Genomic DNA, 284,490 nt, shown 5'->3' with positions numbered 1-284,490 from the left:
AAATCCCCCCTTGCCACAGTTCCTCACCTCTTCCGCAGGTGCTGTAGCAAAGCACAGCTCAAAGTAGACATGAAACACTAGACCTGCACGTGGCACTTTGGGTTCAATTAGCTCATCCGTTGGGACTACCAGGGAAACTAAATAGGACTTAAACAAGAGGAATGACCAAGTCAAATTAATAGAACTAGATCCTTTTACAGGCTCCTTTCATGGTCCTGATCACTGGCCCTAAAAAGCAAATTGGAACAAGCAATACACTGTTGAAAAATCCTTTCACCACTAGTTTGAAGTTACTCATTGCTGGGAGTTAGAGGTTGGAAGGGGGCAAAAACTGAAGTTTAGCCTTAACAAAGACAGCATTCTTGGAGGGGGAAAAGCCATCTATTCTGACCAAACCACCATGAAATGCATCCTTATGTTCTCAGGCTAAGAGTAACGGAGCTGATGCCAATAATTCAGTCTTTACTCAGGTTTATAAAACACATTTTGATACTGGTAATGGAGAATAAACTAGCTGTTGCTTTAAAAAAAAATACGGCCAAATGACATGGTAAGAAATTGAATGAGCATTCTCTGCTCAATATATTGTTAGATTGGGCCTTGGGGCATAGTTTCCAAACAGGCTCTGAGTCACTCCCAAAAACAGACAAACCATTAAATACACACAGAGAGGGTATGTGTGGGCACATAAGAACACAGTTCATTTTTATTGTATTTAACTTAATGCAGGTTTGTGTGTGCATTCATGTATGGGCCTTCAAGTCCGTTTTGACTCCTGGTGACTGCCTCATTCTGTTTTCTTGGCAACACTTTTGGAAGTGGTTTTCCACTGCCTCCTCTTTCCCAAGACTGAAGGTTGTGACTGACCCATGATCACCCAGATGGCTTCTTGCCTAAGGTGGGACTAGAATTTAGAATCTCCTGGTGTCTAGTCCAATGTCATTAATCACTAAACCAAAGTGTCTCTCTAATGTCTTGATCCTGCCCATTTTTTTTAATCCTGATCCTAACAGTCTTTGTGTTGTGAATCCTAGCAGTGGTTCCTCAACTGAGTAAAAAGCCCATGCATCTTGAGTTTTTCCAAAATCTGAGTGTGGATCACAGTACTTTAAATAGGAGGTGGAGAGGTACATGATTCTATTCTTTACCATATAAAACAAAACGAAGGTTCTTGCACAGAGAAAATAATGCATATTTTAAAAATATTTCTCCTGTTTATTGCAGATCCATTTGCGTTGCAGAGATAGAATGACTTGCCCACAGTTACACAAATGGCTGCCTTTCCTAAGAGAGAACCTCAAGCTGGGTGTCCTTGCCCCAACTGCAGCACTTTAACCATCACCCCACACTGGCTTTCCCAGGAAAAAAAATGGCATAACAAATAGAATCCTGTTCCTCAATGTACTAATTGTGTGTGGGGAAATTGCTTGCACATAGCAGCATACGAGTCCCTCGGCAACCTAAACTGATACACTCCTTGCACAGATTTACCATTTGTGTAAGTCTATTTAAGTCAGAAGATAGAACAATCTAAATGATCATTTTTGCATTAGTTTTTATTTTCCCCATCTGATTTGCATTCTCCATTTTAATTATTGTTAGTATCCTCAAGTATTCAACTGGGCAGAAAAGTAGGCTACAAATCAAACAAATAAATCTATAATAAGGATATTCTAAATTAGAAATGAAAAGGCATGGCTCTGTCCTGTGATACTATTACTCCTAGTAAGAATTCTAAGAGTTGCAGTCCAACACATCTGGAGAAGCCAGATGTGGATGAGGAAGAATCTTTCATCTGCTGCCCTTTCCAGGAAAGGCTAAATAGGACCTCTGCATTCAGAACCAGGTCGGGAAAGGCTGCTCTAATATCTGTGACATTGCTTGAATTAACAGCCTCTGCCAACCGATTAATCATTTTCAGCATTTTGGATTTATTTTTAGTCCCCTTTTTCCCCCTTCACCCACTAACATAGCTGAAATAATTACCCTTCTTTTCCCCTTATTTTTTCCCATCAAGGCTTATATTTACCTATTTGTTAAAAGGATTTCTCCTGCTGGCATGCTGTTGCTGTGACAAGGCAACACTGAGTGCACAGTAGGCAAAATAATATTGTATATTGCACAGTAAACCCCCTGCAATTGAATGTTAATTTAACCAATAAAGTAACGGTATAGCAATTAGGAGAATAATCATTTCTTATCTCTTAACAGGGTTAAAAGTAGAAGACAGATTTACCCTGTAGTGCTCACCAGCTCAGAAATTACTCCATGAGTTACCAGAAGAAACTAGCTCTGTCAGTTGCTGTAGCTTGCTAATTTATTTTTTTTTTAAAAAAAGGGCAAGAGAGGAGCCCAAGGGTGATTTAGCTGCCCTTCCTCTTTCTCCCCATCTCATCCCACGGCAAACTCTTGCAACTGTTTTAGGAAAGACATTTGAGTTTCCAAGAGTCAACAATGACTCAAAGGCATTAGGACATTAGGCATTAGGGCTGCCACAAAGAAGAGGGAGCCAAGCTATTCTCCAAAGCACCTGAAAGCAGGACAAGAAGCAACGGATGGAAACTAGTCAAGGAGAGAAGCAACCTAGAACTAAGGAGAAACTTCCTGACAGTTAGAACAATTAACCAGTGGAACAACCTGCCTCCAGAAGTGGTGAATGCTCCAACCCTGGAAGGTTTTAAGAAGAGACTGGACAGCCATTTGTCTGAAATGGTATAGGGTTTCCTGCCTTAGCAGGGGGTTGGACTAGATGACCTCCAAGGTCCCTTCCAACTTCTTCTTCTTCTTCTTCTTCTTCTTCTTCTTCTTCTTCTTCTTCTTCTTCTTCTTCTTATTATTATTATTATTATTATTATTATTATTATTATTATTATTATTATTATTATTATTGACAGCCAATTTGGTCTAGTAGTTAAGGCATCTGATTAGAAACCAGGAGATTGAATTCTAGTCCCACCTTAGGCATGGAAGCAGGCTGTGTGACTTTGGGCCAGTCACTGTCTCTCAGCCCAACTCACCTCACAGGGTTTTTATTCTGGGGAAAATAAGCAGAGCGAGGAGTATTAGGTATGTTTGCCATGGTTCTATCGGAACCATGACACTTGGGTTATTTATAACAGTAATGAAGGCACGATAAAACAAACAAATAAAATGTCAGGTTGAAATGTGTGCATAAGGGGCTAATAGCCACAGTCTGTGACAGATCCCATGCCTGAGCCAGAAAGTTTGAATAATTCAATTAATTAAGGTTCTGGGTTGTCCAATCTGTAACTGGGTCTCTGCAGCTTCCAAGACAGATCTTCCACAAAATACAGTGTTTGTCCATCTCTCATTTTTAAATCTTTGCCCGTAGAAATCCAGTATGTCATAAACAATTCTTCTGCTGTCCTTTCACTGATATACTAAGTTGACTATGAAGAAGTTATTCAATTCCACAGGGCCAAAGGTGGCCATGCTTCTAGAGATGACTTAGTGGATTCCTGCACTGAACAAGGATTCATACATTCTATGTAATGTATTGGGATTTTACTTGAACTGTTTTCATGTGTCTTTTGAATGCTGCTTAAGGTTGATCAATTGCTCCAGGAATTAGAATATTTCCTAATATAGTCACCAATAAATCAGCACACAGCAGCCTTTTCTACTTCAAACATGGAGAATCTGCTAGTTCTTTCGGGGATCAGAGATAGTACATTTCATATAGGAAAGATGTTTCTAAAGCAGACTTACTTAGATACGCATTTACCCTTATGAACATCCATTACCTTCACCCAGCACTTAGCAGGAAACCTAAGAAATGGTGTTACAAGACCAAAAGCTGAAAGTTTCAATAATCTTTTTAAAATCCTGAGATACTAATGCTAGAAATACTAGTTCGATGAGAACAATGCTATTAATTTAACTGTATGGTAAATTACAATAAACACTTCCTGAATGCTTAAGGAAATAGTGTATAAATAAACAGTATGAAGAGATAAGAACATCATTAAGTACAACATATATTATTGTGCATGGGTTATACAGTATGTTAATTTACTTAGTGTCTAGATTAGTTCTAGTTGGGCCCTCACACAAGTATAATAGAAAAACATTTGTGATGGAACTAACAGAGAGAACACAACAAAACACTAGTAGATGTGTTTTGCAAATAAGGGTGTGTTTCTAGCTGCTTCTGCAAATCTACAGTTTGAGAAGAGAAAAATATTAAGTCATTTCAAATAAAAGAACACATCCACACAAGCAGTTCTTCATGTGCCTTGTTAGATCTAACCTTAAGAAAATGTGATCAGGTCCAAATATTACACTTTCTCACAACCAAACATATTGTACTCAGTTCCTTCGTTCAACTCTATTATTCTGTTCTGTCCATTTAACTTCATTTAACTCTATTATTAACTTCATTTAACTCATTTTTCTGTCCTATTATTCTGTTATTCTTTCTATGATCACATGTATCCATCCCATCAAACCCAAAGAAAATCTGGAATGGTACAGGATCTCCTGCCATGGACAGGGGGTTTGTTTAAAAGACCTCGAAAGTCCCTTCCAACCCTATTTTTATTATTTTTATTATTATTTTAATTCCATTTATATCCCGCCCTTCTCCGAAGACTCAGGGCAGCTTACAAGCTTAGCAGTAGCCTTCATTCTATGTATATGCCTGCTTATTAGGGCTTTCTTCCCCCCCCCCAAGCGGCATTATTACAAAGTCAGCTTAATTGCCCCCAACAATCTGGGTCCTCATCTACATCAAGGATGGGGAACTATGGCCCTTTTATGATCTGTGAGCTTGCTGGCTCAGGAATTCTGGGAGTTGAAGTTCACAGATCATAAAAGGGCTACAGTACAGTACAGGTATGGAAGCTACAGCTTCCATACCTCTGTTCTATGTCCTATGTTCAAACACCCAACTAAACCTAATTTTTAATCCTCTAATTTTTTATCACTGCTGTTCTCTGAACTGTTCTGTCTTATCTTTAGTGTAATCTTCAGACCTAGCCATGTTTTCTTTAGACTGAAAGTATTTCTGAATTTCAATGAGCTTCCCTAAGATTCCTATAGGATAAAGTATGGTACTAGATGTTGAGATAAACCAGGTAAAGACAGTAGTAGCTGTGATTTACTGCCAAATCTTAGTTGGGGAATCTTCAATTATATGTTATGTGCCTTTGGTTCTAAGGGATAAGCTAATATTTTCATATTTGTTTCCTTTTTAAAACAAAATCAAGTATCTTGGATTACAAGAGTGCAAGATTTCTATTTTCTATTGGTTGTAGTGTATTTGTCTTTTTTTTTCAAAGGCCATAAGCAATTCATCTGCAATATGTTAAAAGTCACAAGGCCAAAAAAAATCCCAAATATTTTCAAAAGCTTTGAAAATATCCTGCTTGTCAAAGTACTGATAGATCTCTCATTTTTATTTAACTTTGTGCTTAATGATTATTATTATTATTATTATTATTATTGAACTTTTTATACCGCCCTTCTCCCAAAGGGACTCAGGGCGGTTCACAGGGCATAAATATAAATAACAATACAAACATTAAAAGACAATTAAATCAATGCCCAAGTTAAAACAAGAATAATAAAACAAGCCTATAAAAAAACCCATGTACCCCCATCAGGCGAGACCCGCTAGTTCAAATAAATGGGTCTTCAACCCGCGACGGAAGGATTGGAGGTCTGATGCCATCCGGAGCTCAACCGGCAGTTGGTTCCATAACGCCGGAGCACCCACAGAGAAGGCCCTCCCCCTGGGGGCCACCAGTCGACATTCCTTGACAGGAGGCACCCTGAGGAGGCCCTCTCTGTGGGCGCGCACAGGGCGGAGGGGAGTCAACGCCGGCAGCAGGTGGCAGACCCATGCCATGTAGGGACTTAAAGATCATAACCAAAACCTTGAACCTTACCCGGAAGACAACTGGTAACTAATGCAGCTCACGGAGCAAAGGTGTAACATGGGAGTACCAGGAAACTCCCAAGACAACTCTCGCGGCCGCATTCTGTACCAGTTGGAGCCTCCGAGTAGTCTTCAAGGGAAGTCCCATGTAGAGAGCATTACAGTAGTCTAGGCGAGAGGTCACGAGCGCATGAGTGACCGTACATAAGGCCTCCCGGTCCAGATAGGGCCGCAACTGGCGCACCAGGCGAACCTGGGCAAAAGCCCCCCTAGTCACGGCCACTATGTGATCCTCCAAAGTGAGTCGTGAATCTAGGAGGACTCCCAAGTTGCGAGCCCTATCCACAGGGGGTAAAAGCTCACCCCCCATAGAAAGAGATGGAACATCCCAGGTGTCCCGGGAAGCCGGAATGTACAGCCACTCAGTCTTGTCAGGGTTGAGTTGAAGTCTGTTCCTCCCCATCCAGACCCGAACCGCCTCCAGGCAACGGGACATCACAGCGAGGGCATCACTGGGGTGGTTTGGGGTCGAAATAAAAAGTTGGGTATCATCAGCATATTGATGATACCCAACTCCAAAACCACGAATGATCTCACCCAGCGGTTTCATATAGATGTTGAACAGGAGAGGCGAGAGGACCGACCCCTGAGGAACTCCACAAGCGAGAGTCCTAGGGGTCGACCTCTGCCCCCCTGCCAACACCGACTGCGAGCGTCCCAGGAGATAGGAGGAGAACCACTGAAAAACCGTGCCTCCCACTCCCAATCCCCTGAGACGCTGCAGCAGGATACCATGGTCGATGGTATCGAAAGCCGCCGAGAGGTCTAATAGGACTAGGACAGAGGAATATCCCCTATCCTGAGCCCTCCAGAGATCATTCACCAGTGCGACCAATGCCGTCTCCGTGCTGTGCCCGGGCCTGAAACCCGATTGGTAAGGGTCCAGATAATCCGCTTCATCCAGGACCAGAGGGAGCTGATGCGCCACCACACTCTCAACAACCTTCGCAAGAAAGCGAAGGTTGGAGACTGGACGAAAGTTGTTCAATACAGCTGGGTCCAAGGCAGGCTTCTTGAGGAGAGGTCTCACCACCGCCTCCTTCAAGATGGTGGGGAAATAACCCTCGCTCAAAGAAGCAGATATAACCGCCTGGAGCCAGCCTCGTGTCCTCTCCTTAGCTGCATAAACCAGCCAAGAAGGGCACGGATCCAATAAACATGTGGTGGAACTCAGCTTCCCCATAATCCTGTCCACTTCATCAGGGGTCACAGAATCAATCCTCCCAGATAACATTGACAAGACCGCCCGTGTCCTGATCGCCAGACTCTGCCCAGCTGGAGTCCAAACCGGTCCGAATCCGAGCGATTTTATCCGACAGATGTTGACTAAACTCCTCGGCACGACCCTGCAAGGGATCCTCCCTCACCTCCTGATTAAGAAGGGAGCGAGTCACCCTAAACAAGGCGGCCGGGCGATTATCTGCGGACGCGATGAGGGTGGAGAAGTAATTACACCTCGCCTCCCTCATCGCAGCGAGATAAGACCTAATGTAGGTTCTTAACCGCAATCGGTCGGGTTCAGATCGGCTGGACCTCCAGCAGCTCTCTAGGCCCCGTTTCCGACGCTTCATCTCCCGGAGCTCCGCGGAGAACCATGGAGCTCGCTGGGATCTGCGCCGGGTCAGGGGCCGCAAGGGTACAACCCGGTCGAGTACCTCAGTGGCCGCCCTTTCCCAGGCTTCCACTAAGGCATCCGCCGAGCTGTGAGCAATGGAGGCAGGTGGGGACCCCAGCGCCGCTTGGAATCTATCAGGATCCATTAGGCGTCTGGGACGGTACCATCTAGTTGGCACCATACCCCCACGGCGGGGGGTGGCAAAATGGAAGACCAGCCGCAGGAGGTGATGATCGGTCCATGACAGGGGCATAATAAATGGAAAGCCCCCACCAAGATCATCCAACCACCGTCCAGATAAGAAAATCAGGTCAAGGGTGTGGCCTCCCTCATGAGTTGGCTCAGAAATTACCTGCGTCAGGTCCATGGCCGTCATGGAAGCCATGAACTCCCGAGCTAGCTCAGATGAACCTCCCAGGGATGGTAGGTTGACGTCTCCCAAAACTATAAGTTTGGGGAACTCAACCACCAACCCCGAGAGGATATCGAGCAGCTCGGGCAGGGCTGCCGCTACGCGACTAGGCGAAATGTACACGAGCAGCAAGCCCAACTGCGCCCCAGAGCCAAATCTCATAAAGAGAGACTCACACCCGACTATCTGAGGAACGATGGTCTCCCGCGGACATAAGGTCTCCCTAACGATCACCGCCACACCCCCACCCCTACCCTGAGCTCGAGGCTGGTGCAGCACCCGGAAGCCTGGTGGGCAAAGGTCAACCAAAGGGACCCCACCCTCTGGGCCCAACCAAGTCTCCGTGATGCAAGCCAGGTCCGCATGCTCACCCTCAACTAAATCCCTAACAAGGGGAGCTTTGTTAACCACGGACCTGGCATTCAGGTACACCAGCCGGAGCTCAGGAGGCTGCACATCCTCGCTCCCGGAACCTCGGGAAAGAAGCAGAGGGTCGGAGTGCCCCACCGCTTGCAAATAGCGGAGACGGCGCTCCCGGTAACGATATGGCCCCCTGTCTATCCGCCTGCTGCCATTCCCCGTCGTGGGAATTGGTAATCCCACGACCCGCTCATGAGCTCCGGAGACAACGACCCCTCGTTCTCCCCCCGCGCGGTCAGACCCAAGTCTGGCCTGAACTATGGTTGATTGGCCGCCCCCCAAAGCCAGACAACCCCTATCTCCCACCCCTCTCCCCTCTGATAGTGTCAGAGAACCAGATCTCATTAGCTATGACATCACAATCCCATTTTGCCTTGGCTAAGTCTGAATTATACGGAAAATGTTGTGAGGAACAATGAGAGGTATGGTGACTCAATGGCTTAAAAGACAATGGAGAAGGTCTATACTCCTGTGGTTCAAGCCCTACCCCATGATGGAGTGAGCTCCTGTCACTTGCCTCAGCTTCTGCCAACCTAGCAATTCAAAAGACTGTAGATGCAAGTAGATAAATAGGCACCACTTTGGTAAGAAGGTAACAGCACTCCATGTTTCTCTGTGTGCTCTGCACAATGGCATGATGTTATGCTGGCCACATAACTATGGGAATGTCTTTAGACAGCACTGACTCAATGGCCTAGAAATGGAGATGAGCACGGCCCTCTAAAGTTGGCTATGACTAGCAGAATAAAATCCACAGGAACTCCTTTACTTTTTTCTTATTCTGAGGAAGAAGCCCATAAATGGCACTAAGATCAACAATTGTAGCAAATTAGGAGGGTTTTTTTTAAGAAATGCACAATTTCAGTTTTTCTGTTTGTTTTAAGAAAATAAACTTGTCCTCTAAAAGCACTAATTATAATACAGAACCTGAAACAAAGATATAGTGATTTTTTTTCCATCACAGGCACTCTAAATACTATCCTTCTTTGGCTTAGCAGCCCTAATATTTGCTCCAGACTTATGTTTCTAGTGGGTTTTTCCCCCCACCAGAAAAGTTAATAATAGCTTTTGGGTTGCCCTTACTCAACCAGAAAGCAAAACTAATGCAACATTCAGCGTATTTCTGCAGTAGGCTAGGAATCTTCAAATAGGTCATAAATAAACCTACCCCCTTGCAGCAAAGACAATGGAATTACTCGTACTCCTACTACCTCCAATTACTGTAAGAGCGACAATTATAAGGTTGCACTCCTACAGCCACCCTAAGGAGAAAATGGGAGGAAAGTGTTCCATTAGCCAGAGTGACAGTCAAATTTTCTCTCCATTAGCCCCAATGGTGTGCCACTATCACACAAGGGAAGCCGAGGTCATAGGGGAACAATTAAAGATTCTGACAATTAGCCCTTCTGATGTGCACTCCTTCAACCTAATGAGAGCATTAAAATAAAAAAGAAAGAAAAAGTCCCTGATATATTTTCATCTGACTTGCTTATTCAAAGTGTAAATGGGTCATAGCATAAAGGGACCCCCCACAAACTACATATTTAATATTTGAGTGTCCAGAGTCATCATATAATGTTTAATGTATTTTCTAATGAACTCATGAACACACACATATGCACAAGAATACATCTGCAGCAATCAGTTCCAAAGGAAGGACCAAAATGACACCTAGACAACCTTGTGGCCATTGGAGGCTTCACAAGCTGCTTCCTTACCAATTACTTCTTCCTCATTCTCAGAAATGGAAAGTTGGGTCCCTTTCTTTGGTGGCCTTGATTTCTGAACCATGTCTTCAAGATTCAAGATAACACTAGAGATGTTCAGACCAGACCAAAGTTGTTAGATCTTTGGCTCTTAAAGCAATATAGAAATCAAGTCCTGATGGTGTCATATAGGTGGTTACTTATACAATAGCTGCCAATTTTTGAAAGTCAAAAATCTGACATAGGCATGGGAACATGGTCGGTGCTATCTTATTTTGAAATCTGTAATGATGCAGAAATGGAGTGTATACACTCCTTCTCTCCCTCCCTCCCTCCCTCCCTCCCTCCCTCCCTCCCTCCTTCCTTCCTTCCTTCCTTCCTTCCTTCCAACATTATTTGAGCCCCAGTTATTTTAAGGCTCACTCATTACTGGGATACTGGATTTATTTTTTCATTCTAAGTTGTGAGAACACTACTCAACAATGTTACTGTTTCAAGCCTAGTTAACTCCACAGGCAGTAACCAAGTAAAACTATTATAGTTACACTTTGCTAGTTTTGTTTGGAATTGTTACCTGATTTGTTGCTTTCTTGTACTTCCCCCTTTCCCAATAAAGTCCTTTTTAAATATAAAGATGTAATGTCATTGTTTAAAACTCTCCCCATTACAGATTTGCACAGTTGTACCTGATGTCTACAAGATTTTGGATCTTAGGTAGAAAGCTTCAAGTCCCTCAAACTTTCTGGTTTTCCTTCACCTCACCTGAAAGCAGCCATCTTTGCTAAAAAAAAAAAAAAGCTAAGATGTCCCTAGCTGGATAATCTAATACAGGGGTAGGCAACCTTGGCTCTTTTATGACTCATGGACTTCAACTCCCAGAATTCCTGAGTCAGCATAGCTGACTCAGGAATTCTGGGAGTTGAAGTCCATGAGTCATAAAAGAGCCGAGGTTGCCTACTCTTGATCTAATATATCAAGAAATTCAGAATGACTACTGGCCAAAGCTGTCATTTATTACCTTTTATTCCACTGTCAAAAGGACATCAGACATCTCCGTGTTTCTGCTCAATATTGAACAATACTTAGTGAAGTATTCCATTTATTCCCATGCTCACATTCTTTCATCATATATTTCTCTTATAGGCCAGCTGCTGCTGCCAGCTCAAACAGTTTCTCCATACTTCAGAGTGGCTGGTCTGGCACAACCCCTCTCTGGTATTCTTAAATTTGTATTGGTGCAAACCAGCTAACTCAGCTGTCTCTCTCTGCAAGGGACTTGAGCAGCAGAGCCATTCTACTCTGTCAGAAAATGCACAGAGGAAATCCCAACCTTCCCAGCCTCCTAAAACAGTTGCAGTGGTCTCTTGAATCCGTTCCAGCATTCCCAGATAGCTGTATGGAATGCAGACTTTTGTGGGATGCTACTGCATCTGTAACTGGCTAATTTATTCCACCTTAGTTCTTTTAAAGACTTTGACTACGTCCATAGCTCCACTTCATAATCCAACACAAATTGCACTCACAAGGGACACTTGGGAGAGAGAGAAAAAAGCTAGAGATCTGCACTGGGAAAATTTTGAAGTATAATGAAGTTCTTAAAAAGTCTCCATTCTCTAGCCCGAATAACACTTTTACATTAGTCATTCTCTTATGTGCCTTTTTCCCATCCACAGCTGTTTTCACTTCATCCTTTTCATATTTCCTACTTCTGTAGGAAATTCTTATCTATAAGAAAATTCTTTTCACTTGCTTCCAGGATACTTCTACATTCTCCTTTTTTATGTTCATTTTATGTCCATTTTTATGTCCATTTTCCATTGCTTCTGTTGAGCCATTAATCTCTTAATGTCATATAAGATACTGTCAGCCTTCCCAGTAAACCAGACAGAAAACACTACTAAATAAGCTAATTCTACTTTATTGTAAGGCTACATTAAAAAAATCTTGCAGGTCTGAAAGTATAAATTTCTTACCATCACTTTTGACTGCTTGATCATTAGGGTGGGTCTTTCCTAAGATTTTTTTCTCTGACCATTAAGCCACTGAGAGCCCAGGCCCCTTGTCTGATTGTTTCCTAGGCAGCACCTCTTCCCATTGTTCCCCAAGGAGGTCATCAACCACATTCCATTACAAGTTCATACTTTTGCTTCTTACATTCTACTCTCCCTCTTATTTTTCACTTCTTTCATTTGCTTCTGGATAAGTATTTTTCCCAGGATGGATGTTTGACACAAAAATGCAGTCTGCTCACATATACAGTATTAGTGCTCCCTGAGTTTATAATGTTTACTATTTTTTTCATTAAAAAGTTTTTTTCCATCCCCGTTCCTTCTGTGGGCTGAGATATCTCGTCTTGACCATTGCCCTGCTTGCAGCACTTCCTCCTGTCCCCCAAGGTTTTTCTCACAGTCCATACTTGCCATATTTTCTATAATTTAACTTTTTCCTTAATAAACTAAAGCCACATTTTCATTTCCCTGAGTGTATTAATCAACTTCACTAAGAGCAGACCATCTTTATTCAAATTTGTTACATCCTTTTCTTTCTCTTAATTTGATAGACTCACAAGCTATTTTTCTTTATTTCTTTTCATTCTTTCATTATTGCTGTTTATCATGTATTATCTGTACATTCCAAATATCCATATGCCATGATCATCACCAGATGAGTCCATAGACCTCTATTACCCATTGCAGCTTTGGTCTATCAAGTGCTCTCCATTAATAGTGTGTTATTAGTGGTCAGAGGTCAGTTCTGTGATAGCTTTGGCCAGTGTGTCAGAAATGCAAACAAAATTTAGCACTATTCCAAGCACACTCATGGCCTTCTGTGTTAGCTAGGATCTCTACTTTGTTAGCCAGCATACAGATGCTCAGATATATGCCACAGAGACATTCACTCAGATTCCACTAAAAAAGTGCAGCATATTTATAACAAAATATATCCTTTGTTTCCCAACTTCTTTAGTAAATCACTTTATTAATACAGAAAAAGTTTAATGAATTTGGGGTCTCTCTGCCCCTCAAAAAGTAATTACTTTATGTCACCAATGTACTCATTTAAAAAATCCATTAGATTTCTGTTTTCATGTAAATACCTCTGCCAAATTGTATTAACAAAACCTAACCTATTAGAGTTCATGGTCCACATAGTATCTGAAAGGGAATAATTGTGTAACTGCTCAGTGAAAACAAAGTAAATGTTCCTCTTGAGCTTCTGCAATTAAAAACCAGGAAATTAGAACTATTCAGGCTCAAAAATGCAAATATGGCATGTTTCCCACTAGCAGGAAAATAAAATGATAATGTGCAGCAGGAGATGCAGAAGGTCTTGTATTTCCTTTGAAATGGTTCCCTTTGTGAGCTGCTGGGACTTTCAGAATTGTAGGACTTAAATATAGGGTTTTAGCAAAGCTGGCTTTGCCATTAGGTGACAACTTAAGCCAGCAGTTTTGTAGGATACAATTCATCAGGAATTGTATTCTACAGGAAGTTTTTGTATGCAAAGTACTTAGAAATTCAAGGGTGTTGCTCCAGAGAATTTTTGAAGTAGCCCTTCTTTAGTTCCTTATAAAGCACCACCTTCTACTACTGATGTGATAAAGCATCCTGTTCAATGAAATATTATAAGGAAATAAGAGATGTTAGTGGGTTAACAGCACCATGTCCCTTGTTATTATTTTGTTTATACGATACCTTGGTACTCAACTGGGTTGAAATTCATCAAATTTGGTACTCAACCCATTTTGACATGAAGATTTTGTACCGGTATGCATCATTTGTTTGATACTCAATATACAAGCTAGGTTGCCTTGTGACTCACTACATTATTCCTTATGGGGAAAAAATTGTTTGATACTTATTGTGTTTGGTACTCATCACACCTCCCAGAACCAATTAAGGATGAATAGCAAGGTACCACTGTATTCTCATCTCGTCTCTTCACCCAAAAAGCACCCAGAATGGCTTACAGATTATAAGCAGAACAGAGATAAAAGACAAAAAAGACATCAAGCTAACTAGGACCCTTGACATGATACCCATTTTCTCCTAGTAGATCCAATACCTAGACTCAGAATGTTCAAGTGATGCTGCTGAATCTGTTTGTTTCCCGTCTCTGAAATTCACCCCTCAAACTATTTTTTGTGTAAAATCTTTGCCTTGTATTTCCTCTCCAACTGTAGTGAAATTTAAGTCAAGATAACTATACTTACTAATATTTGTCACTTGATATTCTTGTCATGTGCCTTCTTTACTCTTGCCCAACTGCTTAATGTTAGATAATAACCTGCTTAGATAGGGATATTTTTCCCCTATCTATAGGACCATGAACAAAAAGACCTAGTTCTGATTTCAATGCTATGCTTTTATTAGCCTCATTTGCTTCAGTGAATGATCTGTAAAAGTTCTATATTTGGAAGGAGGATGAAAAATGTTTTCCTTTCATGTTTACCATACTGCAGAGATTTCCTTCATTGTCATCTACCCATTCCTGAATGCACAGAAAATTGTGACAGGCCTCCACTGCTGATTCCTACTCTGCCTCTATTCCTTCTGTTCTGATTCACTGCCCAATGGGGCTGACGATGTTATGTATGAAGTTTCTGAGACGTAAAGGAATTATTCCATCTTCATCTGCACATCACCAACCAACCAATGGGAAAAGCATCTATCAATCATAATTGCTGCAGGAGAAATGGACAGGTTTGGCTGCAGGGCTATATCTGTTATTTGTAGACTTCTTCATGTACTTTTCTCTTTGCATTTCATCATAACATGAGCAGAATAAAGCTTCAACATACAGAAAATCATAAACACGTCTAAATCATAATTAGCCTCTGGTGATTCTGTGGAAGGATGGACAAAAACATAAAAAAGTCATGGCCACCTAAATAAACCTCTGCCCCTTTTTAATAGGCACCACAGCTGCCATCTTTTTTTTTTACTTCCCCAGACATGCTCAACTAGCATTTTTATTTACAATTTTGCTTACCTTCTTTAGTAAAGGTAAAGGTTCCCCCACACATGCGTGCTAGTCATTTCCAACTCTAGGGGCCGGTGCTCATCTCCGTTTCAAAGCCGAAAAGCCAGCGCTTGTCCGAGGACGTCTCTGTGGTTATGTGGCCGGCATGACTAGATGCCAAAGGCGCACAGAATGCTGTTACCTTCCCACCATAGTGGTCCCTATTTTTCTACTTGCATTTTTACGTGCTTTCGAACTGCTAGGTTGGCAGAAGCTGGGACGAGTAACAGGCACTCACTCTGTTACGCGGCACTTGGGATTCGACCCACCAAACTGCCGACCTACTGATCGACAAGCTCAGCGTCCTAGTTTCTACTGTAGGGTCTGTTCGTTTCAGGTAAAGAACCACAATGATTTTAAGCTATAATTTCAGTTACATTATTTCAGCCAATTATGTCATTTCATTTCACATCATGGTTACTGTGTCGTGCTATTGTGAGTGCTAGCAAATAAGTTTCTTTGCCTTTCACATGCCAACATGCCCATCTATTTAGGAGGCAACAACAAAATGGTGGCAGATTATATTTGAGGGGGTGAGGTTTCAAGGAGATGGAAGGGGATTTACCAGAAATGGCCTATCAGGACCTCTCTGACTCCATTCTGACAGAATGGGTGGCGCTATGAAGTGGTATATCAGTCTAAGTGCTATTGTTATAAAGCTGAAGGTAACTGAAGCCCGTCTTGCTCATGGGCCAAAAATGACATGACAATGTCATGGGAAAACAGCAGAAAAAGCTGTCAGAACATGTTTGTACATGTTGAGTATGTGCTACTAGAGCTTCCTGAATGCCCTTAATAAGACACTGTGTGACACAAAATGCTGGACAGGATAGGCTATGAACTTAATCCAGAAATGCTCTTCTTGAGCCTGAGTGCTGAGTTTTAGTTACCTCTTAGCATGAAGAAACATTCCATCCTGTGATGTGAAATGGTACATTCCAAGCCCAGGTTGACTATCTGAGATCCAGGCAGGATGCTGGACGATCTACAGTTGTACCACACTGCTCAGAACCAATTGCCCAATGTGCTCAATACAAATCGTTTGTCACCAAAGATTTGCTCCAGTTGGCTGGGGCTTTTTGCTGTACGTTTGGAGAACTCCACTCAGCCAAGAGCTGTATTATATCAAAATGAAAACACAGTTGAACACAGAACAGCATGCTACATGAGCCTGCCGTTTCTGCACAGAATGGGAATATAGGCTAACGATTTCTCTTCCTCACAGAAACCGTAATCGCTTATAACAGCTGGAGTGAGTCTGGATCTCATTCAAAAGTAAACAAATAGCTTTTACCAAAAAAGAAAAAAAAGTAACAACAGATCTTGTTTCCTGGCTCTGCATTGCCATAGAAACACAACAGAGACAGAAGCCAAAGAGGTCCCTTCTATTCTCAGTTCATTTTTGCAGTATAAGATCCACGGGTTTTTAAATGGCTGAAAGAGAATCGGTAGGGTAATACAGATTTTAGAAGTATTATTGTTTATTTGTCTATTGTTACAAGAATAGGCAACTGCAGTTACACGGAATTCTTGAGTGCTCCACTGCCAGCTTACACATATTTGGTTTAATGTTTTTTCATATATTAATTTGTTAATTCATTATTTAGTTTGCATTATTGTTTCATTCATTCATTTTACACCTTGGTCCCAAAGATCTAGACTCTCAGAATCACGTATCAAATCCACTTTTAGTATTGCTTTATTTCTTATGATAGCAGACTTCCACTATTTGAGGCACTGTCACAAAGAAGAGAGGGTCAATCTATTCTCCAAAGCACCTGAAGGCAAGACAAGAAGTATTTTATTTTATTTATTTATTTTTATTACATTTATATCCCGCCCTTCTCCGAAGACTCAGGGCGGCCTACAAGCTTAGCAGTAGCCTTCATTCTATGTATATGCCTGCTTATTAGGGCTTTCATACACCCCCCAAGCGACATTATTACAAAGTCAGCTTATTGCCCCCAACAATCTGGGTCCTCATTTTACCTACCTCGGAAGGATGGAAGGCTGAGTCAACCTTGAGCCTGGTGGGACGCGAACCTGCACTAATTGCAGGCAGCTGGTGTTACTTAAGGAGGCATCAGCCCACTGCTCCACCAAGGCTCTTGCAAGTAAAGAATGGAAGGTTAATTAAAGAGAGACACAACCTAGAATTAAGGAGAAAATTCCTGTCAGTTAGAACAATTAATCAGTGGAATGGCTTGCTTGAGTCCTTAGGGAGAAGGGTGGCATATAAAGTTAATAAATCTAATCTAATCTAATCTATGGAAATTGTCAGTGCTCCATCCATTGGACGTGGAGGAAGGGATTGGACAGCCATTTGTCCGGAACAATATAGGGCCTCCTGCTTGAGCAAGAAATCTTCCAAGGTCTATTCCAACACTATTATTCTGTATTTTGTACCATAGTTAACTTCATAGATACGGTGATTGCTCATTCTCTCCATTCAGAGAATATAATCACTGATACAAATAGACGCTTATTGATGGAATTTCCTACATTGTTAGTCCCTGAAATGTAAGCTCAGGAAACAAGAACAAAGCATTTAGATTTCTGGAAAGTTTTTTTGTTTTGTTTTTTGTCAGTAAGATAACATACAGTAGCACAATGTTGCAAGCCTACCACTTCAGTGGGAAGATAATAGCTTTCCATGTGCCCCAGTGTATAGACGTGCTGGCCACATGACCACAGAAATTTCTTCGGATGTTGGCTTCCTCGGCTAAGAAACAGAGATGAGCATCACCTCCTAGAATCGGACATGACCCAACAGAGGAAACCTTTATACCTATAATATCAAGGATTGACTTCACAGATATAAATCAGAAATCCACTAATATCAGTGAAGCATTATATTTAATCTTCTTGGCTTACCAAAATCAGTAACTGCAGGATTTTAATCCTTCATTCTATTTTTTCCCCCAAGATGGCTGAGAATGGTCCATTATTTCAGACAGCTGAACTTTATAATTATTAGGGATGGTTACCCTCTCCACATTTTGAACTTCTGGAACAATTGCAAAAGGCAACTGCAGGTAGCCTTCAACTTATGATCACAATTGAGCCCAAAATTTCTGTTGCTGAGACATTAAGTGAATTTTGCCCCATTTTATGACTTTTCTTGACACGTTTGTTAAGTGAATCACTGAAAAGTGGTTAAATTAGTAACGCAGTTATTAAGTAAATCTGGTTTTCCCAGTGACCTTGCTTGCCAAAAGGTTGCAAAAGGGGATCACAAGACCCTAGAAGACAGCAACCATCATAAATATGAGTCGGTTGCAAAGCGTCCGAATTTTGATCACATGACCATGGAGATGCTGCAATAATTGTAAGTGTGAAAAATGGTCGCGTCACTTTTTTCAGTGCAGTTATAACTTCAAACAGTCACTAAATGAACTGTTGTAAGTCAAAGACTTACAGATGTATTTTATTACGTCTGATGTGAAAGAGACTTACAGCCCAGTTCATATGAACAACTTCACAAACATGGAACTGCTTCTGACATGGTCAATAGTATGCAGCAACATCCTTTTGTTTGTGTGCACTTTTGGTATTTCTGATGATGAAATGCAGAATTGCCATCTTGGAAAAGTACTTCTACTGTATTTTTATCAATTTATACTTTTGCCTCTGGCTGAATGCGCATGTAATCATTCAGTTCTTCCTTATGACCATTACACCACCCTTGCAGTTAACATGATATCAATTTGGGCAAGTGGCAACAGGCTCATCTATGCAACCAGTTGCAGCACCTGCAGTCACATGATTGCAATTTGCAACTTTTCTGCCAATTTTCGGGTACAAAGCCCCTGCCGATTGGGGAATCTGGATTCGCTTAGCAACAGTGTGATTCACTTAACGAACATGTGATTCGCTTAACCACCATGGTAATTACCACCATAAAAATTGCCATAAAATTGGGTCCAATTCTCTTTGCAACCAGAATGACTTGCGATGGAAATTCCAGTCTCAACTGTGATCATAAGAGGAGAAATACCTATATCCTATACCGACAAGGCAATATGCACAGCCTTGAGAATAGGTGGGACAGCGATTCCCCAGTGTTGCACATGATACTAAGGCACAGATTGATTGGGTCTATGGCAGGGGTAGGCAACCTTGGCTCTTTTATGACTCGTGGACTTCAACTCCCAGAATTCCTGAGCCAGCTGGCTCAGGAATTCTGGGAGCTGAAGTCCACGAGTCATAAAAGAGCCAAGGTTGCCTACCCCTGGTCTATGACAATGCAGCTCGCTGTTCCCATCATACCTCCTTTTAGTGTAAACTTAATTTCTATACATTTCCTAAAAAGCCCAATATCAAAATGAACACAAATGAAACAATGAAACTTTGGGAAAGGTGGATTTATTATAACAAAGTAACTAAAGGAGGATACAAGGGAGTACCCCCTCACAGTTTGAGAAATCCTGTTCTAGGATGAAGATTTACTTGGATTTACTTTGTTTAGATTTATAATATGCCCTTTCAAACAGTGTAACTTTGGGTGGCTACAAAAACAACATTTTTTAAAAAAAGTATATAAATATAAGATACAAAATATAGGCCCAAGAGAATAGTGTACAATTGCAATTGGAGTGATATAGGATACATTGCCAGAGTGCTTCAGGATTTGAATTGTGAACGATGACACACCTGTACTCCAAATATTGTGGTTTTTTTGTCCAGCATTTCATTGCTGTGCAAGAATATCTACGCTCTCGTGTATGAGTTGGTTTTCACTAATTTATTTCTACATAGAATTTGTTCCTGAATCAGAGTTGTTGAAATTCCTTGATTATGTCTTCTTTCTTCATAAAATGCTTCTTATCTGAAGGGTTTTTTGTTGTTGTTCTTGTGAGCTGAAATAGTGGTTCAGCAGTACATGGCATGGGTCCGGAATACCTCGGGGACCACCTGCTGCCGGCGTCGACTCCCCTCCGGAGGCCCTGTGCGTTCCCACAGAGAGGGCCTCGTCAGGGTGCCTCCGGTCAGAGAATGCCGGCTGGTGGCCCCCAGGGGGAGGGCCTTCTCTGTGGGCGCTCCGGCATTATGGAACCAACTGCCGGTTGAGCTCTGGATGGCACCGGATCTTCGCTCCTTCCGGCGCGGGTTAAAGACCCATCTATTCGAACAAGCTGGCCTGGCCTGATGGGGGAAATGTTAGGGTTTTAATGTTTTTATATTTTGATTGTTTTAATTGGGCAATAATTTAATCCTTTTTTAACTTTTGTATTTCTATTTATATGCCCTGTTCACCGCCCTGAGTCCTTCGGGAGAAGGGCGGTATAAAAATTCAATAAAACTAAACTAAACTAAACTAAACTAAAGTGACTATTATAATATCCAGTGCCACCAAAGCCAGAACAGAGGAGGCAAAATGCAGCTGTCTCTATCTACCACAACAGTCAATCTAACTTACCATATCTTTGGACAAAATACACAAAATGATCTAAAAATAAATAATCCAGGCAGGTAAATCATGTTTCTGATGCCACAAATGAAAACGATGCAAAGAATCCTATGCAACATTGCCACCTGGCGAAATGTATTTGTTAAAACACCATATTCTAAAACTTCAACTCCATTTCTGTGGTCTAAGCATTGGAAGAGGCACACAATATTAAGCAAACATATTAACTACAAAACCTCCAGCTGTACAAATGGCTCCTATGAGAAAAGGTTATTTTTAGAATGTTAATGAATCTTTTAAATCACTGAGGCCATGGCCGAGAGGAAAAAACAGAAAATAAATGGCATAACATCAGGCTACTTGAGGAGTTGCCCAGGGCTTTTTTTCTCATAGAACGCTCAGAACGGCATTCCAGCACCTTTTTTTTTTGCAAAAAAAAGCTCCCTCTATTGGTTTTAGGAGTAGGCAATCTTGGCTCTTTTTTGACTCGTGGACTTCAACTCCCAGAAATCCTGAGCCAGCCACGCTGAGGGGAAAGAGAGAGGTTTCCAAGCTGAGCCACGCTGGCTCAGGAATTCTGGGAGTTGAAGTACTTGAGTCATAAAAGAGCCAAGGTTGCCTACCCTGCACTAGAGGAGGACATTAAAATTATTTACAAGGTTACTTCTTTAGGAACTAAACTTTTAGAATCTAAAACAGCTAATTCAAAAAAGCCAACAGGAAAGAACCTCACATTTTTCATCTGCTTCTGTCTTTTGGAAGGTAAAATCAGATAACAAAATAATCTATTTCCTATGTTAACATCTCTGCAATGAAATCAATAAAGGTAACAGGAAAGAAATGAGAAACATTTTTCTCAATGTAATATGTCTAATTTAGCTGATGCTAGTGGGTTAGGACGCTGAGCTTGTCGATCAGATGGTCGGCAGTTTGGTGGGTCGAATCCCGAGTGCCACATAACAGAGTGAGCGCCTGTTACTCGTCCCAGCTTCTGCCAACCTAGCAGTTCGAAAGCATGTAAAAATGCAAGTAGAAAAATAGGGACCACTCCGGTGGGAAGGTAACAGCGCTCCATGCGCCTTTGGCGTCTAGTCATGCCGGCCACATGACCACGGAGATGTACTCGGACAAGCGCTGGCTCTTCGGCTTTGAAACGGAGATGAGCACCGGCCCCTAGAGTTGAAAATGACTAGCACGCATGTGCGGGGGAACCTTTACCTTTACCTTAGAAGAAAATAGTATCTTTTGTACACTCTTGAAAACTATTTTGAATCTATAACCACCTATTACAACTAAACCACTTTAAATTAAACAACTCTTAAGAATGAAATAATCTTAATTTGGAATTTACTTTTCCTGTTTGGACTGTTGTGTGTTTTGAAAAATAGATTATTTAGAATCTAGTTATGTTGCACTTCAGTCTTTAAATAATTAACCTAGTATATGGTGAGCTTAATATCAATAACAACATTTATTAAAAAGGCTAAAATAATTTCTGGTGGTATTATCTGTACATTAAAATTTTGTTTAGTCACAATCTTTCACTTTTCACATTCTGGACGAGCAGTAGTCATGTATCCTAGCAAAAGATGTTACATATGTGTGCATAAGTATAGTCAGTAGCATATGTCTTTTTAAAAATATCAAACATGCAAAGAAACAAAAATAAGTCGAAAATATCTGCATTATATCCAGAAATGCCAACTTTGCAACTAATATTTCTCATCCATAACTATGGCATCCTAAGGATACCTGCATACATGCAAATGCTTCTCTGGGATCAGTAACGCAGCAGGGATTGCTTTTTCCTTCCAGTAACAGATTGCTGGGAAATACCAAACCTGGCCTTGAGAATTCCAATGTTTGTTACAAATTTTTCCGGATGTGGTTGGAAAGAGGCTGTTTGGCGCCAGAGACCACTGCCACGAGGAACACAGCTCTGGGTCGGGGTTCGGAGCAGCTCTGGGTGGGGGCTCAGCATAGGCTGCGGTGTGGCAACTGCGGGGAGGGGAATCCCCACGGTGGCTGTGGGGAGGGGAATCCCCGTGGCATGTGGCTCCGAGCCGCAGGGGCAGGGGTGCAAAGGACGGGCGGCGACGCCGTAGCAAGACACCGGCATCACTCCCAGTGACAGCACCACTGAGTTCCGGCACCTTTTTTTTTTTTTTTAGAAAAAAAGCACTGGGGTTGCCTATTTCTCTGTGTTTCTCCCCATTCGGTGAGGTCAGTTGGAGATGAGGGCATTCTTGAGGTCTGCCAATTAAGCAGTTAATTTTGCAGTACCTAAGAAGCACACCTTCTCAGTGATGGTTCTTGCATCCTGGAATGATATCCACCCAGATATTGGTACTACTCCCACTTCTGATTTTTCACAAATGGTTAAAAACCTACCTGTTCTCCCAGGTCTTGGGTTAGGACAGTGTTTAAGCCTCTCCACATTTTTGGTGGTGGCGATATTGGTCTTTTTACATTTTGAGGGTGGTCTTCTGGTCAGCTATATTATTTCTATTAGTGTTTTCTTCCTTATTCTTCTTGTTATTTTGGTTGGGCAGCCTCAAAATTGAAATATTAATTTATAATAAGTTCAAGCTTATAAGTGTCCTTTAAATCCAAACTAAATATTGGCAATTCTACTTAGCAAGCAGCATTTGTTGTGCACAATATGAAATTATGTACTTCAAATAAACTTGCATTACTTTGAGCATAAGGTTAACCTTCCTGAATCATTTCAAGTGCCTATTAAGCCTATCTTTGTTTCACACAGAGGCATATTAGATGCATTCAGACAACTTACAAAAATTAGTTGAAATGTACCTTCCTTCTATCACTGTCCAGCAGCTGGTGTTTAATATATGAAAATAATTAAGATTAGCTGTTGATAATGAACCTATCTAGTTCATTTTTTTACCTATCTAATCTAGTGGTCATTGATGCACTGAATTCTATACCTGAACTCTGTATTTCTCATCCTTTATGTGCAATATCACTGACCTCATCACCACCTTTATGACTTCAGACTGAAAGAACATGGCCATTCCAAGCTGAAGAGATGAGGCTTTCTTAGGAAACACCACACAAAATGGCTTATGTATTACTATCTCAACAATGCAGTAAACACTTTGCAAATCTCAGGACTATATAAAGGAGTGGAAAAAAAGGTAGGTAGCTTTCTCCTAACCTACCTATCTTCCAGGTATGTTGAGCTGTAGCTTCCAGACCCACAGGAGAATTGTAGCCTAGTATTCATGATAGTCACGTGACTGGGAAATTTCAGTGGAAACAAGAATCGAGTGGAGGGAGCAGGGACTTAATAGCAAATAAATTTACTGAATAGGCCAAACTTCTCCATCTCAACATTCTCCAAATTTTTATTTATTTATTTATTTAATTAAATTTTTATACCGCCCTATTCCCGAAGGACTCAGGGCGGTTTACAGGGCAGCATAAAATACAATATAAAAATAGTATAAAATTAAAATAGATTAAATTAATTAAGCCCAACAATTAAAACAATATTAAAAGCTAAAACCCCTTCAGTCCAGGCCTGATAGATCAAAAAACCAGGTTTTCAGGTCCCGGCGAAATGAACGCAGATCGGGGGGTGGTCTGAAGTTCCACCGGCGCGCCTACAGAGAATGCCCTCCCCCTGGGGATCACCCGCCGGCACCCTGAGAAGGCCCTCCCTGTGGGAGCGCACAGGACGATGGGAAATTGATGTTGAATTCTGGGAGTTGTAGTCCAAATCCACTGAGTATAGGCATTATCACGTCAACAAACACCATCAGCCATTACTCCTTAGAATTAGATGATGCATGCTACTACAACAGAGTTAAACCAAATGATTTACCTCAGATATTTTATGAAATATCTGGTTCATACACCTGCAAATTGGACTGACAAATTTGAGCACAGATTGCTTATTTGAACGTTCCTCCACAACCACCATTTCTGATTGCTTCCAGTTACATTCCATCCAATCAACCTTGACTTCTGGTGACTACAGCAACAAGCCTCTGTAGTTTTCTTGGCAACATCTTCAAGTGTAGCTTGTTATTGTCTCTTTCTTCAGAAGGCTGAGAGACAGAGACTAGACCAGGGGTAGGCAACCTCGGCTCTTTTATGAGCCAGCATAACTGACTCAGGAATTCTGGGAGTTGAAGTCCATGAGTCATAAAAGAGCCAAGGTTGCCTACCTCTGGACTTGCCAAAAGGCATCCAGCTAAAAATCACTAGCCTGGTTCCTTTCACCACCACACCAAACTAGCTCTCAGTTCATCAGAGTAATCTCTTCCCAGTTTTGTCTGATGAAGTGGGAATGTGCGATCACACCCAAAATATGGAAATAGCTCTTGCATGGTCCAGCTGATTAATATTAAAGAAACTGATCACTCCAGTGGGTTTCCCAAAGTCGGGAACTTTAAGATATGAGGACTTCAATTACCAGAATGCTGGCAGGGGAATTCTGGGAGTTGTAGTCCAAACATGTTAAAGTTGCCAAGTTTGAAAAATACTTTGGAGAGCAGAAGGAGCCTTCCTCCATATACAAGGCACAACCGCCCTCCCTTTAAAAGGTCCCTGCTGCACGGGCTGCCCTTAAGCTATCCTGGCGACATACTCCAGTCTTTGTCTGGTAGAAAATGCCTTTCAGCGCTCGCTCCGTTTTCGCTCCCCCATCCCCTCACTCGTTTGATCCTGCCTAGTCGGGGCTTAATGACAATGTGCGCTTGCGCCGCTTGGCCGATGTCGCCAGAGCCTTCCATTACAGGAAGGTAACCCCAAGTACGGCCTCATTCTCCTTTTCTGACCATAGAGCAGGGGTCTTCAAACTTGGCCCTTTTATGACTTGTGGACTTCAACTCCCAGAATTCCTCAGCCAGCTTGGCTGGCTGAGGAATTCTGGGAGTTGAAGTCCACAAGTCATAAAAGGGCCAAGTTTGAAGACCCCTGCCATAGAGTCTCTGACTACCACCGCAAGCGGAATGGAGCCGGGAACAATATCAACCCTTAGCGGCAAGGCCAGCCGTAAAGCGAGCGGCAATCCAATGTCGCGCGCGGTTCGCCTCGGAGGGAAAGTCGCTTGTGAGAAGCCACGCCTCTGACCCCTTTCTCCTTCCTCTCTCTCAGCCCTTCCTCGGGGCCAACCATAAAGTGAAGCGACGCGAAGTGTCGCGCCGTCTCCCTGATTCTGGAGCCGCGGCAGCCAGGCCTGACAGGAAACCTAGTCGCGCTTTACGGCCGCTGGATGAGGAGGAGCGGAGAAAGGGAGCGGGAGGTACCGCGGCTGCTGCTGCTGAAGGGACTTTGGGGTGAGGAGGAGGAAGAAGAGGGAGCACGCGGGTGGGGTTGTGTGAATGAAAAGGGAAGCGTCGGGTGTTTTCTTCTTACACTTTTTCTCTTCGCTTCCCTCCTTCCTTTTGGTCTCCTCAGGACATGGCCGAGGTACCGCCCGGGCCTAGCAGCCTCCTCGCTTCGCCGCCGGGAGCCGCCGCTGCGCTCCTTTCTCCCTTTCCGGGAACTGTTGAAGAGGAGGAGGAAGAGGAGGAGGAAGAGGAAGGAGGAAGGCGTTCCTGCAGGGAGGAGGAAGCTGAGGAGGAAGGCCTGCGGGAGGGGAGCCTGCCCCGCCGCCGCGCTTGCCAGCCCCATCGCCATTGCCATCAGCTCAACGGGCTCATCGCTGGGTCGGACTTGCGGCACTTGCGAAGCTCCCTGAAGGACAAGGTTTTAAGCAACAGCAACGAGAACCAATGTCCGCCCAGTAGCAAGAAAAACGGCAACGCCACCATCACCACTGGTCCTGGCAAAACAATGGGACACGGGCAGGAGCCCCAGCATCCCTGTCAGGGAGGGGAACAGGAGACAAGTCCATCTTCACTCAGCAACCACCACCAGGTCCCTTGCCCCCAGGCAAGGACTGCACAGTCCCAACAGCAGCAGCCACACCGCCGCCACCACCACCACCACCACCATGATGCTTCTGCTCCCTCTGCTGGGGACAGGAATGGGCTGGTTGGGGGAGGAGAGTTGGAGGAAGGCGAGGACCAGGAGTTGGAAAGGGAAGAGGAGTCCTTGCTACTTCTCTCCAGATCCTTGGCCTCTACCTGCAGTTTGCAAAAATGCTCCATGGGTCCCCATACAGACACTTCCTGCCCCCCCCAGCAGGTGAAGGAGGAGAAAGGGGACCTCACAATACGATATGTCCGATACGAGTCCGAGCTACAGATGCCAGACATCATGAGACTGATCACCAAAGATCTGTCTGAACCCTACTCCATTTACACTTATAGGTATTTTATCCACAACTGGCCTCAGCTTTGCTTTTTGGTAAGTTGGGGTGGAGACATGATTAAAAATGTGTTGCAAGGTTGAAGGGTTAAAGGAAAAATGTTGGTGGGTGATATGGAGAAAGTTATAGAGTACAATTCTCACATCTGTCATTCACCAGTAGGCACATTGTAAAATAAATCATATGCTAACCAGGTAATTGTGTAAGTGGCTTGAATTATGCAGAATTATTCATAAACTTTGCCCACATGTACAGTGTAAACTGAAGACCAGTCTCTCTATAACTTTGTTCCCAGGACAAAGGAAATTGAATTGTGCTTGGTGAACTTGGAATTCTGTATGTTTATTTTTAAATGGTTTGGGGATGCTGAGTTATATTGTCATTAGTTTGTTTTTTAGAGTTTGCTCTATCAATGTTTGCCCAGTTAAAATCAGAAGTAGTAATGTCTTAGAAAATATTTAAGTTGATATTTGTACAAAATTTTCTATTTATGGAGCAAATGTTTGAAAAGTAAATTAGGATTAATACAATCTTACAACGCTTCTGAAAAACTCATTTTGGGAATTTTAAATATGAATATCCCTTGGTACTTCACAGTATTCAATTTTAACTTGGTACCATTTATGTAATTTTAATGTTTTTGTATAAAATTTAAATTGCAACTTATTTTCAGAGATGAAAACCTACATGTTATGTGCAACATGCCTCTTACCAAATTGTATGTCTTAAATAGACATGATTCTATATACAGAAAGCAGTTCATTCTCCCCTAAAAAGGTGAGCATAGATCTTGAACCATAATTGTAAGAAGAGGGTAATTTGAAAGGAAAAAAGGATTTCTTAAATGATTCTACCATACTGCATTAAATATTTCTTCTTAAAAAGGTAATTATGTTAGTCTTATTATTTATTAGCAGTCTAAACTGCTGTCTACTTAGTCATATATCAGGTTAGCCAGCCTTCCTTTTAAAACTTTGCATGTATCATACAAACAACTGAAAAAAAGAGTATGCTTACTTGAAAGTCAGTTCTCTCAAGATATCTCTAAAATATTTTACAAATTGAAAGAAAAGTTTCTAATGGTTTGACCTGTGTTTATTTGTGATAATGTCTACAGGCCCTTAATACAGTGATTTTTAAAATTCTCAGTGTGAGAAAATCTAGTAAATTCATTTGATCTTTTCAAGGAAATGACAAAATACATGGAGTTTGTTCTACTTTATCAGATGCCTATGAGCTACTAACAAGTTTTTAGCTTTCTGAGGATAATTGAGGTGTTGAAGCAAAGGCAAAAAGAACAATAAACATGAAAACTTGTCTGAGTGGGATACAGATAGGGCGGCATGAGAAAATGAAGATTTATATATTAACAAGTCAGTGTAATGTAAATGCTTATAAGGGGCATTTCCTTGGGGAAACTTGCCCTAGCTCAGGGGTTCCCAATAGGGTGCGAAAACTTGGGTTTTCAAAATTATAGTATATATGCATAATTTGTTGCCATTATTTCAAACTTCTGTAAGGGGTGCGAGAATATATCAAAAGCATTTCAGGGGTGCGGGGTATAGAAAAGGTTGGGAGCCGCTGCCCTAGCTGGATGAGTTATGTCCAGATTTACAGCTTTCATTTGAAATCTATTTTCCCTTTTGCAAAATCATAAAAGTAGGTAATAACTATTACATAAGAATAAGAAAAGCCCATTCCTATATTCCTATTTGTTTAACTAATGAATGGACAGTTTAAGCAATGACTGGCTTAGACCCTACAGAAAAGTTTACATTTTTTCCCCTATGCTCTCTCATGAAAAACATTTCAGAAATCCAAACTTTGCTATACAATATTTCAGTAATAGCGTAATATCTCTAAAGTAAACTAGGAACAAAAATAGTTGAAAATGTAACAGTCTCTATTTTTATTTTTAAATATAGTCCCGACTTTTTAAAAACAAAGTGACATGACAAAAAAAGTTTGTAAATGGTTACATATAGCTTATAGCTATGACTACATAACAAAAACTTAGAAAATAACTGAAAAACATTATGCCAGTGCTGTTCTTACTAGTTTAATATGAGTATAGGGGATATAGTCTTAACAATGTTATCTTGATGTATTGAGTTTTTAATGAATATTTTAATATTGCGGGGTGTTAACGGTTAATGCAGTAGCATTGCAGTTAATTAAGAACCGGAAGGGTTACTTCTGTATGCTCTGTTAAGCAAGGCTGCAACTTGTCGTCCTAGGTTTTCTTTTAGATAGGGACTCTCATCAAACCAGGATGCAATATGGAGGAATATGGTGTGTTGCTGCTCAGAATTATTGTTTTCCATATATCATGAATATGTTTTGTAAAAATACCAAATCCCTATGTGATATGAGGAAACCTTATAGATTGCCTGTAAACTAGGCTAAGGATCATTACATAATTGAAAGAAGCTAGGAGAACATTCATTTATTAAGTTTTTCCTCCAAAATTACTTTTAAGGCAACTAGGAATTATTTACCTTTGGATTGCTCAGGAATACCATGTTATCTAGATTAAACATTGATTAATATATTGGTGATCATATTGGTATTATTTTAGGATTTGAATAGTTAACTTCTATTTTAACTTTTAAGGATTTTAACATAGTCAGAAAGCTCAAGAACATCCACATATTATCTGGATTAAACATTATCCAAACCTTGATTGGTGTTGATATTATATTGGCAATAATATGTGTATTATATTGGTAATAATATTGGTATTATTTGAGTATTTGAGTAGCTAGCTTTGATTTTAACTTTTAAGGATTTTAGAATAGTTGGAAAATTACTCTCCCAGATATACTCATTTGAATAGAGGAAGTAAAATTCCTAAAGGGTACCCCCTATAACTGATTGGAACAGAGTTCCTCAATCCTTTAATTCTAAATACATACCTTTTGGTATACAAAAGCAAATCTGACAAACCTGAAATCAGTCCAATCTCAGTTTACATTATTGATTCAGTCTGATTTTCACATGGCATATGCAATTTCCCCCTCTTTCATTGATTCATCTGCTGTGTTTTTCTATGGTTGGGATAATAGAATAAATTATGGTTAATGTGCCTTTAAAAGAAGAAAAAGAAAAAAAGCTAAGGACTTGAGGCTCCATTGAGAAACATAAGCCAAGAGGAGGAAGGTGAAGTCTGTAGCATATACCTGACCTTTATTGGGTTTGGTTAGCGAAATATATAAATTGGAATGTCTAGAAAATATTTAGGAAGCAATTACAAACTGCTTTAACCAAAATGCTTTTTTTAGAATTGTCTTCTCGAAAGGACAGGAAAAAGTCCTCTGATTTCCCAGGATCAGATACGGATTACTCACAGGAATACATGATCATAACCCTGGTTGGAATACTCAGGCATTTATCTTTCTAGTTATTATTGCTGCTTCACTGCTCTTTCTGTCTGTCAGAATTTATTGCAGTATCAGTTTGATCTAGTCTGAATCTAATAATGTTCATTTCTTTAATTTGTCAAATTTTCTGCAGATATAACTATTTTACCTGCATAACTTTGACCTAGCTTCATTTTTAGGTGAAAATACTGATTCTGACACTTATAATTGCCTGGGTGTTTTAGAATCTTAAGATTCTAAACTTTTTATTCTTGACTTCATCAAACTTGGTCAGTAATTGTGACTCATGGTATGAGCAACATGCTCCTTTGCAGCAACAATCAGTTATATGAGCATTATAAATATTGTATAAATAAACATCTACAAGCATGAGGGTACATGCATACCTTGAATGCTAGCATAATCATATTAACAAATCATACAGGTTGAACAGTAGTGTTAACTATGTATATGTTTCTTGCTCTTATTACATGCACCTAATGCAAAAAGTAGATCAGAAAAAAAATGAAAGTGGGAAAGTTAGGTTTCAGCTGAAATTTCACCTACAGCTGTAGCCAGATTCAATATGTTTTGTCAGGATTTATGACATTTTCTTTTTCAATTCTTCCTTTTTCCAATCTCAACATTCTAAGTTTTGTATTTTTATAGGAGGATAAAAATTGATGCTAGTGTTTTTTGTCAGATTTGCCATTAAAAGAAGCATATTTTGAAACTAACATCTGTAAAATATAAAGTATATATCGAGCAATATCTGTATAAAAGAACCATGCAATGGATTTGTCAGAAATAACTTGCTGAAACATAAAAATTAAAAATGTGCTCATTAAAAATTAAATTTTAAAATTGATCTACATTTCATAATCTTTGACTATTGAAATTACAAAAGCTTTTTTTTCATGTTTCAGTCAGTTATTTCAGCTCTAATATAGCAGCTCTTATTAGAATTGCTGATCAATATTTCAGTTATGTGTTTTCTACTTGGAATTTAATAATTCTATTCCTCATAAAAATAAAAGATCCAGTCTCAAAGAATAGAAAAGTATCATTGAAGAATAATTCAAACTACACTGAGATATTGGATAAAATACTGTAAGATCCAGGCCAAGCAGGCTAAAGCTAATGTTTGGAGTACTAAATATTATAAACAGAAGGTAGTTTGCACGGTTTCCTAGCTTTTGTGTGTGTGCCTCTTATGCAAGCCCCTCAGAAGATTTGTGAAGCTTTTTTAAATAGCATAGAACAGGGGTGTCAAACTCAATTTCATTGAGGGCCGCATCAGCATTGCGGTTGCCCTCAGGGGGCCAGGTGGGTGTGGCCTGGGTGGGCGTGGCTAGAGTGCGTATGGCCTACTGGGTGGGCATGGCCAGCTCTACATCGTTCACATCAAAGGTGCCTATGGGGGCCTGGGCAGGAGTGGGAGAGATCTGAGGGTCTCTGGCAGGAGGAGGGTCTCTGGGCCAGGGACAAGGCAGTGGGGGCCGTTCCCTCACTGTTTCCAGGATGGCTTCGCGGGCCACGTGAAACCACTTCACGGGCCGGATCTGGCCCCCGGGCCTTGTGTTTGACATCTCTGGCATAGACAAAAAAGAGCGATAAAGAAAAGAAAGGCACCCTGAGTGCTATCATTCCATGCATAAAAGATGCACCTACTCATTCTGGGGCAGTTTCTTGTTCACTATTAGCCCTTTGTGGTAGCAAATTAATACACTGTGCCTGAATCTGGGCAGATATTTGTGCTCATGCAACTTAACATCCAAGCTAAAGAGTATAATATTACTTTTCCAAGAAACTAATTTAAGCTTCTGTTAATAAGTAAAGTTTTGGGGAATTTCCAAGATGGGGTCTTTTTAAAAATGTGTCTATAAAATTGTGATTTTATGGCACCGTGTGTTAGCCTTAACCTACAAGATGTGTTTTGTTTGGTTTTTGTTTTGTTTTTAAGGCAATGGTAGGTGATGAGTGCGTAGGTGCAATCGTCTGCAAGTTGGACATGCACAAAAAGATGTTTCGTAGAGGTTATATAGCCATGTTAGCGGTGGATTCCAAATACAGAAGAAAAGGCATAGGTAAGAATAGCAGTTGCATCTTTTTGAAGCCTTCTGAAAGTAATATACTTTCAGTTAGCTATTGCTTTGAGGTAAATATTTTTGCATACAATTGCCTTTCTTTGTGGCAATTACTTTAATCAATAATTTTTAAATGAAGCAGCCTGCTATTGTCATACACTTATGTGCAGCTCATGAATCCTTATTCTGTGGATATCCACTTTGAACTCATCACCAACCCTGTTCTGTTGCAGTGATTTTGACAAGACAAACATGCCTCATATTTGTGAAATATATTCTGTTTAGGTTGGCTGCTTTCTGTTGTGAGCCACCACTGTATATAAGACATTCACAGGTTAAAAGGAGACTGGGGACAGAAATTTAACCCATTAAAGGAAAGGAATATGATTTTATTAGCTTATTCTGTACCCCATTGGTTCCCTTACTTTACACTGTAAGTTGTGGCAGGCTAAGTGAAATTAAGTGAAACTGCCTCTGGAAACTGCTATGCAAATTTTTGAAAGTCAGAAATGCTAAAGAATAATCCTAAATAAGATCTTTGAATGATGTGCCTGATATTTCACTTATACTTAATGTAAAGACTTGGGTGTTTGGGTTGCCTTCCCTCTCCCTTATGAGATAATTTTTTTAAGAAATGTGTAGACTATCATATTACTAATTGCTACTTCTTAAATTATGCATGTGTTAGAAGTTCAGAACACAGACTAGTTCATGCTATAACTATTTGTACTTGAAGTTTAAAAATTTTTTATTTGTATTCCAGGTACAAACTTGGTTAAGAAAGCTATTTACGCCATGGTAGAAGGAGATTGTGATGAGGTAATTATTTTGTTTCTTTGAAGGAACTTTGTTTTTCTCCCTTGCTTTACTTGAAGGCTGTTCTTCTAAATGCAGTTTCTTATGTAAGCAAGTCTTCAGTTTAAGTAAAATATATGAAAACATACTTTATGTTTTCTGGGACTCCAAAAAAATGAACTTGACTCCTTTGGGCTACGCAGAAAAATACATGAGCAAAACCCCTAAACAGATCTAGATAATAATATAAGTGACCTAAGGTAGTGATCTGAGCTTGTATAGTATACTAAAAGTTTGATATTTTGGGGATACAGTACATGAAAATGGTAGCATGTAAACCCAGAAATCCATACTGGCTGGGTCGTCACCCGAGTCAACAAGGACTCGGTGTTGGATTTCCTGGACATCTGGTGAAAAATAAGTTACAGGACTCAGGACTGTTGATTGAGCAACTAGGGCTAGTAGCTGCAGAACTACTGGAAGGAAAGGTGTTTACCCTTCACAAATACACAGTGATTGAAAACAAAGAAATAATGATCTGTTATTACAGTTAGTCCAAAAAAGAGTATTTTTGAAATGAATGCACCAGTTCTGGAAAGAATAACATACAGAAATAACAGAACAGAGGCTAGCAGATCAACATCAGTTTCTAATATGAAATAAAGTGTTCACAGAAGCAGAATTGGAAGAATTGCAAAAGTCTACCCAGGAGAAAGAAATCAAAGCCTTGCCAGAAGTAACTCAGATTATAGAGGCAAACCAAGGGGAGTTGGCAGTTAGAGGCAGCTAGCACAGCTATAAGGGACGCAGTGGCTCAGTGGGTTAGGACACTGAGCTTGTCGATCAGAAGGTTGGCAGTTTGGCGGGTCGAGTCCTGAGTGCCACGTAACAAAGTGAGCGCCTGTTACTCGTCTACTCTACTCTTACTCGCTGTTACCTTCCCACCGTAGTGATCCCTATTTTTCTACTTGCATTTTTACGTGCTTTCAAACTGCTAGGTTGGCAGAAGCTGGGACGAGTAACGCGCTCACTCTGTTACGCGGCACTCGGGATTCGACCCGCCACAAACACACAGCAAAGCAAACAAAATGCTTTGGAAACAAATGGGAAAAACCGTTTTTTTTCCCACCCAGGTTTTTCCATTTTTTCCCCAGGGCTTCTCATCTCCCATTAGGTGTTAAGAGTTAACATACGGTAGGCCTGGCAGCAGCATTGGGCACAATGCACGAGGCAGCAAATGGCCACATTGTGCTGAAACCGGCTGTTTGCCCCCTCCTGCCCAATGCCTCTGCCATGAGGTCGCGGAACAAGCTGGGTGGCAGTAAGGAACCAGTATAATGGCACATGGGTCAGAAGGGGGAGGATCCGCCAGGCGACAAACAGCCGTATCGCACTGAAACCAGCCGTTTGCCGCCTCGTGTGTCGTGCCCTATGCCGCTGCCGTGAGGGCACAGAACAAGCCAGGCAGTGGTTGAGCTGGCAACCATTTGGTCTGGTGCCTAGGAGGGAGGTCTATTTCTGTTTATGTTTTTATTATTTGTTGCGAACTGCCTAAAATCTGTATGAGCTAGTTAGCCATATAAGTCCTGCAAATAAATTAAAAAGCAGACTCAGCCTTCCATCCTTCCGAGGTAGGTAAAATGAGGACCCAGATTGTTGGGGGCAATTAAGCTGACTTTGTAATAATGCCGCTTGGGTGTGTGTGTGTGTGGAAGCCCTAATAAGCAGGCATATACATAGAATGAAGGCTACTGCTAAGCTTGTAAGCTGCCCTGAGTCTTCGGAGAAGGGCGGGATATAAATGGAATTAAAATAAATAAAGACCAAAAAAACCCTCCTGTTTAAAAATATGTCTTATTTTGCAGGTTGTCCTGGAGACTGAGATCACGAACAAATCTGCATTGAAACTTTATGAAAACCTTGGCTTTGTGCGAGACAAGAGGTTGTTCAGATACTATTTAAATGGAGTTGATGCATTGCGTCTTAAACTTTGGCTGCGTTAATTGGAGGACTTTTCTTCTCAACAAACATGGCAGCAGCATCTTTTGCATTCAATGCAATTTGTGTGGAATTGCTTTGCAGTTGGATGTAATAACTTCCATACAGCTCTTCTCTGTGAGTGTCTCATCGAGCATTGCACCTAAATTGTTGCACTGTGTGGCATGGCGCATCTTGTTCTGAATTTACAACAGGTTGTTTCAGACTTCAAATCCTCTTTGTAACCAGGAAGATGTGCCAATAGGTAGCCAAGAGCTCCTCTTTTCATTTGCAAGTCTACTGACTTCTGTTATATAAATGGTGAAGATTTTAATCAAGAACCTGTGTATACAGAACACAACCTTTTTTTTTTGGTTTAAGAGAGAAAGAAAAGCCAATGTAATTGTAAAATTCTATAAGTATACTAACATTTCATACAAATTCACCATAGTTTTTTTTTTCCTGGGGAAAATAAAAAATACTTCAACTTTAGGTTTTATTTTTCAATATTGAACTTTCCATTCTTAAATATTGGTACCTCAGTGATTAGTGGATGAAAAAATGTATTGTATGGTGGGGTGTGTGTTACATCGAGTAACGGTAACAATTAAATTGCGTCTGCCAGTGCCTGTAGAAATACGTATATTTGTCTCCACTGCTAATTTGAGTGCATGCTTTCTTTTCTTGATTTTTTTGTCTTTGCAAGAATGGCTTTTATTTAAACTCTGGGTTTGATAATAAATTATTTCATTTATCATTTGGACAGAACTCCCATGTGAGGGCTTAAGAAGCCCTCGTCTTACAGTAAAAAGTCTAAGCTATTTTTTAGAAGAACAATTTTGAGTAGCTGCTAAAAGGGAGTCTGATGCACTTTTTCCTTTAAAAAGAGTGAGGGATCTTTTTAAAAAGCAAACAACAAATTAATGTAATCTGAATTAACTTTTATTTAATTAGAATTATCACCAGAATAGCTAAAAGAACCATTATTTTTAAATAATTGAATGAATTTAAATTCTGCTTGGACTCATGCTTAATTTCCATGTTTTAAAAATGCTTCTGTCTTCAGTTCTTGCTCTTGAAAATGAATTTCAAACTGCAATACCATGTTTGTTCTTTAGCTGCTTTCACTTTATTTTTTTATTTTGGAAAAGCCAGATCTCTTGCAGTTGTAATCTTTTCCGGAATCATTTGACAGAGAAGTGTCCAAAGGTTGGTTTTGAGTTCTTCCCTCTTTTTAAAATCATCTACATGGGCTTGTATTCTTTTTCACCAATTACACTGTGTACTTCTGTCTGTCAGTGCAATATGTAAAGCAAATCACTTCTTTTTGGCAGTTCAGCAATGACAGCATTAGTATATAATATATAAAAGCAAAACATAAAATTGATCCCAAGTAACTCGTGGGAAAAAAAATCTTTCTTCTATTGACAGGAAACCTTTCAGAATTCAAATTTGCCTTACTATGTAATATGTTAAGTTCAATCATTTTACAAAATGGTTTAAGTTACTGTACATTTGAGAGGACTTGTATCTCTAGTCCTCTGGAGAAGAATACCCATTCTGGATAGTTTAGCAAATTTAAAGGAAGGCCATCCTTATTTTGCACAGTCTGAGCATTTCCCCCACTATGTATAAGTTGTGAATTGTATTTGGGAAAAAATAAAGGATTTTAATTTAAAACTGGCACTTATCTCCTGATACGTTTTGTATAGCTGGCTTCTCCTTTTTCTTTCATCCACTTGATGGTTGAATTTGAGTTCTTAGCAGCTTTCTATCCCTGTATGCAGCACCAGGCTTGAGCAGTAGATAACTGAATGCTGAGCACCATCAAATATTTTAAGCTCTAGTGTAGTCTTCCTAGTTGGCTGTGTTTACTTCACCTGGAAGGTGTCAGACTGAAGAAAGCTCTTCTAAACCACCAGGTAAGCCCAGTTTGCAATTAATTGAGATGTTTAGAGAATGGGGCAATACAGTTAAATTGTGACACAGTCCTGTGACAACATCAGACTGGAAATTTCTTTTTTAATTATTTACACTTAAAAAAAAATAAGTTTCCTACAAGTGAACCGGGAAAATTAGAGAATGCCCCCAACTATTAATTGTTTTCAGGAGAATTCTTGTATTCATTCCTTTGGGGCTTCTTTAATTCCAGTTAACAAAGTTTTCATGTTTTGGATTAATGTGTTGGTGGTGTTATATTAGGAGGGTTTCCCTAAGATTTAAATCGATAATGAAGATCCTTATTGTTTAATCCATAAGGCTTCACTGCTTAAAAACACCTCTGTTAAATAGGAATATGAAGTAATTGGAAAATTAGATTTCAAACCGTAAGAAAAGTTGTATAGCACATTATTTTTTTTACTGTCAGAATAAACTCATTGAATTACTTTTATTTTTAAAAATAAGACCATCAAGGTAGGTTTAAGACTAATTCTCTGGATGATCTGAAACACGTTTCAGTGTTCCCTCACTCTTCCCGCCCCCCCCCAAAAAAGTCTTGTAAAAGTTGCTAAAATGAAAATGGCTGAAAAGATGCATACAAAGTCTGTAATCTGATATTCAGAAGTTAGCTGCTGATGGGAGCAAAAATGTGTGTGGTGAATGACTGGAAGCTTAAAAATACGTACAGAGGTATCTTTCTTCACTTTCCAATTTATGTTCTACAAATGGCATTTGAGCTTTAGATACTGATTTGAAATGTTCGGCAGTATTGTGTTTTGTTCTCAAATATGTAGCAACATTTCAATCAGTATTTAAAATTCAATTGTTAAGCAAAACGTATATAGCTTCCTACGATTGTAAGGTAACATTTAAATAGTAATTCTCCATTGCAGAACCTGTGGAAATACAGGGCAGTTTCTAGTGAATATATACAAAGTATCTTTGCCTAATTTAAGAAAGCAGAGTACATCAGAAGAGTTACTATCACTACCTCACAGTCTGTACAAATGGATCCAGGTTATCCATTTTACTATAATAAAAGGAATTTTGTCCTCAGGTTCAAAAATATATCTGCTGTCCTGCACTGAAAAATGACTCTTCACAGTTAGTCATTGAAGAAACAAGGCTTGGCAACAAGTTACAAGTTCATTTAAAATATTAAAACTACAAGATGAGCTGGTCTATTTATAAGAAAGAATATGAGCATGTGAATCTCTTTGCTGTTTATGTGAAGGTATAAGTGAATGAGGTATAAAGACTCACCCTTTGTCATTAGGATTTCAGTTGTACACGTATAACAAAAACCGTAGCAATAGCTGACAATAACACATTTGCAACATGGATGTGTAGAAACTCTTTAGAAATGTGGCTACTAACTTAAGCCCTTTAATTATCTATTGTTAAGAGTAAAACAAAACAAACTGAAAATACAGCAAGTTGTTCAGTGGCCTGCATAAAACTTGGTGTAAAAAAAATAGCCTGCATCTGAGTTAGTGGGACTTACTTTTGAGAAAGCATACTTAGGATTGCACCACAATCAACCCAAAGAATTAAATAACTCTCATTATCCCATTGCACCCTTTTCCAACGCTTCTCCAATCTAGTGTCCTTTAAAAACAATGGAACTACTAAATTATTTAACAAATTTATTAGCAGCTTAACTGACACAAAGGTGTCTCCAGACAGTTTGAAAATCATTTAAAAATTCATCCTATAATAAAAACCCATAATCTCTTCCATCCGACCCCACGGCAGCAACAACACAAACCAGCCACTTGATTAGCTCCATCTCCAATTGTGGTCCCCAGACCCACTGAGTAAACCACATTTTAGTGCCTTTCAGAAAAGCAAAATGAAGTCCGAATTCCTAGGTAAAGTGCATTCTAATGAATAATTCTGGGACTTGTAATCATAATGCCTACTGAAAACTCTGGGTTTAAAAAGGTGGTCCTGTTGCTTTATTTGCCCATTAACATGTTTGGCTCAAGCTGACCATCGTTCTCCTTTAATAGATGCGATCCTGATCTGGGGGGGGGGAGCTAAGAGGCTTAGACTTGTTTATCTTTCTGCCCCTGCCCCCCCCCCCATCAGTTGCTGAAACTAAACTCTCTGCCTCTGCTCTCCAATCTCTATCCCTTTTAAAAGCCTCATTTACTAAATCACTGCACGCCTGGACAGAGGGTGACAAAATCTGGTAAGTTACTTACCTTGACTCCAGGCTGAAGAGTAGAAGAAAGGAATGGAGCAAGCGAAGAGAATCTGCAGCTTTTTGCCTTCAGGACCTGAAGAAAAAGTTTAGCTGGCTAGAGCGCAGCATCAGCAGCAAATGGGGCAAAACCTGGGTCCTTGCAAAGTGCTTTGCAGTTTGTCTAACTGCCTTCAGAAGCCAACTAGGACTTCACCTTTAGATTCCTAGCTGGGTCTTAAAGGCAGTCAAGCAAACAGCAAAAAGCTTTTAAAGGCATCTTAGCTAGATCCTAAAGGAACAGCAAAAAAAAAAAAAAAAGCCAACCCCTTTGCAAAGAGGCAGCTTTTGCCTCCCTACCTTTCAAACCCTATATTCGAGCTTGCAGTGCATCCTAAGGGCCTCAAACTTTCTTTCCTTTTCTCTGTCACTGACTATGTCAGAGTTCTAAGATGGCGCCTGGAATGGCTGCGGCTGCATTGGCTCTTGAAGGCGAATAGTTTTGGGAGGGATAGTAAGGGCTATAGGCCACATGATCAGGAAAATTTTAATGTGTTTGAGCAACATGGTGGAACTAAGGTGACATACGACATACGACCGACAATCTTTGCTGGCCTGGCGAGTTTCTAGTTGTTTTGGAACTGTTGGTGAGACCGTTAAAAGTCGTTGGCGCTGTTTGAATTTGTTCTACCAGCAGCAAGATCTGACTGCTGGCCCAGTGATGGATTCTACTGCAAATCAGGGCTGTTTCCAGAGGAGGCAGAGGAGGAGAGGACTTGGAGCTTATGGAGCGAAGGAACTGGATGAGGCTGTCGGCAGGCCCAGAGGAAGAGAGAGAGGCTTTTGGAGGAGTTGGTGGCGGCGGCGGCAGCGTGCTCCAGGGGTGAAAAGAAGCAAGGCCTCTTAAAGGAAAAGGTGGAAGAGTCAGGATCAGAAAAAGGAAAGAAGGCGAGGTTGTCAGAATACAAGCGAATTTGAGGGCTAATCCACATGGAGCCCCATTTCCATCTGTCCTGTTTGCCATCATTCACTCCCTAGAGACTAAAATGGACAATGTGAAATTTGAGCAGGAGGTGGTGACCCTTTGAGACCTGTATGCAACAAAATTTCATTTTGATGTATGCCGATTGGTGTACATTCAAAGTGACAATAAAGTTATCATCATCATCATCATGTGCCTAAATTGGACAAGTGACACCTGAGAGAAAACTTTCACCTTAAGAGTTACGCACAAAGGGTGTTTTTTCCCCCCCGTTTCAGGGCATTTCATCCTTCCACAATCATTAAGAGCTGTCAAATCTGAGCTGAACATTTTAGGAACTTCTTGTGTCTCACATTTAGGCTGAAAAACCACATGCCTTCTATTTTATTTTCATATTTTTCTTTGGACTGAAAAGATCAGGATGGGAATAGACAATGTTAATCTGAGTTTAATTCATTTATTTTGACCTGAGAGGCCACAGGGATAAGATAGTGGCATGATGGAAGGATTTTGGGATGGAATTTTCAGCACAGGAATGGTGATAATAATAATGATGTTGATTTAAGTTTCTGGAAAGACTTTGTTTAGAATACCTATGTATTCTACCTATTCTCCTATTCTTTCATAAGATATGGCTCTGCCAATTGGCTTCAGGCCCCAGTGGGGGAACAGCACAGTGGAGGTGGTTGATCAAGTAACAACAGATCCCATCTCCCCTTGCCCTCCCCATGTGTCCTTAGGTTTTAACGGTTGATTTTAATTATTTGATTTTAATTGCACATGTATAGATGTGTTTTTATGATTGTAAACCGCCCAAAGCTACCCTATAGTAAGATGGGCGGCTAATACATTTTATAAATAAATATGTGAAGAAGAACAAAGAAATGAATGCCCAAATCCCCTCCAATAATAACATTAATGTCATAGAATTTAATCCGGGTGACCTTGGATTCCGGGGGATGCAAAATGGGAGATGTAGGCCCAAAGGTGGCCTGCAGCTTGCTCACATCCGGATTAGAATGACATAAATCCTTCAAATAATTCTCCCATTCTCTATAAAAAAAGTCTTCAGTAAGGTAATATATTGCCCATCGAGGGGGCAGTTCTTTGATGGCATAGTCATGATTCTTGCTGCAGACTTGCCCCTGATTTTGCCAAAAGATTTGACTGTATATCATTGGAGTGTAAAGAAAATCTACAATATTTAAAGGTGCATTAGGAAATATATAGAAGAGACTGTCCAAGATTTTATAAAGTGTTAGAGATTCCTTCTTGCAGTCTATTGCTTATCTTCTTATTTGAGCATAGTAATGCCCTATGATTAGCATTTTCTCTGTAAGGAAAGGGTGCTTAGCTTCCCATACAGGTGAAACTCGAAAAATTAGAATATCGTGCAAAAGTTCATTTATTTCAGTAACGCAACTTAAAAGGGGAAACTAATAGATAGACTCATTACATGCAAAGCAAGATAGTTCAAGCCGTGATTTGTCATAATTGTGATGATTATGGCGTACAGCTCATGAAAACCCCAAATCCACAATCTCAGAAAATTAGAATATTACATGCAATCAATAAAAAAGGAGTGTACATAGAACAATATTGGACCTCTGAAAAGTATAAGCATGCATATGTACTCAGTACTTGGTTTGGGCCCCTTTTGCAGCAATTACTGCCTCAATGCGGCATGGCATGGAAGCTGTCAGCCTATGGCACTGCTGAGGTGTTATGGAAGACCAGGATGCTTCAATAGCGGCCTTCAGCTCTTCTGCATTGTTCGGTCTCATGTCTCTCATCTTTCTCTTGGCAATGCCCCATAGATTCTCTATGGGGTTCATGTCAGGCAAGTTTGCTGGCCAATCAAGCACAGTAATCCCACGGTCATTGAACCAGGTTTTGGTGCTTTTGGCAGTGTGGGCAGGTGCCAAGTCCTGCTGGAAAATGAAGTCAGCATCCCCATAAAGCTCGTCTGTGGAAGGAAGCATGAAGTGCTCCAAAATCTGGTAGACAGCTGTGTTGACCCTGGACTTAATGAAGCACAGTGGACCAACACCAGCAGATGACATGGCTCCCCAAATCAACACAGACTGTGGAAACTTCACACTGGACTTCAAGCATCTTGCAGTGTGTGCCTCTCCATTCTTCCTCCAGACTCTGGGTCCTTGGTTTCCAAATAAGATGCAAAAGTTGCTCTCGTCAGAAAAGAGGACTTTGGACCACTGAGCAACAGACCAGGTCTGTTTGTCTTTAGCCCAGGTAAGACGCTTGTGATGTTGTTTGTTGTTCAGGAGCGGCTTGACAAGAGGAATACGACATTTGAAGCCCATGTCCAGGATCCGTCTGTGTGGGGTGGCTCTTGATGCACTGACTCCAGCCTCAGTCCACTCCTTGTGAAAAGTCCCCAACACTTTTGAATGGCCTTTTCCTGACAATCCTCTCCAGGCTGCGGTCATCCCTGCTGCTTGTGCACCTTTTTCTTCCACACTTTTCCCTTCCACATAACTTTCTATTAATGTGCTTTGATACAGCACATCCAACTTCTTTTGCAATTACCTTTTGAGGCTTTCCCTCCTTATGGAGGGTGTCAGTGATGGTTTTCTGCACAACTGTCAGGTCAGCAGTCTTCCCCATTCCTACTGATTCCTACTGAACCAGACTGAGAGACCATTTAAAGGCTCAAGAACCCTTTGCAGGCGTTATGGCTTAATTAGCTGATTAGAGTGGGACACTTTGAGTCTAGAATATTGCACCTTTTCACAATATTCTAATTTTCTGAAATTGTGGATTTGGGGTTTTCATGAGCTGTACGCCACAATCATCACAATTTATTTATTTAGCGTATGGCTGGTCACACACAGAATTAAAAGCACTTCATATTTACAAGTTAGAACAGTTAAAACATTTTTTTAAAAAAGAAGCAATTATGAAACCTAAGAGGAAAACAGAAATAACATTTCAGAGTTTAATGTCGAGTTTGGAGATCCAGTCAGTAGCTGCCGTTGTTACGCAGAGGAAGTCCTTAAAATCTCCTGGGTATCTTCTATTAGTGCATTCCCTCACTATATGTTGGATAGTCTGTCGGGGAGTCCCGCAATCACATTGTGCTGAAGGTGTCTTTCCCCATTTATACAGAGAATCGGCACACACCCCATGAGTCGTTCTAATTCTATTGTATGTCACCCATATGTGTCGGGGTAAATTAAATCCTGGAGGTATACTATTAGGATTAATATGCTCAGAAATATCTTGGGAGGTATAGCTACTCCATGCTTCCATCCACTTTTGTATAGTGCTCTGATGTTCGGCCAGCAGCTTAAGCGCTGTGAGGAGTGGTGGATTTCTTGACTTTAATCGACATCTTAAGAGATCAGAGGTATAGGCATGAATGGGTAGAGAGGAGTTTAGCAGGATCTTACTATACTCCCGAATGAGAGCTTCTTGTCGTCGTAAGTGCGGGGGAAGTATGTGGCTAAGAACTGGTAGCCAGTGAATAGGTGTAGATTTTATGCACCCAGTAATTAATCTCATCGTATGGTTGAGTTGAACATCAACAAGTTTTGTATGTGAGCTGTTTATCCATACAGGTGCGCAGTATTCCGCTACAGAGTAGCAAAGCCCAAGGGCTGCGCATCGAAGAGATGGAGCTGAAGCTCCCCAAGTTGTTCCGCATAGTTTTTGCAGAATGTTGTTTCTGCTGTTAACCTTGGCAGCCATATTCTGAATATGTTTTTTAAAAGACAGGGTCCTGTCTAAGGTGACCCCCAGATATTTTGGAGTTGCCTCATATGGGAGCAATTTGTTATTTAGGTATACATTGAGTTCTCTTTTTGCCAGTTTAATATTAAGGTGGAGACATGATGTGACTGTCTTACTTACGCTTGGGATTAACCTCCATTGGTGGAAGTATGTGCTCAGAGTTGTAAGGTCGGCTGTAAGTACACCTTCTGTAACTTCAATGTCCTTGTGGCTATATGCTAATGCCAAGTCATCAGCGTAAGAGAACTTTGTTGATAGCGTGGGTGGTATATCGGAAATATATAAGTTGAATAAGGATGGGGCCAATACGGAGCCCTGAGGGAGTCCATTATTCAGATGTCTTTGCTTACTAATTTTATCGCCCATGATGACTTGAAAGGTCCTTGCTGAGAGCATGTTATTTATTAGGCGGCCCATGGTCCTACAAGGTCATCACAATTATGACAAATCACGGCTTGAACTATCTTGCTTTGCATGTAATGAGTCTATCTCATATATTAGTTTCCCCTTTTAAGTTGAATTTCTGAAATAAATGAACTTTTGCACGATATTCTAATTTTTCGAGTTTCACCTGTAGTATAAGATTATGGAAAAAATAGGAAGGATGCTAATCAAAACAAAGTTTTCAGCAATTAAATATTTGTTTCCTATAGTAGGTTTCCTCCAGTTACAAAGAAAAGAAAATCTTCATGATTTATTGTCTTTAACTTAACAGAAATCTAGATGATTTCCCCCAAATAATATGTAATACAGTATGCATAATGGGAGGACCATCATAAATTCATTGAGAATGATAATGGCAATTATTCTAATTTCTTTCAAACTTCTTTCAATATCCTTTAAAAGTTTTTATGATCTTACTTTAAATCTTTCTATTAACTTTGCATTAAAAAAAATGACAAGTCTGTCCTTCCGCCATCAGCTGTTCTCTTGGTTTTATTTTACATTCTCTTTGACAATATGCCACAATAAGGTAAGCCATTTGGGTTTACTTATAATTTCTTTTCTATAATACCAGTATGTTTCTTTTGCTAAGAGTCACAAAGGTATTTTTTGGCACCTGGATTTGTATCTATTTCATAATCTCAGTAAGGCACATGTAATGCAGTGGTTTTTAAAATCTGCATTGATCTTAACTTAAATATTTATGCCACCCAAATCTCAGATCATGCCCTAACTTTAAAAGCACCCACTCTTTTTCATCCAAACCAAACAGCAAGCTGCAAAATATCAATTTCAAATCAGGTAAACCCAACCCTCCTCTTTCCTTTTCATCTTGCAGCATATTTGACTCATATTTCTTTCTCCTGCCACACAAATGTAGATAATCTTTCTGCCATTGTTTGAATGGCACATCAGTTGTCAAAGCAGAAAAGTAACCTTCTAGGCGAAAGAGGAATATACCGCGGCCATGGGGAAAAAAATTGTATGTTCAGATCTGGACCCCTCAGGTCAGGAATCAGATCTAACCAGATCAAGAACTCAGAGACAGCACCGCTGTAAAGGAGAGATTCCAGGTAGCTTTCACACAGATCTGACATCCTGCATTATCTAAGCCATCTAAACTATTTAACCTGAAGTCTCTTATCTGATACGGAGGTTTGGTTCCGTTTTCCTTCACCAGTAATGCATTAGAAGCACCTCTTGCCATGAAAGGAAATGTTTACATGAGCTTAGTTCTAAGATACTTATTGATTCTCTGAAATGAAACGCTTTATTTTCTTTCTCTGTTTTCCAAAAAAGATCCTGGGTTCCCAACCCCCCCCCCCACCACCACCACCGCCCCAGCTATTAAAGGAAAACAAAACCCATGTTTTCACTCTGGAGCAACTTTTTCCCATTTGTTCATGCAACATATATAATCTGTCTTTCAAACCTGAATCTTGAAGGATGGTTCTATAGTTTTTACTTTGGGCGATGTTCTACTGCTATTGTTGAAATTTGTTAATTACCTTTGGAGGATTGGATCCTATACATGTGCAGATACATCATTGCAAATACATACTGATGATATAAAATGTCATTAGATATGAAAATATTCCAGAATTCTTTGTGGAAAACATTTTGGTACATTAACAAGTTGAAACTTTAGTTACTAATTGTGGGTTCTGTGTGCACTATAAACCGAGCTGTTTTCCCATAAAGAAACTTGAAAAGACTTTGGTGAAGAACCACATCTTCTAAAAAAAAACCCTCACAAAAATAAATTTCCCGAAACTACTATTCCTGATTCTAACAGAAGTTACGACCATGATAAGCAAACTCCACTATGGTCATAACTCAAACACTACTTATAGAGAATGAATATGACACTACCTATCTATACAATACAATACAATACAATACAATACAATACAATACAATACAATACAATACAATACAATACAATACAATACAATACAATACAATACAATACATACACAATACATACACAATACAATACAATACATACAATATACAATACAAATCTATAGCATACACTTGTGCATAAGCAAAAGAGTCAAACTAATAGCATCTAAAAGATCTTCCTTCTTGGCTGTTATGCCAAAATTAGAAATTCCATTCAGGGATCATGACTTACTGAATGATCTGCTGTCCATTATTTTGTTTCATTCTTCTTTGAAGACATGTGCATTCAATAGTCCCCAATTCATCTTGGGGCAGGAAATTCTCCCTTATAATTTGTTCATCTGTCCTGAATCTCATTCGCCCATTCCAAAAGGATCCATTGTATCATCACAACATACAACATGTCAAAATGTCATACCTATGATTTCTGAGGAAAGGTTTTTAGTTTTTTGAGCCAGTGACAGGAACTATCGTTTGCATAAGTTACAGCCAAACCAAGATAAATAGGTACACTTTGGTGGGAAAGTTACTGTGTTCCATATTTTCATGGTGGCCACATGATGATGGAAGCATCTCCCAGGCAGTACAGGCTCCCTCAGCTGAGAATTGTAGATAAGTATCGCCCCTTTGAGTTAGTCATGACTGGACAGGAGAAACTTTTAAATCTTTATAACCAATGCAGGTCTAAGCTTTAGCAGCTCTGCTTTAAGGATTTCCTGCATCTTTGCTGGAGAAAACATCCATAAGGAAAGAGGTTAGTTACCAAACAACATTGTGTTTGGAGTACACCTACCAGCCCAGACTGATATAAGGCACTTCCATAGGCCTGATCTGCTCCTTTCTGATACCAGATAGATAGTTTTTCAGCATTAGCCATGTCGCAATTGAATAAAATGTACCTTCAGGTATTCTGTTTGGGCTACATGGCTACATCAATAAGAATTCCTCCAATCTGAGTTAGCAGTAAAATATGCTTGCAATTTGTAGAGTACCCTGGCTTTGGTTCTTACCCAAGCAGTGTAAAGAACTGGCAGAAGAAAACAAGATGCACTTGGACAAACGTAGATGAATACTTCGGACAGAGTCTTCAGCTATGTTTCAGGTTGCAGGAGTGACAGTTCACTGGATTGGAGATGCTTTGCAATAGTAACCTGTCTCTTGGGATATTTCTGAACATGAGCCTGTCAGCCTTAGGAAAGAGTGTGGAGGAAGGGGGTGGGATGAAGGAACAAGGAGCCTGGGAAGTGCATTGTTGCTTTTTCTTGCACTATTCACCTCACCAACTTGTCAGCTAGGTTTATTTGTGGGGGTTTTTGGAAGAGTTTTCTCATTCATTCAGAAAAGTGATTGTCTGGTGGACGGTTTCACTAGTCATTTGGTCACTTGCCTAGGAAGAAAAACTAACACATTTTCAATCAACTTCAGCTCTGAATACTGTCCTTCAAATCGATATACTGTGTGTTCCAAGGGCATGGCAGCTAAGAGCCACCTCTGGAAGCACCCAAAAAATGTCTCAGAGCATATGCAAACTGGTGTAAAAAGGTAAAGGTAAAGGTTCCCCCGCACATGCGTGCTAGTCGTTTCCGACTCTAGGGGCCGGTGCTCATCTCTGTTTCAAAGCCTAAGAGCCAGCGCTTGTCCGAGGATGTCTCCGTGGTCATGTGGTCGGCATGACTAGACGCCAAAGGCACACAGAACGCTGTTACAAAAATGTATTGACCCTTTCTCAAAGTAATAAAGGGGAGCAGCAGAAAATACCTGTATTTCCCAATTAAAATTGACTAGCCTTCCCTTCTTTTTATGCATAGGACTAAAAGTCTTTTAAAAGACTATTGAACATGTCTTTTAAAAAATTATAGTCACCTTCAGAAGACCAAATCAGACATTCGTATAAGAAGCCCATGAAATGCTTAAATGGCATTATGTGAAGCATGGGTCAATTGATACCTTTGTAGAATACAGAGAGTTCTTTTTCCTGTAGTAGTCCAAGCCAAAAATGGAGGTGAGACATATTCCTACAACAGTCTCAATCAATGAAGAGATTTTTTAAAGAAAAGGTACATTATAATTCTTTTTAACTTTAAATACTCAAAATACAAAGCAGAAGCCGATACAACATTTTAAAAACAACAATAAAGACAAATTCTTCTCCAAATAGATAAGGCTGTGCTGATATACCACAAATAGTATTTCTCCTTCCATTAATATTACTACAAGAACTTAGAGAACAAAATAAAGATCTTTTAAAATATGCCTGATGTATGATTCCAGACTTTGATAAAACATAATTATTTTTGTACAGAAAGCATATTGAACATAATCAGGCAAAGCAAAAGAAATTAGAATAATGCAGCTCTTGCAAAATATATTTACATATTTCTTTATCTCTTCAGTAAGTTGTAAAATGAATCTCAACAAAATGTCCTCTGTTTCAGCCTCTTGGAGTAATTCCAGCTATTTAATCAAAGTTGTTGGAGTGATAGTACGTCCCACTTCTTTGCCTAGATCAAGCACAATAACTTCTTGCTCTGTTTCCAGAATTCACTTTCTTCTTTTAAAAGAACAAAGGTTTTTTTTTCCTCTGTAAGAAGAAGAAGAAAAAAAAGAAGAAGCGGGGAGGGGGGGGGAAATTCCCCAAGAATCTGTCCTGAAGCCTATGTGCTAAAGCCTATGCTTGAGAAAAAGTGTGTATTCATACTCAAAGGCTGCCTGGCATTTAGAATGGCAGGAGAACTTCAGTACTATGATGCAGGCTGACTATTGACTACAATGGCATATACTGTTTTCTTCTCTTGAGAAGATTTTCTAAGGCAAGAATAAATATGAATGGAGATAGAGATAGATGATGATGATGATGATAGATAGATAGATAGATAGATAGATAGATAGATAGATAGATAGATAGATAGATAGATAGAAAAAGAAAGAAAGAAAGAAAGAAAGAAAGAAAGAAAGAAAGAAAGAAAGAAAGAAAGAAAGAGAAAGAAGAGAGGAAAGAAAGAAAGAGAAAGAAGAGAGGAAAGAAAGAAAGAAAGAAAGAAAGAAAGAAAGAAAGAAAGAAAGAAAGAAAGAAAGAAAGAAAGAAAGAAAGAAAGAAAAATGAATTACAAATGGAAGGGGAGAATAATGCCAGAATACCATCTCTAAAAGGCTGACTTATACATGCCTTGTATAATTTAGAGTTCTTTATCAAAAAAATCATCAAAAAGGGTCATCCTTTCTGTCTTAGTTCTCACTAAGGCAGGCCTCCGATAAGGTTTCCTAAAGTTGTCATTGCAATCGCTCCAGTTATTGGTGTCAATGCTTGAAGCATCTGAAGATGACTCCATTGTTGCTTGTTGCTTCAACAGCCATGTTTCCACTTTCTCCCTCTGGTCTAGATGGGATTTAGGTGACCCAGACTCTTTAAGAAATTCTCTGTGCCACAAATCTCCTAACAAAACAAGCAAAGGAAATTTCAATATTGTATAAACATACAAGAAGAACTGTGATGCATAAATCACAACCTTGGATCAGTGCCATTTGGTCTAGCTTAGTCCCAACCTAGCACTTCAGAAACCATAATCCATTGATACAGTAGCTTTGGCCATACTGGCCATAGATTATGGGAGTTGAGAACCAAATTCTGTGAAGGAGATCAGGTTGGCTCCATAGCAAACAGATAAAATGCTAGAGGTTAGCGCTTTGGCTTGGATTATGTCAGCCTAATTTTTTATTCTAAAATATTTTAGATCAGGCATCAGGAATCCTAGTAGACACATAAGTGCTCGACATCTGAAGTCTGAAATCACATTGCCCACCTCCAATATACTGCACTTGTATATAATGAACTTTAGCTTTCTCCCAAAGGTGTCATTCTTCAGCAGTGCTTTTTTTGTAAAAGAAAAAGGTGCCGGAACTCACACATGCTATACAACCCGCCTTGCCTACCCTACAAGGTTCCATCCAAAAAAGGTGCCGGAACTCCATTCTGAGCATTCTATGACAAAAAAGCCCTGTTCTTCAGAGACAAAAGGACACGCCTTTCCATCAATGTACGAGTGGCTGTTTTAGTTTTTCGTGGTAAAAAATAACCAAGATTAATTTGTTAGCCTTTGAAGTATCACAAAATCTGTTTTTGTCTCCTTTTATGAAGTGAGCACAATAAAAGAAAAGGCAGATTCTCATTTCCACTTACGACTCATTTCCCTTTAGAAAGAGCTAATGGGGGAAAAAAATCTACAATCAAGTGTTAATCCCAAGGCATATCTCTAAAAATAATTACTTTACATTTAGTGGGAGAAACTACTCCCCGGAACACATGCCTATGGCCATTCTTTGGGCATTTTTTGACCTCGTATTCTATACTAACATTTTGTCACAGGTAGAAATGAATTCTGTGTAATTCCAATTCAGAAATAAATTGTGGCACCTGGAATGGAGTCTCTCCATTCCTAGAATTTCTAAAAGCTTATGGCATGGTACAAATTTTACCACATCCCTGATCCTGTACCATACAAGTGGATAAGGACTTTAAATCAAATCAAGTATCATTACTACAGATACGTATAGTAAAAAAAAAGAAATGGTTTGATGCAATAATTTGCTATTGGGAAGGGGAAGAAAAACAATAAGACAATAAAATGACATAGCTAATTAAATGTTTTTCACAATTGTATAACATGGTGAAGGGATTTGGCCACTTGATATGCGAGTGTGGGATTATCATCCCTTAAAAAGCAATAAACACAAAATTGATCAATGTGGCCCTTTACTTTATGTCATGTCTACCATACTAGAAGTCAGTTAGCATGCAATCTGTAAGCCTAGTGCAAAATAGAAATAATGCCTCTATGGCTGTATCCTTGGAATGATTTCATCCCAGTTGGAACCTGTATTTCCTGTTCTAATTCTAGTTACAGGGCATCTCTTGTTCTGACATTGTCCTGTATCACGTAGTGAGCAACTTTGATTACTTAGAATCAATATCCTTGTTTCAGTCACAGCTGAATGATGTAATATTTAAGTATATTGGTCTACATCTATTGGCAGGTACTGTAAGAAGATAGCAATAGCAGTAGCCCTTAGACTTATATACCACTTCATAATGCTTTACAGCCCTCTCTAAGTGATTTACAGAGTCAGCATATTGCCCCCAACAATCTGGGTCCTTATTTTACTTACCTTGGAAGGATAGAAGGCTGAGTCAACCTTGAGCCGGTCAGGAATGAACTCCTGGCAGTGAGCAGAGTTAGCTTGCAATACTGCATTCTAACCACTATGCCAAAATATAAATGGATTTACAGAGAGTTCTAAGAAGGAAACTATGAAACAAAGACGGCGCCAATGTAGAGATTAAAAGGTTAGGAATCACCTTAACCCTGTAGCAGTATCAGCAACATTGGCATGAAAATTGATTGCCTTGATGATACTTACCATGGCTTCCATTAAATGTTTGCCCATGCTCAATAGAGTGTTGCTCTTCCTCATCAGAGCTTCGAGTTCCCTGCATATACTCAAGAGTGCCCAGCAAATGAAGATCCCTCATTTTTGGCTTATTAAGCCTAGCCTCCTGTTGCAGACGCCTTTTCAGTTCTGCCTGAATTAAATAATTCCTTATAAGTTGCAAATATACAACAGTCTCAAAACTGGCTTAACAGATATTCCTCTTTCTGAAAGAAACTGGAATTGTTTTCAAAAATGCCAGCAGAATTTTAATCACCTTAAAAAAAAAGTTCTAGACTTCTGAGAATTTTTGGAGGAAAATCATGGTCAGTAGCTTATTAAAAAAAGGAAGAGGTTTGCATTATTGATATATTCTTAAAAATATATCTCTTATCTTAAAATAAGAACAAAGTTCTAAATTGCAGTTTCTTAAAAAAATAAAAGCTAATTGAGAAACACAGTTTTAACAGATATGGGCATTCAATTGCTTTATAAATGAACAGGTTTTATAAGATTTACATAATAACATATGTTTAATATGCTTTCAGCTTAATGATTAAAAAGAGCAAACAATTACTGCTATACATACTCCAATAATATAAATTTCTACAAAGCACACATCATTAAATTGCTATTCAGTGCATAAAACAGAGACTCCCTCAATTTATTCTATCGTCCACTTTTCTCCTTAAACATTCCAATGGTATTCTACCAGTAATAAAGTATCTCAGGTTTACCTCTTTTCTTATCTCAAGCATTTTCATCTGGAGTAAATACTGCCTTCTTCCAACAGGGTGCTTAGCAACTTGCTCTCCTCTCCCTATTTCCTTCCAGGTTAACTGGTGGATTCAAAGACATAACAAAAGGCTTTTAGGAAACAAAGCCAAGATCGCACAACTCTTTTGAGAATATCACTTGCCTTATCCAGTTTATAAACTACCAGTAGGAAGTCAGGGCTGCCAAAATCCAGATGACCACTAGGTGGCAGAAAACTAGTAGATAAATAATCTTTATTGTTATTTTTTTTAACTGTGGGCACACTGGCACACATTAAAAATAAAATACCTGCTCTCAAAGGTGTACACATACATAACACACATAAACATGCTATATACAACATATGTATATACCTACAGCCTTACATATAAATACATATAAATATTAATCATTGTCTATCTTGAATACATAGCACAGGGGTAGGCAACCTCGGCTCTTTTATGACTCATGGACTTCAACTCCCAGAATTCCTGAGTCAGCATAGCTGACTCAGGAATTCTGGGAGTTGAAGTCCATGAGTCATAAAAGAGCCGAGGTTGCCTACCCCTGACATAGCAGAAAGAGGAAGCTTGAGAGTATCGTCTGGATTTTGGTAGTCAAAGACCAATGACACTGAAACAGTCTTCGCCAGTCTTCTTTTAAGCTACTTAAAATCACAGATTCTTTACCAACAGATGTAACCATAGAACTTTTGGGGAAGATACAGAGAAGGACTGGTGTTACGTCAATCTGAACTTTTCTAAGGCATCCATAGGCAGGGTCAATAAACCATGATTACACCAGTGTACATCCTCTTATGTGCATCCTAGGTACAGTAGCCATAAAAAGGGACAGGACTTGAACTGTGCTTTTGCAGCCTTCATCTTGACTTTTTTTTTTTTTACTTCCACCTATAAATACCCTACCGTGGAATGTAAGTGGTGAACAAAGGGCAATCTAATCAAACATTTGTCTAGTCTGCCCCAATACAATGTTTTCTTCCATTTAAATGGCCAAGGCTTCTGTATTTTCAATCCTGCACATTTGAAGGACAGCAAATTGGAGATAAGTACTCTAATCAATTTCACTTTGAGATTTCCTCTAACTGACTCTCCCTAGCTCAGACGTGTCAAACACAAGGCCCGGGGGCCAGATCTGGCCCACGAAGTGGTTTCATGCGGCCCGCGAAGCCATCCTGGAAACAGTGAGGGAACGGCCCCCACTGCCTTGGCCCTGGCCCAGAGACCCTCCTTCTGCCAGAGACCCTCAGATCTGTCCCACTCCTGCACAGGCCCCCATAGGCACCCTTGATGCGAACGATGTAGAGCTGGCCACGCCCACCCAGTAGGCCATATGCACTCTAGCCATGCCCACCCAGTAGGCCACGCCCACCCAGGTCATACCCACCCGGCCCCCTGAAGGCAACTACAATGCTGATGCGGCCCTCAATGAAATTGAGTTTGACACCCCTGCCCTAGCTGATTTGACAGAGAATTCCCATTATCCCTGAGCATTTGCCACATGGCGATCAGATAGAAACTGTAAACTTAAACACCTGGAATGGCCCAAATTGGAATAAATTGCTTTAGAAGCAGAGTAACTTGAAGATTGGTTGCAAACTAGCAACATGGAAATTGCATTTGCATTTTCTTAATGTGATAACCCTGCAGGCTAATTGGGACATAAAATCCATTTCCAGTAAGGAGAGGTCACCAATAGCAATTGTTAGCAATTTTTAACGTCATCTAGCTACTCTTCAAAAATAACTGTAATAAGGGCAGGCTTTATATTCCTTCAGGAATAGCTAGGTGATTCTATAGGTCACTAGTGGGTAAATGGCCTGTGTATCATGTTTTTTTTTTAAAAATACAACTAAAGGTAAAAGTTTCACCTGTCCAGTGGTGTCTGTCTCTAGGGGGTGGTGCTTACCTTTATTTCTTAGTTGGGGGAGACAGCATTGTCCAAAGACATTTCTGGGGTCATGTGGCTATCATGGCTATATGCTGAGGCACATGTCACACTGTTTGATTCCCACCAAAGTGGTACCTACTTATCTACTCACATTTGCTTGCTTTCAAACTGCTAGTGGGCAGGAGCTGGGCAAATAAAAAAGGACCTCATCCCAACATGCATTGCTCAGGTCTTGAACCCAGATTGCCATCTTATAAGCTCAGCATCTTTAACCACTGAGCCATCACGCCCCCTTAAAATTACAAGCACCAGACCTAACATGTTTGGTTTGCAAATATAAATGTAACTATATTTATCCCTACCTACTTGCCTACCTAAATGAGATGACAAAATGGTTTTCTTTCTATAGTGGAGGAAGAGGCAGAAGAAGGAGCAGATGGAAGCGGAGGCATACCTAACATTTTTTAAGAGGGTTGAATTTTAATTCCAAATTCATCTTTCTTTATTTCATAAATCAATTCTTATATGCCCAGTTTTCTTTCAATACTTACCTTTTCCTTCTGTGTCAGCGTCCCACCCTGCAAGTTCAGGCATTTGGATGCAGGGATGTTGTCTGCAAGAATAAATGGCTCCAATTTCTGCAAAGACAAGAAAAGAGTAAGACAACACTCTGGAATTAGAGTGAGCTAACTTGATGCCTGTGGCAGAGTCTATTTAAATATGGCCCTGTGAAGAGCAAGCTTGCAGTCCACAAGATTTTCATACATTTCATACAATAGGGATCAGCCTATTCTTCAAAGCACCTGAAGGCAGCACAAGAAGCAATGGATGGAAACTAACCAAGGAGAGAATCAACCTAGAACTAAGGCTTGAGTAGGGGGTTGGATTAGAAGACCTCCAAGGTCCCTTCCAATTCTGTTATTTTTTATTCTGTTATTCTAATCTGGGGACAGGCAAAGGTTGTGCTTTTTCCCTAATATGTATGTGGTGGCCTCAGATTTTTTTTTAAAAGTCAGAAACTCTTTTTTTGTACTTCCTGGAATGACCACACTGTTTTCAACATGCCCAGTGATGATGTAAGTGTACTGCTTTGTTGTTCTTTTAAAATTTACTTAGATTTATGTGTTTATCTCAGGAGGTTTTATCCTGCTTTGATCAAACAAGGTAGAGAGGCGATGCCTTCAGGGTATCACTCAGGGTGTCCATGGGGTGGTGTCAAAAAAAGTAAACCACCATGTGATCAAAATTCTCCCCCTTTTTACCTGGCCTGATCTCATGTTTCAGAAATGAAGTGTCAGGATCCACCCCAATCCACATCTTAGGAAAGAAAGAACTCTTGAACCAGAATTGTCCAAAAGGAGCTTTTACTAAAACATGTTTGGAGATGGAAATACTAGACAGGATCTGAAACTGTGTTACAGTTTGGTACTCTTTAAAGAGTCCCCACTCGAACCCCTTCCCTTCAAGCCATCTGGTTTGTCCCGGATCAATTAAAATTCAGGTGTCAAATCCTTCCATGGGAAAGAGGGAACTCTCATGTCTTTACTCCCTTCCTTTAGAGATTTAAATCGGAGATACAAACCAGACCTCTTCCCCCCCCTTCTTTGTTGTTTTAGTTCAAAGGTTCTCCCCCCTGGTCTTTGAAGACAGCCTCCTGGCAGTCTGAATAAACATCCTTGTGCCTATTAACATCTTCTCTTCTCCTCCTTGGAAAAATGTCAGAATCCAGTGGTGTTGTAAGATTTTTAGTACATATAGGATTTTATGAATGGGATATAAATGGATTCTGACATGAAGTACCATCCACAATTCTTTCCCAGAAAGTCTCATTAATCATAACTAGATAGATTTCGTTCTCAAGGGCATTCTTTTTAATCTTGCAAAGTTTTGCAAGTTTTATAACAATTTGTGACATTTTAACAAAGTTTCAAAAGCAGTTGGTGCCCACACAGTAGGGGTGGAGGCAGGGAGGTGGACTGTGGGCTGATGACGTTAGCATAGTGTGCTTCACCCCTTTTCTTGATGCATCAAGATGTCTCATGTCTGCTCAAGAGGGGCAGAGCTTGAAAGCGCAATGGTGTTTTGGCATTCCGATACGGGAATTTTCAATGTTTCTGCCATCAGACAAGGACTGGCCAGGTGTAACAGACAATAGATGTTTCATAGCTCTTTCCACATAGTTTGGTACTCAGTGCCAGTTAGCCTAGAATGGAATATAGGAAGTCCTTGACTTACAACATTCATTTAGTGATCTTTCAAAGTTACAACAGCATTAAAAAAGTGACTTATGACTAGTCTTCCCACTTACAACCATTATAGCATCCCAATGGCCATGTGTTCAAAATTTGGGCATTTGTCCCCTGGCAAGTATTTATGACAGTTGTGGTGTTGTGGGTTAATGTGATTGCCATTTCTAACCTTCCCAGCCAGCTTCCGACGAGCAAAGTCAATGGGGGAAGTGGGATTCGCTTAACAACAATGTGATTCACTTAATTGCAGTGATTCGCTTAATGTCCATGACAAACAAGGTTGTAATTGCTGCCTGCAATTAGTGCAGGTTCGCATCCCACCAGGCTCAAGGTTGACTCAGCCTTCCATCCATCCGAGGTAGGTAAAATGAGGACCCAGATTGTTGGGGGCAATTAAGCTGACTTTGTAATAATGCCGCTTGGTGTGTGTGTGAAAGCCCTAACAAGCAGGCATATACATAGAATGAAGGCTACTGCTAAGTTTGTAAGCCGCCCTGAGTCTTCGGAGAAGGGCGGGATATAAATGGAATTAAAAAAAAAATTGGATGCAACTCACTGAACAACTGCCTTGCTTAGCAACCAAAGTTGTTGTACCAACTGTAGTCTTAAATCAAGGACTGGGCAGACAGCTGGCCAGACAACCATTTCTCTTTGTAGGTGTATTTCCCAACAACCTTTTGAAGGATTGCATGTTGAATCTCTACTTATTTACCCAAACTGCAAGATATTTTACAGAAGAACAGTTGCATTCCCCGTAGATAAAAAATTATCTTTCACATTCTCTTCTACACTGAACAGATTTAAAGAAACAACAAATAAAAAAAATCAAAAGAAAAGTTATCACACATTTATAAACATTGACTCACAAATACATCCCACATTATTCAGTGGAATTTTTCTCAGTGGATCAACTTCTAACTTTTGGGTTTGTAAAGAGTGGTTACTAATCAAGGTACAGTCAGTAGGTGGCAGCCAGTAACACTACAAAGCTTAAAGGTTTTCTTAAATGTTGCAAATGCTGTTGATGTGGAAAAGAGAAGAGGCCCAGAGGGGACAGTCTTTCTAGCTGATAGACATCATTATGCACTCATGCAAATGATGTAAAAATAATTCTTCAATTTAAAATAAAAACTGCTAAATGATAAAGTTGTGGAAGATTTCCTGCAAGGAACATACAGCTTTTCGTCCACCTGAACAGACCCTATATTACCTAGGTCAGTGTTTCTCAATCTTGTCAACTTTAAGATATGTAGATTTCAACTCCCAGAATTGCTGACTGGGGAATTTTGGGAATTATAGTCCACACATCTTAAAGTTGATAAGGTTGAGAAACACTGATCTAGATCCCATCCACGTTTTCATTATATCTGACAGACACACACACACACACAAATAGGGCATTCATAAACTTGCTCAATATTTTGGGCAACAACCACAATATATGTCAGTTTTCGGAATTGAAAGTATCCAGAACCATTCTTGAGTGCTCCAAATATTTTATGATTTTAGAAGAAAGTATGGAACTGGGCTAAAAACAGTATTTAAAGAAACCCTCAAACCTTCAGTGATATTTCTCATTTCATCCTGTAGCATAAGATGACCAAGTCTTCTGCTTGACCCAGGCTAGTTTAAATAATGTTACAGGTCCAAGCCCATTTTATAGCTCACTTGAAAGAATTGTTGGTTCATTTACCTAGGCTATGTTTTTCCCCCTTTTGTAAACAATGTGGGACTTATCTGGAAAGAGGAAGTGGAGCCCTATAGACCAGGGCTTTTCAACCTTTTTACCCATTGTACCACTTTTAGGATATGGCAACATCCGAGTACCACCAGTCGGATGTCAAGTTGTCAAAAACTTGATGACCAAAAAAAAAAAGGGAAAAAAGTGATGAAGTACAGGTAGTCCTCGACTTACAACAGTTCGCTTATTGACTGTTCGAAGTTACAATGGCACTGAAAAAGTGCCTCCCAAGCCACAGCCGAGCAAGACACCTGCCTGCCCGCTCGGCGATGCTCTTCCTCCTGTCTGAGGTTTTCATTGTTGTGAGCATTTCTGTTGAGGATTGGCAGTGGAGGTGGGGTGTGGGGTGTTTGGTTTTTATTCCTCCTCTATGCTGGGTGGTTGCAGCAGGTTTTGGTCACTTCACATAACCCTGGGACACTGTGACCATCATAAATATGAATCAGTTGTCAAGCATCTGAATGTAAATCACAAGACCCTGGAGATGCTGCAGCGTTCCAGCTGATCGGTGCTTCTTCTGGGCTCAACAGACGTGCCGGGATCAGCGCCAAGCTCCAGCTGGAGCCTGGTGCTGATCCTGGCACTTCCGCTGAGCCCTGACAGCCCTGCAGCTCCAGCCATCTCTCGCTCAGGCTTGTGCGGTTCTGCCACCGGTTCAGCCCCTCCCCTGATACCACTTTTCTAGGATGGTCGTGTACCACCTGCCAGGTGCCAATGTACCACAGGTGGTACCCGTACCACTGGTTGAAAAGCCCTGCTATAGACAAGTGAAATGAATAAAATATGAGGTCAGTGAATCAGCTGGGTGAAGACTTGGCAATAAAAATTACACACTTCTATAGAATATACGCACTCTTAAGAATGTAACACAGATCTCATTAGAGAAGGCTCCTTCAGCTTCCATTGAGATAATATCTTTCATTGTTTTGCATTTGAAGGTACTGTATGTTTCCTCTCCTTTTTGCCCAATTGGCTAGTTTCCATTCAGAACTTTAGCATTTTCCCCAAAATTTGGAATGGAAGGTTCCTCATGAAACACCTCTTGCAGGTTCTTTTAATTTTACTCATTGCTGCCCTGCAAAACTAGGCCACACGAATCAACAAGCTAGCAGGATCTCATAAAGTATTTTCAGCAAGAAGAGGGTGCTGGAGGGGATTGATGGGGAGTGAAGAAGGAGGCGGACCTTCAAAGAGATTTTAGCAAATTGAAGAACACTAACAAGAATTCCTTGGGGAATGGATTTTTCTCACTGGAATTTGCTGATGTGACTTGAAGAGACAAGATGTCAGCAATTTAAATTCAGCCTCAGTGTGTAAGAGAAGGAACTAGGGATCAAGAGGCATCTTACCTGAAGCCTTCGAGGTGGATGTTGCTTGATGATGCTTCTTTCTTCTCTTTCTCTTCCTCCTCCTCCTCCTCCTCCTCCTCCTCCACCTTGCGTGTGGTCTAACAGATTTGGCTTGGGCACTTGAAAGAAAGGAAGCATTTTAAAAATCTGAGCTGATTCTGCAAAATTGGTGATTTACAATTTATTTATCATGGAAGGCTGATTATTTGAAATTTTTAAAATAAAGAATGGGGAACCCAACTCATATTTTTACCTTGCTTTTAGATTTTATTAAACCAGCATTTCTCAATCTTGTCAACTTTAAGATGTGTGGACTTCAGTTCCCAGAATTCCCCAGCGGGCAATGATGAGGAATTATGGGAGTTGAAGTTCACACATCTTAAAGTTGACAAGGTTGAGAAACACTGCATATAATATATCCCTTCTTATCATTCCAAAGCTGATAAGGGCCCTTTTTTTGTGAGTATGCAAAGCAGAGGTTCATGACAGACACTGTCCAGGAAACTCACAAAATTGACACTTCAGCAGGATTTGTGTGAGAAAACGGCTGTAAAAGAATTACAAACTGCCTTTTGCAGGAAATCACTTTTCCATTATAAACAACAAAATCTTTTTTTTTTACTTTTTCATCAAACCCAGATGTTTATGGAAGAGCTTGTGGCATAATAAAACAATACAGGATCTGTTGCTAAATGACCTGAATGCATTTGTATTCTCTGTAGTCTTTCAACTTGTGAGAAGTTATTCCACTTAAAGTAGAAGTACATTTCCTTTCATCTTTAAAGGAGAATAATCTGCTGCTAGATTATCCAGAAGAGGAGGAAGAAATATCCAGACAGAATCACATTATTATTAGCTTTGAGAAAACAAATGATCTTTTCATGGTATAGGTATGAAATGTGAAATAAAGACAAGAAACAAAAGCAACAGCATGACAAAGTACCAGCAATAGTGCATCGGCATATCTATGAGAAATATCACTTGTTTGCATGCCAGAACTGGTGGAAGCATAGGAAAGACAAATTAATAGAAATGTAAAAAGCTAATGTGCGCTTAGACTTTAAAATTCATACATATTCCAGAATTAACAACTGTCGATAAGAAAAAAGAAAAAAAGTCTTGGTAGTGGACGTGGCAGTACCTGGAGACAGCGGAAGAGAAGAGAAAGAATTAGAGAAGATAACAAAATACAAAGACCTGCAAACAGAAGTAGAATGACTGTGGCAAAAGATAGGAAGTGTAGTTGGTGCCTTGTGTACAATGCCAAAACATCTGGAGCACCATCAGCATTGACAAAATTTCCATCAGTCAATTGCCAAATGCAGATTTACCTGGAATAGTTTACAACTTGCAATGAAAGTTTCAAAATTAATAAATTATTATTATTAAAATTATTAATAATAAACATTGAAGAAATATAAGGCAACGGGTGGCTCTGTCAGATTCCTTGAATGCTATCTAGCATAGAAAGGCAAGTTAGAAATCACATCAGATTAATCAATCAACCAACCAACCAACCAATCAAAGTTTTGCCTTCAGACTGATCCACAAGCCAGTCAGGTGGGCCAGAACTCCAACTGGTACAGCCTTTTATTTCCGAAACAGTCAAGCAGAAGTCAAAACCACAAAGAAAGCATAAAATGGCCCCATTCCTTGTTTTTGAAATTTCTCCTCTTAAGAGAAATTTCACCTTGAAAAGGGAAGTTCTACCACTCAACTTCTCATTAAACTCTGCACCATGGGAATATTTACTTAGCACCTCATATCAAGAGACTTTTAAGACCTTATTTCAGAGCAGTGATAGGTGATGTGACAATGCATCCACAAAACCTTCTTCCTGACCCGTTTAATCTTTTTTGCTGGCTGGGGAATTCTGGGAAGTGAAGTCCGCATTGCCAAGTTCGAAAAACACTGGTTTAAGTTAATTCATTTTGTGTTTCTAATTAGTCTTTCCTTTGAACCTATATTAGGTCTTATCTCGCTGCGATGAGGGAGGCGAGGTGTAATTACTTCTCTACCCTCATCGCGTCCGCAGACAATCGCCCGGCCGCCTTGTTTAGGGTGACTCGCTCCCTTCTTAATCAGGAGGTGAGGGAGGATCCCTTGCAGGGTCGTGCCGAGGAGTTTGGTCAACATCTGTTGGATAAAATCGCTCGGATTCGGACCGGTTTGGACTCCAGCTGGGCAGAGTCTGACGATCAGGACACGGGCGGTCTTGTCAATGTTATCTGGGAGGAGTTCGATTCTGTGACCCCTGATGAAGTGGACAGGATTATGGGGAAGCTGAGTTCCACCACATGCTTATTGGACCCGTGCCCTTCTTGGCTGGTTTACGCAGCTAGGGAGAGGACACGAGGCTGGCTCCAGGTGGTTATATCTGCTTCTTTGAGTGAGGGTTATTTCCCCACCGTCTTGAAGGAGGCGGTGGTGAGACCTCTCCTCAAGAAGCCTGCCTTGGACCCAGCTGTATTGAACAACTTCCGTCCAGTCTCCAACCTTCGCTTTCTTGCGAAGGTTGTTGAGAGTGTGGTGGCGCATCAGCTCCCTCTGGTCCTGGATGAAGCGGATTATCTGGACCCTTACCAATCGGGTTTCAGGCCCGGGCACAGCACGGAGACGGCATTGGTCGCTCTGGTGAATGATCTCTGGAGGGCTCGGGATAGGGGGTATTCCTCTGTCCTAGTCCTATTAGACCTCTCGGCGGCTTTTGATACCATCGACCATGGTATCCTGCTGCAGCGTCTCAGGGGATTGGGAGTGGGAGGCACGGTTTTTCAGTGGTTCTCCTCCTATCTCCTGGGACGCTCGCAGTCGGTGTTGGCAGGGGGGCAGAGGTCGACCCCTAGGACTCTCGCTTGTGGAGTTCCTCAGGGGTCGGTCCTCTCGCCTCTCCTGTTCAACATCTATATGAAGCCGCTGGGTGAGATCATTCGTGGTTTTGGAGTTGGGTATCATCAATATGCTGATGATACCCAACTTTTTATTTCGACCCCAAACCACCCCAGTGATGCCCTCGCTGTGATGTCCCGTTGCCTGGAGGCGGTTCGGGTCTGGATGGGGAGGAACAGACTTCAACTCAACCCTGACAAGACTGAGTGGCTGTACATTCCGGCTTCCCGAGACACCTGGGATGTTCCACCTCTTTCTATGGGGGGTGAGCTTTTACCCCCTGTGGATAGGGCTCGCAACTTGGGAGTCCTCCTAGATTCACGACTCACTTTGGAGGATCACATAGTGGCCGTGACTAGGGGGGCTTTTGCCCAGGTTCGCCTGGTGCGCCAGTTGCGGCCCTATCTGGATCGGGAGGCCTTGTGTACGGTCACTCATGCGCTCGTGACCTCTCGCCTAGACTACTGTAACGCTCTCTACATGGGACTTCCCTTGAAGACTGCTCGGAGGCTCCAACTGGTACAGAATGCGGCCGCGAGAGTTGTCTTGGGAGTTTCCCGGTACTCCCATGTTACACCTTTGCTCCGTGAGCTGCATTGGTTGCCAGTTGTCTTCCGGGTAAGGTTCAAGGTTTTGGTTATGATCTTTAAGTCCCTACATGGCATGGGTCCGCGATACCTCGAGGACCACCTGCTGCCGGCGTCGACTCCCCTCCGCCCTGTGCGCGCCCACAGAGAGGGCCTCCTCAGGGTGCCTCCTGTCAAGGAATGTCGACTGGTGGCCCCCAGGGGGAGGGCCTTCTCTGTGGGTGCTCCGGCGTTATGGAATCAACTGCCGGTCGAGCTCCGGATGGCATCAGACCTCCGATCCTTCCGTCGCGGGTTGAAGACCCATTTATTTGAACTAGCGGGTCTGGCCTGATGGGGGTACTTGGGTTTTTTTATTGGTTTGTTTTAGTATTCTGGTTTTAACTTGGGCATTAATTTAATTATTTTTTAATGTTTGTATTGGTGTTTATATTTATGCCCTGTGAACCGCCCTGAGTCCCTTTGGGAGAAGGGCGGTATAAAAATCTCAATAAATTAAATTAAATTAAATTAAATTAGTCTCTTGATTCTTTTCCTAAAAACTGTACTTCAAATGTCTGAATTTGTCTTGTGTAATATGTCTGTCTAAGGGACACATTCCTGCTTGAATTTAATCAAATTTCTGTTATGAATATCTACTGTCAGTTTTGCCATTACTGCATATTCTCTCATTTTTAGTTTCAATAATTTTTAAAAGGACATACTGCCTGCCAGTTAGCTTTTTAAGTTTTTCCATTGCAGCCATTTGTTTTTCAAATGGTATTAAATATTAATACATCCACTATGGAAAACCGTTATATGTGGGTAGTGATGGCAAAATTCAGCTCCAAAGATTATCTTTGAAAATAGTTATGGAATATTGTTATTAATAATGATAATTTAATTGTAGTTAAATTTAAATTTAACAAGAAAAAAGTTAAGGAAATTGTTGTGTACTGGGTTTGTTGCGCAATAATGAAGACGAGGCGAGTGAGTTCAGCAAAGATCATGGTTTATTGCTTGCAGGATCTGAACTAAGGAAAAGGGCTGCATCTGCAGCAATTTATACCCTGGCCTCTAGGGGGTGGCCAATATGTTTGAAGCAACCCATTGCCGCCCTAGAGACAACCAATAGAGGCACTGGAGACGGGTTGTCTGAGGAGCTGGGAGCCGTTAGCCAGCTTCCCTGCTCAAACAGCCTTCCAGCATTTACCATGTGGTGTTCCCTTAACAAAGCAAGCCCAATACATTACATTACAGAAATGATTGGTCCATTAGTGGGGGAAAGTGGCAAGAAGGTGACAAGCGACAGGGAGAAAGCAGAACTATTTAACTCATTTTTTGCCTTTGTCTTTACACAAAGGGAAAAAACAGTCCAATTTATCAAAAACAGTACCATAAAAATAGTTTAGAAAGAAACAGAAGTTAAGATAGGCAAGAAAATGGTAACTGAGCACCTATCCAACCTACATGAGCCCAAATTACCAGGACCAGATGGATTACACCCCAAGGTTTTCAAGGAACTGACTGATGTGATCTCAGAACCACTGAACTATATTTTTCAAAGATCCAGGAGCAGTGGGGAACTACCAGAGAACTGGAAAAGAGCTGATGTAGTTCCCATCTTCAAAAAAGGAAAAAAAATGGATCCAGGAAATTACAGACCTATCAGCCTGACCTCAATACCTGGGACAGTTCTGCAAAAGATAATCAAACAACAAATTAGCAAACAGCTAGAGGCAAACAAAGTCATTACTAAAAGCCAACATGGGTTTATCAAAAACAGATCATGCCAGACAAACCTTATTGCATTCTTTGACCAAGTGACAAAATTAGTGGACCAGAGGAATGCTGTGGATATAATTTACTTGGATTTCAGTAAGGCATTTGATAAAGTAGATCACAACCTATTACTTGATAAAATAGAAAAATGTGGGTTAGACAGCATCACCACCAGATGGATTCATAGCTGGCTGACTGGCCGTACTCAGCGTGTGGTCCTCAATGGAACTGCATCTACATGGAGGAAAGTGTGTAGTGGGTTGCCCCAGGGCTCTGTTCTAGGCCCAGTGGTCTTCAACATCTTCATCAATGATTTGGACAAGGGGATAGATGAGGAACTCATCCAATTTGGAGATGACACCAAGCTGGCAGGAATAGCCAACAGTCCAGAAGATAGGCTTAAGATACAGGAGGATCTGAACAAACTGGAACACTGGGCGCTATCTAACAAAATGAAATTCAATGGTGAAAAAAGTAAATTTGTACATTTAGGCAAGAAAAACTAAATGTATAGTATAGGTGGTACCTTGCTCAATAGTAGTAACTGTGAGAGGGATCTCAGAGTCCTAGTAGACAATCACTTCAATATGAGCCAGCAGTGTGCTGCAGCTGCCAAAAAACTCAACACAGTGCTAGGCTCCATTAACAGAGGGATAGAATCAAGATCAAATGAAGTATTAATACCACTTTACAATGCCTTGGTAAGGCCACACTTGGAATACTGCATCCAGTTTTGGTCAATAGGATGTAAAAAAGATGTTGAGACTCTAGAAGAGTACACAGAAGAGCAACAAAGATTATTAGGGGACTGGAGGCTAAAACATACAAGGAACGATTGCTGGAATTGGGTATCTCTAGTTTAATGAAGAGAAGGATGAGGGGGGACATGATAGCAGTGCTCCAATATCTCAGGGGCTGCCACAAAGAAGAGGGAGTCAAGCTATTCTCCAAAGCACCTGAAAGCACGACAAGAAGCAACGGATGGAAACTAGTCAAGGAGAGAAGCAACCTACAGCTAAGGAGAAACTTCCTGACAGTTAGAACAATTAACCAATGGAACAACCTGCCTCCAGAAGGGGTGAATGCTCCAACACTGGAAGTTTTTAAGAAGAGACTGGACAGCCATTTGTCTGAAAGGGTATAGGTTTTCCTGCCCAAGCAGGGGGTTGGACTAGATGATCTCCAAGTTCCCTTCCAACTTCATCATCATTATTATTAATTGTAATTAAATTATTACATTTGAATAATTTGTATTTGTGAATTTCATAAAGGGAAACATTTGCTCGTACCAATTTGCCATACTTGGTGAAGATGCCGTCTATCTCATAATAGGGTTTCCATCACTGAATGACTAATAAATCTCCATCTCCATGCAAAGAGTCTTTATTACTCTTGCATTTGGATTGAAGCATTTTGCTAATCCTCAACTTACGACTACAAGTGAGAGCAGAATTTCCATTGCTAAGCAAAGCGGTTATTAAGTGAATCACACCCGATTTTACAGAATTTTTTTTTTTTTTGCAACAGTTGTTAAGCAAATCACTGCGCTTGTCAAGTGGATCATTCATTGAATCTGATTTTCCCCATTGGCTAGTCATTGGAAGCTGGCTGGGAAAGTCCCAGAGGGTTACCATGTGATCCTGGGGCACTGTAAATACATGCGGGAATTTCAATCATGTGACCTGAATTTTGATCATGTGATCGTGGGTAATAAGTGGGAGGACCAGCCTAAGTCACTTTTTTTTTTCAATTTTGATGTAACTTTGAACAATTGCAAAATGAATCGTTGCACTTTAAGGACTAACCTGTGTACGCTAATGCTAGCTAGAACAAAGAAGGTAAAAAGCAACACTACAATCCAAACCTCTTCAAACTTTTCAATTCCTACTTTCGATTCCAAATGTATCACATCACATTTTAGATATGGGGGAGGAGAGGAAAAAAAGATCAAGAGGGCCTTAAAGTTAGTGATTTTTTTTTAAAGAAGTCAACCATGTTCTATTTTTAAAAGATAAAAGAAAACGTTAGGTTACCTGTGGGATATCTTCCATAGCATGTCTCTCGCAAAGGTGGAAGTTGTCTTTCCAGAACTGGGTTTCTCCCTGATGAGGAAACAAATGAGCTTGGCAGGGTCTGGAACGAATAAACTGTCACGCTACTAGGCTGTTTTGGTTCTCTTTCTTTGCAGGGCATTGGCGTCACTTTGGTGACCTTCCTATGGGTCTTGGACGAATTCAAGCCCATGTTTCAGAGTTCAGGTGATCTGCTTTCCACCACAAGAGAAAGAAGAAAGAAAGATGAAGCCCAGTCTTGGAGTTATTAAACTTAAAAGATGAAGCCCAGTCTTGGAGTTATTAAAGTTATTAAAGAGAGAGAGAGAGAGAGAGAGAGAGAGAGAGAGAGAGAGAGAGAGAGAGAGAGAGAGAGAGAGAGAGAGAGAGAGAGAGAGAGAGAGAGAGAGAGAGAGAGAGAGAGAGAGAGAGAGACCTCATTCCCAGTCTCAAAAATAATACAATGCAGTCCTCGTTATAGGGTAGCACTGAGAAAGACCAACCTCAAAGCTGGAGAACATTTTGTTATGTAGGCATCGGTTCTCAAGGGCTTTGCTTTAAATCAGGAGAAAGATAAAGCACAAAATGAAGTTCAAGGTATTTCCTTAGGAAGACAGATGCGTAGAAGAGGAGAAGCCAGCTTTGGTATTCTGTCTTGTTGATTTATTTAGTAGCTTCTTGAGATGAATCTGGATTCCCCACGTAACTATAATATAGTTCTCCAAAGGGCATGTTTCTTTCAGAATATACCCATATGCATATGTGCGCATGTACCAAAACACACATTTATCAAGAGCCAAAGGCCATGTGTTGCTATGGAAACTCCTTTATAAACTTTTCTCATTGCCACACTTGGTGAGTCCAGTTAAACATTGACCTGGTCTGGGAGCTTCCTCAAAGGAAAGAATGGGTATCTGGCTTACTCAACCTGAATATTAAATTAGCCCCAAGCGTTCTGGGAATTCAGTGTAAAAAAATTACAGAACAGGAATTTGAGAACATACCCTTCTTTCTTTTCACCAAGGTACAGTTAATCCCAAACAGTCTGATATGGTGGTTACTTCTACCACGCCCCTTCTACCTGGAATGCCGTAGTTAGTTTCCACACTTTAAAAATGGGAATTCCAAATAGGACATACATAGGGTACCTTGGAAACAGGCTTTCTTGGATAAGACTTTAGAAGTATGGTCTTACTCAAAAGGAGAGTTGCTTTATAGATGCTCTGGTGTGATGTTTTTCAATCCTTAACAACTTTAAAATGTATGAATGTTAAATCCCAGAATTCCCCAGCCAACATTTTCAGTTACACTTTCTAATGCTGGCTGAAGAATTCTGGGAGCTGAAGTCCACACATCTTAAAATTGCCAAGGTTCAGAAACATTGTGATTAGAATTGGGAACTTTCAAGAGTTTTGTTTCAGATGCTAATAGCTAACACAAAATATGTCAAGGTCTTACATGCTTCATTGACTATATTTGTTGTTGTTAGCTGCAAAGTCATGTCCAACCCATCGCGACCCTATGGACAACGTTCCTCCAGGCCTTCCTGTCCTCTACCATCTTCTGGAGTCCATTTAGGCTCACACCTACTGCTTCAGTGACTCCATCCAGCCACCTCATTCTCTGTCGTCCCCTTCTTCTCTTGCCCTCAATCTTTCCCAGCATTAGGCTCTTCTCCAGTGAGTCCTTCCTTCTCATTAGGTGGCCAAAGTATTTGAGTTTCAACTTCAGGATCTGGCCTTCTAAAGAAGCAGTCAGGGTTGATCTCCTCTAGGACTGACCAGTTTGATCGCCTTGCAGTCCAAGGGACTCGCAGGAGTCTTCTCCAGCACCACAGCTCAAAGGCCTCAATTCTTTGGCGCTCAGCCTTTTTTATGGTCCAACTTTCACAGCCATACATTGAAAGTGGGAAGACCATAGCCTTGACTATATGCACTTTTTTGACAGGGTGATATCTCTGCTTTTTAGTGTGCTGTCTAGATTTGCCATGGCTTTCCTCCCAAGGAGCAAGCGTCTTTTAATTTCTTGATTACAGTCTCTTGGATGCAATTTTAGTCCAAAAGGAAAATGTTTACTAGGAAGGAATTGATTTTGGGAATACAAGACGGAATCTGAGAAAAGTTACATTTCAATCCTATATAAACCATTCCCATTCCAGTCCCTCCCCTCATCCATTTGGTCAGGCTGTCGTCAGTTGCTAGGTGTCAGGTCCTTCCATGGGAAAGGGAACTCTCCTTGGTTTTATGGTTATTGCTTCCCTTTACAGTTGTAAATGAAGATACAAACCAGATCTGTCTGTCCCCCTCCCTTCCCCCGTTAAAACATCCCCTGTTGTTTGAAAATCGCTTTAGTAACCATCCTCTCCCCCCCCCCTCGGAGAGATGGCAGAATCCCCAGTAATAGCACGTTGTTCTACCTATACAATTATGAAATGTGATATAAATGGATTCTGACATTCGGCTCTCCTTTCAGAAAAAAGATGAGTCCATCTGTGGGGAAAGAAAACATATAAATGTTAGCCTGGTTTGTTTGGATATTCTGTATGAAACCTCTTAAGCAACTTAGGTGCTTTAACATGGAGTTTGTTAACCCACTCATTTTCTGAGGAGGGGAGGTGTTTCCATGCCACTAAATATTGTATCGTTCCATGGTGTTTTCTGGAATCTAAGATTTCTTTCACTTCAAAATGTTGTTCTCCTTCCACCATGATGGGTGGTGGTGGTGGTGGGATTTTTTCTCGTAGTGGAGATTGTTGTTCTCTCTTTAATAGACTGCAGTGGAAGGTTGGGTGTATTCGTCTAAGATTTTTGGGTAGTTCTAATTCAACTGTTACTGGGTTTATAATTCTTTTAATTGGAAAGGGTCCAATATATTTTGGTCCTAGTTTTTTACAGGGTTGGAGTGATTTCAGGTATTTTGTGGATAAATATACCATCTCTCCTACCCTAAATGGTGTGGGATCGGTTCTTTTTTTGTCTGCCTGTGTCTTGTATGCTTTTCTGGCATCTTCCAATGCTTTCCTAACGATTGGCCATGTATTTTGTAATTGAGCAATCCATTCCTTCAGATCAGGGATAACCGGTTCTTTTGGGGTTAGTTCTGGTATTGGGTTGAAACTCTGGCCTGTAGCTACTTGAAAAGGAGTGTAACCTGTGCTTGAGTGGACTGCATTATTATATGCTACTTCTGCAAAAGGCAGTAGGTCCGTCCAGTCGGACTGCTGAAAATTAATATAGCATCTCAGATATTGTTCAAGTATATTATTAAGTCTTTCAGAAGCTCCGTCTGTCTGAGGATGGTGACTAGATGACAGTCCTTGGGTGGTTCCTAAGAGGGATAAAAATTCTTTCCAAAATGCCGACGTAAATTGCACCCCTCTGTCAGATATGATGCGTTGTGGTACCCCGTGCAATCTGTAAATATGCTGTACAAAAAGTTTTGCTAACGCTTTTGCAGTCGGGATTTTTTGGCAAGGTATGAAGTGTACTTGCTTAGAGAACAGATCTGTGACAGTCCAGACTACGGTGTTTCCATTACTTTCTGGCAGTTCTACGATAAAATCAATGGCTATTTCTTTCCATGGGGCTGAGGGGTTTGCCACCGGTTGTAACAGACCTGGCGGTTTCCCTTGCAGTCTTTTGGCCATCGCGCAAATTTGACAGCTACCCACATAGCTTTCTATGTCCTTTTTCATAGATGGCCACCAAAATTGCCTTTTAGTTAAGTGTAAGGTTTTTACAAAGCCAAAGTGTCCTGCTGATTTTGTATCATGGCACAGTTGCATGAAATTGATTCTCTGTGTGGCAGGTATATATAGCTTCTCCCCCACCCACGGCAGTCCATCTTTAATTGTGCACACATGTTTATTTTTCTGGAACCATTCATCACTTTCCAAAGATTTCCTGAATTCTATTCCAGTTTGGCTATCTACCTTCGGCTTCATTTTTTCTTGTGCCCTGGTGGTGACTGGTGCTGCCAGTTGTTGTTCCGGTACAAGTGGTTTAAAGTCAGTAACTCTTGTGCTGTTATATTGGGGCATGCGGGATAATGCATCTGCAAGGAAGTTCTTTCCCCCCGGTAAGTGTTTGAGAGTGAAATTGAATCGGTGAAAATGTTGGGACCAGCGGGCTTGCTTAGGAGTGAGCTTTCTGGGCGTTTTTAGTGCTTCCAAATTTTTGTGGTCTGTCCAGACCTGGAAAGGTATTTTATTTCCTTCTAAAAATTGGCGCCATGTTAGTAATGCCCACCTCAACGACAATGCCTCTTTTTCCCATATTGGCCAGCGTTGTTCTGTTTCTGTGAGTTTTCTGGATGTGTATGCGCATGGTTGCAATGTCCCCCCATCATTTTCTTGTAATAGTACGGCTCCTACCGCTACATCACTCGCATCTGCCTGTATTACAAAAGGTTTGTCGGGATCTGGGTGTTTTAGGACAGGTTCAGCAGAAAAAAGTCTCTTTAGCCTCTCAAATGCTGCTTGACATTCCATTGACCATTTCAGAGGCTGGCTGGGTTTCACGGGTGACCCCCCCTTCGTTTTCAACAAATTTGTGAGGGGCATGGCTATTTGGCCAAATGCGGGGATGAATTGGCGGTAGAAGTTTGCAAACCCCAGGAAACTTTGCAATTGCTTCCGTGTGCGGGGGGGTGCCCACTCTAGTACTGCCCTGACCTTCTCAGGGTCCATTTCGATGCCCTCTGGAGATATGCGATATCCCAGGTAGTCAATTTTTTCCTGATGGAATTCACACTTCGATAATTTAGCATATAAGTGGGCAGCTCGCAACTTCTTCAGGACTGCTCTGACTAGTTTGATATGTTCCTCTTTAGTTTCTGTGAAGATAAGGATGTCATCGAGGTAAACCAGGACCCCCTTATATAGGTGCTCTCTCAGCACGTCATTAATTAATTGCATAAAGACTGCGGGGGCCCCTTGCAGTCCAAATGGCAATACTTTGAATTGATAGCACCCCACTGGGCAGTTGAATGCAGTCTTCCATTCGTCTCCTTCCTTAATCCTAATACGGTAGTATGCTTCCCTCAGGTCTAGTTTGGTAAAAATCTTTCCTTTCGATAGGTGGGATAACATATCCTTCATTAGGGGAAGGGGGTACAGATTACATTCACTAATTGTGTTCAAATTTCTATAGTCCACAACCAAACGAAAGGACCCATCCTTCTTCTCCCTGAACAGAACCGGGGCGGCCACTTTGGGTTTGGCAGGCTCAATAAATCCTCTTTCTAAGTTTTTCTTTATGAATCTCTCCATTTCTGCCATTTCCCTTGGGCTCATGGCATACATCCTGGGTTTTGGGAGTTTTGCCCCAGGTTTGAATTCTATGGTGCAGTCTGTGGGGCGGTGGGGGGGAAGCTCATCTGCTCTTTCCTCACTGAAAACCTCAGCCAGGTCCCTGTATTCCTCCGGTATCTCTGGTAATCCCTTCTCTTTCCCCACTGCTGCTGTCTCCTCCCTCTGGGTTGGGGGGGTGCTTTTGGAGTCTTAAGTTCTTCTGCCCCCCCTTTGGGAAGTTGAGTTCTGCTGTCCTCCAGTTTATCCCGGGGTTCCATTTCTTCAGCCATTCCAGTCCTAGGATCATTGGGCATTCCATGCCTGGGGCCACTATAAACGTTATGTCCTCCTCATGGGGCCCCAGTGATAGGTGGATTGGTAAAGTGGCTAGGGTGGCTGGTCCTCCCCCTGCTATTGTCCCATCTAATTGACTAAAAGAGATTGGATGTTTTAGCCTCCTCACTGGGATGCTCAATCTCTCCACCAGCGTTGGGCTGATAAGGCAGCGGATGCACCCAGAGTCTATCAGAGCTTTTATTTTGGCTGCTTCAGGCATAGGGGAAGCTAATATAGTCACTGTCTTAAGTATGGGTGGAAAGGGTCCACTTACCAATGGTTCTCCCTCTGAGCTGTCTTCCGAGTTGTCCACCGTCCCTGCGGTGCAGGCCGGAGTCCAGTCCCAGTTCCTGGCAGGAATTGTGGACTCTACAGCCTCTGTCCCCTTCATGGAAGATTCTTTTGTGTTGCCTTGGGGCTTCCCCGGCTTCTTGGAGGATGATGCCTCTGGTTTTCGTGGGGGGGCTTTTGAACGACATTCTGCAGCACGGTGGCCCTCTCTCCCGCAGTTGAAGCAACTTGTTGATTTTTTGGCTGTGGCTGGTGGTTTTTCCCCCTTGCGTGTTTGCTCGGGTGGCAGGCGGCCCCATGGTTTTCCTCTGCGGTGTCTCTTCAGTAGGTCTATTTCCACTTCCTCCGCCAGGATGTACCAGTCGTCGAGGTGGGGTGGGTCTCCTCGAGGCAGGCAAGCATCATACAGGTCGTAGTTCAGACCGTCTTTGAAGTGGCTAAGGAGGATGTCTTCTGGCCAGTTCAGCTTGCTGGCAATGGCTCGGAATTCTTGGGTATAATCAGCCACTGCTCGCCTGCCCTGCCTCACCGTTTTGATTCTCTCCCGGGCCTTACGGTCAGCCAAAGGATCCTCGAACCGTCGCCTCAAAGATGACATGAATCGGTTGAAGTCGTTGAGTTCTGGGGCGTTGGAGTCATGCAAGTTCACCACCCAGTCTGCAGCCGTCCCGTCCAGGGCAGATTGCACAATTCGGATGCGTGTTTTGTCACTGGGGATATCCCGTCCGTACTCTTCCATGTAGCTGAGGACTTGGGTTAGGAAAAATCCCAGTCGTGATGGCTCCCCCTTGAATTTGACTTCCAGGGGCGGGAGTCTTTGGCTGGAGCGTTGTCTGCCCCGTGGCCGGTATCGCTCCTCATCCTGGTCCCCATCTGTGGTTCTGGGGGGGGTACTGCTGAGGCAGCAATTCCTGTTCCATTGGATGGCCCCGGGGTTTCAGGTGTTGGATCCCCTCCGTTACCTTTCCAGTTGCGTCCCCAGGCGCTGCCTCGGTTGCGATTTTCAGCTCTCTCCTCCCTCAGTGAACTCAGGGTTGCTTTCATCAGATCAATGGCCTTTTCCAGGATCCGCTCCTCCTCGCTGGCGTGCAGGGAACTCTCCATCTCTTGCCTCCATTCCGGTTGGTGGTTACTACGCCTCAGGGTCTTTCGTCCCGAAGCCTTTTCCCACTCACTTTTGCTTCCAACGCCCATCGACCACCGGGGTTTTCGGTCGTACTGCTCCACCGCTTCTTCCCCGGGGGAATATGCCGCTTCAGCTTCCCATCGTCTCTGGGATTCCATTTGGGGGGAAGACTCCCCCTCCATGGGGCTTCCCTCCTCACTTGCTTCGTCGCCAGACATTTGTATTTGTTGCAAAGTCCCCCGGTAAGGTTTTCCCTTCCAGGTTGACTCTTAAAGCAGATTCCGTCTACTGTCAGGACCCACCTCAATCCACATCTTAGGAAATAAGAACTCTTGGATGCAAGTTTAGTCCAAAAGGAAAATGTTTACTAGGAAGGAATTGATTGTGGGAATACAAGACGGAATCTGAGAAAAGTTACATTTCAATCCTATATAAACCATTCCCATTCCAGTCCCTCCCCTCATCCATTTGGTCAGGCTGTCGTCAGTTGCTAGGTGTCAGGTCCTTCCATGGGAAAGGGAACTCTCCTTGGTTTTATGGTTATTGCTTCCCTTTTCAGTTGTAAATGAAGATACAAACCAGATCTGTCTGTCCCCCTCCCTTCCCCCGTTAAAACATCCCCTGTTGTTTGAAAATCGCTTTAGTAACCATCCTCTCCCCCCCCTCGGAGAGATGGCAGAATCCCCAGTAATAGCACGTTGTTCTACCTATACAATTATGAAATGTGATATAAATGGATTCTGACACCCCATCTGCAGTGATGTTGGAGCCCAGGAAAATAAAATCTGTCACTACCTCCATTTCTTCCCCATCTATTTGCCAGGAATTGAGAGGGCTGGATGCCATGATCTTGGTTTTCTTAATGTTAAGTTTCAACCCAACCTTTGCACTCTCCTTCTTCACCCGCAACAAGAGGCTCTTTAGTTCTTCTTCACTTTCTGCCATTAGAGTGGTATCATCTGCATATCTTAGGTTATTTTAAAACCGCCTGTGTCCCTCACTTCTTTCTACATTGCTAGGCCTCTTCCTCTTGATGGTCTGGTTCACTTGTCAGCCTTGGATCTTTATACTGCTTGATGGATCTTTATACTGCTCCAACACTGGAGGTTTTTAAGAAGAGACTGGACAGCCATTTGCCTGAAATGGTATAAGGTTTCCTGCCTGAGCAGGGGGTTGGACTAGATGACCTCCAAGGTCTCTTCCAACTTTATTATTATTATTATTATTATTATTATTATTATTATTATTATTATTATTATTATTATTATTATTATTATTATTATTATTATTATTTTGGCTGTTTGCTTGCAGATGTTTCATTACATAATTAGATAACATCATCAGAGCTGGGGAAGGTGGGGTTTTGCTCCCTGTTTATATAGCTTGGTGATGCCTGACTGTTTCTGCTGCTTTGTAATCTCCGCGTTGAAGCAGAAAGGTGCATTGCGATTTCAGCCACTCAGGAACTTTGGCAGGAAAATCATGGCACTGCTGCCTTAACAGAGGTGTCTTGGGAAATTAGAACTGTAATCCTAGTGTTACATGATACTAACAGCACTCATTACTGAGTTCAAAATGGCATGTGGATTCTTTTGATTCTAGTGAAACTAAAAACCAAATCCTATGAGTTAGACACCCATCTGGGACGATGCACTTCAGCTGCAGAACATTTGAAGCGCCTTGCTGTTTCAAGCCAAAGTCCACTAGTTCTGGGTCTTGCGCCAGCTTTCCACCAGGTATTAAACGATCTGCAAAGTTTGCCAAGCCTCATAGAGTCTTGTTGTTCTTGCTTTGTTCCCAAAACATGAAAAATCACACAGCTGAAAATCATTGGTTGCCACTGAATTTAATTGGTATAATCTGGGTTCGTTCTGTGGGCTGCAAAAATAGAATTGTGGAGCATATGTGACCCCAAGTTACCCAACTTTCATGTTGGCTAAAATTAAATTGAAGAAGCCATTTATCTTTCAAAAACATGGGCCAGAACACATCATTCTTTGCTTTTTCCCAGGGCTAAACATAAAATAAAATTGGTAGCACATCCCAGGTTTTGCATTAGATTGGGAACAGGTATCCTTTTTCAGTTGAGGACATCTTTTGAATTATCAGTAAATGTGAGGGGTCCGTTCACAAAACTGATTCTTTACAAAGCACCTATTTTCTAAATATGAATGAATTCCAAATCTCTATTAACCCAAAGAATCTTTATGAAGTCTGTGGCATTCCTAAAGAAGAAGAGATACTCATGTCTGATGCATAGTTTTACATGTGCCAGTTTTCTCTTTAAGTATTTTTTTATTCTTAAGGAATCATAGAATCATAGGGTTGGAAAGGACCTTGGAGGTGGTCTAGTCCAAATCCCTCTGCCCAAAACGGGACTGCTTATACTATCCCAGACAAATGGTTGTTCGATCTTTTCTTGAAAACCTCCAGCGAGCTGTTCCATTGACTAATTGTTCTCACGGTCAGGAAATTCTTCCTTATTTCCAGGTTGAATTTCCCTCTCATGAGCTTCCACCCATTGCTTTTTGTTCTGCCCTCAGGTGCTATGGAGAATAAATTGACATCCTCTTCCCTGTGACAGCCTACTATCATGTCTCCTCTGAGCCTTCTCTCCATTAGGCTGAACATACACTTCAGTGGGCGCGGGGGTGGGGGGGGAGTAACATAAATAACTCTATCTGAAAATGCTTTCGGCTCCTTTAATCACTTCCCCGCCACACTGCTTACCTAGTTCCCTTAGCCATTCATTGCACGATTTAGCCTCCAGACCCCTTATTTTTGTCACTCTTCTCTGCACTCTTTCTAGAGCTTCAGCATCTTTTTTTTTATTGCAACCAGAACTAGAGGCAGTATTCAGATGTGGCCTCACTAGCACAGTATAGGGTGGTACTGTCGCTTCCATAGAGCGGTACTATCGCTTTCAGAGACAAAAGGTTAAATCTTTTCAAGAGTCAGATTGCACAGGGAGCTTGGTGGGCACCAAGGGAGTTATATTAGAGAGGCCCTGCCTATGAACTAAATTGACAAATGATCAGTTCTGGACTCAGGATGCTTCCTCTGTTCCATTGGCCCCTGTCCCTATCATAAATCTGCATTGGATGGACTGTTTCTTTGGCATTTTTGCTGCTCCCCCATAGTTCCGCTGCTGATGGTTAGGGAGGGCCACGGGTGATCACTTTAGTCCTTCCGCAGAGAGCAAAAATGAACTTCAGCACTCCGACTGACTTTCCCCAATATAGGTTACTCACCCACATAAAAACTCTCTTCACGCTTCATCGACTTCATAGTCATACTGCAAAGCAGTGGCTGTGTGGCTAACTCTCCTTTCCTGATTGAATGGAGATTATTGCTGGGGAGTGGGGACAAAAAAGGGGGGGACTTCTTGGAGGTGGGAAAAGGGCGAAGAAAAGACTATGAACCCCCTAGTCCTTTCACAGTGTGCTGGGCTCCAAAATTGAATGTTTTTGCCATAAAATCAGGAGCTTTCAGTGTGCTTTTAAGCAGTGTGTGAGAGCTTAAAATACTCAGCTTTACATCTCTATTTTCAAGGGTTTCATTGTGAAGAACTAAGTATTTTCTCTCAAATGTGTTTTGACATAAAAGCAATGCCTTTTCTTTTCCTGCTTGATTGCTCACAGAACATTGCTCTCTTTACAGTCTGAAATTAGAAAGAGTCTGGAAGTTAATCTTTTCCAACTATGTAACAAATTTTATTAAAAGGCTTTCATGATTCATAATGTGAATTTTAATAATATTTGTTAGAAAAAAATAAGCAAACTCCTCCTACAATGCAGCAAGCTAAATACGGGTTTAATATTGATAATACACGGCTGAATGTTTGATCCTGTATCTGTTCTGAATTACAGGTGAAACTCAAAAAATTAGAATATCGTGCAAAGGTTCATTTATTTCAGTAATGCAACTTAAAAGGGGAAACTAATATATGAGATAGACTCATTACATGCAAAGCAAGATAGTTCAAGCCATGATTTGTCATAATTGTGATGATTATGGCTTACAGCTCATGAAAACCCCAAATCTACAATCTCAGAAAATTAGAATATTGTGAAAAGGTGCAATATTCTAGGCTCAAAGTGTCCCACTCTAATCAGCTAATTAAGCCATAACACCTGCAAAGGGTTCCTGAGCCTTTAAATGGTCTCTCAGTCTGGTTCAGTAGGAATCAGTAGGAATGGGGAAGACTGCTGACCTGACAGTTGTGCAGAAAACCATCATTGACACCCTCCATAAGGAGGGAAACCCTCAAAAGGTAATTGCAAAAGAAGTTGGATGTTCCCAAAGTGCTGTATCAAAGCACATTAATAGAAAGTTATGTGGAAGGGAAAAGTGTGGAAGAAAAAGGTGCACAAGCAGCAGGGATGACCGCAGCCTGGAGAGGATTGTCAGGAAAAGGCCATTCAAAAGTGTTGGGGACTTTCACAAGGAGTGGACTGAGGCTGGAGTCAGTGCATCAAGAGCCACCACACAGAGACGGATCCTGGACATGGGCTTCAAATGTCGTATTCCTCTTGTCAAGCCGCTCCTGAACAACAAACAACGTCAGAAGCGTCTTACCTGGGCTAAAGAAAAACAGACCTGGTCTGTTGCTCAGTGGTCCAAAGTCCTCTTTTCTGATGAGAGCAACTTTTGCATCTCATTTGGAAACCAAGGACCCAGAGTCTGGAGGAAGAATGGAGAGGCACACACTGCAAGATGCTTGAAGTCCAGTGTGAAGTTTCCACAGTCTGTGTTGATTTGGGGAGCCATGTCATCTGCTGGTGTTGGTCCACTGTGCTTCATTAAGTCCAGGGTCAACACAGCTGTCTACCAGGAGATTTTGGAGCACTTCATGCTTCCTTCCACAGACGAGCTTTATGGGGATGCTGACTTCATTTTCCAGCAGGACTTGGCACCTGCCCACACTGCCAAAAGCACCAAAACCTGGTTCAATGACCGTGGGATTACTGTGCTTGATTGGCCAGCAAACTCGCCTGACCTGAACACCATAGAGAATCTATGGGGCATTGCCAAGAGAAAGATGAGAGACATGAGACCGAACAATGCAGAAGAGCTGAAGGCCGCTATTGAAGCATCCTGGTCTTCCATAACACCTCAGCAGTGCCACAGGGTGATAGCTTCCATGCCACACCGCACTGAGGCAGTAATTGCTGCAAAAGGGGCCCAAACCAAGTACTGAGTACATATGCATGTTTATACTTTCCAGAGGTCCAATATTGATCTATGTACACTCCTATGTACACTCCTTTTATTGATTGCATGTAATATTCTAATTTTCTGAGATTGTGGATTTGGGGTTTTCATGAGCTGTACGCCATAATCATCACAATTATGACAAATCACAGCTTGAATTATCTTGCTTTGCATGTAATGAGTCTATCTCATATATTAGTTTCCCCTTTTAAGTTGCATTACTGAAATAAATGAACTTTTGCACGATATTCTAATTTTTCGAGTTTCAACTGTATGTCCTGCTGGATTATGTAGGGTTGATACAGAAGTGAACAGAGCATCTTCCTGATCCATATGTGCATCCTTCCCTCTGTCCTTGCCATTTAAATACTGAAATTCTGTCGTTCACCTTTTGGGTGGACAACATTAAACCATAGCTTATTTAATCGTGACTTGCTGAATAAACACATATAGCTAGGTTTACATACAACATAAGCCATAACTGTATCTTTCATATACTAGCAAACCAGATCATGGTTTGTGATCAGTGATCAGTGCTGGGCTGTTAGCAAGAGGATTTAGGACTGAAGTTCAAACCCTTATTCAGCCATGCGGTTCCCTGCTGAGCTCTTAAGTCATTCTCTGTCAACAAAAACTAATCATCAGAGATAATAATAGATTGTTTCAACTATCAAAATATATTAAATGTGCAATTAATTATTACAGGTAATCCCCAACTTACAACTGCTTGTTTAGTGACTGTTCAACATTATAACACCACTGAAAAACATGACTTACAATCAGTCCTTGTACTTATGATCGTCACAACATCCCCAGTATCAAAATTTGGGCGCTTGGCAATCAGCATGTATCTACAAAAGGTGAAGCATCCTGAGATCATGTGACTGCAATTTCTGATCTTCCCAGCCAGCTTCCAACAAGCAATGCAAACGGGGGAATCTGGATGGACTTAACAACTGTATAATTCACTTAAAACTGCAGGGATTTGTTTAATAACTGTGGCAAAAAAGTCATAAAATCGGGCATGAATCTTTAACAACTACCTTGCTTTGCAATAGAAATTCTGGTCCGAGTTGTGGTTTTAATTCAAGGACTACCTGGGAAGATTTAAAAAGTCGCATTTGGAAAGTGATCCAAGGCAGGGCATAATCTTGAATTTCAGCAGTTGGTTGTCTGATAGGTATAAGAACATAAAGCAGCAGATTTATTTACAGGATTCTAATTTTCCTTACCTGTCACAGCCTCCCCTGGAGGACCAGGGCATGGAGTTGCACACGTAAGTGTGCATTTTTTAAGTCACTCCATGTCTGTGCTGTGATCAAATAAAGATGTAGGAACGATTGGTTTTGCAAGCTATTGAGATTGCTTTCTTCAGTGTTCATTTCAGATTATAAGAATGCTACTGTAGCAACCTCGCATGATGTGTCATAAGGAACTGATAAAATAGCTCTGATGTAAATGTTGTTTTGGGAGATTAGAAGGCACATTGTGAGGCATCATAGACTTCATTGGGTCTTTTATTTTAAGCTCAGTCTCATGAATTGTGTGCGTTAAGAGAAGATTGTTTCAACAGCAACAAAAGGTTGCGTGTTCATTCCTGTGCTAAAGAGTTACTGTTGTGATGGCTTCTTTCCTGCCTTTGCAGAAATGCATTAAGTCCTGGGATAGCTCTGCAGCTTGCATTATTCACGACACGTTTTGTTTTGCTTTCAGGGAGAGGCTGAGAGCCTCCCTTCCGTGCTGAAGAATGTAATCTCGCACCTGCCTCATTTGTCAAAGTGCATTTTCTTTTTCTCCTCTTCCTATTCTTAGAGCCCAGAGGCAGTTTTGTCTAACAGAAATTAAGTTAGCAGATTTCTGCACTTCTAGATGATTGGGTTTTGCCTGCACAAGAGAAGCTGTCTGGTTCTTTTCTCACATATGGGGCAAATCAGCCTCTCTCTGAGCAAAGCCTTTTAAGATGGTAACCAGAACTGCAGCAGGGAGCTGGTTGCTGGAGACACTGGCGGGCTCCTTCTGGTTGCACAAAAATGCCACAGGAATAGACAAGCCCTGACTTCCAGGATGCATTTCCTCCCAACCCCCATTTTTGTGGATTCCTTCAGAACCTTGAGAAATTGTAACATGTGACAGCAATAAACCACTGAGAAATAAGGTATGATTTCCAATTATTTGGGGAAAAGAAGAAAAGGATGCATCTACGTATTTCTTTATTTTTTTTCCCCCTTCCGTTCAATCATGTCTGGTTCTTGGAGACTCGGACAAGTCCCTGCAGTTTTCTTGGTAAGATTTACAGGTTTGCCATTGCCTCTTTCCTAGGACTGAAAGAAGCTGACTGGCCCAAGATCACCCAGCTGGCTTTGTGCCTAAAGTGGGACTAGAATTCAAGAACTCCCGAATTCTTGCCTGTTGCCTTAACCACTACTGACCCTAAAGAATTGCCAAAAGGAAAAAAAAATGAAAACAAAACAAAATTTGCTGCTTGCCCCAAAATTCTAACACTCCCCTTTTGCAGCCCTGACCATTTAATGATGTTGTCAGCACAACCTTTAGCAGCCCACAAAATGCACACATTAAGAGAGTCTTCAGATTGCATGACATCATGTACATATCGGTAGATCAGTGTTTCTGAACCTTAGCACCTTTAAGCTATGTGAATTGTAACTCCCAAAATTCCCCAGCCACCATTGCAAATTGAATTGAGAGTGACTGTCCAACGTCAGCCAGTGAGTTTCCACAGGTTAGGCTGGATTAGTAACTTATAATACTTGAGAATGTTTAAGGCAACCGATCATTAAGGAGCTAGAAGTAGCTTTTTTCCCCTTCTTCCTCGTCCAGGTGATCTTGAACCCAATAATTGTGCAACTCTAAGCATTTTCAGAGACTGGTCCAAATCCGATGTGAAATTATTTGTATCAAATGTGCATGAGGACCCAGATTGTTGGGGGCAATTAAGCTGACTTTGTAATAATGCCGCTTGGGGTGTGTGTGAAAGCCCTAATAAGCAGGCATATACATAGAATGAAGGCTACTGCTAAGCTTGTAAGCCACCCTGAGTCTTCGGAGAAGGGCGGGATATAAATGGAATAAAAATAAATAAAATAAATGTTTTAATTTAATAGGAATCCTGGTATAAAACATTGGGCCATGGCAGATGTAGAAGGAAAGTAACACAAAAAACCCATTCATATTAATGATTGAAGGACTGTGATATCTGGAGTTGGCAAAAGGCCATAAGAAAAGGATTGTTTCAAGAATGAAGTAGTGCTGACAAAGGCAATTTTAGGCTGCATGAACTCAGTTTCAAATCACAGTGATAGTTTATTCTATCTTGGTTAAATCCTGCTTTGAATACTATGATCACTTCTGGAAATTATGCCTTAAGAAGGATTCAGACAAACTAGAATAGATTTGGCAAAGAGCAGTGAGGATGAACAGAAAATTGGAAAACAAGCAGAGATGGAGGGAATTAGATATTTTAACCTTGAAAAATAACAAGTAAGGGGGTACTTTAAGTATCTGCTACAAAAAAGAAGCCATGGCCTGTTTTTGTTTTTGTTTTAATCATTCCAGAATAGAGAACCTGGAAAGATGGTTTTAAGTTACAAGAAAGCAAATTCCAGTTGAATAAAGATAACACTTCCAAGCAGTTAAGAGCAATTTGACAATAGAACTGATTGAAAAACATGGTGGAGTTTCTTGTATTCTTGTTTAAGCAGAGGCTCAGTAGCCATTGGCCATGCTTTAATTTGGATTCCAGCTCAGAGCAGTGAGTAGCCTCAGTTATCTAATAGCTCCTTTAACTCCACAATTCTAGAATTACCATATTTACAGATCTGAAGATGACCAGATTTGTTTTGATGTTTTTATTTCAAAATACCATTCTCCCGGCCTGTAAAATGTAGTTAACAAATTTATTGCCATTTCATTCTATGTTGTGCACAGTATTTTATGTATGTTTTATGGCTTAGAATGTGACATCCAAAAATGAAAGAACTGCCATGCTGGCTTTTTGAAACTGGAAACCTAGGTTACAAGAAATGTAGGTTTTAAGGACTCAAAATTCAAACAATTTCATTTTGGATGGCATGATAACTTAGAAAGCATGACACAAGCTTTCTGTATGCTGGTGTTGGGGTATGTCTGTGCATTGTGTCAAAATTGCAGTCTGAAATCTGGCTTTATAGCTTAATTGGTCACACAAACATCTGCTACTAACCATAATGACAAAACAAAAACCAAATGATATTGTTGTTGTTAGTTGTGAAGTCCTGTCCAACCCATCGCGACCCTATGGACAATGTTCCTCCAGGCCTTCCTCTCCTCTACCATCTTCTGGAGTCCATTTAAGCTCATGCCTACTGCTTCAGTGACTCCACCCAGCCACCTCATTCTCTGTCATCCCCTTCTTCTCTTGCCCTCAATCGTTCCCAGCATTAGGCTCTTCTCCAGTGAGTCCTTCCTTCTCATTAGGTGGCCAAAGTATTTGAGTTTCAACTTCAGGATCTGGCCTTCTAAAGAGCAGTCAGGGTTGATCTCCTCTAGGACTGACCGGTTTGATCGCCTTGCAGTCCAAGGAACTCGCAGGAGTCTTCTCCAGCACCAGAGTTCAAAGGCCTCAATTCTTTGGTGCTCAGCCTTTCTTATGGTCCAACTTTCACAGCCATACATTGCAACTGGGAAAACCATAGCCTTGACTATACGCACTTTTGTTGGCAGGGTGATGTCTCTGCCATAGTTTTCCTCCCCAGGAGCAAGCGTCTTTTAATTTCTTGGCTGCAGTCCCCATCTGCGGTGATTTTGGAGCCCAGGAAAATAAAATCTGTCACTACCTCCATTTCTTCCCCATCTATTTGCCAGGAATTGAGAGGGTTGGATGCCATGATCTTGGTTTTCTTAATGTTGAGTTTCAAGCCCACTTTTGCACTCTCCTTCTTCACCTGCATCAAGAGGCTCTTTAGTTCCTCTTCACTTTCTGCCATTAGAGTGGTATCATCTGCATATCTTAGGTTGTTGATATTTCTATTACAACATACATTTTGCAATTGACCCTCCCTGCAAGCACCTATGGCTAGTAATTGGGCAAAGCTGAAGTGTTTATAATTGTAGCAAAATGAAGCAACCAGAACTGGAAAAGCGAAGATTTGGATCTTGTACATTCCCAGCTCAGCCTTTCCCAACTTTACACCCATTTAGATCTGTTGTGATTGCATCTTCCAAAAATGCTGCAGGGGAATAGGCTGGATAAACCTGCTATGGCATCTGCACACACTACACACAACTCAGCACATGATATCCCAGAGGGAATTTTCATAGACTCGATGACTGAATCACCCGTGAATAAGCATAACAAAGCTACTGCCACCCATCAATATCTATCTGCCTAATTCTCATATTGAGTTGTGGCTTTGATTTAAGACATTTTTTCCTGCAAATTCTCCTATAAAGTACAAAAAACATTTTGTTTTGTTTTGATCTTTTTTTTAAAAAAGAAATTTATTGTGGTTATTTTCACCTACTGCTGGACAAGTGTACAAATGTAAACCATTTACATACCAATGTGTTGAGCATTAAATTTATAATCCATCCCTGGCTTTAACATTATTACTGTCCTTTTTAGTGTGAGTGAGAAAAAAGTTATTAAATCATATTCACAGAATATACATGGTCGTGCAATTAAGAAGTCACCAGCTCTAAGCTAGCGGTATAGACACCATCCCATTAGCTCTACTCCTGCTCCTGAAGTGAATGTTTGAATCAGCAATGTCTTCGGCATGCTCTTCACTTTTCTTCTCTTTTAAGTTGTTAATGAATCTCAGTGTAATTTCATCCCATTCCTCAGGAAGAAGCATTAGCAGGAACCCAAGGCAAATGAAGATGGTGGCTCCCAATCTGACGACACTAAAAATCACCTCACGTTTGAGGAGATCAACAGCTGCAGGGGAAAAAATGAAGAGAGACTGAATCAAACTATCCTTCCTCCATTTGTCAACTCAACTGTGGGGAAGGAAGACAAAAGGGGTGACCATTTGAATATTTTTTTCAGAATCTGGGTTCAAAAATTTCTAATCTAGTTATGTTATTGTTGGATGGTGTCCATCATTTTTGCAGGCCACCATCAATCAGAGGAAAAACATACAGCATGGCTGCCCTCCCTGAATGTAACAGTTTCCCCAAGAGTTGGAATTCAGCAGAAGAATCCTTGACTGACTTGTGGGTCCCTAATCCAGTTTGTTTAAACAACCCTTTTTATTCTCTCACGCTGAATCTGCAGTATAGGACACACTGATACCATCAATTTTGTTCACCTGATATCACAGCAATGATAGAATATGACAGGATGGAATATGGAGTGTCCACGAATTACTAGCTAGATAAAAGTTAGGATAAAAGTCTGCCTGTCTTACAGAAATCTCTTCTTCCCACCAGCTGATTTGGGGTGACCACTGTGGAACATTCCTGGGCATTCTGGCTTCTTGGAGCTCCAACTTATGAAGATCAGGAGGCAGCTAAATAGCTAAGTAGGCTATGGAAATCAGTTTGGCTAAGGAACAGGCAAAAACACCTCTCAGCCAGTTGACAAGACTCAGTTGTTACATCTTCCAAGAACTTTAGAGGCTAGTTAAAGCTTGGTTTCTGTCTCCACTAGAATTTGCATATGTTCTGAAGCGATGTATATCTAATTAAATCCATTCTCAGCATCTCTCAGAATGTTCTCTGCTTGTCCTGATTAATCTAGGTTCCTTTTGCACCGATGGCAACCCCTTCTCTGTGCTATTCCTTGGGGGGGGGGAGGAATTTATGAAGAATCTAGTGTTTCCTCTGAAGAAGTACTGGAGATCTATTCAAGCACTGCAGAAGAAACTAATAAATGCATTTATCAGCATACATTTAAAAAAACCCATTGCAATCCATCATTTGTACCTGCATTGCCAGGAACACTGAGTACTGTTCCAATAGATATTAAGATTGGATATGTAAGGACAACACCAACATTCACCAAAATGTTGAAAGCTATGAAAGAAAAAAGAAAAGGAGAAAGTAAAGACATCTTTTGCACAATCTCATTTAAATTCCAACAAACTTATACAAACCATCCTCTTTTTGTAATACCCAGCATTTGATCTTCAGGTATATATATGTACGTGTGTGTGTGTGTGTGTGTGTGTGTATGTGTGTGTTGTGTATTAAGAAACACTGAATTACAGTATATAATATACTACTGAATTTGTAACTTCTAAGTAAAAAAAGTGGCATTTTAGTACTAAACAGGAGAAATTGTTGACTGGAGGTGGTTGGTGCACTAACAGAGAAGGCACCCCACCTCTCTCCTCCAAACCCTTGTTTTTTAATTTGTTTTAATTTTTCTAATTTTCATCTCTCTCTCTCTCTCTCTCTCTCTCTCTCTCTCTCTCTCTCTCTCTCTCTCTGTGTGTGTGTGTGTGTGTGTGTGTGTGTGTGTAATGGCAGATGTTTGTCTTTTTTATTTTGCTATAAGCTGCTCAGAGGCTTCTTGAATCATGAGATGGGCAGTAAATAAATTTGATCACTAATGATGATGATGATCATCATCATCTCCTCTAAACTTCTCTCCTATTTGAAAAGAAATCCAGAAATGTATGTAGTTGCATTTAATGAAAAGGCCAGATTTTCTTATAAACTGGCAAAGAGTAAATTAAAATCATCCAAAGATTCTACTGCAAAAGAAGCACTGGGATACTGAAACATTTGCTCAGACACGTACCCAGCCAGAGACCTGCAATTCCACACAGAAAGCCCCACGGCACAGCTGAAAAAGGTGACCAGTATTCCACTTTTGTAAAGTACAAAATGATGGGAGTGATGGAAAGGAAAATCAAGTTGAAGAAGCCAAGGGTAGAGATGAAGTGAGCAGCTTCACCGAAGTTGGCAGTTCCAAGAAACATCTTAAACAAAACCTAAAAAGAAGAAAGGAGAACAATTGAGAATACCATGAGGTGTCTATGGAGATTCTCAGTCATCCAGGTCATAATTGTCCCAAAGGTGCTTTTTTCAAGAGGCAACTGGACTTTCTTCTTCTTCTTTGAAGATGTTTCACTTCTCATCCAAGAAGCTTCTTCAACAGAAATGCAGAAATGCTCTCAGTGAAACTATATGGCAGGGATCCATTGTTGCAAATTCTAGGTTCAGCTATCCATTTTGACTAAGACTTGGCCCTACACTTTCTCACTTGTTTCCATAACGATGATCACTGGATCTTAGGGGATTAAGAAAAGGGCTGTTTATTACACAATGGGAAGCCTCAAAGGGAAACCACATATCCCAATGCATTTTTTAAAAATCTTTCTTCAACAGAGGAAAAAATAAAAGGAGTGATACATGAATGGGTCACATAGTAAGATCCCATGTAGCAAAAAAAAAAAGTTTGTCAAAACACCTGCATACTCTGTAAGAAGATTGGACAATTTGTTCCATTCAGTTCTCAGAATTTGTAGCAGGAATGTACAATGCTACTACTGTATGTGAAACTCATTAATCTCATGCACACATGTGTTTAGGTTATGTCATACTGAAGTCCAGGGCTGACAGATCACTTGCCTGAGACAAAGACAAGATGAAAGTAATTGAATTACTTTTATCATCTCCAACCTGGTACCAAAGACTTTGCCAGCTTGGAGTTATTGAAGATGTAGTCCAATCCACCTTGAAAACCCAGAAAGGATCTGCTAAAGAATTATGTGACATGCACATAACAACTTCAAAACAATATTTTCTCCAACCACCTCAACTTGAAGTGAGTTGTTCTCATCATAACTGGTCATTGGAGTAATTAAATCTTTAGTATATTAATTAAATGTGCTTATATATAGCATCTAGTTTGGGCCTCAGGGATGGCAACAACCAAGAGTGTCTCTTATGCAGTTTATTAAGTTGGCAATGAGCCTACTGAAATGTGATCAAGAAATGCTGCTGTATTATTTATATCTACATCCTTCCCGTCTCTAAGAGGGCTGAAGGTTTGATTTTGTGTATTATCTTTACTGATATTGAGCACTCTGAGCTGTATTCAAAAGGGACACACATGCAGGATTTTGGCAACTGTTATTTATAGCTTGCTAATCTCAATGACTGCTTACTGCAGAGTGCTATTCATGAGCTGCCTCTGAAAAGCCTTCTGAATTTTCAAATGGTAATAAGATTGTGGCAGGACTATGGAGTCCTTGGTATTCTCTCAGCTTGGTCATTTGCGGATATTTCATTACCAGACTAGTACCTACTAGTAGTGCTTTTTTGGAAAAAGAAAAAGGTGCCGGAACTCACACATGTCATATAACCCACCTTGCCTACCCTACAAGGTTCCATCCAAAAAAGGTGCCGGAACTCCGTTCTGAGCGTTCTATGAGAAAAAAAGCCCTGCCTACTAGTGCTAAAAGGGAGTGGGGTTTGCTTTCTATTTATATACAGTAGCTTGTCCTGCCAGTGTTTATGGGTGTGTTGTTTTCTACTGGGTAGTTCTTTGATTAGGATATAGGATATATTTGCTTTCAATGAATTGATTGGGTATGCACTTTCTTTTTATTTACAGTTTTAAAATCCACGATAAATCAATTAGTATAACCTAGTAGAAAAGCAGTATGGAAATTAGTTGTCACTATTTAGGCCATGATCGTAAAACAGTGGGGGCTACATCATGAATTTTCATTTGGTGAAGGGCATTTTTCCCCCACTTCCTCTTAAGAGGGCAGTTTTAGAGTTTATAATTCAAGTTTTGTGTGTGCACTGGTTTGAAATGGCAGAAAACTATGATGTCAATTTTGGACAGTTATACCCTGAAATCAAATGAGTTTCTGAGGAGCACAAGAATGGAACTGACCTTCTACAGGCTGAGTTAACTCACCTTTATTTTAGAAGAAAGAGTTCTGATTTATACTAAAAATTAATTGGATAGATTAGTAAGACATAGAATTATTAAGAACTCCCAAGAACTCCTGGGGAATCTCAGCAGAGAGATCCCTCCTGAACACTCCCCCCTTTCATTGAAAATAGCATCCTTAGCTTTCAACATTTTCTTCTGCTTGTGTGTCACAGTTGAATGTCATAAAACACTGGCACATAAAATAAGAGGAAACTCATGATTGCTAATCTTGCTGCTGTGGAATAATGGAGATTTCATTAAGACTTGATAAAGGGAAGCCAAGCTGAATCCTTGGAGACCACCACATAATTATCTGGCTGTAACTTTCTTCCAGTGAACATTGCTCAGAATGTGAATTAAGCAACCATGAGCATTGTTTTAAACCCATCTTTGCTTTGTTTTTCTATGCATGCATTTAAAAAGGATTAAATGGTAAGAAAATGACCTACCTTATATAGCGCAGAGGTCGAGGCAGATCCAACTGCATAGGCAACCCCAATAATTGAATCGCCATGGAAACCATCTGCATAGGCCATCATAACAATTCCAGTGATGGCCATTATTGCGGCAACTATCTGTGCAATCCAAAAGGAAAGAGATGTAGAAGGACTTTATTATCTGGAAAGAACCATGATGAGATGAATGTTGTGTGTGAGAGATATTAAAATGACTTGGGGACATGGAATGAGAACATAGCACTATAACAGTCATACAGGTTATGTATCTCCCAGAGATACAGCAACCTTGTTCTCTTTTCTTGAAAATCGAAAGGATTATTTCTTAGATTACTTTAGACTGAAGCCCATTTCGGTAGAATTGCTTCAAGATCAGATTAGTTTGTTTCACAGGTTGACAGCCATAAAGTTTGCTTGGCCACTGTTGTGTAGTCAGAGAAATTATAGCTCTAGGGAGTAAGAGTCAAAAACATAAAGACAGGGTTCATTCATCAGCAAAAAACAACAGTGGAATAAACGTCCGCTCATTTCTCATGGTGAGTACGGGCAGACTGAAAAAAGTACCAAATGCCAATGGTTCCAATGGTACGTTAAATGAGTTTTCCCAATATTTTGGGTCAGTCTTTCTCAACCTTGGCAACTTTAGGATATATGGACTGCTGGCTGGGGAATTCTGGGACTTGAAGTCCACACATCTTAAAGCTGCTAAGGTTGAAAAACACTCCTAGAATTCTGAACAGGCAGAGCCATTATCTGTGTGGGCTGAGAATTCTGGGATGTCATCTGGTGAAATGTTCTGGTTGAGGAAGCATGCATGAAACCACAATTTAATAGTACTGTATATGAGTGACCAAACGTCAGCTAATTGTGCCACTGGAGATGTTACCAGTTGGATAATTAATATCTGCAAGCAAATAACTAAATTCAGAGAGCACCAAGGACTCCACAGCCAATTCTACTTCCCCAACCCAATGACTTTATATCACGCTGGGATCGTACAGCATACTAGAGGATGCTAAAATGAAGTTGGGTAGTTTGTATTGTATAGTAGTTCAGTATGTAATGAGGACCGAGTTACAATCTTAGCATGTTACGTGTTTCTTAGACATAGCATATTCTATGTGTTCTATTCACCCAGTTTTAGAATTCAATATATATCCTGTGAATTCTGTGAATTCACCCAAAGAGTGCTGACCTGTGAATCAGTGACCAGGGCTTCTGTGTCAATAATTCAAAGGCTCACACTCAATTAAACCCAATAGTGATGGCAATGATCTTTAAAACAAAACTTGGATAAGCTACTGCAGAGAGCTGAAATGGCAGCCTGTCCCTACTTCCCTTTACTGATCCCAGCTCCTGCTGCCTGACATCATTTCATTTCTCGCAGAAACCCACAGGGGGAAAAAATCATAAGAAAGGTTTTTTTAAAATCTCTAGAAAACCTCACTGCCACCTTTATCCTCTCTCCCTCCCTCCCTCTCCCTCCCTCTCTATTTTCTCCCAGTTTCTATTTTAGAAAGTTTTGCTGCATACTGCCTAATGCGATGCTTCTGTAATCTCAAAAGTAAGATTTTAATACCCCAATTTTGTGTCAGACAGTGATCATATCACCTAGGAAATGTTTGGGAATGCAGATATTAGAGCTGTTAGTGCTATTTACCTGCATTTTATCTATCAAACCTATCAAACACTCTTAAATCATTTTTCGACTTGACAAAAACCTTTGTATTTTATACAATACATCACATTTTGGAAATACTGAAGGATGTACGAAACAGCTTAAGAATTGGCAAGCAAATATTACTTTCAGTCTTCAAAAGAAAGATCTAGCTTTAGATACTTGCACACAAATGATCCTTATTACAGTAATACACCAGCGCTAAAATAATCTTTAAAACCCACTAAGTATTTTACCTCCCAGCACCAGTTATTAAAATTCATACTTCAAATTAGAATTTGCCTCTACTAATTAATTAACTGCAGGTTTTGTTGATCAATCCACTGATGAAACCAATTCAAGCTTGTCCAAGTTACTTTGCTCTTTAATGAACACTCCTATGAATTAGATGAAGGGGGTACGGAAATGTAAGGTTTGCACTATGAGCTGAAGGAATGTGTTTCATATGCAGAAGCAGGGCTTTTTTTGTCATAGAACGCTCAGAACGGAGTTCCGGCACCTTTTTTTTGATGGAACCTTGTAGGGTAGGCAAGGCGGGTTGTATGACATGTGTGAGTTCCGGCACCTTTTTCTTTTACAACAAAAGCAGTGTGCAGAAGGAACATATTTTCTTGAATTCTGATAAAGAATGATGGGACTGGAACAAAAGTAGATCCTTGTGTCTGTCTTTCTTCTCCCACAAGCGGGTTGCCCTCACAACAAAACACGGAATAGATTATGTTAATAATCCAAACCACAGAGTGTCACACCTAAAGGGCAAGTGAGAATGATGTAGCAAGTTCTTGAAAGCTGCTACATGTCAGGTGGGTTAAGAAATTGAACTAAAACAGGCAGAAATAACTCATTTCAGTGGAGCCCAACAATTTTAAGTTGTTGTTTCCAATTTAAAAATTCCTGCTGCTACTGTCACCATCCTGGTAAATTATGTGCCATGAATCTTGAAGCACTTTTGTGCCCTACAATTGCTTCACCTTTGGGGAATGCAAAGCATGTTACTTTCAATGTCAAGTTACACATTCTTGTGTAAGGATTTTGGGCTCAATGCTAGTTTATAATTCCCCACCTAGCTAGTTTCCAGATGGAGATCCACTGAACAGATAGGCAGGTTTATTTTGGAAAGTCCTCTGAGTACAACTGGTGGACACTTTCCTGTACATGGCAAATACTGCCCTTGGTTTATAATTCATTGTGATGTGCACTACACAAAACGGTAGTGGAGGCATGGGCTGTCTTCATATAGAAAATGACCTCTTCAGTTGCTTCTACATGTGAGGAAGTTGAGGGGGGACTTTCTCACTTTGAGAACGTGGATGCATTTATTTATTGGCCTTAGGAGTTGCTCCATTCACTAAAAAACATAGTAAAGTGTGTCCATAATACTTGTTTCCAAATGTAGGGCCTTTTTTGTTCATTGAATTGATACTTTGCACATACACACCTAAGCACCTCCCCCTTTTTTGTGCGTGCCTGAGTAATTGTTGACTTCTGTTAATTGCGGTTTTCTTGGCAAGATTTTTCGGAAGTGGTTTGCCGTTGTTGTCTCCTTGCTAGAACTGAGAAGAAGTATCTGGCCCAAAGTCTCCCACCTGGGTTCATGTGTCAGGTGAGGTTTGTAATAACTGTAGCCTTAACACTATGCCAAATTGTCTACCTTGTCTGTCCCTAACTGCCTAGAAATCAACAAATAGAAGTAATGTAGATACACATTCATTCATTCATTTATAAAGGTAAAGGTAAAGGTTCCCCCAAACATGCGTGCTAGTCTTTTCCAATTCTAGGGGCCGGTGCTCATCTCTGTTTCAAAGCCGAAGAGCCAGCGTTTGTCTGAGGACATCTCTGTGGTCATGTGGCCAGCTTGACTAGATGCTAAAGGCGCACGGAACGCTGTTACCTTCCCACCGTAGTGGTCCCTATTTTTCTACTTGCATTTTTACGTGCTTTCGAACTGCTAGGTTGGCAGAAGCTGGGACGAGTAACAGGCGCTCACTCTGCTATGCAGCACTCGGGATTCGACCCGCCAAACTGCTGATCTTCTGATCGACAAGCTCAGCGTCCTAACCTGCTGAGCCACCGTGTCCCTTTCATTCATTTATATCCCGCCTTTATTATTTTCACAAACAACTCAAGGTGGCAAACCTATCGAACACATCTTTCTCCTCCTATTTTCCCATAACAACAACTACCCTGTAGGTGAGTTGGGCTGACAAGAAAGCAATGTCCCGAGGTCACCCAGCTGGCTTTCATGGCTAAAATAGGACTTGAACTCACAGTCTCTTGTTTTCTAGCCTGGTGCCTTATCCACTAGATCAAACTGGCTCCCTTATTAATGATAAATAAAATAACGATGATTATAAGTCCAGTTTTGAACAATGTCCAAGAGAGATCAGCAGTACCATATGGATCTAATTGGGACTACTGTGTACTCAAATTGCTAAGCAGGAGCTTCGAGACGGGAGAAGTCTGAGAAAGTGAGTAGCTAACTTTAAGTGACTCAGCCTACCAGGAAGATCATAGGTAAAGGTAAAGGTTCCCCTGCACATGCGTGCTAGTCGTTTCCGACTCTAGGGGCCGGTGCTCATCTCTGTTTCAAAGCCGAAGAGCCAGCACTTGTCCGAGGATGTCTCCGTGGTCATGTGGCTGGCATGACTAGACACCAAAGGCGCATGGAATGCTGTTACCTTCCCACCGTAGTGGTCCCTATTTTTCTACTTGCATTTTTACATGCTTTCGAACTGCTAGATTGGCAGAAGCTGGGATGAGTAACAGGCGCTCACTCTGTTACGCGGCACTCAGGATTCGACCCGCCAAACTGCCGACCTTCTGATCAACAAGCTCAGCGTCCTAACCCACTGAGCCACCACATCTCTTAGGAAGATCATAGCTCAGAGCTTTTGCTTTGCATATGAAAAATCTTAGCTCAGCCCAGGTGTACCCAGATAAAATGGTAAAATCCAGTTAGCCCTGGGGATCCATTGATTAAATGCTAATCTTGTCAAGATTAGATTCTTAGTCTTTAAATGCCCGCCAATGCAAAAGGCCTTCTGTCGATTTGATCAGAGGCTGCCTCCCAAAAATAAATGGATTACTAGAAAATTATGTAATAGCCCAATCACAAACAAATTCTACTGATACCAACACACACAACAAATATTTGGAGAGGACTGATCCTGTTTCGTTTTAATCAATAGCCTCAATCAAAGATTTGCTTTGGCACTGATTTGGATATTGTTAGAATTTTTTCCCCATTCCACTGGCTATTATTACTTGATATGATTCAATTACTGAAAGAGTGCTAGAAAAAATTGGAGCTAAAGTGATGGTCCATGCAGACAAGATTAATACAATTGGCAACCGCCGCTTTGTATTCAGATACTGAAAGTAAAGATGCCCTGAACCTAAATTCATCTCCACCAAAATGGTTTCCAACTGATTTCCCAGTCTAGAAAATAGCTCTGGAATTCCCATGTAATAAAGAGGGCCAGCCTGCCTTAGCTTTTGAGATCAATGAAAAGTGACTAACTGCTGACTTTTAATATGTATTATGGTGCTTAAAGAGAATGTTGGATAGGACTCCCCAAAAGTGGACATTATATTTGCCTTACGTACAGTCACTCACGCCCTTGTGACCTCTCGTCTGGACTACTGCAACGCTCTCTACATGGGGCTACCCTTGAAGACCACTAGGAGGCTACAACTGGTACAGAATGCAGCCGTGAGAGTTGTGTTGGGAGTTTCCCGACACTCCCATGTTACACCTCTGCTCCGCAAGCTGCATTGGCTTCCAGTTGTCTTCCGGGTGAGATTCAAGGTGTTGGTAATGACCTACAAAGCCCTACATGGCATGGGTCCGGAATACCTTGGGGAGCACCTGCGGCCGGCGTCAACTTCCCTCCACCCAGTACGCTCCCACAGAGAGGGCCTCCTCAAGGTGCCACCGGTCAAAGAATGTCGACTGGTGGCCCCCAGGGGGAGGACGTTCTCTGTGGGCGCGCCGGATTTATGGAACCATCTTCCGGTTGAGCTCCGGATGGCGCCTGACCTCCGCTCCTTCCGGTGCGATCTCAAAACCTACCTTTTCGTACAAGCTGGCCTGGCCTGATGGGATGGGATTGGGTTTTATTAATCTTTTTAAATCTATTTTAATGTGTTATTCATGGGCATTTGTTTAATCGTTTTTAATTTTTGTATCTTGTTTTTTTAATATGTATTGCCCTGTTCACCACCCTGAGTCCTTCGGGAGAAGGGCGGTATACAAATAAAATTAATAATAATAATAATAATATTTTCATTCTATACTTGGGAAAGCAAGAAAATGATCCACTTATAGGACTGCAACTACAATTATATCTGGCAGATTTAAAAGACAGTCTTTTCTCAATGAAATATGAGCCCTGCCACCCAAGGCCTTCCCGATATCAGTAAGCATTTATAGTAATGTAATTCTTGATTTGGCTTGCAAATATTACTTCATTTAGTTGTTTTATCTTAGAAAGCGACTTACATGCCCATCTTCCCACCCAAAACATTCCACTCACCAACATTAATTTCTCCTCAGCCCTTTCAGCCAAGTCTTCTTTAAAATGCACCTTTATTTTAATTTCTACTGGAGAATACAGCTGAAGAGAATTTGCAGAGGGAAAGTGGTTTTCTTTCAAGTGCACTTAGTGGAGAAGAGACTAGTCTTTCCCTCTCACCCATCCTGACATTCTTAATATAGTAACCTTGAGTACCAATTTCATTATTTATAATGCTCTTGTTTGCCAGTTAAAGATAGAAAGGTCCTTCTCACTAGAAAGAGCCAGTTTTATCTAGTGGTTAAGGCAACAGGCTAGAAACCAGGAGACTGTGAGTTCTAGTTCCACCTTAGGCATGAAAGCCAGCTGGGTGACTTTGGGCCAGTCACTCTCAGGCCAACCCACCTCACAAAGCTTTTGCGGTGGGGGAAATAAGTGGAGCAAGGAATAGTAGGTATGTTCAGAGCCATTAGTTAGTTATATAAAAAAATCTTTTAAAAGGAGAACTTAGTTTAAAATTCCAACTATTTCTCCAGACTGTGGTGAGCCAGCTACCTAAATTCTGTCACACAGTGTTAGAAACCAAAATGGACTTTATAAGTATATGGACTTTATATATATAGTAAGGGCTATAGGCCACATGATCAGGAAGATTTTAATGTGTTTGAGCAACATGGTGGAACTAAGGTAACATACGACCGACAATCTTTGCTGGCCTGGCGAGTTTCTAGTTGTTTTGGAACTGCTGGTGAGACCGTTAAAAGTCGTTGGTGCTGTTTGAATTTGTTCTACCAGCAGCAAGATCTGACTGCTGGCCTAGTGATGGATTGTATTGCAAATCAGGGCTGTTTCCAGAGGAGGCAGAGGAGGAGAGGACCTGGAGCTTATGGAGCGAAGGAAATGGATGAGGCTGTCGGCAGGCCCAGAGGAAGAGAGAGAGGCTTTTGGAGGAGTTGGTGGCGGCGGCAGCAGCGTGCTCCAGGGGCGAAAAGAAGCAAGGCCTCTTTAAGGAAAAGGTGGAAGAGTCGGGATCAGAAAAAGGAAAGAATACAAGCTAACTTGAGGGCTAATCCACATGGAGCCCCATATCCATCTGTCCTGTTTGCCATCGTTCACTCCCTAGAGACTAAAATGGACAATGTGAAATTTGAGCGGGCCCCGAATAAGGAGTATGTATTGGAAGTGGTGACCCTTTGAGAGCTGTATGCAACAAAATTTCATTTTGATGTATGCCGATTGGTGTACATTCAAAGTGACAATAAAGTTATCATTATCATAAACAAAGAAAAGAATATGCTGCCATTCTTAATCACTTTCATTCAATTCAATGAAACTAAATAAGCAGACTGACATCTGGGATGCAGATGAAAGAGGCCAAAGTTTGCCTTTTCTCTGAGATTAGAAGCAAAGAACTAATCTATTTCCCACCAGAACCGTATTGCAAATCCACTCTTTTCTTTGTTTCAGATGAGTGAATGGGATTGCTGCTCTTACGGGAAAAGTAAAGCGCTGTGTTTGGGTATGCAAACTGAAAATTTGTTTCTAAATTTGGAGCATAATTAAAAATAATAAAATTAAGCACTGTTATTCTACATCCTCCTATTATATTGGCAAATAATAAGAATATGAGATTATACGAGTCTTAATGTTTCCCGTCATTCTTCTATAATAATGTCTCCCACATGCATTCCAAAGTAAGACACTGTATGGAATTATGCATTAATTCTTAATGGATTAATTGCTTGTGGCTGTTTTTCACTATCACCATCTGAGGGCAGCGTTCAAGAGAACAGAGAACTGAAAAACAGTCATATATGATATGGTAACCTCATAGTGCCATTGCTGGACATGAACTCAGAGAACCTGGTAGCCACTTCCAAATTCTTCATTGCCCGGAACCATTTCTGCTAATCCAATAATCCCCTCCCATTTGTAGTACTCACTGGACACTTAACAAAATATGGATACACCTGACATGCGTTCTTTGGAGCGTAATAGTTCTCCTAGAACTCCAAAGTAAATTATGGGCAATGGAAACCATCATTAACAAAAGCTGTCTAGGCCATTACCCTGACACCCATGAACCTGTCTTTCAGGACAATCCAGGAGAGCAGGAAGACAAAGGCTTTGTTACAACAGAACAGGGCCGAGACGTCTGTGGCGGTCAGCTTCTTCAGAGCCAGCAGGTACAGGTAGTTAGTCAAAGTCCACAAAATAGAAAAGGGGGCGGTTCTTTTAAGAAAGAGCTTCAGCGTCAGACCATCCTCACCAAAGATGCGACTACATTCCCTAGAAAAATAAAAAGAATCCTCATTAAGGGGATACAAGTCTCCTCCCAATTTTGCACTTTCACAGCAGCATAACTTTTAGTTTTTAATCTTGCTCTTCAGCCATGCTTCAGAATGGCTGACCAATTATTTTAAATCACGATATGCTCACATGCTTTAATAGGATGGCAGGCAGATGGTGCTAAGTCGTAGACTCTACTCAGTCAGAACTTAAAATAGTAAGGATTTTTGCCTGCAAAGGTTTAGAACTAGATTAATTTCCAGAGTCTGAACTGAAAGGGCAAAAGTATTTATGTATAGAATGTGGTAAAAGTGTTTCCAACTAGGATCTATAAGTACTACATCAATCATTATTTACTTTTAGCCAGCATTTTGCTTGCAATTGTGATCTAAGTGAAAGAAATTGATTCAAGAGGTGGTATTAATGGAATTTAAAATATAGTTATCTGAATAATAACAATCCACATCTAAAGTTGACATTTGATGTACAGGTTTTCAAATGTGAGAGAAGGGTCATGTATTGTCAGAAGTCAGTTAGGCTTACTCCCTAGAAATATTTTTAGGTTTGCAATTTCATGGATTTTCTTTTAATCTGAATTGACTTATTTGACTTGGGACCATAGTATTTCAATGTGGGAGAATGGAAAAGTAAATAGAATACAGGTAGTCCTCGACTTACAACTGTTTGTTTGGCGACTGATTTATAATGGCATTGAAAAATGTGACTTATGACTGTTTCAGCCTCCCCATATTTTGACTGTTGCAGCTGCCAAAAAAGCCAATGCAGTCCTAGGCTGCATTAACAGAGGGAAATAATCAAGATCATGTGAAGTTAATACCACTTTACAGTGCCTTGGTAAGGCCACACTTGGAATACTGAATCCAGTTTCAGTCACCACAATGTAAAAAAGATGTTGAGACTCTAGAAAGAGTAGAGAGAAGAGCATCAAAGATGATTAGGGGACTGGAGGCTAAAACATATAAGGAACGATTGCTGGAATTGGTTATGTCTAGTTTAATGAAGAGAAGGACGGCTGACATGATAGCAGTGTTCCAATATGTCAAGGGCTGCCACAAAGAAGAGGGAGTCAAGCTATTCTCCAAAGCACCTGAAGCAGGACAAGAAGCAACGGATAGAAACTAACGAAGGAGAGAAGCAACCTAGAACTAAGGAGAAATTTTCTGACAGAACAATCAATCAGTGGAACAACTTGCTTCCAGAAGTGGTGAATGCTCCAACACTGGAAGTTTTTAAGAAGAGACTGGCCAGCCATTTGTCTGAAATGGTATAGGGTTTCCTGCCTGAGCAGGGGATTGGACTAGATGATCTCCAAGGTCCCTTCCAACTTCTTCTTCTTCTTCTTCTTCTTCTTCTTCTTCTTCTTCTTCTTCTTCTTCTTCTTCTTCTTCTTCTTCTTCTTCTTCTTCTTCTTATTCTTCTTCTTCTTATTATTATTATTATTATTATTATTATTATTATTATTATTATTATTATTATTATTATTACTACTACTACTACTACTTCTACTACTACTACTACTACTACTACTACTTTCACATGACAAAAATTCGGGCACTTTGCAATTGGCATGTATTTACAACTGCTGCAGCATCCCAGGGTCTTGTGATCACCGTTTGCAATCTTTCCAGCTGACTTCCAACAAGCAAAGTCAATGGAGGAAGCTGGATTCACTTAACGACTGCAGTGATTTGTTTAACAACCATGGCAAAAATGGACATAAAATCAGGTGTGACTCACTTAACCATCTTGCTTAGCAATGGAAATTCTGGCCCCAATTCTGGTCCTAAATCGACTACCTGTATTGTTGGTTTTCCTGCCATTTGTCCTCCCAAACATACATATTGTTCTGATATTCTGAAAAGAAGGCTGGGAAACTGACTTGAGAAAATGCTGGGCTGAAGAAATAAACAGAGCTGAAAGTCAGAGCTGAAGAAGCTTCGTGGATGAGAAGCGAAACGTCTTCAAAGAAAAACAAGGAAGTCCAGTTGCATTGTGGAAAAAAGAAAACTTTGGGAAAACCATGACCTGGATGAGAGAATCTCCATAGACATAAAGAAATAAGCACCTACACAGAAACCTTTCCAAGAGGAAGAAAGGGAAGAGGACAGTTTGGCTAGTCTTGAAGTGTTGAGCAAGAGAGAAATGAGCAGGTAAACAAAGATGGATTTTGGTCACTTTGGCTTTTAAAGGTTTGCCTATTCAACAGTGACCCAAGGCATAACCATTGGCTGTGCCAGCAGGGCCTGGGAGAAGACTGATAAGAAAATAGACATCATGGAATCCTATCCAGATGGGGTAGAGATTGCATTCCAGCCTATCAGGAATGAAGTGGAAATCATATGACATAGGATCTTGCTCAAGGGAAACATCTAGGACTAAGATTCTCGACCTTGCCAACCTAAAGATCTCTGGGCTTCCTCCCAAAATTTGCTGGCTGAGGAATTATGGGAGTTGAAGTCTATACATCTTCAGGTTGCCAAGGTTGAGAAGCATTAATCTAGGATAACATCTTGCTAGTTTGAGAATTTGTCATTCAATTTGCCACTCAAGATACAGCTGTTGGTGATAATTTGCTCTGAATGGAAAAAAAACAACCCCAAACAGCAAGCAATTGATCCCTCTTAGCTGATTCCCTACTTAATCCTAGTTAAAATATTTCATGGAATTTATGGTTACTTGTAAAAAGTAAAATTCGACACTACTTAGTATTAAGTAGCTACAATCCTTCAAAGTACCTGATGAGGAATTATCTCTCTGTCATCTGCTACTTTTATACAAGAACACCAGTCCCTGGACTAGACACATTCTGCATGCAAGTGCCGTATATAAATAAAATTATTATTATTATTATTATTATTATTATTATTATTATTATTATTATTATTATTATTATTATTATTATTATTATTATTATTATTATTATCACTGAACAATGATTCCCCTCTTCCTTCAGAGGTTTAGTTTCCAGATGCCAGAATAACAAAAAGGCTAAAACTTGCAATCTGTCAGACCTGCCACAACTTAAATCTCTAAATAGAAATGATCCTTGGCTCCATTTGTTGAGAAAGATATAGTTTATTAGAAATCAAGTATATTGCAGTATTGCAAAGCCAGAACTGAGAATTGCGTATCCAAATCCCTAAGTTCTACTTTTCCCTCCCTTAACTATCTCTCACTGACCACCCAGTGTAACCAATCAGGTTCAGGCAAGATGTTTTCATTACGGTCAGTCCAAGTGCATTTTGGTATGCAGTTCTCTCCTTCTTCCAGCTGGGTGACCTTGAGGCAGTGTCTCAAGGAGATACAGCACTTACTTTCATTTCCCCAAGCCTTCCCTCCTTCATTCCCCCTCCCCACAGTTCATGACAGTTTTCGCCACATAGCAGCAAAGCAGAAGCAAGCATAAGGTGGCAGCTGACATAGTCTCTAATGTAATGCAAAAAATTTTTTTTCCAAAAAAGTAATAATTGTGTGGATTCATCAAATAATGTAAAACAACTAATCATCTAAATTTTGGACTTTCTTTTGGCTTTTTATTCCATTTTTTGTAACATTTAATTTCATGAAAAGTTCTGGAAAACTCAGTCAGACATGTATTGGGATTTTTAAAACGCGTTCTAAAAAAAAAGTAAAAGGGAGGATAATTCATTAGATATATACAAGAAAGAAAAAATGAGAATGCTTTTTGAAGAACTGTTCTTTGAACAAGTTGACATGGCTACAAACCCTTTTTCAAACTTTTTTTTTCTTGAATGAAGAAAAGATGTCAAAGTCTTTTAAGCGACAAGACTGAAGTCTAACCAAATAGGAAAGACCGCTAGAAACCTACCTGAATTTTTTGATTGGAGATTGCTTTTCCTGGGCGGTTGCAAGATGTCCAGAGTAATAAATGGGGAAAAACATAATATTCCAATTTGTAGAAAACCAAGTCATGAAAAATGGATAATCAAAGTTCTTGTATGTGATTTTGACAATCTGTGTTGTTCCAATCCAAGAGGATGAGACTGACAGAATAATTAGAAATCCCCAGACGATCTTGAGAAATGTAGATGTACAAGACTCACAACGGGTCTGTGGGTGGCTCTCCTGGCTGCTGTTTTCAGTTTTAGTTTGTGTCTCTTCTTCTCCTGCAAACAGAGGCAATTATTATTATTATTATTATTATTATTATTATTATTATTATTATTATTATTATTATTATTATTATTATTATTAATTTTATTTGTATACCGCCCTTCTCCCAAGGGACTCAGGGCAGTGAACAGGGCAATACATGTTAAAAAGACAGAATACAAAAATTAAAAAAGATTAAACAAGTGCCCAGAACTCTTAGATAGATTAAAATGCAAAAGTAATAAAAACCCAACCCCCTCCCATCAGGCCAGGCCAGCTTGTTCAAAAAGATACGTCTTCAGATTGCGCCGGAAGGAGCGAAGGTCGGGCGCCATCCGGAGCTCAACCGGAAGACGGTTCCATAAATCCAGCGTGCCCACAGAGAACGCCCTCCCCCTGGGGGCCACCAGTCGGCATTCTTTGACCGGTGGCACCCTGAGGAGACCCTCTCTGTGGGAGCGTATTGGGTGGAGGGAAGTTGATGCTGGCCACAGGTGCTCCCCAAGGTATTCCGGACCCATGCCATGTAGGGCTTTGTAGGTCAATACCAGCACCTTGAACCTCACCCGGAAGACAACTGGGAGCCAATGCAGCTCGCGGAGCAGAGGTGTAACATGGGAGTATCGGGAGATAATTAAAGAAATGAAGGCTAGGTTGGAGACCAATGCATTGTCCTGGTTAATGAAAAAGGAAGAATCACAAGAAACCATAACTTTTCAAAGTACTGTTAACCTCCAGACAAAAATGCATTGTTCCTGTTGCCCCCCCAAAAAAGACTTCTGCTGGTATGACTTTTGGGAGCTTCTGTTTCAGCACAACTGGAAAATGCCATGATGGGAAATGCTAGTAGCCAAGAAGATTTCAAGAAGAGAAGGAATTAAGTGCCCCTGTAAATGTTGGTAGACTAGAAGAACATCCTATTAGAGTGATGAGATTTTCATATCACTAGTATCTGAGCAGGTTTTCTGTATTATGCACTGTCAGAAAAGAGGAACAAAATTAATGTAAATTTTTCTTGGGTTCGAGGGGAGAACTACAAACCCTGAACGCATCTTTTCAACATCAAAGTTTGCAGCAACTATTTCTCTTCTCTGCTCCCATCTATGATGCCAATTCTCATATTTAGTGGGCCCTTAAATAAGACCCCTATGCTGATGTCCATCTTTCCTGAATAAGAGGTGTGGTTAGAACACAATATTGCAGGCTAATTCTGCCGACTGCCATCAATTCTCACCACCTCAATGTTGACTCCACCTTCCAGTCTTCTGAGGGGGGGGTGTAAGATGAGGAACCAGATTGTTGGGGGCAATATGCTGACTCTGTAAATCACCTGGAGTAAAGCAGTATGAAGCGGTATATAAGTCTAAGTCCTGTTGGTATTACTATAAACATAAACTTGCCATAATCAGCATCTCACATTGGGTTGCCTTTTCAATAATATTCTTCCTTACAATCGCAAAAAGGATAACTTCTTTGCTTCTACTTTGCATGACAAGTAGAAGTAAAGAAGGGAGTAGCAAAGCAAGGAGAAAGGTCAGTAACTGCTGAGGTTATTCAGATTTTTAAGAAGTTATAGTAGGACAGCTTCAGCTTCAGATGGGTTGGAAGTGGCTACGCTAGCTGTGAATGCTAAAAGTTGGAATTCCAATACTTCTAGAGGATGCCAGGCTGAGGATTTCATTTTCATTTCATTTCATTTTATTAAATTTATATGCCGCCCTTCTCACTGAGGACTCAGGGCGGCTCACAACAATAAAAATTAAAAAAAACATAGAGTAAAAAATCTAAAAGAGAATTAAACAATAAATACAAAATTACTAAACAATTTAACCCAGTAAAAGCCTAATTAAAAATCGTAGTCAGTCCAGGCCCGCTTGTTGGAACAACCACATCTTCAGGTCACAGCGGAAGGACTGAAGGTCAAGGGCCGTCCGCAGCTCCGGAGGCAGTTCATTCCAGAGGGTCGGCGCACCCACAGAGAAGGCTCTCCCCCTGGGGGTCGCCAGCCGGCATTGCCTGGCCGACAGAACCCTGAGGAGGCCGACTCTGGGAGCGAACCGGGCAATGGGAGGTTGACAATGGCAGCAGGTGGTCTCACAAGTACCCCGGGCCTAAGCCTAAGCCCGGGGTACTGGCTATCTTATATACTTAACTAAAAAAATGTGCAGAGGACATCAACTGCAGCAAAATAACAGAATTAGAAAAATAGAATTTCTATTGCAAAAGATGTAAGATCACAGCTGGCCCTATCATAAAGTACAACAAAGCAAATGCTTCTGGTGAGGGACCAGGACGAGAAGCAAAGTGGGCCACGGTCCCATTGGTTGATCTTGCAATCACTGCCCAAAACAGCCATTTCTCTTGGATGGTTGACTTCCCAGTCGGATATCCAGTATCTGTTGCTCTGAAGAGATTCTCAAAGTAGAGAATTATGAATGGGTAGCATTTTCCTGCACAAGAAGTGCTACCCACCAACATCAGGTGATGCCACCTCAGATAAATGTATATGGTTAAGAAGACCAGATGGCAGGGATATGCTAGAGGGGGAATACATGGGACACAATGAGTTAGATCTTTCCACTCTGATGTAAAAGCCATTTTCCCACTGCAGATAATCAACTGTAGCCTTGGAAACTTTAATGACCAGTATAATTTATAAAGTGGAGGAGCTGCTCATTTCTTGCACGTTGAGATCTACCTGCAAAGGTATCACCTGAACAGGGCTTAGATCTCCTGGAAATCCACTATACTATTACTACTACAACTGTGACAACCTTTCTGTGAAAAGTGTACAACTAATAAACTCTTACTGAAACCCAAAAGTATTATTCTTCGAACAAATTAATTAGGAAAAAATCAACTACTATTATGGTCTATAAAAGGAATTTTGTATCTTTATACCTCATATAAACAGTAGGAAATAGCAATCCTGTTAGATCCAGCAGGAGAGGCATGCTCTAGATCCCATCTGCAAGAGGGACAGCATTGGCAGGACCCAGGAGGAGGGCCCTTTCTGCTCTGGCACCTGCCCTTTGGTACCTCACCCTCTCCAACATCAGAGTTGCCCCAACCCTGGCCTTCTCCAACTCATTAAAAACTTGGCTTTGTCATAAGCTTAGGACTCTGTTGATGTGGTGAGCCCATTTCTTGGCTATATTGAATGTGACATGCCGAGAGTGTTCTTGGCTGCTATTTTTATGTTATTTGTGTTTTTATTCTGGTTTTGTCCTCTCAGCTGCCCAGAATCATGCATTATGAGATGGGCAGCCATATGCAATTACTAAATAAGTAATAAACTGTTACCTAGAGAAAGGGGAAGATTGCTTCCATCAGAACAAGTTTTGTGCCAGCAAACCCTGAAATTTAGATTCATTTTCTTCTCATAGCTCTCATAGCAGAAATTCTTTTCTTTCTGATTGCTCCATAAAGCAAAGGATTAATTTATCAGACATTAAATTAAAATATTGTGTATTTTCATGGGGACGCCTCCTATTTGTCTGGTTCAGAGCTATCCCAAATATGATAGACAAAATTCCATTTCCCAGCTGTCTGACTTGCTTTAGGGTAAAACTTATTAAGGTATTTATGATCCCTCTATTTTTAGAGTATTGCGTTTCTTTTCCCCTATCTTCCTTAACTAATTGGATTTGTTTTGTTACCCTGATCTTCAACTTCTTCACTCCAGTCTAATGGATTTATGGTTCTGTGCATGCACAAAGAGTTCCTAAACAGCTACTTGACTGGCTGACTTATTAAAAGAATGAGAACCCATGAAGTTTTCTCCATTGGTTAAGAATTGGATTAGGATTGGCTGCAATAGTTAGTTTACAAAAGAACATTTCAAAATATGCTTCAACCTTCATGTCTGGGGATGGTTCCTGCATGCTGCTACTACTTCTATTACAACTACGCATACAAATCAACTGTGCAATAGAACCTGCACAGTTCTATAGCAGTACAGATAATATGTACTGCTATAGTTTGGGAAGTCGATAGTGCAAACTTTGTATGCAGAAGATTCAGCTCCAAGGAAGTCTGCTGAAAAACAATCAAGTAAAAGTATTGTGAAAATCCACTGTCTTTATCTGAGATCCTGGAGACTCAATGCCAATTAGAGGAAACAGTATCAATATCAGTATGCAACCTTCTGTTATTGCAAAGGAGAACAACTTGGTTCTTTTTACAAAATATAAAACTTAATGCAAAATATGATTCCCCCCCCCTCCCCAAATGACAGAGGATGCAACTAGGGGTGGAGAGAGCTCCGCTCCTTTCTGTATGATATCACACAAAGGCAGAAATGGAAGGAGCGGAGTTTGCAACTAGGCAACACATCCAAGAGTCGCTTTGGGCAGCATATAAATTAAACAAACAAAAAAACACACACTGCTTTTTGTCAATTTGAAGGAAACAGTGTATCTTGTAGACATGTCTACATGCAACTATCTTACTAAGCATTCCAGCACTGGCAAATGTTTGATAAATAACATTGATTATTAATTGATTATGTTCCATCAAATTGTTTTCAAATCCTAGTGTCTAGGTCAGGGGTGTCAAACTGCTGGCCCGCTGGCTGTTTACATCATGCAGAGGCTGCGCCTACCCCAGATCCAGCAATGCAAAAAAGTTGCAACACGTCACATGATGCGGAGGGTTTGACACCCGTGGTCTAGATAGACAGATAGATAACACAATGGCTACTAAATTGTATCTAAATTACAACGATAATACATTTCTACAATTTCTTCATCACGATGCCCATTTCACGATAATATTTTCTTATCCAGACCTTGCAACAATTACATTGATGTTCTGACTGTCTACTTTTAAAACTGTATGCTGTATTAATGATCGAAATACGTTGATATTTTAATCTACATCACTTGGTTATATTATTTTTAATAATATACCTGTAACTGTATTTATCTTATTATTTTCATTGCAGTATTTTGTAAATCACCCTCATCAGGTTTTTTCCTTCTGTAAATTGAAAGGCAGGGGGAAAAATAATACACATGCATTTTTTTGTGGCTGCTCTTAGCCAGCCAAAATAAATCCAGAGATTAGCAAAAGAGGAATCATGAGATAAGAGAGTCACAAGGCAAAGGGCAGGAAAATCACATTTCTACAGCTTTCTCTCTGATTATTATGTTTTTAAAATCAAAGTCACCAAGGGTGAAAGCTATATTTAAGGAAAAATCTTTCCTTCTCTGCCATACATTTTCCTGGTGATTTAAAACTGATCTTTCACCAGGATAAGAAAAACCTTTTCCTCCACCCTATTCTTCCTCTTCTCATCATGACCAAGGTAGATAAAATTAGTGTTCTGGTGGTAGAATCATGTCAAGGTTAGTCTTGAGGTTTGAAAGATCCTGTTTGATTTCAATGCACCCCTTGCCATAATGATGGTATGGAATTAATGTTTCATCCTGGAGAGATGTTCTGTCTCTGCTGGATCTTCTGTGTGCAACTAGTTTGCTACGAACATCTGTGTAAGGCCACATAGTGCACCACTTTTGCCCATTAGTTCCTCTTGCCTACAAAACCCCAGCATAGAAAAGTATGGGAAAAGTGGACAATGGTGATCACAACCCAAGAAACCATACCATTCATGTTTTGGTAGGGCAGAGGAGGTTTCGCACCCAAGGCACAAATGGAGTTGTGATGATCAATCAGAATAATCAATCAGAAGGGACCTTGTAGGTCTTCTAATCCAATCCCCTGCTGAAGCAGGAGACCCTATACCATTTCTCTTCTTAAAGACCTCTAGTGATGCAGTATCTAAACCTTCTGAAGGCAAGCTGTTCCACTGGTTAGTTGTTCTCACTGTTAGGAAATTTCTCCTTAATTCCAGGTTGCTTCTCTCTTTGGTCAGTTTCCACCCATTGTTTCTTGTCTTGCCTTCTAGTGCTTTGGAAAATAAACTGACCCTCTCTTCTTTGTGGCAGCCCCTCAAATACTGGAATACCTAGCCCTAGCAGAACTAATACCTCACATGATTTTGATTCTATGTATTAGCTTTTTAGGCTGCTGCCCCACACTGCTGGCTCATATTTAATCCACTAGGACTCCAAGGTGCCATTCGCAGTTACTGTTTTTGAGCCAGTTTTTGCCTAATCTGTACTTGTACCTTTGTTTTTGTTTTTTTTGTTTTTAGTAAAGGTAAAGGTTCCCCCACACATGCGTGCTAGTCGTTTCCAACTCTAGGGGCCGGTGCTCATCTCTGTTTCAAAGCCGAAGAGCCAGCGCTTGTCCGAGGACGTCTCCATGGTCATGTGGCTGGCATGACTAGATGCCAAAGGCACACGGAATGCTGTTACCTTCCCACCGTAGTGGTCCCTATTTTTCTACTTGCATTTTTACGTGCTTTCGAACTGCTAGGTTGGCAGAAGCTGGGACGAGTAACAGGCGCTCACTCTGTTACGCGGCACTCAGGATTCGACCCGCCAAACTGCTGACCTTCTGATCGACAAGCTCAGCGTCCTAACCCACTGAGCCACTGAGCCTAATTGTAAAAGCTTGCTTTTCTCCCCATTACATCTTATTTTCATTTTACTCAAGTCTATTGTAAGCCTACCTGATCTGTCCTGCCTCTCTCCTCTGCCGTGCCGGCAAAATCCAGAGGGACTTCGACTCTGCAGCTCTAGAATGGGAGCAGCAGAATCTTCAGCAGCAGCGGATAAAGGGGAATGCTGCCTGCGGAGGCCACTCTGTGTGCTGGGGCAGTTGGCTCCCGGCTTGCATCGGACAACAGAGGATCGGGAGGCACCTGAGAAGAAAGAGTTTGCATCAGTTTGGCGGGTAAACTTCCTAGAAGCAAGAGATGGGCAACTGACTCATGTTTTGTTCTATCAAAACATCTTGAAGCATTAAAAAATGTGCAATTGAAAATAAACCACTTGCTGTCTAGATGAAAGAAAATGCATTTTGTAGCCATGGAAAGCCAAAAAATATTTTTCCCCTATCTATAAATGTAGTTATGACTAAGTTAATGGAAGAATTAGAAAAGGGTTCTCAGATGCAATAATGATATTTGTTTCTGAAGAAAAGAACAAATTAGAGGAGCACTCCCCAAAATGCATGCAATTATTATATACATGACAGTGCATGCATTATAGATTGTTGCACATGCACAGCTGGTAAAGAAGTGTATCATCCTAACCAACATGATTTCTGTCAACTGTGGCACTTAAGACTCAAAGTGGATGTTCAGATGAGATTTCTCTGATATATTTATAGCGGCAGTTTTTCTAAGTTCATAAGTAGCCTCCCAATAAAACTTCAGGTATCAGGAATCAGTCCTGGAAAATGGTACATGCAGTGTGTGAGTAATTGTGGAGTCACACACATTTAGTGTTAGAAGCAGGGATTCCATGGTAGAAGTTAGGGCTTCAGCTGCAGCATCTTTAATGTGCTAGCAACTGATATTTCTTTTTTTTCTTTTTTGTAAAGTTTTTATTAGTTTTTATAAGGTTAAGGAGGGGGGTAAGGGGATGGGAATTAGGGTTAGGGTACAGGAAAGGTTTGGGGTGAGGGTTGGGGTTTCCCCCAATAACATTCAATATTTGGCAAACAGCATATTATCTGGGTAAATATATATAAAGAAAAGTAATAAAGCTAATAATTGATAACAATGATAGGTATAATAGATTATCATAAACAATACTAAGTTTTCAATGTATAGTATTTTTCTTACTCAAATAAATTCAAAATTGCATATCACATTCCTTTCTCTCTAACTCGCTTATCTAGCCATTGATAGAATTTATTCAAGTTCTATAGTAAACTGAATGCTCTTTCTCTTTAATCTCTAAAGTTAATCTATCCATTTCTGCACAATCCAATATTTTCTTGATTAATACTTCTTCAGTCAGTAACTTTTCATTTTTCCAATATTGGGCATAGATAATTCCTGCTGCTGTCAATACATTAAGTATCCGCTCTCCTTGTCATAGTTGGGGCCTATCATTCCTAACAGAAACAATTCTGGTTTAAATTCTATTTGTTTTTTTAATTATCTTCTCCAACCATAAATGTATCTTAAGCCAAAACCTTTTATCTTTAGGACATGACCACCAGATATGGTAATAAGTACCTGGTCTTTGGTTACATTTCAAACAAACACTTGAAGTACTTTTAAACATTTTGGCTAGTCTCACTGGTGTCATGTGCCATCTATAAAACATTTTATACAAATTTTCTTTATATGGTACAGCTTTGGTTAATCTAATATTTCTATCCCATAACTTTTCCCATTCTTCAAGCTCTATAGTATGTCCAACGTTTTTTGCCCATATTAATCATTGTTTCTTTAACTTGTTCCTCCTCCATCTTTAAGTTAACCAGAAATCTATAACTTTTTAAATCAGCTTTTCATCTGTTTTTAGCAATGTAACATCAAGTTCTGTCATTTCCTTATAGAGCCCCATTGTTTTCACGTCTTTTTCATATCTTGATTGGATTTGTAGGTATGGCCACCATGATAGGTCAATACCTTGTTGTTGTAGGTCTTGTCTAGATTTCAATCTTCCTTCATTGTCCAGTAAGTCTTTATATGTTACAACTTTATCATAGTTAATTAAGTTTGGGTAAGCAAAGGCTTCCATTGTTGAAAGCCATTCAGGTATCTTAATATAAATTTTTTCTTTTATTTTTTCCCATTCTAAGAGAAGTACATTTCTTATAGCATGGTTCTGGAAATATCTATGTGCTTTATTCTTCCCATACCACAGAAAGGCATGCCAGCCAATCTGCAGGTCATGCCTGTCTAGGTATAGTAGTCTTTTGTCTCTAAGTGTTATCCATTCTTTAATCCACGTTAAAATAGCCGCTTGGTAATATAACTTCCAGTCTGGGAGTCCAAATTCTCCCCTTTCTCTAACCTCCTGTAGCAATTTCACTTTAACTGATGCTTTTTTCCCTTGCCAAATAAATTTCAGTATTATGATATTCAATTCATCAAAGAAGGCTTTTTCTACTTTTACTGGAATAGTTTGAAATAAAAAAGTATTTTTGGTAAGATATTCATTTTAATTGTAGCTATTCTCCCCAGTATTGACAGTTGGAGATTTTTCCACTTTTCTAAGTCCAGTCTTATTTGTTTTAATAATTTTGTATAGTTATCCTCTTTTACTGTTATACATCTTGCTGTTAGCAACTGATATTTCTTTAAGATGTCTAGGCCTACATCTCAAAACCACACTGGCCTTCATCAACATTATGATCATCAATTAAACTAATTAAATTCTTTGAGCCAGAATTCCATGGAGATTTAGTTAGAAAGTATCTTGCACAGTGTAAAGCATCTCATAGAAGCAGTGCTTTTTTTGTAAAAGAAAAAGGTGCCAGAACTCACACATGTCATACAACCCACCTTGCCTACCCTACAAGGTTCCATCCAAAAAAGGTGCCAGAACTCCGTTCTGAGCGTTCTATGAGAAAAAAAGCCCTGCATAGAAGTCTTCTGTGAAGGTCTGATTACACTCTGAAAATGACCAGATTGTTTTCTTCTCTTGAAAATGGAATATATGAGAGAATTGTTACAGGACAACCTGAAAGGTCTCCATATTTCAAGAATGTAACTACATCTTCCCACCTTAACAAATATATTTTGAAGCTGTAGCTGAAATGAATGATTAGCTCATTTGGATACGGCTATCAGAATCTCTCATACTGAAATAGAAAGCCTCATTCTATAGAAGGGTTGGTCATGTTCCAAGGCATGATGTTATAGGATCAATAGAAAGCATAGTAGTAAATACAATATACTAGTCATATATTTGATGTTTGCAAATGTCACAATTATATTGCTGGGATTTAGCTACTTCTGCCAGGTAAAGTACTTCACTTAACTCAGTGAATTCTAACTTTTTAATGCAAATGATGAACTTGGACCAAAATCTGGCTGTATTCCCTAATGCTAGTTCTATCCAAAATTCTGATGGCTAAAAACATCCCCTCCCCTCCCATCTCCTAGTATGAATCCCTTGTTCACATTATTCCTTCTCATTGTTTGAAGACCACAGTACAAGTAGTCCACTCATTTAGTGACCATTCAAAGTTGCAACACACTAAAAATGACTTATGACCATTTTTCACACTTACAACTGTTACAGCATCCCAGAGGTCACATGATCAAAATATGAATACTTGGCCACTGGCTCATATTCATCAGGGTTGCAGTATCCCAGGGTCATGTGATCACCTTTTGCAACCTTTTGATAAACAAAGTCCACGGGAAAGCCAGAATCATTTAACTTAACAACTGCAGTGATTCACTCAACAACTGTTGTGCAAGTGAATCAGAAAGATCGTAAAATGAGGCAAGACTTACTTAACAACTGTCTCACATAGCAACAGAAATTTGGACTCAATTGTAGTCAAGGACTACCTGTAGTATATCATATAGAAAATCAAAACAAAAATTATTCCTCTGAATAATTCTGCTCTTTTCCGTGTAAGCTATTCATTCAATCTTACTTAACTTAGAAATGGGGTAAAACAGCTATTTTTAGTAAAGGCTGACTAAAAGGAGAAAAAAATGACAAAGCAGAATCATACAGAGACCCAGTGAGTAATCTAATTCAAAAGCTTTCAATTTTTAAAAAGGGAATGGCAAAACCAAAAATTCCTCTTTCCAGCTAATATTATTGAAAATGCTTGCCTGGCAAAACCCCACCAAAGTGATACCAAAAACATCCTTTTTTTTTTTTTATTAAATTTTTATACCGCCCTTCTCCCAAGGGACTCAGGGCGGTGAACAGGGCATATGATAAAAGTACAAAACTACAAAAGTTAAAATAGAATTAAATTAATGCCCAAGATAAAACAATAAAATATACAAATATTTAAAACCCAAATTAACTCCCCATCAGGCCAGGCCAGCTTGTTCAAACAGATGGGTCTTTAACCCGCGCCGGAAGGAGCTGAGATCCGGTGCCATCCGGAGCTCCACCGGCAGTTGATTCCACAAAGCCGGGGCGCCCACAGAGAAGGCCCTCCCCCTGGGGGCCACCAGCCGGCATTCTCTGACTGGAGGCACCCTGAGGAGGCCATCTCTGTGGGAACGCACAGGGCGGAGGGGAGTTGACGCCGGCAGCAGGTGGTCCCCGAGGTATTCCGGACCCATGCCATGTAGGGACTTGAAAACCATCACTAAGACCTTGAACCTCACCCGGAAGACAACTGGTAACCAATGTAGCTCGCGGAGCAAAGGTGTAACATGGGAGTACCGGGAAACTCCCAAGACAACTCTCGCGGCCGCATTCTGTACCAGTTGGAGCCTCCGAGTGGTCTTCAAGGGAAGCCCCATGTAGAGAGCATTACAGTAGTCAAGGCGAGAGGTCACGAGCGCATGAGTGACCGTACACAGGGCATCCCGGTCCAGATAGGGCCGCAACTGGCGCACCAGGCGAACCTGGGCGAAAGCCCCCCTAGTCACAGCTGCTACATGATCTTCCAAGGTAAGTAGTGAATCTAGGAGGACTCCCAAGTTGCGAGCCCTATCCACGGGGGGCAACAGCTCACCCCCCATAGAAAGGGATGGAACATTTTGAATGTCCCGGGATGCCGGAATGTACAGCCACTCAGTCTTGTCCGGGTTGAGTTGAAGTCTGTTCCTCCCCATCCAGACCCGAACCGCCTCCAGGCAACGGGACATCACAGCGAGGGCATCACTGGGGTGGTTTGGGGTAGAAATAAAAAGTTGGGTATCATCAGCATATTGATGATACCCAACTCCAAAACCACGAATGATCTCACCCAGCGGTTTCATGTAGATGTTGAACAGGAGAGGCGAGAGAACCGACCCCTGAGGAACTCCACAAACGAGAGACCTAGGGGCCGATCTCTGCCCCCCTGCCAACACCGACTGCGAACGTCCCAGGAGATAGGAGGAGAACCACCGAAGAACTGTGCCTCCCACTCCCAATCCCCTGAGACGCCGCAGCAGGATACCATGGTCGATGGTATCGAAAGCCGCTGAGAGGTCTAATAGGACTAGGACAGAGGAACATCCCCTATCCCGAGCCCTCCAGAGATCATTCACCAGAGCGACCAATGCCGTCTCCGTGCTGTACCCGGGCCTGAAACCCGATTGGTACGGGTCCAGATAATCCGCTTCATCCAGGACCAGAGGGAGCTGATGCACCACCACACTCTCAACAACCTTCGCAAGAAAGAGAAGGTTGGAGACTGGACGAAAGTTGTTCAACACAGCTGGGTCCAAGGCAGGCTTCTTGAGGAGGGGTCTCACCACCGCCTCCTTCAAGACGGTGGGGAAATTACCCTCACTCAAAGAAGCAGATATCACCGCCTGGAACCAGCCTCGTGTCCTCTCCCTAGCTGCATAAACCAGCCAGGAAGGGCACGGATCCAATAAACATGTGGTGGAGCTCAGCCTCCCCATAATCCTGTCCACTTCATCAGGGGTCACAGAATCAAACTCCTCCCAGATAACATTGACAAGACCGCCCGTGTCCTGATCGTCAGACTCTGCCCAGCTGGAGTCCAAACCGGTCCGAATCCAAGCGATTTTGTCCGACAGATGCTGACCAAACTCCTCGGCACGACCCTGTAAGGGATCCCCCCTCACCTCCTGATTAAGAAGTGAGCGAGTCACCCTAAACAGGGCGGCCGGGCGATTATCTGCGGACGCGATGAGGGTGGAGAAGTAATTACACCTCACCACCCTCATCGCAGCGAGATAAGACCTAATATAGGTTCTTAACCGCAATCGGTCAGATTCGGATCGGCTGGACCTCCAGCAGCTCTCTAGGCCCCGTTTCCGACGCTTCATCTCCCGGAGCTCCGCGGAGAACCATGGAGCTCGTTGGGATCTGCACCGGGTCAGGGGCCGCAAGGGTACAACTCGGTCCAGTGCCTCAGTGGCCGCCCTTTCCCAGGCTTCCACTAAGGCATCCGCCGAGTTGTGAGCAACGGAAGCAGGTGGGGATCCCAGCGCTGCCTGGAACCCATCGGGGTCCATTAAGCGCCTGGGGCGGTACCATCTAATTGGTTCCGTATCCCCACGGCGGGGGGTGGTAAAACGGAAGACCAGCCGCAGGAGGTGATGATCCGTCCATGACAGGGGCATAATAAATGGAGAGCCCCCACCAAGATCATCCAACCATCGTCCAGATAAAAAAACTAGGTCCAGGGTGTGGCCTCCCTCATGAGTTGGTTCAGAAATTACCTGCGTCAGGTCCATGGCCGTCATGGAAGCCATGAACTCCCGAGCCAACTCAGATGACCCTCCCAGGGATGGTAGATTGAAGTCACCCAAAACTAAAAGTTTGGGGAACTCAATCACCAAACCGGAGAGGACATCGAGTAGCTCAGGCAGGGCTGCCGCTGTGTGACTAGGCGAAATGTACACCAGCAGCAAGCCCAACTGCGCCCCCGAACCAAACCTCAAAAAGAGAGACTCACACCCGACTATCTGAGGGACGGTGGTCTCCCGCGGACATAAGGTCTCCCTGATAACTACCGCCACTCCCCCGCCCCTACCATGAGCCCGGGGCCGGTGTAACGCTCGGAAACCTGGTGGGCAAAGATCAACCAAAGGGACCCCACCCTCTGGGCCCAACCAGGTTTCGGTAATACAAGCCAGGTCCGCATGCTCACCCTCCACCAAATCCCGCACAAGGGGAGCCTTATTAACCACGGACCTGGCATTCAGGTACACCAGCCGGAGCTCAGGAGGCTGCGCATCCTCGCTCCCGGCACCTCGGGGAAGAAACAGAGGGTCGGAGCGCCTCACCGCTTGTAAACAGCGGGGACGGCCCTCCCGGTAACGATACGGCCCTCTGTCCATACGCCTGCTGCCATACCCCAGTGTCGTGGGAATCGGCAATCCCACGACCCGCTCCTGAGCCCCAGATGTAACCACTCCCCGCTCCCCCCGAACGCAGTCAGACCCAGGCCTGGCCTGCACCGTGGTTGTATGGCCACCCCCCATAGTTACTGAGAAAATGGAAGGCATAAGATTTCATGCATGTGATAAAACTGGAATCTGGACTACAGAAGTTTATAACCTACTTGCGTCTTTTAGCTGTTAATATACCAGGAGAATATTTTATGGGGTTTTTTTCCTGATACAGATCAAGAGAGTTACCTCTCCAACAATCCAAAATAAGGCTGCTTCCTCTTCACAGTATTTTTTTAGGTAATATAGATTTTCTTAATGTAGCGTAGCAGTGCTTAGCTCTCATACAATACCCCAGCCTCATTTTTGCAATTCTTCCAAACATCTCTGGACTGCATTTGAGCAAATTGATAGCAAGTTAGCATTTTTGGCAGTGAAATGTCCCAAACTCCCAAAAATAAAACTTAAAAAACAGGTTGAACATTTTGGCTTCAGCAATAACCTCTGCAGCCCCTGGAGGCTGAAAAAAAATTAAAAGGAAAGCATAAGGCATAAAGATTTATCTACCGCTGGCTTTGAATAATGTGCTTTATAGGACTGTTGTGAAGTTAATGTGATGTGAGACTAAAAGGAGAAAACCAACGTTTTCTACCACGAGTATCCTAAAAGATCGGTGGAATTTAAAAAGAAACTGGAAGAACAAAATCTACACAGAGCTGGACATGGCTAGATGGGACACTAACAGATAATAGCCTACCAAGCTGATTAAAAGGAGATTTAGAAAAGACATAAGGAAACACTTCTTCACACAGCACATAATTAACCCATGGAATTCATTACCAGAGGACATGATGAGGGCTATTCAGTAGGCTAGACTGGAAAATGAAGACATCCCAAAAGACAATAGCAAATCACTTCCTGGGACTTTATCTTTAGAATAAACAGTTACTACTCAAAAACCGGTCCAGTTGTATGAGCATTATGTGCGCCATTGTTTGCCATTGTAAAATCTGGTTTGCAAATCCTCCCCATCATAATTCTTGATGTAACAAAATATAATCATAACTGATTATATGGATGGTTTCTAAAGAAAACTTAGGTTTTTTTTTCTTATTTTCCTCCTTTTTAAAAAGCCAGTAAAGCAAATTTAAAGTTGATCTGTAAAGAGTGTTCACATAATTAAAAGAGACAGTTTGCATTTACACTGAGAATTGCAAAGGTAGTGAGATGTGCTTCGTGGGAATTCAACTCAGAAGGAACTGGAAGAGATGAGACAATGCAAGATTAACAGACACTGAAACAGTTGCCAGTTCACACACACACACACCCCTTTCACATGCAGAACAATCCTAGATATTTACAAATCCAGGACACACATTGTCAATCTTCTTTTTTCCTCCTTGTCTTCTATGTCCCAAAGAGCAAAGGGTCTCCAGACTGCTCTTAGGAGACTCTCATTACTTAGAGATTCTGATTTCTCTAGCAATCTTCTTCCCTGATGTTTGAAGAGCAAATGTTTATGAATATTTCATCATAGTTATTAGAAAACCCTGGAAAACCCTTTCAACTACCATAACTCAAGCCATTGCAGGGATGTGCTCTTACCTACCATATTCCAGCACATTTTTCTAACTTTTCTTAATCCTACGCTCCCTATTACTCCAGGACCTTCGGGAGCCATCTGGCAGTTTGTACTGACAATGAAAGTGTCCTCAAGGCCAGAAAGGCAGTTGACTTCTCAGTCATCCATCAGGAGCATAGAAAACTGATGTAGACAATACCTCACCTGAGCAGAGGTACCGTACTTTCTGCTGGTAATAAACAAAATATTTTGTTCCCATTTGCAACTTGATCGTTAAAAAAAACAGTTGGCATTTGAGCACTTCTGCATGAAAAACACGAAGTCATGTTCTCTCTCTTAAGCTATTCGTCTTGAAATTCTCTGGGGTTTCTGCTACACAGTGTAACTCTTGAAACTGCTTAACTTCGTTTTACTGAAGAACATAAAATAGATTGGTTTCATGCAACTCGGAAAACCATAAACAAGCAAACTACATGATGGCATAGTGTACTGTGTAAATTTCAGGTACTGAGGCAGCCAATCTATGGACAGAAGGAGAAGCTTTCACAGAGTGTGTACAGTTAGTCCTCTATTTATGGCGGCAGTCGAGTCCAAAATTTCTGCTGTTAAGCAAGACAGTTGTTAAGTGAATTTGGCTCCATTTTACGACCTTTCTTCCCTTTCTTCTTTCTTAACAGTTGTTAAGTGAATCACCACAGCTGTTAAATTAGTAACATGATTGTTAAGTGAATTTGGCTTCCTCGTTGACTTTGCTTGTCAGAAGGTCACAAAAGGGGATCACTTGACCCTGGGACGCTGCAACCATCATAAATACATGCCAGTCACCAATTGTCTGAATTTTGATCATGTGACTATGGGGATGCTGCAATGGACATAAGTGTGAAAAATTGTCATAAGTCACTTTTTTCAGTGCCGTTGTAACTTTGAATGGTCACTAAATGAATGGTTGAAAGCCAAGGACTACCTGTAAAAAAATCCTTTGCCCTTTCTCAATTTACTGGATGAATTTTTGAGCCTGCCTTTTTTTTTAAATCTAGGCTTAGTGCCAGTTGCTACATGAACATACAGTTCATGTAGTTTTCTTGAAAACAGTATGGAAGTGGTTTTCAATGGGTTTTTTTTTCTAGATTCTTTTTACTTCCTACTCTAACTACGGTAATTATAAATTTGAGTGAATTACTTGAAAAATAAAGGTATGCCTAAAGGGCAAGCACATATAGTTTTAAATGTACTCTCTCTCTCTCTCTCTCTCTCTCTCTCTCTCTCTCTCTCTCTGTGTGTGTGTGTGTGTGTGTGTGTGTGTGTGTGTATAAACTTCAGAATATTGTTTGATGCTACTACAATAGTTATTTTAGCTCAGTGCTGGTAATGTGATCGGTCTCTTCCACATCCCATCTAAAAAAATTTCATTTCAGGCATTCAGAACTGAACATCAGGATTTTTTCATGCTGAACATAATCAAGTTATGTTGAGGAGAATGGTTGGTTGTCCTGGTACAGCACAAATTAAGCATGAACCAAGAGTGTGCTGTAGCTTCCAAAAGACCCTATGCAAAAAGAGAGTGAGGAAATTCACAAAAAAAAATGGGGGGGAGAGGCCAATTAACAGTGCGACTGCATCAAGAGAAGCTTAATGTTGAGATCGTGGGAAGCAATAGTTCTATTTTGGTTGAAGTGTACCTGGAATACTGTATCTACAAGAAGGATGTTAAAGAACTAGAAAGAATGAAAAGAGCAACAACAAAGATGATAAGGGGCTTGGATGTTAAAACCTATAAAGAACGGTTTAAAAAGCTGGGATTGTTTAACCTACAGAAGAGAAGGCTAAGGGGCAGGAAAGAAACACAGAAGCTTTACCAAGAGCAATCTAAACTCAAAATAAGGGGTAATTTCTTGACTGTGATAGCTATTCAGTAGAGGAACAGCCACCTTCTGAAAGTATGGGAGCTCTGTCACTAGAATTTTTCAAACACAGGTTGGCTGGCCATTTGTCCAGGATAATTAGAGAATACCTACCCTGGACAGGGAGGTGGGCCAGGAGACCTCCAAGGCCCTTTCCAACCCTATGATTTTACTGTACTTTCATCAAAATGCACGGTATTTCAAATTTATCTGATGCAAAAACACCTTTCCCAATTTAAAAGTGACTTGTTGACCAAAGAGCTCCCATTTCTGTCAATACATTTCTGCACTGCAGTTCATCTCTCCTTTCTGGCTGCTGCATATTAATGGAAGACATTTGTTGTGTGAATTAGCCATTGGCCATCATGCTTATTTGTATGGTAACATATTTTGTAGTTCCTGGAGATTTTTATTGCAAAAGCAACAAAGAACTTCCCTTAGTCCATAAACATTGTATTGTATTTCCCTATCTTGCCAAAGATTCCAGTAAAAAGGTAAAGGTAAAAGTTCCCTTGCACATGCGTGCTAATCGTTTCCGACTCTAGGGGCCAGTGCTCATCTCCGTTTCAAAGCCGAAGAGCCAGCGCTTGTCCGAGGACGTCTCCGTGGTCATGTGGCCAGCATGACTAGATGCCAAAGGCGCACGGAACGCTGTAACCTTCCCATCGTAGTGGTCCCTATTTTTCTACTTGCATTTTTTACGTGCTTTCGAACTGCTAGGTTGGCAGAAGCTGGGATGAGTAACAGGCGCTCACTCTGCTACGCGGCACTCGGGATTTGACCCGCCAAACTGCCGACCTTCTGATTGACAAGCTCAGCGTCCTAACCCACTGAGCCACCGCGTCCCAGATTCCAGTACTACTTATCTTTTTAACAAATCCACCACAACAGGATAATCATGAATCAATTTAGATTGTGTCCTGCTTGAGCAGGGAGTTGGACTAGAAGACCTCCAAGGTCCCTTCCAACTCTGTTATTCTGTTTTATGACAAGTAACTCCTTGAGTTATGGGTGCAGATGAAGAAGATATGAAGCTGTGTTTATTTCAGTCCTTTTTTTATTTCTCCTGCTCCAATGCCTGGCTGACCACTGTTGGAAACAGCACACTCAGCTAAATGAGTAGAGGCTAAGTCTGATCGAGCAAGCAATTGCTGACACCACTGTGCTAATTCTTGCTAGTCTGCCCATCAGACCAAGAAATTAGCAGAGTCAGACATAAACAGCACAGTTCAAATGGAGAAAAGACTGAGGATCAGTTCAGCACACAATTTGTGCTTCTGGGTTTTTTTTTATTTCTGACATAAAATCTTTAAATTACACAATCTGGGTTATATTGCAGAGGTGCTGTAAGAATCGACTTATTTAAAAACTTTAAGACCACTCTAGTTTAAGAAGTCTTATCCTTTTTTAAAATGCCATTTTCTCCTTTAAAAATCTTAAAATTTACTTGGAAGCTATCAAACCTTACCAGTCCAAAAGATTCAACTACTAAAGTTATTTCTTCTTCTAAATCCTGATCAGGCTTATGCCTCTCCTGAGAAATCACAACAGCAACAGCAATCAAGGCCTAGACTGCATTTTACTAAGGTGGTCCTGATCTTAAATAAAGCAAGATCCCATATAATTATGTGACCAGATGGGAAAAAAGAATTTAATCACAACCATTATGAAGTTTAGCAATCAAAACCCATCATAAAACTCAAGACCAAATCTAACCTGGAATCTTTCATATAAAGTGTAAGTACGATGCTCATTTGTTTTAATCAGGCATGACATGGAACCCTAGAATAATTATTATTCTGGGAGAAGCTTGGGACTATGCTTCCTTTTCTCACATTCTATGAACAGTACAGATTACTCAGTTATCTGTGTTTTCAGCAAATCATTGGTTGCCATACAAATTAACTAGCTATGAGTTGTGCTTGCCACAAAAAACAAAATCTGCTGTAAACCAGGCTCTGTTTCTACGTTTGAACTGGAATGACTCAGTGGCAATAATGCTGGTGAACAAGTTCAGCTTTTATTATTACAATTATATGTGTGCCGAGGACTCAAAATTTATACATTTATCTTTCCAGACTTCAGTGAAACTTTATCCTCTCTAGAAAATTGCCCTTGGAACTCACTGTTGCAGCAATTACAGTCAAGGGGCACTTCCTTGCCACTGATAAGGGAGCAACTTTAAAGGGGAAAATAGATCCCTGAGCAAAAACAATGCCAACTTGATCCGATACCAACAGCCCATCTATAAATATAAACCCATTGTCAGTAATTGCCAACGCTGTTTTAAGTTATAGTTGACTGCTTCTCTTGCTGTCAGAATTGCTCAAATCTTTGGTAGCTGGAATTGGAGGACATTCCTGCTTCACAGAAGTCTGCAACTCTGTGGTAAAAAGAGCAATGAGAGGAGTAATACGCATAGCCAATAGACACACCTGCAAACAGGTGATACAGAAAGTACCTGAAGGATGAAATCTCCCCTCTCCTCCCTGAGTAATTGTCTGCCTTCATATTTACAACTGCATTAAAGTCATTGCTGCGTTGCTGAAGGAAGATGTCCTGATTTTTCCCCCCGTCAAATTCCTGCTATTTTAAACTACAAACCCCTCCAAATAAGCAGCTAATCCTCAGAGACTGTCGTGACACCATATAGCGTTTCAAACAGAGAAAAATGGAAAGATTTTATACTGAAATACTATTGGATGACACAGGCAGACTGGGAGAGCTGGTTTAGCACTTCGCAAACTAACCATGAAAGGCGACCAACTTTTCTTCCCTCAGCTGAATCTCTCTTTCCCCCATAAACCTGTTTTTTATACACCGTAAAAGCAGCCAGACATTGGGGGGGAGGAGGGGGTTGTTAATCACAATATTATTTTTTAAAAATAAATAAATAAATCTTTTAGTTACATTTTCAAACATTTTACAAATGGCCTTCAGTTATCTTTCAAAGGAAGAGATGGGCTCAAAAAGAAAAATGGAAAAAAAAAGAAAAGAAGAAAGAACAGAATGGTAGCTAATTCCTTTCTTTAGGTAAGATAACACAGGAGGAAATAAAATTGCATTTACCGTCTGATCTAGGTGAATTTAATGTGGAAAGACTGAAAGGCTCTAACGGTGCCACTCTCGATGTATGTTTCTTCATTCTCTGGAAACGTCCGCTCGCAGATGCTATGTTCTCTTCTCCGCATTTTCCCTCCACATTGTTTTTGGCTGCCCCCCCTCCCCCCAATATCAAAAGGTACCTCTCTGTCGTGTCTAGAGACAAGATGCTGTTCGGAAGATGCTGCAGCAAGCTTGGAGGGCAGATCTGCCGTTTCCCGGGGAAACCATTTGCAACACATGAAAACAATGCTTGACCTCAAAGCCAATACTTTTCCCTTGCATTCGGTGCCGGTCTGACACGGCCAGCCGTTCATAAAACAACACCCTACACGTATTGCCAAATACACCTTCTTTCAACTTCTAAGACGGAGTAAACTCCTCCTGAAAGCCAGCACCTTTTTTTTTTCATGAAACAGTGCTCCTCTCTGTGCCCACAAATCAGGCACGCGATCCTTTGGTGACAACAGCAGGGAAAGATGCAGTACAGTGCAATTTACTGGTACTTCGTGCTACGAAAACGTATGAGAGGTTATGTGGGCTGCATCTACAAAACTTGCAAACCCTTCTCTGCTTTAAGGTCTAGTACTGGGGGGGGGAGGAGGGGGGATGTTTCCTGCTGCTTAGTCAAATATAATGGGATGGGAGGGAAATCTTGAAAACCAGCATTGCATCAAAAAAACAGCTCACTGGGTACTGAGAGGGATCTCATAACGTGAAATAAACCCCCAGTATGTTTTCAGCTTAGCAGATTTTTTTTCCCCAGGGAAAGCCAAAACAAGCCCATTATTAAAAAGGCTGGGGGAACTAAATAAACATAAAAAGTAAGATTAGGTACAGAGGAGTTTCTGATTCTCACATTTGTACCAATAAAAAAAAATACTAGCAACGGTAAAAATGTGTAGGGAAAAAAGAGAGCAAACCCTCTTTCCTTCAAGAAGTTCAGTTCAGTTCACATATGATTCTGACCACCACTGCTATTCTCCTGCAATTTTACCTTTACAACAATAGCAACAGCAATAGCACTTAGACTTATATACCACTTCACAGTGCATTATAGCCCTCTCTAAGCTGTTTACAGAGTCAGCATATTGTCCCCAACAATCTGGGGCCCTCATTTTACCAACCTCAGAAGGATGGAAGGCTCTGTCAACCTTGTCCAGTTAGGATCGAAGGAATCGAACTCCTGGCAGTGTGAGCAGAGTTAGCCTGCAATACTGCATTCTAACCACTGCGCCACCACGGTTCTGTGATGGTCAGTGTCTGAATCAAGGTAATCAGGCAAGCAAGGGTTACATGTCTGCGTATACAACATGGTACCAGCTCAGCAACCCCTTTTTAAGTGCAGGTAATCCTCGACTTACAACAGTTAGTTTAGTGACTGTTTTAAGCAGTGCTTTTTTTGTAAAAGAAAAAGGTGCCGGAACTCACACATGTCATACAACCTGCCTTGCCTACCCTACAAGGTTCCATCCAAAAAAGGTGCCGGAACTCCATTATGAGCGTTCTATGAGAAAAAAAGCCCTGGTTTTAAGTTACAATGGCAATGAAAAATGACATGACAGTTTTTCACACTTATGACTGTTGCAGCATGCCCTGGTCATGTGATCAAAATTTGGCTGCTTGGCAACTGATTCACAGTCATGACGGTTGTGGTGTCCTGGGGTCATGTGATCACCTTTTGACAAGCAAAATAACGAGGAAGCCAGATTCACTTAACAACCAGGTTACTATCTTAGCAACTGCAGTGATTCACTTAGTGTGGCAAGAAAGGTTAAAAAAATGGGGCAAAATTCACTTAACAAATGTCTCACTTAGCAATAGAAATTTGGGGCTCTATCAAGGTTGTAAGTCGAGGATTGTCCGTACTTAGCCGTTTAATTCATAATTTATTTATTTATTTATTTATTTATTTAATTTATATACCGCCCTTCTCTCAAGGGCGGTTAACAGGGCAATACGTAAAAGACAGATACAAAAGTTAAAATTATTAAAACATGATTAAACAATGCCCATAGTACAAATTTAAAATTAAAATCATAATAACAAACCCACCCCATCCCATCAGGCCAGGCCTGCTTCCTTAAAGAGATGGGTTTTAAGGTCGCGCCGGAAGGAGCGGAGGTCGGGCGCCATCCGGAGCTCTACCGGAAGATGGTTCCATAAGTCCGGTGCACCCACAGAGAACGCTCTCCCCCTGGGGGCCACCAGTCGGCATTCTTTGACCGGCGGCACCCTGAGGAGGCCCTCTCTGTGGGAGCGTACTGGGCGGAGGGAAGTTGACGCCGGCTGCAGGTGCTCCCCAAGGTATTCTGGACCAATGCCATGGAGGGCTTTGTAGGTCATTACCAACACCTTGAACCTCACCCGGAAGACAACTGGCAACCAATGCAGCTCGCGGAGCAAAGGTGTAACACGGGAGTATCGGGAGACCCCCGACACAACTCTCGCGGCTGCATTCTGTGCCAGCTGGAGCCTCCGAGTGGTCTTCAAGGGTAGCCCCATGTAGAGAGCGTTGCAGTAATCAAGACGAGAGGTCACGAGCGCATGAGTGACCGTGTGCAAGGCATCCCGGTCTAGATAGGGCCGCAACTGGCGCACCAGGCGAACCTGGGCGAACGCCCCCCTAGTTACAGCTACAATATGGTCTTCTAAAGAGAGCTGTGAATCTAGGAGGACTCCCAAGTTGCGAGCCCTATCTACAGGAGGTAATGACTCACCCCCCATAATGAGGGGTGGGATATCCTGAATATCCCGGGATGCCGGTACGCACAGCCACTCCGTCTTGTCGGGGTTGAGACGAAGCCTGTTCCTCCCCATCCAGACCCGGACCGCCTCCAGGCACCGGGACATCACGTCGAGGGCATCACTGGGGTGGTTTGGGGTCGAAATGAAAAGTTGGGTATCATCAGCATACTGATGATACCCAACTCCAAAACCACGAATGATCTCACCCAGCGGTTTCATGTAGATGTTGAACAGAAGGGGCGAGAGGACCGACCCCTGAGGGACTCCACAAGTGAGGGGCCTCGCGGTCGACCTCTGCCCCCCCGTCAACACCGACTGCGAACGTCCCAGGAGATAGGAGGAGAACCACTGAAGAACCGTGCCTCCCACTCCCAATCCCCTGAGACGCCGCAGCAAGATACCATGGTCGATGGTATCGAAAGCCGCTGAGAGGTCTAATAGGACTAGAACAGAGGAGTATCCTCTGTCCCGAGCCCTCCAGAGATCATTCACCAGCGCGACCAATGCCGTCTCCGTGCTGTACCCAGGCCTGAAGCCCGATTGGTACGGGTCTAGATAATCCGCTTCATCCAGGACCAGAGGGAGCTGATGCGCCACCACACTCTCAACAACCTTCGCAAGGAAGCGAAGGTTGGAGACCGGATGAAAGTTATTCAAAACAGCCGGATCCAAGGTAGGCTTCTTGAGGAGAGGTCTCACCACCGCCTCCTTCAAGGCGGCGGGAAAACTGCCCTCACTCAAAGAAGCAGCTATAACCGCCTGGAACCAGCTTCGTGTACCCTCCCGGGCTGCATAAACCAGCCAGGAAGGGCACGGGTCCAATAAACATGTGGTGGAGCTCAGCCTCCCCATGATCCTGTCCACTTCCTCCGGAGTCACAGGATCGAACTCCTCCCAGATGACATCGACAAGATCACTCGTGTCCTGATCGTCCGATACTGCCCAGTCGGAGTCCAAACCGGTCCGAATCCGAGCGATTTTGTCCGACAGATGTTGACTAAATTCCTCGGGACGCCCATGCAAGGGATCCTCACTGACCTCCTGATTGAGGAGGGAGCGGGTCACCCTAAACAGGGCGGCCGGGCGATTATCTGCGGACGCGATGAGGGCAGCGAAATAGTTAGATCTCGCTACCCTCATCGCAGCGAGATAAGACCTAATATGGGTTCTTAGTCGCAATCGGTCGGATTCAGATCGGGTGGACCTCCAGATGCTCTCTAGGCCCCGTCTCCGACGCTTCATCTCCCGGAGCTCCGCGGAAAACCATGGAGCCCATTGGGATCTGCGCCGGGTCAGGGGCCGCAAGGGTACAACTCGGTCAAGTGCCTCCGTGGCCGTCCTTTCCCAGGCCTCCACTAAGGCATCCGCCGAGCTGTGAGCTGGGGAGGCAGGTGGGCCCCCAGCACTGCCTGAAACCTCTCAGGGTCCATTAAGCGCCTGGGGCGGAACCATCTAGTTGGCTCAACAACCCCACGGTGGGGGGTGGCAAAACGGAAGACCAGCCGCAGGAGATGATGATCGGTCCATGACAGGGGCATAACAATTGGGGAGCCCCCACCAAGATCATCTAACCACCGACCAGATAAGAAAACCAAGTCAAGGGTGTGGCCTCCCTCATGGGTTGGTCCATGAATTACCTGCGTCAGGTCCATGGCCGTCATGGAAGCCATGAACTCCCGAGCTAACTCAGATACTCCTCCCAGGGATGGTAGATTGAAGTCTCCCAAAACCATTAGTTTAGGAAACTCAATCACCAGCCCTGAGAGGATATCGAGAAGCTCAGGCAGGGCTGCTGCTACGCGACTAGGCGAAAGGTACGCGAGCAGCAAGCCCAACTGCGCCCTAGGACCAAACCTCAATAAGAGAGATTCACACCCGACTATCTGATCTATCTAATGCATGATATGGGTAATTATTACCCCCCGTAGATAGGGCTCGCAACTTGGGAGTCCTCCTAGATTCACGGCTCACCCTGGAAGACCACATAGGAGCTGTGACTAGGGGGGCTTTCGCCCAGGTTCGCCTGGTGCGCCAGTTGCGGCCCTATCTAAGCCGGGATGATCTATGCACGGTCACTCACGCGCTCGTGACCTCTCGACTAGACTACTGCAACGCTCTCTACATGGGGCTGCCCTTGAGGACCACCCGGAGGCTCCAGCTGGCACAGAATGCAGCCGCGAGAGTTGTGTTGGGAGTTTCCCGATACTCCCATGTCACACCTCTGCTCCGTGAGCTGCATTGGTTGCCAGTTGTCTTCCGGGTGAGATTCAAGGTACTAGTAATGGTGTTTAAAGCCCTACATGGCAGGGGTCCGGAGTACCTTAGGGAACACCTGCTGCCGGCGTCAACTTCCCTCCGCCCTGTGCGTTCCCACAGAGAGGGACTCCTCAGGGTGCCACCGGTCAGAGAATGTAGATTGGTGGCCCCCAGGGGGAGATCTTTCTCTGTGGGCGCCCCGGAGCTATGGAACCAGTTACCGGTTGAGCTCCGGACGGCGCCCGATCTTCGCTCCTTTCGCCGCGATCTGAAAACATACCTGTTTGAACAAGCCGGCCTGGCCTGAGGGGGGATTGGTGGGGTTTTTATTATTATTTTATTGGGGTTTTTTATCAAGGTACTAACTGTTTTTATGGGCATGTATTTAATTACTTTTTAATTTTTGTAATCTCTGTGTTTTATTCTTGCCCTGTACACCGCCCTGAGTCCTTTGGGAGAAGGGCGGTATAGAAATATTAATAAATTAAATTAAATTAAATTAAATTAATTGGCATACTATTTCAAAATTAGCAGTAAGATGTTTCCAGGCCCACATAAATCCCACATACTCTTAGGAATAACTGTTGTCTAGTTTGGAAATGAGTCCATATGTTCTGGATAAAGACAAACATTAGCTGAGATGGTGAAAAGCAACCTGGGAAATTAGAGCAGAGAAAACTCATAATTTGTTCATGCTTGTCCTGGCCATAATTTAGGGCTGTAAAATATCTTCAACTTTACAAATGTACCTGAGCAGAAATTTAAACTCAAGTTTCCATGCCTAATGAAAAAAAAATGCTACCCTACAAAACAGCCAATGCTCAATTCCATGGAAGAAAATACTAACGAATATAATCTTCTCCACAATGCTCACTGCATCAACACTTGACAAGGTTTCCGTACTACACAACAGAGCCTGCTACAATGGTCAGATGGACAATGGGAACATTCTACACACAATCGTATGTCCTTCTGCTTTAGTCACAGTTGTTGATGAATGTGCTGAACAGCACATTTCACACATCCGTTTCTTATATTCCAATAGGGCAGGCATGTTAAACTGCCGGCTGGCACACAGATGCATCAATACTGAAACCGTGCCCACCCCATTGCCAGCAATGGGGGAAAAGTCGCGATACGTCGCGCAACATCACGTGACGTCACGAGTTTGACATGCCTGCAATAGGGTATCCTCCAGAAGTTTGCAGTACTACATTTAACAGTCTGGTCGTCATGACTAGTGATTAAAGATTATGAGAATTATGGTTTAAAATATCTGGAGGATATGAGGTTGCAGAAGATGTGGTTATGGCTGCACTTTCTACACAACAACCTTTGGGGTCCACTATATGTGCTAGACTTCAAATCCAATCATCTCCAAGCAATATGGTCTGAGGCCAATCTAATATGAAATCTCAGTCCAAACCATCCAAAGGGCACTAAATTGAAAATAGTGATTCTATACCTATTAGGAAGTAGATTCCACTGGCACGCTTTTCTAGGAAACTTCATACAAGATTTTGATTTTCAGATAAATTTAGACTGTCCTTCCTTAAGAGCTATATTGAGCCAACCACCCCAAAGTGTTATTTATTTCGACTCCTATTGCTGTATGTTAACAGCTAATGATAGGGAAGAAGTTTGAGAGAATTTCTGCTTTGTGTCAAAATAACTAGATTGGTTTTGGACCTCTTGACTACAGCAGGTGAAAGTGACTTTTCTTGTCCCCTCCCCATCCCACATCAAAAACCTGTGCCATTCTGTGTCAACTTCGCACAATGTAAACAGCAAATATATTTAAAGCAACTAAGACTAACTGGTTGACTTTATAAACTAAAATCCATTTTATCAAATGCACTGTCCTAGTGTCCTAAAAGGTAAAGGTAAAGGTTCCCCCGCACATGCGTGCTAGTTGTTTCCAACTCTAAGGGCCGGTGCTCATCTCCGTTTCAAAGCCGAAGAGCCAGCGCTTGTCTGAGGACGTCTCCGTGGTCATGTGGCCGGCATGACTAGACGCCAAAGGCGCACGGAACGCTGTTACCTTCCCACCGCAGTGGTCCCTATTTTTCTACTCGCATTTTTTACGTGCTTTCGAACTGCTAGGTTGGCAGAAGCTGGGACGAGTAACAGGCGCTCACTCTGTTACGCGGCACTCGGGATTCGACCCGCCAAACTGCCGACCTTCTGATCGACAAGCTCAGCGTCCTAACCCACTAAGCCACCGCGTCCCTCCTAGTGTCCTAGCCTTAATCAATTGGATATGTTCATAGGTCTGTGTACAGGGTGTATGGGGAAACAGAGAGAGAGGGAGGGAGAGAGGGAGATTTCACATATAAATTGGGAGAGGCCAATTAACAGCGCGACTTAAAGGTTCTAGCTTTCAATAAAAGGTTTTATACCTTTCAATAAAATATGTAACAGAAAGGAAAAAAGTTACTACAAGTATTTCTGGCTAGTTTTAGGTCAGGTTTCTACTGTGCAACCACCCTACCTCATTCACAGAATTTTTTTTTAAATTCCATTTATATCCCGCCCTTCTCCGAAGACTCAGGGCGGCTTACAAGCTTAGCAGTAGCCTTCATTCTATGTATATGCCTGCTTATTAGGGCTTTCACACACACCCCAAGCGGCATTATTACAAAGTCAGCTTAATTGCCCCCAACAATCTGGGTCCTCATTTTACCTACCTCAGAAGGATGGAAGGCTGAGTCAACCTTGAGCCTGGTGGGATACGAACCTGCACTAATTGCAGGCAGCTGGTGTTACTTAAGGAGGCATTAGCCCACTACTCCACCAAGGCTTTTAAAGGCTTCAGATAAAGTTGTATTCCATTTACAGTTCTCCCACAGTTTTTCCACATTACCAACTTCACTACTAGTTTTATCTATAAATTTTCCAAGTTATCTTCCCATTCTGTTACCTCTTCTTCAGGAAGTAAGACATGCTAAGAGTTTACTAGATCATCCCATCTTTCTGCCTGCTATATAGAATACACTATCACATCATCCCCAACAACAACCATCCAGCCTCTATTTAACACCTCCCAAGGCACTTTGTTCCATTATTGATCAGCTCTTATTTTTAGGGAAATATTTCTGATGTCCAGCTATCATTTACTCTCTTATAACTTAAACCCACTGTGCTGTGTCTTGTCTTCTGGTCTAATACTGGACACTGAAGGAAGAAGTTCTTGCTTCTTCATGATAACTCTTCAGAGGCTTGAAGTCAGCTATTATGACTCCCTGCAGTCTTTTCTTCTGTAGTAGTAGTAGTAGTAGTAGTAGTAGTAGTAGTAGTAGTAGTAGTAAAATTAACAATTACAATAATAGAAAACCAAAGCTTTGCATGGACAACATTTGAAAAACATTGAAGGAAAATGTGATAACAACTTGACATGGGCATGGCTTAAGATGGGAACCATCAAGAAAGAAACAGAAGGCTTAATACTGGCTGCTCAAGAACAAGCACCAGAAACTAATGCTATGAAAGTGAAGATACAAAAATCTACTGACAATATTAGTACTGCTTGTAGTCATTTTATATGAGCTAGAGTGCGATAGACTTAATAGTTTATTGTTGTTAACATATGGTTGTTTATGATTGTTTTTACCTTTATACCTTGTATTTAGCTCTGGGAAGTCGGGGAGGGGGGAGGGGGGAAGGGGTGGGGGAGGGTTAGGGAGGGTTAGGAAGGGTTGGGTGGAGGGAGGGGGGAGGGATTGTTAAAGATAAAATGTAATGTAAAACTTTTCAATAAAAAATAAAAAAATCTACTGACAATCCAAATTGCCGACTTTGCAACAACAAAGTTGAAACTGTTTCACATTTAATATGTGAGTGCAGCAAAATCACGCAAACTGATTACAAAGCTAGACATGACCGAGTTGCTAAACTAATCCACTGGGCATTGTGTAAAAAATACGACTTGCCTGTGTCCGAAAGGTCGTGGGAAAATAGGGTGGGAAACGTTGTCGAGAATGAGAGGGTGAAGATCTTGTGGGACTTCCGAATACATACAGATCACCATTTGGAACACAACACGCCAGATATTGCAGTCATAGAGAACCAAAGCATACAGTTGATTGATATCGCTGTACCAGGAGATGCCAGAGTCGAAGAAAAAGAACTGGAAAAAATTACAAAATACCGCGACCTGGCCATCAAAACTGTGCGATTATGGATGAAACGTGTAACAGTGATACCCATTGTCATTGGGGCACTGGGAACTATGTCCAAAAACTTTGCAAAATACATCAAGAAATTGCAGCTTCCTGCAATAACTCCAGCAAAGCTACAAAAAACTGCGCTACTCGGAACATATTACATTTTAAGGAGATACCTGGTTGATACCTAGGATGCTGGCAGCAACCCATGTCAACCATTGGTGCCAGTCAGTTTGAGTGTTCAGTTGACTGAGTTTCATGTTTTATGAATAAAAGTTTTTATAATAATAATAATAACAACAACAACAACTCCAGCATTGCTACAAAAAACTGCACTACTTGGAACATCTTACATTTTAAGGAGATACATGGTTGATACCTAGGATGCTGGCAGCAACCTGTGTCAACCATTGGTGCCAGTCAGTTTGAGTGTTCAGTTGACTGAGTTTCATGTTTTATGAATAAAAGTTTTTATAATAATAATAATAACAACAACAACAACTCCAGCAAAGCTACAAAAAACTGCACTACTTGGAACATCTTACATTTTAAGGAGATACATGGTTGATACCTAGGATGCTGGCAGCAACCTGTGTCAACCATTGGTGCCAGTCAGTTTGAGTGTTCAGTTGACTGAGTTTCATGTTTTATGAATAAAAGTTTTTATAATAATAATAATAACAACAACAACAACTCCAGCAAAGCTACAAAAAACTGCACTACTTGGAACATCTTACATTTTAAGGAGATACATGGTTGATACCTAGGATGCTGGCAGCAACCTGTGTCAACCATTGGTGCCAGTCAGTTTGAGTGTTCAGTTGACTGAGTTTCATGTTTTATGAATAAAAGTTTTTATAATAATAATAATAACAACAACAACAACTCCAGCAAAGCTACAAAAAACTGCACTACTTGGAACATCTTACATTTTAAGGAGATACATGGTTGATACCTAGGATGCTGGCAGCAACCTGTGTCAACCATTAGTGCCAGTTAATTTGAATGTTCAGTTGACTGAGTTTCATGTTTTATGAATAAAAGTTTTATAATAATAATAATTGGAAGGAACCTTGGAGGTTGTCCAGTTTCTTCTTAAAAATATACATCTAATAGAGCAACTCCAACCTTTCTTAGCTGTGCTCCAATATCTAAGAGGCTGCCACAGAGAAGAAGGGGTCAACCTATTCTCCAAAGCACCTGAAGGCAGGACAAGAAGCAATGGATGGAAACTAATCAAGGAGAGAAGCGACCTAGAACTAAGGAGAAATTTCCTGACAGTCAGAACAACTAACCAGTGGAACAACCTGCCTCCAGAAGTGGTGAATGCTCCAACAGTGAAGATTTTTAAAAAGAGATTGGACAACCATCTGTCTGAAGTGGTATAGGTATAATGGTATAATGGTATAATTGAGCAGGAGGTTGCACTAGAAGACCTCCAAGGCCCCTTCCAATTCTGTTATTCTGTTATATTTTTCCTCTCAGGTATTCATAATCTTTGCTGCTCTCTTCTGGGAATGCTCTCATGTTAAAATTCTCACAAATACTTCATGCAGAAAACTTGCTCCGACAATAGTTGGATATTTTTCTTAATGCATAGGAAATCAAGATCAGGAGCAATTCCTTGTTAACTTAGCCTGAGTTTTGCTTCTGTTGTCAAATTCACTATTTTGCTTTCTAAAGCATTGTTTCATAAAGTGTGCTCGTAGGACTTCTGAGGGTCCCCTAAGGTCCTCTCAGATGTCCATGAAACCAAAATTATTCGCCAGTCCAAGTTTAAAAACAATACAATGTTAAAATCCTATCAAAAAAACATGAGAAATGGCAGTGGCAGTAAATATGCCCATTTTAATTTTTAATATAGCATGTATAACTCATATAAATCAAAGCGCTTTTGGAGTCCTCTGTCATTTCTAAAAGTTGGAAGAGGTCCTGAGAAGAAAAAGTTTAAGAAATAGTGTTATAATTTATAGCTGACCTTGGGAAAAGAGAAAGATTGAGTGAACCATTAAGGGAGGACTTATAGATTTTGATTTTGTCTGTGGAGATTCTCAGTCATCCAGGTCAGAGCTGTCTCAAATGTGCTTTTTCAAAAGGCAACTGGACTGGGGTTTGTTTGTTTTTTAGGAGGAAGAAGATGTTTTGCTTCTCATCCAAAGAAGCTTCATCAGTTGTGATGGTGGGGAGAATTGAAAGATCTTTTTTTTAGTGGAAGGTGAGAGAGGGAGAAGTTTGAACAGGTTTTCAGGGTTCTGTTATTCAACGTTCCAGAAGTCTTTGTTGTGCCCATTTCTTCGCCCTGTCTGCCTTGAAGGGCTGACATCAAACTTGAAGACAGTCTCCTATGTTAGTTTGTGCGAAGAACCAAATTATCAGTCATATACCATTTCATAGTGGGAAATATGTATGCACAATCATGCTTATATTTCCACATCATGCAAAAGATGCAGTTTGTCCTCCCAGACCACTAAGCTCTCATGGTTTACAAACAATAACTAACTGCATTCAGTTGAAAGCAAAGAAATAGTACTATATTTTTTTCTGAAGTTCAGTTGTGTAGACAAAGAACGCATTAGGTCTGAGTTGTATAGTTCCTGCTTTGTTTCTAATTTCTTGGGTTATTCTTGACTTGTTTTGTGTACCTCCCAAACATCTAAAATGGGAGACTATTAGAAGTTTGGGTGGTACACAAAACAAGCCAAAAATAACCCAAGAAATTAGAAACAAAACATGTCTCCTTCATATAAATTAAATCACCGCAGCATTCAAAGGGTTAATTCTTAAATTCAGTTAGTAGAGAACACCAAAAATGAAAAAGCATATTGAGGTTTAGCGTGTTATCTGGAACAAACATAAAATTAAATACCAGTCTGGCCGAGTTCCTATGTCCTCCTTTTCTTCCTTCTTATGCTAATTTCTTGCTTTCCATCCTAATTTAGGACATCTTCCAATTGGGTGTTTTGTTTCACCCAACGAACTATGGCTTCTTGTACTTTGCAAATCAGAAACCAAAACACCTGAATTGGATTCTTGTTTTCTAATACTGATTTGTAAGACGGCAGTGTTAAAAGCAGACTAAGAAATTCATTAGAACAATAAATCAACAAATTATCACTTGGAAAAAGCAAATCATTTCTAGAGGTAATGAATTTGCATATGCATTAAAAAAGGGAGTACACTGTTTTGGTTGCAGCACCAACGTAAATTAGTATTCCAGATTGGGAAGAATCTTTCTAAGCAAGGATATTAATTCCAGGAAAACATTTGCACAGATTCACTGGGACTGACCATCAGTAAGCAAAGAGGGATTTTAAAAACCCTCTCCCATCTGCTGTCATTTCTTCATCGCATTTAAGGTCAGTTGAAGCTGCTAGAGGACCAAGCTCAGGCAGAAAGCAGTGCATAAAAAGATACTAAGAGTTATGAAATACCTTCATCCCATACTAGGCTCAATCCAAGAGAAAAGTGTGGTTGTAAATCTCAATTCAAATATAAAAAATGATTATCTTTTTTTTTAAAAAAAATCACACAAATGTAATCACATTAAAGGAAATGTGGAAATGAAGACTGACTTAAACTGACAGTGCTGTCAGATATTACTGGATTGTTATAGGTTTGTTATGGTTTTCTTCTTTTTCAGAACCCAAACCAAATTAGTACAGAGCAAACTAGTCTCTCATAAGGGATAATGTTTAACCCAAATGAGCCTAATTTATCTTACAGAAATGTTATTATTCTCATCTGTTTCTGCTCCTCCAAATTTCTCCAATTTATCCCACAATTTTTATAAGTGGTTAGGGTCTTTTTTAAAAAGTTTGACATGTCTGCACTAGGGAAAGACATTAAGGAAGCATCTCTTGATCCTAGGAGCAGTCAACTAATACATTAGGTTGCCTCATGAAGTGATATGTTTTCCTTCATTGGAGGTCTTCAAACAGAGATTGAACAGCCATCTGTCCAAAATACTTCAGCAGATCCTACACTAAATAATATCTAAGGAGGATTCAAGTTCCAGACAGTTTTCCTCCAGCAATTATAATGCTATTTGATCTTTTTCTACATTAATAACAATTCAGTATTATGAAGCCATTTATTTTTGAACATTCTACACCACCACTCAGCATAATTTTCCAGAAAGCTTACAGAAACAAAAGAGAAAAAACATTAAAAATTCATTACTAGATTAACAAAGCAATTATAACAAAGTTAGAGTACTCTGATGAGCCCCAATGATTACAGGCAGGCAGGAAACTTACACTTTGGGGAATCCAAGTCAACTTTCCTGCAGTGTTAGAAAACAAATACAACTAGTTTTAAACTATTCACACCTTAAACCACTCTATAGAGCTGACGTTGTTGTCCTATATCCATAGACTGATGAATATTACCCAGATTGTTTGAATAAGGTCCAACTGAATTTTGGAAATTAAGCCTACATATTTGCAGAATGTCCCAGTGATTATGCAGTTCCCACACTCTTCCTCATTTCTATCCATTTTGGTAGTAGTAAAAATTTCAGTAGTCGAGCAAGGGATGACACTCTACAGATTTGGATATTGGAAGTCAAATTCCTATTACCAGCAGTACCTTCCTCTTTTCCCCAAGGTCTCCATCAGACATAATGTGAGAAAGTAAAATGGGGGGCTTCTCTCATCAACTCAGAGCACAGAATCGCCTTTTTTCCTTATCAAAATTCTTTCCTCTCACCTAACAGTTTCTAATTCCATCTGATGAAAGAGGATTTTTCCTTGGCAATGCTTTCAAATTAAAAATTGAGTTAAGAGTTGCTGCATTTATGCTTTTGAGGTGCCTAAGGTCAGTGGTGGGATGCCGCTTCCGGAAGTCCATTCTAGGCCTGGGCAACAAAAAAGTAGCTACCGGTTCTGCTGAAGGGGTGCGAACCGGCTGAATCCCACCACTGCCTAAGGTGCATATTCATTATACAATCATTTCTAGACCCTGGAAATTGATCTGAATTTCCAGTTCAATAAGATTTGTTAGAATAGGCAGCCTCTGCATCCTTTCTTTCAGGGAATGTCACCCACCTGGGATCATGGAAATAAGCCTCCCCACGTCTGGCTCCTTTTGGTGGAACAGAGTTTATTTATTTTTAATTAATTTGTGTAACTGCCCATGACAAGCCAGTGATTATTGGTGGTGAGCAATCATAAAAATGATTAAACAATTAAAACATGATACTGAAAAGTCTTTGCCCCTTTTCTTCCTTCTATACATTTTGGACAGAAATATAGAAATTTATTTTATATTGTCTATAGTACCAACTTACACTAAGTCTTTTCAGCCATATTTGGAGTGGTCAAGGTTTGAACCTACAACTTCAGAATACAGAACAAAAACTCTACCAGGTTACTGCATTCTCTTCTTTTAAAACTCTGGGTAATATAAATATTAGCCTCCCAGCAGTCTTTGTTGAACAGAACTTTTTAATATGCCATTTGTTTTAAGTGGAAGGCTATCTCATAGGACTCTTTTGTTTAAATAGAGATTTTAAGTTAAATACACTCTTAATATGCTCTTCACATAACATATAATTAATTTGTGACGCTCATTAACACAGGGCCAATAATTTGAACAGTTTTTAAAATGGAATTGGGTGAATTTATGGACAGCATGTGTACAAGAGCTATTGGTCTTGAAAGACTCAAGGTTTCTTCCAGATTGGGGCAGCAGGACAAAATGGAAATATGTCTTCATGTCTTGTTTGTGAGCAGCCCAAAGACAACTGATAAACAAAATGCTAGACTAAGCTGGGTTTTTTCCTTCTTCAGCAGGGCTGTTCTCTGGTTCTGAACCTCTCCACATAGTAATTTAGCTATTCACTGACAATAATGCATGGTGTGAATAAACTGAGTGGAAAGACAGTTTGCAGCATTAACAAAGCAGATATCTATATTATTACTTTCAAATGTGCAGCACTGCACTGCTGGACATAATAAAGAATCTTTGAATTTGTATTATTATTAGCTTTAGAGAGGGAATGTGTGAGCAGGCATAATTTGGTTGTAATTGAATGTCAAATAATTCTTAATGAACTAATCTGGGGCAAATGACAAAACCACTTAAATTTTTCCAATTCTGTACTTATGAAGTGTCTTGTCTTATCTGTGAATGTCTGCGGAGAAGTAATTTCTCAGAACCAAAGTTTAATAAGAACAGTGAAAACTATACAGTATGTAATTATATATTTTAAATATATTTCATTCAGTAAGCCCCTTTAGAGACATATTACTTTTTATTATATGAGTGACAAAATGCCAGTTAAAAGTTCAAGCTTAGACAAAGTAATTTACTTTTGAATGGCAAAAATCACAAAGCTGTACTTACTAGATATTGGTCAAATAGGTTGTTTCCCTTTTTAAGGAAGAATCAACATGTTATTGACTCATCTTTAATTTCATTAACAGCCTTCCATTGAGGTACATTGCTTGCTTCTTTGGCTGCTTGTTATCCTTATTCCCAGATACTCAAGGCAGCACAGATTAATAACAATAGTAATAAATTATTAAATTTCTATGCTGCCTGACTCCCACTGATATTACACTTCTCGTTCTCCTAATCCCCCCTCCCAAAAAAACCCACATGAGGTAGTTTGGGTTAACAGGCTCAAAGTTACCTAGATAGTTTCCAGGTTGAGGATAGACTAGAATCTGAGTCTCCTCAGTCCTAGTCTAACCCCTTAACACTGCAATAGATTATTATGCCCATCATGCTAAACATAAATGATTAGCCATCATTCCAGTTGGAAAGAAAGAACCATATACCAGGACCTCCATGAATTTCCTTTCTTACTGTCATCCGTCTAGTTCTGTGAATACAGTAGAGAACTCTGCTTTTCTATACTGACTGTGACTGAATCACTGATCACTGCAGGTGAAGTAGCGCTACCTCCATAATTCTGATATCACCTACAAGTCTTGGTCTTGCTGGCAGGCACTGGGCTAGAAACAGGGAGACTCTGAGTTCTTGCCCTGCTTTAGGCACAAAGCCACTTGATGTATTTTATGGCCAGTCACTCTCTCTCCCAGCCCTAGGTGGAAGGCCTTGGAAGGTCAAAGACGGCCTTTGCATCAGAAAAAATGTACTTCCCTCTCATAATAAAAGGTAAAGGTAAAGGTTCCCCCGCACATGCATGCTAGTCGTTTCTGACTTTAGGGGACGGTGCTCATCTCCGTTTCAAAGCCGAAGAGCCAGCGCTTGTCCGAGGACATCTCCGTGGTCATGTGGCCGGCATGACTAGACACCAAAGGCGCATGGAATGCTGTTACCTTCCCACCGTAGTGGTCCCTATTTTTCTACTTGCATTTTTTTACGTGCTTTCGAACTGCTAGGTTGGCAGAAGCTGGGACGAGTAACAGGAGCTCACTCTGCTACGCGGCACTCGGGATTCGACCCGCCAAACTGCTGACCTTCTGATCGACAAGCTCAGCGTCCTAACCCACTGAGCCACCGTGTCCCCTTCCACTCATAATAAGACTACCTAATTTCCATCAACTTGTGGGCTATGAATTAATAGTAGAAAAGCCAGGAGGACCCATTTGGGGAAGGAAGTTCAGAAATCCCAGAACTGGAATGGCTAACTGAAGCACCTACAACAAGGGTTTCAAACTTGCAATGTCATGTGACCTGTCATGACATATCGCGACTTTTTTGCCATTGCCAGCAATGGGGTAGGCACAGTTTCACTATGATGCATCTGGCCTGCAGGCCGGCAGTTTGACACCCCTGATCTACAAGGCTCAAACCCCCCTTTTTTCCATTCAAAGTCCCAAAGGAAATAAAGGACCTCTGCTTTGAATTTATCCACTAAGACCCCAAAAGGAATGCTGGTGGGCTGTACTTTATGCATCCTTGCCATAAGGTTTTACATGGTTTACAAACAATTCCATAATTCAGGTAACATGCTAGGCCAAAATAAGGAAACAAACTACGTTATGGTGTAGCCTAATATGTATAACCCCTCTTCACAAGAGAATCATAAAAGGGGGAAAAACATGTGGCCGTTTCTAATTCTAGATTCTTTAATCTTATATACAGCATGGAAGATAACCTAAAGGTTTGTGCTAGCACTAATTCTTCCTGGAAACTACACGTAGGGCTGATTTCTCTTCCCTTCCTTTCCTCTTGCTTTCTGATTCTAATTCCTGTTTAATCTCTGTCTAATCCTCCCTAATTCTTTTCACTTGAAATCTTACTTTCTCTTGCCACATTGGAGATAAAAAAGCAAAGCCTAGTGGGCTTTATCAAAGGAAAAGAATGGGATTATATGTTAGCTACAATGTAAAATCAGACAGGGGAGGCTGGAGAAATTGACTGAAACCAATCTGGCTGGCTGAAGTTGTATTAGCTAAGAATTACCACTCCACCTGAAGTGGCTCATGAGATCAAAGAAGTGTTGTCTTTGTCCCGTAGAGATGGGATACTTAAATCAATTTGAAATGATCCTTCGTCCTCATCTTCACTTCAAGATTTAGAGCCCAACTAACATGAGATGGAAGAAGGGAAAGGTTGAAAGAAAAGGTGCCCTGTAAAGAAGGGGCCAAACAGTATCAGTTTTTTCCTTTGGAATTCTTCCATAATCTCCTCTCATTTCTCAATTTGAAATCACCCTACCTCCTTCCCAAAGGGGAACTGCTGTATTAAGGGTTTTCATTTCCCCAACTCCTCCCAAATTTGCCTAAGGCATTGTACATGCTGACCTTATTACAACTTCTGCTTCTGTTTAATTGCATCATTAATCAATACCATCATTTCATCTGTTGTGTAAGGCCTGGGTGCCCAAATATTTGGGATTATGGGGCAGGTTTAAATAATTATAGGAGGATATGGGTGCTTTCATGAATGGAAGGCCTTAATAAAATTGGAATTTATTTCCCAGAGGGCCACCTGAAAACTGAACTGCAACTACATATTGGTTGGTTGTATTTTTCCCTACAGTGTCTCTGAGATCTAGAGCGATGATTCTTCCAATTCCAGGCAAGCCAGTCCCATTCCCCCCCCCCATTCTTGAATTTTTTTTCAATATTCTTGCATTATTTATTTATTTAGCATATTTCCTAACATGCAAAGCAGCCCAGGTTCAAATCTCAGAAGGGTGTGGCTGACCAATGAGAGCACAGAAGCTTGAAATAGCTATATCAGTTTCCCTTTAATTCTTTGTCAGCAATCCAAATTTATTTAATACAAACAATTGTCGCAGTTGCGACTGCCGCCTGTGGATATATTGGTGTGGCTGCAATAAGATCATCCCAGGTGCCTTGACATTTCCTGAGGAGACATTCTTGAAACTATATCTGTTATTCGTGCATTGGAAAAGTCTGATTTGGAGTCATGTGGCTACATGTACTTTTCCATAGTCCATGTGGAAAGTTCAAATGTGGAACCACATATGTGGGAATGCTGAGCGATGAGACTACTTGGTTAAGGTAATAATTCCTTTATATGATAAGAAAATACTTGAAATTCTGTGCCCTGTTGTGAATGACCACATCTCAAAAGTTTTACTGTAGAGCCACTGCAATTTTGAAAGAAAGAGAGGCTAAAGCAACTCCCTTTGTAGAGAAAATTATAGTGATTTTTGTTTTTTAGTATCAATTGAAGGCAATTGAAGTAAGACCAAACAGAACAACCTAGTATTTTGATGGTGAGGGAAACATTTTTCTTTCTTTTTTTTCCTATTGTTAGGGTCATCCACTGAGAATTTACATAACACTAAAGATTAGTATATCATCAAATCAAACTTGGTTCCCAAGGACTGCCTTTGTGCAATTAGCAGTATTATGGAAATAGCTAGCCGCTGCCTTCTTGAAAGATGATTTTTCAACTTTGTGGTATAGTATTGTGGATCTTAAGGGGTTTCCCATTTAATTATTAATCAGGACCAAAATCAGCCAAATAACTGAGTGCTCATACACTTAAATTGTGCAATTTGCTTTCATTAGATGTGGTAGTAGCCATTAATTTAGGTAGCTTTAAAAGATGGTTTGAAAATTTAATGTAGGATTGGGCCATGAATGGCTGTTTTATTGGTTATATGCTTACCCCACCACACCACCCCAAAAAAATCATAGGCAGCTTATCTTACATTCCAGCTGCTGGGAACAAGAGTTCAATAGGATTATCAACTCTAAGTCTATGTTGATGAGCTTTCTAAATGTAAGTAGTTGGCCTCTGTGTGGCACAAAACAACAGACTAGGTGGGCCCTGGGCATAATATACCCTACTGTGGGGGTAGCTGTATTCCCAATTTAAATAGCTATGAGTTCTATGTCCATTTATTTACATGTTTTTTCCTACAATTGAAAAGCCCTACTCTTAACATTGTTAAATGCTCCCTGATGTTCTGGCTCTTACTCCTTGGAAATGGAGCCACATGTCTCCCTGTAAAAATACTATCAGATTATTAGTAAAGCACCGTTCACCAGAATAATGGGGTTAAGAATCATGGTCTAAGGCAGACACGTCAAACACAAGGCCCGGGGGCCAGATCCGGCCCGCGAAGTGGTTTCATGCGGCCCGTGAAGCCATCCTGGAAACAGTGAGCGAACAGCCCCCACTGCCTTGGTCCTGGCCCAGAGACCCTCCTTCTGCCAGAGACCCTCAGATCTGTCCCACTCCTGCCCAGGCCCCCATAGGCACCCTTGATGCGAACGATGTAGAGCTGGCCATGCCCACCCAGTAGGCCATAGGCACTTTAGCCACGCCTACCCAATAGGCCACACCCACCCAGGCCACACCCACCTGGCCCCCTGAGAGCAACCGCAATGCTGATGCGGCCCTCAATGAAATCGAACCCCTGGAAGCTGATACTCAACCAAAGTGTATTATCACTTTTGAGAACAGGGAGTTGCAAAATCTAAAAAATATAATTTAGAGGAAGAGGGCAGGAAGAGGAGAGCAACAGCAGGCTCAGCCTTCTCAGACAATGACTGTTTTCTCACATACCTTGCCAAATTCCTGCCATCTCTGTATAGAAGGAAGAGTCATCAAAGGAAAAGTGATTTTTACCAGCTCTATATTAGAGATTTCCTCTCTTCCCACTCAGAGAGAGAGGCACTAGTGAGAAGCTTCCCGCTCCTAAAAACAGAACATATTTTTCTTTTCTATTGCACAATTTCTTTGTTATGAGCAGACAGTGTGTAGGACAGAATGAGGAGAGTGATAGCCATAAATTATGGTTTTGTTAGGAAATACACCTTACGCTGGTGTGGGGTATAGGTTGGACCCCTAAAAACTTTCCTCCCTTCCTTAAATTTTAAGTCTTTTTAGATCTTTTCAAAAAAAGATTTCGCTTTAGTTTTTCAGTGCTCTCACACCCAAACCTTTATGCAGGCTGTGGGCGTCTCAAGAAATCACTTTTTAATACATCTTCACAAATCAAACTAAATGATGGTGTATTTAACCATGTTTTGTTGACTAAGCCCCAAGAGCTGGGTTCGTGGATAACTTAAATGATAAGCAATTCTTTGCCATCTACAATGGCAGGCTTCGCACAATTCAAATAAATTATATGACGTTTAGCATAGACTCTTGCAAGTATCCAAAGGGAAGGGAGGAATGATGCCCTGTGTCATGATGTTGCCATGCACATGATCCATATAAAAATTGCATAATTGGAATAATTTGTATAATGATGACATGATGTGCAGGATATCACTGTAGTTTTTACCTAAGGGCCATATGGGAAACTGTTTTAAGAAGTCTGCCTGCCTCCCCTTTGCTTGTTCTACCAAAAGGGTTTCAGGCTTTCCATTAATACATGCAGGGTGGAAAGAGAAATATTGGCAGCAAGGGCCTCCTGCTTTGATTTGTGCTTCCATTCCTTGTTAAATAGTAAGAACCCAGTTTCCCAAGGGACTACCAAGCCAGGATATTCTGTTGTGAACACAGAGGATACATTACAAAACGACGTAAAAACCTCAAGATGAAAAAGCAGCTCCATAAAAATGTAACAGCAGCTTCCCAAATCTCAAGAGTGAGGAAGCAAAACTGATTTTAGCTGAATAAAATAAATGAAAGGGCCTGAGAGAATAAAAACATCTTCATCTACCACTAAAAAGATCGGATTGGGATTTTATTATGCAATCATCCTGCTCTGTTCATGTAGTTTTGCAGATGACATCTTTTCCATTTAAAACACACATATACATGCACACAAAGGGTATTATACATGTTTTCTTGCTGCGGGAACAGATCAACTCTAAAACAAGTTTCCAAGTTCTCGAGGGCATTCCTAGTAAAAATTGGAACAGCACACAAATGCTTTCTGAAATTATCTCCAAAATCATGGGGCAGTTTTTTCTGAATTCTTCTATGGGGAAGGAGAAATTCCAACCAAATTCTTAGGAGGAGAGTTTATCCTTAGTCGTGAGAATACCACCACTATTGAAAAACCCAAAAGGTGCCTTTTTTTTTCTTCAAAGGGCAACTGGACTTTCTTTGTTTTTCCTTGAAGAAATTTTGCTTCTCATCCAAGAAGCTTCTTCAGTTTAGTTTAGTTTTAGTTTATTAATATTTCTATACCGCCCTTCTCCCGAAGGACTCAGGGCGGTGAACAGGGCAAGAATAAAATGCAAAGTTACAAATATTAAAAGAAGATTAAATAGTTGCCCATTAAAAAAACAATTGATACAATACATTTATAAAACCCCCAAAAATACAGCAATAAAAACCCCACCAATCCCCCATCAGGCCAGGCCGGCTTGTTCGAATAAAAATGTTTTTAGATCGCGGCGAAAGGAGCGAAGATCAGGCGCCATCCGGAGCTCTACCGGTAACTGATTCCATAGTTCCGGGGCACCCACGGAGAAGGATCTCCCCCTGGGGGCCACCAATCGACATTCTCTGATCGGTGGCACCCTGAGGAGTCCCTCTCTGTGGGAACGCACAGGGCGCAGGGAAGTAGACGCCGGCAGCAGGTGTTCCCTAAGGTACTCCGGCCCCCTGCCATGTAGGGCTTTAAACACCATTACTAGTACCTTGAATCTCACCCGGAAGACAACTGGTAACCAATGCAGCTCACGGAGCAGAGGTGTAACATGGGAGTATCGGGAGACTCCCAACACAACTCTCGCGGCTGCATTCTGTACCAGTTGGAGCCTCCGAGTGGTCCTCAAGGGCAGCCCCATGTAGAGAGCGTTGCAGTAGTCCAGACGAGAGGTCATGAGTTGGGAAGAAGCTTCAGTTCTGAATTGAAGAAGCGTCTTGGATGAAAAGTGAAACATCTTCAAGGAAAAACAAGAAAGTCTAGTTGCCTTTTTTTGGGGGGGGTGGGGGAGGTATCTTTTGGGACAACCATAATCTGGATGATTGAGAATCCCCATAGACTCTTGGAAAACTTTCATGGAAGGAGTTAGTATTTAATAAGAACACAGGAAACTATGGAAACCACAAACTAGTGATAGATGATTGTATAAAGAGAGAAAGGACGCTCACAGCCACCACATGACCAGTTGTGAATTTGAGAGTAAGGGCACAAAATAATCCACTGATGAAAACAAAACAAAACAAATCTGTTGATCAGAATATCATCAAAATTCTAATTCTCTCTGGAACGCATTTCTAAATGACAACTGGTAGGGGGAAATATCAAAAGAACTTTTCTGCAAAGCCCTATGTTAATACTAATCTATATCTCCCCTTTCAAAATGTATTAATTATCTCTGCCCAGACATTTATAGCACATCTGAAGGGCATATATAGGCTTTAAATTCTGGGAAGGAGCGATCATATATATTTTCTGTCTGATGTCTTAGACAGAATGAAATGGGTATTCACCCTGTCAGAATGAAGATGTACAATCAAACATCCTAAGCTCTATTTCCCTATTCAGTCAAAGTTATCTCTCTCACACACAACCTTATTGATGTTCTCAATCAGTTTTACTACTACTTCTTCTCCCATGCAATTTTCTCTCTCAAACTTTGGTGAGAGTCTGTGAGCTTGTTTAAAAATCAACTTTTCACCTCAAGCAGTTCATGGTCAATTTAGTTCGACAAGGCATGAAATTGAATGACTGAATCTTGGATCTGCAGCCATAAATCAGAGATATTCTGCAAGGTTTCATTCAATTAAATCAGCAGAGCCTACTTTGTTATGAGACCAGCCTGTATTAACAACAACACCTCCCAAAGCCATGAATTTTCCTGCCTCGGCATTCTTGATCGATTAATATTTGGAAATGACACATTATTCTTCTAAACAAGAGGAAGAATGTATTTTCAATTTTTAATCATGATGGAAAGAACACCTTTCATCAGTCCAAAAATCTAATGCATGGATCCCTTCATAGGTTCAAGTGAATAAACTTTTCCTCCACAAAATGGGGAGGTGGGGGCTTTTGTTAGTTTATTAGATTTACTATCACTAGAATGTTTTTGAAAATGAATTGGATAAAGTAACAAAGGAAAGCAATTTTCATCACAACAAGAAAATAAAACTTCCAGTTCAAAAGCTTCTTAAGATCTCAATTGCTCTTGCACATGAAGACTTCATTTTGCAGTCAAAAATCCAGATAGAAATTTAGTGAAATGAGGTAAAGGTAAAGGTAAAGGTTCCCCCGCACATGCGTGCTAGTCGTTTCCAACTCTAGGGGCCGGTGCTCAACTCCGTTTCAAAGCCGAAGAGCCAGCGCTTGTCCGAGGACATCTCCGTGGTCATGTGGCCAGCATGACTAGATGCCAAAGGCGCACGGAACGCTGTTACCTTCCCACCGTAGCGGTCCCTATTTTTCTACTTGCATTTTTACGTGCTTTCGAACTGCTAGGTTGGCAGAAGCTGGGACGAGTAACAGGCGCTCACTCTGCTACGCGGCACTCGGGATTCGACCTGCCAAACTGCCGACCTTCTGATCAACAAGTTCAGCGTCCTAACCCACTGAGCCACCGCGTCCCTTAGTGAAATGAAGTCCTATACAAATAGAGAAATGCCTCCAAGGATTCAAACTAAACACCCAGATCATCTTGCAAGACTGGCTACCTTCTGAAAATCTATTCCACCATTCTGGACACCAATTTTGTGTAAAAATAAATGATAAGAGAAGATACGTAGTTCAAGATTTATATATTATTCTTTTATTATTCATATTATTTACTGATTGGGAGCCACTCAGTGTTTGAATTGTGGAGTCCTTGGCACTCTCTAAGCTTGATCATTTTCCTACAGACATTTTGTTATCCTGCTGTTCTGTTTAATTGGTACCTGGATGAGTAATGAAATGTCTGCAGGAAAGCAACCAAATTCAAAGAGCACCAAGACTTCCACAGAACTATAATCCTTTGCCCTCCTGGTGGGCATTGAGTCAACTGGAAAACCAACAGCTTGGAAAACGGTGATCACAGAGTGGCAGCTACAAAAAAGCATTTTTGCACCCAGCACCGTTGAGCAGTAATGTCTCCTTGCCTGTGATGACCTTGTACTAAGTCTGATAGTTGTCTAGGCGGATAAGCTGGCATTGTATGGCTGAGCGAGGAGAATGAGATGCTGCTGGCTGAGAGTATCTGCTTCTCTTGACACATAGTTCCTGCATCTCAGTATAAACCGCCTCCAGCAAAGACGCTGGATGGGCTGCAGAGCCTGCCTCTGGAACAAACTTAGACATGCATGATTGTGACTCGAATGCTGATGAAATGGTATACAGTTCAAGACACAGGCAAACACAACAGCTAGGCTAGGGTGTTCTCTACTGCTTTGTGGTGAGCAACTGGAACATACGCACCATCACCATGCTGTGTTGCATAAAAACAGAGGCAATCCTGCAAAATGCTAAACGTTTTGGCTTCAGTACTCTCTTCCTGGTAATAGATCCTTTCCCCTCTATTGCATACTAGTTCATTTATGATGCAGAAAACCTCCCCCTCACCTTTTGAAAAACAAAGAAGCTGCTGGATGCGTGGTTACAAATGTGCCAGAAAACTGATTAAGTATTATTTAATACTCGGAAATAAATCTTGCCAGCTGCATTATGGCTGGCTGCACAGGATATATGAGAGCCATGGCCACGCATTCACATATGCATGCAGTACAGATAACACTGCATATGCACACAGGAGATTTTATTTCTGGGGACTAAAGAAGTGGTGTTTATATATATATTTTTCATTTCAGCCCAGCATGTCTTGTTGGGGGGGGGGGCGCAACAGGGAATCAAACACTGAAACAATCTGTTTATGCATAATCCCCCTAACTCATTTGCTTTGGTCTTCCCTGCTAAGGTGGCTGGGAATAATGGAAATTGAAATCAAATTTGGAGGTCAGCAGACTGGAGAGGCCATAGCAAAATCTTAGAAGAAGACAGAACCTGAACATGGCATGGGGATTTGAGACTAGCACATACTGACACAGCAGATCTGTATCTGCAATGTATCCAGTTAGATAACAGTTTAGATGTAAGAAGCTTTGTATATTGGTTTTCATCAATGTTAGAGAAGTCTTTGATTTGATACACCAAGAAAAGCTATGAAAAAAGTAGACGTTGCATGGGCACAGTGCCATTTTTTAATTCATTGAAACAACCACTCTTTTTTCAGACTTTTAAAGAAGCTGATTTACAAAGTGCTAATGCAATTGGCTCAGTGGGTTAGGACGCTGAGCTTGTCGATCAGAAGGTCGGCAGTTTGGCGGGTCGAATCCCGAGTGCCGCATAACAGAGTGAGCGCCTGTTACTCGTCCCAGCTTCTGCCAACCTAGCAGTTCAAAAGCACGTAAAAATGCAAGTAGAAAAATAGGGACCACTACGGTGGGAAGGTAACAGCGTTCCGTGCGCCTTTGGCGTCTAGTCATGCTGGCCACATGACCACGGAGATGTCCTCGGCCAAGCGCTGGCTCTTCGGCTTTGAAACGGAGATGAGCACCGGTCCCTAGAGTAGGAAACGACTAGCACACATGTGCGGGGGAACCTTTACCTTTACCTAATGCAATTCTTAGTACTTTGGGCACTTCTGCTGAATGTTCATTTTTGAAGTGCATATAACTTTCACTACCAGCAACCTCCCTGTGAATAGAGGCTTTGAAAAATATTGCCACTTTTTCCAAATAGATAGTACCTGCACCATTGGCTGCCTGTAGAAACCTGTTTTCTGGCAGTATAAAACCTTGGACTGTATGCTCCCAGCAAAAGGCAGATATACATAACTGTGTTTGCTTCCTGAGGCTTAAAAGAATCACTTTTACATTTCTAGGGCAAGGCTAGGAAGGAACTGCTGGTTTAACATAATCTGGTATTCAGAATGCATCAGGAAGTGGAGTATGGAAAATGTTGGTTTAAATTACACAAAAAGAGTTAGTTCTTGCAGCTCAAAAGATAGCACATTTGATATGTCAGCTGCATCCTTTCCTGAAATGATCAGATTTGGGGATTGTTTGATTACATTCCATCTTGACAACATAACATGTATGGGCTAGCCTTGGAAAGTGACTAGTTTGTAACACGTGGCAGCCAGACTGCTAACCAGTGCAAACTAAAAAATCATATGATGCTTGTGCTAAAAGATCTACACTGGTTGCTAATTTCTTGCTAGGTGTAATTTAAGGTATTGATATAGATCCTTAAGGGGACAGTTGGCATAGGATCTTTTTCACTAATCTCTCTATACACCTATTCTAGAAGTGCTTTGAGACCATGTGAGTCTGGATGATGCAATCTTACCAAGACCAATTGCTTATGGATTCTGGGGTTCTACAGATCTAGAAGCTTTCCAACTTTGTTTCTGATTAGGATTACATTGCCCCAGGCAGATCTGGTATGCAAGGAGACACACTGCCCCAGCCAGACCCAGTGTGCAATTTGAGGGTTCTCACAGATGAATAGTTCCTACTTAAAGAAAGCCATGTTTCTGAAGATCCTTTCACAAATCTATTTTGTATACTAACTGCACCCATTTCTGGATTGAGAGACCTTACATTTATTCATTCATACCTTGGTTATCTCCTGTCTGGGTTACCACCATGCACTGTATATAGGCCTGCACTTGACACTTAAAAGCTACAGCTGGTCCAGAGTACCGGTAGTTATGGGCACCCCTTATAAGTGCTCCAGACTGTGAGCGAGTGCCATTTGGTAGGGTGCAGGAAGAAAGCCTTATCCTCCATGGTGCCCACTGTCTGGAACATCATTCAGAGATTAGATTTGCACAAGCCCACTGACCTTTTGTAAAGCATTAAAAATTGTTTTGCTATCAACCCTGGGGCCCTGATATATGGGTGAGCCTATTTCTTGGTTATGGTTATGTTAAATGCATGTTCTCAGCTGCTATTTTATAATAATTTTGCAGCTGAAACCCTCAAATGAACTGCTTTTTCAGCCTCCTACTTCAGCTAAATTATCTCTTGCTCTATATCAATATGCAGTTGATTTAACAATAGTTTTATTAGTTGAGAAGGGATTTACAATTTAACAATAGTTTTATTAGTTGAGAAGGGATTTACGTGCACTTAATACCTACTAAAAACAAGGCTTTGCAATTAATTATCAGAACATGAAAGTTGCAGTCTTTACAAGGAGAATCAAAACATATGCCAAGCTGGTAAACAGATGGCAATCAGCTTAAATCATACAAATGCAGTACATTGGAGCTATTTTCCAATCTATGAACATATGCAATGAACATTTTAAATATTCACTTGAAAACACAGTGAGTGCCACTGGTGCCTCCAAGAAATTTTGGACAGGCATGGACAATTTATCCACCCAAGCACTCCAAGTTGTCAAAGCTCAAGAAGTGGCACACTTACTATATAATAACAATAATAATAAAGTTGGAAGGGACCTTGGAGGTCATCTAGTCCAACCCCCTGCTCAATTTACTCCCTTATGCTTTAATAGACATGGTTTAGTTTAGGGTACATGTTAGCATTCATTGGGCAATGCCCAGAGGTGTGTTGCTGTTTTGCATTTGGAAGTGGGGTGAATGATAATAATATAAAGTTGGAAGGTACCTTGGAGGTCATCTAGTCCAACCCCCTGCTCAGGTGGGTGATGGTGACCTAGCTCTGGAAGTTATAGAGATCAATGTCGGGGAAAAACCAAATTTGTCCAGGTGTGTGTGTGTGAGTTATTACCTCTTTAAGTATAAAGATTGTGCAGGATATCAATGAAGAATGTATCTTGGTCAAAAAAGATCTTGACCTACAAGGGATTTCCTGATAAAAGAAGCATTGTGTCAGCTGAGTATTTGTTATATAATCAACGTACAAAAACAACAGCGAACATTTCTTCTGGCCAGACATAAGCTATGCCACCAGCATTTTTAACAGGCTGGTACACAAAAAAACCTCTACCAACCCTTTGCCCTTGTGATACGTGTAAGACAGAGGAATTCACTCAGTGAAGCATGAGCTGCTGCTGCATTCCTCCATTTATATGCTTTCTATTTATATCATGTTTATTTATAGGAGTAGGCTGAACTGGGATGGGCAATGCTTTATTGTATTTCTCCTGGCTGAAGGTTCTCACTGAGTGGCCATCTTCTCTCTCCCAGCCCAATTGCATAAGGCAACATTTAAATCCCGTGGAGGTGTTTCAATTAGAATGGTGCACACTTTAAAAATCATTCAGAAGAAGTGTTTTGGATTTCAGTAGCGTTAATACAGCATCTCTATTCTATTAATTAAAGCAGCCTGATATTTTTAGCCTTCCCTGTGAGCCTGAAAACCAGGTTCTGCTGTTTTAAGAGTTACGTTAACTTTAATGAGAATTTTTTTTACTGAGCATTTGTTTTAAATTATTTTTGAAGCATAGTCCTAGTATTGATTTATTAAATAACACATTAAACTTTTAGCAAGGAAGACTCACTGTAGTGGATACACACACACACACACACACACACACAAACACAAATTATCTATTCCCTTTTCAAATAAGTAATGCTATGCCCAGCATAGAAAAGGAATTAAAATATTCAGCTAAAGGAGTTAAAATTTTCAGCTTAAAGAAATTAAAAGAAATTAGCTAAAACTAGTTTATACTAACACTATACCTCTTCACAATTTTTTATCCTTGCAAATCATCATTGCTGTAATCACATCCACACATTGCTTCATACACTGCCTTTTGTTCTTTAAACCAGTGGCCTCCCCAACCTTTTGGGCACCAGGGACCGTGGAGAGAGGTTGTTCTGTGAATCGGAGGGGTGTGTGGTTTCCTGTGTTGCCTGCATCCCCACAGATGGGTCTTCCCTTGTTTGCGCAGATCGATTTCTGGCATGTCGTGGACCGTTGCCACTCCACAGACCAAGGGGTGGGGACCCCTGCTTTAAACTTCTCATCTCCCCTTTTCAGCATTTCATCAGCAACTTCCAGTCACAATTTCTCAGTCTTCTCCCTCCTCTTGAGTAATTTGAGATGGGACGCTAATTCATTTTTCTATACAATCAAACCAGCTTAATGTACTTTCATTATTTAGCCATACGCCAAATAAATATACTACTTGTTTTCATTGTTATGCCATATTAATTTAACAACCATTTGTACTTGACTCTATCTCTTTTGTTTTTACAGCACAAATTCTCAAGTACAGATAGTCCTAGACCTAGTCCTATATCCCCAACTGAGCCCCAAATTTATGTTGCTAACTGAGAAATTTGTTAAGTGGGTTTTGCCTTAATTTACGACTTTTCTTGCCACCTTTGTTTAAGTCAGGGGTAGGCAAACTAGGCTCTTTTATGACTCATGGAGTCGTAAAAGAGCCAAGGTTGCCTACCCCTGGTTTAAGTGAATCACTGAACTGAAATTTGGGGAGAGGAATGAAACTTTATCCATTAGTTAATCACTTGATCAGCTGCTCTTGCAAGTCTTACCTTCAGACACAATGCTCAAAAGTAAGCAAACGCGCTCCAGTTACCAACAGAAGAGAATATTTCTAGCTCAGGGTTGAGCTGAGCGGTCCTTCATTCTCTGAGCTAGGTAACATCATCAGTGCTACAAGGGTGTGGCGTTTTCTCTTATTTTTATATATTAGTAGTTTGCCCTGTCAGTGTTGGCGGGGATGTTCTTGGTGGTTTCTTCATTAGGTTGTTGTCTACTGTTAGCTTGTTTGTCTGCATTGCCAGTTGTTTGATTGGGGTATTGTTTACTTGATTAAGGTAAGTCTAGTGTTAATCTTGGTTTTAATTTTTGCTCATATGGGTGTTGATTTCTGGTGACGAGGTGTTTTGGTTTTTTAATTTCATTTTGTGCTTTTTGACTGTCTCTTTTGAGTGGTATGTAGATGTTGTTTATTTTGTCTGAGTGGCAGGCCTCTGTACGAGCTTTTGTAACATCTATATTTATTTACAAACATATCAAGTGTTGTTTAGTCAATTTTTTCCTTATTTGTGGTAAGATGTTTTTCAAGGCCATGTTACTTGAAGCTATCTTTTCTAGCAGTCCACAGTACAGTACTGCCAACATTTTAGCATATTGTCTTCTGTGAAAGGCTGATTGCAGAAAAAGCACATGGATGTTATGGTATCTAAGATTCCATGAAACAATAGCCAGAATGTGACAGGCATGCACATTTTATGAAGGTAGCAATCCTTTATGACCATGGGAAGAGAATCCTATCTGTTCTAGGAAGACCAGAATTTATTGGAGGAAATCAGGATTATGAGTTCACAGGTATCTTGTGCAAATCATGTTAATGAGAGAAATGATAAATAAGATGTATTAATTTACCAGATCATTAATTTACCATTATGAACCTGATCACTTACTAATTCTTGCACTTCACTGGACACCAATCTGCAGATTGAACTTTTTTTTTTCTCACCCAAGAAAAATAAGGCTATTTGAGAGAAATCTGAAACCTCAGTGTTTCTTATCCCCAGTACTTTGTCCTCAAACAGAAAATGAGTTAACTAAACACATTTGCATCTTATTAATTTAGATCAGACATTTACCTTCTTTCTAATGAAACCAATATAAGTTTAAACATGATGACTATCTAAAGGTAGGACTATCTCCTAGTTCTCTCTCAAAAGAAGAAAAGACCAGTCCCTGAGATATCAGTTTATTGCACCCTAATTCAGCTTTCACCAAACATTCTCTCAATGTTGAAATTATAAACACCATCAAAACATTTTACAGACTTTTTGCTGATGTTCTTGTTAGTTGCGAAGTCGTGTCCGACCCATCGCGACCCCATGGACAACGTTCCTCCAGGCCTTCCTGTCCTCTACCAGGTGCTGATGACATCTTATTTATTTATAAATTTGATTTTGTGAATGCTCCAACACTAGAAGTTTTTAAGAAGATATTGGACAACCATTTGTCTGAAATAGTATAGGGTTTCCTGCCTGAGCAGGGGATTCACAATCTCTTTCTAGCTGGGTGCCTGAACTACTAGATCAAACTGGCTCTATCTGGAAAGATTTACCCTCAAAAAATTGCCTCAGCCTTTCAAATAAGCATAATACTCTATAATTCTAAATACAAATGAAAAGACTATGTTTGATTATGTATAGTAAACAACATTCAGCAACAGTAAAATTCCACAGAAAAAGAATTGGTCTATTAAGTTAAATATGTAAAGTTCAGTCTATCATTTTGATTCATTTGCTTGTTCACAAGGTTGCACTGACAGAGAAACAACAACTATCATTATCTTCCTATTCTTTCTTCTCCTATCATGGTCTACATTTCATAGCAATCAACCCCATAGCTCTTGATTCCTGCTGTCAACTGAATACACTTTGATGTTCATCTGCCCTTAAAACTGAACCTTTTTACACTTCATCTTCTGCTTTTTTTTTCCCAAGCAAATGCCTCCTCCCTTCAACCATCCTGCCTCTAGAATTACTGTCATTAATTCAAGCTGTACAGCTACCTTGCTCCCTTCAGCACATGCTCTGCAAAGTTTCCTTGCATTTAGGATTTTAATACCAGCCAAACTGACAACCTCCATTTCCCTTAAGGAATTTGGGCCAGATACTGTAGATTGTCGAATGCTCACTTTCTTGCTGCTAAAACTGCTCAAACGTTCTTTTAGTTTATCAGTTTACAGATTTTGCAATCACTCAGAAATATTTTTTTAAAAATAAGATTCTTAACCCTTTATAAATATAGTTAGTTGTGCATTATCAGGGCCTCTAAAACACAATCATAAACCTTTCACTTCAGAAAGTCTCAACAAGCCACCAGAGCTACATTTTTTTAAAAAAAAATACGATTACCACAAACTTTTCCCCTCTTCCATGTGAGATGTTTTTTACACATTTGTATTGTTAAAATTCTTTTTTTTATTGAAAAGTTTTACAATACATTTTTTAACAAAACAAAACCCCTCCCAACCCCCTCCCCTCTCCCCAACCCTCCCCAACACCTCCCTCCCTTCCCCCTCCCCCCTTAATGCCTCAGGGCTGCCTTCACAGTTGGCACCAAACTAGGAAAAAAGTCAGTTTCATGTAGAATTCTCTGACATGTGCATATTTTATCCTGGAATAAATTTTCATGCAGACAAGGCTGTGATGGAGAACCACAATTCCCAGGCCTGACAAGCTTTCAGGGTTCTGAGTGAGTCTGAAAAATCTCGTTGGAAGCAACACACCAGTTTGCATGTGAGACTATTTTTTTCCTTATTTGTTAGCACTGGAGGGGGAATCCCAATGGAGTGACAGTCTACCACCAAACAGGCTGATTTACAGTAGAATGAAGAATGATGTGGAAAAGGTTTTACACTCCTCGGTTTCAAGTAAAGACATTTCAGCTGGATTTACATGCAGATAATGCATTTTTCCCCTGCATTTAACACTTTGCCTCTTATAAATATGCATGCATCCTACCTATGCAAGACCATGTGCAGGTAATGCCATTTGATTCAACATAGTCTCAAAACACATTGGAGCAATTATCCCTCCATAACCCTGACTCTCTGTATACAGTTACAGAATAGATTAACAGGTAATCCTTGATTTATGACCACAATTGGGTCCAGACTTTCCACCGCTAAGTGAGTCATGCCTGATCTTATGACCTTTTTTGCCATGATTGTTAAGTGAATCACATGTTTGTTAAGCAAATCTAACGTCCTGTTGATGTGGCTTGTTGGAAGCCAGCTGGGAAGATCACAAATGGCAATCACGTGAGCCCAGGATGCTGCAACCACCATAAACCACCCTTGGGAGAGGGGCAGTATATAAATCCAATTAAATAAATAAATAAACACATGCCATTGCCAAGTGCCGAAATTTTGATCACATGATTATGGGGATGCTGCAATGGTTATTAAGTTATTAAGTCACTTTTTCATTATAACTTTAAATGGTCACTAAATGAATGGTTGCAAATTGAGGACTACCCATACATTTTGCTCCAGGAGGATCAAAATGAGTTTCTTACTACTATTAATGGGTGGATGTTGCTGTCAGAGACAACTGCTTCATTTTCAATAATAGTAGTGCTGACTTTCTTTTGAGAAATTAAACTGCTGCAGGAATTGAGTAAAGCATGTATGAATAACCTGAAGCATTCATCTGGGTAAACTTGTCGATCCTAGTTAATATTAAACTTGCACAGGAAATCCACAGGGGATCCCAGGACTGTAGGCTAGATTGGGAACTCAAAACATGCCCTAGAATATGACAGTGGCAGACTATAGCCAGATTGTTGTTAAGACAATTGCTTCTCCATAATGCCACCAGCAGTAAAGCTCAACCTGAGGAGAACTTCATGTTTGTGGTCAATTTTAAACATTTATCCAATCCCAACTTGGCTAGGAAGCAGAATGACAACATCCGTTCTGCTGACCACCTCCATCAGATTCCTCCTTCTTATCAGACTCTCCTCTCCCTGAGCTATTTTGATGTAACTGATCAATTAGAAAAGTTGATTGACCGAACATATGCTAGCACATCAGTGACTGCTATTACGCAACTATATAATCCAGAGGTGTCCAATCTTGGCAACTTTAAGACTTGTGAACTTCAACTCCCAGAATTCCCCATCGAGCATGGCTGGCTGGGGAATTCTGGGAATGGAAGTCTACAAGTCTTAAAATTGCCAAGGTTGGACACCCCTGGTATAGCTCTTCCCCAGGATGATCTGTCCTTACCTGAGCCTTTCAGATCTTCTAACAGTTGTAAATAAGTCCATCCACCTTGCTTCTGGTTATCTGTTTAATTTGAAAAGTGTTTTTTTGGATTTGCTTCTCTATACCTTTTTTCCTTCTGCATCCATTTTATAATATAACCCTAAAAGCAGGGACAATCTTATTAAACTGATCGTATAACCTGCCTTTAAGCCCTTCTAGCTTAGAAAGTATAGTATGGCATAAACAAAAAGTTACCATTCTTTCAACTGCAAATCTCTCTAGCTCATGATTGTCTTTTAACAGCAACTTCTTTTAACACCAGCTCCCTAGAGCCTTGGAAAGAAATTATTAGTCACCCAATTGTTTTAGTTTAAGTTGGAGCTACAGTTCTTTTCCTCAGATCCATAGAGCAAAGACACATACAATTTCCTAGCCTGGGGCTTCTGGTTTGCGCACATGGCGCCAGTGGACGTGTGAGAAGAAGCCTCTCCCCGCCGTCTGATCTATCTTCCTTGGAGGACCCTGAAAAGGGTCGAAAGTTACCCTGGAGGGGTGAACACCGTGAGGAGGACCTCCTTGTGATCATGGAAGGGCGGCAGCTGTCCGTTTGATCCGGAGCAACTCCTCTGGCCCAAAAAAGCCATTAAGCCATTCCCTGCCGAAAGCCAAAAGCACCATCAAGCACAACGAAGCAATCTGGAGGATTTGGGTGACACTTTACCTTTCTTATTTCGCTAACTACTTTCCTGTGGGACCTTTTTGAAAATCTCCTCCCCCTCTTTTGAAAGATCGATGACTGCTTACTTGGGGAACAAAAATTTTAAAGCCTTAAAAGAAACCGAATGACTAAACTAAAAAATTAAGCAACCTTATTTGTACCTTTGAAATTCCTGGGCTATTAAAAAGCTTTTATTTCTACTACCCTATTTTCTGCTTAAGCTGTGAAAGAAGAGGAAAAGAAAAATACTGATTAATTGGATAAAAGCCTCATATCAGTCTGGAAAAAGATTTTACATCTTATTTTATATGCTATTGATGACATTTTGTGGCGAAACCTGGTATAGCAAGTAAACCTTTTCTTTATTGTGAGAGCTGGCTGAAACACAGATTTGTCCTTGACACTATCTTTAAAGATAAGAATTGGGAACACCTGGCACCAAAAACAATCTCTAGGAATAGTGGAGGTGGACACTCACTGACTCTTATTAAAATAGCCTCCACGAAAGACCTACCTGTAAACATCAAAGAAATGGAGGATTATATTCCCCCACTTAACTATAAACTGATACTTGAAACAATTCTGGCACTGACCGAGCAAACAAAAGCCAGACTGCAAGATAAATCTGACAACTTAAATCTACCAAATGAAAATTTGACTTTAAATGATAAATTGATAATCCAAAAACAAATAGAAGAGGAAATTAACATCAAAATAGGAGACCCTAAAGAACAACAAATACAATCTATTGAGAACCTTGATGCCCAAATCTCGATTTCAACTATAAAACCTACAATTCAAAAACAATAGAATCCGAAGAAAGCAACACTAAGACGGAAGATACTAAAGGCTTTCAAATACAGTACATTAAGAACCTAGCCAACAAAATAATAACTATAACATCAGTCATCCCCTCCTATCTAAGCCAGATGGAATTGGAAGAAGACCAGACTGAACTAATGACAACTATACCATACCAAATATCGAGAATTGATCTATTAAAGCAACATCTTAATGATTACAAAGGGGACACTTTCTTTGCAAAACTGACAATTGGATGGTCTCCCTGGATTCAAACAATGTGTGTTGGATGAAAGGGAGACACATTTGAGAATCCAAAAGCACCGATATGGAAGCCTGATTAGCAGAAAAAGAAGGCGAGAGTTAGATTTAAAAAATTGGTTTTGTCTTTCTGTTGGGACTTGTAATGATAGAGCTTAAAATTTCTTTTAATGGGCTAAGGGGAACCTTTAAAAGATATAAACTGATTCTATACTTAGGTTTTAGATCTTTAAGGGAAAGCAAAATTAGCTATCAGAACATAACTTTGAATTATATTATAGAATTTGAAATGATATAATAAAAACATTATTTTAATAATTGATGAACTATTAAGATGATAAATAGAATATATTTGTTGTAATGGTAGAGCTTAAAATTTCTCTTAATGGGCTAAGGGGAACTTTTAAAAGATATAAACTGATTTTATATTTAACTTCTAGACTTCTAAGGGAAAGGAAAGTTAGCTATTAGAATTGATTTATATTATAGAATCTGGAAGGATACAACAAAAGATATTTTTTCAATAACTGGTGAACTATTAAGATGATAAACAGAATATACTTGTATAAAATAAGAATGCACTGAAATGAACAATGTATGTATTTTAGACACAATAATTACTATATAATGAAATAGGGGAGATGTGGGTTACCCGAAAATTAAGTTTTCTTCTATATATTACAGGCTACTTTGAAATATTCTATTGCAATTAGGTAAAATTCAAAATGAATATATATAAGTGAAAATATATTGAAAATTGTTTTAATTGATTGTGTCACAATTAGAAATGTATTAATTTGATTATGTTATCATAAGTAAGAGAATCAGAGAGGGAATTCTTGTTGATATAATTTGAGCTATCTACAAATGATTTTGTTATTTGCTATTGTTTACTTTTAACTCCCCTTCATGGCTTACTGCCTTGTCATGGCAAAGGGGCTTCCATAATTCAATGAAGCTATGAGCTATGCCATGCAGGGCCACCCAAGATGGACAGGTCATAGCAGAGAGTTTTGGCAAAATGTGATCCACTGGAGAAGGAAATGGCAATCCACTCCAATATCTTTGCCATGAAAACCCCATGGACAGTACCAAAAGGAAAAAAGATATGATGCTGGAAGATGAGCCCCTCAGGACAGAAGGTGTCCAATATTCTACTGGGGAAGAGCAGAGGGCTAGTACTAGTAGCACCAGAAAGAATGAAGCAACTGGGCCAAAGCTGAAAGGACGCTCAGCTGTGGATGTATCTGGTGGTGAAAGGAAAGTCCAATGCTGTAAAGATTTTTTCTCTATAGGAACCTGGAATGTAAGATCCATGAATCAAGGAAAGCTGGACATTGTCAAACAAGAGATGACAAGACTGAACATCCACATCTTAGGAATCAGTGAACTAAAATGGACAGGAATGTGTGAATTTAATTCAGATGACCATCAGGTATACTACTGCAGGCAAGAATCCCTCAGAAGAAATGGAGTAGCCTTCATAGTCAATAAAAGAGTAGGAAAAGCAATACTAGGATACAATCCCCAAAATGACAGAATGATCTCAGTTTGAATCCAAGGCAAACCATTCAATATCACAGTTGTCCAAGTCTATGCCCCAACCACCAGTGCTGAAGAGGATGAAATTGACTGGTTCTATGAAACCCTACAGCACCTTACAATGGTCATAGCAAACACTCTTTTCCAACAACCCAAGAGACGGCTCTACACATGGACATCAACAGATGGTCAACACAGAAATCAGATTGACTATGTGCTCTGCAGCCAAAGATGGAGAAGCTCTGTACAGTCAGTAAAAACAAGACCAGGAGCTGACTGTGGCTCAGACCATGAGCTTCCTGTTGCAAAATTCAGGCATAAACTGAAGAAAGTAGGGAAAAACACTAGGCCACTCAGGTATGAACTAAATCATATCCCTGATTAATATACAGTAGAGGTGACAAATAGATTTAAGGAATTAGATCTGATAGACAGAGTACCTGAAGAACTATGGATGGAGGTTCACAACATTGTACAAGAGGTAGCAACTAAAACCGTCCCAAAGAAAAAGAAATGCAAGAAAGCAAAATGGCTATCTGAGGAAGCTTTGCAAATAGCTGAGGACAGGAGGGAAGCAAAGGGCAAGGGAGAAAAAGATACACCCAACTGAATGCAGAATTCCACAGAATAGCTAGAAGAGATAAGAATGCCTTCTTAAATGAACAGTGCAAAGAAATAGAAGAAAACAATAAAATAGGGAGGACTAGAGATCTCTTCAAGAAAATTGGAGAGATGAAGGGAACATTTCATGCAAAAATGGGCATGATAAAGGACCAAAATGGCAGGGACCATAACAGAGGCAGAAGAGATTAAGAAGAGGTGGAAAAATTACACAGAAGAACTATACAAGAATGAGCTTAACATCCCTGATAACCACGATGAGGTGGTCACTCTCCTCGAGCCAGACATCCTAGAATGTGAAGTGAAATGGGCCTTAGGAAAGGTGAGCAACAACAGCTAGTGGAGGTGACAGTATTCCAGCTGAGCTATTCAAAATCTTAAAAGACGATGCAGTAAAAGTGCTACACTCAATTTGCCAGCAAATTTGGAAAACTCAACAGTGGCCACAGGATTGGAAAAGATCAGTTTGCATTCCAATTCCAAAGAAAGGCAGTGCCAAAGACTGTTCAAACTATCGCACCATTGCACTCATTTCACATGCTAGTAAAGTTATGCTTAAAATGCTACAAGCTAGACTCCAGCAGTATGTAGATTGACAACTACCAGAAGTACAGGCAGGATTTCAAAATATCAACAACCTAAGATATGCAGATGATACCACTCTAATGGCAGAAAGTGAAGAGGAACTAAAGAGCCTCCTGTTACTAGTGAAGAAGGAGAGTGCAAAAGTTGGGTTGAAATTAAACATCAAGAAAACCAAGATCATGGCATCTGGCTCTCTCAATTCCTGGCAAATAGATGGGGAAGAAATGGAGGTAGTGACAGATTTTATTTTCCTGTGCTCCAAGATCACCACAGACAGGGACTGCAGCCAAGAAATTTAAAGACGCTTGCTCCTCGGGAGGAAAGCCATGGCAAATCTAGACAGCACACTAAAAAGCAGAGACATCACCCTGCAAACAAAAATGTGTATACTCAAGGCTATGGTCTTCCCAGTTGCAATGTATGGCTGTGAAAATTGGACCATAAGGCTGAGTGCCAAAGAATTGAAGCCTTTGAACTATGGTGCTGGAGAAGACTCCTGCGAGTCCCTTGGACTGCAAGCTGATCAAACCGGTCAGTCCTAGAGGAGATCAACCCTGACTGCTCTTTAGAAAGCCAGATCCTAAAGCTTAAACTCAAATAGTTTGGCCACCTAATGAGAAGGAAGGACTCACTGGAGAAGAGCCTAATGGTGGGAAAGATTGAGGGCAAGAGAAGAAGGGGACGACAGAGAATGAGGTGGCTGGATGGAGCCACTGAAGCAGTAGGTGTGGGCTTAAATGGACTCCAGAAGATGGTAGAGGACAGGAAGGACTGTTGGAATGTTGTCCATGGGGTCGCGATGGGTCAGACATGACTTCACAACTAACAACAACAACTTTTAACTACCCAACCACTCTACTGCTTCATAAATACCTGGATGTAAAATTAAAAAAATTAATAAAACTTGTATTTTAAAAAAAACAATTTCCTAGCCTGAGGATTACCCTTAGCCTTTCAGTCCAGTGCCAGGGATTGCCCTCCAAAACATACGGTATGTAAGATCTGGACCCTCAAGTAGAGGGTATGCATGGAAAATATCTAAATTAGTTTCATATTTCTATTAACAACTTGAATGTCATGATTAAGTTCACACATTCAGTAAATTCCCTTTCTATTATCTTCATGAAAGTTTGGGAGAGGTTTGAGATGTCACATCTAAACCTTGGAGAGGACACGTACAATGTGGGACCACAAACTCTGCAACCTTGTCATGAGTATAGGTCCAATGTCAAGTGCCAGGGAAATCAGAAGATCCAGGTAGTTCAAATGGGTATAAAGATTTATTGCGAGCTTAAGCTCTCTACAGGAATCTGAACTACTGATGGGCAAAGCAAATTGGTGGTAGATAAGAGTCAAAGGAATTCAAGGTGTGCTGGACTTTGATCTCTTTTGGGCTCCAAGGGATTCATGACTGGTGATGTGTTTGACCCCTCCATCGGGCTCAACCTAGTCATCTCTTACATCCATCTTTCATTTACTGTTCCACCAATACCTCCAATACAATCTACAGTATCTTCAGCAATATACAGTGGCTGAACATGGATGTTTCACACAGGATCCTTTGATAGATCTGTCCTCTATGAATGGGCTTAACATGATTTAAAAGTCATCCAAGGCCAAGGCCATTACTGTTTCTTCTGATTGTTAATTTGGTTTAGTTGATGTTAATGTGAAAGAACAGGCAGATAAGGAGAAACCCTCTGTAATCTATATGAAAGAGAAAACCTTATCAAGGAGTTAACAGAGTGAAGACAAGATTGTGTAGAAGTAGCTGGTTTGGGGGCATCACAGAACTCAAGTTCACAATGAGTGCAAAAATATCCATTTGTTTGAGTTCAAATTACCATGTCATATTTTGGGTTCAGCCTTCTTTGAAACACAAGATCTTCCAACCCTGTGACCCTGGTTAGAGGCCAGTACAGTATTTCTGTGTGTTTTAAAATCATTTTTAATCAACTGTATTAAAAGAGAGGGCAAATCTAGACAGCACACTAAAAAGCAGAGACATCACCCTGTCAACAAAAGTGCGTATAGTCTTCCCAGTTGCAATGTATGGCAGTGAAAGCTGGACCATAAGAAAGGCTGAGCGCCAAAGAATTGAGGCCTTTGAACTATGGTGCTGGAGAAGACTCCTGTGAGTCCCTTGGACTGCAAGGCGATCAAACCGGTCAGTCCTAGAGGAGATCAATCCTGACTGCTCATTAGAAGGCTAGATCCTGAAGCTAAAACTCAAATACTTTGGCCACCTAATGAGAAGGAAGGACTCACTGGAGAAGAGCCTAATGCTGGGAAAGATCGAGGGCAATAGAAGAAGGGGACGACAGAGAATGAGGTGGCTGGATGGAGTCACTGAAGCAGTAGGCGTGAGCTTAAATGGACTCCAGAAGATGGTAGAGGACAGGAAGGCCTGGAGGAATGTTGTCCATAGGGTCGTGATGGGTCGGACACGACTTCGCAGCTAACAACAACAACAACATTAAAAGAGAGAGAAAATGAACAAGTGAAAAAAGCAAAAAGAAAAAAATGATGTGAAGATATTAGTAAATGGACAAAGAAGTAAAGATGTTCTTCTGTTAGTACTCACTATTAGCTTTTTGAACTCAATTACTAGAGAGGAACCCAGGTGGAAGAGCTATTCTCTACTGAATAAATTCTAGCAGGGCTGTGATTCAATGAACTCTAGCCTGCAGCCAATTGAAACTGCCCCCTTTTTTTGTTTCTTATGGCGGCAATCATGAGAATGTTTTAGATCAGCACAGCTATGCTTTGTAATTAAGGTTGGAAAAACCTGGACACAGATATGCAGTTAAAACCTGCTTTGGGGAGGACATCTTGGCTTTGAATTAGCACATTAGAGAAATCAAGGGGACTAAAAAAAACCACTTTCATTTTAATGAAAGCTGCTTCTCTTGGCAAATTCTCCAGAGTTTAAATAATTATTTATGTTCCTTGCAAAAATGCAAAGGAAACTGTTTTGATCTTTCCTGCCTCCTTCCTTGGAAATTGCATTAAACATCTCTGCCAAAGATCTAATAAAAAGGCTTAATCATATGATACCAAGGGCTTGTCCCCTTGTTTAGCAATTATTATTTTGTGCAGTATACTCTGGAACAAGAGAAAACTGCTCATCAACTTCTCAGATGTAACTACCCTTCAAGTAACATGGCCCTGAACTTTATAGGATGTTTAAAGGAGTTTAGGCATTTTAACTTAAGTCCAGAAACAATGGATAGGGCAGCTTGCCTGGTGGTAGTGTGTGTTTCACAATCTTTCCTAATAGCTTTTATCTGCCAGAGATACCTTAATGTGATGTATGCACCAGGCAGAGGTTGGCTTTAATGACCTCAACATTGATTTCCCACTTTTTTATTTTAGAAGCAAACCTACCCTTCCAAAGTTAGTTGAAATTCTGGACTGTGGATGATTTATTGAATGTATCTAATTTAGTTTGCCTTACACAGTAAAACAGAAGACAGCTTTTTTACTGGAAGTAAACCATTCGTTTGGTGAGTTTGACATTGTCTCTATTGGAATACAATACATAGCATTTCTTTCATTTTAGACAAAAATTGTGCTGATCACTTATTTAAGGATGCCAAGTAGAAGTATCAGAAAATAGGAGCTTTTCTTAGTAAGATTAGCTGAAGCATGTAGCATAGCTATATTATTAATCCTCAGGCTATGATAGAAATTTACTTCTGTAGTACTACATAAACACTGTTGGACCAATTTGGGAAAGATACGGTCCTTGTTGATTTCCTGTTTGTTTAATTGGAGATGATGGAGCATAGTGAGAAAGAAAGAGGCAGGCAGGCTACTCTTTAGCAGAGTTGTAAGATGAAAAGATGAATAGAATCTTCTTACTGCTAAAAGAAGACCACAATGATACAACACAACATTTAATCAAACTATTAATAAAATATATATCCAATGAGCAAAGGATACAAAGCAGCTACCAAGAAAAGAGTATTACAGTTATTGCCTTCCACTCCATAAATCTGACTCGAGTCTTGGAAGGTCACCTATAAAAATGACAAGAATATTCATACATCTAATCCTTGTCTAGTTCATAATTAGGCAACCCGGTACCATGTACCACTATCACCTTTTCAAATGAATGACATTCATCAGTAACATAGAATACTGGAAAGAGTAGACAACATTTGTGCTCAGAGAGATTTTTTTTGGTGATCAACAATTGGTTATTTGTTGACCCATTTCAAGTTGACCCATTTCGAATGACATATTAAGCAAATGTCTACAGAGATTCTCAATCATCCAGATGATGGTTGTCCCAAAGGTGTTTTTTCAAAATTCAACTGGAATTTCTAGGGTTTTTTCTTGAAAATGTTTTACTTCTCATCCAATAAACTTCCTCAGTTCTCTTCAATTCAGCAAAACATTTTCAGGGGGAAAAAACCCAAGAAAGTCCAGTTGCCTTTTGGAAAAGCACCTTTGGGATGGCCTATTAAGCATTTGCATTTAAAGAGTATTTGTCATTACATAACAAGAAATCAAATTTTAGACTCATTCTTGTATTGACAATGGGTTTTCCCCCTCTATTTAAGTTTGGGGATATGTGAAATTTTGAGACTATTCTTGGTGATGTTCAGTAGTAGGCCTAGCTTCGATAACCCACAAAGTCCTGAATGCAAACCTGAAGCATGTGGTTTTGGTTTTGGTACAAGCAAAAAATGTTCCAGCTTGGAAAGATCAAGGAAAATTCAAAGCCTAAGTGGTGACACAGGGTGATGGCAGCAGCTAAGTGGAGGTCAGGGAAAAGAAAATGTGGGGGAGATGGGGAGGAAATTGCTTGAGTATGCTTCTCTTCTAAGGACAGTAGCAGTGGTGACTATGAGGAAGTAAAGGGAAGGAGAGCACTGGGAAAGTGGGGGTAGTCAATCAACAGATGGCCAGGAAGAGGACATGTACAGTACGTCATAGAACAGAATGAGTGGTCCAGCCAGGTAAGAAGATGGTCTACAGGGAAGGAAAATCAGGGAGAGAGGCTGAGGTATTCAGGTATATTGAATTGAACTGTAGTGGACTGGTGCACTAACCATGAGCAGAAGAACAAAACAGCAGGGGGGGGCAAAGCATATCAACCTTGCTTTACACAACCATAAGAAACCCCCCCTCCAGATTTTCTCAAATTCATGGAACATAGAAGGGTTGGAAGGACCTTGGAGGTCTTCTAGTCCAACCCCCTGCTTGAGCAGGAGACCTTATACCAGGGGTCTTCAAACTTGGCCCTTTTATGACTTGTGGACTTCAACTCCCAGAATTTCTCAGCCAGGCACCTTGGCTGAGGAATTCTGGGAGTTGAAGTCCACAAGTTATAAAAGCGCCAAGTTTGAAGAGCCCTGCCTTATACCATTCCACACTGGTTGTCCAAATCTCTTTTTCATGAAACCTGAAACAACCAAAATGCCCCAAGTTTCACTTCAGCTGGATTGAAACCTGCCTGGAAGAGTCCAATCAAACTTCAGAGCCTCAAATGTTTTGTGCTTAAAACATGACACATATTTCCAGTTTGTGCACAACCCTAATATTTATTATTAATAAGTTACCTTTTACCACCACCCAGCACTTGACTGCAACATGCACCAAAGTAAAATTAAAAGCAAAACAGAGATGGACCTTCCCAAACTTACAAACTACTGTTTAATAGTTGAGAAAGGCAGCAGAGGCAAGTGCAAAATCTTGCACAACATACTCAGGATGAGTTTCATTTGAAGACAAGAATTAAGGGATTGGCAGGTTATTAGACTTTCTGGATACATGAAGGATTGGATCACAAAACTCTGTGGCAGCATTAACTCAAGACATGATGGTAGCACTCTTTTTTCACAGTTTGCAAACAGTGTTTTTAGCCTTTAGAAGCATGCTGTTCTTGAGCATTATGGCGGGTCGAATCCCGAGTGCCGCGTAACAGAGTGAGCGCCTGTTACTTGTCCCAGCTTCTGCCAACCTAGCAGTTCAAAAGCACGTAAAAATGCAAGTAGGAAAATAGGGACCACTATGGTGGGAAGGTAACAGCGTTCCGTGCGCCTTTGGCGTCTAGTCATGCCGGCCACATGACCACGGAGACGTCCTCGGACAAGCGCTGGCTCTTCGGCTTTGAAACGGAGATGAGCACCGGCCCCTAGAGTCGGAAACGACTAGCATGCATGTGCGGGGGAACCTTTACCTTTACCTTTACCTGAAAATCTAGGGAGTGAAATTGCTAGCAATGTAGAAGGGACCAAAGACAGAGAGTAAAAACTTGCCTATGTCCTCCTGTGGTGGTGGGGGAGAGAGAAATTGAGCAAAGACCACCTGGCTAGAGCAAATTCTGAAGTGCTCTTCATTCTGCTTCACAGAGATCAGCTGGTGCTTGATAACTTTGCAGCAGCAACTGAGATCTGAGATTCTGGGACCTTTTTTGCTTGCTTCCTAACACATTTTATCTATGATCTCCAACATGTAGTGTTTGGCGCTAGCGGGCTCCCTGCATGCCTGAGTTCATGATTTATTTAAGATGGTTTTAATTATAGATGCAATAATTAAAAGGAAAGCCAGAAGGTTGCAAAGCAGAACAGCAGCCTGCAGGGTCATTTTTACTTCCAAGAAGATCTTCGGTCCATCCACCCAGAAAAGAAATGCAAAATAAAGCAGAGCAAACCAAGGGCGATAGGAAGCATCTTTAAAGATGGGGATCAACCTAAGAACTATGTTGCAGGGATCCAATCTGGGTCAGTCACCAGGATCAGAGATGTAGTCTTGCAAGCTTTCAGACTCATGCTGGCGGCCATCCCCGAGGAACTTCTCTGTCGCACGTTCTGATGAGAGAGAAGCTCCCCGAGGATGGGCTCCAGCATGACTCCGAAAGCTCAGAAGACTAAAGTTCTGGTCCTGGTGACCGATCCAGATTGGATCCTGCAATATTATCCTGGGACACATATATTTGCCTTCATTCATCAGAACTATGTGTCTGGCAAATAATGTTTGGTGATTGGCCATGCCTACCGTAGCAGCTATTTTATGAATAACACGCCTTCCCAGTGATAGCTATGGTATTTAATGAGTGTGTCCAGGAATGTACTCAAAACTTTAAATTTGCCCATTTTCAAAATGTGGAGCTTCTTACATTTATTCATTTTATTAATCTGACTTAGAGGCCACCCAACCCCAAGTGACTCTCTACACCAGGGGTCTTCAAGTTTGGCTCTTTTATGACTTGTGGACTTCAATTCCCAGAATTCCTCAGCCAAGCACTGGGAGTTGAAGTCCACAAGTCATAAAAGGGCCAAGTTTGAAGACCCCTGCTGTTCATCTTACCTTTTAAAAGCAACAAGCAATGGAATAAAGGTACAGGTCATAAAACTCCAGAAGAAAATCCCTGCAGTACAAATTATCTTACAGGGCTCAACAGTTACCCTACTCCAAGGTCTGGGAGAACAGCCAGGTTTTTCCTGAACATCATCAAGATGGGAGATGCATGAATCTTCAAGGGGGATGCTATTCCAGAGGGATGGCAATATAAAAGTAACAGCCTCCACTGGGCAGTGTCCCTGAATCCTTAAGCCTGACTGACTAGCTTGTCTAACTCTGCTTATTGTTCAGTCACTCACTCCCCTGCTGCTCCACTACTGACCAAATATTTTTTAAAAACTACAGGTGAACAATCTCATATTGAAAAAAAAATGTATAAAGTCCAGCAATGCAATAGTCAGCTATCTCCTTCCTCTCTATATGGTGTAAGAATTAATGCTGTACCGCAAGATTATTTTAATCCTTTTATTGCTTTCAGGTGTGGGTGTGGGTGTGTCAAGAAGAAGAAGAAGAAGAAGAAGAAGAAGAAGAAGAAGAAGAAGAAGAAGAAGAAGAAGAAGAAGAAGAAGAAGAAGAAGAAGAAGAAGAAGAAGAAGTAGTTGGAAGGGACCTTGGAGGTCATCTAGTCCAACCCGCTGCTCAGGCAGGAAACCCTATACCATTTCAGACAAATGGCTGGCCAGTCTCTTCTTTAAAACTTCCAGTGTTGGAGCATTCACCTCTTCTGGAGGCAGGTTGTTCCACTGGTTAATTGTTCTGTGTGTGTACACACACCTATTTGGCCTCTTTTGCATAGTAAACAATAAACAAATGGCAGTTTATATTAATAGTAATGCAATCCTAAACTCTTCTACTCCTAATTAAGTTGCCATGTGGATTACAGTAAACCTCAATGAAACTTATTGTAAGTGTGCACAAGATAACTGGCCAAAGAAATCCATTTTAAAAGATTAATGACAGGATACAAAGCAATTGATAGTGCTTGTATTGCTGGTAACCATTCAGCTTTCCCAGATATTCACATTTTTTCCTCTTTGGAAATATATTTCAACCCAGGAAAATGATCTGCCATGGCCATCTCTTTGCTGAGGGCCCTTAAGAACATTTAATCCATCCATTTAACTTACTTCAGTAATAGATTCCTTTAACATGCAAAAGTGAACGTATTTTAGTGAAACTGGGACTTGACTGTGGAACAACACTTTGGTTAATGACCATCCCCTTTAGACAACATTCACAATGGAAATATTTGGCCCTTCAAAACAAGTATGCTACCAAAGGTTGTGACCTCACATAAAGACTTTAATTTTTTTTAAAAAAACATGCAAGATCTTTCAAACAGAGCATATGGAAGTCTTCAAACCCAGGCCCAGTTATTCAACTGAAATTGCTACTGGTATTATATACAAGGTTGGTATTTTCAAAAAAGGTAACAGAATGTTTATGAGTTTGGAATTATAACAACCATGATAACAAGAAACATCCAAATTATATGTATAGGGAACTGATATTCAGTTATTGTCCAAGGAACATACACATTAAATATTTTCAGATGAAGCAGAAAAAAATGCGAGAGAGAGAGAGAGAGAGAGAGAGAGAGAGAGAGAGAGAGAGAGAGAGAGAGAGAGAGAGAGAGAGAGAGAGAGAAGAATGAATTGCTTAATTTAGCCAGTTTGATCTAGGGTTATGGTACCAGGCTAGAAACCAAGAGATCATCAGTCTTAATCCCACTGTAGTCATGAAAGTTGACTGAGTGACTTTGGGCCAGTCACTCTCTCTCAACCCAAATTACCTCAAAGGGTTATTGTGGTGTGAGGAATAGAAAGGAATAGAATAGAGCTGGAAGGGACCTTGGAGGTCTTCTAGTCCAGCCCCCTGCTCAAGCAGGAGACTCTATACCATCTCAGACAAGTGACTGTCTAGTCTCTTCTTAAAAACCTCCAGTGATGGAGCTCCCACGATTTCTGAAGGCAAGCTGTTCCATTGGTTAATTGTCCTCACTGTTAGGAAGTTTCTCCTTAATTCCAGGTTGCTTCTCTGTTTGGTCAGTTTCCAACCATTGTTTCTTGTCCAAACAGGACAGAACAAAACAAAAGAAAAGCAAATTACACTCCCAGTTTCAAAGAAGCCTAAAAGTGAATTTACTCTATCTCTTGAATGTCCTGCCTTCCTGGTTGGAGTCACATCTTGCACTGAACCTTAAGTCTTGGTTAAAAACAGAATGGTGGTTTCATACAAAACTAGTCTTTAAACATGATGCTGGGGCAGTGGAGGTGGCGAGGGAGGGGGGGATGGATTTTTTTGCTGCGCTGATTGAGAAGATACCCTTCCCAACCCTTGGAAATCATAGTTCACTATAGATACTAGTGTAATCAACCAGATTCTGATTGCAAGTTAGAAGTATTTGACAATGGAATTAGTCAAGATGTTGGCCACAACTAGGCAATCAAAGCTTTTTATGTCTCTTATGATGATGTAAAAGGACGTGGGGCTTCGATGATGTGGTTATAGGTACCAGCTTAGCAAAACACTCCGTTCCCCCATTACAGATGCCCCAGAAAGCCACAACACATGACATGCAGTGAGTGAGTCTCCAATATATGAATGGTTGAGAAAGAAAAGAGGAGGGTTACAGCAGGGGTTTCAAACTCACAACGTCACGTGACTTGTTGCATATTATCGTGACTTTTTTGCCATTGCTGGCAATGGGCTGGGCGCTGTTTTGCTATGATGCATCTGGCCCACGGGCTGGCAGTTTGACACCCCTGGGCTACAGGTTCACAATTGTAAATTTTAGGCTAAAAGGTGTTTAAATGGATAAAAAAGGTAGGCAGAAAGGAAAAGAAAGACAATTTAGGGGAAGAGGTAATCTTAGAGGCACACTATTGGTGGCAAAGCAGCATGAAAGCCTCTCTCACACACATCACCTTGCCTTATTGAAGCTTTGCTTAACACTAGCAATGTTTCCTTCTTTCTGGAATTAATATTATATGCTATAATATAATTTTAGGAGTATTTTCTGAAGAAAAGGTAGACCTCATCTAGAGAGCTCAGCTAAAGCCATTTAATTGCAGCCATTATAGAAAATTGCAAGAAAATTAAAAGACAAGTCTAGACAATATTAGGTGTCCCTTTAGATTTCTAAAATATTTGTCTTTCCCATCCTGAAAAATAAACAAAATAAACTAATAAATTGGTTTGAAAAAATAGAAGAGGCTTGATAGAGAAAATTATTCCTGCCTATGAGATGTAGTGATTAAGAGTTGGACAAAGACCTGGAACAGTCAAGCTTTTCCTCCATCTTGGAAGAGCCTTGGTGGAGCAGTGGGCTAATGCCTCCTTAAGTAACACCAGCTGCCTGCAATTAGTGCAGGTTCGCATCCCACCAGGCTCAAGGTTGACTCAGCCTTCCATCCTTCCGAGGTAGGTAAAATGAGGACCCAGATTGTTGGGGGTAATTAAGCTGACTTTGTAATAATGCCATTTGGTGTGTGTGTGTGAAAGCCCTAATAAGCAGGCATATACATAGAATGAAGGCTACTGCTAAGCTTGTAAGCTGCCCTGAGTCTTCGGAGAAGGGCGGGATATAAATGGAATTAAAATAAAATAAAAAAAATAAAAAAATTAAATTCTTCAGAAGTCTTTGAACCATAAGAAAGGCTGAGCACCAAAGAATTGAGGCCTTTGAACTATGGTGCTGGAGAAGATTCCTGCAAGTCCCTTGGACTGCAAGGCGATCAAACCGGTCAGTCCTAGAAGAGATCAACCCTGACTGCTCTTTAGAAGGCCAGATCCTGAAGTTGAAACTCAAATACTAATGAGAAGGAAGGATTCACTGGAGAAGAGCCTAATGATCGGCAAGGCATCCCTTGTTCTTCATCACCTCTTTAGGGTGACTTTAGACCCTTTTTAGGTCCCATAGCAGGACCATAAGAAAGGCTGAGCGCCAAAGAATTGAGGCCTTTGAACTGTGGTGCTGGAGAAGACTCCTGCGAGTCCCTTGGACTGCAAGGCGATCAAACCGGTCAGTCCTAGAGGAGATCAATCCTGACTGCTCTTTAGAAGGCCAGATCTTGAAGCTAAAACTCAAATACTTTGGCCACCTAATGAGAAAGAAGGACTCACTGGAGAAGAGCCTAATGCTGGGAAAGATCGAGGGCAATAGAAGAAGGGGACGACAGAGAATGAGGTGGCTGGATGGAGTCACTGAAGCAGTAGGCGTGAGCTTAAATGGACTCCAGAAGATGGTGGAAGACAGGAAGGCCTGGAGGAACGTTGTCCATAGGGTCGCGATGAGTCGGACACGACTTCGCAGCTAACAACAAAAGCAGGGTGAAATCGGGCGAGGAAGGCAGAGCCCTGCCTTCCTGTGTACGTCTCACTGCAATACAAAACCGGAAGCCTAAATTCTAATATTATGTGGGAGGGTTAGCGTTAGGAAAGAGGAAAAAGTCTTTCCAATTTTCAACTATTTTCTCCATACAATGCAGAACTGTGTCCCTTTGTATGATGTCTACTTATCCCATCTCCATTAGGCAACTTAAAAGATTCTGTCCTACCTGAAAAGGGTCTATCCTAACTCATAAATAGATTCTTTTAATTTCCTAATAGCTTTGCTTGCTCTTTTCTGTGATGTTTTTTCCAATTTACAAGAATCTTTATGAGCAGCAGCCAGAATGATGCACAATGTTCCAACTGATGTTGCACCAGCACAATTTTGAGCAAGTCTATTACAAATTGTATAGTGTAATTTTTTATTTCTTACTAAATGACCCACAGCTTCTAGCAACTGCACACAGGTTCAATCTCTCATATACCTCTCCACTGTAATACCAAGTCCCCTTTCCTGATCACTCACTGTCAGCTCAGACACCCCAAAAAGCATATTAATGAAGTTAGCTTCAGCCACCTCCCTTTTGCCCATCCTTTGCATTGCTTTAAAATTGCTTCTGTTAAAATGTATAGGGCTAGTAAGAATGGCAGGAAGAGAATACTTGACAACTACACTCCAAATTAGAAATTGAAACGTGAGATATGCAGATAATATGTTTTTGGCTGAATTCATTAAGGAGATAAAAATGGAAAGTGAAAAATCCAGTTTAGGGTTAAACACTTATATTATAGCTCCCAATCTGGGTCCATCGCCAGAACCAGATGTTCCATGTTTTCGGACTTTGCTGGACCCCATCCTCAGGGAACGTCTCTAACAGATTGTGTGCTTTGGGGTATTCTGTGTGTATATTTATATTGGTGCCTGTTATGTGTGACTTTTTACTTGTTGACTGGGGTGTTGATGGCTGGCTATTAAGTCACTGGCTGTTGTTTCCTTGTGCTGCCAAGTACTTGATAAGCTGGTGGTAAATCAGCACTCCTGTGGACTGACATACATTATTTATTTGTAATGTATTATACATTACAAAGACTTTATCAATCTAATAGAAAGCTGATTGATGGCTTTGTTTTCTTGGGCTCAAGAATCAATAAAAATAGATAATGTGTAGGAGAACTAAATATTAACTCAAGAGAAGAAGGTTGTCAGGAATATAGAAAAGTTCATGAAGGCTAGGGACATCTGAATGACAACAAAGATCAGAATAATTAAAATATGGTTTTCCCAGAGGTTTTATAAAATTATAGAAGCTGGACAAAGAAAAAGTAAAAAAAGAAGGCAGATACTTCTGAATTGTGGCTGTGGTCTGCAAAGAGCAAATTAGTCCCACAACAAGTAAGGAATGAGTGCTTCCTTGAGGCAATGTTCAGCAAGCAGAAACACACATACTTCAGTTGTGCAATATGAGTGGGGTTGGTTTATTTTTTTTTAAAGATAGTATTGGACAATATTGAGACAAATGCAAGGGGAAGTCAATAGGTAAAATCAATGGCTGAGTTGAACAGATTACTGGAATGTCTTTGAAGAGAGTTGCAAGTTATTACTCCTGTAGACAAGTCAAGATGACCAGCATTTGACCACGCAGCCATAGGAGTCCAATCTGACTCGTGGCACTTAATGTTTTAATGTTGAAATATATTTTCCTACTCACACATTTTGAAAAAAATCATTCTTAAGTTGCTTGCTCTGGTTTTAAATAATTTGGTGTAACTAGCAAATGTACTCGCCTCACTGCTCGCTACAAATCCTTTGCCATTTATGAACAAATTAAAAAACACATATTACAGCAATGAATACTGTAATAGATGATCAGATTTTTACCTTTTTAACTTATTAACCACACACGCTCCCTTGGTGATCTTTTCGAGTTTCCACTTGAGAAGGAAAAAAAAGGGCAAAGAGATATCAGCAGATGGCAGCACCTGGCTGACTTACCGTAGCTGGGCTAGGAAGCTAAGAAATATTGGCCTCCGTTAATATCTGGGTGGATGACTCCAGGGGATACCACAGCTGTAGACTTGGCTAGGGAGTCTATAAACATCTGCAAGACAAGATACTTCGGCACTGTTTCTAACATTCAGCTTAAAGAATTCTCATCTTAAGGAGGAACAGTAGTTTTTAAAAGAGTTGAACAGATTTTGACATGAGAAACCAAGGTAAGAGCGACAAGGTATCTTTCATTATTCCTAAGTGTGCTCTGCCACGCGCTCCATTTAAGGTGATGCTGTTCCTTTTGCTAATGAGAGTACGAAAGGCTTTGAGGATGTCCTCAGATGCTAACACTCGGTAATGCTCTTCGTAGAGAGGTCCACAGTCGCTTTCTACTGTCTGAAAAAGAGCTGGTTTTTAAACAACTGAATTGAAAATCTATTTACCTATTATATTCCGTTCCATTCCACTCTATTTGGAAGATTCTGACATAATAATAGTAATAATAATAATAATAATAATAATAATAATAATAATAATAATAATAATAATAATAATAGTAGTAGTAGTAGTAGTAGTAGTAGTGGTGGTGGTAGTGTGGTGGTGGTGATGGTGATGATGGAAGGGACCTTGGAGGTCATCTAGTCCAACCACCTGCTCCAACAGGAAACCCTATACCATTTCAGACAAATGGCTGTCCAGTCTCTTCTTAAAAACTTCTAGTGTTGGAGCATTCACAGCTTCTGGAGGCAGGTTGTTCCACTGATTAATTGTTCTAACTGTAAAAAAAAATTCTCCTTAGTTCTAGGCTGCTTCTCTCTTTGATTAGTTTCCATCCGTTGCTTCTTGTCCTGCCCTCAGGTGCTTTGGAGAATAGGTTGACTCCCTCTTCTTTGTGGCAGCCGCAGAGATATTGGAACGCTGCTATCATGTCACCCCTTGCCCTTCTCTTCATTAAACTAAACCACAGGTCTGCAACCCGCGCCTCTGGAGCCGCATGCGGCTCTTTCAGCCATCTCCTGCGGCTCCCAGTCCTCTGCCATGTGCAGTCCAAAAAAAAAAAGTGGGACTAAAAAAGTTCAACCAATCAATTCAAATATGCAGGGTAGGTGCATATCTCGCCTTGGCTCCACTCTTCAGTCAAACCCTGTTCTGCGCATTCGCGCATGTATGCGCATGCGCACACATTTTTTTGCGGCTCCCAGTTTTTCCTTTTGTGAGGGAACCGGTTCTGAGTGGCTCTTTCACTGTTTCAGGCTGCTGACCCCTGAACTAGACATACCCAATTCCAGCAACCGTTCCTTATACATGTATGTTTTAGCCTCCAGTCCCCTGATCTTTTTTGCTCTTCTCTGTAATTTAACTTAATTTGATTTTGTTGCATGCCTTGATATATACCAAGGCAGTGTATAAATCAGATGCATAGATACATTTGAACTGACTTGGGTCATATGATGTGCTAAGCTGATTTAACCAGGATTTACCAAAAGCACAACTGACTGTGTATGTTTAACATGCTAAGTTGTAAACTAAATATAAACCATGACACGCAAGCCATAAGTGATCCATTCTTTCAATAAAACTAAGCCAAAATGAAGTAAATCTCCTTAAGCTTAGGTAATACGTGAATTCAGTTGCTGGGTTTGATTATTTGAGTCTGTGTATTTCTAGCCTTCTCCATTTCATGCTGTTCAATATCTTGAACCACAAGTCACTCTATCCTCACTCAGGGTTTCTGCATAGCACCCTCAACTCCCACAAACTGAAAATCTAAATCACACTGTACAGGTAATCCTCGACTTACGATCATTCATTTAGCAATCACTTGAAGCTATGATGGCACTGGATACCTATGACCTATGACCGGTCCTTGCACTAATGACCATTAGTGTCCCCACGGGCACTTGGCAACCATGGCACGTTTATGACAGTCACAGCATCTCACCATCATGTGATCGCCATTTGGTAAGATAAATAGTCTCAATGACCTTAAATAGTCTCAATGACTATTTAGGGAGAAAAACATTTGTGCAAACAGGAACATCTCTTCCTTCATGAAACCTGCCATATGTCTGAATTTTGAAAACATATGTCCCATGTTCTTGTTAATGAGCCTGCCATGCTTCCCTTTTAATGGATTGTAAATTGAACTTAAATGTCATGGGAAATTTGTATTTGCATGTCTACAAATTATTGCATCTGAAACTGCAAAAAAAAGGAAAACTAAGAAGTAATCAATGTCTGTCACATAGACTTTAAGATTCATCATTGTAGGACAGAAATGCAAAATGTGTAACCAAGTGTTACATGCTGTCCATCAGCATTTTTTTAGAACCATACCTGCTCTAAGTATGGGAAGTCAGATTTTAGCCTCCTCCTCCTCCTCCTCCTCCTCCTCCTCCTCCTCCTCCTCCTCCTCCTCCTCCTCCTCCTCCTCCTCCTCCTCCTCCTGCTGTCTCCTAGCTTAGTCAAGAGCATTGATATCTTTATGGGCAGCTCAAGTGTGGTATTTTAAAAGGTACTGGAGATGTTGCAAAAACAGGAGGATAGAACAGAACAGAACAGAACAGAACAGAACAGAACAGAACAGAACAGAACAGAACAGAATAGAATAGAATAGAATAGAATAGAATAGAATAGAATAGGATAGGATAGAATAGGAGCTGGAAGGACCTTGGAGGTCTTCTAGTCCAACCCCCTGCTCAAGCAGGAGGACCTATACCATCTCAGACAAATGACTGTCCAGCCTCTTTTTTAAAAATCTCCAAAAAATGCTCATGATGGGAATATACCCAACTACTTCTAAATCTCTTCCACCAATATTTCTATAGGGCAAAGAGAAATAGACTTTGGCGCATTTGTACCAAAGCCCATACCTGAAGATGCTAGACTCATCTGACAATGCTAAAACTTCCCATCCCTTATCCCTACTCAAATGGAGGAGATAAGAATGAATGTCTATTCTGGGTAAGAAACCTAGTAGAGCTGCAGGAACAAAAGGAACAGCAAGCCAATTATAAGTTGTTTGTGTATGATCAGATTGCTGGCATGGCAGCTCCTAAAGCTTACATCCTTGTTTGAGCAGCTCCCTTTCTTCTTTTCAAGAAGCTGCACATGTCGGAAAGCTCTGCAGCTGGCATGCAAGAGTGACGCCAATTTGGGTTTCAAGGAATGGGGGGGGAGAGAAAACTGCATTTATACTGTGAGTGGTCACATTGTGTAGGAGGAATGGCAGAACCCGGGGGGTGAAGTTAAAAGAGGGATCAACCTAGAATCCCTACATAGTCACAAGAGAACTCAGTGCACTCCCCCGTTGAATTCTGTTGAGTCTTATTTAACACCAAGCAGGTGTTAATTGTTAGTTGAAAAGATTCCTATCCATGGGTATGATTATTTATTTGTTAAATTTATTTGCCACCTATCTCACCATGAGGCTACTCTAGGTGGCAATAAATTATTAATAAATTAAATTATTAGCAATAAATCAGTTTTATTGGACCTTCACATGTGGACCTAATCTTTCACACCTGACACCTTTTGAGTAGCTGGGTAATACAATTCAGCCTCTGTCCTTCTGAACTGCTTCACAGAGCCATTTGGTGACATAGTGATATCACTTGAGGAGACTTACAGTAGTTGAAAGGTTTTAAGCCTTTTTCTCCTGTTTATGTGGGGTTTTATGGGCAAGGAGTTAGGAGGGAATAAAAATAAGTAGAAGGTCTCTGGAAGCAGCCCACTACTATTCTCACCCTCCAACATGTTAAAAATTGCAGAAACAATATTCTTTTATAAACTTTGAGGGGAGGGGGATCAAGGCATCAGTAGAGTAAAAGGTCTTTAGAAATGTGCTACTCTTCAATCTTAAGGCTGATAAAAAAAAATCCTTAATTACAATGGTGACACTGAAAGTGACACGTTAGGAGGAGAGCCATGTGTAGCCTCTGGTTTTTAACTCATTATTTAGGCCTTGTTGATATATGTCTATGGAGATTCTCAGTCATCCAGGTCATGGTTGTCTGAAAGGTGCTTTTCAAAAGGCAAGTGGACTTTGTTTTTCCTTGAAGACGTTTCACTTCTTATCCAAGAAGCTAGAGTCTGGTCTTAATAGGAAGCAAACATCTTCTGTTTAGAATCCTAGTATCCTAATCCTAATATTCAAAGTATCCATGCCAAGCCTTCCAAAAGACACAGCTGTTTTAATGAATCAAGAAGGAGTATTTCGCTTGCCCCAGTAAGCTCTATGAAGAGCCCCTTTGAAACACTTTGTGCAACTTTAATTGCCATGTGCCTCTGAAGAGAAAAGCATGGTTAATAAGGATGGAGAAGAAATACGTAAGTACTTAAAGTGGTAAATAATACCACTTAATATCATCATATTTGCACCTACCACTCTCTGGATAGATTTCTCCAGCTAGCATGGCTGTATTCACACGTCTAGAGGGCCACAGGTTAAAGAAGTCAGTATAAATATTTCATTGCACTGGGTTCATTCCATTTCATAGCATAAACACATAAATCATGCTTGCACCATTGTTTGGAATTTCCAATGCTAGAACAACTGAAGACTGTTTAATAAAAACTTTATCTGTCAGAAAAATAAATTGCTTGATTATTTTTCCATAACACTCAAGTCATGCCTCAAAGAAGGTTGCCTGGATATAAAACAGCCACCCCTAGTCTGGTGTTCTTCAGATATGTGGGGCAGGCTGGAAGGCATGGCATTTATAATTCTGGCGTATATGAGATAGAACAAACTGATTTACCACCTAAATTTGAATTCTAGTTGTTGTTACTGAATTTCTGTTTCATTCAAATAAAAATGTTTCTTCAGAACCAAGTTGAGATTCCTGTATTTTATCACCTTTTGTTCCTTTTCAAGAAGAATTCTGCCAACACTTTCCCAGGCATCTTTCATAAATGAATCACCCCTGTAGATTTTGTACTCACACTTATTACTTTTTCCCTTTGCACAAGGAAACACTTCATGAGGCTCAGACAACAACTTCATACACATTAAACAAGCCACACAGCAACGTGTAAGCAAAGCACATGTTGTTGTTGTTGTTGTTGTTAGTTGCGAAGTCGTGTCCGACCCATCGCGACCCTATGGACAATGTTCCTCCAGGCCTTCCTGTCCTCTACCATCTTCTGGAGTCCATCTAAGCTCACGCCTACTGCTTCAGTGACTCCATCCAGCCACCTCATTCTCTGGCGTCCCCTTCTTCTATTGCCCTCAATCTTTCCCAGCATTAGGCTCTTCTCCAGTGAGTCCTTCCTTCTCATTAGGTGGCCAAAGTATTTGAGTTTTAGCTTCAGGATCTGGCCTTCTAAAGAGCAGTCAGGGTTGATCTCCTCTAGGACTGACCGGTTTGATCGCCTTGCAGTCCAAGGAACTCGCAGGAGTCTTCTCTAGCACCATAGTTCAAAGGCTTCATTTCTTTGGCGCTCAGCCTTTCTTATGGTCCAGCTTTCACTGCCATACATTGCAACTGGGAAGACCATGGCCTTGACTATACGCACTTTTGTTGACAGGGTGATGTCTCTGCTTTTTAGTGTGCTGTCTAGATTTGCTGTAGCTTTCCTCCCGAGGAGCAAGCATCTTTTAATTTCTTGGCTACAGTCCCCATCTGCAGTGATCTTGGAGCCCAGGAAAATAAAATCTGTCACTACCACCATTTCTTCCCCATCTATTTGCCAGGAATTGAGAGGGCCAGATGCCATGATCTTGGTTTTCTTAATGTTTAGTTTCAACCCAAGTTTTGCACTCTCCTTCTTCACCCGCAACAAGAGGCTCTTTAGTTCTTCTTCACTTTCTGCTATTAGAGTGGTATCATCTGCATATCTTAGGTTGTTGATGTTTCTTCCGGCAATCTTAATTCCAACTTTTGTTTCATCTAGCCCTGAAGCAAAGCACATACTTATTTCCAAATGCTTCCAATTTTGCCATCTCTATTTGCAACTTTGCCGTTTTTCAAACATTCTTCACAGCATTTATTACTTCCTTTCTATCCCTGTTTTACCTCTTGGACTCTCACTTTATAGCATATATTTAAATTCCATTCTTGAGTACCTCAGTATTGGCTGAAAGTGTTTTGCAAGTGTCCGTAATTATGTTCCCGCTGTCAACCTGAGCTGTGTCTTCTGTACGATCTATCCTACTCATCTGGACTGCCCAGCTAGAGCAGGGCTTTTCAACCTTTTCACCCATTGTACCACTTTTAGGATATGACAACATCCGAGTACCACCAGTCGCCTAGCAAGGTATCAAAAACTTGATGACCAAAAAAAAAAAGGAAAAAAGTGATGAAGTACAGGTAGACCTTGATTTACAACCGTTCGCTTAGTGACTGTTTGAAGTTACAATGGCACTGAAAAAAGTGCCCCCCCAAGACACAGCCAGGCAAGACACCTGCCTGCCTGCCCGGCGGCACTCTTCCTCCTGTCCAAGGTTTTCATTGTTGTGAGCATTTCTGTTGAGGATTGGCAGCGGGGGAGGGGTGGGAGGGTGTTTGGTTTTTATTCCCCCCGTCTGCTGGGTGGTGGCAGCAGGTTTTGGTCACTTCACATGACCCTGGGACACTGTGACCGTCATAAATGTGAATCAGTTGCCAAGCATCTGAATGTAAATCACAAGACCCTGGAGATGCTGCAGCATTCCAGCTGATTGGCGCTTCTTCTGGGCTCAGAAGTGCCAGGATCAACACCATGCTCCAGCTGGAGCCTGGCGCTGATCCTGGCGCTTCCGCTGAGCCCTGACAGCCCTGCAGTTCCAAACATCTCTCACTCAGGCTTGTGCGGTGCTACCACCAGTTCAGCTCATTCCCCTCCTCTGCTACCACTTTTCTAGGACGGTTGCATACCACCTGCCAGGTGCCAATGTACCACAGGTGGTACCTGTACCACTGGTTGAAAAGCCCTGAGCTAGAAGAGTTAAGGAATCCTGGCCCCCAACAGGCTGCATGAGTAGAATGAGTAACTATAAGCTTAACCTGGGCATTCTGAAACCCATTGCAAATCACAATATTCCACATGCCTTGATCTTTACCAGATAGGCTCCTAAACATTAGCCACTGCCATTATCATTGCTTTGGTCAATCACATAATGCTTTTCCATACATTTTAGTAGTATAGATTAAATTGAAGTTATATAAGTTATTACCTTTAGCTATACTTGTACCACATGTAGCAATCCCTGCTAACTTAAGAACAGTACAGCTTTGTCATATTTTGGGCAAAAGGATATATACACAAAGTCCAACTTTATAGCAGGCGTGAAAAATCAAGAGTACCAGTTAGGTTGCAGCATAGATTTATTCAAGCCTATACACAAGAATCCATTTAACTACAGTACAAAAATGGCTCCAGATAAGGGTCAACAGAATTTAAGGAGGGGTTGGACTAGGAGCGCTTGTGGAAATGCAATGATTCTTAGTTGATTATGTATTTAACTCTGCCCCCAACTCTTCTTCAGCTAAACTATGCAAACTACTTAGGATCTCTAAATCTAGAGATCATTTTGTAAGCCAATATACTATTGCTTTAGGAATAAATATAGCAGTTTTACCAAAGAATAAATCCTGCTGAATATTATAAATCTTCATTCAGTATCAATCTGTACAGTATTCCACAGGAAAATTGGAGCAAAAGCAGTTTAATAATCTGATGATCCTTTAAAATCAAATAAATATATTTACAAAGCATGTGTTTTCATGATTGTTGTCCATTTTACCAGATGCATGGGACATTAGTCTAAGAGAGTAATATATACATGGCTGTGAAAAAGAAAGTAAGAATATTGATAATTATCAACTGATAGTGAAATTGTTTCATAAAACATTTGTTGGCTGCAATTCAACCATAATTGCTTTATGTAAAAACGTCTATTTTAACCTTTAAAATTGTTGTGTGAGTGCCCACCCCAATAGGTAATTAACATTAATTGCAGCCCCAAATTTCATTTCCCTGGCCTTCTTTTATTATTTCTTACTGTTTTCCACACCCATGGGTTATACTTCTCCATTAAGATGCATATTTGATAAAGCTTACACTATGAAATAGAATTTGTTAATCTAGAAGATGGTCTCAAGGGTCTTTTTTAGTTTTGCACCAGATTATTATATAATTCAATCATTTCTGGTGGGGAAAATGGTTTTGCTAAATAATGGCTTAACTCCTCATGTCATGCTAGCATCTGCTTTCATAGCGATATATTATCTATGAATGTGCAACCCTCTTTACTGAAACTGTTAGCCATTATCACAACCTGAGGTAAATGAATTTATAATATGAATTACTTTTTTGTATGACATCTCTGAATGTTTCCACAGCAAAGTTACTCTATATTATATTCATGCACCTGTGTGCCCTATCTCTGTTATATTTTCACTTTTTCTGGATCTACTTTTGAAAATAATTCAAAATACTGACCTTTCCTAAGGAACCAGAGCTGGGCTGCCAAAACCCAGATAACCAATAGACAACATCAAAAAAGTAATTTTTTAATATTTCTGTACTGCTATTTCATTGTCCTCTGGATTTTGAAGATTTGGTTAGTCTTATGTTTACCTTTCAAAATTTCAAACATAAAATGATCACCTTTAAAAAGACCCACCATGGGCCTACTTAAACATTCCAAACTTTGAGGGTGACCTTCTTCCATGTGCCTCTTTCTCGACAATTATTTAGAAGACTTCTCAGACCTACAGCACTCCATATATAGAACTCTTCCTGAAGAAGAGCTGCCTTGTCTGTCATTAAGGACATGTAGTCCTTAATGGGACTACATCTACCTGGAGGGAAGTAAGCAGTGGGATACTCCAAGGCTCTGTCTTAGATCCAGTATGCTTCAATATTTTCACTGATGATTTAGATGAGGGGATACAAGGAGAATTCATCAAATTTACAGGTGACACCAAGCTGGCAGGAATAGCCAACATTCCAGAATATAGGCTCAAGATACATAAGGATCTTCACAGACTTGAACTCTTGGTCCTATCTGACAAAATGATATTCAGTGGTGAAGAAAGTAAGGTTCTACATTTAACCAAGAAAAACCAAATGCACAGGTATAGTATAAGTGGTACCTGGCTCAGTAGCAATAACTTGCAGAGGGATCTTGGAGTCCTAGTGGACAATCACTTAAATATGAGCCAGCAGTGTTCTGCAGCTGCCAAACAAGCCAATGTAATCCTAGGCTGCATTAACAGAGGGATAGAATCAAGCTCATGTGAAGTGTTAGTACCATTTTATAATGCCTTGATAAGACCACACTTGGAATATTGCATCCAGCATTGGTTTTCACAATATAAAAAAAGATGTTGAGACTCCAGAAAGAGTGCAGAGAAGAGCAACAAAGATGATGAGCGGACTGGAGGTTAAAACATATGAAGAAAGGCTGCAGGAATTGGGTATGTCTAATCTAATGAAAGAAGGACTAGGCGTGACATAATAGCAGTGTTCCAATATCTCTGGGGTTTCCACAAAGAAGAGTGGGTCAACCTATTCTCCAAAGCACCTGCAGGCAGGATCTGAAACAATGAAACTAAGCAAGGAGAGAAGCAACCTAGAACTAAGGAGAAATTTCCTGACGGTTAGAACAATTAATCAGTGGAATGGCTTGCCTCCAGAAGTTGTGGGCGCTCTAACACTGGAGGTTTTTAAGAAGAGATTGGACAGCCATTTGTCTGGAATGGTACAGGGTCTCCTGCCTCAGCCGGGGGTGGGGGGCTTGTATTAGAAGACTTCCAAGGTCCCTTCCGACTCTGTTATTCTGTCTGCCACTGACTTGCTGGAGTTTTCCAAAATTTAAAATCATTTTTCTTTCCCCTCTTCCTTTTTGTACTTGGAGATGCCTGAGTTATCTTTGACTCCTAGTTATTACATAGATAGATTTTTCTCCATTATAATCAAGCCAATTATTCAGAGAAACTTTTCTGTTGTGTTTATATACAATAAAGGGAATAGGTAGACCACCGGTGACTCATTAGGTATCTTAATGCCAACTTAAACTGACAGCAAAAAAACAAAAGATTAATTGTGTTGTAAAAATCCTATAGGAACAAGTAGTCTGGTTGTGGGTTAGTTTGCAGGATTTAGATGATATGTAATTTATGCATATTATTTCTTTCACTGACCACACCAAAGAAAATTCTAAGATTTTAGAATGATATTGCCATTCCAGTGACAGCTCTGAATTTCAGTGCAGTTAAGCAAAACATTTTTTTTCTTAAAGAGTTTTACAAAAACAAAATTTTACAATATATCCCCAAATCCCTCCCACCCCAAAGTTAAGCAAAACATTTTATCAGCAATGCTATAAAGATTTTAAAAAACCTTATTTTGCCTCAGTTCACAAAAAAATAGTACTGTTACTTATGTAAAATACATCTATATCTCTTAAATTGCAGCTCCCATTAAAATAGGCAATGAGAGTTAGCAACTCATCCATAATCTCTGAAAATATCTCTGTGCATTTCTAAATTATGAATGCATTTGGGATTAACATATGCTCATTTGCAAAGTCTGTAGCTATACTCCATTCCACACACAAATAGCTGATAAGTACAAAAGGAAAAGCAACAGAAAGGCTGCATTGCTACCTGGCCCATGGTTCACTTGCCTTAATATTATTACAGCTTCTCAAACTCTGCTTTTCCCCATTTCCCCCCCCCTCCCCAATTCTTCAGGGAAAACAATTTGGCCATAGAGGAATCCTGTCTGCAAATTTTGTCCTGACATGACTCAAAGCTGAGTGAGGGAATCTACCCAATAGTAGCTGCAATTGCCTGGCCCCAATAATATTCACACACCTTTTGTTCCTGATTGTCGAAGGTTCCCTAATGCAAACTATGAAGGGTGCTTAATGCATTCTAGAATGGATATAAACAACCGCAGTTCAACTTGCTAATTTTCACCTATCGTATTCTTGTATCTGCTCACAAGTATTCTTGTATCTGTTCCAGCCAGATCATTTAAAATAGCTCTGAAACCTACAGGGTCAGGATCAGCGTACCTTTGAAACTGCCCAAACAGGAAGAGGTATTCTTATACTGCTGTGCTTCCCAGAATGTGGCTACTTTGGAGATTATCTTGGTGGACAGAATGCCACAAAAAGTAGCTGAGCCTTTTGGCAGCTTCACATGCTACAAATAAATACTTAAAATGCAGCATTGTAACCGTTCAAAGTTACAATGGCACTGGGAAAAAGTGACTTTTGACCATTATTCACTCTTATGACCATTACAGCATTCCCCATGGTCACATGATGAAAATTCAGATGCTTGGCAACTGGTTCCTATTTATGACGGTTGCAATGTCCCGGGGTCATGTGATCCTCTTTTGCGACCTTCTGACAAGCAAAGTCAATGAGGAAGCCAGACTCACTTAACAACCCTGTTAGTAACTTAACAAATGCAACAATTCTTTTAACAAGTGTGGCAAGAAAGGTCGTAAAACAGGCAAAAATCACTTAACAACTGTTTCACTTAACAACAAACTTTTGGGCTCAAATCTGGTCATAAGTCATGGAGTATCCATATTCTACAATATATATTTCTACTAAATTATATATTACAATCAATTTTGAGAGCCAGTCTGGTGTAGTGCAGGGGTAGGCAACCTTGGCTCTTTTAGGACTTGTGGACTTCAACTCCCAGAATTATGGGAGTTGCCTGGCTCAGGAATTCTGGGAGTTGAGGTCCACGAGTCATAAAAGAGCCAAGGTTGCCTACCCCTGGTCTAGTGGTAAAGGTATCAGGCTAGAAACCAGGAGACTATGAATTTTAGTCCTGCCTTAGGCATGAAAGCCAGCTGAGTGACTTTGGACCAGTCACTCTCTCAGCCCATGACATCAGTGGATCAATTTATGTTGCAATCAATGGATCAACTCTCAGTTGATCTGGAAAAAAAAAAGCAGACCCTGCACTTGTGGGAAAACTGCTAGGGGGAAAAAAATCAATATGACTACAATCCAGATTAATATCAGGGTTTGTCCTTTCTCTTAAGAGTCACCTGAACTGCAAGATGGGTAGCAAATGAATTTGCTCAATAAAATAAATAAATATATAATGAACACTTCAGAATTAGAGAAATATTATTTCTCATAATCTCATAGCAAAGGAATAAAGGCATTTCTCACAATAACCAGGATGCAATTTATTATTATGCATAAAATTTAATAGAACTGATCACTGATATTTATTGGGGGGAGGGTTTAAAAGAAGATTCTAACTGCCAAAAAATTGAGACATATTGCAAAGATTTCCAGTATATATATTTTTTCCCTTTAGTTGTAAAGATACAATTTTTTACTCTGAATGAGAGAGAGAAAGAGAACATCAATGAAAGAATTCCAACTTGATAGCCTTGGGACCTGAAGCAGAACAGCTCTGGCCTTTTCTCACAACATGAACTTCTCCAACTGTCAAGTTAGTTCACACCGAGGAAGCTGCGCAGTCTGGCCAAAACATTTTTGAAATATGATGTCCAAGGTAAACCAGCAGCTTTGCTGGTTTGCACAAGACCCAATGTGATGAATTTAAAGAATAAGCTGTTCTGGATCAAACTGTGTCTCAGCTGGGAAGTCACTGAACCCAAGGCAGAGGCTCTTTTTCCCAACGTCTCTCTTATATATAATATAGAGATAATAACCATGGTCTTCATTTGTGACTACCATCCCACCATCTCCAATCAGAAATGTCATTGCCCTGCTGCTTGAAATGATGGGAGTTTGGCGGGGGGCAAGGCTGGGAAAGGCCAAAAGTATAATATTAAAATTACCTACTTAAGTATATGCTTAAGTGAAATTGGCAGCTTGTACTTTTGACAAACTTGCACAGAATCATGCATAAAGTATGAAAGCTAAACTAGAAATGGAGGAATCTTGTCTATTTCAATTTCTCCTTCACTGTGAATCTGTCAAATTCAGTTTTTATTTTTCCATCCTTAAGTTTGAGTCATCCCATTTCTGTATTAATTAGAGAATTTTGGGGAGGGGAGAGAAAAGTTGCCATTTGCATTTCCAAAAACATATCCATTATTGTTGCAATTTTGCCTAAAGTATACTTTCTACAAATATATATTTTAATTTTTATGAATATGTACAGGTGAAACTCAAAAAATTAGAATATCGTGCAAAAGTTCATTTATTTCAGTAATGCAACTTAAATGGGGAAACTAATATATGAGATAGACTCATTACATGCAAAGCAAGATAGTTCAAGCCGTGATTTGTCATAATTGTGATGATTATGGCGTACAGCTCATGAAAACCCCAAATCCACAATCTCAGTAAATTAGAATATTACATGCAATCAATAAAACAAGGAGTGTACATAGAACAACATCGGACCTCTGAAAAGTATAAGCATGCATATGTACTCAGTACTTGGTTTGGGCCCCTTTTGCAGCAATTACTGCCTCAATGCAGCGTGGCATGGAAGCTATCAGCCTGTGGCACTGCTGAGGTGTTATAGAAGACCAGGATGCTTCAATAACGGCCTTCAGCTCTTCTGCATTGTTTGGTCTCATGTCTCTCATCTTTCTCTTAGCAATGCCCCATAGATTCTCTATGGGGTTCAGGTCAGGAGAGTTTGCTGGCCAATCAAGCACAGTAATCCCACGGTCATTGAACCAGGTTTTGGTGCTTTTGGCATTGTGGGCAGGTGCCAAGTCCTGCTGGAAAATGAAGTCAGCATCCCCATAAAGCTCATCTGTGGAAGGAAGCATGAAGTGCTCCAAAATCTCCTGGTAGATGGCTGCGTTGACCCTGGACTTAATGAAGCACAGTGGACCAACACCAGCAGATGACATGGCTCCCCAAATCAACACAGACTGTGGAAACTTCACACTGGACTTCAAGCATCTTGCAGTGTGTGCCTCTCCATTCTTCCTCCAGACTCTGGGTCCTTGTTTCCAAATGAGATGCAAAAGTTGCTCTCATCAGAAAAGAGGACTTTGGACCACTGAGCAACAGACCAGGTCTGTTTTTTTTAGCCCAGGTAAGACGCTTCTGACGTTGTTTGTTATTCAGGAGTGGCTTGACAAGAGGAATACGACATTTGAAGCCCATGTCCAGGATCTGTCTGTGTGTGGTGGCTCTTGGTGCACTGACTCCAGCCTCAGTCCACTCCTTATGAAAGTCCCCAACACTTTTGAATGGCCTTTTCCTGACAATCCTCTCCAGGCTGCGGTCATCCCTGCTGCTTGTGCACACTTCTTCCACACTTTTCCCTTCCACACAACTTTCTATTAATGTGCTTTGATGCAGCACTTTGGGAACATCCAACTTCTTTTGCAATTACCTTTTGAGGCTTTCCCTCTTTATGGAGGGTGTCAATGATGTTTTTCTGCACAACTGTCAGGTCAGCAGTCTTCCCCATGATTGTGATTCCTACTGAACCAGACTGAGAAACCATTTAAAGGCTCAGGAACCCTTTGCAGGTGTTATGGCTTAATTAGCTGATTAGAGTGGGACACTTTGAGCCTAGAATATTGCACCTTTTCACAATATTCTGATTTTCTGAGATTGTGGATTTGGGGTTTTCATGAGCTGTACGCCATAATTATCACAAATATGACAAATCACGGCTTGAACTATCTTGCTTTGCATGTAATGAGTCTATCTCATATATTAGTTTCCCCTTTTAATTTGCTTTACTGAAATAAATGAACTTTTGCACGATATTCTAATTTTTTGAGTTTCACCTGTATGTTTTGAAATGCTGTCATGTCTATAGGCACTTGACGTTTCTCCAATACAAGGGGGACATGTTTTTCTGGTAACATTTGGAGATGTGCTATTTTTATGATATAACAGTTTTGAATGGTATATTTCTTCAAAAATGAAAAATAAAAAACACATGGACAGATTCAACCACATTTGAACAACTGGGAAACTAATAAAATGTTAGACTACTAAGCCAAATCCAAAAAAGCTGGAGAATTCTTAGCATTCAGAGAAATCAACCATCAACAAACATATAGAGATAAACCACATTTACATACCAATTAAAAGAGATAATAAAAAAACTAGGAAGGAAACAAGAAGATTACAACACATTCCCTCCAGCAGCCCACATATATGCAGGGATAAGCATCAGACAATCAGGTGGAAAATATTCAGGGTACCACCAAGAAAGAAACCACATCCCCACCAAAACTGGCATGGCAATCTATTGCATATAAACAGGCAGCAAACCACATGCTCACTCACACCTATGATATTACCTAGTTCGGTAATAAAACATCTACAAGCAAACAATCAAACTCTGAGAGCACTAGGAACTCCAAAATTAAATAAGTTCCAAATCAAATGTAAACTAAACAAAGATATGATTAATATCTGGAACACATTTTTATTGATAAGAAAACCTTTAGTTTTTAGAGTTTTAAAAAGTCATATTAATCCCTGGACCTTATAAAGCCCTCAAAGCCCCCTCTGTCGATAATTGCCAAGAAAGTGATATTTCTTTCTCCAATGTTATCCTTTCAAAGTAATCTTGTAAGAAAGATTTGGTTCAGTGGGAGTCCCCAAGTCTAAGTCACCTGGGAGATTCTGTAGCAGAAAATAGGACTAGAAGCAGCTGCAAGATTGAAGGCTTTTCTCACAATGATGAAAATAATGTCACAGTCATAACATAAGCTCTATCATTTGGAGATGCACATGCGGTATCATAATGTATGTACAGAAAGGGTAGAGCTTGTTTGCAATGATACACAATGCTGCTTTATTTGCCCCCTCGAAACCACACAGGGACACCTCTGTATAAGATCTCCCTACATCTAGCCCAACACGTTTACCTTTACATTATATTTCTTCTTTCGACTCAGGCTTTTTAACTGTTTTTTCACTATCTTTAATATTTTCACTCATGCTTTTCCATTGTAGTTTAGACAGAAGCTACTGAATAACAGTATCCTTAAATAATAGCAAGCACAATCTGGAGGTGATGGATGGGCAACCCAACTGGTTGGAGAAGTTTGGTTAAACTCAGTTTTTCAACAGTCCTTTTATCTGTTTGCCTTGCTTGCACTTCTTTTAATTTTTGTAAACCACCTTTACAAAAGGTGACATACTGATTTACAAAGGTGATGCACTGACTTACAAGCACTGATGTTACCTAGTTTGGGGGATGAAACGTCTGCAAGAAAACAACCAAGCTTAGAGAGCACGAAGGACCCCTTAAACCACCCTTGTAAATTTCCATCTGTCATAGAATAGTTAATGGCACACAGGCCCCCTGAAAATGGGGAAAAAATGAAGCTATCCTGCATCCTGCCCACAAACCTAAAGAAACAAGCTAGATAGCCATTATGAAAAGGATATTAGCTGTAGTTCAACATCAGATATGTATCCTACATCTATTTCTTTTAAAAGTATTTTGAAAGGTTCAATTTTCAGTACCGGTGTACAATAAACAATTCTATGTCAACGCTGCTAACATCGGATGTTCTTGCTTTGACAACAGATGGAAATGTAGCCATCTTTTCTCTGGAAAGGGAAATGTGATTTATGACTGTTAATTGGAGGAGGGAATTGCACTTTGCTACTTTGTGCCAGGGAGGGGAATTCAGGTTTTGGCTTCGACTATGTAGTGCCAATACTTTGTTTCTCAAATAAAAGATTCTTTAAGGAAAACAATGCCTCAAAGTTCTTTTGAAGAGATTCATCTGTCGGAACCATGACATTCTAAGTATATTCATCTTTCCTTCTGCAGTGACCTCTCTGCCAGAGTTTCATACTATTTGGAGAAAAGCACCAGGGAAAAAAGCTTAACGTTTCTGTTTTTCTTCTCAGACATAAATGGCATCTTTCTGAATAAAGTTTTCTTCAAAATGAGATATGAATCTTTTAAGGGACCTAATCAGTTTAAGGTGGGAGATGAAAATATTTCAAACGAAGCATGACTTGATCTTAGCAAAAGCAACAAATGGGGCCAAATACCCAGAGGTTTTTTAAAAAAAACTTATCTGGGCCTTACTGATAAAGTGACTTTGTCCTCTGCTTATAATTTATGAACATACTGAAGTCCTGCCAAAAATCAAGTTGGCAATCTCCATGAAGTTTTAAATGTGAAAAGTATTTATTGATAGAAAAGCTAAGTTGTTGCCAGTTCTGCTCAATGCTCTTTTAAAAAATGTAGTCAGAGAACAAACTGGCAGACTTTCAATCTAAACTGCAAAGAAAGAAGGGTTGTTGTTGTTGTTTTGTTTTTTGGGGGGGAATGGTACGTTCATTTACCCAAAAGAGCACCAATGCAGATTTTTCTTAAAATATTAATTCCCTGAACAGAAGGAGGAAAGTTGTAATAAAGCTATAAAATCATTTCTTTCCATTGGTTTTGTCTGTACAACGTGCTAAATACTTTAACTGGAGTTTTTTGTTTGTTTGTTTGTTACATCTTTATTAAGGAAATTATGTTCCTATACCTATTGTGTGTGTGTGTGTGTGTGTGTGTGTGTATTTCTCAAAATACCAGCCAACAGGTGTTTCTCCCAAAGGCTCTCCTGCTGATGTAAGTAGATAGGCAGATTATTAATAGGAGAAACAGTCGGGCCCTAAGCTAATGTGTGGTTTTTAAAGACCAGTATGAACACTCTGAATTGTGCCCAGTTTGCCACTGGACATTTGTGCAGATGTTTCATTGTGGGAACTGTTATGTACTGGGTTCGTTGCGCAGGAATGAAGACGAGGCGAGTGAGTTCAGCAAAGATCATGGTTTATTGCTTGCAGGATCTGAACTAGAGAACAGGGCTGCAGATGCAGCAATTTATACCCTGGCCCCTAGGTGGCGGCCAATAGGTTTGAAGCAACCTATTGCCGCCTAGGGGCATCCAATGGCAGTGCTGGAGACGGGCTGTCTGAGATGCTGGGAGTCGTTAGCTAGCTCCCTGCTCCAGCAGCCTACCAGTCATTACCACGTGGTGTTAACAAGCAAGCCCAATACATTACAGGAACCACGTGATGCCTATAAATTGCACTGGTCAGAGAACCAACTGCAGCTTCCAGACACAAGACAAGTTGTAATCAAGGTGTGGATAAAGTCTGGCTAGTTCAATAGGGATTGTTGTTGGGATACTAACTGTAATGTACTAACGTGCTCCTTACAACAGCCAGGTTTGCAAGTACTGTGAGGGTAAGGGATCAAGGAGCTCTTGAGCCAAACTGGAAACCTGATCTTTCTGTGGGAATAACCTCCCTTATAGAGCAGGCGTCATACATTGTACAGTAGCAGGATAACACTCTGAAAACGGCAGGAACATGTAGAATTCTCCTGTGCGCCCTGAGTATTTATGCAATATTGGCCTGTCGGCTGGTGGCCCCCAGGGGGAGGGCATTCTCAGTGGGTGCGCCAGCCCTCTGGAACACCTTACCTACCGAAATCCGGATGGCCCCTGACCTCCGTACCTTCCGTCGCGACTTAAAAACTTTTTTGTTCCAGCAGGCTGGCCTGGCATGATAGCGTTAATTGGGGTCCCAGTTTGTGTTCATTAGTGTTTCTTATTATTTTATTGTTCGGTCTGTATACCTTCCTTCCTCTGTACACCGCCCCGAGTCCCTCGGGAGAAGGGCGGTTTATAAAAACTAATAAATAAATAAATAAATAAATAATACAGGCACTGGAGAAACATGTCTCTGTAGTTTCTGTATGTCCAGAGCCATGGGGGCATTGTATTATAACCTAATCTCTGAACTGAATTGAAAAGAAATGAACAAAATTTAATTCTTTGATGTCTTTTCTCTACTTCCTCATGCCCAAAACTGAGAAATGATTGGCAAAAGTCAATCAGGCCACAAATTAAATTGTCATTTCCAAATGTAGATCAGGAAAGAAATTCAAGCATCAATTAAATCCCAACTCCAACTTTTTTTCTTACTAACAGCACCCCGTCTTGCTTGGATTCAATTTCAGCTTCTTCTCTCATTCAGCTCATTATTTGGGTTTAGCACTCTTCAAGGTTACTGATTGAATTAGAAAGCATAGAGCAGTAAAGCTATGTGTCTTCTGTGTAGTGATGGCACCCAGCTCTAACGCTCTGGGGCCATGGTGGCGAACCTATGGCATGCATGCCACAGGTGGCACGCAGAGCCCTCTCTGTGGGCACGCACGCTATCGCCCCAGTCCTAGGCCTTCAGCTGGATTTTATAAAATCTTTTCGTTTTAGACCTCCGCCGCTATGTGCAAAAAAAAGAAGGTTCAATCAATCAATCAATTTCAACTTCTCATGGGGAAAAAAAAGATCTCGCAAAGTTGGAACTGAATGATTGAACTTTTTACTCCCACCAAGTCTACTGTTACCACCACAGCCATGCTCACCCAATTGGCCACACCCATCCAATGGGCCACACTCACCCAATGGGCCATGCCGACCCGGCACCCGATGGTACATAAGTAGGTTTTGGGTTGCAGTTTGGGCACTCCGTCTCTAAAAGGTTCGCCATCACTGCTCTGGGGTCTCAAGTTTTGATATTACAAAGCAAAAAAAAACAAGACAGAACTGTGAGGGAGATTGTAGATTAGGAGACTTTTGGTGAGGAAATGGAGAGCAGAAGACATTATGGCTGAAAACAGCAGCTAGATATTGGATCCAGGACACTGAAAGCTCTCTGGAGAAAGAAGAAATTTTTGAGATAGCCCACCAGTACTCTTGATAGATGCCTTTAATGAAGTAGACAGCAGGAGCTGAGGTTTTTGCTGTCAGTTTGCAAACAGCTAGAAGTTGTGGGATTCCACTTAACTTATAGCCATCAAGTTTTATTTTATTCACTGGATACATTTTTCTCCAATCCATGAAGATTATGAGTTTAAGATTTTGTGAATATACAGCAAAAAGATGAATATAGTATTGATTTTAGAAAGTTTTAAATGGATTAAGGGTTCCGGACTTGAATTAAGACTTTGAAATTAATTACAAGAATCCTTCCCATGGGAAACATTCTATGTTCATATCTCAACTGATAAGAGGACTTTGAAGGTTAGTCACTAGAGGGCACCAAAAGGAAATGAATGCATTGGTGGATCTCTTGAAAGAGATTTATGAGAATACTGCCCCTCTGTCCAAATCATCCTTAAAATGCAAATCTTCACATTGGTGGAAGTTGGTAGCATCAATCAATTTGGTTCACAAACTCTTGAGTTGAAACTGCTCCCAACTACTCAAATTTTGCAGATTGTCAGAGTGACATTTTGTTCAATGAGATGAAGTTCCTATAGATCACTGCCCAAAGAAGCCATATTTTGAAAGATTTAATTTTCAGTACAGAATGCTAAATCTGATTCTTTGTAGGGATATCCATCTTTCCTTCCAATGAGCCCTCTCTGACAAATTTTCAGACTCCAGATATAAAAACTGAATTTTTATGTTTAGTTCCCCAAGCATACAGATCGTTGTTTTGAATAAAATGTTCTTCAGTGTAACTCACGAGATGCTTTAGGAGAGCAAATGTTTGAAATGATGCATGGTTTGATCGCTAACAAAAGCCAACAAATGGGGCAAAATACATAGAGGGTTTTTAAAATTCATCTGGGCCTTACTGCATCAGATGAATTTCTCCTCCAGCCAGAGCTAATAGAAGACACAGAAACCTGATAGAAAAAAAAATAAGTTGGCAACCTCAGGGCAGAATTTAAAATGTGAAAGGCATTTGCTGACATAAATGCTTAATTGATGTCAGTACCATGCAAAGCTATTTTAAAAAAAATGCAATCAGAGAACAAAATGCCCAGCTTCCAATATAAACATCAATGGAAGAGATATAAATTGCATTTTTACAAATTTTAGTTCATTGATCAGGAGGAATGTAAAACAGTATAATGAGATTTTTTTTACAAAAAAAAGTTTCTTTACACTGGCTGCTTGTATAACGACTGAACCCTAAACTGAGTTACCAAATATAATTGCTATGTTCACATTATATTCTGTATTAATCAAAATGTATTACAAATTATTGAGATAGTCAGTTTTACATGCCAACACATGGCCGTGTTGCCTAAAATACACTGACTTAAAAACCACCCAACATATTTTTAGCCTAGTCTAGGGTATTGTGTGAATGTAGAAGCAATTTTTGCAATTGAAAAGCCTTTTGTGGTATATGGCTTTGCATATAACAGCTGCCAGGATACTATATGATTTTTACTGGAAATTACACATAATTGCTTCTTTAGAAGAATGACAGATTAAGGTGGAAGAGTATGCATCAATGACAAAATAGCTGTATTTTTTTAAAAAAATTGATATAGAACTTAATTTAACCTGAAAACAGTTCATGAAATGTCTGTCTGTCTGTCTGTCTATCTATCTATCTATCTATCTATCTATCTATCTATCTATCTATCTATCTATCTATCTATGGTGACTGAAAATTCTTGCTCAGCTTTATGTACTGTACATCTCTTTTTATTTTTGTTTCTCCTTTCTTGCCTTTTTTATTAGTTGTTCTTTAAAAGGTAAGGCCACACCTGGAATACTGCATCCAGTTTTGGTCACCACGATGTAAAAAAGATGTCGAGACTCTAGAAAGGGTACAGAGAAGAGCAACAAAGATGATTAGGGGGCTGGAGGCTAAAACATATAGGGAACGGTTGCTGGAATTGGGTATGTGTAGTTTAACGAAGAGAAGAGTGAGGGGTGACATGATAGCAGTGTTCCAATATCTCAGGGGCTACCACAAAGAAGAGGGAGTCAATCTATTCTCCAAAGGACCTGAAAGCAGGACAAGAAGCAAAGGATGGAAACTAGTCAAGGAGAGAAGCAACCTAGAACTAAGGAGAAACTTCCTGACAGTTAGAACAATTAACCAGTGGAACAACCTGCCTCCAGAGGTGGTGAATGCTCCAACACTGGAGGTTTTTAAGAAGAGACTGGACAGCCATTTGCCTGAAATGGTATAAGGTTTCCTGCCTGAGCAGGGGGTTGGACTAGATGACCTCCAAGGTCCCTTCCAACTTCTTCTTCTTCTTCTTCTTCTTCTTCTTCTTATTATTATTATTATTATTATTATTATTATTATTATAATATATTAAAATAAAACAAAATAATAAAAAAGGAAGAAAAGCTGAGAAAGGGTGGAGTCATAAACTTTTTTAATAATGTTTGAGTCTTAGTCCATGTGGAAGGTAATCAATAGACTCTAGTTCTGGCGTACTTGTAAAAAAACAAACTGCAAACTTTTCATGATTAGTCCCCTCTTTGGATCTATTTGAACAGCAAGTATGTAATACTTCTGAATTTTCTGAAAGTTTTGGGATCCATCTATTCAAAATACTGTAGGGATCTTTGTTTGCAGCTTTAAAAGTGAGCAGGCATATTTGGTTATTAATAGGTAACTGGTTACATTTTGATGCCTAATCATATGAAAAAATGATGCTGTGGAATAACCTAAATTTGAAAATAGCAAGGAAGATTATTTTACTGGAATGTTTGGGCTAAAAAGGGATCATCACTTTCAGTCAATTGCTTTCTAATGGTTATTTTAAAGCTTTCAGAGATGATCTGCTGAATTTGACTTACCTATAATATCTGTTTGGAAATATATACAACTGAGACGATGCATTAATTAAACAGTATGTCATGCACAAGAAACCAGGAGCGAGAATAGAGTTCAAAAGCACTGTGAGTTTAGTCCATGCAACCTATATGTACAGGTAGCCCCCAACTTACGACCACAATTGAACCCAAAATTTCTGTTGCTAAGCAAGACAATTGTTAAGTGAAGTTTGCGACATTTTACCACTTTTCTTGACACAGTAAATTGCAGCAATTGTTAATTTAGTAACACCAGTGCTTTTTTTGTTAAAAAAAAGAAAAAAGGTGCCAGAACTCACACACATCATACAACCCGCCTTGCCTATCCTACAAGGTGCCGGAATTCCGTTCTGGGCATTCTATGACAAAAAAAAAAAGCCCTGATAACACGGTTCTTAAGTGAATCTGGCTTCCCCATTGACTTTGCTTGACAGAAGGTCACAAAAGGGGATCACATGACTCTGGGACAGTGCAACCGTCACGAAATACGAGTCAGTTGCCAAGCGTCTGAATTTTGATCATGTGACCATGGGGAATGATGCAATGGTCATAAGTGCAAAAACCAGTCATATGTCACTATTTTCAATGCCGTTGTAACTTTGGACGGTCACTAAATGAACGGTTGTAAGTTGAGGACTACCTGTACAAGAATTTGATCTACTATCTGGTGCCAGATAAGAATCAACGGACTTCGAAGAGGACTAGACTTAGGTCTCCTTCGAAGGTCATAGGGCCTTCAAACTGATGATGTGTTTGACTCCACCCTTGGGCTCAGCCTGGTCAGCTCCTACAGTATAGCACTAACAACAGCACTTAGACTTATATGCCGCTTCACAGTGCTCTCCAGTATTCTCTGAGCAATTTACAAATGTCAGCCTATTGCCCCCAACAATCTGGGTCCTCATTTTACCAATCTTGGAAGGATGGAAGACTGAGTCAACCTTGAACCAGTGAGGAGTGAACTGCCGAACTGCAGGCAACCAGCAGTCAGCAGAAGTAGCCTGCAGGACTTCACTCTAACCACTATGCCCCCATGGCTCTATGGTCTTGGTGCTCTAACAGGTTCCAAGTTGCCTGCAGTTTTAGGATCCTAAAGAGATGCAGCACTTAAACCAAAATCAACAATTTGCTTTTTATTAATTTAAAAAATTAAAGGAAAGTTAGCATTCACGTATCTGATGTTCCCATGGTAGCTTCCCTGCCACAGCCATGTGACCACATTTGCAGCTGTTTACAGCATCCGTGCTCATGTGAAAGGAATTTTATGATGGTTTTCCAAAACCCGGAACTTCTGGTTTTCAGCAAAACCACGCTATAGCAAATAATGGATTTGCTTGGCCAAAGCAGTGCTCACTCTTACAACTGCCACATTCACGCTTACAACCATTGCATTCATATAGCAACTGCTGAACAAAGGTGGTAAAATCAGGTCACTCAACATATTCTACAATTGTAACAACTACTGTAATGACTGCAATGGGTGGTTCCATTACAGTCGTAATAAGGACTACCTGCTATATAACTACATTATTAAAGGATTCTGGAATGCAAGCCCAAATTACTTCCCAAATTATGGAAATAGGATGATGATACAAAGATCAAATGAACTGCTTGTGGGAATAGAAGCCATTAAGATTTGTTCCAGTAGAATTAGGGGAAATTTACTGAAATGAATACTGTACGTTGTCGGCGTTATACATCAACCCAGCTAAAAAAATAAAAAAATGTTTCTGCTGTTCAGTTTATGCTGGAACATTCAAGCAAGTAAGATCAGATTGTACCTAAAAGTTTTGAAAGGCAATCTTTAAGAAAATTAGAGGAATCTGTATTTCACTGGTTTTAGCAACACAAAAAGTATAACATTTATCATTGATTGAAGAAGAAAATTAAAATTCTAAAAATAAAGACATGATTAGATTTATGCAATTGACAGCAAGGATATTTATATCTCAGAAATGGAAAGAGACCTCTGAATCTTGCATCTTTGGCTTTCTAAATTATTAGTAATCATTTTAGTGGCTTAGAGTTATAACATTACTTTAGCATTTAAGCATCCCCACTAGGCAATTAACCTGGTAGAATTAATTGAAAGGACATTATTCAAACATGGCAATCTATGAGAAGGTAAATGATGGTACATTTATGATGTGGAATGGCTTGCCTCCAGAAGTTGGGGGTGCTCCATCACTGGAGGTTTTCAAGAAGAGACTGGACAGCCATTTGTCTGGAATGGTAGAGTCTCATACTCAAGCAGGGGGTTGGACTAGAAGACCTCCAAGGTCCCTTCCTACCTCTATTATTCTATGTTCTCTGACACCATTATATAATGCTGTAAGTTACATACTTATATCAGGCATCAGAATGCATGCCTGCGGTGTCATTGTATACAGGCCAACATTACAACTGCTGTATACAATGATGTGGATGCCACTGCATTACAAACTGTGCTTAGGACCCAGGGGAAGAGGCTGACTGGATCAACTGACCTTTTTTTTTTGGTGTTCCTACAAAGACTAGCCTCTTTATTTAGAATACTATGGGAAAGGTTGGTTCTGCCCTCATCTGAAATCCATGAATATGCTGAGAATATCCAGCATATTCCATGAATATGCTGAGAAGGAACAGTGTATAATTGACTGACTCACATTTTCAGCAATTTAGGGTAAGCAAGCCTTCAAAGATATTTGGCCTTTTTGACTTTAGCTGCAAATGCTGCTCATTATGTAAATATTATGCGGTTAGAGAGCAGCTTTCAGACTTTAGCGGTGGTGCCTCTCTAGAAATTTTTCCCAGGGGAGCTAGCCCTGCAACTTCGTTATTAAAAGGTAAGGTCTTTCTAATTAAAAAGTAGGTTCAGAATAGACAGATGCACAAGTGTCTGTAGTGGGCCAAGGAGGCGAGTTGCAAAACAGGTCACAAAACCACAATGCAAATTCCACCCTTTATGTACTTACAGTGTGACATCATGATGCAAGTATGAAAGAGCACAGCTTCTATTACAACATTAAAATGTTTCTCCTTTTTAGATAGAGAAAATAAATACATACAATATTTCCTGCAATAAGATTATATATTTATGCATACGACAAATTATGTGTTGTCCACTCCTGAGAATTTAGGTAATTTAACTCACAACGGAGAACCATCTCCAACAAATGAAAAGCACAATAAAAATACAGTATATGAAACACATTTTACAGATCATATTATAAAAGGGCAGTTTAGAACATCACTAATGCCTAAATACTTAACAGAATAAAACAGTTTTACAAGCTTTAGAAATTCAAGATAAAAAAATTGAGTAGAGCCAGGTGGTTTAGCTAGAAAAAGCACCTATGTCTTGCCACGATTTAGCTTAAATTTGTTTTGTTTCACCAAGTCCCTCACCATTTCCACATCCAAGTAAGGACCTCCATCTCAGTCTGGGATAGAAGATGCTAGATAGCTAGTTAGCTAGACAGACAGACAGACAGACTTATCATCTGCATATTAATGATACCTAATCTGAAACATTTGGATGACATTCCCAATGCTTTCATGTAGATACTAAATAACAAGAAGAAGACTGAGTCCTGTGGTGCCTCATATTGGAATAGCTATGGCCTTGATTCTTCACCATCACCAACCAAAATAACCTTCCAATCTTGCTTGATAAGATGCTATGAAGGCCACTCAATCAGATGTATTCAAAGGAAGCTACTTTGATCCAAGTTATATCATTAGTTCATCTACGCAAACTATGTTCATACTGAAAGGCAGAAGCTGCCCAGAGTTTCAGACTAAACTTTTTTCAGCCAAACCTAGAGAAATGAGGGACAGAAAGTGATGCCTGTTCCTCATTGGGACTGTTTACATTTAGAAGGAATGTATCACTAATAACTAATCAATCAGAATAGAGCTGGAAGGGACCTTGGAGGTCATCTAGTCCAACCTCCTGCTCAAGCAGGAGACCCTATGCCATTTCAGACAAGTGGCTGTCCAGTCTCTTCTTAAAAACCTCCAGTGATGAAGCAACTACAACTTCTGATGGAAACCATTCCACTGGTTAATTGTCTTCACTGTTAGGAAGTGTCTCCTTAGTTCCACGTTGCTTCTCTCCTTGATTAGTTTCCATCCATTGTTTCTTGTTCTGCCTACAGGTGCTTTGGTAAATAAGTTGACCCCCTCCTCTTTGTGGCAACTTCTCAAATACTGGAATACTGCTATCATGTCACCCCTGGGTTAATCTAGAAAAACACATATGAAATCTAGCAATGACATTCTGTTTCCAGCTTTTACACAAGTCTACTGAACGATGTTGCACAGCATGGATTAGGTGCAAGCATGCATCTTATCCAGATAAAACAAAAATCCAAATTCCTTCTGTGAAAAGAAGCAAAGCAAAGTATGGCTGAGCAAAGTATTGTGAGGCTTCTTGAAACAGTACAAGAAATTGTGAGATGTCTTTTTATTTTATTTTCTCATGAAATAAGAATAATGTTTAAAAACCTGCTCATGGAAGGCCATTTTATTATGAAATAACCCTTCTGGATCCAATCCATGATATTTATGCAGTCTGTAATAGGCTGTCATAAGTGGATGTTGGATTTAGTTCTACAGAATGAAACTCTGGCTCTCAAAGCCATAAAGTAATTAATATTCAAAAGACAAATTACGGTATGCAGTTTGGGGTACATAAAACCTGCTAGAAGACTTCCATGGGAAAATAGTTTCAGATAGTTCCAAACTTTGCTACAGTTGATCAATACTCAATCTGATGAGTTTTATCTGGGCATTTTTGCTCATGATTACATTATCACTGTTCTATGGAAATAATTACTTATACTCAACCAATGACTAAGTATTTTGGTATACCAAAAGTGATACATGAACAATTTGCAATAATTTTTGTATCAAAGAAAATAACTGGTTATTATTCAGAGTGGTTATCTGAATAATAGTCATCAAGGGCTTCCTAAACTTTGTTGCCAAAACAAAAGTGAACTTTAAAAAGTTAGAGAAAGAATGAATACGGATGAATAATGAATATGAATGAATTTTAAAAAGAAAGAAAGAATGGATAAGGAAGGTCTTTCAAAAGTCTTCCAACTCTCTTGATGTATATATTTATTATATCAGCCACAAAGGGAAGGAAGGTTTAAGGCAGCAGGAAATAAACTGTTTCTTTCTCCACACAAATGGGTTAGATTTGCTTCCTTTCATAATGTTTATATGTGCCTTACAAACTTCCTTCCTAATATGACTGAAAACATTCTTTTAATCTTCTGGTATTTATCATCCCCAGACAGTTTTGTACAACAAAAAGCAAAGATTGTTTCGTCTTTGCAAGCAAAGCAATTAAACAGAGTGATTAGTTGTGTTTCTTCTTATCCAGGAAAGAATCATAGAAAAAATTAGCACACATACTAGGCTAAAATAGGATTAGGTAGCTTGTATATTATAATGAGACAGGGAAGTGGTGGCTCAGTGGGTTAGGATGCTGAGCTTGTTGATCAGAAGATCGGCAGTTTGGCGGGTCGAATCCCGAGTGCTGCGGAGTGCCGCGTAACAGAGTGAGTGCCTGTTACTCGTCCCAACTTCTGCCAACCTAGCAGTTCGAAAGCACATAAAAATGCAAGTAGAAAAATAGGGACCACTACGGTGGGAAGGTAACAGTGTTCTGTGCGCCTTTGGCGTCTAGTCATGCCAGCCACATGACCACGGAGACATCCTCGGACAAGCGCTGGCTCTTCGGCTTTGAAACGGAGATGAGCATCAGCCCCTAGAGTTGGAAACAACTAGCATGCATGTACGGGGGAAACTTTACCTTTACCTTTATATTATAATGTCTCACACATTGTGTAAACCCACACATCACATAAAGCTATCATATGATTCCTTTATTTTGACACATGAATATATGAATACAATATTGTATTAAACCATTATTAAGGTTTAACATTAGTAAAAGGAGGTGGAGAAGCCCAATTATAGTATCAAAGACATGGACAGGTACCAACTGTGGAACAAATCACAAACCTCTCATGTGTGTGCTCCAAGCTCAGCTAAAGAAGAAAGCCAGTGAGTTTCCACAATATGAACTTGAACTTATAACCAGCATGGAGAACATCAGGAAATATTTAAAGCCCTTGTATCCAGTCAGCACAACTTCAGAGGCCCTGGCTTTCAGCTACTGCTTGTAAATACCAGGTCAGTCTGTAATAAGGCCTCCCTCATCTGCAATTTTATCCTTGATGAGAGAGCTGACCAGGCATTTTTCACCAAGACCTAGATAGGACTGGAAGTGGTGGGGTGGCCTTTTCAAAAATATGCCCAGCTGGGTTTCAAATGTGGCTTCAGCCAAGACTTGGGGCAAGGGTGAAGGTGTTGCAATAGGTTACCAGATGTGAGATCCTGTTCATTATGCTGTGCTCTAGGGATCACTTTGGATTATTGCTGCTGCACCAACCTCTCTGCATAGCAACTTCCCTGCCTGAGCTCTTAACTCCACCTCTGGATTGGCATTGCAGTTCCCCAGACCTATGGACCTGGGGGACTTCAATCTGCCTTCTCGTCTCTTGGGATGTGGATTGAGGAGGCTCAGGAGTTCATGGCCACCATGACGGCCATGGGCCCATTCCATATCATCCACAGCATGACATGGGACAGTGGTCATACACTGGGTCTGGTGTTCCTGTTGGAACAGTAGCTATCTGATTTAAAGTTGGGAGAGCTTCTGGTGTCCCCCTTGTCATGGTCAGATTTTACCCTGATTAACATGGGATTCTCTAGTGCTACCACCCACTGCAAGGAGACCAGAGCATTAGATCAGTCCTCCCCCAATAACAGACGAACCCTTCTCGGTTTCAGAGGGAGCTGGGAATTGTTCTGGTCTGCCACATGGTTCACCTGAAGCCTTGGCCACTGTTTGTAATAAGAGGGTGATACATGCCTATGCAACCTCCCCCATCTTGTGGACCCGGTCATTTCCCATGGTTCAAGGAATGATTAAGGGAGATGAAACAAGAGAAGAGATATTACAAAACTGCTTCTCTAATGTCTTCAAGTCTCAGTTATATGAATCCAGCCATTACTGAATGCAGCCAAATGTTCTTTATATTGTTGTGCTTCCTGTATCCACTCTTTACCCCCCCCTCCCCCCTGACCACTGCTGGGAAGAAGAGAAACACATGCTGTGTTTGTATTCATTTTCATCACTGCTCACTTTCACATGGAGAAGGAATCAGAGGAATGGTACTCTTTGCATAAAAGCTACCTTCATTTTCCAGCATCTCCTGACAAAGCATGCAGATCTGCAGCACATCAATGCAAAGCTGAAAATACTGAATTACATAAGGAGATTACCTGATTCAGTATAATACACTTTTACATGATTTTTTCAGAGCATGATCTTCATCCTCAATACAGAAAGGGCCCTAAATATTGGGAAACTATTGTTGGCATCTTTCAGCTTAGTTTGCATTGAGCACTCTATCAGTCTCTATCCCAAGGTCACATAAGCCACTCGGCCAGCAGAGGAAGATGTGAACAACAGACAAGAGATAAAAAGGACAGATTTAATAACAGCAATTCAGATTATCTATATACTAAAAGTCTCACTGTCATTACTTTTAAGTGGGTGAAACGATACATCATTGGGCAACCATTTTTGAACTAAGGTACCTCAGAAGTGCTAACTTATAGCATGTGTGCAAAACACAGGACCAATGACTCTCAAGGGAAAGTTGTAGCTCCTTCAGTGCTTCTGGCTTCTGCTATAGTGGTGGGCTTCTTCTACATTTACATGGTTTTCATTTTCAACATTCTGGACAGTTTCCCAGCCAGTCTCACAATCCCTCGTTCCCTTCCCAAATGACTGCTGCTATGTGGGAAGGGAAGGGAAAGGGAGAGGAGGGCAGGAGAGGAGAGGGGAAGGAAGGAAGCAAGGTTTTCCAGTGCTTCCTGACAGATTCCCACAAGGAAACTCAGTGGGGAAGCTGGCAGAGAGTTGGAAGTTGTTCCCACTCCGTGGCCTATATCATCACATCCAGAAGTGGGGGATGGGAATAATAAAAGCAACACCAAATGTAGTGCATGCCCTTAAAGCATACACGGAAATGTCAGCACAGCAGGGGGCTGAACAGCTCCAGGCTATTACCGCTTTTGGCGGGAAAGCCTGAATAGAGCGAGTCATTGACAGCCCCAGGGCATGGTCAGCTCTGGCGGGAAGCCAGGGTTTAAATCCATTGGCCACCTGCACTGGCGGGAAGCCCAGGTTTAAATCTATTGGTCACCATTCACCTGGGCAGGTATAAAGAGACGCCAGGTAACCCCTTTGCTCCAGCTTCATTTCTGACTCAATAAAGAAATACTATCCAGCTCAAGTGTCCGTATCTCTGTGCAACCACGCGACATTGCACCAAACTATAGCACCACACCTTTTTAATGTGTGCTATGACATCTCATGCATGGAAAAAGGGGCAGATCTTGCATCACAATGATGTGGTGCTGCTTTTATTTGGATAGAAATAACTCTGCATCTCACTGCAAGTAAACAAGACCTTCAGATCAAATAGTGAATATCAGGAGGAAAAAAGAAGAAATTTCCTCCAAACAAGACTAAAGTGGCCCTCTGAACAACTGTAACACAATCTGAATGGAGCATCATAGGGCAAGGACATGGTGAGGAAACCCATTTAATAATCTTCCTGATCTGCACAACACTGGGAACAATGTGGGACATTTAAAATCACAGGATCCTGTCTTTAAAAAGGAAGACCACTAAACTCCTGCAGCCCACCAAAAAATGTCCTAGGGCACCGATTTCCTGAAGTAGCTCCTTTTGAAATCTTTTTTTAAAATGTAGGTTAGGAAGCAATTACCACAAAGCAGTCAGAAACACCTGCATATTTAAAGAATGCAAGCTGATAAATATTACTGCTCATGCCAGGAGCCCACAATTTCTCGTGAGTATTATTTGTTTTCCTGTGGTAAATTATTTCCAAAGTGTGCCTTAGCAGCACTAAGTGCTAACTTTGTAATGTTTTCCTGCTTCAAACAAACATGATTGGCGTTTCAGAGCATGAAATAAGTAAGTTCCGTGGAGGATTGTATTTTTAGCTCTGCCAGCCACAAGATGCAGCATTGGCTTCTGTTAGTATCGTCAGCATCACAAATCTGAAACGGAAACAATAGGTCTGCTTGGGAAAACAGGATTAAAATGAATAAGAGATATCTTAACTTTTAACCATGTCAGAGGGCCAGCTAAGTGAAATAGAGAAATTGTTTAAAAAATGTTCCTCTTCTCTATTCTGGGGAGCTGGCAGGTGGTAAAGGTTATAAAATATACTGATACTCACCCCAACAAAACCCTTTCTCTTTCTCAGACACATACACACCTGTCTTCTATCCAGATACTAAATATGGTTGTTCTCTTAGAGCAGGGGTGGCTCAGGAATTCTGGGATTTAAAGTCCACAAGAGCCATGGTTCCCCACCCCTGTCTCAGAAGCATCTGCAGAGGGCCTCAGAAAAACTGAAGACAGTAGCTCCAGCCTTGTGCACACCCATTAAAAAGAGGTGGATTTTGATCCTGCAGTATGTTAGAAGGACTAGGTATCACATGATAGCAGTGTTCCAATATCTCATGGGCTGCCACAAAGAAGAGGTGATTAGAAACTAATCAAGGAGAGAAGCAACCTAGAACTAAGGAGAAATTTCCTGACAATGACAACAATTAATTAGTGGAATGACTTGCCTCCAGAAGTTGTGGGTGCTCCAACACTGGAGATTTTTAAGAAGAGATTGGACAACCCTTCATCTGAAATGGTGTAGGGTCTCCTGCTTGAGCAGTGGGCTGGATTAGAAGTCCTCCAAAGTCCCTTACAAATCTGTTATTCTGTTATTATTCTGATCTATGCTGGATTACTCTGTCCCTTTTACAGCAACTCACTGGGAGGGAAGAAAGAGGAAGAGAGTAAGAAGTAGGGAAAACCAGACCTGCTGCCGGCGTCAACTTCCCTCCGCCCTGTGCGTTCCCACAGAGAGGGCCTCCTCAGGGTGCCTCCGGTCAGAGAATGCCGGCTGGTGGCCCCCAGGGGGAGGGCCTTCTCTGTGAGCGCTCCGGCTTTATGGAACCAACTGCCGGTTGAGCTCCGGATGGCACCAGACCTTCGCTCCTTCCGGCGCGGTCTGAGGACCCATTTATTTGAACAAGCTGGCCTGGCCTGATGGGGGAATGTTAGGGTTTTTTAATGGGTTTTTATATTGTTACTGTTTTATCTGGGCGATTATTGAATTCTCTTTTAATTTTTGTATTTTCTATTTATACATGCCCTGTTCACCGCCCTGAGTCCTTCGGGAGAAGGGCAGTATAGAAATTTGATAAAAATAAATAAAAATAAATAAATAAATAAAAGGAGAGAAAGAGTAATGGCAGCAATCACTTCCTTTGGGCATTGCTTGTTTTTTGCGGTGCAGTCCCTAATATATTTACCCTACCCCAGTTTCCAGGAAATAGCTAGCCGTCTCCATGGTCCCTTTCAACTCTGTTACTCTGTTAGCCCTAGTCAAGTTGTGGTCAAGCCATAATGTGACTTCTTTATTTTGGTTCTATGTGATGTGGGCATTCAGCCCCAGACATTATTGCCAATTGTCTTCCAAGTTTAATACAAATTCTACTGCCTCAATCTTTTCCTCCCAGATCAACTAAGCTTCAGGCAATGGGGTCTTTAACTCACATACATCCTAGGGTAATTATTAACTTAACTGCAGCACTTCACTTAACAACTGTGGCAAGAAGGGTCATAAAATGGGCAACGCTCACTTAACAACTGTCTTGCTTAGCAACAGAGACCTTGGGCTCAGTTGTCATCATAGGTCAAGGACTTCTTGTATAACTTTACAATTAGTCTAATTTTGAACTAGAAATATAATCTGAAATTGTGTAACATTTTCTTCCTTTGCCCTTATCATTTAATTTCTTTCTCTACATCCTTCCCAGCCCTGCAGTATCTTTTCTGAAGTGTTGAAACTAGAACTGTATATAGTATTTCTAGTGTTATACTGCACCATCAGTTTGTACCTTTGGTTTGTATAAATGCACGATGATGATTCTGTCAATTTTATTTTCAGTTCCTTCCTCTTTCATGTATTTCAGCTGCTCATTACCATTTGTATGTGAGCTTTGCAAATGTCATGCCAAACGAGGAATGGAAAATCCGCACTACTTAAAACCAGAAGTGTGGGATGCAATGGTTTCAAATGCTTCTCCATGTTCACACTAAAGCAGACAGGTCAAACACAAGGCCCGGGGGCCAAATACAGCCCGCGAAGTGCTTTCATGTGGCCCGCAAAGCCATCCTGGAAACAGTGAGGGAACGGCCCCCACTGCCTTGGTCCTGGCCCAGAGACCCTCCTCCAGCCAGAGACCCTCAGATCTGTCCCACTCCTGCCCAGGCCCCCATAGGCACCCTTGATGCCAACGATGTAGAGCTGGCCACGCCCACCCAGTAGGCCATATGCACTCTAGTCACGGCCACCCAGTAGGCCACACCCACCCTGGCCACACCCACCCGGCCCCCTGAGGGCAACCGCAATGCTGATGCGGCCCTCAGTGAAATTGAGTTTGACACCCCTGCACTAAAGGGACCCTGTACACATATTATTAAAGAAGGGACTGGATAACATTTCTTGTTCTCTGCGGCAACTTCTTTACACGCAGAGAGTTTTTTATTCTATTTTTTTATGTGTGGGAATGTTATCAAAAGTATAACCCTCATAAAGAGGACACAGTTTAAATTTCTACTACTTCCTCTGAGTAATATAGAAAAAGTGAGGCCTGCTACATGCAAAAAAAACCTCCTAAACAGCTTCCACATTGTTTGGACATGGAGGAAAAGAGAAATATTACCATATAGGGAGTTTTGCTTATATATCCCTTCCCACAGGATGGCATAAGAGAAACACATCCATGCTAGTCAGCCTTTTAGCCCTCATGTCCTGCTTAAGAAATGGCTTTTGCTCATCTCGCTCCAACTGTTAACTGAAATAATGGGTATGTGCAAAATGGCAAAGCTCAATGAAGCTGAAGCTCCTCTGAGAGAGAAACTGTCACTGCCTAGGCATCATATATTGGAGGACAACACTTTCCCTATCCTTTATTTGGGACCTTCCTTTCTGTTGGAAAATGGAGCTGTTCACACATAGAGAGCCATGGTGGCACAGTGGTTAGAATTCAGTACTGCAGGCTACTTCTGCTGACTGCTGGCTGCCAGCATTTTGGCAGTTCAATTCTGACCGCCTCAAGGTTGACTCAGCCTTCCATCCTTCTGAGGTCAGTAAAATGAGGACCCAGATTGTTGGGGGCAAAAGGCTGATTCTTAAACCATTTAGAGAGGCCTGTAAAGCACTGTGAAGCGGTATATACGTCTAAGTGTTATTGCTGTTATTATCTTCTCAATCAACTTGTTTCCTTCAAGTGTGGGTATTAATAATAATAATAAGAATAATAAGAATAATAATAATAATAATAATAATAAGAAGAAGAAGAAGAAGAAGAAGAAGAAGAAGAAGAAGAAGAAGAAGAAGAAGAAGAAGAAGAAGAAGAAGAAGAAGAAGAAGAAGAAGAAGTTGGAAAGGAACTTGGAGGTCATCTAGTCCAACCCCCTGTTCAGGCAGGAAACCCTATACCATTTCAGGCAAATGGCTGTCCAGTCTCTTCTTAAAAACTTCCAGTGTTGGAGCATTCACCACTTCTGGAGGCAGGTTGTTCCACTGGTTAATTGTTCTAACTGTCAGGAAGTTTCTCCTTAGTTCTAGGTTGCTTCTCTCCTTGACTAGTTTCCATCCGTTGCTTCTTGTCCTGCTTTCAGGTGCTTTGGAGAATAGCTTGACTCCCTCTTCTTTGTGGCAGCCCCTGAGATATTGGAACACTGCTATCATGGTCACTCCTCCCGTTCTCTTTGTTAAACTACACATACCCAATTCCAGCAACCGTTCCCTATATGTTTTAGCCTCCAGTCCACCAGTCATCTTTGTTGCTCTTCTCTGTACCCTTTCTAGAGTCTCAACATCTTTTTTACATCGGGGTGACCAAAACTGGATGGAGTATTCTAGGTGTGGCCTTACCAAGGCATTGTAAAGTGGTATTAGTACTTCACATGATCTTGATTCTATCCCTCTGTTAATGTAGCCTAGCACTGTGTTGGCTTTTTTGGCAGCTGTAGCACACTGCTGGCTCATATTGAAGTGATTGTCTACTAGGACTCTGAGATCCCTCTCACAGTTACTACTATTGAGCAAGGTACCACCTGTGCTATACCTGTGCATTTGATTTTTCCTGCCTAAATGTAGAACCTTACTTTTTTCACCATTGAATTTCATTTTGTTATATAGTGCCCAGTGGAGGATGCTGTTCCCATTACAGGTAGTCCTCGACTTACAACCCAATTGGGACCAGAACTTCTCTTGCTAAGTGAGGTGGTTGAGTCATGTCTGATTTTACAGTGTACGAATTTTACAGCACAAAGTTTTTATACTGATTTTTGGGCACTGTTATTAACTGAATCATAGGTTGTTAAACTAATCTGGCTTCCCTCATTGACTTTGCTTGTCAGAAGCCAGTTGGGAAGGTTATAGATGGAGATCACATGACCCTGGGATTATGTGACTATTATCCATACATGCCAGGTGCCCCAATTTTGATTATGTGCCCATGGGGGCACGGCAAAAGGTTGTAAGTGTTAGGACTGGTGGTAAGTCACTTTTTAGTGCCATCCTAAATGTAAACAAATGGTCATAATTCGAGGACCTGTAGCAGTGCTGAAGTAAAATCCAGGGCACAGCCTGGCGCTCATATTAATGGATAGGGTATAACTGTAAAGTCGCGTGCTTCACATAGAGACGGACACAGAGCTGGGGTAAAGATGAGTTTATTCTGAACAGAACGAACTGGGGAAAACAGGGAAGCCTGGCATCTATTTGTACCTGCCCAGGTGGATGGCATCCAATCAGTTCAAACCTGGGCTTCCTGCCAGAGCAGGTGACAATGGGTGTAGATCCTGGCTTCCCACCAGGCTGACCATGCCTGGGGCTGTCAACAGCTTAACTCATTAGGCTTATCCTGAGTGAGCAGTTATCGCCCGGAGCTGTCCAGCCCCTCTGCTGATCTGCACCATCAGCCTCCTGCTGTGCTGTCCTTTGTGTATGCTGGGAGGCATACACTGCAATAAAGTCAAACTTTCCAGCAAAAGTTTTACTTGCTCTTCTCCACCTCTGTCCACACACCTGCTTTCTCTCTTTTCTTCATCAGCTCCCACTACCAGCAGCACAGAGGAGATGCCTTCCAGAGAAATTCTTCCTCCCTACTTAACCATTAGAAAGAGAGAAAAGATTCTTCCAACAAGCCTCTCCCAGCAATCTGGGAGGTAACAGAATTAACAGAATAACCAAGTTTGAAGACTTGGAGGTCTTCTAGTCCAACCCCCTCTTCCAGCAAGAGACCCGATACCATTTCAAACCGATTACTATCAACCTCTTCTGTTCATAGAATAGAAACAGAGCCACATTATAAGTTTATTTATTTATTCATTTATTAATGGGATTTATATCCCGCCCTATCTAGTAGTATTGCTGATGTCCCAAAGATGCTTTCAAAACACAACTGGACTTTCTTGGGTTGTTTTTTCTTCAAAAACATTTTACTTCACACCCAAGAAGTTTCTTCAGAAGTCTGGAGGAGAAACAAAACATTTAAAAAAAAAACAAGGAAAAAAATCCAGTTGCCTTTTGGAGGGAAAAAAAGCACCTTTGAGATAAGCATGACCTGGATGATTGAGAATCTCCATAAACATATTACTGATGTCAGCTTTTCTCAGCATCTCCCAGAAGTTTACATTACAACTTCTTTACAAAGTTATGCTAGATAGCTGTTTGTCTGGGATGGTATGAGGATTCCTGCCCAGGTCCTCCCAAGCCTACGTTGGTATGGTCTATGAATTCCCATCCCTTCCATCCAAGAATTTAAACGTTCCCTCTCCTTGTTTATGTTTATGTTCTATATAGGTAGTACCTATTTTATTTTTTATCACAAACACTCACTGGGGGAGAGGGAGAAGCAAAAGAGAGAAAGAACTCAAGTTAAAGAAAGGCCAAACATGAATGACCGGCTTCCCTTCCACTCCTTTCAGTTTTGCAAATGAAGCTTGGCAGAATGACTGAACAAATAAAAAAGAATTCGTTAAATCCAGAAATTTGACTGATACCTGCAAACCAGAGGAAATCAAAATAGATTCTCCTTTGTTGTTGTTGTTAGTTGCAGACCTTCCAATTCCTTTTCTTGCAAATGTTCTTGTCTTCTTGTCTTGTTCAAGGGACTACAGCTATATAAGTGATGCATGTGTGTACTTTCTTTTGAGAGCAGGCAACAGAATTTCATTTTTAATGTGGGCCAGTGTGCTCATGGTAAAAAAATGACAATAAAGGTTATCTTATCATCTTATCTGATCTTATCTTACCTTATCTTAATAAATTCTGGTTGAGGAGGAACTATGGAGTGGAAAAACAGGTTTTGGAGAAGGGTAGTAATGTAGACACACTCTCAAGGGGAAGGTAAATGCACAAGCAATTCAAGAATAAAAGGCTCTACCAAAGTTGCTGGGTTGGCAGGGTTTTTCACTGGAGATAACTGGTTTGAAAATGTGCCCCTTGTGATTTTGGGTTTTCCCAATTAGATAGTTGATTATCTTACTCTACTGCACCAAAAGGAGTCAGACGTCAACACCTTTTATTTCTTTTTTCTTTGACTTTCCCCTTCCCTTCAGCCTCTCTTATTTTCCCACTATTTTCTTTTGTATTTTATATTATAAACCAATAGAAATTTAAACACTAAGAAAATGTGTCCCTTGAATATACTCTGGGTGGACAATCCATGCCCACAGACCATTTGTAGCTTCTAACTCCCCTTCTGAACAACTTCTGACTTCACACCTTCAGCAAATGACTGAAAACATGTCTCATGTCCTCAGCAACTCATGTCTCATTTGGCAGGAAGCCACAAGAAAACCAAGGCCCTGTTTTCTCTCAATTCCCCTAAGCAAACGAACAAAATATGAGTGTAAACTGTTGCAAATTTATAACACATCTTTACAGAATAACAGAGTTGGAAGGGATCTTGGAGGTCTTGTCCAACCCCCTGCTCAAACAGGAGTCCCTATACCATTTCAGACAATCTCTTCTTAAAAGCTTCAAGTGATGAAGCACCCACAACTTCTGAAGGCAAGCCTGCTTAATTGTTCTCTTAGAAGATTTCTCTTTATTTCTAGGTTGCTTCTCTCCTTGATTAGTTTCCATGCATTGTTTCTTCTCTTGGCTTTCTGGTGCTTTGGAAAATAGGTTGACCTCCTCTTCTTTGTGGCAGCCTCTCAAATATTGGAACACTGCTATCATGTCATCCCAGTCCTTTTTTTCCCAGTAGAGTAGACATACCCACTTCCTGCAACCATTCTTCATATGTTTCAGCCTCCAACCATCTTTTAAGATGAACAAATATTTAAAAACCCCAAATGAACAAAACAATGCAAATCCACCTGCCACCCATTTGCATGACATTATTAGCATATCCCGTCACTTTTTGCTGCCAAACTTTACCCAACTTGCTTTATATAATTAAGCTACAATCCCTTTCATCTTCCATAATGTGACATTCTTCAGTTAGGCCAGAGTTCCCATAAGGCAGGGAACTTTGGACACATTGATTAGGATTTATGAGATCTGTGGTTGAAAATATTTCAGAGGCACTGGACTGGGGAAGGCTGCCCTAACCAAAAGAAGTTGGCTGGAGTGGAAGAGAACCTCACAACATGTCCTGGGGTTAGTATGTGAAGGCCTGACCAGGTTGCAAATACTGCTTGAAGTAGTAGTGATTGCAACAGAAAATATATTACAGGTAGTCAACTTACAACCACAATTGAGCCCAAAATTTATGTTGCTAAGCGAGACAGCTGTTAAGTGAGTTTTACTCCATTTTACAACCCTTCTTACCACAGTTGTCAAGTGAATCATGGCAGTTGACTCTGTTTGTCAGAAGGTCACAAAAAGTGTTCACATGATACTGGGACACTGCAGCCGTCATAAATATGAGTCAGTTGCCAAGCGTCTGAATTTTGATTATGTGACCATGGGTAATGCTGCAATGGTTGTTAGTGTGGGGAAAAGGGCATATGTCACATTTTTCAGTTGTATTGTAACTTTCTTTTTTATATATACAAGTTTTATTGATTTTTAATATTTACATATACATGTATTTGTGAAGCAATATGGTGGTTGGGTAGTCAAAATAACAAATAACAGGTTGTAAATAGTTCAGGTTGCATCAACAGGGATTCCCTCTCTGATTCCCTTAGTTATCACATAGGCAAAATAGTCAAGTTAATACATTTCTAGTTGTAACCTAGTTAATTAACAGAATTTTCAATATATTTTCACTAATACATATCAATATCCTGTTTTTAAATTTTATCTAATTGCAATAAAACATTCTAGAATAGCCTATAATATACGAAAGAAAGCTTAATTTTGGGGTAACCCACAATTCCCTATTTCAATAAAGAATAATTCTCTTGTCTACAAAACTTACATTGTTCATTACAAAACATTCTTATGTTTTACCATTAAAGTTTAGTTTTCATCTTAACAAATCACCAATTATTAGAAAGATATTTTTTGTCTTAACCATTCAACAATTATTAAAATACTTTTATGTATAAAATTCTAGATTCTATAATATAGTTTAAAAGTAACAACTAATATATTCTGTAAGTCGTCTTAACCGTACATCAGTTGTTAAAATATTATCTTTTGATATATCATTCCAAATTCTATAATATATTTCAGAATTATATTCTAAAAGCTTACTTTTTTTTTCCTTTACAGATATAAACCTAAATGTGAAATCAGTTATATTTTTAGAGATTCCCCTTAATCCATTGAAAGGTGTTTTTACTGTATACTCTATCTTTAGGAATCCCAAAAAAGAAACAAGTCCAGTTTTTTAAATCTAACTCTTGCCTTCCTTTTGTGCCAATCAGGCTTCCCTTTTGGCGTCTTTAAATTCTCAAATGTAAATCTCCCTTTCTTCCTATACCTCTTATTTGAATCCAGGGAGAGTATCCAAATGTCAGTTTTGCAAAGAAAGTGTCCCCTTTGTAACGATTGAAGTTTTGCTTTAATAATTCAGTTTTTGATGATTGATGTAATATAGATGTCATTAGATCAGTCACGTCTTTTTCTTCTTGCAATTCCCTCTGGATTAGGTAGAAAGTAGTAGCTGATGTTATGATTGTCATTTGATTAGTTGAATTCTCAATATAGTATATTTGAAGGCCTTTAGTCTCTTCACTCTTAATATTGCTTTCTTCAGGTGCTATTGCTTTTTGAGTTGTAAGTTTTGTAGTTGACATTGAAATTTGGACTTTAAGGTTCTCTGTAGATTGCATTTGTTGTTCTTTGAAATCTCCTATTTTAGTGTTAGTTTCTACTTCTTCTATTTGCTCTTGGATTATCATTTCCTCATTTAAGGTCAGAATTTGATTTGGTGGCTTTAAGTTGTCAGATTTTTCTTGCAGTTTGGCTTTAATTTGCTCTGTCATTGCCAAAATCGTGTCCAGTATCAGTTTATAATCAAGTGGTAGGATATATTCATCCATTTCGTTGTTGTTTGCAGCTAAATCTTCCATGGAGGCTATTTTAATACTAGACAAAGATTATCCACCTGCAAAAGAGTTGTTTTCAGTGCCAGGTGTTCCCACACTTATCTTTAACAGTAATGACAAGGACAGCTCTGTTATTCAGTCAGCTGTCATAACAGGAGAAAAATTTACTTGTTGTACCAGGTTTCGCCACAAGATGTCACCAATAGTATATAGAATGCAATGTAAAAATTTTCCTTTTCCCCCAAATTAATATAAAACTTTTGTAGCAATAGTCCAATTTTTTCCCTTAATTCACAGCTTAGAGAGGAAATAGGGTAGTAGATCCCCACTAAAAAATAGGAGCTTTTTAGTAAATACAGATAAAATTGCTTAATTTCTTTGCTGAATTACTTGATTTTCTTTAAGGCTTTAAGATTTGTTCCCAGAGGAAATATTCGCCGTTTTTTCAAAAAGTGGGTCTCTTCTTCTTCGGGCCAAAGGAGCTGTTCTGGATTCAAGCAGAAGCCTTCCACCCTTCCACAATCACAGGGGAGTCCTCCTCGCGGTAGTCGCCCCTCCAGGGCAATTTTCGACCCTTTTCAGGGTCCTCCAAAAAAGAAAGAACAGACGGCAGGAAGCGAACTATTCCTGCGCATCCGGAAGTGCCACGCGCGCAAACTGGAAGCCCGTAACTTTCAACAATCATTGGACAAACAGTTATAAGTCAAGGAGTACTGTACCTGTATTTCCTTTTGCAACACTCCAGGCATCCTAGGAAACCCATGTAGATATTCAAAGTGGCAAAATGTCTTGTGTTTTAAAGCTACCTACAAGCAAATTTATCAATGAATTGCTATAATGAACATTGACTAAAAAAGCTGCAATAAAGACCTTGATTGACCATCTATAGTCCCACCCAGAAGCCATTTCAGCATATGTTGGGTTCCTTGAGAATGAAACGTAGTGGAAAAAATAGATAATAGGAAAAAAAACATCTTAAACTAAAATAGTAACCTTCTTCAGAGATGTCAGACTTCATGTGGCATCATCAAATGGCAACTAAAAAGCTTCCTGCTGTTGTTTTGTGGCAATGCAGAATCAAATCAGCATGTATGTGGGTTTTGTTTGGAGATGTGGGAAGGAAATAAATAATAAAGAAATGAATAAGCTCTCAGATCAAAGATATGGGGGTGGTGAAAATCTGCACTGAAATAAATTAACGACAAAAGTGAGTATTGATTTTGCCCTACTGGCAAGTAGACCTCTCCCTTAATCTAAAAATTTCCCAAATTTTAAAACCCACCACTCTCAGGAGGAATTAGTGTGCCCTCAAAGCAAGTCTTTCCTGACTTGGCACCCTTCAGGTGTATTGGGATTGTAGCTACCACAGTTGCCCAGTAGTCTTTTGTAACCGAGATTGATTTAACCACCATGTTACTACAGCTGCAGTGATTCACTTAACAACTGCAGCAAGAGAGGTATAAAAAATCAGTTAACAACTGTCTTGCTTAGCAATTGAAATTTTGGGTTCAATTGTGGTCATAATTCAAGGACTGCTTATACTGAAAATTGTAGTTCCAACTGAGGTGCGGAGGCCATGCTGGGGAAGCTCCCTTCAGATATTTGATAAACCAAGAATCAACACAACAGCAGCAAAATGCATCTTGACTCTGCAAAGATACTCATAACTTCTTATAGAAGGGGAAAAGCCTGAGAAAGGAAGTAGGATCAAGTTGCTTACACTTGGTAGGACTGGCTTAACACCGAGTGCCGTCATATTTCTGAAGCACGGGAGCACTGGTCCTTCATCCAGGTTGCGCTAATAAAAATAAAAAGGCTGCTTTATACCAGGTGGGAGAGTCAATATGTGTGTGTGGGGGGTTGGGTTCCAAATGAATGTTATACCAATATGGGCTACTCATGTATTGCCAGAAATCCTAAGAATACCTGATACTCATATGGTAGTTCCCATACAGGTAAAAGGCTGTACAAAAAGGAAAAGTGGAGATAAAATAGACTCTGCTCTCTTAGCAAAGCCCCAGAAGTGGTTTTCCATGTCTTTCTTGTAGAATATTTCCAGTCTTTGGCATCTTTGTGGACTTCAACCCCCAGAATTCCCCAGCCAGCATGGTTGGTAGGGGAATTCTGAGAATTGAAATCCACAAGTCTTAAAGTTGCCAGGTTTGGAGAACCCTGGTCTAGTGCATAGTCCTGGGAGTTCCTGGTAGTCTTCCACCTAAGTAGTAACCATGCCCAACCAGGTTTAGTTTTTTCAAGATCAGCCAGCATGGCGAGACTGTAATAAGAAAATCATAATAATAATATCAGGACAGAGTTATCCGTAGTTCCCTACTAAAATGAACTAATCTCCATGACACATATGTGCAAGGTCAAAACCTGGGAAAGTGCAGTCATTTTGTCTTTATTCTCATACTAGGTAAAGGTAAAGGTTCCCCCCGCACATGCGTGCTAGTTGTTTCCAACTCTAGGGGCCGGTGCTCATCTCCGTTTCAAAGCCGAAGAGCCAGCGCTTGTCCGAGGACATCTCCGTGGTCACGTGGCCGGCATGACTAGATGCCAAAAGCGCACGGAACGCTGTTACCTTCCCACCATAGTAGTCCCTATTTTTCTACTTGCATTTTTACGTGCTTTCGAACTGCTAGGTTGGCAGAAGCTGGGACGAGTAACAGGCGCTCACTCTGCTACGCGGCACTCGGGATTCGACCCGCCAAACTGCCAACCTTCTGATCAACAAGCTCAGTGTTCTAACCCACTGAGCCACCGCATCCTTATTCTCATACTACACTACCACATTTGTGTATGTAATGCCAATCCTGCATAAATGTGAGCTGTTATTGTCTTTATAAAGCACAGACAAAAAGATGGGATGCTATAAGGAAACCGTTAGGTATGCACAAAAGAAATGTGGAAATTTATCGTTTCAAATAAGCACTGATGATTCTCATGAATATTTCAATGCAGCATTTTGGTACTCTTCCCTGCCTGACTCACTACAGTACAAAGCCGAGATGCAGGCTAACACTAGGAGTTTATCCTACAGAACTGCCCAGAATTAGAAATAAAATTAGTAACTCAGCTTTGGAATGAGAGAGATTTTGCGGTCCCCTGTTAAAGTCAGATAAAAGAAGTAGCTTTTTCTAGCCTGGAGTTGGATGTACATTGAGAAAGGAGTCCTATTCCTCAGCAGTGGGGCTAGTTTGGAACTAGCCTTTCTCATAAGTTTTATCTCTCATGCAGCAATATTTTAATGCATTTTATTACCTTTTTAGCGTGGGTCCTAGTCATCTGAGAGAATCCCTTCTTTTGCACAAGAGGAGGCCTGCCTATCCTATCACTCCCATAGTTTCTCTGGCCACCTACCACTCAGGACACACAGTCTTCTAGGTGCCCCAAGGCCTCTGAATCAGGCTCCCTGAGTCTTTAAGAGGTGTCTGCTTTTTAAAAAGCTCTCACATATTTTAAATAATAAAAGCAAAGATTTAATTCTTACCTCAGTACTGATATTTTTGGTTTTGACCCTGTTTTATCTTTTTATTGGAAACTGCCAAGGGAGCTTTAGATAACAGAAAGAGAGACAATAAATATAAAATACAAAGATATAAAGATATATAGACATAGATGTAGATGTAAGATAGATCAATATCATACATACTATACAATGATTCATCATACCAGTAAATCATTTGTGCAGGGAATGGACCCGCTGGAAGTCATTATTTTTAATCTGACAAGCAACATGTCAACGCTGCTAACATCGGTGTTTTTGCTTTCACAACATAGGGAGATGCAATCATTTTCCTTATGTTTTACTCTTAGAATTAGAGTTATAATTAGATGATACCGGGAGAAAGGAGGAGGAATGTGCATGGGAGTGTAGTTAGATATAACAATACTGAACCTAGTGTGTGTGAACCAAGGTTATTGAAATAACAGATGATAAGAATTGGTGGGTTGGAGAACTGGAGGGAGAGCCTGCATTTCAAACTAATTGGAGAATGTGATTTATGACTGTGAATTAGAGGAGGGAATTGTGCTTTGATACTATGTGCTCAGTGGAGGGGAATTCAGATTTTGGCTTTGACTAGGTAAATGCCGAAGTTATGCTTCTCGAATAAAGATTCTTTAAGGTAAACAATGCCTCGAAGTTCTTTGAAGAGTTTCATCTGTTAGAACCATGACACAACAACTTCTAAACAAACCCTTCTTCGAATAAACCATAAGATTGCTAAATTGTTTGTTTTTTACATTTCTAAACTGCCCATCTCCCTCAAAGATACCCCCCATGTCCTCCATACAAGCAACCTCCATTATCAACCCCACTTCAGGACCAGAAACTTGTGAATATATTGGCTGAGTGGGCATATCTCAAGCACCTTGAAAACTTTGCCAGCGGCATCTAAAACAACCTTTCTTGTGGGAGAAGTAGAGGGAATGAGGGGATAGGGGGAAGGGGCATATATCACTAATTTGGTGGTAGAGGTGTGCACTATATTAATCCAAAACGGGCGAAGATGCTTTGGATCCAGCAAACCTGAAAACAAGCACAGTGAAGGCAGCCATGCCAAATCCACATACTGTATTTACTCATGGTGGATGCAGGAGATGGATCTGGATAGAAACATGGATGAACAGAGATGGTGAGACAGAGAACAAGAGTGGAAGTAACTGTAATGTTGGATTACCTCTACTTTTCCCTCTAATGATGGTTACTGGTGCATAATGTTTCTCAATCTTAAGAATCTGGAAAATTCTGCAAGAAAAGCCGTGGCACACCTGCCTGTTTGCAACTGTGTTCCCAGTGAACAGAAACTCTTCCATTAGGATACTGGACCCACTAATTGGACAGCTCTTGCACATCTGAACCATTCTTCCCCCTGTTGTTGCCAGCAAACAAGCAACATGAGCAATACCTCTGGTGATCCAAGATTCAGCATGTTGGTTGGGAAGACAGACTCCTTCTGATTAAATGAGGACTGAACATAGAGCATATCTCATTAAGGGAACCACCATGCTGAACCATCCTGCTCTCATACTTCATTTCAACCTTTCACTTACCTTCTACAGTTGAACAGCTTGCAGCAAAGTGTCATGAATTATACAGTACACACAATATCAGACCCTATTCTCAAAAAGGAAACTGGGAAGGATTAATTCACTGAGCAAAAGTAAGAGCCTATATTAGGACACACTTTGGGGTGAGAAGGCCAGCAAAGCGTAATTACTTCTTCCCCTTTTTAATATCCACATGAAACCTCTATGGTAGGCCTTCTGTCAATATGGGGTTTGGTTTCATCAATATGCTGATGATGTCCAATTATATTCAAATAGTTCTCATCTTAAAATCATTCATTTGGCGACCGTTTAAAGTTAAAACAGCACTAAAAAAGGTGACTTATAACAAATGACCATCCGTAGCATCCCCACAATCATGTGATCAAAATTAGGTACTTGGCGAACAACATGCATTTACGATGGTTGCTGTATCCTGAGTCACACGATTGCCATTTGCAACCTTCCCATGAGCAAAGTCAATGGTTGTTGACTTAACAAACACGTGATTCAGTTAACAACTTACATAAATCATGGTTGAACAAACCAGGACCTACTTATTTGTGAACTCATTTAGCATCATAAAACTCTTACAGCCTGCTCACCATGATGCAAAAAAGATGCTGAGACCCTAGAAAGAAGGCAGAGAGGAGCAATGAAGATGGTAAGAGGTCTGGTATGTTTAGCCTAATGAAGAGAAGGCTTAGGGAAAACATGACTGTAGTCTTCCAACACTTGAAAGGTTGTCACAGGGAAGAGGGTGCCGATTTACTCTCCATAGCAGCCGAGGCCAGGACAAGAAGAAATGAGTTGAAACTCATCAGAGGGAGATCCAACCTGGAAATAAGGAGGAATTTCCTGACAATGAGAACAATTAATCAATGGAACAGCTGGCCTCCCAGTTGTGGGTGCTCCACCACTGGATGCTTTCAAAAAAAATATTGGACAACCATTTGTCTTGGATGATATAAGGACTCCTGCCTTGGGCCGTAGGTTGGACTAGAAAACCTCCAAGGTCCCTTCCAGCTTTATGCTTCTGTTTATTGGGGCAGGATTTATTACCTGAAAAGCCTAGTTGACTCTTCCTCACTATCCTCTTTCTATTTAATAATTGTATGTGCTCTCCTCAAATCTGGATGTTAACTGTCCTACATTTTCATGGAACATCCTGGATCCCTTTATAAAACTGGTGGAATGGGTCCATTTCAGATTTACACTATGTCTAGATCACCACAAACCATTTCTGGAAAACTGCCAGACAACCCTTAAGTTGGAAGAAAGATAGAATATTTTTTATCTCCCATGGAACAGGATATTCTGCATATCCCTATTGGTTACTTTTCTGTCACCTGATGCAGGCTGATTTTCTAAATAGAATTAGATATTTTTGTTAGAAAGTCAGTAATTGAATGGGTAAGTGGTTAAAAAACGGGAACCAAACAATAAATATAAATTGATATTTCTCTCCCAGTGAGATTGCTCATAAGGGGGAGGATAGGATAGGATAGGATAGGATAGGATAGGATAGGATAGGATAGGATAGGATAGGATAGGATAGGATAGAATAGAATAGAATAAAATAGAATAGAATAGAATAGAATAGAATAGAATAGAATAGAATAGAATAGAATAGAATAGAATAGAATAGAATAGAATAGAATAGAATAGAATAGAATAGAATAGAATAGAATAGAATAGAATAGAATAGAATGGAATATTCTTTATTGGCCAAGTGTGATTGGACACACAAGCTCTCAGTGTACATACAAGCAATGAAGTGATAAATCATAAGTCATAACATACAATCATAAATCATGAGATACAACCAACAAAGTGACAGTCATAAGTTACCAATAGGAGTTCCATGAATTCCATGAAGATGGCATACAAACACAAACATTTCCCACAAACATTGGAAAATTATCGCTTTTTAAAAAATTTCTCTACATTCAAATAAAAAAGAAACATATAAACAGTGCACTATTGAATAATATTTCAAGGTCATCCATCAGATTGTGCAGAAGGATAGATTCTATATTGGGAATCATTAGGAAAGGATTAAAAATAAAGCATTAGTCAGCTCAATAATACAACCTCACTGGAAAAGTATACAACTGGATAGTTGCACAGCTCATATTGTATAGCCAGAAAAGATGGATAACAAAAGATAATGAAAGGGATGGAAAATCCCAATAAAGCTTCAGATATTTGGATGCCTTCAGCTTAAAGGAGGCATGATTAAGGGCCTATAAAATTATGTATGTTCTTGATAAATTGTAAACCGTAAAAGATTCCTTGCATCTCTTCAAAGTCAACTGATGAAGTTAAGTGGTGGGAAAATGTGCTATTTATATAGTGCATCATTAATCCATGGAGTTTAATTAACAAAAGACATCCAACTTGGATGATTTTAAAATGATATTAAACAAAAGAGGCCAACATTTTGAAACATGGGGGAGGGTAAGGATCAAAAAACAGGCAATATGTATCACATACTAGGCTGGGACTAGGTTTGGGGAGATCCTTGTTATTTTTTGTCATATATTTTTTAAATTAGTAATGCTGGGGGAAAAATCCTTCTGTTTCCAGCCATCACAGTCAGGAAGCTCATGGAGAGAAGCACTGGAAAGAGGCTCAAGAACCCTAAATCATCCACCTTGGAAAGCTCCTTTCACAATGAAACACAACATCAAATTTATTTAGTTATATCCCATCTCTTCAAAGAGGAACATGACAGCCCTCCCATCTTGTTCATGTAAAGATAAAACGTATGAGAAACAGTTGCTGGAATTGGGTATGTGTAGTTGAATGAAGAAGGGACGCGGTGGCTCAGTGGGTTAGGACGCTGAGCTTGTCGATCAGAAGGTCGGCAGTTTGGTGGGTTGAATCCCGAGTGCCGCGTAACAGAGTGAGCGCCTGTTACTCGTCCCAGCTTCTGCCAACCTAGCAGTTCGAAAGCACGTAAAAAATGCAAGTAGAAAAATAGGGACCACTATGGTGGGAAGGTAACAGCGTTCCGTGCGCCTTTAGCGTCTAGTCATGCCGGCCACATGACCACGGAGACGTCCTCGGACAAGCGCTGGCTCTTCGGCTTTGAAACGGAGATGAGCACCGGCCCCTAGAGTTGGAAACGACTAGCACGCATGTGCGGGGGAACCTTTACCTTTACCTAGTTTAATGAAGAGAAGGGCGAGGGGTGACATGTTAGCAGTGTTCCAGTATCTCAGGGGCTGCCACAAAGAAGAGGGAGGCAAGTTATTCTCCAAAGCACCTGAAGGCTAGACAAGAAGCAATGGATGGAAACTAATCAAAGAGAGAAGCAACCTAAAACTAAGAAATTTTCTGAAAAGTTAGAATAATTAACCAGTGGAACAACCTGCCTCCAGAAGCTGTGAATGCTCCAACACTGGAAGTTTTAATAATAATAATAATAATAATAATAATAATAATAATAATAATAATAATAATAATAATAATAATCCTTTATTGTCAAAGTACAACATGTGTACATTGAGATTAGCTGAGCCTCTCCCCATGGTCTCTCCCCCCCAACACACAGTGACAACAAACCCTCCATCCTACCACACCATGTGAACCAACTACACCACACACCGCCCTCCCAAGTCAATTCTGCATAAATTCACAGAGATTATGTCCCATTTAAAAGAAGAGACTGGACAACCATTTGTCTGAAATGGTATAGGGTTTCCTGCCTGAGCAGGGGGTTGGACTAGATGACCTCCAAGATCCCTATCATCATCATCATTTATTTACTTGATACATTTCTACTTCCCTTCCCAAATAATCATATCTCAAAGTGATGTACAATAGTTATTAAAATGTGTTTGTGTGTATGTATGTGTGTGTGTGTGTATGATACATAGATAGATATATGATACAGAAGAATATTGACAGACTTGAACATTGGGCGCTATCTAACAAAATGAAATTCAATAGTGAAAAAAGTAAGGTTCTACATTTAGGCAAGAAAAACCAAATGCACAGGTATAGTAGTAACTGTGAGAGGGATCTTGGAGTCCTAGTGGACAATCACTTAAATATGAGCCAGCAGTGTGCTGCAGCTGCCAAAAAAACCAACATAGCACTAGGCTGCATTAACAGAGGGATAGAATCAAGATCATGTGAAGTGTTAATACCACTTTACAATGCCTTGGTAAGGCCACATTTGGAATACTACATCCAGTTATGGTCACCACAATGTAAAAAACATGCTGAGACTCTAGAAACAGTGCAGAGAAGAGCAACAAAGATGATCAGGGGACTGGAGGCTAAAACATATAAGGAACGGTTGCTGGAATTGGGTATGTGTAGTTTAATGAAGAGAAGGACGAGGGGTGACATGATAACAGTGTTCCAATATCTCAGGGGCTGTCACAAAGAAGAGGGAGTCAAGCTATTCTTCAAAGCACCTGAAAGCAGGACAAGAAGCAACGGATGGAAACTAACCAAAGAGAGAAGCAACCTAGAACTAAGGAGAAATTTCCTAACAGCTAGAACAATTAATCAGTGGAACAACCTGCCTCCAGAAGTTGTGAATGCTCCAACATTGGAAATTTTTAAGAAGAGACTGGACAGCCATTTGTCTGAAATGGTATAGGGTTTCCTGCTCAAGCAGGGGGTTGGACTAAATGACCTCCAAAGTCCCTTCCAACTTTATTATTTTATATATATAATCAATTTTACAATAGAACAGTTTCAAACAAATACAATAATCTCTTCCTCTGTCATTTTTTTCCTTTTTGAAAGATTCGTTTAATTTGCTTTTAGCTGACCTTTGAAGGGTCAGAAGTGCAACCGAAAAACAGCCTACAGAACTTAATGAAAATAAATAAATCTGAGAAGATGAAGGATGGGCTTCCTGTGGAGTCCAAACAGTGAAAATGTGAGAAGAGACAATAAAATAGAAATGCAGGTGCTACAAGCGGAAGAAGGACTAAATAAACATATATGCAGATGTGGTTGAATTCACTGTTATTTTCAGTGAAAAATGAGGAAATTTATAGCAATACAAGAAGAGAAGATACACTGGATCAGGCCAAGGGTCCATTTTTTATTCAGCAGATCACAAATAGGCATTAGTAGCTGGGGATTTGCATTGAGGCCCCTTTCCATATGCCAAGGCTCTCCAGATCTGAGATTAGCACCAGGTTCCTGAGTTCAACCATAAAACTTGTATAGGTCTTGGTATGGTCCTGGTATTCTTGCCTTCTTCTGAAGCCTTTTCCCATATCTTTCCTAGTTGCTCAGAAGAATAGTGAAACAAAAGTGAGAGTGGTCACAGGTTCACTACCACTTTTCATATTCCTGTATTAAATCACACAGAAGATCTAATGCATGGGTCAAAGGGAGGAATTCAAACAGAGGTCCCAAAGTGCTGAACAGCACATGAAGGGCAAAGCCAGTGCTTATGTGAAGGGTATGAACCTTCTAGATCAGGGGTGTCAAACTGCCAGCCTGTGGGCTGGATGCGTCATGCTGAAACCAGGCCTACCCCATTGGCAGAAATGGAAAAAAAGTTGCGATACATTGCGACGGGTCACATGACATTGCGAGTGTGACACCCCTGTTCTAGATCCAAGTCTAATTCTACTCACTAGATCACTCTGCCAATCAATGGGGATTAGCTAAACAGAACATCTGACTTCTAGGGTTAATACTGTAGACCAGGGTTCTTCAAACTTGGCCCTTTTATGACTTGTGGACTTCAACTCCCAGAATTCCTCAGCCAGCGTGCCTCTTTATTTTCAGGTCAGTGACAGGTCATTTTAGTGTGTCTATGGGGATTCCCAGTCATTTCAGTCATGGTTGTCCCAAAGGTGCTTTTTCAAGAGGCAACTGGACTTCCTTTGTTTTTTCTTGAAGATGTTTCGCTTCTCATCTAGGGAAGCTTCTTCAGTTCTCCAATTCTCATCCAAGAACTGAAGAAGCTTCTTGGATGAGAAATGTCTTCAAAGAAAAACAAAGAAAGTCCAGTTGCCTCTTGAAAAGTCCATTTGCCTTTTGGTTGGACATTTTAGAATAGATTTAAGAGTATAATTTTAATTTTAAACTTAGGGTTCACTGAGTGGACTGGTAAAATGGCAACCCAGACTTCTTTGCTTACTTTAAAAAATAATAAGCCAACCCTGCTGCATTTGAGGAGTTTCCTATTTATTCTGTAGAAAGGTATCCTGGATACCTGCTCCCAAATCCTACCATCAGGTGCCACCAATCACACTTCATTGTGGTTTACTGGAATTGTCCTGCTGGCAACTGTGTAAATAGAAGTCAGGTGGTAGACCTTTGATCTGACTTAGCAGGAGCCTTATACAATTACAGGTAATCCTTGATTTGCCATTTTTCCTTTAACAACCATTTGAAGTTACAAGGGTGCTGAAAAAGTGACTTACAACCAGTCCTCAGACGTACAACCATCTCACACAGTCACACCAAAATGTAAGTGCTTGGCAACGGCCATTGTATTCTTCCTGATCTAAATTCACCCTTTATTTCGGATTTATACCTCTTTTCTGCATTGGAGTTCACTAGTTGGCATATGAAAGGTTTGTGTCACAAAAGCCTTCGTCCACAAACTTTGTATATTTTTCAAAAAAGGTAATGCATTTGGGTCATTATCACAAGGTAAAAGTAAAGGTAAAGGTTCCCCCGCACAGGCGTGCTAGTCGTTTCCGACTCTAGGGGCCGGTGCTCATCTCCGTTTCAAAGCCGAAGAGCCAGCGCTTGTCCGAGGACGTCTCCGTGGTCATGTGGCCGGCATGACTAGACGCCAAAGGCGCACGGAACGCTGTTACCTTCCCACCGTAGTGGTCCCTATTTTTCTACTTGCATTTTTACGTGCTTTCGAACTGCTAGGTGGGCAGAAGCTGGGACGAGTAACAGGCGCTCACTCTGTTACGCGGCACTCGGGATTCGACCCGCCAAACTGCCGACCTTCTGATCGACAAGCTCAGCGTCCTAACCCACTGAGCCACCGCGTCCCTTTTTCATTATCACAAGCAATTTGCTAAATCAGCACAAAAAGTTTCAGCTGCAAGTGGCAACCTAAATAATAGAAAACAAAAGCCTTGTTATGGCTTACCTCAAACCTAAATACGATACAATAATCTTTATTGTCATTGTCCCATACAGAACAACGAAATTGAAAAATCCACATCAACCCCACAAAACACAACAAAAACAATAATACATATCAACATACCACCCACTCCACATACACATTTAACCCCTAAAAAGACTCTAACACTCTAAAAACTAAATACAGAAGTTCTCTCAGAAACTGCATTCTGCTGCATTCAAAGCCAAAACCGCTTTTGGATAAAAACTATTTTTCAAGCGGCTGGTCCTGGTCTTTATGACCCTATACCTCCTTCTAGAAGGCAGAAGCTGAAAGAGATCATTTCCGGGGTGCCTGCAATCCTGCACAATCTCCACAGCTTTCTTATAACACCTGGAGGCATAGATTTGATCTAAAGTAGGAAGAGTACACCCAAAGAGCCTTGGTGGAGCAATGGGCTAATGCCTCCTTAAGTAACACCAGCTGCCTGCAATTAGTGCAGGTTCGCATCCCACCAGGCTCAAGGTTGACTCAGCCTTCCATTCTTCTGAGGTAGGTAAAATGAGGACCCAGATTGTTGGGGGCAATTAAGCTGACTTTGTAATAATGCCGCTTGGGGTGTGTGTGAAAGCCCTAATAAGCAGGCATATACATAGAATGAAGGCTACTGCTAAGCACATTGGTTTGTGCTTAAATTGTAAGCCGCCGTGAGTCTTCGGAGAAGGGCGGGATATAAATGGGATTAAAATAAAATAAAATAAAAATAAAATTATTCTCTCTGCAGTCTTTACGACCCTGGACAGCATTGGTTTTTCCCTGACTTTACAACTCCCAAACCACACACAGAGACCATAGGTTAACACGCTCTCTATGGTACAGTGGTAGAATGCCAACAACAGGTCCTTTGAGAGATTGTGCTTCCTGAGAATTCTCAAGAAGTATAACCTCTGCTGTGCTCTCTTCATCACAACTTTGGTGTTTGCTTCCCATGTCAGATCATCTCTTAATTCCATTCCCAGAAATCGAAACACCGAGACCTGTTCCACACAATTCCCTTCAATAATAAGTGGATGAATGTTCGATTTGCATTTCCTAAAGTCCACAATAATCTCTTTTTTTTAAAATTGAGGAATAAATTATTTTCCCTACATCACTCCGTCAGCAACTCAACCTCCTTCCTATAAACTGACTCCCCTTCCCCAGCAGTAATCAGACCAACCACCGTTGTGTCATCTGCAAACTTAATGATCTTATTGCTGGGGTAATAGGGAACACAGTCATATGTGTAGAGCGTGTACAAAAGTGGGCTCAACACACACCCCTGCGGCGTCCCCGTATTTATACTGAGATCCGCAGAGACGTGAGAACCCATCCTGACCCGTTGGGAATGATCTGATAGAAAATCTAATATCCACCTGCATAAGCATGGCAGGAGCCCCAGATCTAATAATTTGGGCACCAGTCTATGCGGAAGAATAGTATTAAATGCAGAACTAAAATCTACAAATAGCAATCTCGCATAGTTCCCTTGTTTCTCCAAATGAGTCAGGACAGCATGTAAGGCCATGGCCACCGCATCCGCCGTGGATCTCTTTCCCTTATACTGTATGCAAATTGACAAGAGTCAAATCCAACAGGCAAACAAGCCATAATACGATTTCTCACCAGTTTTTCAAAGCATTTCATTATGACAGGTGTAAGCGCCACAGGACGGAAATCGTTCAAACTATCAATGTTAGATTTTTTTGGCAGAGGTATAATAGTAGAGGATTTCAGACAAGGTGGAACAGTGGCTTGGGCCAGAGACCGATTAAAAATCTTCATAAAGATTTCTGCCAGTTGTTCCGAGCAGACTCTCAGCACCCTACCAGCCACTCCATCAGGGCCCATGGCCTTTCTCATATTTATCTCCTTTAATATTTGCCTCACTTCTCCCTCTTCCACTCTAACAACGTTTCCTTTAGGAAGTAACGACGATAACTCTGGCAGCACTGCTGGAGCCACTGCTGGTGTCACCTCAAATCGGGCAAAGAAGGTATTCAGCTCCTCCACCAGAGAAGCACTGCTCTCTACAACTGATAGACTACTAGATTTGTGGCCAGTCAGGTACTGGACCCCCTGCCACACTTGTCTAGTATCATGATTTCTCAGATGATCCTCAATTTTTCCTCTATCACAGCTTTTGCCTTCCTAATACCCCTCTTCAAATTCACCCTTTCTATACCATACAATACCCGATCTCCAGTTCTAAAAGCAGAGTTCCTGGCCTTCAGCAATCGCCGAACTTCCCCTGTCATCCAGGGCTTCCTATTCGGATACATCTTTACATGCTTTTCCCCGGTAACATTTGCTGTTCAGAATCTAATATTTTTTATTTTTTATTTTTATTTTTTTTTTTATTTTAATTCCATTTATATCCCGCCCTTCTCCGAAGACTCAGGGCGGCTTACAAGCATAGCAGTAGCCTTCATTCTATGTATATGCCTGCTTATTAGGGCTTTCACACACACCCCAAGCGGCATTATTACAAAGTCAGCTTAATTGCCCCCAACAATCTGGGTCCTCATTTTACCTACCTCGGAAGGATGGAAGGCTGAGTCAACCTTGAGCCTGGTGGGATGCGAACCTGCACTAATTGCAGGCAGCTGGTGTTACTTAAGGAGGCATTAGCCCACTGCTCCACCAAGGCTAATATAGTCATATATTAGATTCAGATATAGTCATATATTAATATAGTCTAATATATAGTCATATATTAGATTCAGATCCAGAAAAAAACTCCAGATCCAGAAAAAACATAGTTTAATTAGTGTGTGTGTGTGTGTGTGTGAGAGAGAGAGTGAGTGAGTGAGTGAGTGAAAGAGGGAGGGAGGCAGAGAGAGGGAACCAATAACACTAGTCTGGAATCTTAATAGTTGTTGCTCAATTACACAATAAGTGCCTTTGACAAACAAACATGACACTTGAAGGCATCTTACTATCCTAGGCAAATCAAAGGATAATTGAGTATTGCGGCATTCTTTATTTATTTAGAAGTATCAGATGTATAAGCCAGCAAATCAAGAGATGCTAAGTATTGTTCGAAAAAGTAAAGAATTGTTGGTGTTTTCGGGGATATCTCCATATCATTTTCTTGGCAGCAATATCAAATTATTGGCCCTCGAGATTTTTTTTTTACAAATTTCTCAGCCTAAGCTACAATTTCCAAGGGGTTTCTCACTGAAATATTAATCAGGTCCATGCTGCTTAGCCTCTTGGAGATCAGACTGCACTAACACAAGGGCTTTTTTTCTCACAGAACGCTCAGAACGGAGTTCCGGCACCTGTTTTGGATGGAACCTTGTAGGGTAGGCAAGGCGGGTTGTATGACATGTGTGAGTTCCGGCACCTTTTTCTTTTACAAAAAAAGCACTGACTAACACCTATCAGAGACTAGTAAACTTGTTATCATGTAAGCTTTTGTAGATCCCAGTTTATTTCAGCCAATGCATGGAATATCTGGGAACCAGGATAAACATGGAGTTGCCCATTAAGTGACTCCAACTTTTGAACTTGGGTTCACTCAGCCTGCTTCATTTGCTTGTTTTTTTTTTTTAATTTTTTATTAAATTTATTATTTAAAAACATTGGACACAGTACCAGCGAGCTGACAAACCTTTTTGTCTACAATGTTTAAATATATATATATACATGTATATATGTACATCAAAAATACACTTAAATACACTTAGATTACAAATCGGTGAAATACCACAATATTTAAAACAGTGAGCTAGTCTGTAAAACCTAATAGAGACCTTTCTTTTTATCCATCCAAAGATACAATTTGTTCCAAATTCTATAATAGTCTGATTGATCTTTATTCTTTAATTCCAAAGTTAATTTGTCCATTTCAGCGCAATCCCAAATTTTCCTAATAACCTCTTTTTGTCCTGGGATCTCATTCTTTTTCCATTTTTGCGCAAATGATATTCTAGCTGCTGTGATAATATGGATCGTTAAGTATAGCACATCTTTAGAATATTTCTCTTTCGTGATTCCCAACAAGAAAAGTTCTGGACTAAACTCCAGATCTTGTTTCAAAATTTCTTTCAGCCAAATCCAAATCATTCTCCAAAATTTTTGTGTTTTACTGCAAGACCACCACGTGTGGAAGTATGTGCCTATCTCTTCAGAACACTTCCAACATTTGGGAGATGCTGTTGTGTACATTTTTGCTAAGCGGGCTGGGGGAAGATGCCATCGGTAAAACATTTTAAATAAATTTTCTTTATACGATGAGGCCAGTGTTATCCTTTTATTCCTATCCCAAATTGTTTGCCAAGTATCTAGGTCGATGTTATGTCCTAAATTGTTAGCCCAGGTCAACATGGGGTCTTTCACTTGCTCTTCAAACAGCTTATATCCCAAAAATAATTTATAAAAATTCCTTATTTGTTTAGAGTCCGGTCCCAATAATATTTTGTCCAATGCTGTTTCAGAGGTATATATCCCCCATTCATTTATATCCTTCCTAAATCTCGATTGGATTTGTAAGTAGGCCCACCAATCGAGTTTTATACCTTGTAATTCTAGTTCATTCCTAAGTTTCAATTCCCCCTCCTCATTCAGAATATCCTTGTATGAGATTATGTTACCCAAATCAAACAGATTTGGGTAAACTATCGCTTCAAGGGTGGATAGCCAGACCGGTATTTTAGTGTAATTGTGAGATCTAATTTTTTTCCAAGTATTGAATAGCGCTTGCCTGATCCGGTGTCTTTGAAAATGCGAGAAAAGACCTTGTTTCTCCGTCCATAGGAAAGCATGCCAGCCATATTGCAAATCGTGACCCTCTAAAGTTAATAGTCTTCTATTTCTCAAGATTACCCATTCTCTAATCCAGCTCAGGGCCGCGGCGTGGTAATATAATTCCCAGTCTGGCAATCCAAAACCCCCATTTTCCTTCGTGTCTTGTAAATATTTCAATTTAATTCTTGGTTTTTTCCCCTGCCAAATAAAATTTAGTGATAATTTATCCAAATTTCGAAAAAATTTAGAATCGAGTTGAATTGGGATATTCTGAAACAGAAACAGGATTTTAGGCAGAATATTCATCTTAATGACAGCGATTCTTCCCAATAATGAGAGTTTTAGGTTTCCCCATCTTTCCAGGTCACCTTTTATTTGGTTCACTACATTATCATAATTATCCTTTTTGAGTGAAGTGCATCTAGCCGTAATGTTAATCCCTAGATATTTTATTTTCTTGACTATTTCTATATCCGTGATTTCGGCCAGATTACCTTTTTGTTTATTGGTCATATTTTTAACAATCATCTTGGTCTTATTTCTATTTATTCGCAGTCCGGCAACCTCACCATATTTAGATAATTCTTCCAATAGCTTTGGTCCCGTCTGACATGGATCCTCCATAATAAAAACTAGATCGTCCGCGAAAGCTTGCAATTTAAAGGTTTCCTTTTTAATGGTTAATCCTTTTATCTTTGGGTCGTTTCTTATAGTTCTCGTTAATACTTCAAGAGTCAATATAAACAGCAACGGTGATAAGGGGCAGCCTTGCCGTGTTCCTTTTTGAATTTGAAACTTGCTAGATGCTTCCCCATTAAAAATTATTTTTGCTTCCTGATTGTCATAAATTGCCCTAATTATATTTATAAATTTTTCTCCCATATTCATAAAGCTAAGCTGTTGGCACAAAAAAGACCATTTAACATTGTCAAATGCCTTTTGGGCGTCTAAGAAAAGTAATGCCATCTGTTGTTCGCTATGTAATTCATAGTACTCCAATGTATCTAATATTATTCTAATGTTGTGCTTAGTGTGTCTCTTAGCGAGAAAACCATTTTGATCTGCGTGTATGAAATCATTCAGAAATCGTTTCAATCGTTCCGCTATAATTGATGTAAATATCTTGTAGTCCGAGTTAAGAAGTGATATGGGTCTGTAATTTTGGATTAATGTATGGTCTGTGTTATCTTTCGGAATAAGGGTTATGTTTGCCTCTAGCCAAGATTTAGGCGTCCTTGCGCCTTCTAATACTGCGTTAAATACCTCCACTAGGGGTTGAGCTAGGATATTTTGTAATTCTTTATAAATCTCTGATGGAAGACCGTCGGGTCCCGATGCTTTATTATTCTTTTGTGCATTAATAGCTTTTATCACCTCAGATAGTCGAATTTCCTCGTTTAACATATTTCTGGTATCTTCTGTGACCTTAGGTAGTTTGGCTCTTTGAAAATATTCCTCCATTTTCTCCACACTTGCCTGGCTATCTTCTTTATATAAACGTTCATAAAATTCCTGGGCTATAATTTTTTTTTTCCCTCCTGGTGGAATATTCTCCCTTCCTCATCTCGTAGTTCGTGAATCCAGTTTTTCCCCTTTTGTTTTCCCAATTTGTATGCGAGCCACCGGCCCGGTTTATTTGCATTTTCAAAAAAATTTTGTTTCGTGTTTCTCAATTGTTGTGCCAATTTCTCTTTGTCTAGGATGTTAAGTTTGTGTTTAATCAGATCCATAGATTGCTTGATATTCTCTTTTTGTGGATCTTGTTGGAGTGTAACTTCTAAGCTCTTATATTCCTCTTCTAATCTTTCCCGTTGTTGTCTTTTCCCCTTATTTTTATATACCATATATGCCCTCGCTACCCCTCTCATCATTGCCTTAGCTGTATCCCAATTGTTTTGTACTGAGGTGTCTATAGCTTTATTTTCCTTAAAGAAAAAACTTAGTTCTCTCTCCATCTTAGATTTGAATTCGTCTTCTTTTAAAATTGCTCTTTGAAGCGTCCATCTGGGTATTTTTTTGGAACCTTTCCAGATAAGTTTAATAGGATTGTGATCTGCCCAAGTACCTGTCGCTATATGTACCTCGTCTATTTCTGAACTAATTTCTTTCGTCATCCATACCATGTCTATTCTAGACCATGAGTTATGTCGGTTGGAGTAATATGTATATTGTCTAGCCTTACGATTTCTTTCCCTCCAGACATCTTGGATATTTAGTTCCTCAGCCAAGTTAAGAAAAGATCTCGGTAGAGTTCTTCTCTTCTTTTTCCTAAGCGTCTTTCCCATATAATCCAAATTTATATCTAGGATAGCATTAAAATCTCCTATTAAACAAATCTCCTCATAATCAATGCTACATATCTTATTGTGAAGTGTTTTGAAAAATTGTTCTTGGTTATGGTTTGGGGCATATATCTCTACCATCATGACCTTCCTGTGATTTATTATAACCTCGACTATCAGTATTCTACCCTCTTTATCGTTATAAATTTGTTTTGCAGTCAATTTTGGGTTTACATATAGTGCCACTCCTCTCTTTTTCTTGTGTCGGTCTAAGGAAACGAATAGGTTCCCTATTCTTGGTTGTACTAACAAATATTTTTGTTGTTCCTTTATATGGACTTCTTGTATTGCCACGATATCCAATTGTTGGTGAATAAGCCTATTAAAAAATTTCCGCCTTTTCACTGGCGAATTCAATCCATTAATATTCACAGACATAATACTACACTCACCTCCCTTCATCTTACTTATTTCTGGTTTTTGTGGATCTCGTGATTCGGGGCTCTCTCTCTTCCCTGTCTCTAGTTCCATGTTTCTCTGTTAACTCACCAGATTTGTTCCTTCTATCCTCTGTAGCTAAGATCTTCCCATCCATTGCCACACGTATTGTATCTCTTTCTTTTACCTCCCTTCCATCTTGATCTTCTAAATCTACTTCCTCTTGGCTATGGAAGTGGCGTTTGTAAAAATCTTCTGCCTTCTCTATCGTGTCCAGTCTATGCCTTCTATCCTGCCACGTAACTAGAATACCCTCTGGAGTTAGCCATCTAAAGTTTACATTTTCTCTTATTAGTTTGGATGTTAAGAATTGATAGCCGCGTCTCAGATCCCTCATCCTTTTAGGTATCTGTTTAAGGATGGTGATTGGTTGGCCCCGAAATTCTAATGGTTCCTCTCTAGATCTATGCAGAAGCTCATCCCGAATTGATTTTTTAACTAACCTTACATGTACTTCTTTTGGGAGGTTGTGCCTTCTCGCATAATTAGTTTGGACCCTGTATGTTTCATCAATTTCCGCCAGCATTTCCTCCTTCCCTACACCGAGTGCCTTTGCCATCAGTTCTGCCATCATGACCAACAGATCTTCCCCTCTTTTTTCTTGAACGTTCTGGAAGCGTAGATAATGAGCAGCCTTTTCTGCTTCCAAAAAAATGACTGTTGTTTCTAATTCCTTATTAGCCTGAAGGAGTGTTTCATTTAAATCATCTACTCTCTTTTCCTCTTTTTCCATTCTAGCTTCCATATCTTGAAGTCTTTGTTCATTTTTGACTAATTGCTGTTGAATCCCTTCAAATTTATCATCTATCGCTTGGATTTTCCCCTTTAATTCACCAGTGTCGTTTCTTATTTGGCCTATTTCTCTCTTCATCTCCTCGTGGTTTTTGGCCATTGCCTCGTGTAGGTTTTGCAAAAGGGCATGTAAATCTTTAAAGGAATTCGAGTTAGATCTTTCCCTTTGCAGCATATCCTCTATAGATTTCTGATTGGAGGGACTTGAGGCCATCCCCTGTCCCTGTGCTGCTGCCTTTTTGCCAGCGCTAGGCTTAGTTGCTCCCGAGATACTTGTCATGTTTCCCCAATTATAACAGCGTTTTATCAATGTATAATACCCTGAGTCTTATATAAACCTTTTAACTCTATGACAAAAGATATATAAAACAGTTACCACCAGATACTTATTACCAACTAAGCAATTTATATAATAGAATTCTATAGTATGAATATATTCAAAGTCACGTTCTTCTTCTTTTTTTTTCCCCCGTTTCCGGCGCAGAAATTGGCACCTTTTCCGTCTTCCTCTGCTGTCAAAGACCAGTAGGTGTCCCACTAAACAAACCTCCAGTTACTAAATTGCTATATCAAATGGCCGCCCTTGACAAGTAGAGTAGAATTTCAAAAGTTTCAAAAGTTCACAAATTCAAAATTTACCAGGATAGACCAGACTAGACCAAGCTGGTCGCTTTCCACGCCCGACAATCCAGAGTTCCAAAGCTCAGACTTTGACCTGTTGTAGCTTTTCTCCAGCTAGAATACAGTCATATAGTCTTCGGCTTTCTGTCCCTTGCTGTTTTTGCCAAACGCCTCCCTCAAGACTTCTATCGCCTCTTATTCCCTCTCCGTGAGGCTCCCACTTCGAACCAGTACCTCTTTCACAAGCGCTTCCTATTTAATATTCGGATACACTCTCCGTCAGCTCCGCTCTACCGTTGTCCCGCTGCTTACGTGCTAGCTCCGTCCCTCTGTCAGATCTTCATGTCGGCCATTACTGGCCTCCTTCTCCCCGGTTCGCTCGCATCAGACTTTCTCCGGATCTTCAACACGAACTGCCGCTCATGAAGGTTCTCCGGGCTGCCTGCAACTTCGGATGTCCCTACAGGACCTCCTGAAGCTCCGAAAAGCCCCCGCGAACACTGGGTGAGAGGTTGTGCGAGGAGAGAGCTCCGTTCACACAGCCGCCCGCTCTGACAGTTGGCTCCGCCCCCCTTCATTTGCTTGTTTAAGATCTAACCGTGGCTTTCATGCACGGCACTAAACCTGGCTGGTTTTAATCTTGGTTAGATTTGTTTTGTTTTGGATATGAGGCCTGAATTACAAATATGCAAATGACCACAACACGGTAGCAAAGAAACTGGAAAACATAAACTCTTTGCTGTCATTTTGGACAGCAGGGCTGTGCAAAGAATATAGACAAAAAAGTCAAGATGGTGGCTATGATGCTGTGATTGAAGCATCTCCTGATTTATTTTATTTTTTTTAATGTGCATTTAATCAATTTAAATTTTAGGAAAGCAGATTGCAGCCAAAGGTTTGGAATAAAATCCTAATCTTATAACCAATTCAACCATGCATGAATTAGGAAAATAGTCAGCTCTCCTCAATTAGATATTAAAGTTGGATAGACACACTGTAAATATAGGTAATCCTCAACTTACAAGAGTTCATTTAGTGACCGTTCAAAGTTACAACGGCACTTAAAAAAGTGACTTATGACTATTTTTCACACTTGTGATGGTTGCAGCATCCCCATGGTCACATAATCAAAATTCAGATGCTTGGCAGCTGTCTCATATTTATGACAGTTGCAGTGTCCCCGCAGTCATGTGATCCCCTTTTGTAACTCAATGGGCAAGGAAGATTCACTTAATAAATGTGCTACTAACTTAACTGCAGCGAATCGCCTAATAATTGTAGCAAGAAAGGACATAAAATGGGGCAAAATTTGCTTAACAACTGTCTTGCTTAACAACAGAAATTTTGCACTCAACTGTGGTCGTATGTCAAGGACTACCCTGTACTACAACATTTTACTTGAATGGAAAATAGAGCTCCAGCTGATCATTTCATAAATGGATTCATGCTTTCAGTGTTCTCCATTTATGTAAGGCAAAGCTCGGTTGCTTCCATTAACCCTTTCCTTGAAAAGAGGCCATGTTTTAAGGCAAGAATGAAGGGGGCGGGGAAGACTGAGGTTCCCAGACACTGGCCATCATTGGTGACAGCGAAAGATTCTGGGACAAATAGTTTAGAAACGTCCAAAGAGTCCATGTACTGTTGCATTTGGTTTTAGGGATTTGTTTACGATGTACAGGTAGTCCTCAAGCTACGACCACAATTGAGCCCAAAATTTCTGTTGCTAAGTGAGACATTTGTTAAGTGAGTTTTGCCCCATTTTATGACCTTTCTCGCCACAATTCTTAAGCAAACCAGTGCAGTTGTTAAGTGAGTAATATGGTTGTTAAGTGAATCTGGCTTGCCCATTGTCTTTGCTTGTCAGAAGGTCACAAAAGGGGATCGCATGACCCCAGGTCACTGCAACTGTCATAAATATGAGTCAGCTGCCAAGCAACTGAATTCTGATCACATGAACATGGGAATGCCGCAACAGTTGTAAGTGTAAAAAATAGTCATAATCACTTTTTTCCATTGTTGTGCCATTGTAACTTTGATCGCTAAACCAATTGTTGTAAATCAAGGACTAACTGAATTATGAAGATAAGAAATAAAATTGATTTTGCATTCATTAATGTAGGGGGGGGGGAAAGCATGATTAACTGGCTGGGCTTAAATGTCTCCTATTTTGAGATATGAACCCTTCTCCAAAAATGAAAATGGCTGTGCTCTGGCCCAATTTCTTATGTGGAAATGAGAATTCAGAGAAACATAAAAGCAAGCTGAATGCAATGGGGATCAAGTATTTAAGAAGTATGTATGATAAAATAAGAAAAATAGAGAAAAACAAGAAGAATAAATGAACGCTATAATGAATGTGGACTCAACAGAAACAATATGAACCCAGGAAATAAGAAGACAAAACAGCAACAAACTACTGAATGATAGTTTCATCCAAACCCTGAAGAACCCTACATGGTTCTTTAAGCCACGATCTAAAAGATAACCAGGTCATTCTTGTGCAACAAATGTGTATGGCAAGGAGTACTCTGTTGCCTGGATCTCCCCCCTAAAACGGTCATGTCCCCAGTTAATCTCACCTCCCTCAGAAAGGCAAAGCATCCAAGGCAGAGTCGTCACTGAACTGAATAATTCAGCAGTTTCATAAGATCAGAGAAGCAATGCAAGATGATAGGACACAGAAAAGACAAAATCCTAGTGACTAGCTGAAGTCTATCAAAATTCCAACCAATCTCTGAAATGTTATCCAGTGTACAGTATAAGCTAATTTAATTCAATCAAGTCACCACAAATCGAGGGAACTAATCATATATATTTTTTCAATGGTGCATGACCATGTTTTACATAAAGAACAGCTCCCATCCTCAATTTTAAATACAGCACTGGCTTCTTTAAAACATCATGTTTATAAAGATATGATCACTGATTAATGAACTGACCAAATGAATTTATTAGATTTTGAAAATATAGTGTGAGGAGAAGAGGAAATACTTTGTTACAAATCTGTCAAAACAATGAAGATCTTCTTACGAAACTGCTGGAAAATAAAGACTGTATGCCTGGAATAAAAGATTAGGAGAAAAGCTGCACGTCACAGAAAGGGTAATATTGACATTATTTAAAGGCTGCTACAGGAATCTAGATATCCTGAATCTTTTGAATGAAATAGGAAAAATGCTTCCTTGTGTGCATTCTTTTTTTCTCTGAAACTGTTATTTTTTTCTGGTGAAAGCCTTCTGGAATTTCAATGTGAAAATTTGAATCTCACTCATGGTCTCTCAAAATAGCATGCAGGACAATCGCCTATCCCCAATTAAAATAGAAAGTTGCTTCCCCAGCCTAGTGTCCTCCAGATATCTGGGATTACAAATCCTATCATTTCTGGTTCACACGGTCCATGGTTAACTTTAGTTCAATCCAATCAGGTGTACCATGTTGGGAAATGCTGATTTACGATTATGCCTTGCTTTTTGCTCCATAATTATTCATCCCTTGAGACTGAAAACCCATATTTCCAAGTCCATTCATGATGGTATAATTTAGAAAATAATCACCTAGTGCTTCTTTGAAACAAAATGTGTAGAAGAAAGACTTTTTTATGGTGCTCTGAGAATCTTGTGATGCCGTCCATAGTTAGATTTGTTATTGGAAGTACAGTAGGTTACATCCCTCCACACAACCCCATATTCCATAGTCTGCTAGGAAAACGTCACCTGGAGGATTCTGTTTTGGTGGCCACAGAAGATATGAGAAGACAAAAACACCTATATTCCTGCTCAGGTTAATCCCATCTGAGCATCTTTCTTCCCAGAATAAAATTATCCAATAGTTCGAATATCTCTGCTTCCTTTTCTTTGCCATTTTTAATTTCTCTATTAAATTATAGGAGCATTTGGCAGTGCACAAAGTAAATAAATAGATAACATTGTAGTGCACATGTTATAAAGTTTGTGGATTGATTCTTATGGCATCAACATAGTTGCTGCTTGTTGGGTGCATAAAAGTCCCCCTTGAAAAATCTTCGGCCACTTTTATCTAGAGAGATTCTCAATCACCCAGGTCATAGTTGTCCCAAAAGTGGTTTTCCAAAAGGCAAGCGGACTTTCTTGACTTTTTCCTTGAAAACGTTTCACTTCTCATTCCTAGAAGCTTCTTCAGTTCTGAACTGAAGAAACTTCTTGGATAAGAAGTGAAACGTTTTCAAGGGAAAACCTAAGAAAGTCTACTTGCCCTTTGGAAAAAGCACCTTTGGGACTTTGGCTCCATTACAATTGCTCTCACTCTGCACATCACAGTAGAATTTGTACTTCTTTGCAAAGTTCCTAAGGAAATTGATCCATAACTAGTTCAAACAGGAGTAGCAGAACATTACATTCAGCAGTTGGAAGAATAAGAGGTTTTCCCTGTATCAATACTGCAATTATTTACCAACAATCTGAAATCAGGTAGGTACACTTAGGTGACCCAGGATGGCATCAAACAAGATAATGAGAACCAAGCAGGCCATGTTGACAAACAAGTTCATCTAAAATATGAAAAAGGAGACAAAATGACAAATGAAATTGTGTATAAATATAGAAGTAGGACACGCTGAAACAAAAAATCTCAAACCCGAAACAATCTAACCACACAGACACAGTATTAGAGTATAAACTGGCAGTGAAGTAGGAAGAATGAAAAAAAAACAGATGACCTGTGAAGTGGAAAAACTGGGGCGTTCCTGGTCCACCAACTGAGTTATTTACCTGCTTTAACGGCATATAATTATTCCAAATAGGAATTCAAGGTGATATATTTAACAATCAAAAAAATATTACAAAGTATCAGTCTATTTAAGCCAAGGACCTTGAAATCTCTCTCAATAAAAGATTAAAATATTTATGGCAATATAGATATTATATATTATCCATTATTATTTTATAATAGGGGAAATGTGGTAAAAAATAAACAGATATCAAGTGGTAGGAGTGCCACCACAAAAAAGTCCTTTCTTCTCCAGATGAAAAAAAAAGTTTCTCTTAGTAATAGAATATAAAGAACAATATCCCCAGCAGAACTTGACCCAGATTAAGGAAAGAGACACTCTTAGGGATTTCAGTCACAATTGTCTAGCACTGATGACGTTACCTAGTCTGGGTAATGAAACATCTGCAAGAAAACAACCAAACAACTAGTCTGGGTAATGAAACATCTGCAAGAAAACAACCAAACATCTGCAAGAAAACAACCAAGATCAGAGAGCACCAAAGACCCCTCCTTTCAACTCTGAGCTACAGATACTCTCCTTCATTGGTCAATTACAATTGCAACAGCTGCTTTCAGGTGATTCATACCCAAACCAAAACATAAGAGCTTCAGATATTTTGCCATGAATTGCAAACTGGCGGGGGAATTCTGGGAGCGGATGTCCACACATCTTCAAATTCTCAAGGAAAGAAAAAGCCAACCACATTGGCGGATGAAGGGAGAAAAGGGGAGGGAAGGAGGACCCAGAGAAGATGAGGACAGAGGGATACTCCACACCGGGAAGTGTTGAGAGGAAGAGGGGGAAACGAAGGGGAAGGGAACCCAATGAAGAACTAAAAAAAATACTCTAAGATCAATAAAGGAGAATATTTGTAGCTCAGGGTTGAAATGAGGGATCCTTGGCACTCTCTGAGCTTGGTTGTTTTCTTGCAGATGTTTTATTACCCAAATCCTCTGGATTTTTTTTCCGTTTCAAAACTGAGGACAACTGAAATGCTCCTGGTTTTGTTCTGCTCTACTGGGGCCAAACAGATGGCGCAACAAAACTTTCAGGACATGATGGCTTATTCCAGGTTTCAAACAATACCTACTGTCTATTTTATGCACATCCCTACTGAGAGCCATTCGGCTTGGAGACTGCCAAGATGGAATATTAAACTTTCTGCCTGAAATGGATGGGCTATTACCAAGCTGCCACCCTAACTTCTAGCAGAAGCAAAGGAGAAATGTTGACAATCCTCCCAACAACTAAAATCGTAAAGCTTGGACAGCTTTTTCATGAATTACACGTTGGAAAATTCAAGGCCCATTCCTTCTCAAATTTGGCTAGAGTTTGAGATGAGGTGGTGATAAGTCTCCGTTCAAGTGGAACATCTAAAAGATTTCGGCCAGTTTAAAAGAGGTTTGGGGAAAATGACTACTAGATTTGTGTCCTTTCCTGCAGATTTTTTTTTTAGAAGTTACAACCTCTTGCGCTTCAGGAATCCACTTTAAGGGCCCATAGCTAGAAGGAGGGAAAAAATGAAGGTTTTCAGATTGCCTTAGATCATTGTTTCCTGTAGATTTTTGACTGTTTGCCGCAACAGTCCAGTCTTAGATGCCAGCTTCACCATCCAAAAAAGACACATAAGTTTCACTACTGTTGGAATGAAAATTAGGTCTGTTCGGAGCCAGGTTTGAAAGAATGCAGGACAATTGCTTGTTTGAAGCGGAGAATTTTATTTCAGAAAGCATAGTACACATAAAGAATCAGATCAGCTGTTCGGAGTGGCCAGGAGTTAAGTTTCTCTGGATAGTTTCTTTTAGAGAAAAAGTCTTGCCTTTGTTCTTTGAAAGCAAGCAGAAAGAATCCTTAGACAGTGTAAGAATCCTTAGACAGTGTAATTGACCGGGTCTCCTAAAGGGAATGCTGTAGTAGGCATCCCACTGAGCGGCAGTCTCCCACTTAATTAGCATTAGAGATGAAGGTAGCAGTCTAGTGGAGGAAAGGATCTGTTATTTATTAATGGCATTCTGAATGGAATTATTACCTGCACAGGTTGGCGCCTTTTATCAACTTTAACCTTTGTGTCAAGTCTGTTACCTTTTTCTACAAATGTAATTTCTAACTTTTTGCTCTGGAAATGGCTGCAAGATTGAATGACAGGGAACAAAAGGAAGATTTAAATGGCAGAGAGAGTTTGATTTCCTTTCCACACTATGTTTATCATCCTTGCTAGCTCAGGACCGTATAGGTTGGAAACATGTAGAAGAGGCCTTCATTCTGCAGTGGATAGACAATGGCTAAAATGATGATAGAGAATTGTTTCCTTTCTTTTCTTTCTGGAGTTTAAATACACGTTGGGGGGGGGGAAAGAGGCCCAATCTTTTACGATTTCCCCCTCCTTACCTTCCCCACACCATCTGAACAAATTAAGTTCTCCTTTTTGCCCTGGAAGTGACTTAAATCAGCATCTGTTTAAGGTTAATGCCCACGGCTATCACAGTCTGCGCCAAATAGAAAATCATGCTGAAACAATAAAAACTACATTGGGTCATTTCCCAACCATGTATAAAAAGCAATTGCTTTTCATTAGATGCATGCTGTTTCTGTCTTTAAAAATACAAGCAAAAAAAGCAACCAGCAGGTCATCTGATGTTCCCCGGTCAGATAAAGTGCTGCTGCTCTCAACAGACCACCTTGCTCCAATTGCCACTGGGCGCCAGTCTTAATTGAAAGTTTCCAATGCAGAAATATTCTATTTCAACAAAACCATTTGCTTGCCTTCTGGCTCGTAGTTCTCTGGAAGGCGCACGCACGCACACACAAACACACACACACACTATACAAAAGCCCCAGTCATTCACTTGCTGAGGAATGATCTAACACTAATCCAAACCCAGGATGGAAAACTGAATCCTATAGGTCAGGGGTCCTCAATTTTGGCAACTTTAAGACTTGTGGACTTCACCTTCCAGAGTTGAATTCCACAAGTCTTAAAGTTGCCAAGGTTGGAGAGCCCTGCTATACGCCTTAGGCTAAAAGTTCTATGCAGAATAGATATTTTATCTGGGCTGTTTAGCTTGGTATTGACTACATGGCAAACCTATAACCCATCTGTCAAAAGTGACATGCCACAATGTTTTGGGTGACACACCAGTGTTCACCAACACCTGACAACAACTATTCTCAAAAGCATATCTCGCATAATTTTCAGAGGCTGCAAAGACCATGCAAGAATGAGGAGTGCTCTCAGCAGAGCTTCAGAAAATCACAGAACAGGGGCTGGCCGTGCTTTTGTGAAATTTTCAGAGGCTTCAAAAGACCGGTCTCTGAAGCCGCTTCAAAAATGAAGGCTTTCTGTGACCTGAAAGAGCCCTGCATAGGCTGTAGAGGGCTGTCAAGCCATCTACCTCAACTATTTCTTGTGTCAGGCTTCCCAGTGGAGACCAGGCAATATATCAGAGATCTAACACAGGATAGTTTAACTGCACTCCTTGCCTAGATTTAGCAGAAAGCCTACAGACATGGCTTGGCTAAATTAAATCTTCATTTCCTTTAATAACCGTTTTCTGCCATCAGCGACCAAATGCAGTTCGCAAAGTTGTAACACAGGCATAAGGAGACACATCCATAATTGCCTCTACCATAGCATTCGGGAACAATTGAAGGTTGTGGATATTCTTCAAAGACAGCCCTATGTAGAGCACATTGCAATAATCTAATCAGAAGGTGACTGAAGCATGAGTGACCATGCACATGCCTCCTGATCCAGGAAGGAACACAATTGGTACACAACATGCAGTTGTCCAAAAGCAAGTCATGGCTACCACCTATTCTTCAAAATGCAGCCATCACTCAAAGAAGATACCCAAAATGCTCCAGCCTTTTTTGCCTAGGTAATGGTTTTTGCATTATTTCCATCAAAGTCATCTTCCTTATTCCCTACAATACTTCACCTCATACCATCAAATAATCTCATCCCAACTGAGAGTCAGTTTGGTCTAGTGCAGGGGGGTCAAACTGCCAGCCCACGGGCTGGATGCATCATAGAGAAACCACGCCCACCCCACTGCTGGCAATGGCAAAAAAGTCACAATACGTCGTGACATGTCATGTGACATTGCGAGTCCAACACCTCTGGTCTAGTGGGTAAGGCACTAGGCTAGGAACTGGGAGATTGCAAGTTCAAGTCCTGCCTTAGTTGACCTCAGGCCAGTTGCTCTCTCTTAGCTCCAACCTACCTCCCAGTGTTGTTGTGGGGAAAATAGGAGGAGGAAGGTGTGTTGGATATGTATGTATGTATATATGTATGTATGTATGTATGAATGAATGAATGAATGAATGAATGAATGAATGTATAGTAATACAGATTTCTATATAAGGTGTGAGAAAGAGTAGAACTATGAGGCACCACACATAAGAGGTGCTGTGGGACAGGCATCCCTATGACTACCACAATAAAAAGGTAAAGGTAAAGGTTCCCCCGCACATGCGTGCTAGTCGTTTCCAACTCTAGGGGCCGGTGCTCATCTCCATTTCAAAGCCAAAGAGCCAGCGCTTGTCCAAGGACGTCTCCGTGGTCATGTGGCCGGCATGACTAGACGCCAAAGGCGCGCGGAACGCTGTTACCTTCCCACCGTAGTGGTCCCTATTTTTCTACTTGCATTTTTACGTGCTTTTGAACTACCACAATAGAGTTAACTAAAAGGTTGCTCTATTGTGCATAACTAAATTAGAAATAATCCATCGCTCAGAAAGCAAAGACGTAATATTCTGCCTCACAAGTCCTTGAATCTACCACTGTGATGCTCTCCGCCGGCTGCCTGCAGTTTGGCAGTTCGAGTCTTACCAGCTCAAGGTTGACTCAGCTTTCCATCCTTCCAAGATCGGTAAAATGAGGACCCAGATTGTTGGGGGCAATATGCTGACTCTGTAAACCACTTAGAGAGGGCTGTAAAGCACTGTGAAGTGGTATATAAGTCTAAGTGCTATTGCTACCATCCCAGAATAATTTTGGAGGGGTTTTCCCCCTGGAAAGCTACTAGTATTAATTCACAGATTGCAGTTCCCTAGCTTTTTTTTAATAGATGCCTTAAGATGAAGTCCAGAGGCATTAAGATAAAGATGATGCTAAAATCTGACACTTTGCTTTGCAAGATGATGAATTCAAAACAATCTAAATAATAACAATAATAATGAGGTCTGGGGGAACAGGAACCTGCCAAGTACCAAGAGAGGGATATGTGAGCACCAGATTACCTACTCTTAATTTGCAATGACTGCCCTGATTTTCCAAACTTCTCTTCCCAGCACTCTGATCACTTCCTTTTACCTCAAGATGTTCGTACCTGAACCTGAGAAGCAGAAGCCTGAATGGTATGTAATTCATCCTGGTCAATGCAATGAGAAAACCAGAGTCTGCCACAAACAAAGACCGCCAATACTGCTGCTATTTAAATTCTGTATATCACACTTTAATGAGTGCAGACTTTTAGTTAGTAATATGTATTCACTTATTCGCCTTGCCCATTTAACTTATATGCAGAGCACATAATGAGAAAGGCAGGGCTAGATGAATCAAAAGTTGGAATTAAGATTGCCGGAAGAAACATCAACAACCTAAGATATGCAGATGATACCACTATAATGGCAGAAAGTGAAGAAGAACTAAAGATCCTCTTGTTGCGGGTGAAGAAGGAGAGTGCAAAAGTTGGGTTGAAACTAAACATTAAGAAAACCAAGATCATGGCATCTGGCCCTCTCAATTCCTGGCAAATAGATGGGGAAGAAATGGAGGTAGTGACAGATTTTATTTTCCTGGGCTCCAAGATCACTGCAGATGGGGACTGTAGCCAAGAAATTAAAAGACGCTTGCTCCTTGGGAGGAAAGCCATGGCAAACCTAGGCAGCACACTAAAAAGCAGAGACATCACCCTGTCAACAAAAGTGTGTATAGTCAAGGCTATGGTCTTCCCAGTTGCAATGTATGGCAATGAAAGCTGGACCATAAGAAAGGCTGAGCGCCAAAGAATTGAAGCCTTTGAACTATGGTGCTGGAGAAGACTCCTGTGAGTTCCTTGGACTGCAAGGCGATCAAACCAGTCAGTCCTAGAGGAGATTAACCCTGACTGCTCTTTAGAAGGCCAGATCCTGAAGCTAAAACTCAAATACTTTGGCCACCTAATGAGAAGGAAGGACTCAATGGAGAAGAGCCTAATGCTGGGAAAGATCGAGGGCAAGAGAAGAAGGGGACGACAGAGAATGAGGTGGCTGGATGGAGTCACTGAAGCAGTAGGCGTGAGCTTAAATGGACTCCAAAAGATGGTAGAGGACAGGAAGGCCTGGAGGAACGTTGTCCATAGGGTCGCAATGGGTCGGACATGACTTCACAACTAACAACAACAACAATGTATTCACTTCTTTCAAAATGTTTTCTATTATACCAGAGTTTGGGCCTTTGCCCCAAAATCTATCCTCAAGACACCTGTGCAAATCTTGGAGGGTTTTCTCTCTTGCTTCATGTCTTCATTTTGCAGAGCCAGAAGAGATGATGTTGTGAGTATGAAGTCAGACAATAGACACCCCTCTACCACTGTCCTAGTGTGGGAAGGGACCATCACTCAATGGCAGAGTACATGCTCTGCAGGCAGAAGATGCTCAGCTCAATCCCAGCCACTTTCAGAAAAACTGATCTGTTATAGGAAAGATAAGAAGGCATTGGGTCCACAGAACTGGCTCTGGGCTACAGAAGTAAAAGCTCTGTATCTTCCAAATAAGAGGATTCATTATGAAAAGAACATATGAAAATACATGATAGAAGCTGCCCATTGGGTATCCATGGGGTCTCACTAAGTAGGAATGTACCAAATATCCCATAATTGTGGGGGAGCAATACCTTGCCCCTTATGCATCCCAACTCAAACAAAGTTTCTAAAATGCCAAAAGGGCTCCTGAACCATCCATTACTTTGTTGACCTAGAAGCTGATGTTCATTCTCAGTGCCCCCTATAAAGTGTGGAAGAAGTTATCTTTATCACAGCCAGATGTTCTCCGGCATCCCTCTGGAGAATGTACATGTGGTGGGGTAAAAAACTGTCAAGGACTTAAAGAATATGACCATGAAAGAATCATGATTGAAGAAACCAATTCTCCATATTCCTAGACCACTATATGTTTAAATATATAAGTATAAATATGATACCAATTCAATGCTTTCCAAGGCTATTGTATTTCAAGTATGCAAATCCCCAGTCAGGATGACCTGGGCTTCTCTGAAGGAAGCACAGCTGTGGAAGCCAATGAAGTAACTTGTGATGTGTACTTGTCACCATGAAGTAACATTCTTCTTACACTTGACAGGTGATTGTTCTCTGCTCTTACCTTTCTAAAAAAAGGGTACTATAAATGCTTAAATCAAATAGACCACCTGGAAATATGTGAAATATGCATAGGAAGGCTGCATTGCCGCAAACATAAGGAGCCACATAAGAGGAATACTTTGGCCACGATCCAAGGAAAGGCTTGGCACTGGTGGTGGGAAAGGAGGACCAAGGCTCTTGTTGCCTCTGCACATGATTTGTTCCATTTAGCAGCCACAGCAAACGGTCAGAAATAAACTGTTCTCTGCATCTGTGAATCAGCCTTTCTTCAAGCCATCAAACAGAGTGGCCATCACTCCATGTGCTCATGCTTGCATGCTTTGTAGGGACAACTTCATTTTCTATTTGAAACTCCAGAAGGTTTTCCAAACAAGGGGGCCAATGGACCTTGTCCCCCTCCTTTCTCCTTTTGGGAATCACTTCAACTGAACATGGGAAACATACTATTAAGTTTATTTCAGAAACTTAAAATGGGACACCGGTTATCCAGCAAGGAAGGCATTTCGTCTAGCTAGCCACACCGCTGCCCTTCCTGCAACCATTACTTGGAATCTCTCTACAAACCCTTTTAAACAAGTTTTAATCATAGGGGGAAAAAATCTCCCTCTAGTCATGCCCTCCATGCCTCCCAGTTTTAAACCTCTCTTGGGACACCTTTTCTGCTTGGTCGTCTTTGAACCGCAGCGAACCGTAGCCTGATTCCCACATGCAACGAAGACCGCGGGACAGCGTTACTGCCTCTTTACGCCGCCGGCGATCTCATCCATCCCTTTCACAGGCCTGCCGGGCAAGACTCCATGCAGCAATCCTCCAGCTTGCGCGCGATCCGGGCTCTCTCGCTCGCAGGCGCAATCTGCAACCCGCACTTTCGCCGTGCAAGATGCGCAAACAGCGCGGCTCCTTTCGCGGGGCGCCCCGGTTGCGCCTTCAAACCCGCGCGCCCTTTACGCACGCAAGCACGAAGACCTGCCCCACCCCCACCACCACCCCCACCTCTTCCCGCCAGAGCCCCCCCCCCATTTTCGCACGAGGTGGGAGGAGAAGCGACCGCCCTCCGCGGCAAATCACGCACCAGCTCGTGGCGAGTGGCCGTTCCCAGCCCAGATGCGGAGCGTGGAAACGGGGCGCCTCGGCACCTCTTCCTCTCTCCGTCCTCCGCTCCCTTCTACACCACCACCCCCCTTCTCCGGCATCCCCACCCCGCCTTGCCCTACCCGCTGCAAGAGGGCAGCCTAGTGCAGCGTTTCCCAACCTTAGGAACTTGAAGATGCGTGGACTTCAACTCCCAGAATTCCCCAGCCAGCTATGCTGGCTGGGGAATTCTGGGAGTTGAAGTCCACGCATCTTCAAGTTCCTAAGGTTGGAAAACGCTGGCCTAGTAGTTTGGGTTTTTTTTTTTTTAAAAGACCCATCTCTGGAGGAGCGACAGCAAAGTCGCGCAGGGACCGAGAGGGTTAAAAAAGAAGCGAGGACGTTTCTGCTCCCCAAAGCGGCGACTCAGCTGTGCGCAGGGTTCCCGCAAGACCCCCTCGGATGAAACTGGAGCCTCCCGCTAGAGGAGGCGGACGGGGTGTGGGAGGGGGGGGGAGAGGGAGGGAGGGGAGGGAAACGGCGCTACCTCAGCCAGCGAGCCACCCCGCAACCCTGGCGCGGCGCAGCAGCCACGCGCCAATTGCCCAGCTTTACTCCTTACTTTTCTGGCTGGAGTAGCCGGGGTAGTAGCCATAGTAGCCGGTGATCCGAAGGATGCGGTCCTCGATGGTGGCTACCCCGTTGGGCGCCGCCTTGACATCCATGCAGAGGGGCTCGGACCGCCCGTCCGGGCTCGTCAGGGGGTAGCGGCCGAGGCGGCGGCGGAGGAGGAGGAGGAGGAGGAGTCGGCCGCGGAGCGTTGGGTCAAAGGCTGGACTCGGCTGGGTCTCCTGCCGCGCCTGCAGCGCGGGCCAGTCTGCTGTGCTTCTTGGCGGCCGTTGCACGGCGGCTCCTCGGCGCACCTTCTCCACAGCTTGGTGCAAAGAGCGGCTCCTCTGCATGATCGCCGAGGCCGCCGCCGCCGCCGCCGCCCCCCGTGTGGCTTCCCCAGAGCCAGCCTCCTCCTCCTCCGCCCCCTCCCGCCTCCGCGAAGTTTTCGTGCGGCTCTTTCCCGTCCAGTTCCACGCCACGAGCGGCCAAACTTAAGTCGGCTGGGAGCGGACGAAATCGAGGGAGGGGCGCGAGCCGGACTCACCCTCCCGTCGAAGGGAGAGTTGGATCCGACGGAGAACCCACCAGTAGACTTCGGAATACAATCCCCATCGCTCCCGACCGCTTAGGGGTGATGGGAATCTTTCTGTTCTTTACCAAACGCGTTGGGATTTCAGGGCCTTTTCAACATCAGGATTCGGTCAGAAGAGAGCTGGAAGGGACCTTGGAGGTCTTCTAGTCCAGCCCTCTGCTCAAGCAGGAGACCCTGTACCGTTTTCAGACAAGCGCATTCCTCCTTTTTCCTCGCTCAGATATATTGGATCACAACTCTCATGCTCAGCCAAGGTGGCTAATAATACAGTAATACTTGATGGGAGTTTCAATCCAGTGCATTTGGGAAGAGTCTCTCTGGAACTAGTTGTATCAAAATCTAATGAAAGGAAGGAAGGAAGAGAAAGGGGGAAAGGGGTAAAAGAATGCGTTAAATATTGAGAAAGTGAGATATTTATGAACAATCTGAGCCATGGTATTCCCTGTGACACTGTGCAAGTGAAAGTTGCTGCAGCCACAGGAGGAGGGACAGAAGATAAAGGCAGCTGACACACAGAGAATAACAGAGTTGAAAGGGAACTTGGAGGTCTTCTAGTCCAACCCCTCTGCTCAGGCAGGAAACCCTATCCCATTCCAGACAAATTGCTGTTCAGTCTCTTCTTAAAAACCACCAGTGTTAGAGCATTTGCAACTTCCAGAGACAAGTCATTCCACTGATTAATTGTTCTGTCAGGAAGTTTCTCCTTAGTTCTAGGTTGCTTCTCTCCTTGATTAGTTTCCATCTGTTGCTTCTTGTCCTGCCTTCAGGTGGCAGCCCCTGAGATATTGGAACACGGCTGTCATGTCACCCCCTAGTCCAGACATGTCAAACACAAGGCCCGGGGGCCGGATCCGGCCCGCGAAGTGGTTTCATGTGGCCCGCGAAGCCATCCTGGAAACAGTGAGGGAACGGCCCCCACTGCCTTGGCCCTGGCCCAGAGACCCTTCTTCTGCCAGAGACCCTCAGATCTGTCCCACTCCTGCCCAGGCCCCCATAGGCACCCTTGATGCGAATGATGTAGAGCTGGCCACGCCCACCCAGTAGGCCATACACACTCTAGCCACGCCCACCCAGTAGGCCATATGCACTCTAGCCACGCCCACCCAGTAGGCCATGCCCACCCTGGCCATACCCACCCAGCCCCCTGAGGGCAACCGCAATGCTGATGTGGCCCTCAGTGAAATTGAGTTTGACACCCCTGCCCTAGTCCTTTTCATTAAACACAGTTTTGCCATGGATTCTCTTTCCTCTGGACAAAAAGGACAAAGGAAGCAACTGCCTCCTTTGTAAAAGGCTAAAAGGTTCCAAAAGTGGTCCCTTTCTGACTAACATCTGCAGCTGTGCATTGTCTGTGTGCAAACCCACAAGGTCACGGCATATTTTCCTCTCTGGAAATGATAGGTGGGATTTTAAAGAGCAGTACTATAAATTTTATTGCAGGATAAGGACCTGATATTAACAACACGGGGTGATCTTACTTTGCCTGAACTTGACACCTCTACCTCCAAGCCCTCCCTTTCTACTCATACTAGCATTTTCTAAGATAAACAGCTTTCTTTATTGTAAAAAGGTAAAGGTAAAGGTTCCCTTGCACATGCGTGCTAGTCGTTTCCGACTCTAGGGGCCGGTGCTCATCTCCGTTTCAAAGCCGAAGAGCCAGCGCTTGTCCGAGGACGTCTCTGTGGTCATGTGGCCGGCATGACTAGATGCCAAAGGCGCACGGAACGCTGTTACCTTCACACTTTGCAGCCTGATTTTTATTTCCCACTCCTTTCCTTCCAGGGTTATCAAGTAGCTCCAGTTTGCCTGCTCTGCCTATGTGTAATTCAGCATCATATATGGAAGGAGAATATTTACTTACTTACTTACTTCATAAATATCAAAGCAGCAGACATAATATTCTTTCCTCTTCTTGTTTTCCTCATAACAACAACCCTGTGAGGTGAGATGCATTGAGAGAGAGTGACTGGCCCAAAGTCACCCAATCAATTTCCATGTCTAAGACGGCAGGACTAGAACTCCTGATTTCTAACCTAATATCTTAACCTTTTAGGCCATAGAACAAATTGGGTCCTCCAAAATGTTTAGGAATTAGTCAATTGCCTGAAAAAAATTTTTGGCCAGTCAGTCATATGGTCTAAATTCAACCATTATGGCACCACATCTGCTTTTCTTAAACTGCATTGGGAATAAAGAATGGATCATCCACTGAAATTGATAGGAGGCAACTTCCATTCACAAAACAAAGTTCTCCTTTATAAAAATCTGTAATTATGATGCTCCCTGCCAGAAGATGGGGCATTAATTCATAGGTGACCATTAGCTGTTGTTCAAGAAAAAGTATCTTTGAACTTTTGAACAATGGAATTGTAGGCCACCCAGAGTTGCTTTGGGTGAGATGGGCAGCTGTATAAATTTGATTGATTGATTGAACAAACAAATATAGGTGAAAGGAGCAAGCAGTAGAAGCTTGTTACTTTCACTCCCTCTTTGGAGATTTCCCAGAAGTGTCTAATTGATCACTACTGAAATCTGTCTGTCTGATTGGATGCATTTGAGTCTGAAGTACCACCCTTTTCTTAGGTTCTTAAATTATTAATTCTCCAGTCCTTTAAATCAGTGTTTGGTAACCTTGACAACTTTAAGCTGTGTGACTGGTTTTGTTTAATAAATACATATTTACACAAATATAAGCTGGAATGAAAATCTTTGAAGAAAATAAGGTCAAACAGATTTAATAGATAGTAGGTGTTCACATATGTATATCCAGGTATCTTGATTTTAACATGCACCTATGCGATGACATGAGCATGAGTAAACACCACCATTTCCTGCAAAACAGATTTGATTTTTTTTAAAGACTATGTGGTTATATATTTAATGTTACCAGTGCTTTTTTTGTAAAAGAAAAAGGTGCCGGAACTCACACGTCATACAACCCGCCTTGCCTATCCTACAAGGTTCCATCCCAAAAAAGGTGCCGGAACTCCATTCTGAGCATTCTATGAGAAAAAAAGCCTTGGATGTTGCAATCAGCCAATCAGGAGTAGAGTTTGTAGACAGAACAGCAAACGTGGTACATGCAGGTGGACAGATGAGGAATTAGCAAAAATAGCAGCAGAAGAGGGTAACTTCTTTTGTCCTTTCTAATGCCCGTGAAACATCATTTGGTCAAAAGATATTTTTTTTCAAACATTTGTTCTCACTGTAGTTCTGTTCTCATTCTTGTTCAGAAACATCATGCAGACTAGTCTGAAAGGAAATAAAATATATCCTTAGTTTCCTTTTATACCTGTTCTTTTTCTTTCTGACAATGGTACCCTTTGTCACATCAACTGCTTCGCACACCTATAGGAAGCAGTTACAACTGCTGCAACCTTTCCTCTCCAACTGTCCTTTCCTACCTCGTATACCCAATAAAAGCATTTGACTGTCTTCCAAAATACAACTGTCTCTAGTAAGTTATTAACTATTCAAAACAATCCATGACTTCTTTTGGAAAGGTGTAAGCTCCACATCTGGTTCAAGGTTAAGAACCATCAGAAGGGAGAAAACAGAGGTTTTGAAACTTGTCCTTCAATAAGAAGCAGAACCTGGAAAAGAAGCAGAACATGTCTATGGGTCACCTTGTTTCCCATTAGAATGATATATAGTGTTTTTCTATTAGCAATCATAATTATTTCCAAATTCATAGGTACACAAAAGTACTGGATGTAATTCATAGATAAATATTAACATTTTCATTCCATTCTTCAACCAAAAAAATAAAAGCCTCCAGAGTAGTTTGAATCAATAATCAATTTGAAATATACATTCTTACAATCTAAAAGTCAAAGTATAAAAGCAAAAGAAGGGTCAGGAAGGAAGCAAAAATATAAACACAAATCAATCTGGACATATTTTAATGGCAATCAGGTTGCCTTTTTCCATGATGCAGTCTGTTCAGTTTAATGATGCTAAAAGTAGTAAGTGAACTCTTGGCCACACAGTAGAGAGACCAGCAAAACACTTGTCTGTTGGAGTCTGAACCCAAACATACAAAGGGTCCTTTTTATCAGAGCACCTGGGTGTGAATCATTTTTTTTCTAAGTAGTTTCACTTGTTTCTTTAGACTTCAGGACAATCTCTTTGTTGTTGTTAGTTGTGAAGTCGTGTCCAACCCATCGCGACCCTATGGACAATGTTCCTCCAGGCCTTCCTGTCCTCTACCATCTTCTGGAGTCCATTTAAGCTCACACCTACTGCTTCAGTGACTCCATCCAGCCACCTCATTCTCTGTCGTCCCCTTCTTCTCTTGCCCTCAATCTTTCCCAGCATTAGGCTCTTCTCCAGTGAGTCCTTCCTTCTCATTAGGTGGCCAAAGTATTTGAGCTTCAACTTCAGGATCTGGCCTTCTAAAGAGCAGTCAGGGTTGATCTCCTCTAGGACTGACTGGTTTGATCACCTTGCAGTCCAAGGGACTCGCAGGAGTCTTCTCCAGCACCATAGTTCAAAGGCCTCAATTCTTTGGCGCTCAGCCTTTCTTATGGTCCAACTTTCACAGCCATACATTGCAACTGGGAAGACCATGGCCTTGACTATACGCACTTTTGTTGACAGGGTGATGTCTCTGCTTTTTAGTGTGCTGTCTAGATTTGCCATTGCTTTCCTCCCCAGGAGCAAGCGTCTTTTAATTTCTTGGCTGCAGTCCCCGTCTGCAGTGATCTTGGAGCCCAGGAAAATAAAATCTGTCACTACCTCCATTTGTTCCCCATTTATTTGCCAGGAATTGAGAGGGCCGGATACCATGATCTTGGTTTTCTTAATGTTAAGTTTCAACCCAAGTTTTGCACTCTCCTTCTTCACCCGCAACAAGAGGCTCTTTAGTTCTTCTTCACTTTCTGCCATTAGAGTGGTATCATCTGCATATCTTACAATCTCTTTATATGCTTTAATAAAAAAAGCTTAAAGCTTGTTTCAACTGCTGAAATCTTACTAAAGGCTATGTTAGTAGTGCTGAGTGTGTAAGACATTAATATGAAATGAAAATGTGTTAATGTTGTCATTAATGTAACATCAATGAAAGGTGCTATATAAAATCTTTCCTATCTCTTCTATAATCTCCAGGCTATAGACAGCTTTGTTCAAAGATCTCGCTAAAAAGATTATTGTATATTTGTACAAGCCTTTGATTCTCTTTGGGGTTTTAAGTATCTAAAAATAAGTTGAAACTAGATGATAACACTCAGGGTTTCAAGAAGTCTTTTGATCTTGGCTGCATGTCTTTTTTTGTTCTTAATATTAATTAAAACTGCCCTTCATATAATAGGAAATTGAGGTTCTTCTATTAAAATCGCAAAGTTCAAAGGTCATCCAGCGAAGCTGGTTGGAAAGGCATTTTTAAAAAAACAAGAAAATGCTTCTTCACACAGTGCATAATTAACCCTTGGAATTCATTGCCACATGATGTGATGGTGAATAACTGGACTAAGATGGGTCTTTGACAGCTCCAGTGGGGCTGTGCTCATGTTTATCTGCCCAACAGGAAAAAAAGTCAAGCCTCCACTCCTTTATTGGCTGAACCTTTAATAGCAATTAAAATGTGCTTTGTTCACTAATCATTAGGGTTGACAAAAAGAAAGAGCTGTGGGGATTTAACTTCCTTAAATACAGTGCTTTTTTTGTAAAAGAAAAAGGTGCCGGAACTCACACATGTCATACAACCCGCCTTGCCCACCCTACAAGGTTCCATCCAAAAAAGGTGCCGGAACTCCGTTCTGAGCGTTCTATGAGGAAAAAAGCCCTGCTTAAATATAAATAATTAGATCCTGTATGTCCCCTAAACAGCAACCGATAAGCTGAAAAAATGAATGGGAAGCAAGGGAAGATGTTGAAATGCAAAATGTTTTACATGAAAAAGGTCCTTCTTCATGCATCTCCTGTTTACAAAAATGGACCCCATAGCAGATAATAGGAAAGGGTGTTTGTCTAGGAATCTGGAAACCTACTGATAACTATATTAGTCTAGATCAGGGGCAGACAATGTTTGCAACTGGTTTTGTTTCCCCAGCTTTCAGCGACCCCTGTAGGCACAACAGTATCACAGCGATAGCTCTGGAGGGTTCTTTGTTTAACAATGTATATCCTAAGGGTAAGCTAGATTTCTTTCTTTCTTTCTTTCTTTCTTTCTTTCTTTCTTTCTTTCTTTCTTTCTTTCTTTCTTTCTTTCTTTCTTTCTTTCTTTCTTTCTTTCTTTCTTTCTTTCTTTCTTCTTTCTTTCTTTCTTTCTTTCTTTCATATTCTGCCTTTATTACAAATAACTCAAGGCACACACACAATGTTTCTTCCTCCTCCTGTTTTTCCCACAACAACCCTGTGAGGTGGTTTGGGCTGAGAAAGAGAGGGAGAGAGAAAGCAACTAGCTCAGGGGTAGGCAACCTTGGCTCTTTTATGACTCGTGGACTTCAACTCCTAAAGTTCCTGAGCCAGTATGGCTCAGCATGGAAACCTCTCCCTTTCCCCTCAGCATGGCTGGCTCAGGAATTCTGGGAGTTGAAGTCCACGAGTCATAAAAGAGCCAAGGTTGCCTACCCCTGAACTAGCCCAAAGTCACCCAGCCAGTTTTCATCCCAAAGGCAGGATTAGAATTCACAGCGGTCTAACCCTGTGCTTTAAACATTACTTCAAACTGGCTTTCTGATGCTGGGGAATATCAGATGTTGGTGGTTTGTTCTGCAACTGTATCTGTAAAGTTTCTGCTTCTTCTTTTAATTCTGTGAATAAAAGGGGTGGGCAAGGGATTTAGCAAACATCACAGGATGTTCCCTACACACTTTTGAGCCGATGAGAACCAGGTTATTTATCCCTGCACTAATCTTTTACCGTTCTTTGTGAGAGCTCAATGCATGTGAATAAAGATGATCAAATAGAAAACTATCCTTCTGTCTGAGGCCCATATCCCCCACACACACACATGTGTTTTGTTATGTGCTTTAGTGTTGCATAAAAAGATTCGTAATTCAATGGCAGAGTGAGCATCTTGAAACATAAATTAGCAACCTCTCAAGTAAGTAAATTGTGAGGTAGGATGACATGAATAATCTATTCGAAGACAGAAAGACGAGCTAATAGTTATCAAGTCTGAAGGGAGACTGATGCTTTTTGTCTTCTTCATAAATGAACGAGAATTATGTGTGCCTTGGAATAGCCAAGTTACTGATGACACCCAATTGTACAGAGTGGCTTAAAAAAAAGATTGTAAAATATCTCAAATGGTTCAGTGCTGATGAACATAATGAAATAAAATCACAAACGCTGTTCAGTGGAAATAAATGTACAGTGATGCCTATTGAGGCAAAAACCATTGTTGTAACTTTCAGTGTGTAAGAAATAGTTTCTATGTAAGTTTGAACTGCTCATTTCATAAAGGGTTTCAATACTTTCCCTGTTTCCAGGAGCAGTTGGGATGCTATCCTGTGCACCTTCTCTTTCTTCTTTTGTGCTTTTAAAAGAGTACCTACAAGAAGCTTAGGGGGGGCTCCAAATATGCTATGGGAACATTTGAAATTTTAATATGGCAACATTATTGTGGCTGGAGCACTGGACGGATGGGGCAACTGAGCAAAATTTTTTGGGGTTTTTTTCTTAACACCCACAGTTTTTGTGAGATATTTGTGCTGCTGTCTTAGCATGGATTATGCCCCCATTCCTCAGATCTCCAATGGCCAAATTTCCCTTCTGAATACTGAGCTGATGTATCACAGGGCCAGAGAGGTTTATAACTCCATGCCATGTATCACACAATGTTGTAGACTACTGTGCAATACCCTATATTTACTGTAAGCATCTGGCTGGCCATTGTGTCAGTAGATGGGCCTTTTGCTCTGAAACAGTACAATTCTTCTTTGATCCATTAATAAGAGTTTAGAACTGGATCTTGTTCAGGGGATGAATTCATTTTCCCACTTGCCCAGGCAGGACAATTGCTGGCTAAGCACGCCCATTCCCTGATGTCCTCTAGTCTCCTTATATCAGGGGTGTCAAACTCAATTTCATTGAGGGCCGCATCAGCATTGCGGTTGCCCTCAGGGGGCTGGGTGGGTGTGGCCAGGGTGGGCGTGGCCTACTGGGTAGGCGTGGCTAGAGTGCGTATGGCCTACTGGATGGGCATGGCCAGCTCTACATCGTTGGCATCAAGGGTACCTATGGGGGCCTGGGCAGGAGTGGGACAGTTCTGAGGGTCTCTGGCAGAAGGAGGGTCTCTGGGCCAGGGCCAAGGCAGTGGGGGCCGTTCCCTCACTGTTTCCAGGATGGCTTCGTGGGCCACATGAAACCACTTTGCGGGCCGGATCCGGCCCCTGGGCCTTGTGTTTGACATGTCTGCCTTATATGAAAAAGCAGGTAACCATTATTCTTGCATTATTCTGTATGAGGCACAGGGAATCCTTGACTAACAGCCACAATTGAGCCCAAAATTTCCATTGCTAAGCAAGACAATTAAGTGAGTTTTGCCCCATTTTGTGACCTTTCTTGTCATAGTAGCAATAGCAATACAATAGCAGTATATGCCACTTCACAGTGCTTTACAGCCCTCTTTAAAGTGGTTTACAGAGTCAGCATATTTCCCCTAACAATTTGGGACTTCATTTTACCGGCCTTGGAAAGATGGAAGGCTGAGTCAACCTTGAGCCAATCAGGATTGAACCCCTGGCAGTGGGCAGAGTCAGTCTGCAACACTGCATTCTAGCCATTGTGCTCCCATGGCTCTTGCCAAAGAAAGGAATAAGGTGGGACTGCAATGGTTCATTTAACAGTTGTTAAATGAATCATTGCAGTTGTTAAATTAGTAACATGGCTGTTAAGTAAATCTGGCTTCCCCATTGATTTTGCTCGTCAGAAGTTTGCAAAAGTTGAACACATGATCCTGGGACACTGCAACCATCATGTGACCATGGGGATGCTGCAACAATCGTAAGTGTAAAAATGCTCATTAGTCACTTTTTTCAGTGCTGTTGCAACTTCATGCGGTCCCTAAACAAATGGTTGTAAGTTGAGAACTATCTGCTCCTTGCACTTTATAAAAGCAGTCTGACCTATCTTTGCAGGGAATGTTTTATGTGCGCAAGTGGGACCTTGTTTGAGGTCAGACCACCCCTCCCCCAGACTCCTGCCATACCTCCCACTGTCAATCTTATAAAGGGTAGACCAGATGAAAAAACCAATACCACATAGGTCTAAAAATACTTTAACTGGAACAGCAAAATCTTGCAAGTCAGAATATACTTTTCCCTTCCTTCACTTTATCTTTGTTTGGCTTAGGGAGTGTCTTCTTTGAAAAGTTTTCTCAAATTAGTTTCTTGGAAAGCACCCAAGGCCACTTGTCTGATTGTTGCTTAGGAAGCATCTCTTCCTCCTGTCCTTCACAGCCATTCCCTGAGCCCTCTGCATCATCATAGTCTCGATAATCCTCCCTTCGCCCACCTCCCATACCTTCCCATCCCTTATTCCCAGGCGAAAGCATCCCTCCACCCCACTCATCAATAAATCCAGGTGCAATCTTTCACTCAATCACACTCAATATAGGATTGGATGTCTATGTATTTCTTCCTATGCTCCACGGTCTTGACCTCTCCCCCTCCCCCACCCCCAATAGAAAATTCTCACAAATAGAATGGCACTGGTGTCTGTTTGTCATACACGCCTCAACGTCCGCTGACTTTGAAGGTTTCTAACATTCTGAGAAATCACACCAAAGATCTTATGGATGGGACTGAGGCTTAAACGAAAAATGCCCCCTCCTGTTTTTTATATCCAGAGATACTGGAATCTATAGGAACTTTGTCCACATTGATTTCAGCTTCATGTCAAAGACCAAGGCCAGAAACAGCTGAATGAAATGAATGAATGAAAGCACTGATCAATTTGATCTGAAGGTTGGAAATAATAGGATGGGGCAAGCCGCAAAGTTCAAGTTGTTTCTTGAGAACTCATCCTGTGGAATTGCTGCTGTAACTATGACTCTTGTCAAAGAAGAAAAGCTGGGTGAAATAAAGCTCTTCTTTAAACAATCCATTTGTTAGTGCCACTCCTGGTTTATTCAATGCTTTTTTCCACAAATCTATAAAATAACTCAAATTTCATTGGAAATTGGAGAGGGTGAGAAAAGATAGACATCTTTTAAGGGAATAAAAACTGCCTCATACATATCCTTCAATGTAGTAATAGCCCACAACTATTCAGCTTCCATGAACTCAAATGTACTTCCTTTTTCAAGGGGGTGTCAACCATGCCCTAAATACTTCTTTAAAGTTGCAAATATGCAGTCTCTCTTCCCTGGCAGCAAAGAACCTCCTCTAGGTTTCCACTGCACAGGGACTTCTCAGCAAAGGTGTATTGTCACAGAATGTTCTGCTTTCCTTCATTTCAGATACAGAGCTGGCTGAACAATTCTACATATTTGTAGATGACTTGAACGAGGGATTAGAAAATACTATTATCAAGCTCCAATAGAAGACAATACATGTAGCTCAGGGTTGGACTGCGGAGTCCTTGATGCTCTCTGAGCTTGATTGTTCACTTGCAGACATTTTATTATTCTATTAGGTAACATCATCAGTCAAGATCACTGCAGATGGGGACTGTAGCCAAGAAATTAAAAGATGCTTGCTCCTCGGGAGGAAAGCCATGACAAATCTAGACAGCACACTAAAAAGCAGAGACATCGCCCTGTCAACAAAAGTGCGTATAGTCAAGGCGATGGTCTTCCCAGTTGCAATGTATGGCAGTGAAAGTTGGACCATAAGAAAGGCTGAGCGCCAAAGAATTGAGGCCTTTGAACTATGGTGCTAGAGAAGACTCCTGCGAGTCCCTTGGACTGCAAGGCGATCAAACCGGTCAGTCCTAGAGGAGATCAACCCTGACTGCCCTTTAGAAGGCCAGATCCTGAAGTTGAAACTCAAATACTTTGGCCACCTAATGAGAAGGAAGGACTCACTGGAGAAGAGCCTAATGCCGGGAAAGATTGAGGGCAAGAGAAGAAGGGGACGACAGAGAATGAGGTGGCTGGATGGAGTCACTGAAGCAGTAGGCATTAGCCTAAATGGACTCCAGAAGATGGTAGAAGACAGGAAGGCCAGGAGGAACGTTGTCCATGGGGTCGCGATGGGTCGGACACGACTTTGCAGCTAACAACAACAACATCATCAGTACTGCTGAGTGTTGGGTTTGTTCCCTGTTTATATATAGTAGCTTGCCCTGCCAGTGTTGGTGAAGGGTGGTGGTTTTTTCCTTGGTTGCTCCTTGTTTAGGGTACTGTTTTCTGCTAGATTGTTTGCCTGGTGTTAATCCTTACTTATCTAGGTGGTGGTTGCTGAAGAGGGTAAGGACTTTGGAATGTTTTTGATAAATTCATCTGGGTGACCTTATTATTTGTTCTTTCCTCCTAGCTTAGCATGCTAACTATACTATCTCTGAGATGTGGCCAGTGAACATACACACTTTGGCTTACTGGGCTACTGGTTCCTGATGCTTCTTCCTCCCTGTTGCTACTCAAGGTCAGTTCAGCTTTCTGTGAATGTTTTATTATGTGGGTAATTTAAAGGAGGGGGGCAATTCATAAGTTTGCTAGTAAATGCAACTCACAAGTACAGGTGGGGGAGGGTGCACCTTTTACCATCACATTACGCTAGACTGCCTAGTGAGTTGATTTCAGTCTGGGATCTGTAGTGACATCTGTAGTGGGATCTGTAGTTTATCCTATTTAAAATGGATGGAGTGAATCCAATATGTTACAAAATTTGCCAAGCCTGTAAATTGTACAGAAATCTGGGGCAGGATGGTAAGCTACTATATTAGCTTTCTGAGAAATGAGACAGCTCTTAATAAACTTTTATCTCCTGTTTTCTTCATAAAGAATAATTGCACACACCAGCTTGGTTTCTACAAGGGTCATTAATTGAACATCGCTGGCAACTATCCCAGCAAGGGTCTGCTACAAAGATCTCTTATTGCTCAAGTCTTCATTGCATTGTCTGCAACATTTTATATCCTGTTAGGCCTCCATATGAGAGGTTCTGATTTGGTAAAATAGACTGTGGGTTTTATTCTTCTTATGTGTACATGGGGAAATGGAATCTGCTATAGCAGTGCTCGATATTTCATCAGCTGTCAGATGGCAGGAAAGAATACAAAATTAAACATTCTCAATTCCCTATTAAAGTAATGTTTGTGGAGTCCTGACAGTTGCATGGATACATCCCCAGAGTTTTCATACCTGGAGTCAGTTTGGCATTGCCTTTGTTCTTCTTTTACTTTCTGAGTCCATCCTACAGCCTCGGAATTCTTTAGTGATCCCCTTGCATGTTCTCATCAAAATTGACATTGCTTTGCTTTCAAGCCCAGACATGGTCTTCTAAGTGTTCAGGTGCCCATGTGTGGAATATTGGGTATACTTCTGATCAGTACAAATGATCAGTGAAAAAAGGCTATTACAGAACTGGCAAAAGAACAGATACAATCCCAGAAAAATTCTCCTGGGAGGAAAGATTGCACAGTTCAAAGTTTTTAATCCTAGGGTGGAAAAACAAGAAGATGGTAGGCAGACTGAAGCTGGCACAGCAAGGATCAGCAGTTCCCAATTAGTCAGAGCCATTTTCAGCAATACCCAGTTGCCTTCTACTACTTTGAAGATAATAGCCAAATATCCAATATCTTGGAAAGGCAAGAAGAGGTGCACTTGACTGTGTGTACTGTAGTGTTGTGTTGTGGGTTCTGAAGAGCAGGAAAGACACCAGGCATAAGACTACAGAAGAATCATAGCTTTATTGTAATAATACTGGACTGTACTGGAGCTTTGGGTTAACGTTATACAATATATATAGTCCACATGCTCTGAACAACCAATCAGATTGAACCCATTATTCCCGCCACGTTAACTGCTGCCAGGACTGTAGACGTCCTGTCTGGGTTGCTGGAAAACCGTTAGTTCTCCAGCAGCACACGTGATTAAACCCCCAAAAGCTCAGTACATAACACCCCTCCCCCTTTTAAGAACAAATCATATAACCATTACAAGTTTAAAGAATACAATTCACTCCCAACTTCCAATATATAAGTGAATGTTTGACCCCATTCAAGGTAGTAGATTCATCACGCGACCTTCTCGGACGTGTTATGCCCAATTGCATGCAATGAGACTAATGACAGTTCTGCTGTTCTGCCAGTAGTGTACAGTACCTAATGAAAGCTACAATGAAATTAAAAAACGTCTCTATGAAAAGACTCACCCTCTGTTAATCCCTTTTCAGTAAGCAATGCATCACAACTCTTGTGTTGATTAACAAAACAATCAAAAAAATATCTTAAATGAGCAGGCAGCCCTAAGAACTGGTAATCATTTTACACAATACTTTTTCCTTATTTAACAACATAGTCTGTAAGGTATGCAGGAGGTTTATGTGTCCGTGAGGAACGCCTTGGGGTTCCAACCACTTTGTGGTCTACCCGCTTATCTGGCATTCCATGTGAATTCATGTTCTCCTGTGCTGCAGAATCTGAAGACAGAGAACTGCTCTGGCTGGCCTCGCCAGGTTGGCCCACCCCAGAGTCAAGACTTGGAGCAGAGTGAGCACAGCTGTCACTGATGCATGGCTGATCAGACTGATCAGGGGTCCCATGTTGCACTTCAGAGCTGTCTTGGTTTCCCTTGGACTCGCATCCCGGTGTGTGCTGAAAATACTGGTGGTACAGATAAGAGCTTGCTTGTGTGCCAGCTGGAGAACTATGGGAGGGACTTGTGCCAAAGTTCTCACTTAGTGACCATTCTGGAATTCTCTTCCTTAACTGGTCAACATGCCATCTGACCAGCCGCCCTCCCTCCACCCCTGCTGTGTAAGATAGGGGTCCAGTTTTGTCAACCACCTGTCCTGGGACCCACAAGTGTCCAGGCCCATAATTTCTGACCCAAACCAAATCACCAGTCTGTAGCCCCCTCGGGGTTTGGGTTTAGAAGCATCTGATGCCACTCTGTCTGGATGAAGTCTATCTAGTTTAGTGATGAGTCGTCTACCCCAACAAAGCTCTGCCAGACTTTTACCTGTGGCTGTGCAGAGCGTAGAGTGTTGGCAGAGCAAAAAGTCTGCCAGTCTATGATGCCAGTCCCCAGTGATGATGCGCTTGAGGGCATCCTTGGTTATCCTCACCATACGTTCAGCTTGCCCATTCGTCGATGGGTGGAAAGGCGCAGATGTGGCATGTCTGATTAGATTTGCTCTGAGGAAAACCTGAAACTCAGCAGCAGTAAATTGAGCCCCATTATCCGAAACCACGACATCAGGTAGCCCATGTGTAGAAAAGAATTTCCTCAATACCTGAATGGTCCTAGCAGTAGTCATATTAGGAACCAGAATTACTTCCAGCCATTTTGAATGACTATCCACTACTACCAAGAAGAGCTGTCCTTGAAAGGGCCCAGCATAGTCAATATGAATCCTGGACCAGGGAGTATGAGTCTCCTCCCATCTATGGACAGGCGCTTGGGGCATTTCAGGCCTTGATCTCTGGCAGATATAGCACCTGTGTACTTGCTCCTCAACAGCCTTATCTAAACCTGGCCACCAAAGGTAGCTTCTAGCTAAAGCTTTCATGCGCACTATGGCAGGGTGTCCTTCATGCAATGACTGTAATACCCTGTCTCTTAATACTGAGGGAATAGCGACTCTGTTTCCCCAAAGCAAACATCCTTTATGTGCAGACAATTCATGCCTTCTAACAAAGTAACTTTGGAATTCAGGGCCTGGACTTTTCTCTAACCATCCCGTGAATACCCATGACAATACCCTGCTTAGAATTCTATCTGTGGCTGTTTCTGCAGCAATGTCCCCAGCATGGAGAGGGACCTCAGGCAAATCTTGTATTGATAATATTCTTGCAGCAGGAACTGGGTTAGGATCTATAATTGGCAGTGGTAGTCTACTAAGGCCATCTGCATGGCCCATTTCCTTTCCAGGTTTGTGAATTAACTTGAATTTATAAGCAGACAAAAATATAGACCACCTGAGCATCCTTGGGGATAATATGTGGGGGGTTTGTTTATCTATTGTAAATAATCCCAAAAGGGGTTTGTGATCAGTGTACACAGTGAAATTTCTCCCATATAAATAATCATGAAATGTTTTGACCCCCAGCCACTATGGCTAAGGCTTCTTTGTCAATTTGTGCATAATTGCGTTCAGCAGCAGATCAAGTTCTGGAATAGAATGCTATGGGGACTTGTTCCCCATTCTTCTCTATGTGGCTCAAAATTGCCCCCACCCCATAACGAGATGCATCACATGCAAGACATACAGGTTTAGACTCTATGTAATGAGTGACTGTGGATTTGTCTGACAAGAGGGCCTTAAGGTCCTGAAAACTCTTTTCATGTACACTAGTCCATTGCCATACAGCTTTCTTATCAAGTAGCCTGTGTAGAGGCTCTGCTATAGCTGCCTTATGAGGCAGAAATGTGTGATAAAAGTTCAGTAACCCCAAAAATGCTTGTAATTCTGCTTTGTTTTTAGAACTAGGAGCCATTTTGATGGCCTTTACCTTTGATTCTGTGGGGTGGATTCCACTGGCATCGATACGGAACCCCAAAAATTCTGTTGATGAGACCCCAATACTACATTTATTCTTTTTCAATTTAAGGCCCACCTCGCGAAGTCTTTGGAAGACAGCCCTGAGCCTAATTGCTAATACCTCTGCAGATTCTCCAACAATGAGAACATCATCAAAATACGGACAAACACCCTGAATGCCCTTGAGGGTGCATTCCATGATCCCTTGGAACATCCCTGGTGCTACGCTTCTGCCAAACTGCAACCGTTTGACTTTAAAAGCTCCTCTATGTGTCACTATTGTTTGGGCCGCTGCTGTGGCCTCGTCTACTGGCAGTTGTTGATATGCCTGTGCTAAATCGAGCTTAGCAAAAATGGCGCTTCCCTGCAAAGAGGCTAGAATATGGCTGACTATCGGAACCGGGTAGGTATGCTGGTTTAAAGCTTTGTTTAGGGTACATTTGTAGTCTGCGCAAATGCGAACTTCTCCATTTGGTTTAAGTGGGGTGATGATAGGGGTCTCCCACTCTCCCCCTTCAACAGGCTGTAATACCCCTTGCTCTAACAATTTATCAATTTCTGAATCAATTTTATGTTTTAATGCAAAAGGAACTCTGCGTGGTTTGACTCTTATTGGTATTACATTGTGGTCTAATTTAAATGAAATAGGTGGGCTGGTATAAGTTCCTAATTTAGAATTGAACACATCTGCATATTCTTTACAGACAGCTCTGAGGTCAGTACTCTGCATTCAGTTGATGCCTGTTATCTGAATTCCTAAAGCCTCAAACCAGTCAAGTCCTATAAGACTTGTTCTTTGACCCTCTACTACTACGACATCCAGGTGCCCTGAAAACGCTTTAAATTTTACTGATATGGTGGCCTCCCCCCTTAATTTTAACCTGGACATTCTGAAAGTCAGTAAAGATAATGCTTGAGGGCTTCAGTTTAACCCAGTGATTGCTGCGTTTACAGACATATTTGAATGTCTCATGCGAAATGATTGAGACTGCTGAACCAGAGTCCAATTCCATTTTGCACGGAATGCCTTGCAGTTAAATGGAGAGCTTAAGTTTAGATTTAAGGGGACAATAAGCCCCTGTGCGGCAAATACTTCTCCAGCTCTTGAAAAAAACCCACACTGGTTGGACCCTGGTACCTTTCCTTGTCGGTTCCCCCGACTGATGCTTGAGTTGTCTGTCTCTCTGGTGAGCCCGGCATACGACCGCAATGTGTCCAGTCCTCCCACTGGCCCTGCACATGGCCATACAGAATCTGCAGTTTGAGTGGGAATGGTTGCCTCTGCACCCCATACATCTGGAGAAGAGAACTGCCTTGTAAGTGTTTTATTTTTGTTGATTTCTGCATTCTTGTGCGCCTGGCTGTTTCTATAGCTTGTCTTTCTCCGTTTCTTCTTCCACTGCTGGTTCGCTGCCAAATTTAGTGGCCTCATGGTGAACGGTTTCTTCAGCCTTGATAGGTTTGGCAGGTTGAACTACTGCTTCATCAGCCATTATTTCGTCTTGTGCCTCCGAGAATGTTAAATTGGGTCTCGCGAATAGTCTCTGTTGGAGGGCTTTGTCTCTGAGGCTGCAAACGAGCCGATCCCTCAGGCATTCTTCAAGGTTTGAAAATTTGCAAAGACGCGCGGCCTGGCGCAGGCCCATGATGTATTCTGACACCGATTCTCCTGGACGTTGTACCGTCTGGTCAAACTTGAATCTCCATGCCATTTCTGACATTTTTGGCTTAAAATGTCCGTTAAGTTTTTGCTTGAGGTCGGCAAATGATACTGCTTCGATTGGCGTGGGGGCAAACAGGTTTTCTGTGAGGTCGAACGTTGCTGGCCCACAGACGCATAGTGTTGTGATTCAGGGTCAGCCTGTGGGTTCGGCAGTTGGGTCGGATGACTCAGAGGAGGAGGAGGAGGGAGGTGTTGAAGAGCTTGCTGAGGGGATTGGACAGCTTGATGAGAGCCCTCAGCCAGGCCCCTCTCATCTGGTCACGACGCAGACCCAGCTGTGTGAGCCTGACAGCATGGATGAAGATGACCCACAGCTGGCCCTGTTCAAGGACGCCCGACGCAGGAGGCAGTCAATCAGGAGCAAACAGAGGAAGGTAATGGGGCTCCTCGGAAGGAGGCAGAGAGAAGCCACGCCCTGAACTGTATTTAAGGGGGAATGCGTGGGAGGGCTGCTTTGCTGAAGGCAACCGCTTGAAAAGCTCCTGTTTCTTGGTTTGTGTCTTGTTCTATTTGTTTTTGTAGTAATAAATTTGGCAGGCATAATTCCAGCCTCTTGCCTTCTTGTAAAAGGGGTTGTCCCTGCCTTTTCTGCCGGGCCGGTAGCAGGCTGGTACAGAACACATAGCAGCGTTGCAGCTTTGAGCCCTTCTTCAGTGATCTGATTTGCCCTTAAGTAATTCTCGACTTGAGAAAGATACGACGGCCATTCTTCTGGGTGGCAAATGTCGAACTCCCTTAATTTGCCGACCTTTGGCATCTTGACTAATTTCCTGCATTTCTGATCCTGCTTCTTGAGCTCAGACGGGTAATTCTGAGCAAATGGCCACTAGTGTAGTTTGCTAGCTAGCCAAAGGAGAGGGGGGAGATGTCTCTTTCCACCAGCACGTAAAGCCGACCCCTCGTGAGTTCAGCTCTTTATGGTGAAGCGGGATCCCACCTTCGTCGTCACTGTTGTGTTGTGGGTTCTGAAGAGCAGGAAAGATGCCAGGCATAAGACTACAGAAGAATCATAACTTTATTGTAATAAGACTGACTGTACTGGAGCTTTGGGTTAACGTTATACAATATATATAGTCCACATGCTCTGAACAACCAGTCAGATTGAACCCATTATTCCTGCCATGTTAACTGCTGCCAGGACTGTAGACATCCTGTCTGGGTTGCTGGAGAACCATTAGTTCTCCAGCAGCACACGTGATTAAACCCCCAAAAGCTCAGTACATAACATGTAGGACTGTAGCAGAATCATAATTTACAATTGGTGGATCTTGTCTACAATTAAAGATCTAAACTAGCCAAATCACATCCAGAGGTCTACTGCCAGGGCAACCAATTCTATAATAAGAGAGTGAAAATCTGGAGAGTTAAGATTTACACGCTGAAGCATGACAGATATAATGGATATTTATTTACTGCGATGTTCAGGAATGCAATATAAAATGCAGCAGCATGCCCAAGAACAGCACTGAAGGGCTCAGATGCCTCTTGTGGGAGTGCTATGTTTCAGGAGGAACCATTCTGTAGTGCAAAGCCATCCCATTCGAAAATAATAGAATGTACTATGTAACACAGGAATAGTATAAACCATATAATATACAATTAAGGAACTTTAATATGAGCCTCCCAAGTTAGGTGACCATAGAAATCAGGAGGAGGAGGAGAAGTTGAAATTAAAAGTAGAATTTTTCAAGGTGATTCATCACCTTTAATCTTTATATTTTCAATGGTCCCATTAATAGCAATTTTGAACAAAAACAAACTGTGGATATGAATTGGCTTTAAAAAGAGTAAAGCTTTCATATTTCCTCTATATTTGAATTATTTTGAATTATTTGGAAAATAAAGGTTTGATTGGATTCCCTGCTGAAAAGCAGTGAAGAATTCAGCAAAGATGTTGCAATGACGTTTGGCATTAATAAGTGTGCAGCCATAGCCATAAAGGCAGGCAAAATTGTTGAAAATGATGAAATACAGCTTAACTGTGAAGGTGTCAGAATCCATTTATATCTCATTTCATAATTGTATAGGTAGAACAACGTGCTATTACTGGGGATTCTGCCATCTCTCCGAGGGGGGGGAGAGGATGGTTACTAAAGCGATTTTCAAACAACAGGGGATGTTTTAACGGGGGAAGGGAGGGGGACAGACAGGTCTGGTTTGTATCTTCATTTACAACTGAAAAAGGAAAGCAATAACCATAAAACCAAGGAGAGTTCCCTTTCCCATGGAAGGACCTGACACCTAGCAACTGACGACAGCCTGACCAAATGGATGAGGGGAGGGGCTGAAATGAGAATGGTTTATATAGGATTGAAAAGTAACCTTTGTCAGATTCCGTCTTGTATTCCCACAATCGATTCCTTCCTAGTAAACATTTTCCTTTTGGACTAAACTTGCATCCAAGAGTTCTTATTTCCTAAGATGTGGATTGAGGTGGGTCCTGACAGTAGACGGAATCTGCTTTAAGAGTCAACCTGGAAGGGAAAACCTTACCGGGGGACTTTGCAACAAATAAAATGTCTGGCGACGAAGCAAGAGAGGAGGGAAGCCCCATGGAGGGGGAGTCTTCCCCCCAAATGGAATCCCAGAGACAATGGGAAGCTGAAGCGGCATATTCCCCCGGGGAAGAAGCGGTGGAGCAGTACGACCGAAAACCCCGGTGGTCGATGGGCGTTGGAAGGAAAAGTGAGTGGGAAAAGGTTTCGGGAAAAAAGACCCTGAGGCGTAGTAACCACCAACCGGAATGGAGGCAAGAGATGGAGAGTTCCCTGCACGCCAGCGAGGAGGAGCGGATCCTGGAAAAGGCCATTGATCTGATGAAAGCAACCCTGAGTTCACTGAGGGAGGAGAGAGCTGAAAATCGCAACCGAGGCAGCGCCTGGGGACGCAACTGGAAAGGTAACGGAGGGGATCCAACACCTGAAACCCCGGGGCCATCCAATGGAACAGGAATTGCTGCCTCAGCAGTACCCACCCCCCCAGAACCACAGATGGGGACCAGGATGAGGAGCGATACCGGCCACGGCGCAGACAACGCTCCAGCCAAAGACTCCCGCCCCTGGAAGTCAAATTCAAGGGGGAGCCATCACGACTGGGATTTTTCCTAACCCAAGTCCTCAGCTACATGGAAGAGTACGGACGGGACATCCCCAGTGACAAAACACGCATCCGAATTGTGCAATCTGCCCTGGACGGGACGGCTGCAGACTGGGTGGTGAACTTGCATGACTCCAACGCCCCAGAACTCAATGACTTCAACCAATTCATGTCATCTTTGAGGCGATGGTTCGAGGATCCTTTGGCTGACCGTAAGGCCCGGGAGAGAATCAAAACGGTGAGGCAGGGCAGGCAAGCAGTGGCTGATTATACCCAAGAATTCCGAGCCATTGCCACCCCACCTCGACGACTGGTACATCCTGGCGGAGGAAGTGGAAATAGACCTACTGAAGAGACACCGCAGAGGAAAACCATGGGGCCGCCTGCCACCCGAGCAAACACGCGAGGGGGAAAACCCACCAGCCACAGCCAAAAAATCAACAAGTTGTTTCAACTGCGGGAGAGAGGGCCACCGTGCTGCAGAATGTCGTTCAAAAGCCCCCCCACGAAAACCAGAGGCATCATCCTCCAAGAAGCCGGGGAAGCCCCAAGGCAACACAAAAGAATCTTCCATGAAGGGGACAGAGGCTGTAGAGTCCACAATTCCTGCCAGGAACTGGGACTGGACTCCGGCCTGCACCGCAGGGACGGTGGACAACTCGGAAGACAGCTCAGAGGGAGAACCATTGGTAAGTGGACCCCTTCCACCCATACTTAAGACAGTGACTATATTAGCTCCCCCTATGCCTGAAGCAGCCAAAATAAAAGCTCTGATAGACTCTGGGTGCATCCGCTGCCTTATCAGCCCAACGCTGGTGGAGAGATTGAGCATCCCAGTGAGGAGGCTAAAACAACCAAGCTCTTTTAGTCAATTAGATGGGACAATAGCAGGGGGAGGACCAGCCACCCTAGCCACTTTACCAATCCACCTATCACTGGGGCCCCATGAAGAGGACATAACGTTTATAGTGGCCCCAGGCATGGAATGCCCAATGATCCTAGGACTGGAATGGCTGAAGAAATGGAACCCCGGGATAAACTGGAGGACAGCAGAACTCAACTTCCCAAAGGGGGGGGGGCAGAAGAACGTAGACTCCAAAAGCACCCCCCCCCAACCCAGAGGGAGGAGACAGCAGCAGTGGGGAAAGAGAAGGGATTACCAGAGATACCGGAGGAATACAGGGACCTGGCTGAGGTTTTCAGTGAGGTTTTCAGTGATAAAGGCAGTTGTGCTACAAGAAGGCTACAAGTATTTGGGAGTTTTGGAAGCTTCTGATTTACTATAGAACACCTTCAAAGAAAATACTTCTACCAAATATATCGAATAAGTTTGGAACATTTTGAAATCATAAACAAAATGGTGGGAACATCATCAAAGCAATCCCAGTACCCATTATATAGTATGCAACAGGAATAGTTGACTGGGCCAAGATGGAACTTGATAACTTGAATCAGAAAAAAAAGAAAACTAGTGACAATGCAGCATGCTTTACACCCTAAAAAGTGATACTGATTCACTCTATCTACCAAGAGCCGAAGGGAGCTGAGACGCTCCTATAGGTGAAATGAACTATGGAGGAAGGAAAACATGGCTTGAAAGACTATATCAAGAAAAGCCAACAAAACCTTGCTGAAGGAAGGAAGTCCATCGAAGATAGTTCTTGAAAACAACAAATGTGAAGGCTGAGTATAGAAAAGAAGCAATTGAAAACCGGTTTGTAAATTAGAAGAACAACCCAATGCACAGTCAGTACTTGAAGAATATAGAAGAGAAAGACAGTAATGACACCACCTGGGGTTGGTTAAGATCAGGAATGTTAAGGAAAGGAACTGGAGGCTTTGTTTTAGCAGCTCAAGAACAAGCTTTACATGAAAGCAACAATTCAGCATGTGACAAACAACATGTAGAGAAAAAAATGAAACAGTTGATCATTTGATCCATGGCTACAGCAAAAATTCACAGACCGATATTCAGGCAGCCACTCTAAAAGCAAGCCACATCAAGTCACACTATCTACACCTACAACCATACTATTTTTCAACAATGTCAAAGCATTTATTTTTTTAAAAAAAATTGCACTCATTTTTGTTCTTTTCTCACAACCAAATAACCTTTTCCCTTGGATCACATAAATTTGCAATTGTATTTATTTATAACATCTATAGCCGCCCACTTGTACAAGATTCCAGGAAGCTTGCAAGAATTAAAACTGTGAAATAAACAGTTTAAAACAACAGTAAAGATGGCCATTGTAATGTAGTGGGTCCGACGCAAGGAAGAGACGCCAGCCGGAGTACAGGTTCAGCTCTTTATTGAAGGGGTTCGTGCTCATCAAACACGGGCTACCTGGCCTCCTTATATACCTGGCCAGGTAGGCAGCTAGCCAATGGGGTTGGCCCTAGGTTTCCCGCCAGACGCTGGGTTTCCCGCCAACCGCCAGGCCAACTTCCCCTAGTGGCCGCTGCTATGTAGGTGACCAGCACCTGGATACATAACAGCCATGCTGGGGATAATAGCATACCATTCAGACTATAGGTTTCCATAACAAATAGCAGGCTCAGGTAAATTGTGCAACCTATTGCGGTTTTCCCCAATTCTCATCATTAATTTTTTCCTTATTCCTTATTTCCTTATTATATGTAACATTCAGCTATTATCAACCTATGGATTCCTACTTCCATACATACCTACCACAATGTAGATCAATTTTTCCTCAACCTTCGCGACTTGGAGATGTGTGGACTTCAACCAGCTGGGTGGAGAATTCTGTGAGTTGAAGTCCACACACTGATCTAGATGACATAAATTCATACATTCTGCAGTAGACTTCGGTCTTTCTTTCATTCATTCAGAAAAAAAAGCCTGCATCTTCATTTCTGTGCATGTTCTTTGACTCCACCCACAAAACTAAGCCACCTTCTTCAAATTTGTTAACAATTTTCTCCTTTCTCTTTGTTCATAGACATATTTCTTTCTTCATAGATGAAACCTGATATATAATTAATTCATGCCCCTTACTATTTACACAGTTATAGGGCCTTAATAAACTATTAAGTGTACTTTATTAGAAAAATATTGTAATATATTACATTCATTTAGTTAATATATTGCTTTACATTAACTAAATGAAATTAATGATGGCAAGTGGCAATCATGGCGGGGGGGGTTTGCACAACTTCATATTATACACCAGTTAATTAATTTAATCCTTTAAAATTAATGGACAAGTTAGTCATCATGGCTAATTCTCTCAATCATGCTTCTCATAGAAAATAACACCCTGTAAATGGTACTTCGTAAAAAGGATGTTAGGTTAAATTAAATTTGTTTTTTGCATTTATGTATTTTTCATGAAAGAAAGGAGGAAGAAGACACTCTTATTTACTTCAAATTAACCACTACATTTAATCCTTAATAAGAGGCAGTTAAGAACTTTACCTTTGAATAAAAATCCAGTCAAAGTACAGTCTATATACTTACCTCGAGAAAAATTCTTTTCCTGATGTCATTGGGGTTTATTCTATTCATGCCATGATTTGAAAACTTTACATGTTCCTAAATTTTACTCAACTATATTCAGAGATGCTATAATCTATCTGATATCCAGATCTTTGACTACTGTATATAACCATATCAGCTTTCTTGGGAAGAAGGCAAATGCATTGGGGAAGTAATTCATTTCTTCTCGTCTTATATACTCAGGCAAGGTGTGTGTGCTCCAAGTCCCATGAATTAAATGTTGAGAGACCATGGAAGTATGCCTTCTCTGTCACAGCCTCTGCCCTCTGGAATAGCATCTCTCCAGAGCTGCATTTGGTGACACTCTCTTGGGCTTCCAGAAGATCATTAAGACCTGGTTCTGTTCCCAGGCCTGTAGCTAACATGTTAATGGAGTACCTGTTGAGTTTTTATGGTGTCAGATCTTCAAGATAGAGTAGATTTGAACTCCAAGGTTATGAATGCTAAAGCTTCTTTTATTATAGAATTACAGTAACAAAATCTTGCAACTCTGAATGTGTTTCTACACACATGCACATACACACACACATGCCCACGTGCACACATGCCCGTGCGCACACAGACACACCCTTTATCCTGAACAGAACTAGGGAGGGCCAAGTCTGAGACATTTTTTAAAATTACATTTCTGCTTGGACTCAAGGTTTCTCCTATTTGTTGTCTTGGTTGAGGCTCTTCCTTTTGTTCCTTAAGGTTATTCATAGCCCATTACATATGGTTAGGTAATTATATGTTGTGGTTATGTTTTTAACTTTTTAAACTACATACACAATGTTGTCAATGGCGCAGTCTTCTAAAATGGAAAATGGAAAAATAAATTGTAAGCTGCCCAGAGTCACTTGGTTGAATATAGAAATGAAAGAAAGAAAGAAAGAAAGAAAGAAAGAAAGAAAGAAAGAAAGAAAGAAAGAAAGAAAGAAAGAAAGAAAGAGGTAGCAGGAAGAATTTTAGAATAAAATGCAGTCTTTGAATTAATCAAAGATTCAGTCCTCAAAGTTAAGCCCATGGATCCCTTTATTCATTCCCAAATATAGCTAAATTGTGGGCTGATAGGAACTGAAGTCCAAAACATATGTTGGCCTTGTTACTTCTATTCACCTGGATCACAAAAATGGGGAACTACAATAAATCTAATAAAGGAAGAGAAGAAGGGAGGAAGAAGATATCAAAAAATAAATTTCCTTCTTTACCAGACCTCAAGGAATTGTCACTGGTGATTTAAAACTGTCTGAGACTGTTGGCCTTATTTTCCCTCCAGTGACATTTTAATCAAGGTTCTTTTCACTGTAATTTCTACCCAATACATTTTCCCTGATTTTGAGGGGTTAACTCTGTTACCATAAATCACAGAACAATAACTCAGCCATATCATTGTTGACATAGTAGAGCCGATAATAAATTAGCACCTTATACTGGGGATTTAATTATAACATAAATCATCACCTCAAGGATTTAATAAGAGAGGTTGTGCAAAGCAGCTGGAATAATATAGCAGAAAAAGCAGGGATTTGTATTGCTTCCACATAAATATATGAGGAACTCAGCTGAAGACGCAGACAATCCAGGTAGCTCAGCATTTTGGGTTACTTGGTGTCAACCAAGGATAGCTAAGCAACTCACAAGCATGAACCAATGGCCATAGGGTTAGTATTCATGCTGACTGTGATTCCAAAGATAATAATCATTAATAGCTTGATTCTCTACGATTTGCCCAGGCTCATTTGAACATTGTCTCCATTGGTCAGACTTCCCTCTGTGCAATCTGACCTGCAAACAGCCAGTCTAAGGAGTAAGAATCTGAGCTCTGATTAATAGTATTTATTAAAAGGAAGTTAAGGTTGATCCCAATTTTTAAATGAGACATGTATATATAGTCAATTTGTGTTGGCCAAACTCTTTTCATCTTGCCCCCTCAGTATCATGAGGGGGGGAACTTCTTCATCAGCTTTTGGTAACTGCCAGTCATTATATCAGTATGAGAAATAATTCTTACAACTCAGCGTGTTGATAAATGAGAAAGTATTAATACAAGAATTCCCAGTTTTAACACTGTGAGAAACAGAAAAAAAACCTTTTCATGTCCACATTTTCCATACCGTAAATTTTTTTATGAATATTGATATTTTTCTTTTCCCTGTCTTTGTTTTGGTAAAAAGAAACAAAACACCCCATATCTGCACTCACTTCTTATAGCAGGGGTCCTCAACCTTGGCAACTTGTGGACTTGTGGATAGAAAATTAAAAACAAGATGGCTGTCCATTCCCACTTTGTTGCCAAGAGACTTGCATCCTTATTGACACCACGGGTTGAGATAATCATTTTTTGTAATGGAAAAATAAATGGGCAGAGTTGGGACTGGAACCCAATTTTATCTTGTAATAAATTTTATTTTTTAAAACACTAAAGTTTATGATTCAGGAACAATTTCTGAAAACTAGGAAGCCCTACAGGTGTTGGCTCCTTCCTGAGTGGGTGGGTGCAATCAAGTTAATAGGGATGAAAAATCAAACCTTTGACTGCTCCTAGATGGGATTCCCCAATGCTTAGCTCTCTTCCCCATTTTGTTTAACAGTTACATGAAATCTCTAGGACAATTCTTCTGTATATTCTGGGTGAGGTACCACTAATCTATGGATGCCCAGCAGAACATCTCCACCCTTTGTAGGGTGGGTCCTTGTTTACTGCAGAACCACTTTCTCCAAGTAGAATCTTCCTGTCTTGTGTTCTGCTGTCTTTTCTATGGCTACCCTTGCCTTATATATATATTAGAGTAACTCTTTCCTTGCTTTTGCTGAGAAATAAAAACCAGCTGGCCTGTGTAAGGCAGACCAATAGATATTGTGGCCAGTACCTACTGCCTCTGGTGATTATGTTTTATTATAATAATTTGAATGTGTTATGTATATTAGATTTCATTATATTTTTATGATGTGTTTTCATTGCTTTGATCTATTGCCCAGAGATTTTATTTGGGCCGGCATAAAACCACTGTAAAAAAATTGCAGTATTATTGATAAATGTTTATGCATTTAATTTTGTGCATCATTTGATAGGGTTTTTCAAAAGGCTTACTTATAAATCATGTATACTGGTAGTGATTTCAATTCTCCAAGGGCGTTCAGCTAAAATGATACCATCCATCTAGCAGAAGGAAACCCCAATTTTTCTAAAAGGTAAAAGATATATATTTGGGTAGTTCTTGATTTGTGATCACAGATGAGCCCATCATTTCTATTGCTAAACAAGATAGTTGTTAAGTGAGTTGCGCCCCATTTTATGATCTTTTTTTGCCACAGTTGTTAAGTGAATCACTGCAGTTGTTAAGCAAATCTAGTCTTCCCCATTGACTGTATTGGTCACAGGCCAGCTGGGAAGGTTACAAGAGGTGATCACATGACTCTGGGACAGGGCAACTAACATGAATACATGCCACTTACTAAGCACCCAATTTTTGATCATGCGACCATGGGGATGCTGCAACAGTCATAAGTGTGAAAAATGGTCATAAGTCACTTTTTTCAGAGCTATTGTAACTTTGAACGGTCACTAAACAAATGGTTGTAAGTCAAGGATTACCTATATGTGACCAGCCAACTGGCAGTCATGGGCAACCTGAATGCAAGCTGTCATTTATTCTTTCTCTGATTATTGATTGTAGAATTCCTAGTAGAAGATAGGAGAGGGAAGGAGGACTTATTTTAGATTCTGCAGGAGTTGATGCCAGACCAGAAGGATAACCAGACCATCAGCAGATCTCCAAATGACCAGATATGTGGGAAACCCAGATGATCCACAGCTGAGCAGCAGAGAAGCAGCAGAAAATATCTACAGAGGACTTAGGAGGAATCTGACAGAAGCCGCTGAGAGAAGAACCAAAGCAATCTTGGAAACTCCAAAGCAGCCATGGACCAAATACCCTTAACACTGCAAAAATGCAGGTGGTTCAAATACTGGCAGGAGAGTTTCACAGAGAAGATTGAAGATGTTTTGACCTCTTTTGTCAGAGTAAGACTCTTTTGCCCTTCCATTCCATTCTAGCAGCAGCAAGTTTAGCAAAGAGGGAAAAGAGCATCCCAAAGCTTGCCCTTAAGATAAGTTACTGCAAGAGGGAGGAGGAGGAAGGATTTGGTACTTTGTGGTGCATGAGCTCGATTGTTATTTTGCAGAAATTTCAATGCCAGGCTAAGTAACATCTTCAGTGCATTTCCTTGTGCACTGAGGAAGTTATATACCTAGTCTACTGAGGACATTAGTCTGGTAATATATTATCTGCAAGAAAATAACAAGTTTAGAGCACCTATCAATTCAACGCTGAGCTACTCTTGTTCTCTTTTATTGGAAACTAGAACTTTGAAGGACCTTGCTAAAAGGGCTGGATAGAGGACACAATAGTTATACTCTTCCATAGGCTTTTGCCTTTCCACTCGCTTATGTACACATTAACATAACTTTTTTACTTTTTTTGCAACTTGTTGTAAATAAAAATAAGTATGACTTTGTTGGATTTCTTGGCACTATGTGCAATGGATCAGTTCCTATCCTTACCCATGCACTGACAAGACCAAAGCCACAATAGCAGCATTTTGGCAAACTATTTTGAGCTTATTGTTATTAAAAATGTGTAAGAAATATACTTTTAGATGCAGATTTATTAGATTATAAATACCATCAAATGGCTGCAAAGGCTTACAGATGGCAGGAGTTTAGACTCTTGCAACTGGAGGACATTGGCTCGACAAAGGGTGGTCTAGTTGATGGATAATTCTCCAAAGCAAATTAATGGTGAAACATTCCTTCATAGCTAAAAAGGAAAAGAAATTGCAGGTGGGAAGTCAGCCAGAGCTGATTTCATCTGATTTCAGATGAATGCCATCAACTCTCCAATTTTCATAAGCTTCTGTCTTGCTTCCTGATGGATGGGCAGAAGATGGCTGTTGCCATGAGTGACCTTGCTGCTGAGAAAGACAGAAGCCTGGAGTTGGGTTTGGTTATCTCATGGACTCATCTTCTGTCCAGCAAGAAGAGACTTCTTTCAAAGGGCACTGAGCCAAGAAGAGGTTGTCTTTGAAGCTCTCTGGTGGAGGATAGGGAAAGGACTGTTTTGGTTGGGATTGCAACTCAGCTCTCCAGCCATGTGCAGAAGACCATCCATTATGCCTTTCTGGGCCTACTTTGGGGTTGGGAGAAATTGAAGAGTTGGAATGAGACTACTTTGCTTTGTGAAGATTTTAAAGGTCCTGAAGGTCCTATCCAAGACTAACAATTAAACAAAAATTATCACACTGCCAAAAGTGAATATTTAAAATGAATGTGGCAGCATAATTTGGCTGGTGTTTCAGGGACCAAATAAGATGTGGGTCCTGTTTCTGCTCACCATTGACAGGACCCATTATCCCTATATTTCAAAAGTATACATCTCATTATCTCCATATGAATTCCAGCCTTAGATTTTAACTATGGAATTCCCTCAATGTTCCTCCCTAATTGCTTTAAAAGAAAATATATATCCTTTCAAGTTAGAAGAAAATCAATTAGGAAATTCTTGTGCTGCAAAGCAAAACACTCAGCATTCACTTCCAAGAATGTTTCTGCGCAGGGAACACCTGCAGTAGAATAAAAAACATCTGTGGTAGAATAAAAAAAATTAATATGGCAGCCACAACTGTGTTTGCTCCCACACAAAAAAAGGGGCAGAGCTTCAATCATGCTATCATCTTAATGTTTTAAAAATCCCTCCCCCAACTTCTCCGCTCCAAGACTGTTCCTTTGACTACCATCTAACTAATCAAATGCAAGAATTGCATATTCCACCCACTAGGATTTAATCAAAATATTCTTTGCCTGTGAAAGAAAAAAAATTCAAACAGCTTTTCTACAAGACAATGATTAGTTTTAATACTTGCCTCTTCTAATTGCCAATACACATATCTCCATTGTCTTCAAAACTGGCAGGAAGCAGCTTATAGTAACAATAGCTTTTGACTTGGATAGGTCTGGAAAACCTCAGAAGGAAAACATCATTATTATGGCTGCTGTTTGTATTTATTTATTTTATGGGTGTTTTTATTGCTCTAATGTTTAATTGCTTTGATTGTTTTAGAATTTCAGAATTGTAAGCTGCCCAGAGTCACTTGGTTGAATATAGAAATGAAAGAAAGAAAGAAAGAAAGAAAGAAAGAAAGAAAGAAAGAAAGAAAGAAAGAAAGAAAGAAAGAAAGAAAGAAAGAAAGAAAAAGAAACAGGTAGCAGGAAGAATTTTAGAATAAAATGCAGTCTTTGAATTAATCAAAGATTCAGTCCTCAAAGTTAAGCCCATGGATCCCTTTATTCATTCCCAAATATAGCTAAATTGTGGGCTGATAGGAACTGAAGTCCAAAACATATGTTGGCCTTGTTACTTCTATTCACCTGGATCACAAAAAGTTCCCCACAGAATTTGACAGGTCCCAAAAAACAAGATTATGGACACAGCACTGCAATAAAAGCTCCTCCCATTTTTATGTGCAACAGGTGCAGCTTTGATTGCATCATTGTAGCTACCATCTTGACTTTTTTTAACCACATCCCATACATACCTCTGCCTGGTTGGAAAAGTGAAATAGAGTGAGGAGATCCAGATTCAAATTCTCAACATATTATGTGGGGAACTTTTTGCGATCCACCTAAATCCAAAGAAATTAATTTTACAAGTCAGCCTGATTTATGTCAGAATGCTTTTTGGAAGTTTTAGCAACACTTACATTTGATTTATTTAGTTCTGATCCCGTTGCTTTTTCTAAAGTCGCATAGTGGCAATAATTCTTTTCTATAAGAAACTGAGAAGAGTTAATGAAATTGTTAATGAGACTGAATGTGATGTCTAGGGAAACAGATGGAGGATTACTTTAAATAACCTGAAATTGGTTACCAATTATCTTAAAATGAAGTTATGCAACTAGGTGACTTAGGTGTCTCAATGAATGTTTAATAATCATCTTACAGTTGGAGATGCAATTCAAGAGTTGGAAATTATCTTTGGGTTTGAGGTTTTTTCCCCCTTGGAGAGAACCAATTATTGTTACATTTGGGGCTGATATTAGTGGGACTGTTAATGTGCCTCTTGATGTGACTGTATATTAAAGAGTTGTGTGATCTTCTTAGCTATATTCCCATTATTGGGACTCTTGTCAGATTATCCATAACTGAATGTATTCCAGGAATGAGTGTTGACTAAAAGAATATAGCACTAGAAGGAGAAGTCTACATTTGATATATAGCAAAACATTACTGATGTGATTCTCCATATTTAAATTAGATGCAAGAGGGAAGATAATATACTTTGGACCAATCATTTTATCTCAAAATAACTTACCTTAGAACACGTGTCAAACTCGCCATGTCACATGATGTGTTGTGACGTATCATGACTTTTTTTGCATTGCTGGAGTTGGGGTGGGCACGGCTACCGCATGATGCAACCAGCCCATGGGCCAGCAGTTTTACACTCCTGCTTTAGAAGATTATTTTTGGAAGAAAACAGGAGAACCATGCATGCTACCTGGGGTAGTTGAATAAATTACAGGATATCAGTGATGTAAATACATTGATAGGTAAATTTTATCTATTTATCAAATTTTTATACTGCTCCTACACTTATGTGACTCTAAATAATTAAAATAGCATAGGAGGGCATGCCCAGGAGTCAAGATCCCCTTCTTCGCTTAGCATTTTCTTTGAATTGTAGGAATAAGATGTAGATAGTTTCCTTTGGTTTGACTATTCAAACTTTTTTAAACTGAGCTCAGCCAAAGAACTGAGGAACAAGGTCTGTCCTCTCCAGCCAGCCCCCTCAGCATGTTTTCCTGAAGCCTCCATCCATGTTAGAAACCATCTCCCACCGTTGAAGCAGAAGGTTATGCTGATAAACACAGCACATACAAAACAGCAAGTATTTAATCAGGTTTCTGCTTTAGAAAGGAAGCTTGCCAGATCCCACTAGGCTCAGGTTGATGCCATTTGCAAAAATAAATAAATAAATCCCCTGTTTATACAACTGGCCAATAGTCCACCAAAGGCCTGTCCTGCTTTTTCAATCAAACAGCATTAGTTGAAAAGAATATTTCTCAGTTCTTCAATCCCTGCATCAAAGAGAACCATTTACAGTAATTTGGAGCTGACTGAGCTGGAAAATGTTCTGACAAAAAACCCCAGAAAAATGACCTAGCATTTCTCTGCCATATTTTATTCTCTTCTTATAGTTGTTTTACTCAGTTTCTCAGCCAGCCTCCTTACTCTAGTGCTTTTAGAGCCATATTTTGTTCCAAACTATTGTCTTTTGCTTCCCTCATCATTTTTTTGGTTGGTACAGGCATCTCGAGTGAACCATTCTATTCCATCTTTAATGATGGGGGGTGAGGTGTTACCCCCCCCCGTCAATAGGGCTCGCAACTTGGGTGTCCTCCTGGATTCGCAGCTTAGTTTTGAAGATCATATAGGAGGGGGGCCTTTGACCAGGGGGCCTTTTGCCCAGGTTTGCCTGGTGCACCAGTTGCGGCCCTATCTGGACCGAGATGCCTTGCGCACAGTCACTCATGTGCTCGTGACCTCCCAGTTAGACTATTGCAATGCTCTCTACATGGGGCTGCCCTTGAGGACCACTCGGAGGCTTCAGCTGGTGCAGAATGCAGCCGCGCGAGTTGTGATGGGGGCTTCCCGATACTCCCATGTAACACCTCTGCTCCGTGAGCTGCATTGGCTTCCGGTTGCCCTTCGGGTGAGATTCAAGGTGCTGGTGATGACCTATAAAGCCCTAAATGGCGTGGGTCCGGGATATCTGAGGGAACACCTGCTGCCGGCATCAAGTTCCCTTCGTCCTGTGCGCT

At 41.0% G+C, this 284,490-nt stretch overlaps 3 protein-coding genes across 4 annotated transcripts; 1 reads left to right on the top strand and 2 right to left on the bottom strand.

Annotated features, from left to right (window-relative positions):
* The first annotated feature begins 25,744 nt into the window (after positions 1-25,744).
* Positions 25,745-36,857, top strand: NAA30 (N-alpha-acetyltransferase 30, NatC catalytic subunit). The gene is made up of 5 exons (XM_083379482.1): positions 25,745-25,850; positions 25,972-26,865; positions 32,150-32,273; positions 33,037-33,092; positions 34,934-36,857. Exons 2-5 carry the CDS (start codon positions 25,975-25,977, stop codon positions 35,069-35,071), a joined length of 1,209 nt encoding a protein of 402 aa, XP_083235608.1. The 5' UTR covers positions 25,745-25,850; positions 25,972-25,974; the 3' UTR covers positions 35,072-36,857.
* An 11,151-nt stretch (positions 36,858-48,008) lies between these two features.
* On the bottom strand, positions 48,009-67,253 carry CCDC198 (coiled-coil domain containing 198). The gene is made up of 7 exons (XM_083349663.1): positions 66,956-67,253; positions 59,686-59,723; positions 54,898-54,984; positions 52,417-52,518; positions 51,671-51,833; positions 50,056-50,123; positions 48,009-49,761 (listed from the first exon to the last, which is right to left on the bottom strand). Exons 1-7 carry the CDS (start codon positions 67,164-67,166, stop codon positions 49,432-49,434), a joined length of 999 nt encoding a protein of 332 aa, XP_083205789.1. The 5' UTR covers positions 67,167-67,253; the 3' UTR covers positions 48,009-49,431.
* A 17,670-nt stretch (positions 67,254-84,923) lies between these two features.
* SLC35F4 (solute carrier family 35 member F4) lies at positions 84,924-251,217 on the bottom strand (the record flags this gene model as incomplete). Of its 2 annotated transcripts, none has more annotated exons than XM_083378274.1 (8): positions 84,924-85,165; positions 86,155-86,244; positions 86,975-87,167; positions 89,575-89,700; positions 97,842-98,061; positions 101,912-102,209; positions 108,773-108,964; positions 251,115-251,217. In XM_083378274.1, the coding sequence occupies 8 exons, from the start codon at positions 251,215-251,217 to the stop codon at positions 84,924-84,926; spliced, it is 1,464 nt and encodes a 487-aa protein (XP_083234400.1). The 2 variants fall into 2 exon arrangements, with proteins under 2 accessions (XP_083234400.1, XP_083234401.1); XM_083378275.1 differs by having other exon boundaries at positions 101,912-102,206.
* Positions 251,218-284,490: the final 33,273 nt, after the last annotated feature.

This window comes from Vipera ursinii, assembly GCF_947247035.1.
Source record: "Vipera ursinii genome assembly, chromosome: 1".
In the NCBI taxonomy this organism is placed as follows: Eukaryota; Metazoa; Chordata; class Lepidosauria; order Squamata; family Viperidae; genus Vipera; species Vipera ursinii.
This window is presented reverse-complemented; position numbering and strand designations above follow the sequence as displayed.

Excerpts from the sequence above, each read along its gene's own strand:
- NAA30 (XM_083379482.1), top strand. The coding sequence starts at position 25,975 with ATGGCCGAGGTACCGCCCGGGCCTAGCAGCCTCCTCGCTTCGCCGCCG. Across the intron at positions 26,866-32,149 it reads GGCCTCAGCTTTGCTTTTTG|GCAATGGTAGGTGATGAGTG; the intron begins GTAAGTTGGGGT and ends TTTGTTTTTAAG. Across the intron at positions 33,093-34,933 it reads TAGAAGGAGATTGTGATGAG|GTTGTCCTGGAGACTGAGAT; the intron begins GTAATTATTTTG and ends CTTATTTTGCAG.
- CCDC198 (XM_083349663.1), bottom strand. The coding sequence starts at position 67,166 with ATGGGCTTGAATTCGTCCAAGACCCATAGGAAGGTCACCAAAGTGACG. Across the intron at positions 51,834-52,416 it reads TGCTTGAGATAAGAAAAGAG|GCAGAACTGAAAAGGCGTCT; the intron begins GTAAACCTGAGA and ends TATTTAATTCAG. Across the intron at positions 50,124-51,670 it reads AACATTTAATGGAAGCCATG|CACTGCTGAAGAATGACACC; the intron begins GTAAGTATCATC and ends TTACAAAAAAAG.